The 288,358-nt window shown below is 44.2% G+C and overlaps 1 protein-coding gene across 1 annotated transcript; it reads left to right on the forward strand.

Moving 5' to 3' along the window:
- Positions 1–19,634: 19,634 nt before the first annotated feature.
- RHPN2 (rhophilin Rho GTPase binding protein 2) lies at positions 19,635–240,038 on the forward strand. The gene is made up of 15 exons (XM_069216541.1): positions 19,635–19,960; positions 92,655–92,770; positions 130,566–130,694; positions 131,805–131,880; positions 152,318–152,395; positions 152,693–152,817; positions 160,808–160,974; positions 166,621–166,808; positions 168,399–168,555; positions 169,868–169,987; positions 174,144–174,338; positions 177,659–177,735; positions 186,211–186,357; positions 225,238–225,393; positions 235,764–240,038. Exons 1-15 carry the CDS (start codon positions 19,889–19,891, stop codon positions 236,019–236,021), a joined length of 2,061 nt encoding a protein of 686 aa, XP_069072642.1. The 5' UTR covers positions 19,635–19,888; the 3' UTR covers positions 236,022–240,038.
- The last annotated feature ends 48,320 nt before the right edge of the window (positions 240,039–288,358 follow it).

Below are 288,358 nucleotides of genomic sequence, written 5' to 3' on the forward strand. Positions count from 1 at the left end.
TAGGGGAACCCAGGATGGGGTAACCTGTGGTGCTCTTACCAGGTTCTGTTACTCAGAATCCCTAGCAAACCTCACAATTTGGCAAAAAAACACTTTTTCCTCACATTTCGGTGCTGCAAAGTTCTGGAATCTGAGGGGAGCCACAAACTTCCATCTACCCAGCATTCCCCCAAGCAGTAAAAAGCAATGAGGGCCCCTGAAAACATATACATCAACAGTACAGGCAAAAATAGGCATTAGTAGCCCCACGCAGAAATGAGATTTGGCCTAGGCAGTTATAAGCATGAATGCTATAATAAGACACAGTTGCCCTGGGCAGTAATGGGTGACAATATGACAGCCATTAAAGAGCATCAGTATTTGCCCAGTGCAGTGATGAAACTCAATGTCGCAAAGAAGTAATGACACTTGATGTAGGCCATGAAGAGCATCCATAGCCCACGAAACAAGGAACATAAGTAATGATGAGAAATAATAAAACTCAATGACGGCAACATTGAACTTCAATATCCCCAGCGTTAATGAGCATCATTGCCACCATGCAGTAACCTGTCCACTTTGAGGAAGGGTGTCCAGGCTTGCCTCACTGCCTCACCCAACAGTGGCGGGGATGATTTTTGTGCCTAAAAACAAAGGTAAAAATGATATAGGAGGACAAAGTCAATTGACCTCAGCCCTAGTTCTCCTAGGACAGCAGCATTTTGCAGACCAAAGAAGGCCAGGAAAGATGACAGCTGTCTAGATTTCCTGTTTACATCTGTGAATAGGGCAACAGACCAGCTGCCCTGGTCCTCCCTCGTCTTTTTTCAGTTGTAAACAGGACACTGGCCAGCTAGACCTGTGTTTGGAGCATTTTTTTGTTTAAATGGCACAATCCACTACATTCTTGGACCAGACTTGGGGGGGAGATCAATGGGGCACCATGGTCCCAATGCACAGGAGTCACCAAGTACACCTCACCCTTTGTGAAGTAAGAGGGAAACCCTAGTTGTACTCAGATAAGGCGAGAAAGGTGAGCAAAAAGTATGGACAATACCCTCTAATCCTGGGAAAGGTGCGGGCAGAAACATCCCTGCCAGCCCTTAGAGCTTGTAATGAGCTGCCCCAGTAACAATAATGTTAAAAAAGACCTTTCAATTTCTCTGATCTACGCCCTTGGTCTCATACAGAACCCTCTCTTGCCTTTACAGAAGGCCAAAGAGTTGGTATTGGAGAGGGAAAAAATTACCATGGGATAAGGTGGGAGGGGATTCTCAGGGAGACAAGGCTACTGAATGTCTGTGATATAGCGGAAACTCTAGTGCTGTCCCTCATGTCACAAAAGTCATCTGTACGTGACAATTTTGTACAAATAGTTTGATTGTAGAGCAATGCACTGAGAAGTCATTTTAAATGTGCATTTGCTTGATCTTTTTTTTTTAGAGACATAGGTGGTATTGAAGTTTAATTAAATGTTTAAAGTATGTAACTGACATTACATTACAATTTAGACTCTAAATTAATAGTGTACATTGAAACAGTATTGAATTTCTAATGATTAATGCTTTACATATATGTGCAAAAATAGAGAAACGCAGTTCCACGTTATATTGATTGAAATGTATTAACAAAAATATTTCATTTAAAGTTTCTGTAAAATGAATGCTAATGAAGGATTATAAATGACTAATTTATAGCTAGCATATTAAATATTTCTATTAGAATGTATTAATGTGCTATATTAACTCACTTATATTAGCCTTCGTGAGGCCTACTATGCCCTGTTTATTGTGACGCTGTAGAAAATGTCAAGTTATTCTGTTAACATGAACTTTCTTTCAGATTTTGTTCCCAAGAGAAGACTGGTTCGGTAGTAGGCATCTATTGTTTTATACATAGAGAGTTGTAAGTATTTAACCTTGGATGTAGAACATCCTGGACTGTGGACTAGCAATTTAAAAATTCCCCTTCAATGTCAAATGAACTGTTTTCTTGATGAATCAGATTGTCATTTGAACTTTGATATATCGATGAACAGCTGGACTTTAGATACAATTCAAGATTCCTGAAGATTAGAAGCTGAGCCCCTTTTCCTGTATCCTAAATGCAGAGCCCCTTGGAGGGGTATCTTCCTCTTTTACCCCTTTAAAATGCCTTGTTGAGACTTAGAGAGTTTTCTTCCTAACCCTCACAGAAGACTCTTGAGAAGATTCTGACTTGCTGACCCTTACCCTTTTCACCAACGTTTTGCTCACTCTAGTTAATAACCTTTTGTTTGAGATTACCCTTTTACAAATTATTTTTGTCCTTTTTTCTTCTTTTTGGCTTTGCCCGCATGTGTTCCATCCCACACATGTTTTTCCCTGATTGGCTTACTGTAGGGTTTCCTTGTGCCCTGCTAAACTGAACTTTGATTATTTGAATTGCCTTGATGATTATTAAAACTGAGCAACATTTATTTTCAGTGCATCAAATTATTTTATTGATGTTTTGTAGGGTCTTGTAGAGTGCCTTGTCTCCTAATATTAGTGCGCCTAAATTTGTTTCACCGCCCTGGGCAACTCTTGGTTATACTGTATCTTTATAACTTTATCTTGCGAACTGCCTGCATAACTATGAATTTAAGTTTGTAATAAACTCCCTGAACTTGATTCCTGACTAGAGTTTTCCTTGTATGGCCAAATTGGCCATACTGTGTAAATTAATTGGTTGATATTGAAATTGTGTTGTATGGTTCTACCACATCCTAAGCAGGGTCCAAAGATCAGTTGACCTTGGTTAGCCTTCATTCCTACGAAGAATGAAAATGCTACAGCACCACTCCTAGATATATTTGCATTAATGTTGGTAAACAGAGAGAAAATATAAAAATAAAAAAAGAAGCCATGTAGTTAGTTGAACGATCCTACTATGCACAACCATCAGAAAATGTAACTTGCTGGGATCCTTAAACCAACAAAATTCATCAAGTGGAGCCAAGCAAGATGTGCCAGACGAATTTGGTTTACTTTCATTTAGCTGTGTTTTATTTTTTTCGTGGCTAAAGTTGCTTTTTAGGATTTCCATGTCAAATCAAAAAATACATTATTTGAGACTCTCATATTACTTTTCCTCATTAAATATCTGTGTCATATTTGGCAGGATGAAACCCTGAATTTTGTACTTTTTACCCCAAATTTGCAAAAACTGGTCAAATGAGAACACTTATTTACAAAGCAACAATAGGCTTTCCTATGAAGTGTGTTTCAGCCTTAACCACAAATGTGCAAATATTGCCTCATGCATATTAAACGGGAGGCTTGTTGCAATGTTGATACAGCGTTCAACAGGAAACACATTTTTGTATTCTTACAATAATTAGCAAATAAAGCATGGGTACTCACAAACGTTTTCCATGGGGTCAAAGGTTTGGTCTGTGATGTGACTGAGGGCCACATTGATGCCAGCGGGGTGATGGCTGGGGGTGCTAAGGCAGGATTGGCTTTAAGGTGAGTATCGAGGAATGGAAGCATATACATATTCGACTCATATGGTGAACTTTGGCGCCCTTTCATAACTCACCTTTCCACCAAATATGTCCCAAGTACCTCCGTCTTCTGCGCCTAACTGACTTAGCAATAGATTCTTTACTGAGAGACCCCAGTCACAGCAAAACTGCTAGCTAAAATGTATATCACACTACATTTCCACTATCATTTTGCGAGTGTGGGGGTTCAGAGAGGGGGAGCCCGGGTATTATCCTGAGTTCTTATGTTTGTTTATGCATGTCACACTGCTAACAAGCAACTGGTGTTCGCCATTGCTTTTTCATTGTATTTGAAATACAAATAAAGAGAGTTGAACCATAAAAATTAATAAAGTTACGGGGTGCAGGACTTCCTAGTTACTTCTTTTCTTTAACACCAACTAACCAATAAATAAATGCTTTCCTCTTTATTTAACATCTTTTATTGTTAGGGCGGAGTTGAATAAAGAGTAGCCCAGTGCTGCTGTTGACTAGAGACCACATGTAAAGGTCAGGAGGGCTGCATGCAGCCCCTACGCCATACTTTTAGTACCAATGAAATAGAGAGACATGAAGAAAAGATTATTTTTTGCATGATCAACCGCAACATTTTTAGAATGATGCTGCTGTTTTTTATTTTTTTACTGAGCCCTGCTGACCAGGCCCAAGTGCATGTGCTATGACCCTTTAAAGGATTTGGCCAATACCTGATTGGTATATTTAGCTTACTTATAAGTCCCCACTATAAAGTAAAAAGTGTACCCAGCTAAATGTCACTTGTAGACTGCAGCACTCATTGTGCCACTACTGCAGTGACTAAGTGAGAACGTACCTACGTCTGCCACTGCAAACTAGTCGGGCAGCCTTTAAACTGCCAACCCGACATGCCAAAATGCCAAGTCAAAACTTGATTTTTTTATATTTATATGCCAGCCATAGGGAGGGCCTTAGTAGGCCACAAGGCAGGGTGCCAAATATTAAAAGAAGGACAGTTATCTTTTACATTTTACATGTCCTGAAAGTGAAAACTCGTAATTGTAATTTTCACTAGCAAGGCTGGTAATCCAATTGGCTAATATGGGGTTACACTAACCCAAACTCTAAGTCAGGGGTCTTCAAACTGAGGGGTGGGCCCTCCTACGGGGGTCTCAAATGATCCCAGGGAGAGGGGCCCCAGGCTCTGGCCAAAATAAGCATCATGCTAATAACAGGGCTTTGTTTAAGCTGAAAAAAATGAGCTGCAGTAAATTGTTATGTAATGGGTCATTGCTAATATGTCGTGTCATTTATATCCAAGCTGGGAGTATGTGTCAAAAAGGAAAAGACTCCAAATACTCTTCAAAACCCCCATCCCACACCTAATAATCACACTGTGGACACTTTTACATGTTAGTAAGGCCTGCCTGACCAGAACAGTATGTTTGGTATAATGTATTTGATTGCATTTTTTAAAACAGTAACATAACTTAACTGCAATGTCTAAATACATCTATACATATTTAAACATTGCCCATTTATTTAATTAACTGTGAAAAATTCCAAGGGGGGGGTGATTTTTCTTTTCTACTAGGGGGCCGCGGCCTCAAAACGGTTGAAGACCACTGCTCTAAGTGCTAACTTCCATAAAGGACCACAAAATATAGTGCTCCATGGTATCAAATTAATTGTTACATTAAATTCAAATTAATGTGGAAATCAAATTTAAAGTCGCTTTTAATTAATAGAAAGGTGATTTGAAAAAGTCACCACTTACTTCTTCCAAAGTTCTAGTAGTTGTTTCTGATTCACTACAGCAGTTGTCACTTGAGACAGCCTGTTGCCCTCCTGCAAGGTGTCTGAATGGCTTTCAGGAAAGGGGAATAAAAGGCCTGATGGAGGAAAGAGGTGTGAGTTCCTCTTGGCAGGATGGAAAGAGGGCTGTGGCCAAAGTTTGCCCAGTTTCAAAGAGGCTACCGGCTTTGATAGGCAGATACAAGTCACACCTCAGCTTGCCCGCTCTTTTAGGTAGACAGGCTGGCATGTCTTCCAGTGGGACAACCCATTGCAGAACCCGTTTCTGAGGCGGAGTGGCTCATTATACTGGACACACCTCAAGGGTGTGCCCATAGCTCTGACCTAGGGAAGACGCTTCCTAAAATCTTGGATTTGTGCAGACAGATGCATTGTGAGATTTAGTGTCAACCACACAGGAAGTGATGTAAGAGTAGGAAGCCCTTCACCTTTTCAGTGCCTGGCTGACAAATTGCCCCTGGACTTGCCCTGTACCCCTCTGATGTAGCCTGGGAGATCAAGCCCTAGCCCCTAAGAGGTGCCTCCCTGGTCATGGGCCCTTGGCCGGTGCTAGCGTGTACTCTTTCCCTCCACAAAACTGCAACTTGGGAGACTAAACCAAAAGATAATGTTTCTTTAGCCACAGAGTCCAAGGCTTATAGACTTCTGCTACTTGCCGGTTCGTAGGTAGTCTTGAATACCGTCAAGAAACAAGCTTCTCACTAGACCACTGAATTTTGCCTGCTGTCGACGTTGAACCCAAAACTGGACTCAATCTGCAGAGGAACCTGATGATAAGCTCCTTCTAAGAGTGAAAAGATTTTGGAGTAAATTTCAGTGATACACAAGGACTTTGTTATTGACTGTTTTGTTTTGTTTTGTTTTGCGTTAAAATAGTTTTTCTTTGAGCTAAGCCGGACTGTTCTGTGCCACAGTTACCCAAAACTGAGCTAAGGTTTGATTTACAGAAACCTAACTGCACCTGATACAGGATAGTACATTATTACTTGGTGAGTTCCCACAACCACCCCAACCATCAATCCACTTTTTCACAGGATACAAAATGGTTGTCTCTGGGATATGATCCAGTATTGGCATTGAGAGGTTCTAGTGACATCATAAACCACAAAGCCAAAGGTTGAGTTGTTTGTAAATGTCACCAAAGTCCTAAGGTGGTAGGATAAGACCATATGAAACATTTTACCCATTATGTAATTTATATAATACATGATTATTTTGGGATAGTTGACTTGAAAATATGTTTTATTTTCAAAATATAGCTACCAATGGGCACTGTTTGTAATGAGAAGGTTTAGATTTTGTTCACCTTTCATAAATATTGGTTTTGATAACAAAGTGGGTATAGTGAAGACCAGTGGTTTTCACTATCTTTAGTAGAACAGCATTCTTTTAGGGGTAGAACTAGTATTTTTGTGAATTTATAATTGGACCAAATTGGACCACTTCATTGATCCCTGTGGCAACAGGTTGTTATAAAGCCCGCGCCCAGAGATACAGACAGGTGTGCAAGTAAAATGTTAACTATATGGAACATTTTTTTCTGGTTAAGGCGACGGCTTTCAAAGATACCTCTTCATTTCAAAAATCCCTCTTTCAAATCCAGATTGATGCACTTCAGCATATTCTCTTGTCACACAGAAACACAGTATTTTAATGCACACAGATACACAGATGACCTCAGGAAAATGTTGTAGTTAAAAAACAGGGATGGCTCATCCTCTTATGCAAACTGGGTAGTCACATATGGCACCAAGTTACACAGGGTACCATATTCACAGGCTTATTCGAACTGAGTAGTCATATATGGCACAAAGGTATGCGGGGCACCATATTCAGAGGAAAAAAACTAAAAGAAAAAGAATAAAGAAAAAGTCAAATATGTGGCGGTCTGCTTGATTTTTCAAAAGAAAAAGTGTTGGGTAGCTAATCTATAGTTTAGGTATATGCGTCAGTATTTTGGAACATTTAAGAGAGAGATTTTGTTTCACATGGAGAATTGTATTTGAAAAAGCCTTGCACTGAATTGTGGGATATTTTAGGAATGAGGAAATGAAAGAAAGAAATCTAATTCATTTGTTCAAAAAATTCAAAACTATCTCTTGCAAAGTGGAGGTATGTCTGTGCTTGAAAGGAGGGGGATTACAGCCAGTTGCCAGATCATGCTTGTTAAACCTGGTATCCTTGGGTTGGGTTTACCCCAGACTTTTTGCTTTTACCTCCTGTTTTGTTGCTGTATCTTGTTGTTGGCCTAAGGACTCTGACCACTTTACCACTGCTAGCCAGTGCTAAAGTGCATCTGCTTCTCCCCTAAAATATGGTAACATTGGTGTATCCACAATTGTCATAATTAATTTACCTATAAGTGTCCTGTAAAGTGGTTACCATATACCCAGGGCCTGTAATTTAAATGCTACCAGTGGGCATGCAGCACTGATTGTGCCACCCACCTAGGTAGCGCTGTAGACATGTCTCAGGCCTGCCACTGCAGAGCCTTTGTGTGCAGTCTCACTGCCACCCGACTTGCCATTTAAAACTTCTTGCCAAGCCCCAAATTCACATTTTCTTACATATGTCACCCCTAAAGAAGGCCTATGTAGCCCATAGGGCAGGGTGCCATGTAAGTAAAAGGCAGGACATGGGGCATGGCTTTGGGCATCAAGATGGCGGTGGCACTCTAAAAGTGCTCTGGACCCCTCAGTCATCCGCCACGATAAGCCCTGCCGGCCCTGCACACATTTTGTCCTCACTCGCCCCCTGCCTGCTTGAGAGTCTATTGAGGCGGTGTTGGGGCCCGGGCTTGCTGCACATCTGCGACGGAGCCCAGTGAGCGACCTCCGTCGCATGGAGCCGGTGCCAGAGGCCTGCTCCGTTGGGCGGGCCGTTGGTTGTGTCCGCTGCGGCCTCCCAGAGCTGCACACTGTGGCCGCGATCCGGGAGTGAAGCGCCGCCTGATAACTGCTGCGCGATGACGATGAAGATGGCGGGAGGTGCCCTGTTCCCTGTGAGCTGCAACTTAAAGCCCCTGCTGCGGCCGGGGGTACGGGGCCAGTTATCAGCGGCAGCGAGAGAGGCCTGGGCAGCCCCCGCACCGCATTTGCTGTGAAGCCGGTGCTCCATGGTGCGGCCTGATTTCTGTGGCAGGGAAGACCGGGCCGGGAGGAGTGGAGGTTGATCCTGCCCGGTAACTGGGAGCCTGAACAGCTGGTGGTGCCGAGGCTTGTGGCCCACTGGCGTCGGTGCTGTGATCGATCGGGCCTGGCTGGGGCCGTGGCTAGCCCGGGGTGCACAATAGACAGGTGGCTCTGCGCACCCAAAGGGGAGTTTCAGCAGACTTTGTGGGGTGGGGAGCCAGTCGACCCCCCACCTATGTTGAGGCCACATGGAGAGCACAACGGCCTAGAGGAGACCTGAGGTGCAGAGGCCGGCAGCCGGTGTGTGCAGGTCCCTGAAGTGTGGCGCTGCCTGTGGTGGGGCGGCCAGCCCCGAGGAGAGAAGTGGGGGAGAGAAGTGGGGGGCAGAAGGCGACAGAGAGGGAGTTCCACTGGCGGCCGGTGAGACCCGAGTTGGTGGCATTACACAAGCGTGTGCCACTGCCCTGGCGGGCCTGAGTAGTTGGGGATTCTGAAGAGGTTTTGCTGCCCCCCCACTTGCCCGCTGGAGTTTGGCCCTGGGGCGATCTGAGTGCTGGTGCTGTGAGCCTCCTGCTTGCCTTCTGGCACCTGGGTCCTTGGACGAAGTCCCGGTTGCGTCTGCGACGCCCCGGACCCAGGTGGGTGATATGGAGAAAGACAAATCAAGTAAGCAGCTGCGGGCGTCGCAGCACCGTATTGATCAATTCGCCTAGCACGCAGCCTCTTGTGGGGCGGACGACCCGAAGGCTACCTCTGCGGAAGGGGTGAATACGATCCTTCAGGCCATTCAATCCTCTCAGCTGGCAGTTGAGACTAGGGTCGGTGAAGTGAGAGTGGATGTGGGCCTGCTGCGACAGGATCTGCGGACAGCGGTAGGTCGCATTAAAGGGGTCGAAGACCGGGTCTCCCATGCAGAGGATGAGATTGCGGACCGCAAGGCCAAAGTCGCCCAGCTGCAGACTCGCACGGGTGAGCTTCACCATAGGGCGGAGGACGCCGAGAATTGCTCCAGGCATAATAACCTGTGCTTTGTAGGGTTCCCGGAGGGAGCAGAAGCGAGTCAAGTGATCGACTTCCTGAAGCGCTGGATCAGATCGTGGGTCCTTGAGCAGCAGCTCTCCCCCTGGTTTGCCATTGAACCTGCCCATAGGGCTCTGGTGCCTCGGCCCCCGCCGGGCGGCCCCAGGCGGCCGATGATTACGAGATTTCTCAACTTCAAAGACCAGGGCGTCATTCTTAGGTAGGCAAGACCTTCGCTGGGACAACCACAAGATCCTAATATTACACCCGCGAGGTGCAGGCCAGGCGCTGCTCCTACGAAGGAGTCAAGCAAAAGCTTTGGGCAATGCAACTGACCTATATGCTCCTATTTCCCGCGTGCCTCAAGGTCCTCATGGAAGGGAAATCCTTCTTTTTTGACTTGCCGGAGTCGGTGTGGGACTGGCTTACTGAGGAGCATCGGGTGGCTCAGAGGCCCCCCCCCCCGGTCTGGGGGCGACCCTCTGGTGTCCGGCCCCATTGGCTCCCCGGGATCAAGGGGAGGGCACAGGCGAACCCAGTCCCGCTGGTGGAAAAGGAGTGGCCCACATGGTGTGTTGGCAGAGGATGGTCAATTGAGCCCGAGTCCCATGGGGGGCAGGAGCACGCCAGACGGCCCGGGGGAGAAGAGACTTGCATCGACTGTGGAGGAGGATCTCCTTAGCCAGACTGCCTCGCTCTCCTGAGAATGACTTTCACGGACCCCGCACACTTGGAGGAGGGCCTGGACGAGAGCTCCCTCCCTGGCACTGGGCGCGGAGCGGCAGATGACCGCATTGCAGAACTCCGACTCTATGGAGGGGTCCACCTCTTCACACCTACTACTGACATTCTGTTTTTGAAGTTTTGGGCAACAGATGCTTCTGGCTTGGAAGTATGGGGTGGGGGCAGTTGGGGGGACTTGCGGTACTGTTCATGAACAGTGTTTTGAGGTTGAGTATGTGTTATGCTATCTTGTTTTCTGTTAGTTGGTCACAGTGGGGCTTTCGGACAGACACACTGCACACAACACTACTGATTCCTCACACATGCCAGAGCCATCTAAATGGGTGCTCTCCTGGAATGTTAATGGGCTCCTAGATAAAATTAAGCGATCTGTGGTTTTTAGTACCCTCCGCCGCTTTGCTCCATCCATAGTCCAACTCCGGGAGACTCACTTACTTGGTACCCAGTGCCCAATGCTTATGCGAGGAGGGTATGACAGGATTTATCATGCGGGATTCTCCAGAGGCTCTAGGGGTGTGGCTGTCCTGTTGCATCGTTCATTACCCATGGTGGTAGCCGCCTCCCGGTTCCTAAGTGTCTATGCTCCTCCGGGAGCGCTGAAGCGCTTTCTCATGGTCCTCAGGGACGTAGTGGCGGGGCTTCCCCCGGGTTTAACCATACTGGGGGGGGGGACTTCAACTCTGTTATGAACCCAGAGATGGACATCACCGGGTCTTTGTCTCTGAGCCGAGCTACCAGGACAACCTGACTGCACCGATGGGTGGAGGGCCTCGGCCTCTGCGATGTGTGGCGGGTATAGCACCCCCAAACGCGACAATATACCCACACGTCAGCGGTACATCACACTCACCTCTTTCTTGTACCAGCCCTCGATGTACCTAGAGTCACGGGGTTGAGATACTCTCCCACGGGGTCTCGGACCACGCGCCACTCCTTGTTCGGCTGGATGATATTGATGTTGTCCAGCGTCCGGTGTGGCGACTTAATGCCTGGTACCTGCAGGATAGTGACTACACGAATACTTTACTTATAATCTTGGGTCTGTACGGTCCCCGGGTACAGTCTGGGCTGCATGCAAAGCCAGCCTTAGGGGGCATGCCAAACATCTCCTTCATGTGCGGGAGCGCTCGTGTAACCAAAAGGTGTCGGCGCTCAAGGCCAGGGCATTACCTCTGGAGGGCCAACTCAGCATCTCCATGCATGCATCTGTCACAAGACAGCTAGCCTTAGTTAGGGAGGAGATTAGGCATGTTACTCTCAAAACAGCAAACCACATGTGGCGAGCCTCTGCGGCCTGCATGTACTGGTGGGGGGATAAGAATGGCAAGCTCTTGCATTGGCTTGCAACTCGACTGATAGCAAACAATTGTTCCGGAAGTTGTTGATGACTCAGGAACCATCTCCCGATGCCGTACGAAATAGCACAGAGTTTTGCCACCTACTACACGAGACTCTACGAAGAGCGGCCCAGGCCCCAAGTGGAGAGCGAGACCCCCTTGTAGGAGGAGGTGTTCTTTCCAAAGATCTCGATGGTGGAAAGACAGGACTAGACAAACCCATTGGACTCAAAGAAGTTGGGACTGCTATATCGGAGCTGGCTGCGGGCAAAACCCTGGGCCCCGATTGTTTCCCGGTGGAGCTTTACAATAAGTTTCACGAGATCCTAGCTCCCCAGCTGCTCGCCATGTTTCAGGAGGCCGAAAAGACGGGTGTTTTTCCCCCGGACCTAGATCAGGCCACCATAGTGGTGATTCCCAAGACTAGCACTCTCCTCACGACACTGTTCTGCGTATCGCCCCGTCTCACCCCTGAATACCAAAATTAAGATACTGTCCACGGTTTTAGCCAAAAGATTGAAGAGAGTGTTGTCCTTGTTGATCCACCCCGACCAGTGCGGCTTTATGCCAGCTAGAAGTACCAGGCATTGTATTAGACGACTGCACTTGGCGCTGGCTAACCAGGCCCTTTTAACGCCTCCCCTGGAGCTCCTCCTCTTGGACTTCGAAAAGGTGTTCAACACAGTAGACTGGTCCTACCTTCAGTGGGTGCTCCCAAGCGCTGGGTTTGGCCCTCCATTCCGAGCACTAGTGAGACTCCTCTACTCTAATCCAACAGCCCGGGTGCAGGTAAATGGGGCAGTGTTGGACCAATTTCTTATCCGCCGGGGAACCAGTCAGGATGTCCCCTGTCCCTGCTCCTATTCGCATTGGTGATGGAGTTGCTTGCGAAGCTCATGAGGGAAGATCCCTTTATTGACAGTTGGTCGTGGCCTACTGGGAGGGAGGACAGCATTGTGTTATACGCAGATGATGTACTCTTGTTTCTGGCCAATCAGGCCAGCAGTGGACCTAGGGTGATGCAACTGCTGGGGCTGTTTGCTGAGGCCTCAGGTTTGATAATTAACCCCAGTAAATCAATGTTGGTTCCGCTATGCCCCACAAGGGACTGTTATGATTGGCAGAGTGCCATTCCTATCTGTCGCAATAGCTTCCGGTACCTGGGGGGTGAATATAGCGCTGCTACCTGAGCTGGCATGGTCACTTAATATCTTGCCACTTACCCGGAGAGTCAAGGGGGACCTCCAGAGATGGCGGTCTCTGTCCCTCAATGTCCTGGGACGGATAGCACTGTATAAAATGATGGTGCTTCCCCAGTTCCTCTATCTGCTCCAGAACTTCCCCAACCACGTCCCTAGAGGATGGTTCAAGGAAATGGAAGCTGCTGCATGGCAATTCTTATGGCATAGTTCCCACCCCTGGCTGGCGTTTCGCACCTGTCAGGGAGATGTGTACAAGGGTGGTCTCGGGATGGCCAACCTCTATCTTTATTACCTTGCGATGCACCTACTGGTGGTTAATGACTGGTTGGGTGGGGGTTGGTCAGATCCTGCATACCAATTAGAGCTTTTAACGATGGGCTTTCCCGGTCTGTTCAGGATGCTGTATGGTGACCCCTTGCCGCGTATGGTCCCGGAGGTGACGAGGGTGGTATTGACAGGGTGGAGGGCAGCGCTGATGGTGACCAGGTGATGGCGCTGTCTCAATCAGCAGGCACCGCTGTGGCATGGGTCGTGGCTGGGGGAGGTCTCAGCACTAGAGGGGGTTCCATAAATGGGACCTTATTGGCATTTTGCTGCTGGGTGATATCTGGGTGGGTTCCCAAATACGGTCCTTCCAGGAACTTCAGCAGCGGTTTTCACTTGCTAGGACCCAGTTCCATAGATATCTGCAACTCAGACACGTGTTAAACGTGCATGTTCAGGCAGGGATGGTCCTTCAAGGGTTTAGTCCTGTTGAGGCCAAGAAACTGATGGGCGACTTGGGTAGAGGGGGAGTGTCGTGCATATATCGCACCCTAGTCACCAATACAGCACAGACACTTGACAATCTTCGAGAGCGGTGGGAGAAGTGGTTGGGTCCAATGGAGGACGAGGACTGTAGAGATGCTTTGATGGCCCCGAGAATACTGACCATGACCTCCCATCTCCGGGTGGTGCAGACCTACTACATCCACATGGCTTACCTTGCTCCTGACAGGTTGCATAGAGCGGGTCTCCTACCCCAGGCTGATTGTCCTTGCTGTGCAGGCCCTGATGCTGACTTTTTCTATATGGTGTAGAGCTTCCCCTACATAGCAACCTATTGGCAAGCAGTGGTGATGGAGATCTCTATAGTCCTGCAGGTGGAGGTCGAGGTTGCCCTGTTGCCAATTTTATTGGGGGTCCTGGAGGGGGTGGGGTTCAGCAGAGCGGACTGGGCCTTTGTGGGAATGGCATGTTTAGTGGCCAAGAGAGACATTGCAGCGGGTTGGAAGGAGGAGACGGCACCTGCGATTGCGAAGTGGCGGCGAGGGGTAGACTGGTGTGCCCAGCAAGAAAAACTTGTATATGAGGCGAGAGGCTGTCCTGCTAAATATGACAAAGTATGGGGGAAATGGATGGGGACCTGGGGAGATTGTGCTGCAGACTTGTCTTAGATGCAGGGATGTTGTGTGCCTTATCTTTGGCTACTACGATGGATCTTGATCATATGCCTCTGTTAATTGCTTAGGACTGGTGCAATGTTCAGTCCACAAAGTGTAGTTGTGACCTGTTGGGTTTTATGTTGCTATATAAAACTAATAAAAATTGCTTATAAAAAAAAGGCAGGTCTTATCCTTTTAAGTTTTCATGCCCTTGTAATGAAAACCTCCCAAAGTCGTTTTCATTACTGTGAGGCCTGACTCTCTCATAGGCCAGCATTGGGAATTCCCGATAATACCTTTAAGCTGTAGTTCCTGATCTAAGAGGAGTAGCTGCATCATGTTTAGTATCATTGGAATTGGAATAATAAATCTTCTTTACTGGTAAAGTCAGATTTATTATTAGTATTTTAGAAATGCCACTTTTGGAAAGTAGGCATTTCTCTGCTTGCACTGCCCTGGGTGCCTAAAGCCTAACTCCAATATACGTCTTGCTTGGGCTAGGTGACAGCTACACTTGTGCATTCCCTTGAGACACCCACAACTCAGGACACTCAGCTGCATCTGCATGTATCTGCATACTGATGAGTCTTCGTGGGGAGGAGGTTGGGAAGGGCTTACATTTACACCTCAAAGGGTAGTATCTAGAGTCCAAACAAAGGGGCTGATTGCCTCCCACTGATAGTCTGGAGCCAAGGCTGACCAGAAAGGGGGGCCTGTGCACTTCACAAGAACTCTTTGTAGTCACTCTCTCTCCCCCTCATCAAAAGCACTTTCTAGTATAAGTACTTGGTCCCTGACCCCCTAAAATAAGTACATTTTTGGACTCATGGAAACTCTTCTGGAGTAGAGACTGCTGTGCTGAAGGCTCACCACTCATCTAACCAAGATTTCAGCATACAATGTGACAGAAAAATGTTTTGGGCCCTCCGGGGGAAGGATATGAATTAACCTCCACGACAGTGGATGTACCATAAAGAACTTTCTGTACTGATGAAGTTTGTGAGTAATATATCACACTTACCCAGGTCCCAGGGTTCTGGGCTGCCCCATTTTTTACAAACAAGATTTCAGCATGGCTTCATTGCAGCATATGTAACCAAGATTTCAGCGTGGCTTTGCTGCAACCTGCTGCTCCTTTTTGCTCAAAAAATTAGTGCAGCCCTGTTGTGGCCTGCCGCTCACTCAAACAAGATTTTAGTTCAGCCTTGTTGTGGCCTGCCGCTCGCCCCACCCGGACTTCCGAGCTGCAACCCGCCACTCATTGCATCAGGACTTCGGAGCAGCTTCAGTGCGGGCCACCACCCGTATTGCCAAGTGACAGAGATGTGAGCTACATGCCGTCTTTCCTCAATCGGTGAGTTGTGCTCGAGCACAGCCCTGCTTCTTGCCCTCGACGTGCCCGACTCAGATCACTTAGCCTTCACCTGCTGCAGCAGTGGTGTCTTCCTTCATAAGCCTCCTAAGCCTTAAGAGCCTTCGAGCTTCCACTGCACTCTCTGCATACAGAGGACATAACACCTAGTATTCTTCATCTGGGCTGCTCCCGGGCAACTCCAATCTACCTACTCTGTGCTCCTCGCAGAGGGACACTCATATTCTGGTACAATACTGTAAAGACTCTAAAATAAGCCTTGTACACAGTGTGCTTAATGTGATATATTTAAAGTGAATATTCATTGGATTCTTGTTGTCATTTTTGGTCTTGATCTAACCAGATAAATAACTTCTGTTTTTAATACACCCGTGTGGAGTCCTTTTTGTGGTGTGTCATTGTGATTACTACACATGTGTTGCACAAATACTTTACACATTGCCTTCCAAGTTAAGCCTGCCTGCTCTGTGCCAAGCTACAATAGAGTGAGCACAGGTTAGTTTAGGTTAAGTAAATTGTCTTGCCCTGACTAGGATTGTGGTCGCTACTTGGACAGGGTGCATTTTGGAATGTGCTGTTTTCTTGAGAAGAATAAACCTCAATCAACCACGAAAATGCATATTGGACTTTGATGTATACTTTATCCCTCATATAAACATTGTGGACTATACCAATGTACCCTGGTATCATTCGATAATTATTCCAGTCCTGACTGGCCTTCCAGTCAGCACAATTTACACCCTTGGTGGTTGGGTGTATAACCAGTTTGGCACCCACCTTACAACGTTCTCTCTATAGGATAAGGAATTTCCCCAGAAAATCATACACATACATTGGATGTGCAAACTTTATAGTGGCAACCACCAGTTTTGTTATATTATAAGGGTGTATACCTCTGCCAACTAGAGACCCAGTTTATAACACTGCTGCATTTTTTAATACACACAGAAATACAAATGACATCAGGAAAATTTTGAAGTAAAAAATATGAAAGGCTCACTCACTTATGCAGACTGGGTAGTCACTTATGGTGCCAAGTTATGCGGGGCACTAAATTCAAAGAAAAAAATATAACAAAATGGGAGACAGTCTGCATTACTGGTCTAAGGCATAGGTTACTGGCAGCTTATCTAGGGCTGACCATGGTGATAATTAACCATGTAATTTAGGTATACATGTCCACATTTTGGAACATTTAGGAGGAACATTTTGTTTTAGAGAGAGAATTGTATTTCCAAAAGCCTTGCAATAAATTGTGCAATGTTTTATGAATTAGGAAATAAAAGAATAAATATAAATAGTTTTGGCTGAAAAAAATATGAATATCTTTTGCAAATTGAGTGTATTAATACCAAAAAGGATGGTCATCCAGACAGTTCCCAGATCCAGCAACAATTATCGAGCCAACTCCAAGCTGCAATGTGCCAACACCAGGACACAGTGAGCAGTGCCCATCATTGTGCTACATGTGTGCAGTAACTTGCAGCAGATGGGGAGGATCTGTCATTTTCAGTTCCACATAGGACATCACTTAAAGGGCCATCAGCGCTCCTTTTGTTCAACTCTCATCCTGGCTGGGAGGTAGCTGGAGCCTAACACTTTAAAGCCAATGCCATTAAAGATTTAAATATATTCATCTTGTTGTCTCTTCCCAGGTGCTTATGATTTAAACTATGATTTCAAATGAGCTTTTCTACTTTCCCAAGCTCTATACGTAAGAAGCATGCCTATGCTTGCAAATGTGAGATGTATTTGAATATTGGAGTAATTATACTAACAACCATTTAAGTAGCACTTGCTAATAATGTTTTTGTTACTACTAAAAGGAACCCTTTTTAGCAACTCTATAATACTGAAAGATACAGAAAGATTCTAAAAGCACGACTTGTTGTTTGAATGCAGCTCCTTGATGCCGGTTCTTAGTTCATTAAGCAACACTACAAGGATTTTAACCTGTGACCAGTTCATAATAAAATTATCTTTGCAACAAAAGCAGTTATCAAGAGAACTGTTCACATAAAATACCAATGTGTGACCTACATGTCACACACTGTAGTTTGCACAGGCACATTAACCCTCATAATTTTGTATTGTATATATTACATTGAGTCAAATATGTACTGCACTATACTTAGATCTCCCTCAGGAAGTGCAACCAAAGATATGTTATCACTATTATATTCTGGAATTTGCCATAGCATAGTGGTTTTAATGAAAACGCATAATTGTATTAACATTGTGTAATTAACAAATAATTAATTCAAGATTTTCTGCTGAGAAACGTTTTTTTTTAATAGGATAAAAGAGGCTACTGTTTAAAAATGCTCATTGCTATCTGTCACAATATTTCCCTTGCAGGCAGCCATTTTTCTGTCATTCCTACACTGTGCATTCATTCCGCGTATAACAGATATTTTGTAAAGACTGTTTGGAGCACAAAGTAATTCTCTCATGTATAGCATGATACTCTGTTCTCAAACTTCGTTTTTATGCTGTTAACATAGTAAATGTATATTATTCTAATGAAAACTTAACCTTGATTTGTAAAGATATGTGTACTAATTATTAAGGTGTTTCAGGAGCACTGGGGGTGGAAACTACATTATTTAAATCTGTGGGATAGTGGTGACAAATATGATTCTAATTAATTTCCTTAGAACTGAAATAGGCTGGATCCTGTTTATTAATTTTCGGCATGTATTCTGTGCTTCATGCCATTTATTGAATTAGATTAATAAACAGTTGATTCTAACAGCTGGTCGTTGCCTTCTGTAATAATTCAAGCCATTAACCTTCAATCTTCATTTAAACCTTCATGAATTTGACCTTAATACTTGTCCGTTTTTATTGTGAAGATTAATGTGTTTTACACTATATCATGAAATGTTATCTGATATGGAATTGCTTTGAAAGATGAGAACCAGTGAGGAGCAACAAAATCCTCATGGGATTACAATGCACTTGTTTCAGCAGTAGTGCTTTAAATTGATGATCAGGAAAAGGCACTACATCACGAGTGATGGACTGGCCTTTCAGGTAGTCTGCCACTGTCACGTGGGCCTGCTTGAAAGGGCCAGTAAGTGGGTTGTTATGTTTTCCTGTGTCATGCTGAGACCAAAAAAAATCCTTTGAAAGTGGCTGATCTGGCAGAGCCAGATTGCCTGGCAGGCCAGTTCCACACTGGAATTTGCACAGAGAAAACTGCAACAGGTGCCTTAACTCCTTAAAATAGTTTAGATTAGAGTCTGTGGCCAATTCAATAAACTAGAACAGACAATTTTTTCATGTGCCCTTTGAGCCATTTTCTTAAGGGACAGAGTTTTGGAAAAATAAATGTGTGCTGATAGTCAGACAAATCCTGATGACTCAATTCGACGTGACATCGCCCCTTTTCTGCTGCATCATTTTAAGGGCCTATATTTTTGTTTTCCATGTCTATAACGTTACCTATGTTATTAGATTTGTGTTATTTTAGAGACATTGGGAACACATATTTTGATTTAACATATTTTGGAGTACTTTGATTTTATTCCGTGCAATTTATTTTAGTAACATCAGAATCATATTGGTTAGCAATTCCGAAGACCTCTCGAGTTCACTGTGAACTGGTATGAAAACCCTCATGTATCCGCTATGTGCTTCATGTACTGAAGACTTTTACTTTGGTATCGCTCTTACGCATCCACTTTGAAACCCGGCCGTATGTCTAAGGCCATCCATTTTAAGTCTTTCCATGCAGTACGAGATATGAAACAGGGAGTAGAGAACACAAATCCCTGAAGCTGAGTCACAGGGCGGGAAATCGGAGGGCGGTGGTGTTTGTCAGTGCACTCTTTTCCTCATCACTAGGCCTAGTTACTGATTAGGCGTTGCCAGGGTAACAGAGAGCGCCACCGCGAGCCTCGGAAGGCGAGAGAGCAGGGCGTGCAACAATGACGTCTCTCGGGGCTAGGGCTCAATGCCCGCTGCTTGAAAAGAACGAGTCCGTCCTCCTTTTCAATAGACAGGGTTTTGAATATTCAGAAGAAGGCGAGCAAGGGCGTGAGTGATGATAGGTAAAGACGAAGGAGGGGCGGAGCTAAGAAAATTATGGTCAATCCTAGCGTCGTGCGCTGGTTGGAGGGAGGTGTTCTTAGAGCGGCATCTGGCACGACGTCACAATGTCAACAGTGGAACTTACACTGGGGCGTCCTGCCAGGAGGTGTCAGACCGGCTGAGGGAGGTGCTGGGCGTGTCCAATGGAGGTGTGGGCGGAGTAAGAGGAGGAGCTCGGTCCAGAGCAGAGCAGGAGCTGCGGACTACGACTCTCCTCCGCTAGAGCACAACAGGTTGTGGGCACTTTTGGCACACGGAGCGCCGAGCGCAAGGGCAAGGAGGGCAGCAATGACCGACGCCATCCTCCGCGGCGGGGCCGAAGGCCTTAGCGTCAAAAGGAACAGCGAGTACTTCAGGAAGGTAAGTGAGGGTCACAGAGGAGGGGATAGGCAGGTGTGTGTGCACAGGTGCCCGGGGAAGGGGAGCGGCCAGGCTCCTCAAGTCCGTTTAGGTCCTGCTTGCCCAGCAGCACCTTATATCCACAATATATTCGTTGAAAGTCGCCCTATCGAAATAGATGATTTATCATTTGCCGTACCTTAGGTTTTATTTTCTATTTATTGTGATGTCATAAGCGCACACGTATCTTTATTTGATCCGCATTAGGTAAGATAAATAATCAGTGTACTACAGTGCATTTTTTGGTCTGTTGAGCGGAGATCACTCATGTGATCATTGTGCACTACATGCGTCGATTTAGTGCAAGACAGTTGTGTATGGAATCTAGTCACACACATTTTGGGAACCCTACCATATGTTATTTAGTACCGCATGTGATATTTCGTGATAGTTGTGTGATAAAGTATTCCCCACTATACTTTAGAAGGAGATTGCAAGTTACGAAGTAAGTTATTATCAAATAAAAGAACGAGGCCAAAGGCCAAACCCCTTTATAGGGGCTCAGAACTCACCCTACCCATTTCCTTCAACATCTCTTTATTACATGTGTTGTGTCTCACTCTTTCTGATGGAGAAAGAATTATCCTTGCAGATAATGTAAGTCTAACGAGAAATTGAATCTTTACAGTGAACAGCGTCATTCTGCAGCTTTTAATTTTGAACAAACACATTTTTAAGAAGATTAATGTAAATCACTATTATTAAAGATAGTGTTGCGGTTTCGAACATGCAGCTGGAGCCCCATTCTCCTGTGTTGAACTCTTAGCAGCCCAATAATTAAAGAATATTCCATAGATTTCCACATATTAGCTAATGACTGTCCTTTCAGCGTACAGTGTGCGAAAGAAAGGCAAGTCAAAAGGTAGCTGCACTGTTTATGCAGCAATTGTTTTTAATAGATCTGCCGTTCATACTGCGGCTGTGCCATCAGACATTGCCACGTATCAAGTGTAATACATTAGTGCAGAATAGTAGTGTAGGAACATCAGACACAAGTATTTAGTCGGGGTTTGCAGGCATCTGTGTTCTTTTTTGTTCACTTTTACCTAGATTCATACATGTGCGCCGAGATATTAGTAGCGTTATTGGTGCATGCTTTCCAGCCCTCGAATTCCACGTTGATACAGGCTTCATGCGGAAGAGTGCATATTCCATAGTTGAGTGTAATATATATTAATTTCAAAAAACTAATATTAATTTCAAAACACTATTACCAGCGCTTTAAGTTGATCGGTACTGTCGAGTACCAAGTACCTTCCCCCCTTTATTTTGAGAGGGAGAGTGCCATACATTTTCAGCAAAGGTGCAATACTTTTAATTGGAGAGTGCAAACACTTCTCAGGAACAAACAAGTACTCTGGGATAAAGTAAGATTCTTACCCTGTATAAGAGACTGGCTTGTAGAAATCAGGGCTGGTGATAACTTGAGTTTTCAAAAACATCCTTCAAGGGCAAACCCAAAGCTTGCGATTAGTAGTGAAACTGATGCAGTCTCCTGATGTGAGCAGTGCCACTAAAACACCCACGCGACTTACTTAGATTAACAGTGTTCTTGTGTTACATACAGGCTCAGCTTGTTCATGGGTAAACATGAATGTGCTCACCAGGACCTTCTATTCTGTCTTTTAATATTGGGCTCCTGACCCAGAGCACTTGGTGTTCTTCAAACATACCGTGGGAAAATAAGAGAGGGTGCAGTCATTTTCCACGTTTCAGAACCATGTGTTTGTGACCCATATTGGATTTACCCCAGTACTTTTAAGAAGAGCCTTCCTGGTGTACATGTCTTGGTCGTATCAAGTGGGGTAGTGCACGTGCATACTGGAGACAAAGTAACACATTGTATTTTTTAACCATAATATAAAAAAACGTCACTAACAGTGAATCTGAGCATCCAATCTGTCCCGAGTTCTGGACTCCCTATGGCAGAAATTCACAAGAGCCAGAAATCCTCCATATGTAATTTAGAGTTTCAATAGAGTTTAAATACTTTGCAGCATCCCTTTCATGCCGACAGGTGTTTCTTGTAAGCAAGGAGAATAATTAAACACTTAGTTGACCTAGGCATCAAATAAAAAATTACTTCTATTTAATTTTTAAAAAAATGTACCAATCCATGATGGAATGGCAAATAAAAATACCTAAAAATGCCTGCATCATTTTGTATTGAAGTGCTCTGCACTTTTTTCTTTTATTCTATTATTGGCCTTGCAGCGCTGCATCTTGCTGATGCATGATGTATAACATCGCCAAAAGGCATTGGCAAAAACATTAGGTATCAAAGTCGAGACCTATTTGCTTTGACAGTGCTTTTTTTATTTATTCCTTTGATTTTTTTGAAGCAGTGGTGTCTAACAAGCAATAGCGTCCACGACAAAACTACCAGTGTCATTGTAGCACGTCTTCATGTATCTCTTAAAGCACTAAAAGCTCCCCATAATTATCACACAAATGACTTATGAACTCCTATTTACAAAGATGTTCCGTGGCATTAGGTTCGATGTCCCTCAAAGTACGTATAGTGGACTGGTTACTTTAGCAATTTCATATGTTACTAAAGTATCCAAAGTAGGTTAAAGGAGCACAATAGAGTGTAAAATGCAAGGATACCGCCAGTAATCTATTGGAAAGGTAGCTGTTTTATGGAAGCAAGAGTATACCAGAGCAGAATTGGGGCAATCCTGATTGATACAAGGGTGTTGTTTCAGATCCTGGATGCATCAACAGAAAACACCGTTTGCCTTGTTTTTCTCTTTTTAATACGTTTTTGTCACCAGTGTGATGGTGTCCTGGCAGTGGGTGTGCTGCATACCAACAGAGGTGGTAAACTTGACATTCAAATAGGTGGGGTGCTCATTGTGATGGCTTTGCAGCTGGTTTTGAAGATGATGTGGGCTGGCAACGGGGTCAGTGAAGTTCCTTCAGGATGTGGATGTTGTGATCAGTGTGGAGTCTGGCAAGTCACGGATGGGGCATTTTCACTTTCCAAATCCAAGAGTAGCAGGGATTGAACAACAGTATTGAGCTGCTCTCAGGAAAGGACAGTTTCACTTCCTTTCTTCACTTTCTTTAATGGAGAGAGCTGGTACCAGGCCGTGTATGTTTTCATGGCTGTGTGCCTCTTGAGGATTAATTAGTAGTCCAGGATGGATCCAGGTGACGTAGCATTGGGTGAAAGTTAGGGTTTGAAGCATTCGAGATTCATGTCATTGATCCTATTTGTACTATTTGTGACTTGTTTTCCTTCGGAAATAATAGGTATTCGGTCTTGGTGAGTTTTTAATGCTTTAATAAAGATGGGACGGTTCCCAAATGGGTAATTTGCCCAGGTAGTAGAGGGGGATCTGAATATATGCTGCAGGGTGTAATTGGGGAGGGAATTTGCACAGTGGAGCAGGGCTTTCTTCCCAAACGATGATTTATAGAGATACTGTGCACAAGAGAGCTAACCTTTTCGTCTCATTGATTTTAGATTAACTTTGGCTCCATTAACATGCTCTATTGTGGCAGAGGCTTTTATAAATGAAGTGGATCCTACGCTTCGTGCACAATAGGTTATTATTAGGAGGATACCTAAAATATGATTTTGGAGATGTTTTTCTGATAAAGGAGTACCGGGGCTGGGAAGGCAAGAGTGTTGGAGCCCAGTTGTAGTAGCTTGGAAAAGCATACGCCACCGCTGACCTTTGGTGCCACTGTATCTGCCCTTGTCAAGAACTCAGCAGCCTGGGACAAAAAGTAAAGAGGAATCATCTAATACTGTCCACTTTTTCTAGTCCCCACTGTGGTTCTTAGTCTAGGACAAGAACTCATTGCTGCGGTCAAAGTGTGCTCCATGTTACTTCTGCAAGTCCTGACATTTTGATGTATCAAAGACCTTGCAAGGGGTAAAATTGCCAGAGTCTCAATGTAATGGCTACCTAGGAATACACCTGCTCAGTGAATCATAGCTGAAAGAACTTGATACAGTAAGTTACAGCTACGTGGCGACATAGCAAGTGCTGTGGCCAGCGTTCTCTTGAGATATTGGGAGACACTGTGACGGCTGGCCTTCAGGTTTACCAGGCCAAAGAGGTACCAGCAGTGTTGATGGTGCTGAGACATAGCAAGGGGTCCAGAGTAAAGGCGTGAGAGTTGGAAAGAAGAAAATCCCTACGGTGTTTGTTTGTGGTAGACAATGGCACCCCACTGCTAGTATTAGGAGGACAGCAGGTTTTATCCAACCTCAGGCATGTATTCTTCTGGGCAAAGATTTGGGCAAACCCCACAGTCTCTTTGTATGGAAAAAAAGACTAAGAATTTAGAGAAGCTTGATAAACGAGGCCCCTCAAGGACAAGCAATTGCAATTCCAAACATCAGGAACTCATGGATGCAGCATTCATCTTAACGTGTGGTGCAGCTGATGGACACGTGAATAAAGCGTAATTCGGGTGCGGTGAATGAGCACATTACAGTAGTGTTAGGCGTACAAGCCCAGACTTGCCAGCCCTCGTGTCAGAGGCTGACCAGGATGTTGTTACTGCCAAATAATCATGGTACATTGCATGACACTGCAACTCGTTCATAGGAGGCTGTAGCACAGAAATGTCTCTCTGCAAAGAATATTATAATAGGTTAAAAAAAAAGTACGATGCAATTAAAGAGAGACTCTAATGGGACTGCCTTAAATTCATTTATTTTGATGTGGTAGGCATATCACCATCACTGAGAGGTCATCAGGATAATTAACGAGAATGACAAACAGTTACTGATGTAACATTTTTTATTTATTACATTTTGATGGATACAACCCACTTACAACTACAGATAGTAGCATTGATATTTTTCACTCACCACATACATAGTGAGAACTCTGATGACTTTTAATGTAGTGATGAAGCCAGACATTCAACATGTTCACAATTAATATTCACTTAATTTATACGCAGACAATGGATGTAAATGGTGATAAATTTCATATACATAAATTATACTGAATACCTGACCTTATGAGTACCTGTACTTCTAGGGGGATTCCAGCAGCATCACCTGCAACACTTTATTATTGTCTCATGAATGGAAGAAGACATTACAGTGACTGAAGTAAAAAAAAAAAAAGGCAGGGGGGGCACTACGATATAGTATCTGAACTAATGTAAAATTGACAGTTATACATATGCCAGCCAGCACAACCCATTTGTGTGAAACAGTGAATTTAAAGGAAATGCTTTAATACAATGGGTGGCAGAGCCAAAATTCCAGTTAATTCGCCTGCAGGAGGTCATGCTAGACATATTTACCAAGGTGTGTAGGGGGAAGAAGATGGAAATGACTGCATAGAGTTGTTGATTTGTGCGCCCCCTGATGGTGAATAAAGGAGCAAGTTGAGCTTCTGGTTGCAACTGATGGGAGTCCATGAATAAGAACAAATAGAGGCCTGAGTTAGCGGGGCACCGACAGGATAGGACCCATAGATATGCACCACAGTGACATTGTTGCCATCTACTGTCTTCCTTTTTATCTGTTGCACCATCTTCCACCTGTTGAGAATGTGCTATATTTATGTGTAGTAGCAGGATGTTTTAAAACTGTGTTATGTTTGGTCAATCAGTTTCCATCTTCTGAACACTGGAAGGACGAGGCACTCAGCAGGGGTGCCCTTTGTCTCCCCTGCTGTTCGCTTTAGCTATGGAGCCATTGGCTTCCTGACTGTGTCGGGCCCTCGGGGGTTGGGGCATTTAGATCACAGACCACACCCACGTCGTCTCCCTATATACAAATGATGCCTTAATCTATTTGCATCACCCTGTATATTCGTTCCCAATACCCCTGGCGCTTCTAGCTAAATTTAACAGACTGTATGGTCTTAAGGTTAATCAAGCTAAGTCCAAGCTGTTCCCTGTTGGAGGACTGGCTGGGAGGTCCCTGGCCACTTTCCCCCAGACTGTTATACTCTGGGTGGTGGATAACGTTAAATATTTTGGCATACGACTAACCCACGATGTACACTGCTTCAGAGAACACAATATGGGCAGGGTTCAGGACAAACTGAAGTTGTCCATCAAATTCTGGAATTCCTTACGTTTTTCACTAATGGATAAAGTGGCACTGGTAAAAAATGGTTGTACTACATCACTGTATATATATATATATATATATATATATATATATATATATATATATATATATATATATATATATCCCTCCCTGACATTCCTAGAGAAGGTTTTCTGAACTCGATAAATTGATTGTTGAATTGCTCTGGGCATCAGGGAGGAAAAGAGTAGGCCTTGCCACGCTACAGTGAACTTGGGGTGGGGGGCTCAAGTTACCTGATCTGGAGTTGTACAGTTTGGCCACGCAGCTGCAGCATACGGTATATTGGTTTACAGAAGCCGAGAACTGGAAAAAACATCTTCTAGCTGGGACATATGGGGGTCACTCCCTACCAGAATTATTCATGATGGTTTCGGGGGTCCTGGCTCGGCTACTGGATGTTATCAAGTGGATCTGCTGGGCTTGGAATGTGCAGTTAAGTGGGCGCTGCGCCGTGCGCCCTTATGCTGCAGCTCTGCCCTTGTGGATTCTCAAACCCTTCCATCAGGTGGCTCAGTCAATGTCAGTGGCCCGATGGCAGACAGGGGGGTGAAACTTTGGGCGACCTATACCCTGATGGCCAGTTTGTAAACCTGGCTGATGCTCTTGCGATTTTCAAATTGGACTCTGGGCAGTTCCATCCATTTGCTAAGATATCGTCATCGGTCAGGACGATTTGGCTCTCCTTTCCAGAGGCACCCCCTGGGTCCCAGGCGCTGATGGTCTGGTTGTCCTTGGAAGGGGGATGCCGATTGGTGTCCCACCTCTACAGAGCTCTGAGGGAGGACCAACCTCTCAAGAATCTCCCAGTGAAAATTAAACGGCAGGCGCTACCGGACGAGCCATTGTCGCCCAAGGATTGTGTTGCCAGCCATGAAGAGGTTAGGATGGTCTCTTCCAAAGCCCGCTTTTTGCTGACACATTATAACGTCATACACCAGGTGTACTTACCAATTAAGATCTTCATATCATATATCCCTAGAGGCCCTCTACCTGCCCATGGTGTGACTAGGTGGCGGTGGATTTTCTACATTTGATGTGGCATTGCCTGGGGACGGTGGCTTACTGGGACGGGGTACTGTCAGCTCTCCAGGGTGGCACCGGGAGGTCCACGGCCAGGGAGATCGGGCACTGTTTGGGTGGGTCCCGATTAGCAAGAAACGGAAAATGTGCAGGAAGCTCCAATTGTTGGGGCTCGCTTTAGTCAAGCAGTGACTGGCTACATGGTGGTTGTCCCCCCAGGGCCCTTTCATTGTTGGAGTGGAAGAGAGGCATGATATTTTGGGCGAATGCTGAAGAGTTCCATATGCGTAGGATGCGTAGAGACACAAAATTGGTGGCTGACCTACAGACCTGGGCAGCCATGCTGGCTGATGTGCTTGACCCACCAGCTGAAGATCTGTCAGGGTCAGAGGATTTATCTAGGGTGAGTCCTCATGGAAGTATTAGGGGCACTATGAATGAGGTGCCGGGAATGATTCCTGTGACGTGTGCAACGTGAATACCATTGCATTGTGAGGGAAGGTTCATGGGAGGGTCTATGCATGTCTACACTCTTCGAATTACCATGCATTACATCTATTCTGGATACAGCCAAGTGCAGTGTAACAATATACTGTCATGCTACTGTCCTACTGAAAAACGCCAATAAAAACCTATACTTTAAAACAAAAAACCCTGGGAAGATGTAGGTTAGCTGACTTGGGTTTAGAGTAGGAAACACCATGGCCCCTCCAGATTCTACTGGCACTGCTGCTAAGTGCTACACAGAGCCTGCAGCTAAGCGCCTGCAGCTAAGTGCCTCTGCTGCGTCTTTCCTGACTGCTGCTAGCTTTCTGCTAGCTCTACTGTCACTGCCTAGCTGCTCTTGTGCCCCCCTTGCACTAGTTCCTCTTTTTCTCCACGTCGACCCTGCTCAGCCCCCCCTGCATCCCACTGTCTCTTTTCCCACCTTGCTTCCTGTAGGGAAGTCACTATTTTTTACATGGTTACCCCCACTTTTTGCCTGTTTATCAGTGTGTTTATACTGTGTTTACTGGGATCCTGCTAACGAGGACCCCAGTGATTGTGCTCTCTTCTCCAGATTTGCTTGCTTTGGTACCCGTTACACCCCACAATTTGCATACTGATGTACCCCCTGTGAGTCCTTAGTCTATGGTACTTGGGTACCCAGGGCATTGGTACACCAGGGGTCCCCCATGGGCTGCAGCAAGTATTATGCCACCCATTGGAGCCCAAGCAAACTATCTCTGCAGTCCTGCCAGTGTAGCCTGTGTGAAAAGGTGCATGCACCCTTTCACTACTGGTCACTGCGCGAGGTCACTGTAAGTCACCCATATGGTAGGTCCTCCCAGCCCAGAGAGTAGGTTGCAGGTTCCTGTGTGTGAGGGCACCCCTGCATGAGCAGAGATGCCCCAGCAAACTTCAGTTCCAATGCACTGGACTACATAAGTGCAGGGAAGCCATTTTACCCATGTACTGGCCAGAGGTCGGTGGTCCAGCTACATAATGGCAACTCCAAACCCAGGTATCAAACATGTCAGAATCATATCCCAATACTAATGCCAGTATTTATTGTATGATTCCATGCACTCTGGGGCTCCTTAAAAGACCCCGCCCCGAGTATTGCTCCTACCAGTCCAATAGGGTTTTCTGGGCAGCCCGCACTTCTACCACCCCACAGACAGGTTTCTGCCTCCTGCTGCTTGTTCAGCTCAGGCAGGGAAAGGCAGAACAAAGGATTTCCTGTGGGAGAGGGAAGCAACACCTTCTCCCTTGGAAATAGGTGTTACAAGGCTTGGGAGGGGTAGCCTCCCCAAGCCACTGGTTTGCTTTGAAGGGCACTTTTGGTGCCCTCCTCGCATAAACTGGTTTGCACCAGTCGAGGGACCCCCGGTTCCTGCTCTGGTGCGAAACTGGATAAAGGAAAGGGGAGTGACTACTCCCAGGCCATCACCATCCAAGGGATGGTGCCCAAAGCTCCAGGTGGCCACTTAATTCTGCCATCTTGATACCAAGATGTGCAGACGCCCCTCGGAGCATCTGAGTGGCCTGGACAGACAGGTGAGATCAGGGACCCCTCCTGATAGGTGGTCCCCTTGCAAGGTGACCAAACCCCCTTTTTAGAACTATCAAAGGAACTTTCTCGAGGATGGGTCCCCACATTCAATGTGCAAGACTCCACCAGGACTCCTATGCATCGTTTACTTGTACTTCGGGCCACTGGAACTACAACTGGACTTTTCAGGAACCGACATGACTGCAACTCCTGAGACGAACTCGCCTTGCAGCATTATATCTCCGGCTCCTTCCAGCAACTGTAACATTTCCCCAGCTGTGCATCCTCTGGGGTCAGCAAGACTTTAGCCTACACTAAGAAGGAATTTTTCTTGGAGTCAGGGAGTCACTCCCTAGAATCTGCAGGCACCTACAGCAACAACGTCCGGCTGTGTGAATCTGGACTCCTGTGGAGCTACATGAATCCTGAATCACAGGTAGTGATCTGGAGTGGTCCCGTTGGTCCTCTCTGCCAGCTGTCTATCTTGGGAGAAGGTGAGCCCTTGCCTCTCCTTGCAGGACAGAACCCTTGTGCACCGCGGCTCTTGCAGCTACCAAGGATTCTTGTCTCCTGCTCCAGGGGATCTTCAAGCTCCGAGTAGCCCCGACCCCCAGCACTTCATCCTTCCAAGCACAGTCTCCTCTCTGCTGCTCTAGTGACATGGGACTTCTCTCCAGGTGTGCTGTCTGGGCCTCACTGCAACTTACTGTGCTAGCTGCCCGTGTGTTGCCTGTGGGGGCTGCGACTGCTTCTGTTGGCTCTCCCAACTGCTGAGGGTCAGCCCGGACTCCCCTCCAAGGGTTGAGTCCCCTGGGCCTTGCTGGTCCTTTTGAGCTTTGCAACTCTTCTTTTGCTCCAACTTGCATTTGCCACGGCTTGTTGGTGGTCTTCCTGACCACTGACCACCTGTGACCCTGTGACTGACATGGGACATCACCTACATGACTCCAAGGACTTCTCTGCAGCTCCTGGACTCCACAGCTCATCTTCATCTTCCCTCGTTGACCCGGATCTTCATTCACCGAATGGTGGGTTGTGGCTCCTGCCCCGTCTGGACACTCCATTGTGGATAGACTTCGTCCCCTTCTTTTGCAGGACCTCTTCTTCCAGAATCCACCTTTGGGTTTCTCTGGTGTGGTCCTGTTCTTACAAAGTTCCTTGGCAAAGTCCTTTTGTTAGTCCATAGGAAGACCAGGTATCTCTGCTCTCCTGGTCACTGGGGGTCACTCAGGTACACCTCTTGGGGCCCCTAGTTCTTTCAGCTCCCTTAACTTAATGGCAGTTGCTGCTCGACCCCATTGAGAAAGCCCCTCTAGCTCCTACTGGCACTGCTGCTAAGCACTACATAGAGCCTGCAGCTAAGTGCCTCTGCTACCTCTGTCCTGACTGCTGCTAGCTTTTTGCTATCTTTCCTGCCACTGCCCTGCTGGTCTTGAGGCCCTCCCCACCTCCTTGCACTATTCCTGTTTTTTCTACACGCAACCACCCAAACAGGCATGGTGGAGGCATCACCATCGTTCACAGGTACTTCCTCCAATGCACCGACTCAAATAATGACACAACACCGATCAAGGAACACATCAACTTTCAGATCAAACCTGACGCCAAAACCACCATCAGAGGAACCCTCACCAAGAGATCCTCTTGCCCCCGCCACAGATTCTGCAGCTCCATCCTGGACTTCATTCCCCCCAGGTCATTCGACTCCAACTACCACATCTTCCTGGGGGATCTGAAATTCCACCTTGGATGATGCCAACTCCGCCTTACTCCTCAGAAACATGAGCATCAATGACCTCTCTCAGCTGGTCACCGCCTCCACCCACAGAGCAGGACACACACTTGACCCCATTTTCTCCTCCAGCGACAGAGCTAAGTTCTGGCATACCTTCGAGATAACATGACCCAACCACAGCATTGTCCACTTCACCATCGAGGGACTGCCTGGAGCCCCGATTACACCTCCCACCTTTCCCCGCCGCAAATGGAGCAAAATCACTGAAAGACCAGTGTGGTCTGATGGTGCCGTCATCCTGCTCCCAATACTACTTGATCCAAGCTCAATGAACATTGCATTAATAAGTTGAAGAGAACATGTGACTCGATACTAGTCAGGTACAAACCTTAGTAACCTCTGGCAATAAGTGTTCTGAGGGCCTTTGCTTTCATAATCATGGTGCATAGTCTTGGATGACCCAGCTGGAACCATCTTTAAACTGCAGATAACAACTCGATTATTCCAGAGCACCTTTAAGATATTTCATTACAACACCAGCGTCCAACGGAGAAATTAAAGTGAAGAAAAAGAATGGAAGGATCAACAGGAATGTCAAGCGAGGCACTACATCCTCCACTCTCTCACTAAGCTGATTGTAATTTTAGGCCCCTCGTGTTTTGGTTGTAATTTTAGGCCCCTCGTGTTTTGGTTGTAATTTTAGGCCCCTTGTGTTTTGGAAGAATGAATCTACTAACTTCCACAGGATTGTCCCTTTTACTCCCGTTTCTAAAACCCATGTGCCTTCCTTTTGGGAACTCTGGTGCCCTGTGGCTTGTGTCCTTCTAAGCCTGTGTTAGCTCCTCCTTGATTATGCATTTAATAGCCATTCATGGCGTACTTTTGACCAGCACTTTTTTGTATTTTCCCTGTGCTCTATGTGGTTACTCAGTCATCATTCAATGCATTTGAGTCCTGGAGCACTGTAACGATTTGTCTTGGTACTGCTTGTTTTCATCCAAATTTCCTGAAGAGAAAAGACTTCCAAATAGAATAAATAAATTGTGAAATGAATAACTGCTACAGATGAATTGAATGCCCCATTTTCTGCCCCAGCATATCGTTCCCTGCTACTCTGTGCTTTTCTATTCATCATAGTTGGTGTCTTAATGAGTTCTGCCCTTTGATAATGCTCAGAATTTGTGCAGGGTATTCAGAGGATGTAATGTACTTATGAATGATGTTTCAAAAACTGTGCCAATGACATTCCTGACAATCCTAACTCACACAAGCTGCTACCATAAAGAATTCCTCTAATGTTCGACCACAGCGTGGTTTTTCATTCCATCACAAAATTACTTTCTAATTTTAAAAAAACGGATTGTATCTCCACGATAATGCAAGATCATATCACTCCTTGTTTCAAGGACCAAGTTCAAAATTGGCTGTGTGAGACATTAAAGCCAATCACTTGAGCAAGCCTTAACATCTGGTCACCTAACCAACTATATCCAGTGTCAAAAGAACTCTGGGAAGTAAGGACTCACCACAACTTGGGACTGTTACATTCAGGAGGTCCCAACCTTTGAAATAGCATTTCAGAGGAGTATCAGCAAACCTCCGGAAAACTGCCCATGGAATTGAGTAAACAATCTACCTTTTTCTCCAGAAACCATGGAATCCTCATTTTAAACTTGCATTTGTACAAATTTAACATGGTTGCGGCAATCTGTTTATTATTACAAATGCTGAAACAGGGATAACAAGAAAACAGAGGAAGACATATAGAAGACAGCATGGGTGAAACAGGGGAATCAGTTGGTAGAGGGGTTATATGAGCTGTTTAAGAGGATGGCAACTATCCAAGAGTAACTAAAAATACTTAAATAGAGATACATATGTCAGAGGTGCTTCTGCAAAACAAAAACAAAAATCTGACCATTAGTCTTTCATTGCATGACTGCATAGCACGCCATTCAGCACTTTTTGTTCTCCAAAACAACCACACACCCTCCCCAAAACGTTTTTTGGGGAAATAAAAACACAACGTACCTAATACAATAACATTTTTCTCCAAGCTCACTGGGGAGATGTTTTGTTTGTTTCGGTCTGGGGCTTCTCTAGTATGCATGGAAGACCATGACTTGAAAAAAGCCAAAGAGAATTATAACGATGCTTTTTGTTGCACCACTCATTTAGTGTGTTTGCCAGGCAAACTCAGCATTAGCTCTGCTTTTGGAAACATAATTCCCCAGACCTATAAGGGAGACAGAGAAACAGGGGGCGAGATTGACACAACATCTGACAGTTATTGATACCTGTCCAGTTACGCCTCTCCTTAAACGAGGCCCTTAATGTTACACAAAATTATGAGAGGTATACCCAACCCCACATTCAAGTGGACTGCTGGCCGCATGGCAAAAGCATTCAGGGTTTCGATTAGTGATCCTTTTGACTTCACATACTTGACTGTCTGATGCTAGTTATGTAGGGCAAATTCGCTGAACAATGATGGTGACAATACTAAGGACCAGAAAACAATATTGAAAAGGTCAGAGGTTTAGGAAGAAACCACATATTTCAGGTATTAGTATACTGATGTGATAAAAGACAGAGAATTTTAGATGGGTAAATGTATGTACGGACTTATTTGTGAAAGATATCAGAGAACAAGATGACAGCAAAGCTTGAGTTGTCTGTAATGCCACTCAGAACCTCGAGGCAAACCATTAACACTTTATCAGTAAGCATCTACAATTTGAAGTTACATATGGTCTTTCACCCCTGACCCAATCCACTTCTGTGATACACAGAGCATGGGTAGAGACGTCATGGGAGAGCCAAGCACAGCGTGACTGCAACCACCCACATGACACCCACACATTCTTCACATTTACCCTCGCCATGCCAATTATTTTTTTAATAAAATTGAATATGTGGTTTCCTACCACCTTAACCGAATAGCCTAGGTACTCCCATTCCCTCCCCTAGACCCAAATACTAGAAATTAAAATGCCTGGTGTCCTAAGAGCAAGGGAAAGAGCACTTATCAGTCATCTCATAGAGGTGAAAAAACATATCTGTTTTCACCGCAATGATGTAAGTGAAGTTCACCTTTTTTACGAGAAGGCACAAAGAGCTCGGGCTGGAGAGGCGGGAGAAAGGGGTGAAACGAGCCGTGTACATTCTGATTGTCTGAGGCATTTGTCAGTGTTGAGTGGGTAGAATTAGAGGTCGTGAATAAAACGTTAAAGGGGAGAAAGGTTCAAAAACATGATTTTTTTCTTACACGCGAGGGAGTGAACGCCTGCCCGTGTCAGCCAATGTTTGTCGGGGAATAAAATGCATTAACTACTTTGAAAATACAGGGCGCCGGACTTCTGGAGCAGTTATGTTGGTACTACAGCTGGAGACAGTAGATTATGCGGTTTTAGAGAAAGCAGAGAGGCGGGCAAAGCCGATGCACCATGTAACAATCAAATGTTAGTTTTAATACGGCACGTAAACATTTCGTTCAGGCAGTACTTTTAGATGACGTATTCTTTCCTGTACGTTTATGACAGGGTGGAGGAACTGAGGCCTGATGAGGTTATGGGTCCTTCAAGTTAGCAAGCCATTAACAAACCGGAAACACCCGAGCCCGGGGCCGTGTTTGTTAATTAGAAGCCTTTGAAAATGGCATTCGTTTTTTGTTGCGCTGCATCTTAATCCTAGTTGCCTGAGTAACGTTTTTTCCGACCAGTTAATACCCGCTGCCCTGATTAATCTCCAATCGGAGCACAGCCTCCTCTGCCCATTGTCCTAATCGGCCTCCTAGGTTCCCCGTTCACAGTATACGTTTAGAAGTGACAGCTTAGAGAAACGAGACACACGAAGCTATTCAGTGTCCTGATTAAATCAATGCCTCGGCACGAATCCTTTGTCAATAAAGGAGATGAGGAAAGCGCATCGTTTTTTTAAGCCTTGGAAAGTGTCCCCGTCAAGAGAGTTTTTTCCTCATTTTTTGAGATTGAGTCATCGCGGTTGTTTGAATGATGTTTCACGAAACTTTTACTATAATCAATAAGGCTGAGACTGCAGAATACTGCACGTTGTCTCAGCAAGGTGTATTAATGGTATGTTGGGAATTTATGAAGCGCGAACATACAGGTCACTTATCTCTCTGACATTAAGGTGCCACTAGTTAAATGCAGTAACAGTTAAAAGGGAAAAAAAGGAAACTTTAAAGCTTCTTTAAAAAAAAAAGAGGTAAAATGGCGCATATTTCAGCTAAAGTTGGACTGTTCCTAATCGGTGGGCCAAAGTGAAACAAGCATTGGCAAAGGCATTAGGTTTTGCTTTTGTGAACTATTGGCTTTGCTAGTAACAAAAGTAGCACACTTTTATCTTTTTTTTATTGGGGCAAGGTTTGGAGGACGAAATATGGAGGGCGCAAGTGGGGAAGCAAGCAGAAGCAACACAGTGGGTAGGCGGCAGAAGCAACGTGGTGGGCGGGGAAAGTAACACCAGGTAGGAGAACGTGGAGCACAGGAGAAGAGCAGCGCTCGGGCTATAAAAATCAATGTGGAGCTACTAAGGGGGAAGCTCACGGCGAAGCAAATCTGGGTGAACACAACACTACGGGTGCAGGAGAGAAGCACAAGGGCAAAGAGAGCAACATGGGGCATGGCAGAAGGGGAAGAGCAGCACACAATGAAGACAGCTGGAAAACACATACATTCTCTTGGAGTGCTTAACCAAAAAGAAAAGTAGTGTTTCAGAAGTGATCAGTGGAAAGACACAAGTAATAGGTCCATGCTCCAGGGGAGGGACAAGCACAAGAAGAGGGGGGAAAAACACACAAGCTCAGGAATAAAAAGCAGGCAAATGAGTGTAACCATAAAGCCAACCAATGGTAAACAGGAAACACCAATAGTTGGCTGTAAGCTAACTATAAACTGACTAGTAGGTCTTTTTTGCCAACATACAGCTTAGTGTTGTCTGGTAGGGAAAACCTAAACAGATTTCAACAGAAGAATCATTTTTTGAAAACGTAGGACACAAAGTGAATAAGAAGAAGCTGAAAAGAGGGTTTGTGTAAGAGTGTATTTGATGTCTTTGGTTAGCTCAGTCTTAAGGAAATTAGGGGTTGATCAATACAGACATTGGTGTGCCATGAAGAGAGATTTGAAGCTGATTCTGTTATGAATGGGCAACCAGTGAAGTTTGAAAAAGATAGGTTTAGCTGAAGAGTGACGTCTGGAATTGCATATGTAACCTAAAACTGTAGATGCTTTTTAATAAAGAAGTTTTTTTGTCTCGAGGTACAGAGTGACATCATAGACAACTCAAGCTTTGCTCTGATCTAGTTGTTTATTTGATATCTCACACACTCCCTGGGTCAGAATAATTCGGTACAGGCATTTACCCATCTGTAATTCTCTGCGTTCTATCACACCAGCCGGAACATACCTGAAAGGTGTAAGATTACTAGCCTTGCAGATTGATTTTAGATAATGTGTAGTCTGCCCAACTGCTTTTCGAAAATGATAAAATGGCATGCATTGCAGTTGTTGAGAATGGATCCAATAATGGCGGCTACAGCAGTTCTGACTTCTTCAGAAAGAAGAGGAAGAATGGATCTCAGTTTCTGCATATGTAAGGAACATGGAGAGACAAAAGAAGAGAGTTGAGTATCCATTATAAGTTTAGAATGTAGTTTGACACCCAGACATTTTAGGTTTCGCCTTCACTGCACTTTTGCTGTGCTTGCAAAATCTTATGATACTAAAAAAAATATTTAAATGGACTTAGAACCGCCCGTACTTAGCCCCTCACTTACCTGAACTTCCCGTTTGTTCATTCAAATGTCACTTCACCATTGCTTTAATTTACTTGCTTTTTATTTGCTAGCAGGTCACTTGCTGCTCTTCTGTTCTGCTTTTGCCATCACGTGGAGAATAGGCAAAGTACACCTTCCGGTTTTTGGTTACTGTTAGTGTTTGTATGCGAAAAGATGAACTGAACGCAAGACAATTCTCACTGAAATTTGTGTAAACATGTCGGCCATCTTGTAATGGAGTACTGAGTGAAGATGTAAAGCAAGCAGCGAGTGGGCTCATTATGTTATGTTTTGGATTATTTAGTAATTATATTTCTGAAGAATAACAGTTGTAAATATTAAAATGATTTGTGTGTTTGTTTCTTAAAATACCACTTACGCATTTTTAAAGAAAAGTCATTTGTGTAACTGGGTGACGTTTTATTTTGAATTGTTATTCTCTCAGTGACTTATTAACAGGTAGTCACAAGTGCAGTTATCTTGCATGCACTAGAGCCATGATTTGAATGGTGCAGGTGCGGTGGCACTAAGGCCAAAAGTTGTCAGAACATCTCTAAACACCAGCTATTGCTATATTTTACTACTAAACAGGTAGTCACAAGTGCAGTTATCTTGCAGGCACTAAGGTCATTGTTTGAATGGTGCAGCAGGTGCAGTGGCATTGGTGCCACGAGGTGTCAGAAATCCTCTAAACACAGATTATTGCTACATTCTACTACTAAACAGGCAGTCAAAAGTGCAATTACCTTGCAGGCATTAGGGTCATGATTTGAATGGTGCAGCAGGTGCAGTGTCACCGTGCCCAAAAGCTCTAGGAACCCCACTAAACACAAATTATTACAAAATTTTACTTATAAACAGGCAGTCACAAGTGCAGTTATCTTGCAGGCATCAAGGTCATGATTTGAATGGTGCAGCAGGGGCGGTGGCACTGGGGCCAAAAGTTGTCATAGCTCCCCTAAAAAACAATATTGCTATATTTTACTACTAAAGAGGAACTCACACTGCAGTTACTTTGCAGTTAAAAGGGGCATGATTTGAATGGTGCAGTGGCAGTTTGCTAACTACACATTACTAAACTCTAATACAATGCCATATTAAATAAGGGCCAAATTACGAGTTTGGAACCCTTGGATATTAATTCAACATACATCACAACATAAACAACTTAACTGTTTATCACATTTAAAACAACCTGGAACCCTTGGATATCAACATAAACAACTTAACTGTTTATCAAATTTAAAACGACCTGGGATATTAATTCAACATACATCACACCATAAACAACTATTAACAGTTTATCAAATTGAAAACAAACATTATGATAACCTTTTTCTAATATTTATAACCCAGTTAGCAAGATAGAATGCAAAAGGAAAAACAAAGGTGAAAATGCTTGTTACATTTGGTTTTGGATGGGAGAATTGACCGAGTGCGGCTGGCGATAACGAAGATGCAGAGAGCCATAGGTTCTCTATCCATCACCAAAATCTTTGTTCTGACCATATTGAACATCAGCCGATATTTGTCCATCCTTTTATTAAATCTGTATAAGCAGTGTGCTAGCGAGTCGTCTGGGTCATTAAACACATTTAAACAGGATCCGAGTTGTGTGTCATATATAAAAATGGACTGGCGTCAGCAGACATTAACAAAGCAAAGCAGACTGGTGACTTATTGATATGGTAAAAATATGTTCACCCAGAGCATATGGGTTAAATTTGTGGTAATTGCGTCAGTCCATGGAGGAAAGGTGGAATTTGCACTAAACAAAGGTACTCCTTCACCTGTAGAAAGCACTGCTAGTTCTTGCTATTATGAGCTAGCTTGGATTAGGAGTTCAGTGGAGTGCATCATGTGTTCTTTCTTTTATAAGTAGGATTGATAACTTTGCTTCCAAAATACTCTAGTCATCTAGGAGGTGACAATTCCCTCTGTCTGCGTGACCTTCATTCTCCTTTTGTTTGTGCCATGCTTCCAGATCTTGTTATTACTAACTCCTTTCCAAGAACAAAAACAATATGGTGTCCCCTGTGTTCCCACTGTTGCCTGACTATAGTGCTGTGACTATGCCCAAAGAGAAGGGGAGAAGTGGTTATTAGATCCCTCTGCTCACTGCCTCCTCTTTTTCAGTCAAAAGTGACTTTGGGCCATATGTACCAAAGCATTTTCCCATTGACACAGAATGGGTAAAACCCTTTTCTACATCTGGCCCTTTATGTACAGTTCAGTCGTAACTTCAAATCGCTCCTCTGTACCTACATTCCAGATTACCCTGGCAGTAGGTTAGAGAACCCTGAAATCTCTAGATTAATAGGACCCTGTCCCTCTAGTACCATATTATGTCCCCCAACATCTTATGTCAGTATGTTTCAGCCAAATTCTTGCCCAAGAGAGTCAAATGACTTTCTTTAGGATTGAGTTTCGTCTAGATACCTAGATGGTCAGTAGTCCTTTACCACTGTTTTAGTGCATTAATCAGTTGTGACATTCTCACAAATTCCAAAGTATGCATACCAATACCAACCAGTAATTTGTAATTTCACTATTTTTTGTTCTGCCCATACGTAGCTATTGCTCCAAATGGTCTCAGATGTAGGCGGACCCTGTAGTGTAACATTCATCAAGGGTTCACACCTGCCGGCATACCTAATTGCTTCTTCCAAGTCCTGCATGTTGAGAAAAATCATCCAAATTGTGGTGGAGATTCTTAACTATGCAGTAGAGTCCACTGGCTAGCCAGGAATAGATAGTACTGTGGAAGAAATTCGGGCAGTGGATTCTACCAATGAACTCTTAACCTGACCCTTCATACTTTAATTGTTAAATATAGTAAATCCAGTCTTCCGTGGCAAGAATAGATTTCTTCAATTATTTATAATGGTAGGTCAGAATCACCCAAACAACTCTTCAATGGTTGCAGCAAGCAGCATGGGCAAATTTTACTTAAATGTGTGGACAACAAAGATTGTACAGTTAAAATACAATTACTGAGATAGACTGAATGGCAAGACATGTTTTATTTAAAGGAGCCAGGAGTAATAACACTATGTTTAAAGCGTTTCTGGGTAAATTGCTATTCAAAAAAATAATTCACAAGAAGAAAAAAACTGTTAGTTTACTATTCATTAAGCCTTCACTTGTTTGGTGGCAAATAAGTTTGTGCACTAAAATGTTAATAAAGTGGCTAAGTCCAGTGCCAGCCTTGGACATGAGACAACATAGAAACAGATAGACTACAGTGCAGAGAGCCGCTTGCGTCGGCCGGGACAATAAGGAGGAGCCAGTGTGGGTCTAACATGAAGCTGAAGATGTTGCCTTGAAGAGACAACTTCCCTGGCTGTACCTGATGTTGATGGGTGAAGGGATTGGTTGCTGAGTAGCCTGCTGGTGACTGGTGGTAACAGTTTGACCAGAGCAGGCTGTTTTGGTGACCATCTGATGTAGGTGAGGTGCTGCCTGCTCCCTCAGCTTTACATGGCATGTTGTTGCACTAGTTTAGCTTCAAAGAATGTCCTGTGAGAAGTTCCTCGGAGTGACTCTCGGGACACCTGTGAATGAAGGGGATGAGGCCAATGGACCCTAGGCTAAAAAGGGATGTGGTACAGTTTTGGTGAACGCACCCCTCTACATGTGTGTAAAAGACAATACATTTTTTCCATCAAAACCACCTTCAAAATGCATGAGAATCATGATCTGTAATTTGAAAGGTGGACTGACACAATATAATATAATTCACTGAGCCTGAACACCACAGCAACAAGATAATATAATACAAAGATATAGCAATACCTTGCATGGTGAACCGCAGCCAAGGAGGGACGCATGAATCAATAAGATGGTTTCCGGAGAAACTGCATACCACCTGAATTTTAATAGACTGTATTAAAAAAAGGAAAATAGTCAAAGGTACCTGTTCCAAGTTGGATAAAATATGCATAGCCAACAATGGCGATGGAGCAAAGTGGAACTAGGGAGCGTGCGTAAGTCACAGGCAACAATGAAACAAGAGTGCTAAATGTGGTCATGTTAAAGGCCATTGCAGATCTGGTAGTTATAGGAACTGAAAATAGGTATTGCGGGCATAGGAGAGTCCTTTACCAGGCAAAATGTCCAGGAAGTATTTACAAGGGTAAAGAAAGTGGAGGAGTGACTTTCGGGAGTGGTGAATAATACAAACTCCTAAAATGCAAATAGCATACCACATACAAACACTGTCTGGAAACCAGGAAAAGAAGGAGGCCAAAGGCTACTACTCCACGCAAAATATCCTGTGGAAAGTTAGCAATGCCAGAACTGAGGAAGAGAGAGAGAGAGTGAATTGTCGGTGGAGAAGGAAGCTATTAAAAGCAATATACCTTTATTGTGAATAAAATGAACCCATAGAACTCTAGCCAAGACACCAGCTGTTGTCAACTACCTCATCCTATAGTAGCAAAAATACAGGTCCCTGTTACATTTTTGAGTGTAAATTCAACTTTGTGATTCGTAGACCATGAATGTGTAACGGATTATTCAGATTGCACCTGTATAGCGCAGTACTTGTAAGTAAATGTGCTCCTCTTGCATCCTTTTCAGGATGGAGACATCTGGGGTAACCACCCACACATTTGCACGGCCTTTTTTCAAATGTAGAGCTTTTTTCGTTTTGTCTCAAGGAGGAGCAACAATAAAGAACACCTAAAATTCTGTGGTGGTTTAGTGGACGGGTACTGTAGAAGGCTGGCCTGGCTTATAGTGGGTACCTTGTGGTACTTACACCTTGTGCCAGGTCCAGTTATCCCTTATTAGTAGAAAAGAGGTGTTTCTAGCAGCTTATGCTGTTAGAGGTAGCTGTGGCAAAGCAGCTTAGGCTGAACTAGGAGACATGCAAAGCTCCTACTACACAACTTATATCATATAGCACCATATCATAAGAAAACACAATACTCAGAGTTACTAAAAATAAAGGTACTTTATTTTAGTGACAATATGCCAAAAGTATCTCAGAGGATACCCTCACTTAGGAGGTAAGTAATATACACAAATTATATGTACACAAACCCAAAACAGGTACGTAACAGTAATAAAAGTAGTGCAAACAATGTAGAATCACAATAGGATGCAATAGGTAGGCATAGGCCTAGGAGCAACACAAACCCTATACTCCAAAAGTGGAATGTGAATCACGAATGGACCCCAGGCCTGTGGGAGGTTGTAGAGGGTCGCTGGGACTGTGAGAAAACAGCAAGGGTGTCCAAAATACCCCACCCCAAGTCCCTGAAAAGTAGGAGTAAAGTTACCCTACTACCTCAGAAAGACAGTATAGTCATGATAGGCGATTCTGCAAGAACCACAACTGCTACCAAAGCACTGAAGACAGATTCCTGGACCTGAGGACCTGTAAAGGAAGGGGACCAAGTCCAAGAGTCACGCAAGTGTCCAGAGGGGGAAGGAGCCCACTAAACCCCAGATGAAGGTGCAAAAGGGCTGCCTCCGGGTGGAAGAAGCTGAAGATTCTGCAACAATGGAAGGTGCCCCTTTGGTGAGAAGATGTCCCACGGTGTGCTGGAGGATGCAGAAGTGTTTCCACGCAGAAATACCGCAAACAAGCCTTGCTAGCTGCAAGAGTCGCGGATGAGGATTTTGGGTGCTGCTGGGGCACAGGAAGGACCAGGATGTCGCCCCTTGGAGGAGGAGACAGAGGGGGTGCTCAGCAACTCAGAGAGCCCCCACAGAAGCAGGCAGCACCCGCAGAAGTACAGGAACAGGCACTTAGAAGACCTGAGGACAGTGGTCGACTCAGAGTCCCAAAGGAGGGTCCCACGACGTCAGAGTCCAACTCAGTGAGTTGGACAATGCAGGACGGAGTGCTGGGGACCCAGGCTAGGCTGTGCACAAAGGAAATCCTGGAAAAGTACACAGAAGCCGGAGCAGCTGCAAATCACGCAGTACACAGGTTTGCTGTCTGGCGTGGGAAGGCAAGGACTTACCTTCACCAAATTTGGACAGAAGGGTCACTGGACTGTGGGAGACACTTAGACCCAGCTCCTGTGTTCCAGGGACCACGCTCGACAGGATGAGAGGGGACCCAGAGGACAGGTGATGCAGAAGTTTGGTGCCTGCGTTGGCAGGGGGAAGATTCCGTCGACCCACTGGAGATTTCTTCTTGGCTTCCAGTGCAGGGTGAAGGCAGACAGCCCTCAGAGCATGGACCACCAGGAAACAGTCGAGAAAGCCGGCAGGATGTGGCGCTACAATGATGCTGGTAGTCGTCTTGCTACTTTGTTGCGGTTTTGCCGGCGTCCTGGAGAAGTCAGCGGTCGATCCTTGGCAGAATTCGAAGAGGGAAGTGCAGAGGAACTTTGGTGACCTCTTGCATTCGTTATCTGTGGAATAGCCCAGAGGAGAGACCCTAAATAGCCCAAAAAGAAGGTTTGGCAACTGAGAAAGGAGGCTTGGCTACTAAGAGAGGTAAGCACCTATCAAGAGGGGTCTCTGACGTCACCTGCTGGCACTGGCCACTCAGAGCTGTCCATTGTGCCCCAACACATCTGAATCCAAGATGGCAGATATCTGGGACACACTGGAGGAGCTCTGGGCACCTCCTCTGGGAGGTGCTGGTCAGGGGAGTGGTCACTCCCCTTTCCTTTGTCCAGTTTCACACCAGATCAGAGCTGGGGGATCCCTGAACCGGTGTAGACTGGCTTATGCAGAGATGGGCACCATCGGTGCCCATCAAAGCATTTCCAGAGGCTGGGGGAGGCTATTCCTCCCCAGCCCTTCACACCTATTTCCAAAGGGAGAGGGTGTAACACCCTCTCTCAGAGGAAATCCTTTGTTCTGCCTTCCTGGGACTGGGCTGCCCAGGCCCCAGGGGGCAGAAACCAGTCTGAGGGGTTGGCAGCAGCTGCAGTGGAGACCCCAGAAAGGCAGTTTGGCAGTACCCGGGTTCTGTGCTAGAGACCCGGGGATGCATGGAATTGTCCCCCGAATACCAGAATGGTATTGGGGGGCAATTCCATGATCCCAGACATGTTACATGGCCATGTTCGGAGTTACCATTGTGACGCTACATATAGGTAGTGACCTATATGTAGTGCACGCGTATGATGGTGTCCCCGCACTCACAAAGTCCGTGGAATTTGCCGTGAACAATGTGGGAGCACCTTGGCTAGTGCCAGGGTGCCCACACACTAAGGGCCTGATTCTAACTTTGGAGGACGGTGTTAAACCGTCCCAAAAGTGGCGGATATACCACCTACCGTATTACGAGTTCCATAGGATATAATGGACTCGTAATACGGTAGGTGGTATATCCGCCACTTTTGGGACGGTTTAACACCGTCCTCCAAAGTTAGAATCAGGCCCTAAGTAACTTGGCACCTAACCTTCACCAAGTGAGGGTTAGACGTATAGGTGACTTATAAGTTACTTATGTGCAGTGAAAAATGGCTGTGAAATAACGTGGACGTTATTTCACTCAGGCTGCAGTCGCAGTCCTGTGTAAGAATTGTCTGAGCTCCCTATGGGTGGCAAAAGAAATGCTGCAGCCCATAGGGATCTCTGGGAACCCCGATACCCTGGGTACCTAGGTACCATATACGAGGGAATTATAAGGGTGTTCCAGTGTGCCAATGAGAATTGGTAAAATTGGTCACTAGCCTGCAGTGACAATTTTAAAAGCAGAGAGAGCATAAACACTGAGGTTCTGGTTAGCAGATACTCAGTGATACAGTTAGGCACCACTTAGGGGAACACATATAGGCCACAAACTTATGATCACTGGGGTCCTGGCTAGCAGGATCTCAGTGACATATATCAAACATACTGACAACATAGGGTTTTTCACTATGAGCACTAGGCCCTGTCTAGCAGGATCCCAGTGAGACAATAAAAACACCCTGATATACACTCACAAACTGGCCAAAAGTGGGGGTAACAAGGCTAGAAAGAGGCTACCTTCCTACAGGTACACTTTGGATGAAAAATGTTAGCAAGTGCTCTTATGCTGTACTTGCCCATCTGGGAGCATAAATCGGCCGCATTTCTAAACCTTATATATTTTCACGTGTGAATTGTCTTGGAATTCTTTGTGAATTCCAATAAAGTCCGAAATTGGTATCAGTAACTCTACTGGAACAGATTTCTAACTTTCTATGTAAAGAGAGGCCACCATCCATGCATATGAATATTAATGCAACCTAGCTTAGAAATAGTAGCACCATCTACATATGCAGCATGAAAAAATGTGTTTTTGGTAGAGAACATTAGCAATATCATTCTTCTATTTATAAGTCGAAACATCTCATTATAGAAAATGGACTCAGGTGTGTTCAGTCGTATCAATCCCGAATAACCCTGCTGCATGCAGCTTTATTTTATGGGCACCTCATAAATTATAAGGTCTTCGAAAGGGCCTTAAAATACCAGCCTGCCTTTTTATTGCGTCCTCTGTTTCAAATGTATTATTTCCATCTAAGCTGTAGTATCTGTTTGCTTTTACTTAAGGTAATTTCTTTTCTTGACTATATTGGTCTTCCGTTGTATGAGGAATCACAGCAGCAGGTTCTCTTCTCTACCTCCTCAACTTTGTCCAGTTTCTGGTTTTATGTTGTTGGGGCAGACAGAAGTCTGCCATGGATAATCATTGTAACATTCTGCCTCTGCATTTTGGCCAGCCGGTGTATTTTGTTTTGCCCAGTGCACTTGAATTTTGAGCCAGTTCATAGATATTTCACAATTATTTAGTTTCTCCCTTCGCTAGGGCCTTGCAAGAGGTATAGCCAAAGTGCGCCTTACCCATAAAAGAGTAAAATGCTGGGGAGACTGGCATTTGGTGGATGCTGATTGATAGCCAGGTTTAGCCATCTTACATGTACTATTGGAAAAGGTGTCTGTGACCCCCTCCTGTAAATCTGTGCAGTTTCACATAACTGGTTAACCACATCTCCCCAGCAAAGTGCACTGTGTGACGGATCCTAGAGTCCATGGAGACAGTGTGAGTTAAGAATGGTGTCCTTGTGGATAACACATTTGATAAAGCACAAAATCATTGGTCCCCGCAGAGGCTTAAACTCACTCTGCCTTCTTTGTCATGGGAGCCACCCGTAGGGCAGCACCTGGGACACTACTTGACAGTTTCGTGGAAACCTAGTTTCTTTATACAGTCTTCTTCCAAGCCCCAGACATTCCAAGAACAAAAAGCCAACTGAAAACGGTTTTATTTCCTTAGTTGATTTGGCTTTATGGTTGTATACAGCACTTTTTTAACCAGTTAACATAATGGAGCTTTACAGAGAACAATGAGAGGTACATAATATAATAGTATAACACGCCATTTGTCGCTATACAGGGCGCTAAGAGGAGAAAAATACACACAAAGCATAATAATGCACTTAAAGGTGTGGGAGGGGAAGAGGAGAACCGGGGGGATGAAGAGGGTATAGGAAGAAAATGAAACATATTGCTAAGTACCATAAACACAAGAGGAGCTTGTATATAGCCCTTGACCTACAAATTAATAAACTTTAGAACATTTCCTGGCTCAAATTAGGGACTATGAACGGTTCCTATAATGAGGTGGTGTGGTGAGGGATCTCGATCTATCTCGATCAGCCCCACCGAGGGTGTCTGAATTGTCTACCCCAGTTCATACCCTGATGGCCAACTGTGGCCTTCCATTTTGTTTTGTGCTAAAGAACTGTCTCGAAATAGGGTGTTTTTTTAGAGTGACTTTGGTCTGTTTCTCTTAAAATATACATCCCTCTGTTCAGTTCATGCCTGTGTGCTCTCTTTTTTTGTAAAATATTCAGAATGGTTTGTCCTGCACTAGGCTGGTGGGAGTTATGTTTTTTAAAGGCAGCACACCTGTTCAGTGGCCACAGCTTCATCAGCTCCCCCTACTAGATATAACTCTAGAGCAGAGGTCTTCAAACTGGGGGCGGGCCCCCCTAGGGGGCCTCAAGTGATCCCAGGGGGGGCCCCAGACTCTGGCCAAAATAAATATTATACAAATAACAGGCCTCTGTTTTAATCAGAAGCATGTTATTGCAGTTTTAAAAAGGTAACAGTACTTAACTGCAATGTTTAAATAGGTTTAGACATATTTAAACATTGCCATGTTTATAAAATAATTGTGAAAAATTCTGAGGGGGGCCCAATGATTTTTATTTTTCAACTGGGGGGGTGCGGCATTAAAAAGTTTGAAGACCTCTGCTCTAGAGTCTATTTGATTTGGTCTTCAGTGAGCTCTGATGCTCAGAGATGGATGTCTGACCAGCACATTCCATGTTACTGTATCTCCTCTAAATACTGGTATCAAACCTATGACACAGGCGCAGCTCTGCCTTGAAAGAAGAGCTATTTGACATCCTGACAAGGTGAGGAGCACTCCTGACCAGGTGGACAAGGAGTATAGTCCAAATGACTGAAGACAAGCACGGGCGTGCCTCAAGTGAGAAATAGGCATCCAATAAGTCTGTATATTAAAAGATGGCCAGTTAAAAAATGACCAGTTTAGTTGCAGAGTGTCCTCCACAGTTTAGAAATTAAAATGAGCAATAATTAGATCAACACAGTGCCTTAGCTGTTGAGTAGGATAATTAGGTGTATTAATCCTAGTGTAATACAGGAGTCAATAATACATTTCGTATCTTGAGCGAACTGTCATCAACTTTTATATTCCTTCTTCTTGGAAATGTAAATCTTTTTGTAAAACTCTGTCACCATCATTGTATATGGATGCACTTAATGCAGTTAAACGTTTGCATAAAGCATCAAAACAGTAGGGCACACATGTTTTTACCCAGTGAGCAAATCTAATTACACCCATGTCATCAAAAATTATAAAAAGCCAGAGTGGCATGCTCACCCCTCTCCAGGTCTTTACTGTAGTCCTGAACGTTTCACCTACAAATCACAGTTTTAAACTCTGTAAGTCTTATTAGTTTAATAGAGGCAATATAAGAATACTACCCCCGAATACATTAGGCTAGTAAACAGAAGTACGTGATTGGAAACAGTGTCCTTAATGAACTGGAGCGAGTTGGCCACTCTAAGCTAGTGGAAAATGCTCTTTCAGAATTATATGCGTCTGGCATTGCCTGTACTAGTAACAGCACTAAAGAAATATTTAGGATAGCGAAAGAACTTTGCAACCATCTTACTTTGTCCATTCCTGTTATGCGTTCATTAAAACCTAGTGAAGCTCTAGCCTTATATTTTTTCCTCTAAAATAATAGCAAGCTCTGGCAGTTCTGCTGCAACCCCCTACTCCAACTTACATTGCCACTGCTTTAGAGGTTGCCACATGGCCAACGGTAGTTCTTTAATTTCCCCCAGTATCTATAATAAATGTTTCTACCACACTTCTGGCTATTAATTCTGCCTCTCCTCTTGAACCTTTCTCGCCTGAAATATTTCATCCTACTATTGATGCTGTTGCCCTTGTTTTTTATTACTTTTACAATGATTAATAATGTCTCTTTCCTCACGGCTTTTGCACTGTTTTCATGGAAACATTATTGTGATTCCTTTGTTTAGGAAGTTTTTTAGTGCACCTTTGGTTGCTAGCAATATTGCCCCATTTCCTCATTACCTTTTCAGGATAGTGTCTGGGAAAGAGGCGAGTAAACAATTACCCACCTTTATTAACAATGATGCCCTTCTTGACAAGGAACACGTTGGTTTCTGTGCTCACTATGGCACTAAGCTGGGTATTTTGGCAAAGATGGACCAGCTGTGGATGATCTTAAGCAGGAGCACTGTAGCTACTTTCATTCTCATGGATTTATTCACAGTATTTGACTTCCTTCAGGAGATAGGTGTTGGAAGCACAGCCTTTCGATGGATTAAATTATTCCTACGTGGACTGATTTTGGCTGTCTCTATCCCTCTTTTTGCTTATTCATTTCTCAAGTTAGAATGCAGGTTACCTTTAAGTCTCTGCTTCAAACCCAGTGTTGTCTAATACCTATGTTGCTTCGCTTACCAAGCTTATCAGATCTTTCAATTGGGAGGTTATGTCTTATACTGACAACACTAAGATTGTGACTAGATTGGACAGCAACGTTCAGGCCGCATGTTCTAACTTCTGCTCATGTGTATCTACAGTAGCTTCTTGAATAAGTAGGCATTTCTTGAAACATATCTGAGATAAAATGTAGGTCTTGGTTCTGGGACAATCTTAATCCATTTGGTCCCATCAATGCTGGCCATCATCCATAGGCTCTTACCCTATCACTGTGCCTACAGTACAAACATATGATTTGTCGTTGGTAATGAGATAGAGTGTTTGGCCCAGATCACCAAACGTCCCTTTTTTTCCTTTGGTCAACTAGGGCATTCAAGGAAAATATTTACCTTGTTACCTTCTGACATTCGATTTGCAGTTATTGGGTCTTGATTAGACTGTTGTAATTCACTCTACCTCTGTCTCTCTCTACCCAAGTATCAAATGCAGAAACTACAGCTGGTTCAAAACATGGTTGCCAGACTTGTTCTGTGTCTTCCTTATAGGGCATTTCACAATACCTTAACCAGTTTCAAAGTTTACCCATCAATAAGTGTATCAAGTTTAAAATATAATCTCTTTTTATTTGCAATAAATTCATCCTTGGCCAAAGTCCTGCTTTCATTTGCCGCTTAATCACTATGTTTTGACCAGTTTGTACTTTGCTCATGAGCAGCCTACCATCTTGTTCTTCTATGAATTTGCGGGTACAGAGCTAGGGCACCATTCTTTTCTTTTGCTGCTAATTCACGCAGTGAACTGCCTCTGTCAGTGCCTCATGCCTGACATCTAGCTTTTTGGAAATCGCTTCAGTCTTTTTTTTCCCATACAAATAGCTTTGTTGTTTGGAGGCACTTTTGTATTTAGGGTTAGGATGCCCGTTGTTTAGTTGCATGCTTTACAAAACATTCAGAGGGTTGAGGATGTTTTCAAAGACTGCACCTCTTGTGTGCCTACGCTGGCTCTTTACCAGTGTTGACTTTGTGGCTGCCTTTCTGAATTCATTTCCAGTCCAAGTGCAAAAACAAGGAGTTTTCTGTTTCACTCTAGTTTTAGTGTTAATGTTTCACCGGCTAAGAATGACATCTTTAGACCCAATGTTCTTGAAAGAACACATTTTAAAGCTGTGTTTAAATACTGGCCCTAAATCACAATTCTCAGTGGATACCAATGTGGAAACCAGATCCTTGGTTATCCCCAGTACCGTAGGATTTGGACCCCAAGCAGTGGTTCAGTGGATATGGGCCCTTCAAGATTGATAACTCTGGAGGCCTGCTATTTTGGAACCAATTGGTGCAGTAGCTTGTCTTCTGATGAACTGTCTTCAATGACCGTAGCTCTTCCCCAATACTGAGCACAAAAGCCTTGGTGGCCCCTCCCTTTAACCGGACACAGGAATTTTAAGTTTGGATCATTTCTTGACACTCAAAAACCATAAACTCCCAATTCACTTTCAAGTGGTGGGTTTTTAGGTGTTAAAACCTTTTGTTCTTTGTGACATTTGTGCAAGGTTCTCTTTGTAATCATTTCAAACCCACTGTGTTTCTCCCACCCAGAGTCACTGAGAAATGTGTACAAAGGGCGTTGTATAATAGCAGCATTGATACATTGTTTCATTCTATTTCCCAATGTTGTTCCAAAAACTAAAAAGTATAAACCAAGTCATAGCAAAAGGACTGACCCATAGATTTCCGAGGAAAGCTGAAAATTCCTAATCTTTTCCTTTGGGTTGGCCTTTTCACATAGCCAAATGTGTAGTTTTTAATTATGAGCCTTACTGGGTGTTTTCAATGAAGGTCAGTTTTCTTCTAAAGATGTAGTCCAGCTGAAAAATGCCCTTTGATGATTGTTATTTCTAATGTCATACAGTGTCTTAGGTCCAAAGTGTCAGTGCCTTTTAGATTAAGCCTCAACTCTTTGACCCCACCTCCCGTGAAGACTTAAGGCCTAAATAATTAGACTTGTCAGCCAGTTCATAGGTTGCTAGCTAGTATCAGCAGTCCTGTAAGGCTATTGGTAAGTATAGGACAAAAAGTTTAACTTGTGGTCACTAGACATTACTATAACAGACACCACCTTAACAAAAACACTAACTTGCATGTGCCCTTCTACATACACTTACTATGCAAACACACCACCGAGATTTGGGACCTCATCGCCACTCTCACACCCGACGTCCTGTTCCTCACTGAGACCTGGCTTAACCCATTTCCACGCCCAACATCGCCACCACAGTACCCGAAAGATACAAGATCACTCACTGCAACCACATCAAAAAGTCAGGCGAAGGGATTGCCATCATACATAAGGAATTCATCCAGTGCACCACCACAAATGACGACATCACCCCATCCATGGAGCCTCTCAACCTCCGATTTCAAACAGACAACAATGCCACCATAAGGGGCACCCTTGCCTACTGTACTCCAGGACCACGTCCAGCCTTCTGCAACATCACTGCCAAATTCACCACTCCTTTTGCCATAGACTTCAACAACTACTTTTTCCTCTGCGACCTAAACTTTCAGCTTGATGACCGCAATGACATCAAACACTACAAACCTCTTTGACAGCATGAACAATATTGGTCTCACCCAACTCATCCACGACCCCACGCACACCCCAGGCCACACACTAGACCCCATCTTCACCTCCAGCTACTACATCATGTACAGCCACACCATGGAACTCAGCTGGTACGACCTCTCCATCATCCACTTTAACATCACCATCTCACGGATCTCCGCCCACAGTCTGCCCAACGCCCCCACACCGCAACTGGAGCAAACTCACAAAGGACACATGGATAAAATGCCCTCAACACCACCCACCCCATATCTTCCAACAATGTAGACCAGAGAGTCAGAAACTTCAACAATTGGATTGCCAACTGCGCCAACACTGTCACTCCCATCGGCAACAACACCCACAGAAGGTTCACCAAGCTTGGCTAGCTGGTACACTGAAGAACTCAGAGCCGCTAAACAACACTTTAAACAACTGGAAAGAAGATGGTGCACCAGCAAGGACACAACTGACAAGACCACTTTCAAGACAGCCCATAACCTCTGCCACAGATAGTTGAGAGAATCAAAGAAAAAGGTCTTAGCCTCATGCATCACATTATGCTGCAATAACAGCAAATAACTTTTTAACATCATCAAAGAATTCTACAACCCCTCAGCTGCAACAAACAACAATTACCACCTCACAGGAGCCTGGCAAACTTCGTCCATGACAAGATCGCCAACATATACAGAAACTTCAAACTCTATCCCACAGCCGTCTACCTCTTCAAGCAACACAACTACCCTGCTACCACCACAGACATCCGATTAGCCGAATGGAGCCAGCTCGTCCCACAGGACACCGCCTCCATCATGGAATTGGTCCACTCAGGGGCTCAGCTGACCCATGCCTTCACCACATCTTCAGCCTAAGAGAAGCCAAAATCAGCCACCTACTCACCACCTTGCCACAACCACATTCCCTGATGACTGGAAACATGCAGAAGTCAGGTCACTCCTAAAGAAACCATTGGCAGACCCCAGCAAACTCAACAACTATTGACCAGTCTCCCTGTTCCTGTTCCTGGCTGTAGTATTAGAAAAAGTTATCAACCAACAACCAAATCCCAACCCTACTCGACCAAGGAGTGACTGCAGCTCTGATCTTCCTAGACCTCCTGGCAGCCTTCGATATGGTCTCCCACCACACATTCATCACGAGGCTGCACAAAATGGACATCAAAGGATTCGCTCTCAGATGGATCATCTCTTTTCTCACCAGAAGAACACAAATAGTTTCCCTTCCCCCTTCACCTCTGAACCTAAGGCAATCATCTGTGGTGTACTCCAAAGATCCTCGCTCAGCCCGCCATCTTCAACCCTTATGTGACACCTATGGCCACCATTGTCAAAATCCATGGACTCGTCATCATCTCCAACACCGGCGACATACAATTCATCCTCACCTTCTCCGCAGAAACCTCAAACACCAAGACCAACTTCCATAGCTGCATGACAGACGTCACCAACTGGATGAAGGGCAACTGCCTGAAGCTTAACACAGACAAGACAGAGGTAGTGATCTTTGGAAAACACAGCTTCTCCGTTGGACTCATTCTGGTGGTTCCCAGAAATCGGATCTGCTCCTACACCCACTGACCACGCTAGGAACCAGTCTGGACAACAAGCTAAACATGACAACTCAAGTCAACTCCGTCTCCTCCATCAGTTTCTTCATCCTCCACATGCTTTGTAAGATATTCAGATAGCTACCCCAAAGCTCAAGACGCATCATCACCCAGGCCCTCATTGCCACCCAATTGGAGTACGGTAACGCTCGGTATATGCAAGTATTGAAACTCACCTCCTCCGATGATTACAGATGTTCCAGAATGCCACAGCCAGGCTCGTCCTAGATCTCACTAGATGAAACCACATCACCCTCTATCTCATGAAACTCCACTGGCTCCCTGTACAGAAAACATTCCAATTCAAGCTACTGACCCATGCACGGAAGACCTTGCACAACTGTGGTAATGCCTACTTGAACCACCGCCTGAACTTACATCAGCTAACCAGACACCTCCGCTTTGCTTCCCTTTCTCTTAACACCCCTTCCCCCGCATTCGACATAGCAGATGCGTACGTCATTCCTTCTCCGACCTAGCAGCAAAGACATGGAACAAGCTACCCTTTCATCTCCGGGCCTCCCCATATCTTCCAGAGTTCCGAAAGTCTCAGAAGACCTGGGTATCTGGCTAATCAGCTGGACCCTGCCAGCGCCTGCATACCCTCATGGGTGACAGGAAGCACTCTATAGATCTACTAATTGATTGACTGAATGTTAATGTTTACACCCTGTCACCGGGGTCGGTCCTTCCTCCTCAGTAACCCACTAATGACTCAATACACAGGACTGCCAGTTTGATAACTTGTGTGATAGCATACACCACTACTATCTTGCGGATTCAAGGGTCTACATTTTAAATTCTTGAATATGCCCCACTTGACCTGCAGATGTTGCTGCTAGTGACAGTTCTTTTGGGAATGGTGTAAACTTCAAGAAATCTTGCATGTGCTTATTGGACAAGACCACAATCTTATATGTTCATGGCTTTTATTGCCTGGGGTTGTGTGCACTGAGAAGAGGACCCAGAAAACACAGCCATCTGTTTGGTATTCTTTGAGAACTTAAGCACTGATGTTGAGTATGGGCACCATCTTACTCTTTTACCCTAACAAGGGTTCCCATCCACTGCTCCTGCTGTAGTGTTGCCTTCATCTGGCATCGCAGGTACATTGCACATATTTGCTGTGTTTTTCCCCAGCTATGCAGAGAAGGCTCCACTGCTGTCTCCCTCTGACAAGGCTCCAGTTTCTTCTTTGTGATCATTGCATAGCAACGGTGTCTTGGGCCATAAGTTTAGCAATACAGATGTGCCCCTGCACCTAGGTTTGGTAGTAAAAGTCAACCATAATTTTTGCACAGTGCCCCCCTCACTTTTCTTGGCCCCCAGAGTGACTACCTGCAAATTTAAAGACCCACACTCACTACATTGTGGCATACTTCTCTCCCTGATTTTTCCATGTGTTGGAGTGGGTTCTACCATAAAAAGGGGGAGCTCTTGTGATAGCGTGTATTTCATTATTGTGGGACCCCAAGACACGAAGGAATTTAATTGTCCCAGTATCTCAGTATGAGCAACATATTAAGCCAAAAGTAATACCATAAAAAGTCAATGGGCCTTCGTCAGGACCACAAAAATAGCTGTACTACTCATGGCTGAGTCCTAGCCATAAGCAGTTAAATATTGGAATGAAAATTATAGAAAAAAAATGATTCAAGCTTACTAAGATCTTACGAAGTAAGTATGCGAACCTGTTGAAGTTAAATGTGAAAACATGATGAGGGTTGTATGAGGGAACCACGCATGTGGCAACCGCGCATTCCTGAACAACTCGGTCGGAACAACGACCGTGTTGTTTCCATGCATGCCTTTACCACACATGCCTTTACAACGATTTTCATTGTAAAGGCATGTGTGGAAACGGCATACGTGGTTGTTGCATGCCAACCCTCTCACCCTAAAAACAGAAGTACCCCGACCCCCCACCCTTAAAAACTACCCCCCCCCCACCCTGAGCCCTAAAACCGACCCCACCCCCAAAAATAAAACAACCCAACCCCTAAAAACAAAATTACCCTGACCCCCCCACCGGCCCCTAAAAATCCGACCCCCGCCTGCCCTGAATACAAAATTACCCCAACCCTGACCCTAAAAACCCGACCCGCCACCCTCCCTAAATACAAAATTACCCCGAACCCACCCCTAAAAACCCACCCTAAATACAAAATTACCCCACCCCTAATAACCTGACCCCCCCACCTGCCTTCAATACAAAATGACCTCAACCCCCACCATGTGCCCCTAAAAACCCGACCCCCCTACCTGCCCTAAATACAAATTACCCCAACCCCGCCTCTAAAAACCCGCCCCCACCACCTGCCATACATACATATTTGCCCCGACCCCCTGCTCCTAAAAACCTGACCCCCCTAAATACAAAATTACCTGACCCCCCCACTCCCGCCCCTAAAAACAAAATAACCCCGCCCCTTTAAAAAAAAATAACTAACCACCCCAACCCCTTCACACCCCGCCCCCACCCCTAAAAACTACCCACAACACTGCCCCAGCCCCACTTACCTGACCACATCCTCTCCGGATGGATCTTCCTTTTTCTCTGCCTTAACCACGCATGTGCGTTGTTCAGCACATGCGTGGTTAAGGCAGAGAAAACGGCCTGCGTTGTTCAGGCAAGCGTCGTTTCGCTTGCGTGAACAACGTAGATGTGATTCCGGACGCGTTGTTCCGGATCTTTCACCATGAAGAGGAAAGCACTAGTAGTAAAAAACAAACGAAAAAGTCACTGTATCAGCGAGAGAAGGAAACTTATTTGGACAAGGGTGGAGTTCCGTGGGGCCATCTAACAATGCACCGCAAGTCCCCTGCATCAATAGATGCAGGTAGCCTATTGCAAAGGTTCACTACAAATGCTGCAACATTCATAGCTCTTTCCCTGCTCGGCTCTGGAAAATTATGCTACTCAATTAATTTTACTTGATCCTTCCCTGCTCTCTTTGCAGCTCGTGTTCAGGAGAAATGTTTGTTTTCCGCCTGCATGTGGCAATGAATGCAAATGAGAACCGGCAAACCTGTCCTCGGCAGAAGGTCTCACGCGTGAGGAAAAGTTTTTCTCCATCACTACTTTTTCTCATCACCCACTGCGTTAATCTTTGCAGAACCCTTTATAAAAAAAAAACAACAACAAAAAACGTGTATTTGTAAAACACAATACTTGAAAGTAAGTCAGAGTAGTTGCATCACCAATAGGAACATGTTATGTCTGTGAAGTTCAATAATAATGTAAGCCGTGTTCAGATACGCATTTCCAATGGAGGTACTTGCCCATGCGAGACAAGGAAAAGAAATACTGCACCCGTTTTGTTAACAACTGTTTTGTAAACATTCAATCTGTAGTGAACCTGTATTAAAACATTTAGTCCAAATCATAAATGTTTTTACACACCTAAGTGAAACCAAGCTGTGCAGTAGAAGACATTTGAAAATGTCATATCTCTTTTCACTCTATGTGGATTTAGGCCTTTTTTGAAGTGCGAAGTGCAAAAACATCTGCCAGAGTGGCTGATATTCATCAGCGTATTTTACAACTAGAGGGGAGTTAAAAAGGCATTGGGTGTGCAAAGGCACATTTTACTTTCTCAGATAAGATCCGAATGAGTGAATTTTAGAAAGAGTATTCTGTGACTTTCTGTAAATTTCCAAAAGGTTTGGGAATTTACTGTATATGTAGAATGATACGTACAGTAGATTTATGTTTTTTGTAGGTCTGGCATTAGCCAAGACCTTTTTATTTTATCAAAATGATATATGTAATATACTTACTTATAAGGACTGTTTGACAGCACTCTTTATCCATTGGTCTGTTGTGGTGTCATTCACATTTTTTCTGCCCACTACACATGTGGCAGTGCATCAGCCCAGTTTAGTCACTGGCTAACGTCACTGTGAGTAGCAGCATCCTGGTCTTTCACAAGGTTCACAACTGTGCGCAAAGCAGTTCTTGTCAGTGCCTGGGAAAACAATGGCATTGCTTGCTTTGTTGCGACCAGAAAATATATTTGCATTTAGTCAGTGCTTTATTTTTTTTCATTTTTTTTTTTTTTTCATGAAAGACTGTTTCCTGGGCTGTAAAATGTTGCAAAAATCATAACAAAACAAACATTGACAAAGCCAAGAGGTTGGCAGCCAATGCCTGACCTGTTTGTTTTGCCGATGCTTTTTACTGCCTTGGTTCAAGAATCTAACCCTGCTGTATGACAGATTTTGTGCAATGCCATCAAAGGGGCTTTGTGGAAATTATCCTAAACATCTTCGCAGCAGAAAACGAGAACAGAAATAGCAGATTATAAAACACCCGAAAAATAAGCCCTTGGAATGAAATCTAGGTTAAGAAGAGCCAAGTTGTATTTTTTCTGACATTTGAGAGGGACATATTAGCTACGTATTCAAACGGGGAATGTGTTAGTGCGGGGTCTCTTAAAACAGACAGGCGCTTCCACTTTTGGATACGCAGAACATTTGCCAGACTGATGCAGTGTTTGATCTTTTGAGTTTCGGGGCGAGGCTCAGAAGTGGCATTTTTGAAAACACCAGCCAGCGATCTGTTTTAACTCTAGAAGAGTAATAGACATAAATTAGCTTAGATATGAGCTCTTGAGCACAAATGTTCCCTTCGCCCTTTTCACTGACACGTGCTGAGTGCACTGACAGTGCTTGTGCTCAGTCTGTCTTGCCGCCAGCCCCCGTGTAACTGCAGGGAGAGCTGGATGCTAACCTGCCTCCTGTTTAAACTTTGACTTGCCATCTGATAACCGTGATGGATGCTGAGGCGCGTCTATCACTAGCGCATCAAGTGCATTGGCAGTGGAGCGCAGAAGATTGAGGGGGATGGGGGGGCTGGCTGCCTTTTATTACCCAAGAGGCCGAGAGTCCGTTTTCCTTGCTTACTTTAGAGACATGCCGTCCTTGCTACACCACGGCATGGCGGGAGCCCAGACTCTGCAACAAGGGAGACTTGCTGGACCAGACCCCAATACTCGCCCATAAATGCTGTTCCTGACATGCCCCTTAGAGCTAGGCTGACGACGCCTTGTGCATTTCACATTTCACTTCCGCCCAACTGCCAAATACGCAGTACTACCCCACAGTGCCAGCATTTCTCGCCTTTGCTGATTCCCTCTGGCTGCGGCCCACACCAGTTACACTTGTGTAAGGGAGCTAGTACCTTCTTTCTCTACATTTACTTCCGGGTACACAGGACGGAATGACGCTGCTAACCTGTCTCCGGGTATGTTCGCCAGGCCTCCTCATTGAACCCTAAGATAATTTTGCCAGGAAATATAATAAAGCCTGCAGACGAAGCCGTTTACGGCCCCTGGAACCTTTATTATTATGTATTCTGTTACACCTGCCACAGCGCTGCTCGTTATGTGTGATCTCTCAGCGAATGCAGACACACACACTTGTGAAAGGTGTGTAACTTCCTTGCACTGCTAGCTCCTTTCAGCAGCCTGGGCGACGTCACACGTTAATGCACTGACATCCGAGGAAGAAACCGCCAAGACATGATTTGAAATACCGTTCATTCCACCTCACACCTCGCGAAAGGAACACAACGACGTTGTCCGATGTGACAAGATAGAAGGGACTGGCTAAAACCACGAGGAAGTACTCTGACAGCTTCATTGTTTAACCTTTAGACATTTTTTATTCAAATCTTTTTGTTAAATTTTCCGAAATAGCACAATGACATTACAGCTAGCTGTAGGTGGTAAAGTGTATGTACAATGGATGCATAATAGTGCTCGGAGCCTCAGAGGACGAGAGATCTTGAATATGCGTTGAAGTGTTTGGACTGGAACCAGGTCGCCTGTTGTACACGGTGTAAGGTGTAACGAACATCCAACAAACTATAGGGTCACAACAGTAGCCTTTGGACTTTTTAACCCTTTCTATTGTCTAGCTAAAGTTGGTGAAAATAGAGGTCAGTGATCGCCCTGAGGGTGAATCTTTGTAATTAGTAGCCCACGGAAAACATGGATGCCTTTATTTGCAGAAGTTCCCTTCGCGTGATCGAAATCTGTTGATAGCGGCCTATTGTGTTCTTGAAATGGAACCTTTCCGGCAGTGTAGATTAGAGCGGGTGGGGTTGGTGCCTAAGTTTTGTAAACCAGTGGGGCCCACCCAGTTAAAACTTTACGTTGGTTACTTTAATAGGTTAGGTGGCGGTTTATCTGCTTAAATGTGCATACAGCGAAACCTTGCCTAACACTTCAAATAACATTCCTGCTGCGATCTCATATAACAAGACTTTGGGCGGTCATCGTTGCTGGTTTGTCGGATATGTTGGGTGTATTCATTTCTTTTTTGTTGGGCCATTGAGTTATATGCTTCTGCTAAACTCTCAGTCGGGTGATTGTGAGGGACAACTGACTTTTAACAGCGAAGTTGTGTTTAGTTAAATGTAGAACATAAATCCGTTCTTATCACAGTGGCACCGGCAAATATGCTCAGCTTCCTGCTTTGCCTGCTTCTTAAGAACTCTACTTTTTAGTGCTGTCTGTAGATAGGTTTGGGCATTTCCAGAGTTGTAAGCCGTATACAAACACAAAGAAATACAGAGTAGAGCTTGGATCAGCACCTTCGACAATAGTCACGTTGGGGCAGATCTCTTCAGTTATTGATTGAAGTGTCTATCACATTAGGATCACAGGAGAATTGAGCAGGTATGTATGTTACTCCGGTGGCTGGAAAAGTGAGTTTATCATGCATCATGTTTACAGTGCAAAGTTCTACTAAGCAGGGATTGAACAGTGTGGTATTAAAGCTCTATATTTAAAATATTTAAAACAAACCTTTAAGCTGGACTGCCAGTGCCTTTTGTCCTGTCCACTTGTACCTTTTAAATACATAATTTGCAAGGTCAAGTGACAAATGTTAGAAAAGATATAGCACCAGTGTGCATCCCTACACAGGATATCGTGGGTGTGCAAATTAACCCAAACCAGGCCAGTGCCAAAGCGCTTTGACCTGTTGTAAGTATTGTGGGCCTTTAACCACGCCCACATCACACCCATCACTTTCACTTGTTCCTGGGCTTGCTTTTCAAAAATTATTTGTTATCATTGGTAAATGCTTTACGTTTGTCCCACCTTGGGGGGGGTTTGTTACCGCCTTGCAGACTGTCCCTGTTACATGGATAATTGCACAATTGCCGATACATCTGACTACGAGCAAGTTAATTTTTATTTTTGTGTCCCTCCTTCACGCTCATGGCGACCATGGTGCTTTGAATCGTCTTGCTTATGTCAACTGTTTTACTTTTCATTTTACAATTTATGTGGCAAGAAAAGTCCAGTTAGGAATTTACAACGCTAATAGTTCTAACTTAAGCAAATGCGAGACCCATTGCATTACAAATGCTTGTTTATGTCTGGCTAGAGACAGTTTTACAAAGCTCACACCACCAACAGAAAAAATATACAGAGAGGAGCCTTGTGCCAGCCCCTTCAGACATTGCTTAAAGTGTCATTCATAATTTGGAACAGCTCACAGGAGTGTCACTGTGGCTTAGAACACCTTTAGATGTTTTCTAGGTCACATACCACCACCAGAAAAAATATAGAGAGAGGGGCTTTAGGTCGGCCACTTTTTGTTGTTAATTTCCCTGTGAGAGCCTCCTTAAGCAAAAGCAGCAGACATGTTTTTGGCAATTAAATGTGATACCACACTCCTGCTGACTTTGCACCAAACCTGATTTTTCACTTAAACACGTTTGTGTATTTAAATGTAGTTTTTGTTCCTAAATCTGCTTTTGCACCTACAAATGTCTCCACACTTTTGTTGATATCGTACCAAGAGTTATTTTGCACATAAGTGTGTTTTTGGTTCTCATTGTGATTTTTGGACCTAAAAGTTTTTCTACACTCCTGTCGATGTTGCTTACCGGGTGATTTTGCACCCACATGATTTTGCTGAGAAGCATTATTTTGCTCTGAAATGACATTCATGGGCATTTTGCACCAACCGCGATTTTGCAACTTCTTTGCTGTCAACCAAATGTACTATCATGTGATGCACAGCTTTTACTTATATTGTATTATGTTGTTACTGCTTTTACTCCTTGTACTGAGTCATTTTGTTCCCAAGTGTGATATGGCACACTCTTACTGACCTTGTGCCAAGGGCAATTCTGCATCTAACTGATTTTCTGTACCTAAATGGCACTTTTGGACCTAAATGTGTTTTGCACCTAAAGGCGACTTACACACTCCCGTTGATGTCAAACCATGGATGATTTTGCTCATAAATGTTTATTTTCTCCTCAATGTGTTGTGTGCTCTTAAGTGTCTTTCAACCGTTCCTTTGATATTCCAACAGGGGTTATTTTGAACCAAAATATGGTTTTGTTCTTAAATGTGATACCCCAGCTCTGCTTACTTTGCTCACAGAGTGATTTGCATACCAATGTAATTTGTGCTCATAAATATTTTCCACACTCATGCTTGTGTTGCTCCAATGGAGATCTGCACCTCAGTGTATTGCAAACCAAATTCAAAATCACACTGGTGCATACATTTACATCTAATATGACACAGACTACCAGATTTTCTCTCTGTATAGTGTGTGATAATCCATGGATTAAAAAAAAACGTGGCTGTTACGTACTCAAACTGCTTTCCAAAATCAATAGCTTACACATTGTATGAAAGTAGCCTCTTTCTAGCTTGGTTACCCCCACGTTTTGCCTGTTTGTCAGTGTGTTGACTGTGTTCACTGGGCTTGTGCTAACCAGGAACCCAGTGACTGTGCTCTTGCCTCTAAATTTGGTTGCTGGTAAAATGTTCTTCCCATAATTGGCATACTTGCCCCCCATGTAAGTCCCTAGTATATGGTACATAGGTACCCAGGGCTTTGGGGTTCCAGGGGATCCCTGTGGGCTGCAGCAGTTATTCTGCCACCCATATGGAGCCCACGCAAAGGGTTCTGCAGGCCTGCCATTGCAGCCTGCGTGAAATGGGTGCATGCACCCATTTTCACTACAGGTCACTACAGGTCACTACACCAGGTCACTATAAGTCACCCCTGTGGTAGGCCCTCTCAGCCCAGAGAGCAGAGTGCAGATACCCGATTGTGAGGGCGCCCCTGCACTAGCAGAGGTGCTCCCACAAACTCCCGATCCATTTCCCTGGACTTTGTGAGTGCGGGGACACAATTTTACGCATGTACTGGACATAGGTCACTACCTGTGTCCAGCAACATAATGGTAACTCCGAACCTAAGCATATTTAGTATAAAACATGTCGAATCATACCCTAATGCTGTTGCAAGTATTGGAAGTATGATTCAATGCACTCTGGGGGCTCCTTAGAGGACCTCAGCATTGCTATCACCATTCTTACAGGGTTTTCCGGGCAGCCCAGCTGCTGCCACCGTTCAGACAGATTTCTGCCCTCCTGCTGCTTGATCTGATCAAGCCCAGGGAGGCAGAACAAAGGATTTCCTTTGGGAGAGGGAGGTAACACCCTCTCCCTTTGGAAATAGGTGTGACTGGCTTGGGAGGGGTAGCCTCCCAAAGCCACTGGTTTTGCTTTGAAGGGCACATTTGGTGCCTTCCATACATAAACCAGTCCACACCGGTTCAGGGACCCCCAATCCCTGCTCTGGTGCGAAACTGGACAATGCAAAGGGGAGTGAACACTCCCCTGTCCATCACCATCCCAGGGGTGGAGCCCAGAGCCCCCCTCACAGGGTCCCTGGGTTTTGCCATCTTGTTTCCAAGGTTGGCAGAGAACTCTGGGAGCATCTGAGTGGCCAAGCAGGTGACGTCAAAACCCCCTCTAGATAGGTGCTTACCTGGTTAGGTGACCAATCCCCCTTTCAGGGCTATTTAGGAACTCTCTCTTGTGTGGGTCCTCAGATTTGGCTTGCAAGATTCCAGCTGGTCTCCTCTGCAATCTCTGCTTTAACTTCTGGCCTCCGGAACTGCGACTGGAACTTTGAGGACCTGACAAGCTGCTTCCAAGAAGAAAGCACTCAGAACATCGTTTCCAGGGCTTCTGCCAGCTTTGCAACATTTTCCTCGCTGTGCATCCTCAGAAGACCGCAACACTTCAGCCTGCACAAGAAGAAGAAGGAATCTCCCTGGAGTGAAGGAGTCACTCCCCTACAAACCGCAGGCCCCTACGTCAAACAACTACCGGCTGCGTGGATACCCTCCTCCTGCTGAGCTGCGTGGGTCCTGCATCATGGTTGGTGGTCCGGAGTAGTCCTCTTGGTCCTCTCTGCCAGCTGTCGAACTTTGGTGGAGGTAAGCCTTTGCCTTCCCACGCAGGACAGTACCCTGTGCACCACGTCTTTTGCAGCTGCCAAAGCTTCTTTGCATCTCCTCCAAGGGATCGTCAGGTGACGTGTAGCTCCAGCCCCCAGCACTCCATCCTGCAAAGTACAGTCTCCAGCGTGGATCTCCTGCAGCTTGGGATCCTCTTCTGTAGTGCTGCATGGGCTCCTTCTGCGACTCCTGTATCCCTGTCCTGTGGGACTCCTGTGGGTGCTGCCTCTGCTCCTGTGGACTCTCTGCAACGCTGAGGGTCCCCTGTGACTCCCCTTCTTGGGTTGAAATCTTCCTTCATCTGCATTCATCAGGAACTCTTCTCCGGCTCCAGGGCTGCAGTGGTGACCTGTTCTTCATCACTGTCGACCAATTACTGCATCCACAGCTGGGTGGGTAGTAGCTCCTACTACGCCTGGACTCCACTGTGACTCTTGGACTTGGTACCATCTCTCCACAGGTCTTCTTTCTTCCAGAATACACCGCTGGTTTTCTTGCAGTCTTCTCTGGGTGTCTTCTTTTTCTTCTTTTCCTCCTTTTGAGTGGTTTGGGGAAAATGGGGAAAATCCAGTGTTTTATTCCTGGTCGCGGGGGGGGGGTACTGTGTTACTTACCTTTGTGGTTTTCTGATACCACCTACTCTCCTCTACACATTTTACTTACCTAGGTGGGGGTACCTTGTTCGCATTCCATATTTTTTGGTTTGTGCTCCCCGAGGGTCACTATTGGTTATTGCTATTTGCACTGTTTTCTAACTTTTCTATGCCTGTTTCTGATTACTAGTGTGTATATTTAGTGTATTACTTAAATCCTAAGGGTGGGCTCCCTGTCTAGTATTTTGTGGTGATTGGTTCCAAAAATAAAGTACTTTTATTTTTCTATAACTGAGTGTTTTCTCTCATGTGTGTAAGTGCTATATGACTACAGTGCTATTGCATGAGCGTTGCATGTCTCCTAGATACGCCTTGGCTGCTCATCCACAGCTACCTCTAGAGAGCCTGGCTTCTCGACACTGCATACTCTTCACTAAGAGGGGATACCTGGACCTGCTGGTATAAGATGTAAGTACCATAGGTACCCATCACACACCAGGCCAGCTTCCTACACGCATCTTTAGTGTGTAGTGTGATATAATTATAGCAATCAGACCTAAAGCAAAGAGAATGTTGTGCCAAGTCCGACTCTGAGATGCATTTAACAACACTTGAGAGTTTATATTACTCCTCTATTTCTGTCCAAAACTCCCCTCAGATACCACAAACATCAAACTCCGACAGCTAACCAACATATCTTAATCATTGACAGATACTGTGGTCTCAGACTGAGCTCCATTAAAACCTACACAGTCTCTCTTTTATTAAGGGCAAACGCTCTTGAGTAATGATACTATGTTTTTTCTTATTTGCCTTAACCCCTTCGCAGCCAAGGACGTAATGGTTGTGCCCTTGGCTGCGACGCTAAGGCGCCAAAGATGTAACAGTTACGTCCTTGGACGGCTCATGGGGGGAGCACTAGTGCTCCCCTCCCATGAGCCTCGCCTCCACGTGCCCAGGGAAAAGATGGCGGGGGAATCGTTTCCCCTTCCAGCCCGACCCCCCGTGGCGTCTGATGATAGTGCGCGCTCGCTGATCTCATCAGAGGCTGCCCCTGATCAGAGGAGAAATGCTTTAGCATTTCTCCTCCGATCACATGGAGGGGGGGCGAGAGAGGCATCAAAGAAAGGAAAGGCCTTTTCTTTCCTTTACTGTCTGTATCAGCATTTCTGCTGCCTGATCGCGATGCGATCGGGCAGCTGAAATGTCCACTAGACACCAGACACCAGGTAGTTTTATATATATACACATAAGGGGAGCAGCCCTTGCCCAAGGGAATTATTTTTAGGTCTTTTCTACCCCTCCTGAGGGCAGATCGACCTATTCTTATTAGGCCGACCTGCCCCCGGGGGGAAACTGTAGACACCAGGGATCATAATTTTTTTTTTTTTTTTTTTATTTTTTTAGATGTGGGGAGCAACCCCTTGGGTAAGGGTCGCTACCCAGGGGGTGCAACATGTCTTTAGAACATTTCTGACCCACTTGGGGGCAGATCGGCCTATTTTTATTAGGCCAATCTGCCCCAAAGGGATTTTTTTGGGTCAATTTCATGCAAGGGGAGCGACCCCTTATGCACGGGTCGCTCCCCGGAAAGGCCATTTCTGCCCCCTATTGTAATAAGGCCGATTTGCCCCCAAGGGGGGCAGAAAACTCTAGGCACCAAGAATTTTTTTTCTAGAAAAAGAGGGTGGGGGTATGGCCATACCCCCACCCCAAATAAATGGGACGAAAGTTGTTCTTCCCACCAGTGGGTAGATGGTGCAAATAACACCCGATCCACTCAAGGGACAGAAAGTCTATTAGAAGCCAGTGAAAACTAAAAACAAAATAGTTGGGTGGTGGCTACCAACCCACCCCAGCTGAATGGGGTAACAGTCTTTCAGCTCTTCCCCGCACACTAAAACATCTTATCCCATGGCAAGCAAGAGGGCATTTGATTATTTTGTGTTTTGGTTTTACATTTGAGCCATGACAGCTTGTCTAACTCTCAAAATCCCACTTGTAATGGTGAGGGCTGCACTTTTTGGACTTTGGGACGCTGCCATGTAGAAAAACCACAAGATCTAGACACATCTGAAAACTAAACATCTGGGTGAGTCCAGTGTGGTGTGCTTCACATGCACCCAACACCATTTTCTTACCCACAATGCCCTGCAAACCTTCAGCTTTGCTGGAAATCATACATTTTCCCTACAGTTTTGTGATGGAACCTTCTGGAATCTGCAGGAATCCACAAAATTCCTACCACCCAGCATTTTTGCATCTATACCAATAAAAAATCTGGCCCACTTGTCAGCATGGGTACCTAGGGATCTTGATGAACTTACAAGCCCTATATATCCCCTCAACCAGAAGAGTCCAGCAGACGTAACAGTATATTGCTTTCAAAAATCTGACATTGCAGGAAAAAGTTACAGAGTAAAACATTGAGAAAAATGGCTGTTTTGCACCTCAATTTCAATATTGTTTTATTTCAGTTGTTATTTTCTGTAAGAAAACCTTGTAAGATGTACACAAATGACCCCTTGGTGAATTCAGAATTGTGTCTACTTTTCAGAAATGTTTAGCTTATTAGGATCCAGCATTGGTTTCACACCCATTTCTGTCACTAACTGGAAGGAGGCTAAAAGCACAAACAATAGTAAAAATGGGATATGTCCCAGTAAAATGCCAAAATTGTGTTGAAAAATGTGGGTTTCTGATATAACTCTACCTGTTCCTGAAAGCTGGGAAGATGGTGATTTTAGCACCGCAAACCCTTTGTTGATGCCATTTCAGGGGAAAAACCACAAGTCTTCTTCTGCAGCCCTTTTTCCCATTTTTGTGAAAAAAAACTACATTTTCGCTGTATTTTGGCTAATTTCTTGGTCTCCTTTAGGGGAACCCTCAAACTTTGGGTACCGCTAGAATCCCTAGGATGTTGGAAAAAAATCACGCAAAATTGGCGTGGGCAGCTTATGTGGACAAAAAGCTATAAGGGCCTAAGCGCGAACTGCCCCAAATAACCAAAAGAAGGCCTGGCACTTGAGGGGGAAAAGGACTGGCAGTGAAGGGATTAAAGAATACAACAATCTCTTACAGGACAAAAACGTACTGTTTCTGGTTACTATACCAGAAACGTGAGCTTCACATCACCGTGCATAAAAATGGGAAGAATACGGTCTAATCCCCAGATATCTAACTCTACATATTAAATAACATATTTGATACTCTAAAAGACCTAATTTTCTCTATCTTGGCTATGAATGCTGGAGCGTCTACCATCTCTGCTGACTTCAACACTACTAGGTCATCCTCCTTCACTTCCATTTTTTTCCATTATCACTCTCACACTCCTCCAGGAATGAATCCAGGCAGCTCAAATCTGGTATAGGTTATGGTAGGTGGGATAATAACTTGGAACATAGCTGCTTCTAGGCTGACTCATACCAAAATACTGTCAGGGTTCAAACCAGCAACCTTTCCGGTAGCCACCTAAACCCCTCAATACAGTCTTCTTTTGTCAACCTATGCCCTGGTCCAGTCTAGCTAAACAACCACAGAAATGTTCAAACTGACTCTCCACAGAAAGATTCAGTCACCCAAAGGCATGATTCTCTTGATAAGTGTGGTGACTCACCTCATACTACTAATCAAAGTACAAATCCCTTATTACCTCCCTAAAGTGAATTACTTGTCAAACTGAATCTACATCACCTGCATGAGATTATACAAAATTAGCAAACCACACACTCTACCCTCATTCTCAGAAGGACCTTCATCCTAGGGACTGTTCTCCAGGCTACCCAGCCCTTCCTACTCCTGATTCACCATACTTAATCCCCAAAATCTCAGCACATACACCAGCACCAATCGCATCAGAGTATTTTCTAATACACACCATACAACAGATCACAGATCCCACCACTCAACCTAGACTTTACCATAGACTTAGTTTTTGTAAAATACCACATACAGATCACTCACGCTTCTAATTGGACTGGTCAGACTATTTTGTAATTCCTGTCAAAATCTAAACTTAACCCAGCCTACCAATGTTAAACCTGAGATGGAAATGTTATAACTTAGAAACCTCATACACATTGACAACAAACATTAACAAAGCCAGTAGATCTGGGTTTATTGTGCTAATGAGGTGGATACACTAATGTGCACGTTATTTATTCCATTTCATTGTGCAATCTGTTTCTGTACCTTTTAAGTCTCTAAGCTTTCATTTCAACTGCTCTAGCATTTCTTCTTCATCATCTTGTACCTTTTGGGCCATCCACTATTTAGTGCGCATGGGTTTTAGTTTTAATTTTTTTAAGTTGTATTGCACAATCTAGGATTCCATTCACAAATATGTTTTTATTGTTCACCGGAGCTTTCAGGGGAGCTTTGAGTAGGTTTCGAGTAGATGAGAATAGAGCACTTTATTCATCTGCTGTTGATTGTTACCAGATTGTCAGAGAAGTAGCTTAGCACCTATTCTGGTTATCACAAAATGTGAACCTAAATCCCAAATAGAGCAAAAGTGAATGTTAGGGATAGTTGCCAGCTCTTGCATTGCACCATGGAAGCTGTGGTTAATTGCAAAGGGTGTGATGTATCAGGTACACATCTCAAGAGAGATTTGTGTGCGGTGTATAATATTTTGAATTGTATGTATTGTTTAAGTGGAATGATCGGAGAGTAGATGTCACATGATCCCATGGTTTTAATTTTTCAAAAAAGGTGGGTGGCCACATTTTGTAGCTACAACTGATTGTGAATGCCCTAGGGGTTACATGAAGGAAGTTCTTGCAGTCGTCAACTATCAGTATGGCTGTATTTCTACCAAAATCCTCCACTAATCAAAGGGGGAATTTTTTTCTGTAAGTATTCTTTAAAAAATATGTTGAAAATTAGGTCATCGTCTGAGACTAAAGCAAGGTTTCTGCCTAACATGGGGAAATTACAGCTTTTAATAGCCCAAACCAACTCCATGGACAACAGCATCACTTTATAACTTTCCATGCTGCAAATATCCTTTCCTTTCACTTAACCATTTGTTTGGGTCCGATCAGAACGTTGGTAATGTCTTGGCTTGACTACTGTAAAGTGTACTGCACTTCCAAAAAATGAGAAAAAAAGGACCAAAAAATTAAACAGTTGGAGAATCAAGCAGTTAGACTGCGCCTGAATGTAGGAAAGCATGACCACTTAAAGTCAGCATTGTAAATATTTCATTGGATGGTGACAGAAGAGATAATCATGTTTAAGATTATTGGAAGAAAAGTCCAGGGTGTTAAATCTTGACCCCATCCCTTACCCCCCCCCAATACATTCCAAACTAGATTAATCAGACATCCACATCACATCAGTTATCCAAAAAAACTTCAAAAGACTAAAACCCAGAGGCAGATTCCTAGTAGTTCAAGTACCTAATTTGTGGAAGTGGTGAACCCACACTTGTAGGCGTAACCCAAATGTGTGTGCTTCAAGAAACTCCTAAAAATTGAGCCGTGGAGTCCATGTCACCTAATTATAGTATGTATTAGCCTGATATAAGTGTCACAACAAGCTTTGAGGAGAGGGGACAATTATGGTTCTTCAGAGCTGGAATGAGTGAACTTTGAAAGGAATCACCCTAGTATGATACTTGTTGGCAAACCATAGAGACAACTTGAACTAGACAAGACAGATACTACATTGCCTAAGGCAAACTTCAGGAAGAACGTCAGCCAGGCAAGACCGCGACAAGCACTAGCAGAGTGGTTTTGGCAGTAGCCAGAATGCCATCACAAACATTGGGAGCTACTGATTTGGTGTCTTGGCCAAATCTGAAATTTGTTTTTTACTGGATTCAGCAATTTCCTTTTCTTGACATAAACAAAGGCTTGACTTGCTACACTTTCACAAGTGGAGTGAATTGTGTTTGCCTTTTACCATACATGTCTGCTCTTATTTTGTTAACATTATTATTTGCTTTCCGTAAATAAATCTGTATATTTTCGATGTTTTCTTTTCGGGTTATTGTGTTGGGGCACAAGGGTGATTTTTGGATGCCCTCTTTGACCTACAAACTTGCTTCTCTATTCCTACTGAATAGTGGCTTCGTTTTTATTGACTCAGCTTTACTGTGTTCGTGTCTGTGTATAGATGCAATTATCTGCTTGCCCTAGCTTAGTGGTCTCTTTTATAATGGCTGTTATCTGTTCATGTAGTAACAATGGCATGTTGAATATCAAATACAGAAATATTGTCTGACATAATCTATCATTTACAAAAAAATATCATCCTTTGGTTGCAGATTGTTTATCATCTGCAAAATTGGTGTTATAGTTTAAACAATGGGCTTGATTCACAAAGGTAATTTACACTTTAGAATTTGTTAACACTTTTGAGCAAGTTTACTACGTTTCCGTATTTACAAACTCAAGATTGTAAATTATTTCTAAACAAAAAAAAAAACAGCAGTTAGTCCAGCACTACACATGGCCAACACTGGTACTGCAACACCCTCCCATGGATAATAATGATGGAAAAGACGTAAAATAAAACCCCATAGGAAATAATATAAAATTATTTAAAATAGTTAAAAATATAAATAAGTACACTTACATTTGAAGTAGTCATACTTTAAAGTTTAAGATATCTTTGTGAATCAGACCCAATAGTTAGGACACTTTTTATGTCAGGTGATATGCTTGTAGCATACACCAGTGATTGAAATATATTTAGTGCATCAGAACTTGAGATGTTAGCTAGGGCCAAGTGTTTTATTCAGCCTGTTTGCAGATATTTAGGATCTGAAAATTCTAGACATCATAGAGGGTCATAATTGTAAGTTTCTCTAGATTTATCAGCAAATAAAATAAATCAAATTTGGTGAACATTGCCTTTAGATTGATTTATTTTCTGATTCCAGATATATTAATTTCTCATGTCCTAATAATGCTGCACGTTTGTTATAATCTAGCTGTATAAATTACTTTTTGGTCATCTCAAACAAAATATATATTTGGCTCCCATTGTACAAATTCCCAGTTAACTTCCAAATGTTAGCACTCACTTAACCTGCAGTGCATAGTAAAGAAGAATGCAGTCCTTGACCAAGGGCAATTTATTACCTTCTTGCTTAAGAGTCCATTCTTAGGTCACTTCCACACTGCTTAAGTCCAAGGTGTAATGAAAATAATTTTTTCATAACAGATCTCCTTATTTTTCAAACTTTCGGGATATCTTCCATTTCTATAACTCGTATGCCAACCATTAATCTAAACAGTTTTATTTTCATACCATTTGGGTATGTCACAAAAACTCAGTTACAGGATGTCTCATAAGGTTTTGAAATATTTAGATGGGTTACAATTAATGGGAACATTTAGAGTGACAGGTATGGGCCTTCATTTTTCAAGTGTCTTCTTTCCAGATATGAATTATCGTTTTTACACTGTAACCATGTTATTCAGAGTGCTTCAAATTTTTTTGCTCCTAACCCCCAAAGCAAAATGTTTTGAAGTCAGGCCCCCCTTAAAAGCCTTACGAAAAGGAGTGGGGGAGCGGAAGGAGGAGGACTGAGCACATGGGTGGAGTTTCTGAGATTATTTAATGGATACTTTTTCGGCAGTTCATAGTACACATAAAATGAGAGACTTACAATATGGAAAATTAATCAAACAAAACAGGAATTGACCAAAAAAACTCTGCTCCCCAGAATTTGGGTGTTTTGAGTCTCTCACACTCTTTGCCCCTATGCAGTTGCACATTCTACACTAATGATAGCTGCGGCCCCAAGTAGCAGTCTGTCTTAGACCTCTTTCACGGAACTCCCTCCATGCTTAATCATCACTCATCTTCACTTAAATCCTGAAATAGCTCTCTATTTCTTTTTTGTTTTTGTTTTATATAGTGCAGACTCTGACCAAAGACATTGGAACACTCCACACGAGCACCAGTTACATTACACCAGGTCAGATTATTTTTTTTCAACACAGGGAGATTAAGGCCCTCATCACGACTTCAGCAGTCTTTTCCAAAGACCAGCAAAGCCACGGGCTCCGAAATACCGCCAGTGCTGGTGATCTTAAAACCGCCCTAATATGACTGATCTCTGACTTTCCGCCCGAAATTGGGTGGAATTCCGAGGCCAGTTGTGCTGACGGTTGGTGGTGCCGAGGCGGCACCTCCATGCCAAAAAGAGACCGCCCACTGTATTAGAACCCATAATACGGTGTGGTGGTGTCCAGATGGTGAGGTGCTGCCGGTAGTGGAAGCACCAGGACCCATCCCCTCCCGGACGACCTCCTCGACAAAAGAGGTAAGTGGATCGTCCGACAGAGGAGGGTGTGTGTGTGTGTGAGTACATGTTTGAATGCCAGGAATGCGAGGGGAGTGTTTGTAGGTGCTTGTCTGCATGTGTGAGTGATTGTGGACAGGGTAAGGGGGGGTGAGTGAGTGTTTGTGAATGGGGTGGGGGGTGTGTGTGTGTGTGAGTGTTTGTGGATGGGGAGAGGGTGAACGCATGTGTGAGCGATTGAGCGGATGGAAGGGGTGAGAGTGTGTATGCGTGTGCATGTGTGTGTAAGTGGAGGAGGGTGCGTGTTTGTGTAAGTAAACAGTGAGGGGGTGCATATTTGTGTGAGTGAACAGGGAAGGGGGTGTGTGTTTGTGTGAGTGAACGAGGAGAGTGGGTGTGTGTGTGTGTGTCAGTGGACAGGGAGAGTGAGTGAGTGCGTGTATGCGGTGCAAGGGGGAGTGAATGTATGTATGCGCTGAGGGTGGAGGGGTGTGAATGTATGTATTGGCAGGGAGAGGGGGGGCATGAATGCGTGTATGAGTGCGGTGTTTGTGTATGTATGTTAGTGTGAATGGGTGTGTATGTCGCGTTTGCGTGGGTGAGAGGGGGGTGTTTGTGTGTAGAAGTGTGTGAGTGCATGTATGCGGGTGTGTGGACTTGTGTGGGAGTGTATCCTGGCAACAGGAATGCTTATTCCTGTCACCAGGGTGCAAGACCGCCATCTTTCTCTGCGGAGTGTCCATCAGAAAAATGCTGACCTCCAGCCTGGCGGAATGCGGTAATGGCCAAACCGCTAAACTCCTAATTTGGCGGTATTCGCTGTCGGCAGTGACACCACCACAGCCGCCCTGGTGCTCTTCAGGCCACCAGGGTCGTGATGAGGGCCTAAGTGATTTGCCCAGAATCACAGAATGTTGAGCTGATACCAGGACTTGAGCCTGGTTCACCAGTTCCAAAGTCAGCAGCTTCCCATTAGGCCACATCTCCATTTAGAAACAGGCATTTGCAGTGCAATGGGTCTTGCGTTTGCTTGAGTTAAAGGTATTAGCGTTGTAAATTCCTAACTGAACTTGTCTTGCCACATAAATTGAAAATGAAAAGTAAAACAGATAACATAAGCAACCCGATTCAAAGTGCCATGGCCGCAATAAGCATGAATGCAAAAGAGAGACATAAAAGGAAAAAGAAGTTCGCTCACAGTCAAACGTATCGACAATTACCCATGTAACAGGGTTGATGGCCAAGGTGGTAACAAAACTGCCCCAAGGAGGGACACACGTAAAGCATTTACCAATGATAGCAAAGGATTTTTGAAAGGCAAGCCCATGAACAAATGATAGTGATTGGTCTGGATAAAAGCCCACAGATAGATTAGAACAGGCCAGAGCACTTGCGCGCTCTACTTTAAAAAATGAGCTCCACATGCTGTCCCCCTGCTCCCGATTGTATAGGAAATGTGCCTTTTTCCCTAATGCTACCAAGGAAAATGAACCCACCAAACCTTTTTTAATGGAAATACAGTCATACTTGTGATCCATTTGGTCCCTCTGATCCCTGGACCCAAGTGCTGTTGTACCTGATTCACCAATGATAGCTACTGCCTTGTTAAGACAAGTTGCTTCCTCTATCCTTTGTTAAAATATGGTCTCCCATCTTGCCCTATTCCCCTCACTTCCATCTCTCTGATGCCTAATCTAAGGTGTCTCTTCTGCTTCCATTTTCCCCTACCGTTGGCCATTGCTCCGAGGCCCAAAGCAATACTGACACACTATGGGGGTCATTCTGACCCCGGCCGGCGGCGGAAGCCGCTGGCCTGGCTGGGACCGCCAGAATACCGCTGCGCGGTCAAAAGACCGCCGCGGGTATTCTGGGTTTCCCGCTGGGCTGGCGGGCGACCACCAGAAGGCCGCCTGCCAGCCCAGCGGGAAACACCCTTCCATGAGGATGCCGGCTCCGAATGGAGCCGGCGGAGTGGAAGGGGTGCGACGGGTGCAGTTGCACCCGTCGCGATTTTCAGTGTCTGCATGGCAGACACTGAAAATCTTGGTGGGCCCCTGTTACGGGGGCCCCTGCAGTGCCCCACGACACCCCATACCGCCATCCTGTGCCTGGCGGCCAAAACCACTAGGAACAGGATGGCGGTATGGGGGTCGGAATCCCCATGGCGGCGCAGCAAGCTGCGCCGCCATGGAGGATTCCCCAGGGCAGCGGAAAACCGGAGGTACACCGCCGGTTTTCCGTTTCTGACCGCGGCTGTACCGCCGCGGTCAGAATGCCCAAGGGAGCACCGCCAGCCTGTTGGCGGTGCTCCCGCGGTCGTTGGCCCTGGCGGATTTTACCGCCAGGGTCAGAATGACCCCCTATGTGTGTACTGGCCCCTCATGCAAGAAAAGCAGGAGAGTAAAGCAGCCATAATTGGGGTTTAGTCTGGGACACTTTAATTATGTGATTTTGTGCCCATAGTGTCTACTGTATAATTATGGATTTGCTGTATTTGTAAAAAAAAATCCATCATCTTCTACATAATCTGTAGATTTTAAGAAAAATGTTTTTCTAGCTCATATGGATCAAAAGTTACTAAAAACACGGTGATGTGTTGCAGCACAGTAGAAGGCCATTCGCAAAGGTTGACTGGTCACCTTTCTGTTGCTTATTGCTATATTTCGGTGTTAAATCGGTACTAATGAGGTTAGAGGTATGCCTGGCAGTGTTAACAAATGTAAAAATTACAAAATATTGAAGTAATACTATCACAAAATGTGCCACATTACGTTTATAATTAGCTTTTTCTTGCACCATAATTTAGTCAACCCTGCCAGATGATTTCGTCCTCCCCTGCTGTATAATTCTAGTGGCTCTGGGGTTAGTTGTCCCCTCATACGGCTCGATCCTGTGCAATTAGTAAAGCAGCAAATATAAGGGCTGCCTGGGAGCTGTTGTAGGTTTTAACTGATGTAGTCACTTGCAGAGCCACTGTGACAAAGATTTTTTTCTTGTTGAGAACTAATGCACGGGTTTTGTTACCAGTTGAGTTCTGGAGTGTGACTTTTAAATGGACGCTTATCCCAATACATCTAGGTATTGTCTGATTACATATTACTAAAATATAAAGATACAAATAATGATTTACATATGCACAGTGCTTTTTTTCCACGGGCTGGAACCTTGTAGCACTATTAAATAAACAAGTCACTATTTCCCACTGTGCCAAACTAGATTTAATTCTGTGACCCTCTGGTCACGCAAAGAAATCTACTCTGATCACATTAGGTAAATGAAGTTTCATAATGTAGAAGACTACAGTACATTTTCCACCAATTAAGTTAACTTGCATTTATTTTTCAATAATTAAAGATATATGCATGATTATTTTTATATGCAGTTGCTGGAAGGTAAAAAATGACATAATAGTTACTGAATATTTTGTTCTGTTTGGTAACATCTTTGATCCCACCATCCCACTGACTTACTGTGCCCCAGGTCACTCAGGATTACAGTTCCACACTTTCTATGCACTACAGCCTCAGCATATAAATAAAGACAGCCTGGAAACATGCTAAATAAACAAGGTCATACTTCTAGGCCATCTTTATTTTCAAGTAATTGTAGATGCACTTGTACCCCATGGGAATTCAGTCACGGGCCTTTGATGGGCGCACTACTCAGTTTGAGGACAGCTGATATAATTGGAGGTCCCTGGTCTGAGCACATCATATTTATTGACCTCAGAGGTACTCCTGTACGAAAAGGAGACCCAACTGGTTTGCTTCCAGTTATGCAACTTTAGGCATGTGCTTCATTGCTGCAAATATTGTGTGCTGTTAGTGGGCTCTTGGAGGCCACGATGGATTACTTTTTTCAGTCTCCTAGGAGAAGTTGAGTCTTACTCTTCACTCCGTTTGCATTTATATGCAATGGGATGCCAAGTGAGTGCTAGGGGTTGTCTAAGAACTTATATCATAGAAATGACATGGTCTCATTCTCTGGGGGAAATGTGGGTCGTCAGCCGTCCCTCCAAGTCAAGCTGCAGTATCCTACCTAAAACGATGCTGTCTTTATCCTGCTTCTGTTTCAGCACTCCTCAGTAAATATGAATCCACTTTTAGCTTCTGTGGATCAGTTGTTGCCAACCATAGACCTTTTAGCATCCATCCCTAGAACATAGAGCAGTAGGTGCCTCTCAAAGAACTGGTAGACATGGATCTCATGAGCGGCTGAGTCTTTTTTATTGATTAACCTTTTTCATGTCCTTTTGATCCTTTGTCACTTCTAAGTACTGTTCCAGAATCCTGGTTTCCTTTTCATGGAATCTTCAGTAATGAACCCTAGTTTTGCAACATGAACATTATGTAACCTTGAGGTGATGTCCATGCCCAAATCTATTCTGAATTTTGAACCCCGTCCCCTTCCAGTGTGTCCTTTTACTTCTCCATCAGTCAAACCACCAGCACACCAGATACATAGCGGTATGGCCTCTTATAACATAACAAAATAGGGAGTAATGAATGAACAACTGTCTGCTTAAGTGAACTGTTAAATGTCATGCTCATATACGCTCAACAGTGACATCAGCATAGATGTTCAACAACAAGATTCTGTAATGGTCTTGCTACTTCACATTAAGGGATGATTTAAGGTGAAAGTACATCTTTTCATTTAAGTCTATTTCCAGCTTTGAAGGAAGCATGGATTACGGAATCATGGTATAATCTATTTGCCCATTTGAATTTACTTTCATCGAGAATGAGTTGCACGTTTTTAATTGCATGAGAAATAATTTCAAAGTGTCCAAAAGTAAGTAGTTGAAATCCTTCCATTCCAAAGCCCTCTCTAGAGCCCTAAACAATCTTATTATTTTCTGTTATGTGAACTATGGAACACTTTGGAATGTTATTTTTGCCCAATTGTATTCTTATTTGTAAATCTGCTCCCCTTTTCTTGGCTGTCGATGAGAGTACAAAACACCCAATCCCAATGTGTTACTTTTAACAATGAAGGTGCCTTTGCTTAGCCATTTAGGCTTTCACTTTGTCCATCATATTCTTGACACTTATGGTGCTTGTACAACATGTGGAAAAAAGAGGCAATGAGAGGTGACAATGATAGAAAAGTGAATTTACCACTTCTAAGTAGAACGCAAAGAGAAAATAAAGAAACCCATTTTTTTTTACATAAAATTCCCTTTTATTTTCTGATGTATCCCTCCTGGGGATATATCATTCTCCAATCCATGCTTACCAATGCTCAATTGCTGGTCAATTAAGGCCTTGGAAAACCCTACTTCTTTTTAAGGTCTGAACGCTATAATAAACATTTAGGCCCTCATTATGAGTGTGGCGGTCTTAAGACCACCACACTCGCGGTGGCGGTCGGACCGCTGCCATAGGGGGTGGTCCGACATCCACGTTACGACTGTGGCAAAAGCGTCACGGTTGGACTGCCGGCACTGCCACTTTTAGGCCGGCCGACGGCCTGGCTGTGCAGACGGTCTTAATTCGCAAGGGCAGAGCTGCCCTGGGGATTATGACCCCCATGTCTGCCAGCTTTTGCATGGCGGTTCTACCGCCAAGCAAAGACTGGCAGAGATGGGGTGCTGGGGTCCCCATGGGAGCCCCTGCACTGCTAATGCACTTAGCATGGGCCCCCATGGACAGCCTTGCCACGCTTTTTACTGCCTGAATTACAGGCAGTGAAAAGTGTGACGGGTGCTGTAGCACCCGACGCATTGCAACATTGCCGCCGGATCGGTTACGAGCCGGCATCAATGTTGTGGTGAGTTTCCCGCTCGGCCAGCAGGCAGAAACTATGTTTCCGCCCGCTGGCTTAGAGGGAAACTCGTAATAGGGCCAGCAGGCAGAAAACTGGAGTGGCGGTCTTCCGGCCCAAAGAGGCCGCCCACCAAACTCATAATGAGGCCCTTAGTATCTTCTTGAAGGTGCTGTATAAAGAATGACATCTTTCGGGGTATGCACCCACTTCACCTTAGGATTTGACTTACTGATGGAAGTTCCCAAGAAGGTCATGGAGAAAAAGAAAAAGCTGTAAGGACACACAGACTTCTAAAAGAGGGGAAACTCCGCAGCAGTAGAAGTACCCTAGCACCTGGAAACATTCATTCAGATGAAGAACTGAATGCAGGTGACAGGTGTTGCAAAGAAGGAGCTGAACCAAAATAAAAACATCAGGAAACGTCAGCAAATAAGGCTGGCAGAAAACCTGATGTCTCCTTCTATACTTGGGTGGAAAAGGAAATAGTATTACCTTTACACCTTTAATTCTGACAAATATTTTGCACTGTGAGTGCAATCTTGAGTTTGGCTTGCACTTGCTACAGAGATCTTGAGAGCATCGTGGTCTCCCACCTAGCTTGAAGTAGAACACTAGACCTAGACATCATTCACTGGGCAGACAGTGGTTCACATTACAGGACACTGAGCATTAAAACAGGCACCATCTACTGGAGACCCCCATCGAAAAGGCTTAATGAGTGGCAACCATGCTATCCACACCCCAAACAGGTAAAATACTAGGGAAAGTAGTTAGCATGAGCACCAAAATGAGTGCTGGCATAGGACACACTAATGTTATTGTTATTAACGTTCTTTGCTATACTAAAAGCAAAAAACAAACAAGTGCACTTCTTAAGTCTGGATTGTATCTAGCCAAAGAAATCCAGACCAAACATGGCTTGTTTTAGCATTGAATGTGGTGCATATATCTACCATGCCTTGAGGGTCTGTATACGTTTTTAGATATTCACTCCTCTTTAAATAATTCTCAGTACTCCCAGATGTGAATCTAGGAACAAATATGTTTTTGATGACAATTGATGTGCCCTTGAGTTGTCCTACCCTACTGAAAATAAATTTGGAACATACACATTTGTTTCCCTTTCTTTTTTTGCAGCATCCACCCTCGTTAAACTATTCCTTCTCAATCCAAACTGTCAGCTTTTAAAAGCTGAGGAAAGACAAATCCCGACTTCAAGTTGTTCCGAGAAAGAGGTCAGGGAGGTAGGATGAGAAAAGGAATGAGACGCAGAAGACAAGAACTTGGAGTAATGAATATGATAGATAATAATCTAGACATTACCTCCTTGCTGGTCTTTGTTGTCCCAGTCCTTACAGGTATCTAACCAAGCTTATAAATGAAGGACACAAAGTCAGGATGCAGTAACGAACAAAAAGCATTTTTGATCCATAAATGTAATATTTTCAGAATATTATCCTGAAAGTTGTTTTGTCCCAAACTTAAAATAGGTAAACAATAATGCTGAATTAAAGTATGCAAATGCTCCAGTGTAGCTGTTCTCTTAAGTATCTCGAACTAGGGCTCCATTGACGTTTGCTCAAGAGGTCACTACCCTGCCTTGCCCCCACCCCCAGTGGAACAGCCTTGGATTTCCACTCAGGGTTCCTCACTTACTACAATGTAAGTCTGACAAATAGCATAGCCCCCAGAGACGCAATGAAGCTGTTAAGTGATCTTCCCTTCCTTATGCCCCACATAAGAAACAATGCATCAGAAGAGGGAAAATGTTTAGCACATTCTAAGTAAATAGTTACAGCTCTGTGTACATCTGGAAAATGGGAAGAACCTTCCCTACATTCATGATGAAGACAGCCACTGTTATCTCCTGTGAATAGTGAAACCTGGAGGCAACTTTAACCACCCTGAAAATTTTGGACAACAAACAGAGTAGAACCACTGAGTCCAATCTACCAATAGGAACCTTCCCCAATATACAAAACCCATCGATCCACACGGGGCCTCCCTTGGGCACCACTGCCGCCCCTCTTTTACAGCCACCTATGGCTATCCCAGTTCCAATTTTACCTACTAACTCTAACATCCTACCATCAGAAACAGATGGCCCAGCACTCCAACGTATACTCCCTGGTAAGCCTGCCCCTAGACCACGAGGACCCGACTTACCACCAGAGGCTAACAGCCTCATGGTGGTGTTGGCTGGTGTTCCCTCTCTAGAATTGGGTGAAAATGAGAACTATCACTCACTCAAGAGGAAAACCATTAAATGGTTGAATTGGAACAGACCTCTTCCAGCTCACCTCAACAATGAGATCATTATGGTAAGAAGGGTACCATGGTTGGGGAAGTCGGGGAAATCAATAGCAGGGGACTGTATCATTGTGTCTTTTCGAGACCCTGGAACAGTACTATACATTTGTGCTGGGTCAAATAGATCATTGGATTCTACCATACAGACTTTGCCAGTTTCTTTCTTTTTCCCTCCCATTCGCTTGCACCATGACTTGTCACAAGGTAACTGGACAAGGGTGGAACGAAGATCTAGACATAGGGGCTATGCTCCACGTCCAGTTTTTCGACCTTCGGAGACTCCCTTTTTGGACCACAATCGTTTTAACTGTCTGAATGGTCTGGATGGTGTGGACTGACTGCCCCCAAACCCGAACTCAAATCCTGTGACCTCGGATAATGGTCCCAGTAAACTGCCTGATCCGGCTGAACCCACTTCTGAAAATGACCCTGTTAGAGTAATTGGTGTAGTTTCTGGCTTTGGTACTGGCTCTTCCCCCCACTCCATCCCTGCAATCTGTTCTGTGGCTTCTCCAGCGCACATGAGACTAATTTGGTGGAATGTGGCTGGTTTAGCCAGCAAACTGGGCACCCAAGATTGGATAACTTACATTGAGTCCGGGGATGTTTGCATGTTCCAAGAGACTTGGGCAAGGGAAGATTACATCCATCAAGGTTACGAGTCATTTTCCATCTCGGCTAGGTGGGAGGGTAAGGGCCGCCCCTCTGGTGGACTCACAACTTGGGTGGCTTCCCACTTAGGATGTCAGGCTTCACGCCTACCGGTGCCATCAGATGATATCCTAGTGGTTTTATTAGCCTGGCCGAACCTAGCGAAACTTGCCCTGATAAATATTTACTCTAGGCCAGTGGGAGCTTCGCATGAATCCCCCACTATAGAGGAGCTCTCAGTATATTTAGCGGAAATGCCAAGAGATATCCCTTACATAGTGGGAGGGGATTTAAATTCCCATTTCGAGCCGTTGGTCGGTCTCGTAGAGGGATTTCCCATGGAAGAAGAGTTCAGGTGGTCAGTACCCTCTGTTGTAGCACCTTCCCCAAAGGCATGGACGCCTGTGGCCTTGCAGATTACTGCTCTCACCCTAAAGCATGGAATTAGAGCCTGCAATGGACGTATTAAGTCTGATGTACCAAGCAAAACCACGTACAACAGAGTGGGAAGAGAGTCCCGCTTGGACTATGCTCTTGTACAGATAGTGAACTGGTCTTCTATCCTGGACTTTAGGGTGGTGGAGAGACTGGATAGTGACCATAACGCCCTTGAACTCGATCTTAGCCATCCTGGGCCAAAGGCCTCCATAACAACCATGGGGGAGTCCAAACCTGAACTACTATTAGACAATAACAGGAGAAGAATCAGGTGGGATAAACTAGCTACGAGCCAAGTGAAACTTTCGAAGCTCTACGCAGGTTTAATCCCCATTTTGGAAAAAGTGGGAGAGCTAGCCAACGATGTGGGCAATATATTCCACCATGAGAAATTATATCAGGCTCATGAGGACCTTATAAAGGGAGCGGCCTCTGAGCTTTTTACCAGGGTCCAGAATCAGAAGAGGATCCAACAACATAACTCCTTATGGTACAATGCAGTCTGCAGGAAGGCAAAGGGAGAACTCCTCAGATGCATCAAGGAGGGAACAGATAGAGAGAAGCTGCGAGAAAGTAGACGGGCTTATAAAAAACTGGTCATCCATGCTAAAACCGAATGGGAGGAGAACCAGTGGGAGGAGCTTACCACTTCCCTCGCAACAAGAGACCACCGAATGTTTTGGAGAGTAGTAAACGGGGGGTCGGGGAACCTCCATTCGGCAATAGAACCAAATATTGCAGCAGGGGTGTGGCAGGCACACTTCCAGTCTCTCTACAGTTCCGAGCAGGGAGAAACTAAGATTGATTTCGGTACTGGACTGGTAGAGTATGGCGGGGATTTGATAACAGTGGGGGAGGTGAAGGTAGCACTAATGGGACTTAAAGCTGGAAAGGCGCCAGGATTGGGCGGCCTGCCCGGGGACCTGTTCAAGCAGGAGCCCGGTGTTTGGGCCCCCTATCTGGCTGCAGTGTTTAATGGAGTTTTGTGTGGCATGGAAATTCCGAGTACTTGGCTGGGGGCAGAGGTGGTTCCTATATTCAAAAAGGGCTCGCCCCTGCTCCCAGCCAACTACAGACCAATCAGTCTAATTGACGTGTCACAGAAGCTGTTTGGCAGGATACTGCTGAATCGGCTTCAGGACTGGGTGGAAGAAACGGGTGCCCTCAGTCCGTATCAGGCGGGATTTAGAAAGGGAGTTTCTACAGTGGACCAGGTTTTTCGTCTGAATGTTATCTATTGGAGGGCAGCAATATTGGAAGGGGGTAGTTTATACACTATATTTGTGGACCTGAGGGCTGCGTTCGACCTCGTGCCCAGAGGGAAACTCTGGAGTGTTCTGGCTGAGATGGGGGTCCCCCCAGACATCCTGATAATTTTAAAGAGATTGCACCATAATAACTATGCCCGGCTTAGGTGCGGGAAATACGGGGAATTAACGGACAGATTCCCCGTTGACGGGGGGTTAGACAGGGCTGTGTATTGGCACCGACCCTGTTCTGCCTCTTCGTCAACGGGGTAATCGCCCATCTCAATGGAACTGAATACACTGATGCCCCAAAATTGAATGGCAGCAGGGTGCCTGCAATCATGTTTGCAGATGACACCCTGCTGCTGTCCAAAACCCCCATGGGGATACAGAGGATCCTTGATTCTTTTGTGGCTTTTTGCACAGATAGGGGGTTAGAAATCAATGCTAACAAAACCAAGTTTATGGTTATGAACCCAACCCCAAGATCACGCCCGAACCCCTTACTGGGAGCTTCACGTTTAGAGAGAGTCTCCACCTTTGAATATCTAGGTGTAACGTTGAATGAAACCATGTCCTGGGGAACTCACCAGACTAGGGTTAATCTTAAATTAGTGCAGACCACTGGCGGCATTGCTCGGTTGATGAGAAGCTCCACATATCGACCGCTGGGGCCGCTTATCCAGATATACAAGGCACAGGCTAGAGGAGCTCTGATGTACGGGGCGGAACTGTGGGGTCACACAGCTTCCTGCAGTTTGTCTATAACTGAGAACAACTTCATTAGACAGATAGTAGCACTCCCGTCCAGTACTCCGCTCCTCCCCCTGAGGATGGATCTGGGTCTGAGACCAATAGCAGATGAATTAGGTCTCAGACCCATAGTCTTCTGGCGAAGGCTATGGAGCACCGAAGAACTCTCTTCTTATAGGGCAGAACTGAGGGAGTTTTTAACCCACCCTAAAGCTCTACAGATCCCGTGGATAAAATATATAAAAAAGTCCTGTATGGGATTGGGCCTCCCTGACCTGTGGTCGGATCCAGCTAACGCCTCACTAAGGATCCCACGAAGAGCTTTGGTCAGTGCTTACCACGAGCAGAAATTAGCTATGGCCCTAGACTGCAAGAACGAGGGGTCATTAACATCTGTATTCGCGCAAAGCAAGGACTCATACCGTTTGGAGAGGGTTCTGGATGCTATGTCTCCTGTGCTGGCCAGGAAGCTATTTCTCCAATGGAGATATGGCACATTGCCTCTGCGATCTTACACCTGCTCCTGGTCAACACTGCCATCTACCAAGCTATGTCCGACATGTGTGGGAGCAGAGGAAAGCGATCTGCATGTGGTCTTGTTTTGTCCAACTTACAAGGCCGCCAGGAAATATTGGCTCCTACCACTTATTAGAAACCTTGGTTTTAGGGAGTACCTCCCGGTGTACAGAATTTTAAAAACTGATGTTTCAGGTCCAATTGTGTTTGCACTAGCCAAATTCCTTACCAATGTCTGGCATATTCGTACCCGTATTTTAAAGTTGCAGGCTCCTATCTAACTTTAAGTTTTTATTTTAATTGTATGGTCTTTTATCTGATGTGTTTCCTGTTTACTTTCCCTTGATGGTTTTACATGTTCATATGTGTGCTTTTTGTGTACATCTTTTATGGCCAAATTGGCCGAAATAAAGATTAAAAAAAAAAAAAAAAAAAAAAGAAACCGAGAGGATACATTTGGGGTGATCCCTTGCCCTGTTCTTAGTATCATCTTGTTTGTAAGAAGGCGTATATATGAGGCAGTAGGCATTTTTTGAGGCAGTATGCATTAAGGATCGTATTTCACCAAACTTTGGCCTGAAGTGATAACAATCAATGAATCTACTTTTGGCGATAAACAGAATAAGTACGAGATGACTGAAGGCTCAGAGAGGGTCCCTGCACACCTGTGAAACAAACGGTAAATCACAGGAACGTTTGGAGGAATGGATTATAGGCATTTTGTTCCAGAAGTTTATAACAAGTGTTGAGCCTAAAGAGAGAATTTCAGTTAAGAAACCCCACTATACTCTGAAACCCTGTATAGTCGCCCATAGTCCAACCTTTTAGGTAGAATGTCTTGGTTAAAGGCGTTCATGATTTTTGGATAGCTAAGTTTTCCTTTCTATAGTATCCTTTCAGTTGGAGACCCACCCTCAATTTCATGGCTGCAAGATAGTGTTGGACAAGAGCTTGGAGAGGCAGAGGAGGAAATTGATGAGGAGATTGAGGAAGGTGAAAGCACCTGAGCAAGACAAGATGCATACCATGGACTAATAAGGAGCCACCAGGATCACAGTCACTCTTTCCTCCTGAATCTTCCACAATAGTGTGGAGAAGAAGGGAATATGAGAAAATGCAAACAGGAGACCCCAAGGCCATAAAAGAGACAGAACATTCATTCCCCTTACTTCTGTCATCAATTCCCAAAACAACATTTGGGAAGCTAAGTATTTTCCTTTCAGTCAATAAGATCTAGTTATGGGATCCTCTACTGGTCTATTATCGTCTGAAAAGCTTCCGTTGATAGATGTAATCACACTGATGAGGAAAAGGCCCTGCTTAGACAATCTATCCCCAGGTTATTTGACCAGGAAAATAAGCTACCTTTTATTTTCTGCCCAGGCAAATGTCTCGAACATCTGGTGACTCAGTCTCAATTTATATAGGCGTTCACCACCTGGGTGTCCCGTTCCACCAGAACTGATTTGCGCTGAAAAACTGAAGCAAAACCTTAAAGAGCCTGAATAAAATGCAGCTAATTCCCTCCATTGCAAGTATCTGGGTTTCTCTAGTATCGCGTAAACACCAGCAACTCTGTAACACTTAGTCTCAAATAGTAGTTCCCCACCCTACTGACTCAAGTCTGTTAAGAGTATAATTGGGTTTGGAGGAGCAGGAGGTACATTTGTCTGCAGGCTTTCTGACCCAGCCACCAAGTCCAGACTTTAGACTGCTGGAATCACATGGATGAGAGCCTCAAAGTCCTGAGAGGTTGGATACCCGTGGCTGGGTAGATGAATCATCAGGGGTTTGTTATGAGCATGTACCCTAGGTACTACTGCAATGTAGTCGACATGAAACCTTAGGATTCTCAATGCTTCCCTTGTTGAAGCAGAAGGAAGATTTAACAGGTGGCTCAGCTATTCTTGAACACACAAACATCTGTTTTCGATAATTAAAAAAACAGATGCCAGGCTGATTTGAACAGTACTGCAGTACATTGTTGATCTTGACCTGGAATCAGATTAGTTGTTTTTATATGTCAGTAATAACCCAAATTCTGTCAGATGACTGCACAAATTATTGGTGTCAATTTCGGCCTTAAAAAGGAAATGTTTTTTAACAAAACAGAAAACATATTAGCTCACCTTAAAAGGGTATCTATATTCCTGAAGAGGGGCAAAAACAATGTGATGGTGTGGCTTGAGATGGGAGGTTATAAGAAAGACAGACGGCAAAAAGAGAGGGAAGACAGTTACAAAATTAAAGAAAGCTTCTTTCTACGTCCGTATACATTGGTTATCTTGTTTTAGGGAGTCTGAACTATTCATGGAGTGAGGACTGGGATGAGGAATACAGAAGAGGTGGTAATTACCTTTATTATATATTTGATTGAATTAGTGCTAAGACTTTACGAGAGCCGTCCAAGCCCTGTGATGCCTTATGCAACAATTGAAAAAAGACTTGTAGCTGTAGCAGAACAAGCATGCTTAACTGGTTTTGATTTAAATTGTGCTTGTATTATCACAGTTTTGCTTTGGTGTGAGACGTCATCCGTGCTTGAAGCGTGAAAAAGCTAGGTCTCCTTACCTGTTCAAAGTAAAAGTCTTGAAGTTCTGAAATCTATCAAACTTCCATTTTAAACATTATAGGCCTGGAAAGGTTTTTTGTGTCTATAGGCAATTTGAAACCTACTTGCAAAACCTATCATTTTCTACTTAAAAGGAAGGTCCAAGGGAAAGAAAGTAAAAATAAACAATAATTGTCATTTACCAGTATACCCTCCTGGAAGGTGGTTGTTTTTCATTTCTAATTCGGAAAGCATCAACCTGCTGCAGAATTGTTCCATGCTTGTGAAGCACTGTTTTCTCTTTGCTCCTAGTGTAGCAGGCTCCAGTTGGCTCGCTTGGGCCACTGAATGCTCTGCCATTGTCGTGATGCCCTCTACTGGTTGTAGGGGTTCCCCTTTAACAATCCTCCTCCAACAGGCTAATGGTTAGAACAGTAGATACCAATCTGCTCTCGCAGACCTGACTGTCCCCAGCCCATTTCACCAGCAAGCACTGACGACATCAATATACCTCAAGGTCATAGAACTACCTTTGCGAACACAGGGCACTAAATGTTCAACAAAACCTTTAAATCTTTCTCTTCCCTTTACAGTTTAACATTCAAAGCCTGCACTCTGATCCGGTGATTCAGTTAACATATGCAGTCATGTGTTCAGGAGTTGTGTTGGAGTCGTTTCATTGCAACACTGCTTATGTGAGCATCTAGTTAGTTTATCAGACCTCAAATGAAATCCTTAATCAATGTTTCATTGTTGCTGGAAGTTCAGAACCACGATTCACATCTTGGTGGCTCCAGCGTAATTGCAAGAAAGTTCAATTTCTCCAAAATTCATGTTTGCTAACATTTTCCACAAAAGGTTTTGTAAATGATAACTTGCAGGATAATTTTGAGCATTTAATGTTGGGCTCTTGTTTCCTTTTGCATCCCCAGTGATGTGTACCCCGTGGCTTTAAGGGTCCTCTTTAATACAGCCTTACGACTGTTTACTTCCCATTTTTTATTGGCTTAATCTACCAGTGGTATTCGTCACTCGGCAGTTCACAGATTCCTGAGAATAACCACGTTGTATATATCTACAACAGGTGCTTGTTTGCAGAAGGCTCTATATCCTGCTGGGCTCTCAGTTAGTCAGACAACAACATTTTCTTCTACTTTCTTTGGGGCTTGGTTGTTTTATAAAGATTTAAAGTAAATGTCTTGTCTCTATGATTAATTTTGTGTTTTCATTTTACATTTAATGTCAAGTGCTTTGATAAATGCTTGAGCCCAAGAAATACCCGTTCACAGAACAGTGCGTGTTAAACATAATACCCTGAGGGCCAAACGTGAACTCTTTAGAGAGTAAATAAAGCTCTCTCTGTGCCAAATCTCTCCACGCCCTATAAATGTATGCCTTGTTATTCAAGTTGCAAAACTGGTTTCTCCTGTGAATGACCTTAAGACTGAGTGAAATTTACCTTCTCTTATCTGGCAAATAGAACATGCAAACTCTGACACTATTACGGTTTCCAGTACACACATGCGCAAGTAATATTTTTTGTTATTTCAATAGAGTTTAATTCCAGAGGTATCTCATACATAATGGGATGGGAGCTTCCCCTGCATAGGTAACGGTCGTGTACCCCTGCACTGAGTATATATATAGTGTGTGTTCAGAGTCTTACAATTGCTCCTCGTAATAGGAGGTCCAGAATTTGTCCAGTGACCTGGAGGGGTTCAAAAAACATACCCTCATGGTGGGCATTCTACTACTGTTCACGCCCAGGGTGCATCAGATAAAGACCCTCATTACAAATTTGTTGGAATAGGATGGGTATTTACCACACTTGATAAATACAGTTACCCCATGGTAAGCTATTTACTATGTGTGGTAATTACCTCCTATTCTGAGTTTTCAACAGGAAAATGAGGCATAGCATGCAGAATTCGTTGTTAACACACTGAATTTCACATGTTTTGCTTTTTTTCTGGGCCTTTCCTCCCAATACATTTTGGCAGGTTTGACTTGCTGAAATTTATGTGGGGAAAGCTGCGATGGTGTGATAATTATCACACAACTTGAAATTCTGATACATGTGTAAACACATGCTTGCACAGGGATCGGAATTTAGCCCTGAACTTGTAATGAGATCCAAAGTATTATTAAAAGTACACTATGGTGTTTAAATCTATAGTGTGACCATAATTATCTGTGTTAAAGAGAAGCAAGTCTACCAACTACTCCCATGTAAAGTTCCACTGTTATATGAATCCCAGAATCTTGTGCTAACTCCTTGTGTGCATATTGATTGCTTGTAGGTGTATTGAGTGTGTAGCACATGAATGGTAATAGGGCTCTGTACTATATGAGCCTTGAATACTGTGGCCTTTGGGATCCATTTTGGAAGCCCCTAGTTTCACCATAAAATTGTACAAAAAAGTGATGAATGGAATGCTTGAATTAGTCCCAGTCACTGGTAATTAATCGGTCCGCATCCCAGTCCATCGTTATTTTGTTCACTATGCCACCTCACCAGTCCAGGGTTGCTTGTGTTCTGGCTCAGGGAAGACTGGGCCTTGAAGTTTGGGATGGACTGTTCCCACTGGAGTAGGATCAAGACTGATGTGCATGTGGCTGGGTCCACACTGAGGTGGCAGTGCATGCAAAATAACAATGGACTGGTGCACAAATCTGAGTAATTACCAGTGGCTGAGATTATTGTAAACTTTAGTGTGCCACCCTATGCGGGATGGGTATGCCCAGATGGGGGTTGCACGCACACTGGGTCACTGAAACCAAGCTATACCTGGCTGATGAGTCCTAACTAGGGCAAAACCTGTCCTTGGTTGCTTGTGTTCTGGTTCAGGGAGGACCTGGCATGGTAGTTCAGGCTGGGGAGTTCCCATCGGAGCAGGATCAGGACTGATATGGTTGGGTCCAAACTGAAGTAGCATGGTGTGTATAATAATGTTAGACTGGGAATGTGTCCCGAGTAATTACCAGTGGCTGAGATTAGTTCAGCATTCCATCCATCACTTTTTTGTATACTTTAGTATGTTTACCTAGTTTTACCATGGCATAAGAGGGAGGACAGCTTCAAACAGTCAGTGGAAGTGTAGTGCTTGCATTCTTGTAACTGAAGGATGGAGACCCACTCACTGCAGTGAGGGACAGTGGAAACAGGGCTACATTTAGAAATTCACTGAGTTCCTTGCTAGCAGAGCTTTTGATTCCTGAGCGCTGCCATTTGGTAGATGATAGGAGTGAAGGGTGGCACCTCAGTGTCTGGTGAGGAAGTGTCTAGGTAGGGTCTACCTTTTTGTCTGTCTACTTACTGCATCAGGAAGGCTGATGACAGTTGTACAGACCTCAGTCATTATTATGCTCGAGTTTTGGATGCTTCTGCTTGGAACCAGTCCCCTTGCTACCTGCTGTAAGAGCTATCACTTTGCACAAAAGCTGCACACAGGGAGCAGCCTGAGAAAGACATTTGAAAGAGAACCAACCCAAACTGGTTCTAAAACCTCAGACAGTGGATTCACTGGATAAGTTTTATAAAGGTGGGATCTGAAACAACTCACTTTATATTTCAGTCCCAAGTTTTTCTTGTTCAAGGACATAGTGCTCTACAGAATACTTGAAGAGCTGCTGTGTAACCAGGTCTTGTGTCTGCCTGACCCCGGTCTACTAAAGGTGAGGGAACATTAGCCAAAGACTGCACTGTCAGTTGGAGGAGTTGAAGGTCTGCCTGCTGTGCCTATTAGCCTTCCTATTAAGAGAGAAAAAAATTGTACCTGGCCCTGCATGATCTGTCTAGGAGGAGATGCCCAGTGTGTTCCCAGTGTGAAGAGTACCCAGAGAAAGCTGACTTGCCCAGAGAGAGACATAAGGAGTGACCCATGTTGTGAAAAGGTTCACACCCTGGGTGCACAGCGCAGTTTCCATTTGAGCTATGCAAGACTGTACCAGAAAGAGTATCCTGTGATGCCCAACAGTTTGACACAGGCTTAAGATACAGGTGCTACCGCTTCCAACACAGTCAGTGATACCTGTGTATCTGTTAAAGCAGCCAGCCCTGGTCAGCCCAGAGACCACAACTCCCAGAAAGACACCACTGCAAAGGATTCGGCTTGCATGGTGCAGTTGCCACACTAAAACACACCTATCTGCAAACTCCTCTGTTCTGTTGCTGCTGAATACTACTACTGCCGCACAGATCTCCCTCACCATTCTCCCCCTCGTAGTTGGTCCCGAGCAAGGCTGCCAGTCGGGCCCTCACTGCAGAAGCGCCACTCATGTCAGAGCACCAGCCTAGACCGTATCTGAGTCAAAGCTTGGACTGCTACAGTAACCAGCAGATAAAATATGGGGGTTAGTCTGCACCGAGGTCAACAGACTAAACACATGCAAACAAGTGCTCTGCACACGCTAAGACTTTTTGCCGAAAGGGTAAAGAGACATAAAATGAAGTTGCACATTTGACGTCTGAGACTACTTGAGCTATCTACACCTGCACCTAATCCACCCTAACTCGCAGTGTGCAGGGGACTGCAGATATAGGATCTCGATCATAGATGGAGGATGGAGAGTACCGGTAAGGCGTGTGTAGCACCTCAGTGTTTTACACAACTGAGACTGCAACCCTGTCAGTCCATTCCATTGCATTGTGTAGAATTTAGTTCAGCTGTCTGTTTACAATGCTTTATACATAAACAAAATAAGCACTATGCCGAACATTACGTTATTGTATCTGCTGGTTGACTATTGAGCTCTGCGCTTAAGCCACCAATACTACCTCCCTGGTACGTGGTCCAGCTTGGAGCCATGGTCATAAGGCCTAGGGCACCCATGACAATGACTACACCCACTATGTTTGGTGGCCAGTAGCACCTGTTTGCCCTTTGGCTCCCAACCAGGGTCTGGAAGACTTTTAAGATAGGCGTTGATACTAAAAATAGGATTGGCCTCTCACTTTGCAAATCACTGGCGAGTTCATCATTAAGTTGTCTGCAGTTGATTTGTTTTAATTTTGTCAAGTTTAATGTTGGAGTATGGTTTGCTCATGATAAGTATAGAGTTGCAGTAATCTAAATAAGCACATACGAACCATATGAAGAATACCTGCATTAAATTGAGAATACCACTACCATACAAGCGACATAGCCAATGTCATGCTGCATTCCCATACTGTGCTTCTCAATCTGCTGGTAAAGGCAAAAACCCTGGATTTAAAATTCAAATAAAATAGACGTATATCTGCCTTCAGGGATGTTTCACAAAAATCAAGTATAACTCAAAACCGCTGACGGCTCCAGGATTTGTTTTTAAGCTGTGGGCCGTACGAGACCAAGGAGTTGAGGTTCTCGCTCTCACCTTTCAGAGACAGCCTAAAGAGGAGCACTCCTTTACCTACATTTTACTCACATTCCTTTTGCAAAGCTGATTTAGAAGGCGGATGTCTAAAAAGCTATCACTATCTTTTTCTAACTCAAGAAAAAGAGTTTACGAATACTGACAAATTTGCAACTTTGCTTTTGTTTTGAAAGAGGCTCAGCGTGAGACCTGCCACCAAGAGCTGATTTTCCAAGAATGGCAGTTCCACCATACTGGTGTAATTTCGATGTCTCGATACTTGCTTCCCTTGTAGTTGCAAAGCATAGCATTTTTTTTTTTTGCATGTGACCCAAAATGATATTGTGCTGCAAACAAATTGGCCTACAAAGAGGCATGGTAAAAAGTATTTGAGAAGTAAAAACTGAACTAAACTCATTGAAAATGTTTGTTCTAGATTTTGACTTTAACTATTAACAGGAAGGCAAATGCATGACCTGCTCTGAAAGTTATGAGGATTATACTTAATTATAATGGGATCTTTTTGGAAACCGTCCTATTATGGTAACCTGTTGAGGTGCAACACACCTGTGCCAGCTTTTCCTAAGCATCCCCAGGGTAAAACATTTGTTATTGCAGGTTTTGGGAGATACATGCAAGTGTCTGCAACAAAACTGTGTGCATGGTTAAATAGCTGTCTTGCAAGAGACCTCCCGAATGGAACTTACCTGCTTTTAGGAGTGGGGGGAGGGGGGTTCAATAAGAGGCTCAGGGTGTGGAACCCAGCTCATAATTGGCTTCTCCTTGGGAAGTACGGCTGATGAAATCCAGACATTTACTATGAAGATCTAAAGTATGTCAAGTTGTTAATGGAATGCCGTTGATGGCAAACATACAACTTGTATAGTTCATTATTGATGTGTTTTGGGAATCGGTAGGTAATTTCATTGTCTTGAATTGTTTGTGCAGATTCTGTTGTCTTCATTGAAGCTCACACAGATTTGCGAGTTTGGATTGCTTGGCCCACAACCCGAAATATGTGTCTTTGTTTTTAATTTCCTTATAATGCCCATTTGACACGTTGTTTGTTTTAATTTATTCCAGGGCTGTAACCCCCTTGCCAAAACTGGCCGCAGCAAACTGCAGAATGAAAGGGCCATGCTGAACCAACAGATCATGAAGGCCATGCGCATGAGAGCTGGGGCTGAAAACCTGCTGCGGTATGTTCCCACCATCTCTGTTCTATTCAGTGTCAGCAGCAAAAAGCTCCCTTTGTTCTCCACCACTGATGTGCCTTGGTTCCCAGCCCAGCCTCCGAGGCCTTCCAGCGCTCCCTGAATGAGCTGTATACAGGATTCTGCCCCAACCCTCCCCTGCTGTTTATCTAAAGTCGTCTGTCATTTTTACATGAAGCTCTTTCATAACGTTTTATTAAATATGCAGATATGTCAACCAGTGCATTCAAGTAGACTTGTGTCTGCCGACTTGTTTGGGCCCTGAATGGAATCCCTTTCTAATTCTGGGTGAAACTAAATCCAGTCACCTTTGTGTAATGTTCCTCATGCAGTGTGCCATTTAGTAGTTTTTTCTTACCTCTTTGTACCTGGCAGGGCTCTGTTACTTGTCCTTTGTTTGTGTCAGTTCGTCGTTTGATTACAGGTTGTATTTGCTGCTGTGTGTCTCCAATGGTCTGATACCCTGGTACCTTGCAGTGCCCCAGCGGGCACTTATGATATATTGATCGTCTGTTAGTTTTACCAGTTTATCAAGTTAGTAGTCGGGCACTGCCTGTCCTTCACCGTGATGCCGATGAAGGGCTTCCAGCTGCATCCAGCCACTGCTCTGTGCCCAGCTGCCATGCCAGCCCCTTAGGACTGTGATACCTAAACCTGTTATCGGCTAACTGCCGGTGCTCTCTCTATCACACGGGTCTTCTTTTCTCCATGTTCTCATTTCCTGCAGACGATGCTCTATGGAGCACTATTCCCTAAGTACCGAGCGTATAAAGTAGATTATGCCAGAAGGATGTATCAGTGAGATGAATGTTCGCTTTTGAAACAAGCAGGGATCTCCAACTCATGAGTTTCACTCCCGGCAACGCAAACTCAGTGTCCCATCTTGCAGTAAGGTGGTAAGTGGATCGCAAATGAACTGGGAAATAATAACACTTTTTATTTAGACAGCTCAGGTTCAGTAGAAGAGCGCTAAGAGGTGCGTTGTTATAAATACGTTTATTACTTCGGATGCGGTAGCAGTTTATCTGCTCAAACAGACAAAGCATGAGCCGAGCTACTAACCACTTCGCTGTTCGAACATATATTTAAAGTATTTAAAACAATGGAAACGCATTAGGATGAAGTAGAAAATGGGGGATAAAAAAAGCTAGGGCCATAACTGGTGTAATCATTATTAGAAGCTTGTTTTGCCTCGTGCTCATGGGCCCAGATGTTTAGCTCAAGCCTGACCTGGGGTTTTATTGGTTTGTGCACCTGTCCGATCATTGATGTTCTAAATCCACTGCCAGCACACACAGTAAAAATAAATCTATAAATAAATTGTGAACGCTGACCAGCCCAGGAACTTTCATTTTTCTTAGTACGAGTCTGGAAGCTTAGGTATGAAATGTAACCTACGGGTCAGGGGCGGAAGTCGGGGCTTTCATTGCATATCTACTTTTAAATCACTGTCCCTCTTCACCACTGGAGTAGAAAGATGAGTGAAAGGGGGTCAATTGGGGTTATGGTCACCTCGAGTCCAAGTCAAGTAGTATTCCTTATTTGGACACTGTGCTGCCTGATTCGGGTACCCAGGAGGGAGCTGTGGTTGGGCCATGTAAGCGTGTATTGATGCCTAGAGACAAGCAGTAAGTGATGCCGAGCTTTTGACAGAACTAGAGGTCACCCACGTGTCCCTGCAATTGCTACACCCCTTGACCCTGAGGATCTTAAACATTTCAAAGGTGTGTGAGAATTGAAGGCGGCCCCCCACCCTCCAGGTTACATCACTCGATGTGCAGTATACATTTAAGGTTGACAGTGACAGAACGGCGGGTCAGGTACACGTGCCCTCAGGGTTTCCTTCAGACAGCTGATCGCACCAAGACTGAACCAGGCACATTTATCATTTAAGACCACAGGTAAACCTAAGCAGCCAGTACTCATAAAATACATAAGGCTGCATGCTGCCAGCCAGTAAACTTATGCAATGGTTGACCACAGATTCTGGGGAGGATCCCAAAAATAGCAACTGGACTTTCACATGCCAGTTCGCAGCACATTCACTCCTTCTTCAATATGGTGCGCAGACTGTGGCGTTCCAGCCAGGTGAGCTCTCGAGTGGGACAGAGAGGAATGCGCTCTGGGCAGAGAGGGTGTTTTAACATTTGTAACAGCTGGAAGTGTTGCTGTAGGGCGTAGCACAAACCATTCCATCCTGTCCTTTTCACAGGAACAAACCATCGCTCAGCTGTCAAGTATAGCCTGCTCGTAGATACATAGACACGTCCGTGTGCTCAGAATACACAAGCTCCCACACATCTCTGTGCTTGTTCATTTTAAGCCGAGGTGGACTACATTGGTTTTGTTTCAGTGAAAATATGAGCGGAGTGTGAAGTTTGCACTTCGGTAACGTAACACCTTCTTAGGAAAAACAAGCATTGGCCAGCCCTTTAATCTCACTTTGTCAATGCATGTTTGCTGCCACCACTGGCTTGCCAGAGGGACGTATGGCCTTTCTGGAATGTTATTTAGTGTTCTTTAAAGAGGCTATCAGGCTGCTTCTCTACGCAACGTTATGGTAATTTTGGAGTGGTATGAAATGAAGTATACAAAATGACATTGTTATACCATTCTAAGATATCCATCACTTTGTGTCTAGATGCAATCTGACAGCCATTGTGGAAGTACATAAGATAACTGTTAGAAATGGAGTTTCTGGTTGGCAGTCAGTTTGCACTCTGTCCAAGCAGGTATCCTCACTCTAGTCAGGGTAAGGGAGATGCACAGTTCAGATAACCCCTGCTCACACCCTTTGTAGCTTGGCACAAAAGGCTGGTAGCTAAAGTCTTTGCTGTCCCTGAGACTTCTTAACAGGAGGCAAGCTCAGTCCAAGCCCTTGGAGAAACTTCACAAGCAGGGTATCCAGAAAAGTCCAGTCTTTGTCGTCTCTAAGGCAGAAGCAACGACTGCAGGCAAACCCAGCAAAGCACACACAGCAATGGGACAGTACTCCTTCTTCAGCTCTTCTCCTTGGCAGAGGTTCCTCTTGTTCCAGAAGTGTTCTAAATGTCTGGGGTTTTTAGTCCTCTACTTATCCTTATTTATGCCTTTGATGTAGGCAAACTTCAAAGGAAAGTGTCTGTTGTTGACAAGATCCTGCCTTGCCCAGGCCTGGCCCCAGATACACAACAAGGGGTTGGAGACTGCATTGTGTGAGGACAGTCACAGCCCTTTCATGTACAGGTGTCAGGTCCTCCCTCCCCACTCTAGCCCAGAATATGTAGGACACTTCCCAACTCCCTTTGTGTCACTGTCTAGAGGGAATTCACAAACAGCCCAATTGTCAGTCTGACCTGGACGTGGCTTCCACCGGCAGGCAGTGGAGCAGAATGGTTACACGAGAAAATGCCCACTTCCAAAGAGTCGTTTTGTCAAACTGACAGTCTAAAAACCAAGTCTACCAAAAGATATATTTTTAAATTGTGAGTTCAGAGACCCCAAACTCCATATCTCTCTCTGCCTCCACTGGGAATCTGCACTTAAAAGATAATGAAAGGCAGTCCCCATGTTAATCTATGGAAGGGATGTGCCTTGTAATAGTGAAAAACGAATTTGGTAGTATTTCACTATCAGGACATGTAAAACACACCAGTACATGTCCTACCTTTTAAATATACTGCATCCTGCACAGGGGGCTACCTAGGGCCTACCTTAGGGGTGCCTTACATGTAGTAAAAAGGGATGGTTTGGGCCTGGCAAGTGGGTGCACTTGCTAGGTCAAATTGTCAGTTTAAAACTGCACCTACAGACACTGCAGTGGCAGGTCTGAGTCATGTTTACATGTGGGTGGCACAATCAGTGCTGCAGGCCCAATAGTAATGCTAACGCGTCCCTTTATGATAATGTATTACACATCAGGACTCATTTTAGGCCAATGAATCTTTTGACCCAGTTGAGAGACACCTTAGGACGAGATAGATAATCAATATATCAATCAATACATCAATAATGTAATCAATATTTATCACGATAATGCATTTCACTTTAGTCAAAGTCATTAATCAATTCAAAGACACTACCATGAACTTTCAGCCATGAATAACCACACCTTGATTAGTAGAATTTTATGAGTTTTATTCCCTATTGCTTACAATTCTAATATCAGGTACGTCAATCTCAATACCAAGAAACATATTAGCATAGTCACGTTATGGCAACTTTGATAAGATTTCATTAAGGCGAGAATTACAAACATCAGAACATAACACGGCGTGAACATAGATAAAGTTTAGCAGAGTGTCAATAACGCGTCAGTTCAACAAAGCATAGTCCCGGTCGTTTGTCTATTTGCGTCAGTTTTGGTGAACACCTGTTCTAACCTCTGGTTAGCATTCGCATGTTGGGCTTCATGCAAAACAATTTAGAACACTAATTTGGAAAACATCTATCTAAGGTCTCTGTCAAAAGTAAGCAGTTGGTACCTAGAAAGGAAAAGCAAACAGACAAATCACAATTGTATTGTCATAATTACCCTCCAAAGTTTAGGTCAGCGCACAGGTTCAGTCTTCGTCTTTAGGACATCTGTCAATTCGCCATCAGTCAAAACTCAGCTCTGGGGTAAAAAGGCACTTTCCTCATAAGGAGGTAAACTGTAACATGGACAAATCTGAGGGCAAGGATGGTTTTAAGTAAACCCACAAGTCACCAAACAGAATGACAGAATTTATGGATAAAATCAATAGCATTCCCTACCTAATTCTAAATGACTCCCTGTGACATGGGTTTTTATCCCTTTTCCATTGTACATTCCCCCAAAATTCTGTTGGTCATCTGTTATACCCCACTATCTTTAACCTATTAGAAAATACATTAGGTAACCCAACTCTTCACCCCATATTGTTTTACAAGTCTTTGATTGGTCTTCGTAATTGACGTCTTCAGAGGTGGCACGTCCGGTATGATTTCATCTTTCTGTAATTCTTTGCACATCTTTTGGTCAGCAGTTCCATTGTCTTCACCGGTTTGAATGACCTTGTACATTACATTAATCTACACTTTTTCAATTTGCTTTTAACATTTATTCTGCAAAGGCTGTGAGAACGGATCTAACATGGTTACATTCGTCTTCTAATTTGAAGGAAAAAGAACATGCAGGGTCATGTCCCTTTGTGAGTCAGCATACTGAAAAATTGAAAAATGCATTTAATATGAGAGATGAGGCAGCTAAGCTTCGGCTCATGCTAACTTAAGGCCTATGAGAATTTCAGTACAGATTCAATAACGCAATCATTAGTATACTTATTTAAACATAATATAAACATTTTGGTCATTATTATTAGTCTACGTATACATTGGTGGCCACTCCTCATGGTCACAATTCAAGTGCATGTCTAAGCAAAATGACTATCATTATAGTTTCTATGCAGCATTATCATACATTGATTCATAACATTTCATGTTAATATAGATTATAAAGCTATGCTCTCTCAGTAACATTTGATTTACAGGCCCTGGGCAACTCTAGTGCACTTTATTAGGGACTCACTAGTAAGTCAGATATGCCTATCTTAGAAAAGCCAATTAAAAATACAGTTTACACAGAGAGCACTTGTACTTTAGCACTAGTCAGCAGTGATAAAGGGGGTCATTCTGACCCTGGCGGTAAAATCCGCCAGGGCCAACGACCGCGGGAGCACCGCCAACAGGCTGGCGGTGCTCCCATGGGCATTCTGACCGCGGCGGTACAGCCGCGGTCAGAAACGGAAAACCGGCGGTGTACCGCCGGTTTCCCGCTGCCCTGGGGAATCTTCCATGGCAGCGCAGCTTGCTGGGTGTCGTGGGGCCCCTGGGGGCCCCTGCAGTGCCCATGCCAATGGCATGGGCACTGCAGGGGCCCCCGTAACAGGGCCCCACAAAGATTTTCAGTGTCTGCCATGCAGACACTGAAAATCGCGACGGGTGCAACTGCACCCGTCACACCCCTTCCACTCCGCCGGCTCCATTCGGAGCCGGCATCCTCATGGAAGGGTGTTTCCCGCTGGGCTGGCGGGCGGCCTTCTGGCGGTCGCCCGCCAGCCCAGCGGGAAACCCAGAATACCCGCGGCGGTCTTTTGACCGCGCAGCGGTATTCTGGCGGTCCCAGCCAGGCCGGCGGCTTCTGCCGCCGGCCGGGGTCAGAATGACCCCCAAAGTGTCCAGAGTACCGAAACCAGCAAAAACGAAGTCCAACATCCAGTCAAAAACCCAGGTAGCAGAGGCAAAAAGACAGGGGAGGCTACGCCAAGGAGGGCAGGTCTAACAATAGCTTCCTGCTATTGGCTTTGCCAGTGTTTTTACCACAATTGTATAAGCATTGGTAAAACCAATACTGGCAGTAGCGGGGTGGATGGACAATAGTGGTGATGACTTGGAAGGTCGGGAGAAAGCGAGATAGAGACCTGGCACATCAGCAGAACTCTGTTTTGACTGAGTAGAAAAGGTGGTGGAGAGAGTTGCAAAAAGCAATATGGAGTAATATGGAGGCTGTGTGGGGTTGTTACTTGGGAGTTGGAGGCTAAATAGAGGGAGAGCTGGAGATAGAGAGAGAGACACACACACACTGGCCTGAAGAGAAAGAGGAGTGAACAGGACATGCACACCCTTCGAGTTCTAAAGCTCTTATGGCACATAAGCATACATAAAGGACAAATAGTTCAGTGAGGTCAGCAATACATGGATACATAAAACCAGTCAAATATCAGAGTGAAACCAAAATACCTCAAGTGCGGGACAGTCACAATAAAGAGGAAAGTCGTTGAATCACAAGATGGAAATTGAAGCAAACAAAAAAGCCATCCAGTCACGAGCAAGGGTCAGACCCACACCAAAATCCAGCTATATGTTTAGTATTGGCTACAGAGCCACAAAAAACAGAGAATGTGACAAATGACACATGGATCCTTTCATAAATCGGCAGCTGATTTCTTTAAATCGTGTCAACTGTTTGATCCCAGTGAGGTGAATCTACACCTTTTATCACAAAATGTATTTAAATATATTCCCAGGTTTTAAGACGTGTTTACTAAAGCAGAGTTTTGTATCTAAAGTACAACTTGCTGTCTTTAAAAAGTAGTGCCTTAATATAGTGGAATTCTGGTGATACATACTATACTGCATCCAAAACTCTGCCACAATATCTGTGAGAGGTTTGTCAGTGACTGTTGATTTTGCGGTCTGCTAGGGAATATTTTCCATCGATAAGGATGTGTTATGAGTAGACATGTCAGTCAAGCTTCAGAAAATAGCCATACATTTTAAAACTGGATATATGTAACGTTAAGTTGATTATGTTTTTAACCTCTGCACATACTATCATGGTTGGACTCTTGCTCTAGGCAAGACTGCTGGTTTAGGGATGACAGCACTTTTGTTAGTAGACGACTAGGCCAATCTTACAACAAGTCGCAACTGTTGACCCAACCCTCCTGGCTCACAAGCAGTGCCTCACCAGAAACCCAAATAGTAGAAGGTGATTTGTGGCAGCCTTCACGTATGGACTCAAGAGTGCGACATCTCAGGGGAGTCGTGGTTAAAAGAAGATTACCCTTTTCTCACATGAGTAACAAGTCTCACTCACACACAGGCAATGAAGGAGATGCAGAAAAGTTTTCAATAGTTTTTTTTTTTTTTTTAACAAGACTGCAATCTACTGCAAAATGCATGAGCTGCAATGATTAGGATAATGAACAATGCAAGAAGCAGAATTGTAAAAGCGAGAGTTGTGAATATAAAGACCCCCCCCCCACTATCTTGCAACAATATGAGATGTGAAAATAGGCCCTAATACCCCAGCATCATGAACCTAATCTGAAACCTAAAGAGAGCTAAGTGTGATCAACCTAATCTGCCAGTACCATGTCCAAGAGAAACGCCTCCCAACCCTCGTTACCTTGGAATGAGGTCTCTAGATTAGGCCCCATGGGGTTACGAAGACTGGGTCTGCATCAGTACGACGTGTAGCATAGATAGCGTTGATAGCATCTGGTAGGAATCCCTCTGATAACCTTGTCTGCGTGAGATGTATTTATACAGATCTTGTAGGACCCCAGATGCAGGTATATTCCCAAACAATAGATAAAAAGGCATGCTTGGGGCAGCAATTACATAAACAATTCCTTCCAAATATACATTATGTTCTGGGCACACGCAAGTGAGAAAGAACATGATGTGAATACCTACGTATATCACTTGTCTTTGACACTGATAGTTACGCCTTCAGAGTGGCACTGATAACGTGAAATCAAAAGATCTTCCCAACTATAAACATAGCAGCCATCTTGGAAGAAATAATTAAACAGCAGGCTAAGTCAATCAATCAATCAATCAATCAAGGTATTTATACAGCGCGCTACTCACCCGTGAGGGTCTCAAGGCGCTAGAGGGGGGGGGTCACTGCTGCTCGAAGAGCCAGGTCTTGAGACGCCTCCGGAAGGCGAGGTGGTCCTGGGTGGTCCTGAGGTGGGCAGGGAGGGAATTCCACGTCTTGGCTGCCAGGTAGGAGAAGGATTTACCCCCGGCGTTGGTTCGGCGGATGCGAGGGACGGTGGCGAGAGCGAGGCTGGTGGAGCGAAGTTGACGGGTGGGCGTGTAGAAGTTGAGACGACGGTTGAGGTATTCGGGGCCCTTGTGGTGGAGGGCTTTGTGTGCGTGGGTGAGGAGCCTGAAGGTGATCCTTTTGTTGACGGGTAACCAGTGCAGGTGTCTCAGGTGGGCGGAGATGTGGCTGTGGCGGGGTACGTCGAGGATGAGGTGTGCAGAGGCGTTTTGTATGCGCTGAAGACGTTTCTGAAGTTTTGCGGTGGTTCCTGCGTATAGGGTGTTTCCATAGTCCAGGGGGCTTGTGACGAGGGCGTGGGTCACAGTTTTTCTGGTGTCGGCGGGGATCCAACTGAAGATCTTTCGGAGCTTGCGAAGTGTGTGGAAGCAAGAAGACGAGACGGCGTTGACTTGCTTGGTCATGGTGAGAAGGGGGTCCAGGATGAATCCGAGGTTGCGTACGTGGTCTGAGGGGGTCGGTGCGGTGCCCAGGGCCGTGGGCCACCAGGAGTCGTCCCAGGCGGACGGGGAGTTTCCGAGGATGTGGACTTCCGTCTTGTCTGAGTTCAGCTTCAGGCGGCTGAGTTCCATCCATTCTGCGACGTCTTTCATTCCATCCTGCAGGTTGGTTTTGGCAATGGCTGGGTCTTTGGTGAGGGAGAGTATCAGCTGGGTGTCGTCGGCGTAGGAGATGATGTTGATGTTGTGTTTGCGTGCGATGTCGGCGAGGGGGCTCATGTAGACATTGAAGAGAGTAGGGCTGAGCGAGGAGCCTTGTGGGACGCCGCAGATGATCTCGGTGGGTTCCGAGCGGAAAGGCGGGAGGTAGACTCTTTGGGAACGGTCCGAGAGAAAAGAGATGATCCAGTCCAGGGCCTGTCCTTGGATACCGGTGGAGCGGAGGCGGGTTATTAGGGTGCGGTGGCAGACGGTGTCGAAGGCAGCCGAGAGGTCGAGGAGGATGAGGGTGGTTGTTTCTCCGTTGTCCAGTAGGGTTCGGATGTCGTCGGTGACTGCGATGAGGGCTGTTTCCGTGCTGTGGTTGGCCTGAAATCTGGACTGGGAGGGGTCGAGCAGGTTGTTGCCTTCGAGGAAGTTGGTCAGTTGCTTGTTGACGGCCTTCTCAATGACTTTGGCCGGGAAGGGGAGGAGCGAGATGGGGCGGAAGTTCTTCAGGTCGTTGGGGTCCGCCGTAGGTTTCTTCAGGAGAGCGTTGACTTCTGCGTGTTTCCAGCTCTCGGGGAAGGTGGCAGATGCAAACGAGCTGTTGATGATGGTCTGGAGATAGGGGGTGATGCTGGTGTTGGCTTTGTTGAAGATGTAGCGTGGGCAAGGGTCCGAGGGGGCACCGGAGTGGATGGTGTTCATGGTAGTTTTGGTCTCTTTGGCGCCGATGTGTGTCCAGGCGTTGAGGGTGACGGTTGGGGCTGTGAGTTCCGTGGTGGTCGGCGGGATCTGTGGACCGAAGCTGTCATGTAGGTCGGTGATCTTTCGATGGAAGACGGTAGCGAGGGAGTTGCAGAGTTCTTGTGAGGGCGTGATGGAGTTGGAGCTGGTGTTGGGATTGGAGAACTCTTTGACGATGTTGAAGAGTTCTTTGCTGTTGTGGGTGTTCTTGTCCCGTCTCTCTTTGAAGGATGCTCTTTTGGTGGCGCGGATCAGCTGGTGGTGTTCGCGGGTGGCGATTTTGAGGGCTGACGTATTTTCTGCGGTGTGTTCTTTGTGTCAGGTTTTTTCGAGGGTACAGAAGGTTTTCTTGGATTCTTTGAGGGCGTCTGTGAACCATGGAGGTTTCCTGGTGTTGGTCTGTCTTGGGAGGCGTCTCAGGGGGCGAGGTTGTCAGCGCAGTTGGTGATCCACTGTGTGAGGTTGAGGGCTGCGTTGTTGGCGTCGGAGGTGATGGGAGGTTGGTTGTGGTCGAGAGTGGAGAGTAGCTGTTCTGTGGAGATTTTGTTCCAAGGTCTGCGGGTGATAGGTTTTGTGCGAAGGTGGTGGGTCTTGCGTCTGAAGGTGAAGTGGACACATCTGTGGTCGGTCCAGTGTATCTCAGAAGAGTGGCTGAAGGATACGTGGTTGCTGGCGGAGAAGATGGTGTGTCCAGCGATGTGGATGGGGGTGTTCACCAGTTGCTTAAGACCGAGGTTGGCGAGTAGGGTGGTGGTGTTGGTGTCGTTGTTCTGCTCCAGGTGGAAGTTCAAGTCTCCGAGGCGGATGTAGTCTGGCGAGGCTAGGGCGTGCGGGGAGATGAAGTCTGTGATGGATTCGCTGAATAGGGCGCGTGGTCCAGGGGGCCTGTAGACAAGAGTTCCTCTGAGGGTGGTCCTGGGGTCGGTGTGGATCTGGAAGTGCATGTGTTCGGCGGCGAGGAGGGTGTCTTCGGTGGAGGTAGTGACGCTGATGGAGCTCTTGTATATGATGGCGATTCCTCCTACGACTTGGTTGGTGCAGTCTTTCCTGGTGATCTTGTAGCCGTCGGGGATGGCTAGGGCGATGTCGGGGCCGATGAGGCGTTAATCCAGGTCTCAGTGATGAAGGCGACGTCTGGTGCAGTAGAGTCCAGGAGGTCCCATAGTTCAGTGGCGTGCTTGTGGACGGAGCGTGCGTTGATGAGGATGCACTTGAGGTGGTTGTTGGAGCGTGGGCTGGTGGGTGGATTGCAGTCGCGGTGGAAGGTATACATGCAGGTTTGACAGGCGAAGGGTCCATGTGTGCATTTCGGGCTGGCTTGGTAGCAGGTGGTAGTACGTCCGGGGCTGAGTGCGTGGAGGGAGGCGTCGTCGTAGCTGTGCTGGGGGTTTTGGGAGCGCTGGGGGCCAGGGGTTCTGGCGCTGGGCGCGGTCCAGGCGCGGACAGGCGCAGACGGGCTCGCCTTTGGCGCGCCAGCGGCCGCCATAAGAGGTAAGGGGGGGAGGAGAGGTCAGCTGGGAGGCGGGAGACGAATGGGAGCGGGGGGCGGGGCCGCACAGGTGGCAGCGGCGGGAAAGCAGAGAGCGGGGAGGCGGGAAAAAGAGAGAAATGTGAGAAAAAAGAAGAAATTCACTGGAGAAAGGCGAGGATGGCAAGAAAATAATGAAAAAGTCAGAGGAGGAAAAAGCGCAGTGGAAAATAGAGGGGCGAGATACACAGGAGTAGAAAGCGCAGTGGCAGAGTGTAGAGGGGGAAATTCACGGGGGAGAGCCGAATGGAGAGGAGAAAGGAAGAAATGGAGAGATGGACAGGAGAAAGCGCAAAGAAGTTCACGAGGGGAGAGCCAAGAGGAGAGGAGAAACGAAGAAATGGACAGGAGTAAGTGTAAAGAGGTTCACAAAGGGAGAGCCAACAGGAGAGGAGAGACGAAGAAATAGACAGGAGGAAGCGCAAAGGAGCACCTATGGCCTACAAGAGGTGGGAGGGGTCTGGGCAGGTGGAGCTGCAGCGGCGGTGAAGCGACCTACCCTAGGGTCAAGGGTCGCTGTCTCTGCCGCGCAGCGGGCGCCATAAGAGGGAAGGGGGGGGGGAGGGCGACGAATGGGAGCGGGGGGGGGCGGGCCGCACGGGTGGCAGCGGAAGGAAAGCAGAGAGCGGGAGGCTGGGAGGCGGGAAAAAGAGAGAAATGTGAGAAAAAAGAAGAAATTCACTGGAGAAAGGCGAGGATGGCAAGAAAAAATAGAAAAAGTCATAGGAGGAAAAAGCACAGTGGAAAATAGAGGGGCGAGATACACAGGAGTAGAAAGCGCAGTGGCAGAGTGTAGAGGGGGAAATTCACAGGGGAAAGCCAAATGGAGAGGAGAAAGGAAGAAATGGAGAGATGGACAGGAGAAAGTGCAAAGAGGTTCACGAGGGGAGAGCCAACAGGAGAGGAGAGACGAAGAAATAGACAGGAGGAAGCGCAAAGGAGCACCTATGGCCTACAAGAGGTGGCAGGGGCCTGGGCAGGTGGAGCTGCAGCGGCGGGGAAGTGATCTACTCTAGGGTCAACTGTCGCTAGTAGGTTAGAAGTCACTAGGTAACGAGGTACAGGCCTGCAAGCCAGAAGGCTAAGCTAAATTCCTTATTCGAATTTAAACTAAATAGGATCCACTACTCTTCTTCATTTAATGTTATTGTAGAAAGATAAATATGGCAGAGAATAGTTTCTATGGCTTATGCTTTTCCTTTTACAGTTCTGTGACTTTTACCAAAAAATCTAATGCCAAAATCTTAGGTCTATTGATCACATCACATGAGATCACCTTTGCAGTGAGCTCTTTAATTGCCTCAGCAACTAACTCAGAGGGCACAAAACAGACACTTTGTATCATCTTGCTTTGGCTGGTAACCACGTGACATGCTGAACCTGGCTGGTGGGTGAAGAAAGTAAAACCCTTCGAACAAGAGTAGAGCACTCAAACGGTGACCAGATGGTTGGGTTCTCATAATTTCTTTAAAGAGTCCAAGACATGGCCTCTGATATCTCACAAGTCTCAGTGACACCATTTCAGTTCAGTTTTGTTCCGTGGCTTTCCATTTGTTGAATAGATATTTTGCAGTATTGCAGTGGAAAGGGTGCTCAGTCCTGGTCACTCTTGTCCTGAAAGAGATGTGAATATATCTTAGTGATTTGGGAGATGCACTGGTCGCATCTTTGGCTTATTCAAGAATTGTTCACTCAACTGTTTGAGTGCTGTATCCTTGCCCCAATTCACCAACCAGCCAGTAGTCTCCATAATGCTCCTATTGCTTTTTATATAAAAATCAACAAGCCAGTGAAATTGTGTGACGTTGTGCACTATTATTTTATAATTCACATTTCATACTGTGTTTGTTAAATGTGGTAAAGTTCAGATGTGTTTTAAATCATTTTTCAAGGCTATAAAACCTCTATTTTCCAACCTGTTTTCAGAAGTTACCTGCTGCATTCATTGGCTGTGTGGCCTATATTTGTGTTCAGTGATGTGACTGTACCAGTTTGGTGGTGGAACATTCAAAAGCCAAGGGTCTGTAATCTATAGTGCTAAGTGCCCCAATCACTCCACCCCTCCACCATCGATGTCTTCTGAAATTTGCCCTTTTGACCACAAACCACTTAAGTCCCTTTGGCCAAATCAGCAGAGGATTGTGACTTGGGACCCCCTTATCACACCAATGGTTTGAGGGTGAGTGCTCTTTTACCCACAGGAGAGCTGACATTAAAGAGTGCCAGGCAGGTACATCAGTATGGCAGAATTCTTATTAATTAGTTATTATCTGCAGCCATACAAACATGCCCATGAACTAAACTATTTCACCAGAAGCCTGAGTCACATTCGTGTTCATGAATTTGTATTACAACATTTTAATATTTAAATCCCCACAGAAACACAAGCAATTTGTTCTGGATAACATGGATTCCGTGTATCAAGCCTTCCGCTGAGGTATAGAGCGTTGTCAACATGTTATTTGGACATGGTAAACACATAATTGGAATGCACAAAAAGGCGTGGCATTGAGTTGCAGTGCATTGTATGTGGTCCAGTTTTTAGTGATGCATGCTTTCTGATGTGTTACTTTGCAGTGCTGTTTTACTTTGTCTTGTGCCTTCAATTCTGAGGTTGTGTTGGGGAAAGGTATAGGAGTCTGCATGGCTTGTGGTTTGATCTCATCTCTTTATCGGATTCAAATGAACAGTCAAAGTTCAGTGGGACATGGAAGCTGACTTCCAGTTCAGCAGTGCAGTGTTGACATCATGGCTGCAGGCACATGTAGTTCATGCCTACATTTTCAATGTTTAGTCAGGAAAATTGAGTAGCTTTTAATACTGTAGACTGACCTGTGATTCACGAAACGACGAGCCTTGTAACTATGTTTCTACACATTTCATAAAAAGCCCAATGTCTTTGTAAGTTTTTAATTGTTCAGCATTCACAGTGTCTAGTGTTCAAAGTTGCTCATGTACCGGTATTTCTTACCTGTGCATTTTGTGAGCAGCGTGGGTTTAAGCGGCCACAGCTTTTCCTCCACAGATGGATAAAAGGCTTTGTGGCTTTGCACATGCACCCCTTTTGAACGGTACTGCAGGCGTGATGGAGTGTTCTGACCCACATGCTCCTTTTTGAATGGTAACACAGGTGTGGTGAAGTGTTCACTGGGCCACATGCACCCTTTTAGATCGGTAGCACAGGCACGGTGAAATCTTAACTGGGCCACATGCACCCTTTTGAATGGTAGCGCAGATGCGGTGAAGTTGTCACTGGGCCATATGCATCCTGTTGAACGGTATAGCAGGCATGGTGATGCGTTTGCTGGGACATCTGCTTCCTGTTGAACGGTGGAGCAGGCATGATGAAGTGTTCATTAGTCACATGCACCCTGTTGAACGGTAGAGCAGGCCTGATCAAGTGTTCATTGGGCCACGTGCACCCTTTTGAATGGTAGAGCAGGCACTGTGAAGTCTTCACTGGGACACATGCACCCTGTTGAACGGTATCGCAGGCATGGTGAATCGTTCACTGGGTCACCTGCTTCCCGGTACAACGGTGGAGCAGGCATGGTGAAGTGTTTATTAGTCACATGCACCCTGTTGAACAGTAGCGCAGACGCGATGAAGTCTTCACTTGGCCACATGCACCCTGTTGAACGGTAGCGCAGGCGTGGTGAACTCTTCACTGAGCCACATGCATCCTGCTTAATCAGTAGTGCAGGCACGGTGATGTCTTTACTGGGCCACATGCATTCTGTTGAACGGATGAGAAGGTGCAGTGAAGTCTTCACTTGGCCACATGCATCCTGTTGTACGGTAGAGCATGCGCAGTGAAGTCTTGAGTAGGCCACATGCATCCTGTTGAATAGTAGAGCAGGCATGGTGAAGAAATGGCTGGGCCACATGCATTCTGTTGAACGGTAGCACAGGGGCAGTGAACTCATCACTGGGCCACATGCATCCTATTGAACTGTAGAGGAGGCGCAGTGAAGTCTTCACTGGGCCACATACGTCCTGTTGAACGGTAGAGGAGGCGCGGTGAAGTCTTCACTGAGCCACATGCATCCTGTTGAACGGTGGAGCAGGCATGGGGAAGTGGCACCAGGCCACATGCACCCTTTTGAATGGTAGCGCAGGCTGGTCAAGTCTTCACTGGGCCACACTTATCCTGTTGAACAGTACAGCAGGCGTGATAGAGTGTTCTGACCCACATGCACCCTTTTGAACAGTAACACAGGTGTGGTGAAGTGTTCATTGTCCACAAGCACCCTGTTCAACGGTAGGGCATGCAGATGAAGTGTTCACTGGGCCACATGCATCCTGTTGATTGGTAGCACAGGCGCGGTGGAGTCTTCACTGGGCCACATGCACCCTGTTGAACGGTAGAGTAGGCATGGTGAAGTCTTCATTGCCACCACATGCATCCTGTTGAACGGTAGGGCAGACGCAGTGAAGTCTTCACTGGACCACATGCATCCTGTTGAACGGTTGCGCAGGTGCGGTTAAGTGTTCACTGGGCCACATGTACCCTTTAGAACAGTTACAAAAAACAACACCCCTAGGTACAAACCAAAACAAAAAATGTTTTAACCTCAAACATACACACACACACCATTACCCTTCATTTATCTCAAAGACAATTTATTACAAATACCATATAAATATCTTCCTTTGAATACAATTTATAACTCCCCCATCATCTCACAGAAAAAAGGAGAAACAAGTGTAAAAGATATAAAGTGCTCGTATTTTATAGTAAAGAAAGACAAATGATCCCTCAAACCATTCCAAAGATAATTCCTAAAAATATATACACTTTAAAGTACAGCCTGTTGGTTAATCCTTTAACCACATTAAATCATCATATCATTTCTTCAAGATCGAATCAAATCCTCCATTTTCAATTCTCTCCCAAAAATCCAACCAATCCAGGCATGAGCAATACCGTTGACGTTTCGACCCCGTCACTCTCTTGGGCCAGATAACCGCTCCATAAGGGTCTTCATCAGGACTGATAGATAGGGGAGCCCATATAAATCCACACTTGTTCCAATATCCTTCTTCATCCAAAACCCTCACTGAATCCGTCAATCCTCATTCATCTGATGCCCACTTATTTCCGTAATTTATAGGTATCCATGCTACCTCACTAAATTTTCAAGGAATACCACCTCTGTTTCAATTGCACAACCTTTCATTCGGAACAATTCCGTCTGATTCAGTCTGCTCCTTTAGAACAGTAGCGCAGGTGTGATGAAGTGTTCACTGAGCCACATGCACCCTGTTGAATGGTAGAGCAGGCACTGTGAAGTCTTCATGGGCCACATGTATCCTGTTGAACGGTAGCGCAGGCGCGGTGAAGTCTTCACTGAGCCACATGCATTCTGTTGAACGGTAGCGCAGGCGCGGTGAAGTCTTCACTGAGCCACAAGCATCCTATTTAACAGTGGAGCAGGCATGTTGAAGTGGTCACCGGGCCACATGCACCCTGTTGAATGGTAGAGCAGGCACTGTGAAGTCTTCACTAGGCCACATGCATCCTGTTGAACAGTGGAGCAGGCGTGGTGAAGTGGTCATCGGGCCACATGCACCCTGTTGAATGGTACAGCAGGCACTGTGAAGTCTTCATGAGCCACATGCATTCTGTTGAACTGTAGTGCAGGCGCAGTCAAGTCTTCACTTAACCACATATATCCTGTTGAACGGTAGCGCAGGCGCGGTGAAGTCTTCACTGAGCCACAAGCATCCTGTTGAACAGTGGAGCAGGCATGGTGAAGTGGTCATCGGGCCACATGCACCCTGTTGAATGGTAGAGCAGGCACTGTGAAGTCTTCATGAGCCACATGCATTCTGTTGAACTATAGTGCAGGCGCAGTCAAGTCTTCACTTAACCACATATATCCTGTTGAACGGTAGCGCAGGCGCGGTGAAGTCTTCACTGAGCCACAAGCATCCTGTTGAACAGTGGAGCAGGCATGGTGAAGTGGTCACCAGGCCACATGCACCCTGTTGAACTGTAGAGCAGGCACTGTGAAGTCTTCATGAGCCACATGTATCCTGTTGAACAGTGGAGCAGGCATGGTGAAGTGGTCACCGGGCCACATGCACCCTTTTGAATAGTAGCGCAGGCGTGAAGTCTTTACTGAGCCACACGCATTCTGTTGAACAGTAGTGCAGGCACGGTGAAGTGGTCACCGGGCCTACCTTTTGCCGTTTGTGATAAACTCTGCAAACCATCTAATTCTGCTGATGAGCGCTGTTGTAACTCCTGTCTAATTAATTAATCTTAAAGTTCCACCTCAAAAGGCAGAGCTAATACTTGAGTGCTGAGAGATCCACTCTGTAGCCTGCTCGTTATTTGCAGCATGGCCGTTGAGACCGGTAGGTCCTGAATAATGATAGGCAGCACAAAGCAGCTATGGCAACTCCCTCCTGAAAAGCTTTTAGCACCCTCCCTTGCACTCATTTGAATTTTGCTGTTGCTTAGATCTGCGGTATGGGAATTACAGGCCGTTGAATAGCACAGGCCTTATTAAATTGTTGTGATGCCTTTGATTAGCGCAGCATAAGCCACTTCCGAACCTGGGCCTGAATCATGTATCGGGCATACTGTCTCTGTTTGCGCCACAGCACACTTTTAATTAGGTACTCACGGAGCAGACTAAACAATGCACCCGATTTAAAAAAATAAATAAAATAAAATAAAATAAAATAAAAAATAATCTGTGCCATCCTCAGCGCAGGTAGAAACTCTTGACAGTTCGTGATTGTGGTTAGGAGAGCACGTTGGTGAAAGTCAAGCCCTCTGTGGAGGCTCAGCAGCCGCTGTAAGGTTTCTCGCTGAGGCCATATCACCACTCCTAGGGGTACCCTGGGGGGACACATTGATGGTGCTCCATTTCTATACACCACAGAGTCGGTGCACCTTTCTACAGGTACTTTGATTCTGCATCCACCTTAGTAATGCGGCGCAGGCACAAAGGCAATGTATTCCCTCATTTGTTTCTCTCAGCTCGAATGAAATAGGGCAGAACTTTTTAGATTAGCTGATACTTGTTTTAACGAAGGTTCCACCCGGTCTTAAGATCAAAGCAGTGGATTTATTTTCTGTTCCCAGAAATCACTAAAGTTTTATTTGAAATTATGCTTCTTCTCCCCTCTCTTTTGTGCCCCACCAGGAAGAAATATCCCCATTGTCTCCCACAAGCATCTATCCCTAGGCCTTTCCAGTATGGAGATTCGAGGCAAACGAGTTCTGTGTCAGTGGCATAGCAAGGGTGCTGTGTGTCCTAATGCAAGTAGGGGATACGGCCATCTACGCCTGAGCAGAGTAACAGAAAACAAACACAAGTTGCCGCTGCTCCTGCTGGTGGATAAATGGATGACTTTTCTGTCAAATTACATCGCTCTGACATTTCTAATAAGCTCATCATTTACAACAAACATACTTCTGTTTCTTGAGTATTCTTTCTTGAATTCTATTATTGGTGTTTTTTGTTTTTCTCAAAGTGGCCTTATCACATTTTTGGTGATCAGAGCCACTCCCTGCTGGAAACCTTCGACACTCTGGAGCTATGTTTGTTCTACTGGGTGTGCTAACCACTCAATGCACAGCAGGGGCGGCTCCAAGGCACACCTTCACCTGACCACTTCCTCAGTGAAACTGAAAAGTATGGAGGATTTCCTAAATTAAAGTTCCTGTCTCAAGGACTTTCTTCTTACAAGAACACGCAGACATGATTTCTGGAAGTTTATGCCAATGAAAGTAATGCATCGCACATTAAGAACACCTTGGTTAGAAGAAAGTGTTCTCCTTGGCACCCATGCCACGAAAAACAAAACACTTCCCGGCAGCGTGCTGAAAACACTCCACACGACCCACATATCCCCTCTTTTAAGATTCGTCTTATTTCTGTCTTTAAGAGCTCACACGATAAAAAGGCAGAAAAATGACAAACAGTAATCAATAGGCATATGCTGAGTGCCAGTCTACTTACATTAGGATTCGGGCTACAGATGTACACACTCAAAATTTTACCCATCTCAAAAGCTTTAGTGGCTTACAGGCTGCTTAGATTTTGTGAGGTGTGATAGGTTTTTACTTCCAGCGAAGCGGAGCGTTGGTTATTCGCTGGCATGTCTGGAAGAAATCCCATTCTGATGGTGTTCTCACCGCTGCAAGCATGGGACGAATATGGCCTGTTCATGGAGGAAAATCATTTTAGCTTATTCATGAAGGACTGTGGATGCTCGAAGTAAAGCGATGGAGCCTGGAACTTTCCTGGATTTTGAAGTGCTGCTGTACATGCCTGGACCTGGAAAAAATACTCAGAGTCTGGCAAATGAAATAGCGTGGAGTCATAAGGGGCGGAGCTTGCAAAGCAAGTTTGATAGTCAATGTATACATTCACACAGAAACAAAATCAGCTACAAAGAAAATGACAGCAAAGACAAATGTGACAGCAAATCAGTTCTTACACACTTAATTTGTCACAAAAGAAGCTATATTTTAAAATATCTAACAAGGTTAAGACACCTGCTGCAGAGATCTGTGTATCCAGCAATTTTAAGGGGACTGTAATAACAGACAACTCTGGTGGTTAATGCATTTCAGTAGGAGTTCTGTGTTTTGTCCAGTCACAGTTTGACTCATAGAGGAGCATAGAGGGTTAATGTGCCTGCTGCAAAGCGCATTGTGGGCAGATCCCAGATTTATATTTTATGAAGATAGGTAAGTGAGCTATTGCTTTTGACAGAGAGTTAATTTTGTTACTCACAGTTATTGAGTTGCAATCCTTCTAAAATAGTACTGTGATCTATTTACTGGCATCATGGAGCTGCATGCAAGTTGTATATTCTTGGTTTAGATCCTTATTGTTTTTTTCTCAATCTATTATTAACCTATGACTGCAAATAAGGGCTACTCTGTGAATTAAAATACAATTCTTCTTAATCACTGTGTAACGTTTTATGCCCTGATTTTGTGTTTGTCCTGACCTTTTACTCTTAACATATAATGTCCACAATGGTAATCGCGTTTATATAATGCTTACTACCCTTGACAAGGTGTAGAAATGCTTTTCGGTGAGTATCACTCTACATCGGAACCCAAAGGATTAGCAGTGGATTAGTATAGGAAAATATAAGGTGTTATTTTGAGCATGGACATGTAAGTCGTCTGTTAGTTTGGTTGAATTAGATTAAGTAGGGATAGAGGAGGGAAGAGTGTAGATAGTGTTATTTAGGAGTTCATATTAGTTTGAGGAGGTTTGGGGTACGTGAAACGAGGGATAGAGAAAGGAAGAGACTAGAAAGGGTTATTAGGGAGATCATAATAGTAAAATGAGGGATGCGAAGAGTCAAAGGAGGGATGCAGGAGGGAATAGTCTACAAAGTGTTGTTTTGTAGATCATAGTAGTAAAATGAGGTTTGGGATGAGTCAAAGGAGGGATACAGCAGGGCAGAGTTTAGGAAGTGTTGTTTTGGAGATCATAATAGTAAAATGAGATTTGGGGTGAGTCGAGGAGGCAAGAGTGTAGAACGGGTTATATGGGAGATCATAGTAGTATAATTAGGTTTGAGTTGGGGCAAGGAGGGATAGAGAATGGAAGAGTCAAGAAAGGATCTTAGGGAAATCATAATAGTTTAATGAGGTCTGGGATGAGTCAGAGAGTGGAGGTAGAGCATATATTGAGAGATTTATAGGATGAGACAGTAGTGAATTGTAGGCGTTTGAAGGCTTTTCTTTCTTTTCTTTCTACAGTGGGAGTAAAGTAATGAATATATAGATACATAACTACATAGAAAGGGTATATATTTATAAGGAAATTAATAAAGAGATATACATTTTATTGCATAAAGTTCCATATGTTCAAGTGTGGATAGTTAGAAATTCAGACTTTCACGTGTTACTGTACGTAAAAGCTAATTTATTTGTGTATTTTTTTTTATATATATTTATTTTATTTTTATGTTTTCCTCAATATTTCAGTAGTGAAGCACTTATAAATACAATTGTTCCATTCATATTTACATATTGTGATAAACAGAGACCCCTAAGCATCTAATCAAATAACATATGAAAACTATGCAGTGACCTATATACAATGTAAGCATAACGTGTGTGTGTGTGTGTATATATATATATATATATATATATATATATATATATATATATATATATATATAAAATCACCACTGGGTCGTTATAGTTAGGGCCTAGTTTCTATAGAAAAAGTGTGTTTTTTACATCATTGACGCCAGTTGACAAATCTTCACAAAAGTTTCTCAAAAATTGTACGCTCATTTCAGCGGCTGTCTGGAAAGTTTCGGATGATCCGTCAAGCGGGGGCCTAGAAAAAGGGGGTTCCAAAACGCTTTTCCCCATTCATTTTTCCTTAGGGATTTTGAACAGCAATAGCGCCAAATCCACTGGATGGAATTACACCAAATTTGGCAGAAAGGTAGCTCTTGGTCCAGAAAGAGGCCTTTTTGTTATTTGGTGTAAATCTGTTCAGTAGTTTTAGAGAAATTAGCGAAAATCCAAATTTATATTTCTAGGGAAGCAAAGGATTCACAACCCCAATCTCGTGCTGAGATGTGATAGTCTGCCAACACTTAAACAAGAAAATGTTGTCAGCCATGTTGGGACTCAACCTCAGCTGAGTCTTAGAAAAAAGTGTAATAAAAACCAAAAGGGGCCAGGGTAGAGTCACCATGTCCCCTGGGCGCTGGTGCTGGGGTCCCAGGGGGACCCCCCCCAGAGCAAAACTGCATTCTAAAACATTTTCGCTGCCATTCATGGTGGATCCAAAAAAAAAAAAAGAAAAACAGCGCAGGTATTGTTAATTTTAATCATGCCCTTTCCATGCATTGCTGATTACCGAACAAATTACAGCACTTATGGCATCTTTGATAACATCATTGATAATGTCACTGTAACAACTGCAGTAAAATTATTAATCGGATAACTAAGCCTGGTGGGGCCGCATGTTATAGTTACCTTAATGCACGAGTTATAGGTACTTGTGTTAACTAATTAAAACTGGTGAATTTCTGTGGTTTGGTACGTTTAAAATGTGAGCCTAACTATAACGTCCCTGTAAACTTTGTTTTTTTAAAGTGAATTTCTATGTTTTTTTAACATCTCTGTAACCTCTGTTTTTTTACAGTGGATATATATATATATATATATATATATATATATATATACATATATATATATATATATATTTTTACATTTTTGTTTTGGAAATGGCCTCTGCAGAGTCACCCCCAAGCCTTTTGCCTTCCTCCTCTTCTTTTTCTGTCCTCATTTTTGCTGGCTTTAAGACTCTAGACACTTTACCACTGCTGAAGTGCATGTGCTCTCTCCCAAAAAAATGGTAACATTGGCTCATACCGAATTGGCATATTTAATATATGCGTAAGTCCCCTGTAAAGTGCACTCCAGGGCCTGTAAATTAAATGCTACTAGTGGACCTGCAGCATGCATTGTGCCACCCACAAAAGTAGCCCCTTAACCATTGTGTTTGCAGTTTCACTGCCAGCTCGACTTGGAATTTAGAAGTACTTGCCAAGCCATAAAACTCCCCTTTTCTACATATAAGTCACCCCTAAGATAGGCCCTAGGTAACCCATAGGGCAGGGTGCTATGTAGGTTAAATTTAGGACATGTACTTGTGTGTATTATATGTCCTGGTAGTGGAAACCTGTTAGATCCATTTTCCACTACTGTGAGGCCTGCTTCTTTAATAAGATAGCATTAGGGCTACCCTCATATACTGTTTGAGTGGTAAATTCTGATCAGGAAGGGGTAATCAGGTCATATTTAGTATGGCCAGAGTTGTAATAGAAAAACCTGCTTATTGGTGAGGTTGGTTTTAGTATTACTATTTTAGAAATGCCACTTTTAGAAAGTGAGCATTTCTCTGCACTTACAATCTATCTGTGCCTTACAGTCTCCAATCAACGTCTGGGCTGGGCTAGTTGACAGCTCCCTTGTGCATTTCACCCAGACAACCACAAACACAGGAGACTCAGTCACACCCGCACTCATCTGCATACTGAATGGATCTTCCTGTGCTAGAAGGGTGGAGAGCCTGACACTTACATTTCAAAGACTAGTGACCTGCCCTCACACAATGGACTGCCAAACCCCTTACTGGGACCCTGGCAGACAGACCTGTACTGAAAGGGGAACGTGTGCACTTCAAAACTACTCTTTGAAGTCTCCCCCACTTCAAAGGCATTTTTGGGTATATAAACTGGGTCACTGACCCCACCAACTCAGACACTTCTTGACCTGAGCCTGCAACCTGTTAAGACGAACTGCCTGGCTGCCCAAAGGACTCATCTGGACTGCTTTGCTCAGAAAGACTGCTGCCCTGCTGCCCTTTGACTTTGCTGAGAAGTGCTTTCCAAGGGCTTAGATTGAGCTTGCCTCCTGTTTTCTGAAGTCTCAGGGCCAAAAAGACTTCATCTCTTCAAGAAACTCCTTGTGTACTGAAAATCGACACAGCCTGCCGGAAACAACGCACAGTCGTGGTGCCACCGAGAAATCGCCGTAAGGCCAATCCGGAACGATGCAGGCCAACTTTCTAAGTTAAGAATCGACGCAGCACCTGCCTTGCGGCTGGAAATTAGACGCACAGCCGAACCAGAGCAACGCAGCCCGACTTACAGAGTAAAGAATCAACGCAGTGCCTGCCTTGTGACAGAATATTTGACGCATCGCAATACAGGATCCACAGAATGCCTGTGACTTCATCCCGCACGCCCAGGATTTCCACGCATCGTCTCTGGGCATCAAAAAGATCCCCGCATCACAGTGAGCAACCAAGATTGTGCACCGGAAATCAAACCAAAACTCCTTGCAGCGTGGAAAGAAACAACGCATCTTCTGTGCCGCGTCGGAAAATCTGACGCACACCCTATTTTTCCACACATCTCCTCCTCTGCGGTCTCCGTGATTGTTATTTTTGACGCAGACCAGGTTCTTTGTGCAAACAAGAGACAACTGTTGATGTCTAAGATTTAAGACTCTTTTTAATCTTGGAAAAGTGAAATCTCAACTTGTGCCTATTGAATATTGATCGATTTGACCTTAATTTAACCAAATAAAAAAAGTGTGCTTCACATGTTAATTCACATAGGGTCTCTACACGCCTACAGCCCAAATTGCTCAATGGAATTACAAAAAATTTGGCAGGAAGCTAGATCTTGGTGCACAGATTTAGGTTTTTGTGATTTGCTGTACATCCATCCAGTAGTTTCTGAGATATTAAAGCTTAACAAATATAATATCTAGGGACGTGAAGGCTCAGAGGATTCTGGAGATCTCATGCTGAGATCTGATTGGCTGCCAACACTTCAATCTGGAATTGTTGGCTGCCATTTTGGGACCCGGCAAAAACCACAGACGATGGACGGAATGCAGAACAAATCAAACATTCACCCCCAGTCACAGATCTGGGTTTAATCCATCAGTTACTTTGCTTGCCATGCCATTCCAGCTCAGACCCAGCCATATGCAAATCAGTCTTGACCCTGTTCCCCATGGGAACAGTCCAGCCCGAACTGCCAGGCCAGGTCCTTCCTGGACCAGAAACAAGCATCATGGGACCGGTTTCAGGGTATCACCCTTCATCAGCCAGGCTAGCTTGAATCTGGTGGCATAGCAAGCATGGGACCCACGTCTGGGCATACCCTTCCCGCTTGGGGTGACAAATGGAAAAACAACAGGATTCTGGAGATCTCATGCTGAGATCTGATTGGCTGCCAACACTTCAATCTGGTATTGTTGGCTGCCGTTTTGGGACCCGGCTTCAGCATAGTTCCCCCCCCCCCCATCCACCACCCCCCAAAACAAAACGCAAAACAAAATTAAAAAGGGCCAAGGTAAGAATACCCTGAGCTCCCAGCCTTGGTCCGGGGTTGCCCTGGGAACCAGCTTGAACAAAAAAGGATATTTAAAAAAAAAGATTCAGAAAACTCTGCGGATAGGGCAGCGGATCCGCTGAAAATGTAAATGTAATTAAAATTTAAAAACAAAAAGAGCATGCACCCCCGCACGCTTCTTGTGTTAATAGCCACTAAGTGGGCCAGGTCCCGGGAGCATTACATGGATTTAAAAAAATGGAGGAGGTTGCAAGGTGCCCCCTCCAAGGACTTATTGAAGCCTCAGGGACAACCACCTCTCCAAGGCTGAATTATACTTTTTTTTTTGGGGGGGGGGACGCAGACCTCTCTGGGCCCCACCACCTACCATGGCTACAATAAGGCAGCGGGCAGTGCGACTCCCCGCCCCTTCCCAGGATCCCAAGAACCACCACCTCCCTGGGGGTACAAAAATAAAATAAGGGGGACAGAGGTCGCGCAGACTAATCACCCCAAGGGACCACCCCTGGGCTTCAACAATGAAATTATGTGGGGGGCTTCGCGGACACCCCTGGGCACCGGGGATCATATCTCCCCAGAACCTCAAGATTACAATAAAGTAGGGGGCCCGGGTGGACCCATAGGGGACCACCACCTCCCCAGGGCTACAAGAATAAAATATTAATGTGGGGAGCTGCACGGACCCCCTCCCAGGCCCCAGAGATCACCAACTCTGTGGGGCTGTGTTTAATATACAGCGCCAGGGAACAGCTGTGACAGCTCCCGCAAGTAAATGCAAACCATCCGCTTTCAGCACGAAGGAGCTTTAAAAATGCTCCTGCTTGTTAGAAACAGAGATTTCATCTCTTGTCTGCAGACATGCGCGCAGGGAAAGAGATTAAATTATAGCTCCCACAGGCAGGGACCTGCTACTTGCAGCAGCTCCCTGCGTGCGGACGCAATGCTGGCTTCCGCAGGAGATGGAAGCTGGTGGGACCATGGGAGTCTTGGAGCTCCCCCTGCAGCCCCAATGAGTCTTTACTGGGTGCCCTGGGTGGAACCAGGGCACCCAGAAACACATGGCCAGGCCTAGAGGATAGGGTCCCCTGGGCTGAAATCGGCGTAGGGGGTTGGGCCACATGGCCCCCTTCTCATTTTGAAATAACTTTTTGGCTCCGGGGAGGTGGTAGTCCCCGGGGGCCTGGGTGTGTTCGCATGGCCTCCTCTTGTATTAATGTAGCCCCGGGGAGGTGGTGGTCCTTTGAGCCTGGGGAGTCCACGTGGCCACCCCTAACTTTTATTACATTGCTTGGGGGAGATGGTGGTCTCCGGAGCCCAGGGGCCCCCTAAGTATATATATTTAATGTTACCTCTCTAAGCTCCAAATCCTGTGCTACGCACGAACCTTGGCCGTGCGTGGCATGGGGTTGGGTGGTTATAGGGGGTTGGCCACAGGGCCAGGCCCTGCGACCAACCCCTGCCGCACACGATCTTAGGCCATGCATGGCGCAGGCTTGGGTGGTTATAGGAGGTTGGCTGCCGAAAAGTAACGTTAGGCCACAAGTTATAGTTTAACTACCACAAGTAGTATATATGTTTCTACAAAGAAATGCACACATCTAAATACATACAGATGACCAAATTCTACTTATTTAAATGCCCAGGCATATGCTGTACATTTGTGTTTGAGTCTGGTGGTCGTGTAAGAAAAGCCATCTCTTGAGTAGTCTTCTGAAGATAAAATAGTTATCTGTGGTGTTTATGTTTGAGGATTAATAAATTACATAGTTTGGCTGCTTTACCAGAAGATGATGTACCACCATGAGTTTTTTTCACGTATGCTGGTGTTTTGAGTCGAGTTGCCAATCTTGAGCGGATGCTTCTTTTGTTGTATGTATTTGGTAATTTTATTCCTGATAAAAAGTGGTCCAGTTCCATGTATTGCTTTGTGGGTGATGCAAAGCAGCTTGAAGGTGGATCTTCTGGCAAATGGTAACCAATGTAGGGCCCTCAAGGCAGGGGAGGTGTGGGTTTGTGGCTTTACATGTACGAGTAGCCTGTCAGCAGAGTTCTGAGTAGGAGTAGTCTTGCAGCAGAATTCTGAATCCGTTGTAGTTTTTTCATAGTTGAGATGATCCCTGGGAGAGGCCATGGGCGTAATCAAGTTCAGACTGAGAGAAAGTAGATTGGACCATGTGTGGAAATCCTACGGGGCGGGATGTGTTGCAAAGTTTTTATAGTAATTAAGCTTTATCTTGCTAAATTGTCCACTTGGGCATTCGTTGATAATTTGTAGTCCATGGTAATTGGAACGTTTCTTACTTCCTTGGATATTTTAGAATGTGGTCCCAGATTGTCAGGCCAGGTGCAGAGTGGGTTATCATTTTTCCAGTCACCACATGTGAGTATTGCAGTTTTGGAAGCATTCAGTTTGAGGTGGCTCCAAGTCATCCCCTGATCATCAGCTTTGAGGCAACTGTAGCTTTCTGAGTTGCCATTGTCTTCGGGTCTTTTTATTTTAAGAAGTATTTGTGCATCATCTGCATAGCATGTGAGCTGAAATTCATTGATCATTGCCGGTAATTACTTCACGTACATGTTGAAAAGCATGGGTGAGATGACAGGGCATCAAGCCCCCCCTGCTTTTGTGAAGTAGGTTTTGGATGAGAAATGGCGGTATAGATCACATTTGTCCTGTTTGATGTGATCCAGTGAAGATCAGTCCCCTCTATGCTGGCTTTGTAGAGTCTTTCCATTAGAGTGTCATGGTCAACTCTGTCGAATTCAGATGAAAAGGTCCAAGAGAAGTAGTGCAGCGACCCAGTTCTGGTCTGCTGTATTTTTAAGGCCATCCTAGATGGCGATGAGGGCAGATTCCGTGCCTCTTCCTGGACAGAATCCTGTGTGGAAGTCGGAAAGTATGGAGTTATCTTCAATTAATTGTGGGATCTGGAGGACTGCTGTTCTTTCTATCAGTTTGCCCAGGAAAGTTCCTTTTACAATTGGCCTGTAGTCTGGGTCATGCGGGTGCAGCTATGTTTTCTTTAATAATGGGCTTTTGTATTCCCTTTTTACGTCTTCTGGAAATATTCTTGTAGTTAATTATTAATGATTTCTCTTAGTGATTTGGCAGCAGAAGTAGTTAAAAGAATGTTCTTGAAGATTTGTGGTGGACAAGGGTCAGAAGGGTAGCTGGCTGGCTGCTTGCTTTAACCAGATCCATAAATTCACTTTCTGATGGTTGTGTGAGGGAATACAGAGACTGGGCTAGCCTTCTCTTGGAGGGGATTGTTGGAAATGGGTTGGTGCCGTTTGTTTTCCTTTGTTTTAAATAGGAGTCCAACATGTCTGCTTTGGTTGTGTAAGGAATTGTGAGTTTGTTAGTAAATTCATGAGTCAGGGGATGAGTTTCTTCTGTGTTCCTAGGTTTACGAAATTCAGTGAAAATTTTATAAAATTCTTTATTTGTACATTTAGCATTTCGAATTCTGTCTGAATTGTATCTTTTTTTATTGTTGACGTGAATGTTTACTTAAGTTTGTATAGGCGAAGTTTTTCTTGATTACTATTTGTTTTGAACCAGGTGTGCTGCAGCTTTGCAGTTTGTTGTCTTATCCTTTTAGTTCTGCATTCCTCCAAGATGCTTGTTTTTTCTGTCCTGTTTTGTTGTTATTCGTGGTATTAGGATATCAAACAGTTCCTGGAACCACTGAAAGTTTTTGAATGGAATTTATTGTGTCTAGATCTGCACTGAAAGTTAGTTGTGTTTCTAAGTATTTAAAATTGAGTTTGTTCCATGGTCGATGGGTGGATGCATGTATGGTGGCCTTAGGTATGTGGATTTGTGGTGTTTTGCGTTAGAAAGCTACCAGATGGTGGTCTGACCATGTGACTGAAGTATTCATTTGAAAGGTAACAAGTTCTGGATTTGCTGAAATGACATCTAGGATGTGTCCAGCAATGTGCATGGGTTTGTGGACGATCGGATGTAGGTTCAGTGTGTCTAGGCCAATGATGCTAGTTCTTGGTTGCAGCATATTGGGTTTGTCAAACCATATGTTTTGGTCACCAAGGATGCATAGGTCGGTGTGTAGTGTCATAAGGTTAGAAAGTTTGTCTGGAAATGTTGGATTGCTAGGTGGTCGTTTGTAAAGAAGGAGGAAGTTGGTGTATGGTTGCATATGGTCATGAGGGCCTCACAACTGATATGGACATTTTATCAGCTTTGGAGAGATTATTGTTTCCTTGACTACAACAGCTAATCCACCTCCTCTTTTGCCAGTGATTTTTTGCCTGACAGTCTGATAGCTTAGAGGAACTGCTTAATGCAACACTGGAGCCATGTCATCTCCCAACCATGATTCAGGTATGAAGAGTTAGTCATGTGCCAGTGAGTAGGTCATAGATGTGGTACTTGTTTTTAGAGAGTGATCAAGCTTTTATTAGTAGGCAGTCTAGAGATGATGTTTTGGTGTTGGTGTGACTTTGTTTGCTATAGGAGTGAGTAGTACTCTTTGAACCAGTAGCAGGTGTATTATTAGTTTGGTATTAACTGCATGAAGATAGCAAAAATGTTGTTTGCTGTCTTGGGTCCCCCTTCCAGCAGGTTTAGAAGGCATTTTGTTGGGTCTACGTGTGTAGGTGGTGGAGATGGTGGTTCAGATTGAGCTTGCTGGTTAGGACACTCGGACAGCTGTGGCGGATATCTTGGCCTTCTTATTAAGCATTCCATAGTCTATAATGCACCTGAAATGTGTCGGACAGGAGATCCTTCATGTTTGCTACAGAGTATACTGCCCGCAAAACTCTAAACAAGGCCCATAGTTTTTTATTATAAAAACCTTTCAGAAAACAAAATTCGAAAAGTAGCCCTACAACCAAATGCTTGGGACAGGGCACAGAACCTGGTAGGTCAACTGACACACCATTTCAGAACCCTCCAGTTGGGGTAAATGAGCCGCCTTCTTTTTTATACTGGGAAATGGGGCTAGCTTGACAAGATTACCTTAAAGACTGAACATCTAACTGACGGGTATGGAAACTCACATTGCACATGCTTTAAGAAAAAGTATGTGAAGGGGAAAAGTGAATGTGAAAAAGGGGAGACTAAAAAAAGGAGAAAAAGTGTAACATAAGGTGGGAACTTGGGCAGAAATAAAGGTACACCTTGAAGAATAGAAATTATGTGAATGGTAGAAGGAGGATCTAGTTGAAAAATATAAGGGTCTCATTACGAGTGCCCTTTAATAATCCCCATTATTTTCCTACCAAAAGCATTACCATTAGCAAGAGCCCCGGTAATTCTGGGTGTGGTGAAGTAGCTGAAATGTCATGTTGTTGGAGAATAAAATGCAGCATTTGATGTTTCTGTGCATAGTCAGGCAAGTTTGTCCCCAGTGTTTAGTCTGAGATTTCGACTGCAATCTATAACCCTGATAGGGCTGATAATGCCTGTTACCAGCCCTATCATGGCTATAAGGGGAAGTCATAATAATGCCCAAGGACAAAACATCTGCCCTATAGATGTAATGACAGCTCAGTACATACCGAGAGATGTGCTGTTATAGCACGGTTAGTTGAAGTGTGGTGAAGTAAGTAAGGTATTAGCTAGGACTGAGGCTTGTGTTTGCCTTGGATCTTTCTGAATTGTAGCAAATCTATCCCCCCCATCATGCCTCCTAAGCAGAAGCATCCATTCTTCAGCTGCAACCTTTTTTTGTGACGAACGTCTAGATTTATACTTACCTCCAAACTGCAAACATGTCTCCTATTGTAACCAGGTGTTGAAAAACTACACTTGATATAAAATTGTAAAACAATGAATACATGTTCTTTCAGTATTGGCATGTAACCTCATTAAGTAGGATAAATGAATAAGATTTAGCTCAAGAAATAGCCAAATAGCGTCTGACACCTTGCTTGGCATGTTCAACCTGCTCGGAAGTCTGTCAATCCCAGGCAGTAGACACCTGGAGGTAAATGCCATCACCCTTTGTTATTTAGAAGTCCTTGCATGTGCCAAATGTTGGTTATAAAAACAGAATTTTCTCACATTTCTGTGACGGAAAGTTCTGGAATTTGTTGATAGCTGCACATTTCCCTCCACCAATTGTTCACAAAATTCTACCAATAAAAGCAGTACCTCATGTGTGGGTGGGCCTGTTGTATTCGACAGGAACACACCGAATCTATGTCAATCTAAAGTCAATATGATGTCAATGTGGTCTACACTTGGTAACAATTTTGGCCTACTCCTGTCCCTTGTTGTAGTCCCACACACATGTGAGGTATCATTTTTTATTGGTAGGAGTCTGTGAACATTGGATTATATGGCTTTTGCCCTTGATGATCAGGGGTATTCAGTGAAAGAAAAGTGAAGAAATTGTTTTTTAGTTTACATTGGAGCCTGGATATTAAAATGTGTTGGTATTTAACCAAGCCATATCACTGTATTTCTAACTTTAATAAATGCGTTGGTAGGCTGGTTCTCCTGGTTGCTGGCTGACCCCAGGTCCAAATACTGCTGACTTTTCCCTTCAATCAAAACATTCCCTGGTGTCTAGTGTGCGGATTCTTTCTCAAATGATAGAAAACCCGCAGTCTCATAATCCCACACTCAAAAGATCTGTCCAGAACACTAATATGTGTCATGTTTTGGGGAAGGTATGTTTCTGTGTGAGGAAGACTGAAAAAAACTACCATAGATTGGAAAAAAATGTCATTCATCATATTCAGTGCAGTCTCTTGGCCAACCAATAAGACTGTGGAAGACCTACCACCCCATGACAGAAACCTCAGGATCTTCAGATGTTAAACATATGTATCATTGTGGTATATTTCCATACAGCCTCGGATGAGCCCTGCGACCGAAATACAGGTATACTAAACCGGCATTTGGCTTGAAATTGCTTTCCAGATTTCTAAAATGCACTGCATCTGGTTTATTGCCTGTAGGCACCATGACAAAATAGAAAGCCAATAGATGTCTGGTATCCCCATGCTGAAGAGACTCCGTGGAACAAAGTTGGGGATTAAACTTTGGTAGGGCTATGTTCCTGCACGAGGAAGATGGTGGGACAATTCTTAAATTTTATATTTTGGCCTTTTAAGAGCATATTGCAGTTCATCCACCAGTACTGCCAGCCGCTCGCTTACCAGTTATTGCATCTGCAGTGCTCTCTGCATCCACTGTTTCTAAACCGGGTGGTCATATCAGTATGATACTGTCCATAGTGTATCATGGATTTACCATTCCTAGGCGGCCAACACTTTGTCTGAACATGGTGGCCTTGTTGGAACTTTAAGGTCACGACTCACAAGTTAAAGTAATACCATTGAAACTGCCTACTTCAATGTTTGATTTTGTTTTCTATTGCAAGCATTCACCTACGATTAGGTGGTGGTATGATTTCTTTTTTCTACTTGTATTCTTTTAATTTCTCTTTTATATGCTTTTTGCGTATGTATGTGATTTATTGTCACTTGTAATTTGGGTGAAGGCAAGAATGAGTCATTTGATGGATGAATGGATGCATGAATGCAAGGAAGAAAGACAGAATGCGTGTATGGTGACTTATTGAGTGCCTAAACTCACCACTGGCTTGTGCGGCATTTCCAGTTATCTACCAGATCTGTTGGCCTTGCTAATGCTTGTTGGAATAGGGTAGGAAATATTTTAGCCAGAGCAGTACATATTGAAATAGAAGACTACACAAATCCCTTCCAAATAAGATAAACTATTATGTGAGCTAGCTTTGATGGTAGTACAGCTAGATGTGGGTAGGATGTTGGCAGGGGCAGCTCATACAGACTAGTGTCTGCTAACAGGGAAATTTGTGTGCCAGGCTAGGGGCCGCCCCAAGAAATTTGAAAATGTGTTGGGTCCCTGAAAGCACTATTATGGACTATCGTAGGGGTTTCTTGGTTTCAACAGCCCAATGGTGGACTGTGTATTCTCTTCATTGAGACAATTCTCTTTCATTTTACCCACCGTAAGCAATGCTTTTAGGATCTAAAAATATGTTGTTGAGCGTTTTTGTAATTGCTTGTGTAAGAAGCTCCTCTGGTACCACCTGATTGATTAATGCTTATCACACTTGATTATCCTGTGGGATAGACATTTTACAACGATAATCCGACTTCTTATTGATTATAATGAAAAACAATAAAACATTTTAGAAAACCTGAGGTACCACATATCTAATCAGGTTTTTTCTTTTGGATTGTAGTACTGGTATTTGTTTATGGCTTTGATAGTGTTGCATGGTGAAACTAGTCAAGTGCTTCTAGCTAACGTATGACGACTCCTGGAACTGTTCCCCTCCCTTTGTCCACTCCAAGAAAATGTCAACAATGGAAGTAACTCCAGTTCTGCTGTTGTTACAAGTCAGCCATAGCACTGGGGTGTGCTGCTAAGGATTTTTGCTGCGTATGCTGCTTCAGGCTCTCATCCATGTCCTCGGTTGTAATTTTAAGGCTACTCCAATACTTTGAAAACTCTTATTTGTGGGGGAGGAACCCGGTCTTGCGAAAATATCCAAACTTGACTGTTTTTTAATAAAGTTGGTTGTGTTTCTAGCATTGTGTTCTATGAACTAGAAATATCTTGTTACTCGAGGAAAATATTAGGCATAAGTAAATACCTGTGAATGGTGGTAACAAGGGTAACAAATACTGCCAGTGTTTGCAAACCCTAATCACAATGGAGCACACTTCAGAGTATACATTAGTGCTCATTGATAAAGCAGAGATTTCAAGGTTAGTGTAACCTCTGGGGTTCACTGTATGTATGAAAATAGATTCCAACCACTTTACTGCAAGAGCCACGTTATCTGTTGTGTATTATAATTCTGTGACCAGTTTCCCTTGAAGCTATATTTTACAGTTACATATTGTTGGGGCTCACTCCTAATATTTTTTGTTTATTATTGAGTTTGAATACTCATGTTTATCCCGTAACTGGAACAAGTCAATGCTACGATATACATGAGTTTAATCAGTCTCTTCAGTAAAAAACATAATCGCATATTTTGTTATTGTGGAGTGTGTGAAGCCTAACTGTGTGGTTGCTAAATTGTTTGTAGAAATATTAAGGAGAATATACTAAAGGCTCAACAACAGATTCAACAACATATGAAAATGTGGAACAATTTAAATTATTTGAAGCATCAGAAGTGTGTACAGGAATCTTCCTAATCAGATAAAGCAATACCTTAAATAGCACTGAACACACTTCCACAATAATTTCAAAGGCACTTGAGGTCGTTCCCTAAAAGAACGTTGTACATTTATACACTTACCTGTACTCCTGCACACAGATATAATGCACAGCGTTTGGGAATTTACAATTTGTTCCATTCACATGCTGTAAAACTTCACAGGTTTTCTCAGCATACTACCTGGATTGTCTTTTGACATTTGCTGTTCCTCCAGTGCAGAGTAATACACAGGGTACAGCTGTGCATTGTCAAAAGTTGCCCACTGTGAAAAAAGACGATTTTGTTTCTCCATGGGGAGGTTGTTTGCCCTGTGGAGAAACCCCTTTCCTTATGTTATGTTCTCCTTCCCACCCTGGAAGGTGGAATTACTTCAGTGCCTTTCTAAGGTGGGAAGCGCTCAGAGAGGAGTTTATGGATGCCAATAAACCTATGAGTTTGTGCCTGTTCACAAATTCTTAAGGTTAACTATGCAGTGGTTCTTCCAGTCGCCATCCATTGCGTGTGGTTTACTACTGCATAACTGTTCTTAATTGTGGTGTACATTTAGACTGTTATAAAAATATGCCTTTTGAGGATGGTTCCTTCGAGAAGGCATGGGGGTCTCTGGTCCACTCCTTAATGTGGAGCCCAAACTCGTCTCAAGGTGCACCGAAAAGGAGGATTTAAAGTGGCTTTGGGTGCAGTGTTCTTCCTAGGGCATAGGTGTGCCCTGCCCCCTGTTTCTGCAGTGGAAGCCTGGGGTGTTGCCTTTGTCTTGGGTGTGGGATTTGTGGTGGGCCATGGAGGTTCTGCTCAAGAATCAAAGTTTTGCAAAGAAACACAAGGAATGCTCAGCTCCTTTGTGGTTATCAAGCTACTGGTTGTCAGCGTCAATTCCTTCGACTTCCTCTGCAGTCATTACAGACGGGCACTTGGAGGAGCCTTCCCTCTGGATTTCCGTGCAATACACCCACCTTTCTTCTCATAAATGCTGCTGGCCCTTTTATGATTAAAGGTGTTATATGCTGAACATGCACTTTTATTTTGTCCCCTGGCAAACAGAGGTTACATACCCTATGTTGGTCTGACCACAGGGATTTATGATTACAGGATAGGAAGGAATAGGAAAGGATGCTTTACCCCAAAGTGAGTCATAATCGTATAACCTTCTATTGATTCAGCTCCAAAGTGGTGATGATGATTGTGAGTTGTACTCAGAAGATGTTATGTTCAGTCGTTAAAAGATTTCCTCATCATTGGCTCGTACTTCTGTATTTTTTAATGGTCTTTTTCCAATAGTGCCCCAGTCTTCTGGTGTCAAAGTATGCTTTTCAGTGTGCAGCAGTCCAGCGCAGTCGAGGACACAGCTGAACGCTATAGTGGAATACCTGACAGGCAAAAATAGAGCCTTTTTCTTTCATAAACGTAGGTTTTGAAGCATAAAAAACTTTGTGAACTGGACCCATGGTGTTTTTATTGATTATTCGAATCAATCAACTTTTAAGAGTTCGCATGTGTCATAGGTCAAGTCTGAAAACTTGCTCATGGATGTCATAGTGATTGTTGCTAGGAGTTCCTTCCTCGTCATTCTTAACTTCCATCAGACGGCTAATGAATTAATCTTTTGGCTTAGAGTCTAGCTCCACGAGTTCATTGCCTTCTGCATGTCTGTACCCTGCAGGACCAGAAGAGTAAAATGAGTATGTTCTGGCTTTCCACCTAAACCAACCTAGCGTTAGCCCAAGTTGTTTCCAACTTCAGTGTTCTTAAACTTAACATATTGAAAAATGTCCATCCTGCAGGCTCAGAAAAGTAAAATGTGTGTGTTCCGGCTTTTCACCTTAACCAACCTAGCTCGATCCCAAGTTTTTTTCCACATCAGATTTCTGAAAACAACTCAATGAGCAAGACCCATCCTCTTGCTTAGCTCTGTAAGTACTAATAAAAAGCTATGTCAACCTCTTGTCTGAAGCTGTTTGCTGTTCAAGCAAGCATTTGTTTGAGATTCTGGAAGAAATCCAACTGGTGCTTACCAATGCAAGAAAAAACACTTGGATTTGGAAGCAGCGAGAGGCTGCCCATTCTTCAGCTGAACTCCAAACTTCAGGATCCAGGAGTTTAATGACGTAGGCAGGTTAAAAGCTTTCTTAAAGTACCCCGTGGTTCACCTTTAAAGGCTTAAGTCCACTAGAAAAACTTAAATGAGCAAGAACAATACAACTAGTAGATGAAAAATCTAGGGGCACATTACAGATTCTGGGGTAGTCCTGGTACAGTCATACACAGGAGCTTGATTGTGAATCTGGAGGTTTGCGGAGATCACAACATCCAGTAGTTTTACCCTGTGTGATTTTCAACCACGTAAAACCTGGTGCTTAACATGTGAAGGGAAAACTACTGTATTCAGGGTTTTGCACTCCCACATGAAGCAGGACAGCCACGGGCCCCAGAACACTCACACTATTTGGGCCTTGAACCAGCTTGGTTGACGCTCAAAAGATATCTGAAGTGAAGTACAAGCATACATGTGTCTTTCAGCCCTATCAGCAAAAAGATATGTGTTAATGTGTGGAGCGTCTTTCCATCTTTGTGCGCCCGAGGCTGACCCTCACCTTCTTTCCCCAGTGCCTCGATACTGGATATGCAATGCCACTAAGAACTTCAGTGGGATCTTTTTATTAGCTACCCTAGATTTCAGCTCCCATTTTGTAATATGGTCACGCGGTGTGTCGTACAGACTTCATTTACCAGCAGCCAACGTGAAGCACAGATCAATGTGTTGTGTCAAAACAGAACCGTTCCACAGAAAATAGAGAGTACTACATGAATTGTATCTTTTCTACATGCTTCCGTTTGTCTAGGTGCATGTGTGTGGGGGAGATCTGTTCAACAAACTGCCTCGTTGTTTTGAAACTATTCAAACCTTAATTACAGTATGTTTTGAAAATAGGTAATAAAATCTTGGAAATCCTTCAAGGATATCCACAGTTGGTCCAGATCAAGGCCATTGCTTTAGGATATTCAGCAACTATGATATAGAGTTGATATTCAGGTTCATTTCTTGTAAGTTTATCCATTGTGGTTTTGCATGGTTACAGTCACTGGATCAGTGTTGGGCACCACTGCATTGATTTAAATGTTTTGTTGAAGTCATCAGCCTTTACTCCATTACCCTAGGCTACATGTAGCAAACGTTGTGAAAAACACTAAACTATATTTTCCTTGTTTACAGGGCTAGCAGTAACAATAAAATACGAGAGCAGGTGCTCCTTGAACTCAGCTTTGTGAACTCAAATCTGCAGGTCTTAAAAGAAGAGCTTGAAGGGCTCAACATTTCTGTTGAGGTTTATCAGCATACAGAGTAAGTACCCCATCAGAAGCATATTGTGTATATCGGGATGCTGTGTACTCACCGATACATACAGGGCTCGATATAGAATTCTCACTTAGTGTTTTGTTATTGGGTGTTAAGGAAGCGATGTTGTGTTTTTTTGTTTTATATTGAGTAAACCCCTTTTCTTCTGTACTTCCTGTTCTTGCTGTGGCTTTTGGTGGAATACACGCCATGTCTCATACCACACTTCAATATCTGCATGCGAATCAAAAGTAATTAATGTGCCAGGCTGTGGATCCTGACACAGTTATATGTCAATTGTCAAAGGTTTACAGGGCAATGTAGAATGACGCTCTTCCCATGGAAGATAAAGAAAGAATTAAAGAATACGATTGGCCTCTGGCTCTTCCCCCTCAGACAGGTGAAAAGAATAATATGCCCTCTGGCTAAGCATAGAAACTTAGTTTATTGTTATAATGTGTCCTCTCAGCTCCATGAAGTGTTGGGGTATGTGTAGAAATAAAATGTAACGTAATATCTGTTTAAACACTCTTGTTTGAAACGTACAAATTATTGCTCTGTTTACCTGCTGGCAACTTTGAAAGCTACTCTGAAGGGATGATTCAGCAGGAGAGGTTTGCCTATAAATAGTATATGATACAAGCGGAGCTGTGCAGACTTGTCCCGTCATGGGAGGCTTCTTTATCTTAGCAAGTAGCTGCCCATAAAGTGTATCGATCACACCCTTGGCCTCGCTTTCACCTCAGGAATGGGAATTGCACAGTGGTAAAGAGAGGAGCAGCACCTATTTCCAGTTCACTCCCAAAACAGACCCAGAGCGAGCATCCCACATCAGCCTGACTCATTCCTCGTGCTTGAATGATGAACACTTACATTCATAGCTTTATTTATAGATACAACTGCTTTATAATGTGTGTGTGTGTATGGCAAAGCTGCTGTTTATAATTAGTTTCGCCTTGGAGCTACACAATTACACTAGTTCACAGCAACGGCAGAACCTGATGACCAGAGTTGTACAGAAAACGACTGGAAAAGGTTTATCGCGCAGCAAATTGCCCATTGCACCAGGGGAACAGTGATGTGGTTATTTGATTCTGTACCTTTATTGTTTCACAGGCAGACCTTCAGCATTCCACTCATTCCTCTGGGGCTCAAGGAGACAAAAGAAGTTGATTTCACGGTTGCATTTAAGGTACACTCAAGGATATTTACTTTCGAGTTAATGTTTGAAGAAGTGCGCTTGAACTGGGTGTGCTACTGTGCTGCAGAGAAGGAGGGCAAATAAAATATACAATACAGAATATTTCTTTTCAGAGTACCGTCCACGAGCCACTTTTTATAATTGTCTGTGTTTAAGACTCTGAAATGCAGAAAACCAAGCATGGTTAAGTGTGCAAAAGTTTTATTTTTTGGTTGCGATCCACAGTTAATCTCACCTTTATGTTGGTAATTTTTTGCTGTATGTATGCCCTCGATGTTCTTAAATGGTGCCATTAGGCTAAAATTTGTTATAAAAATTAAGGCAGTTTTTTCCTTTCACTGGTTGGCACAGAACACAACATGAAAGTATAAAGTCACATGAAAGTAGTTTCTTAGTGTTTCTTAAAACTATAAGTTTAGCAGTTTAAGAATACAAAAGAGCAGGGACTAATCTCCAAGAACATGGGCTCTTCCCTGTAGGTGAAAGAGTTTTTTTTATAAGCATTCATAGATGGACCTGATCTAGGCAGGAAGAAGCCCAGTCCAAAGCCCACTCCGGTCCTGTTTGTATCCTCATAAACTGTAATTCCTGTAGATCTGGAGAGTGCTAAAGTCAGTAGAAGAAAGGGTTGTAAGGACCTCATCACAGCCGACTGGGACCAGACAGATTCATATCTGATTCCCAATTTCTCCTCCAGCAGATCTTCAGTATAGTAAGAAACACCAGATCTTCATTTATAGTCATACATACTGAATTGTCCCGCCAACACATGGGATACAGATCACTTTAAAAAAAATATATACAATATACTTTACGTTTTGAAAAGCTATCTTTTTTAAAATAAAGTATTTTTGGCAGGCAATAATAAGACAATATTGCCCAATTTTCACTTATTTTCTTTAAAAAGGAGACCAATTTAAAAGGCGGAAATAGTCACTATTTTCAGTATAGTGACAAGAAAACTCTTTTATAACCTTTCCCAAAGTAATTATGAGTGAAAATAGGGACTCAGAGCCTAATAGGCCATAGGCAGGGTGGAAAAACTGACACTGTTGCTTTAAATAATAGCATACCACCACTGTCCATCACGCATGTTCTGTGGCAGCTTATTTTTCCCTCTCCTACTCACGATTCAGTTTGTTTTTTTCTAGTTGAAAACTTTCTAAACCGAAAAACAACTCCAGTCAACATCTTTAGGGATAAAGAGTATGGTTCACTGTTTCACAAGAGAAAAAAAAAATGCCTACAAAATACTGTCCCAGTTTGTTAAGTGTCCTACCTGTGGGAGAAAATAAGTCAAAATAGTCCTTTGAGATGGCTGTACTTTGGTTACGTCCTACCACGCTAACCTCCAGAAAATGTAACTTTGGTGTACTTCTGTTCCCAGATTGTCTTCTCCAGTGCGGAGACTCAATGGCCATACCTTCTACTACCCATCTTGCCTGCCCTTTTGGTGGCTTCTTAACCTGTACTGCCTTTTCTGCCAACTCTGCCTCCACCTTCCCTCCTATGAAACTTCCAGTATCTCCGGTTTGCTCCTCCCAGCGTACCAAGAGGGAGGTCCAAGAAGTCCTCATCATAAGAGATGATATAACTCAGGACATTCAAGACGTCACTCCTAATTTCACTTGAGTTCAAGATCCACGCAGCGTTCAAAATCCACATGCCTCTCAGGATCCAGATATGAACATCGTACTTATTTCTAATCACAGCTTCAGTCTTTTAAGTGCATCAGTATTCTCAGACTATATCAGACTCCCCTTCAGCGGCTATTTCTCGGATAATGATATTACAAACGTCAGTGAAGTTTTGGTCAGGGTGTGCCACAAAACCAGATACACCCATATGAACAACTCTGCCAAAAGCAGTGGTCATTTTTTTAAACTAGTCACTACAGTACATTTGCAAAACCTTTGGTCGTAGGATTGCTGGAGCCTGCTATGGAGCTTTTTCTAACGGTATCCTCAGCAGAATCAACTCCTGAACACTCACAGAAAAAATATAGACCACTAGAACACAGCCCCTTGTGCAGTTCCTCCTCCAGGTTGTGTAATTGTTTCCTCTGCAAGGAAATACCTTCCCACCTCTCCATCTTCCACAGTACTTTTAAAGGGAGAGTAAGATAATTGATAGAGTTGGACAGAATTTTTGTGTCACTTCTGCAACCTCTGTGAAGTCGGCAGGGACTATGTACTGCTTGGACATATGCTAGATCTCTCTGCAAGGGTTTCCAGTGTTTTCAAGAGAAGCTTTCTGATACAAGCATGACTTCTACAAGAAGAGATGATGGTCTTCTATTAGGTGATGAGTGCTACTTCAGGTTCAGATGATTTGGCTGCCCATGATAACGGTCTTGGGATGGCCTTACGTTGCTTTTCATTTCTCCAGCTTACCGACTTGTAACCAGAGCTCCTAACCTACATTTGTTTTGAATCATGTATTTTAGGCTCATGCAGACTATACGATGCAGTGTGTGAAGGCTGAAATGGGTACCCTAAAGGTTTAGGGCTTGAGAAGGAAAAAAAAAAAAAAGAGTATGAGAAATACCAGTACAAGCCCTATGATTGGTGTTACCCGTAACAGAGGGTTCAGTCCCCTCAGTGGCTGCAACAATACCAACATCAACAGCAACATCACAAACCATACCAGCCTTGTAAGCCTACAAAAGGGAGAGGCGGACATCAAATACCAGCGGCCACAGAAAAAAAAACAATCTGCGAATTCTTATTTCCTTCTCTTTGTTCACCATTCTGGTATAGCAGAGGTCTTCAAACTGGGGGGTGGGCCCTCCTACGGGGGCCTCAAGTGATCCCAGGGGGGTTGCCAGGCTCTGGCCAAAAGAAACATTTTACAGATAACAGGGCTTCGTTTTAAGAAGAAGCATGTTATTGCATTGTTAAAAAGTTAACAGTATGTAACTGCAATGTTTAAATAGGTCTAGACATATTTAAACATTGCAATCTTTATAAAATAATTGCGAAGAATTCTGAGGGGGGCCCCAAGAATTTTTATTTTTCAACTGGGGGGGGGGGGGGGGGGGGGGCGCAGCATTAAAACGTTTGGAGACCACTGTGGTAGGGGTAAGCTTCAACAACTTTCTGGAATAGTAGAAGAAAATAAGAAAAGACATAAAGGGTCTGAGTATTGTGCAAAATGACTATTCTCCAAATGGTTCCTTCTTCTCTTCCAGCCATTCCTTAAAAGGGAACATCTCAGTACCAGTGAGATTTACTCCAACCAGAGGTCAGCACTCATCTGATCAAAAAGTCTATAAAATTGATCCTGCATTCTCAACAAGAAAGGAGACTTTACTCCTATTAGTTTCTTATTCCAAAGAAGGACTCAGAGCAGTAATTTCGACCCATTATTAACTTAAGGTCAGTAAAGAAATATGTGACGGGAAGTTTCATATGTTGACACTTCACCAAATCTACCCCCCCAACTCTCTAAAGGAGATTGAATGTATGCTACAAAGCTCTGGATGCTTACTTTTGCATTCCCCATTATACAAAAAATTGCAGGTTCCTACGATTTCTGTTGGACAGCGTGCATTATAAATGAAGAGTCCTCATTTTAGTTCTCAAGTCAGCTCTGCAAACATTTTCAAAGGATATGACCATATTTGCTGCATATCTCAGTAAAATGAAGATTTCCATGTAACCCTACTTGGATGAGTGGCTCAGAAAAGCATTCACTTCTGAAGTCACCGAGGCCATTTTAACTTACGAGTCCCTGTTCTTTAGTGCTTAAGTCTCAGAGTAAATCATTCTACAACAGTCTCAGTTCAGTCTATCTGTTATCCAGGAGGTGTTCTAGACATGCAGGCGGCAAAAGTGTATTATTTGGAGAAGAGACGGTGCTCTATCACTCAGAAGTTGCAGAAACATCTAAAAATGAAACGTCTGACAGCCCGTCAAATGTCATCACTAGTTCAGTGGCCCTCTGGTTATTTTTGGTACAGAACACCTGACTTGATGACACCATTGCATCAATACCTGGAAAATCAATGGTGTCAGCCGTCAAGCAATTAGGAAGACATGTTGAGTCTGTTGAGTTCACTCAAGTCTCATCCCTAGTGGTGTATATTGACCAATCTCCTTAAAGGTATTCCAATCATCAGATCACTGTGTCCCAAACCATTGTGACTGATGGTTCCTTGCTGAGTTGGGGAGCTCACATCGATCATTTGCAAGTGCAGGGAACACGGTCTCCGAAAGAGACTTGTCACTTCAACCTGCTGGAGTTGAGGGCAGTCCATCTGGCCCTTAAATCTTCCCTATCAACCTTCAGAACAACACTCTGTTTGTTTAAATGGACAGTACAACAACAATGCAGTACATCAACAAGCAGAGACATACAAGGTCCAGAGCTCAGTCTCTAGATAATCTGAAAATGGTTTATTGCTAGAAATTTGCATAAAATAGCAACCTCTATCGCTCTGGTGTTCAGAATGCGGAAGCGGATTCCCTCAGCAGAGCATTTCAAGAAAATCACAACTGAGTTCTAAACAACACAGTGCTGCATGAAGTCTTTAAGATTTTTTTTTCTTCTGAAAATAGATATAATCCTAAAGTCATAAAACAAGGAATATCTAAATTGCGCATCCAGGTATTACTAACTAGCCAGATAGTCTTGGTAGTGCAGTTTTACTAAGCTGGTCAAAGAATTGTGTACACATTTCCTCCTTTCCTACCGATTCCATCAGTCCTCATCAAATAAACTTGACACAAAGCGAAGATGATTCTCATTGCTTCATTGGTTGTTCACAAAGCAGCTGCATCTATTAGAACTTCCACATAAAAGGCTGCCATGCAGATTGAATCTCCTATTCAAATTCAAATGCAAGAAACTGTATCCCTACCTTCCACCATTGAAGTTGGCAGCTGGGCTCTTGTTCTATTATAATATAGGCATCTAAATCTTTCACAAGATTACATAAACATTTTAAAAGAAACAAAGACAAACATTCACCAAAACATCGTATTCTTTCAAACGGAGGAAGTTCTGCATCAGGTGTATCCAAAGAGATATCAATCCAACCATTTAAAGCCTTGCTGCAGTTTTATTTATAATAAAGGTACATCTAGCACCCATTACATTCTATTTAAAAAAACAGCCCTTCACAGACCTCTTTTCCCAGATGTGAAAGACTTTCTAGGAGAAAGCAAGAATGAGGGTTTGTCTCATTAAAGTATGAAATATCTGCAGATTGTTTAGGGAGAGACTGGACATTTATTAAAGAAAACCATGCAGTTGGCATTGAGGTTTTTGGGAATATTACCTGTGTCTTTGATCATTAAGTAACATTGATGCTGTTATAAGTGATGTGACTTTACAATAGCCACAAGAGGTAAAAACATGAGGCTCCAGAGACTGTTTCAATGGACAGGACTCAGCAAGCTCCCTAAAGTTTTGTAAGAAGTCACCACAGTAAAGAAAAGAACTCCTTAGACCAGTAAAGCATATCTGTACCAAGTGTCTTATGTGAGAAAGAAATACCTAGAGCCTGATTGACCTTGACAGAGGGGATTACTCCATCACAAACTTGATGGATGTCCTGCCCGCCATAATACAAGTTCCATTATATTCTGGAACTTGTAATTTGGCAGACGGGATATCCTTCATGTTTGTGACAGAGTAATCCCCTCCGCCACGGTTGTAATCAGGCCCTAAATAGACTACTGACCATAACGTTTACCCAATTGCTGGCCGTTACTAGCCAGTTTACGAGCCTTATTATCGAAACGGTGCACTGTCCTGATCTGTGGTGCGGCACAACCTTAAGGTGTGCCTTGCTCACACAGGTGCATTGTTCCCTAATACCTTCAATGCACTGCCCCCAGGGAATCCAGAAACTTGTACTGCCTTGGGGACTGCGCATTAGTGAAAGACAGACCAACTGATTGAAGCAGCCAGTCTGCCTTTCACAGTGCAGGTGGCATCCCCATGCACTTTCAAGGAGGACAGAGATCTCCCTGAGGGAGCGTGCAATGAATGAGGGTGCAAACACCCCTTCACCTATTTGTAGAGGGGTGTTCGGTGGGTTCCTTGGTACCCCTCTTCTCCCTCCATATGTTCCCCCTCAGGAGCTCACTAACTGCACCACCTCTTTGTAGCACACAGCAGGGTGCTTCCTGACGGCCTTTGCCTCTGCGCCTACATTTATAAAATTGCACGGGTGCAGGTACAAAGGGGGTAATTAAGACGTGTTGACATGGCGGTCTGACAACCACATAACGACTATGGCGGTTGTGCCGTAGTCGGACCGCCAGCACTGTCCGTTTTCCTCCACAGGAGGGACTGGCGGTGCTGTTAGCCCTAATCCGCCAGGGCAGCCCTGCAAGCAGCACTGCCCTGGGGATTGCAAACCCCTTTGCACCAGCTTTTACATGGCGGTAGCACCACCATGTAAAGGCTGGCAAAGACGGGATGCAGGGGGCCTCGTGGGGACCTCTGCATTGCCCATGCACTTGGCATGTGCAGTGAAGGGCCCCCCATGGCCATCCACGTCGCGCTGTTCACTGTCTGCTTTGCAGACAGTGAACTGCGCGACAGGTGCTGGTGCACCCTACGCACTGCAGCGTTGCCGCTGGCTCAGTTATGAGCAGGCATCAATGTAGTAGGCTGTTTCCCGCAGACTCAGCGGGAAACTTATAATGGGGCCCGTTGGAAGGTGGCCGCACTGGGGGCACCTGACCGCAGGAGTTTGGCAGACGGCCTTTTCCATCCATCAAACTCATAATGACTGCTGAAGTGTTTCCCCGAGAAAGACCTAGATCTAAATGTGCACCACCACAATCTGTATTACAGTACGGACCATGCAAGCATCTCTGGCCCCTTCTGTAATACCAGAGTGTAACCGTGGTGCAGAAAGCGGGTGCACTCTCCATTCCACCCCGGGCCGCTTTATGTAATAAGACCCCAGGTAGGCTGTTATGAAAATGTTAAATATGGGCCATGCCATGCCCCACTCCGCCCCAAGGAGGGCATTTTCACCTGTTTTGTTAAGGCTGTCAGTACAGTTAGTAATGTTCAGGTAAGATGTGTTTCTGTATTAAGGTTTGGTGGGCTTGATTTGGCATGTTTGCATAGCCTCAAAACTTTGAATGGTTCACTAATGGTCCAGTTTTAGGGTTATAAATTATATGTCCTTTCATTTCCAAATGCGTGCCAAAGGCAAGCCCGTTTGCACCCGTCCGTGTCCTGCCGGGTCCAGGGCAGAGGAATACTATGAATGCAGTTCCGGAAAGATTAGCCTATCCAAGGCAAACTCTTAATCACTCAACAACCGCACAGTAAATGTCTGTCAACACCTGTTAAACTTTAATTCCCCTACTAGCTCCTGTAACGTTTGTAAATGGCCTCCTCAGCCCATACTCCCTCCGGACGTGAGAAACGATGTAGAGCAGGTCAGCAAGTTGCTTTTACTGAACTGTTGTTCTCTACTTGACCATAAATTATATATCCACTCACTGTTAAATGAGTATGCCCCAGAGGTTCTGTTTTCAACAGAAACATGGCTGCCTGAGGACTCCGACCCCGAAGTAATTATGGCCCTGCCCCCAAGCTATTCAATACACTGTCTAGATAGGCTCCACACCAGGGGAGGGGGGGATAGGAATAATTAATAAAAAATCAATCCATTGTCTTATCCACTCCCCCTCTATACCTGACAGTGAAAGTCTGACCTTTTCTTTGGCAGTTAATGCCACTTTTACCTCCTCTGACATTCTGATCTATCGTCCTCCTGGCCCTCATAGGAGGTTTCTACAGGCCGTACCGGACTATGTTGCAGAGCTTGCCTGCAGAAATTCCAATTCTACTATTCTAGGCGACTTTAACATTCATTAACATTCATGTAGATTAAGCACACAACATCTCTGCCAAAACCTTACTTATGGATTTAGCAGCTTTGGACCTGACACAATTGATAACTGGTCCCACTCATCTTACAGGCCATACAATCGACCTGGTCTTTAGGAATCTTTCCAATCTATCAGCTCAGGCCCCCCTTCCCTTGATCTGGTCCAATCATTTTTTAGTTGTACTTAAGCTCTCTAAATCTATTCCACCTATCCACTAAGTCAACTGTGTGCCAGTAGTCAAAGTTGAATAAGAAGGACTGGATGGATACCTTAGAGAACGTGCTCTCTTCCCCCTGTTTTGTGAGGTTCATACTGCAGAAAGGTTTGATAATTGGATCTCCAAGTCCCTAGATACTTTTTTACCAACTAAGACTATTCTCAGGACTACCTGTCAAAAGAAATCACCCTGGTATCTCCTCATCTGCTGCATTTAAAAAAAGAATGTAAGCAGATGGAGAGAAAGTGGAGAAAGACGTACAATCCTGTCCTGAAAATAGACTACAGGAATGCGATTAGATCCTTCCATACGGAAATTAAATCTACGAAGGCATCTATTTATACCTCTAGGATTGAACAGCCCTCCCATTCTCCTAGAGAAATCTTTCCAATCTTTAAGGAAATGACTCAGCTTTCTTCTGTCAATAATGCAACGGAAGGGTCTAAGGAATGCAGTAATGAGCTAGCTTGTTTCTTTCAAAAGACAATCTCTGACATTCAGGCATTTTTCCCCAGTAATTCCCCTTATGAGGTTAAGCTTGCCCCCTCCTTCTTCCCCCCCATGCTGACATCCAGTCTTCTAGAGCCCTATTTTCAGCCTTTCAGCCCCTGAGCGAAGACTTAGTAATCAATTACCTTTGCTCTATTAAATCTGGATCTCCCCTGGACCCTTCCCCTCCGTCCATTTTTAGCTTTAGGATTAGATGTTATAACGCCTGTGCTAACTGATGTTCTTAACGATTTCCCATCTCTTGCGCATCTTCTGCAACGCTGGAAATCGGTTGTTGTTAAGCCCTTACTAAAAAAAAAACAAAAAAAGTCTAGATACAACACTACTCTGTAACTACAGACCAATTGCTCTTCTCCCTATAGCATCAAAAATAATCGAGAAACACATTAACACTCAAGTGTCAGGCTTTCTTGAGGAATATAATCTTCTCCATAACACCGAAATGGGATTTAGACCACAACACAGCACGGAAACTGCCCTGCTGGCTGTTACTGAAGACACTCAACAATGTTTAGATGCGGGTGGATACGCAGCAATCATTTTACTTGACTTGAGTGCCACTTTTGACACTGTGGATCATAAAGTCCTACTTCATAGAACTTCCCAAATGGGATTTCAGGGTACCAGCCTTAAATGGTTCTCTTCTTATCTGAGTCAGAGGACTTCTCAAGTCCTTGACCGAGCAAATTATTCTAACATTTTCCCTCTTACCTGCTGGGTCCCACAAGGCTCGTCCTTAAGCCCTCCGCTTTTCAATATTTAAATGGCTCCTTTGGCAAAGATTGTGGAACCTTATGGTTTATCCCTCGTTTCCTATGCCTATGATACGGTCTTTTCTTTTTCCACCAACACCATTTCAGAACAGGCTATTCTATCTTCCTGTCTGTCAGATGTTGCCAGGTGGATGGCAGGCAGCAAACTTAAACTAAATGATGAGAAAACAGAGGTTATGTTGGTAGGAAATTTTCCCCTCCTCAAGTTCCCTGTTCCAGTCTCAGCAGGACTAAAAGACCTCCCTCCGCCTAAAGACAACATAAAAAGTTTAGGCTTTTGGCTGGACTCCCTTCTTAGGATGGAATGTCACTCGAAAAAACTTGCTGCCACCTGTTTCAATTTGTTGAGGACTTTCAGAAATTGTTTTACATTCCTCCCCTTCTTGGCTAAAAAGCTTATTGTTCAGGAAATTTTTTACATTCCTCCCCTTCTTGGCTAAAAAGCTTATTGTTCAGGCTCTCATATTGTCACGCCTAGATTATGGGAATGCTCTATTTATGAGTTCTCCATCCTATGTCTTAAAGAGACTGCAGGTGGTACAAAATGCTGCTGCCCACCTACTGATGGGTACCCCCAGACACCAATATGCCAAAGCAGCCCTGGCCTCTCTTCACTGGCTTCCCATTGAACAGCGTGTCACTTTTAAAGCTATTTGTTTCGTTCACCGGGCACTTCATAAAAAGGGTCTGGCCTTTCTTCAGCGGATTGTAACTCCCTATATTCCTCAAAGATCACTTAGATCCTCATCTGCTTCTTTCATTAATATATGTGGTGTGACGAAATCAAGATGGGGAGGCAGTTCTTTTGCTTTTAAAGCAGCGAACCTATGGAGCTCGCTCCCACTGGAACTCCGCTAAGAGAACTCGGAACTCTCCTTCCGTAAAAAGTTGAAGACCTTTCTTTTCCCTCTATAGCCATTCAGCTTTGCCTGTTTAATGGTCCTGTATCAGCGCTGGGAAGCCTCCGCGTAGCCATGCGCTCTAGAAGTTCTAATATTAATAATAACATTAATAATAATATTAATAATAATAATAATAATGATAATGCTCCATCTAAGCATGAAAATAGATACTTACTTGTAATCTTCTACAGTTGGGAATGTTCTTGTGGGAAATGAGACAGTGGTCTAGAATATGGAAATAGACGAACAACAGACTAGGCTTGTGCTATTTGAAGACAAATGCATCTGTTATGAAGCGAAAAGGGCTCTATCACATTGTTTTACCTCAGCAGCAGGACAGCACTTCAGCTTTTCTCCATTACTTGAATCATCTTCAGATAAATCAAATTGCATTCTCCATCAGCTGTGTAATCATAACGCAAACGTGTGTTACTTGTTTACGTGTTCACTTATTCAAAGGCCCCACTTAGATTATGAAGGGAACTAAAAAGCCTCCAATTTCTGGAAGAAACTAAATATGAAGTAGAATTGACAGGCTGTGGAGGAAAGTAAGGCAGTGCATTCAACTGTATATTTAAAAGATGTGAGTGCAGCTTTGGTCACATGCGTTTTTACTTTTTGTACTACTGACCCTCAAAGGTTGGGAGCTGAGAAAAAGGAGGAGGGGGGGGTCCCAAAACTACTTTTCCCCATTCATTTTCCCATAGTGAACTTTAGACAGGGCTACAGCTCAAACCGATGAACGGATTTGGCAGAAAGATATATCTTGTTCCAGAAAGAGGGCTGTTTGTGTACTGGTGTAAATCCGTTCAGTAGTTATAGAAAAAGGAAGATTAAGAAACTGTATATACCACTCCACGATGGATCTTTAGCTAACAGACCACCTCAACTAGGAAGTGGTGGCAGCCATCTTAGGACTCAGTTGCGAGTCCTAAGAAAAAAGGCAAAAAAGACAGAAAGGGCCGGGTAGGGATACCCTGGCCACCCTCTGCCTGCTGGTAACATCCCATAGAATTCCACCTGGGGCCTAAAATGTTTATTTAATATTGCTGCCAGTTTGCAGAAGTTACATGATTCCGCAGTAAAATGTAAAACAAAAAATAATTGCAGGCTCCTTCCCGGTTTTATTAAAACCCCTGGGGATGGCCAAGCCCGGGTGGGGGAAAGGAGCAGAGTATGTTTTAGGGGGAGGGTGGTGCCTGCCCCTCCCCAAGCCTGCAAGGTGTCCCGGGGACCCCATCCCCCAAGACCGCTATCTTAAAGGTAAGGGGGCCCATAGCTAGAAGAGGCCCCAGGGACCCCATCTCCTGAGGCTGGTATTTTAAGTAAAGCGGAGGGGTGCCACGCAGCATCTCTCCTTCAGCCATACAATGGCCCATGGCCCCAGTAACCCCATCCCACAGTCTTGGCCAGGTCAGTGACTGTGTCCTAGGGTCCACAACCCCGGACACCATCTGTTTGCCTACTTGGGTGCATGGCAGGAAAAATGCAGAGTTATCCCACTGGCGGGAGTTCAAAGCTACTCCATCCGGTGGGAGAATAAAACATTTCCCTGCCCTTTGTGTCACAATCCAGGTCCACTTTGATAGAACAAGGGAACGAATACTCTTCCCTCCCATCACACTAGCAGGACAGCTCCTATTGTTCAGTTCCCTCCCGCCCCCCTCAGAAGGTCCCCAAACATATAAACAAAATCACCAAAAGGATATATGTTGTGCCATCAGGCACTCTGCAGTAAGTTTGCTGTCCTTTGGGTGACTGAGGTGCCCCCTCACAGTTCCTCTGGGACATCGATCTCTAGCATAGCATCATGCAGTGCCTGTGTCTCTTTATCAGAAGCTCTGATATTGGTGCTGTACAAGGATGCCTGGTCTGCCACAGCCAGTGCCTCCGCTCTGCCCAATGCCACCTGTACTTCTGATGGTCTGCCACGGGGATTCCTAGTGGAACATTTCCTGTTCTGTTAGGTCTTCCAAGCCCCTTCTCGAGCCGCTGGGGAGGAGCACTGATAACCACCCTATGTCTCCACCCAGGTCCATGCCTTCTAGGTTGTCAGAAAAAACAGTGACTTGTTCCCTAAAACGACACTCAGTTTTACAGGAAATAACGCGTATTTGATATCCAGGGTGCGTAGGGGTTGTTTTACCTCACAGAATGAATCTTGCTGTTTTTGTAATTTGACTGAGTAATCTTGTGACAGTGCTGTTTTCAACAGTCCAGGTTCCCTTAGATCTAGAAAGCTGTTCCTGAAGTTAAATAATCTTGCCACCAAGGGTCGAGGGGGAGCTCCTGGGGCTGGGCACGTCCCCGTACTTTGTCTGCTCTTTCTACAGAAAAGAACTTCCCTCCTAGTACATGCTCCGGCAGCCATGTCTCCCAAGGATATGTCCATAATCAGGACTTCCGTACCCTCAGGGGACCCACCACTCTTAATATTGTTACGGCGGGAGCACCCTTCAGCGTCATCGGCCCTAGCCCAAAGGTATGCCACTTCCTTCTGAAGTGTTTTGATTTGTTATTGGTGCTCCGTCATAGATAGCCGAAGTGTGTCTAATTCCTTTTCTGCATCTTTTACTCTGTCCTTTAGTTTTTTGTGATCCTCACAAAGGAACCCTATGGTGTTCATCAAAGAGTCCAGTTTGGGTTCCAGGGAGGACTTCGGGTTATTGACAGCTACCAACAGTTCCGTAAATTTCTTATTGTGATCTTGCAAGAGGTATCCTAGGGTCAATTGGTGTGCTGAAGGACTTGATTCTGTGGTGTGGCGCCCAGAAAGTCCATCTCCATCCTTATCCTTTTTGACTTTAGACATAATGGCACAATACTACTAAGAGTATGCTTGCTCGGTGTGGAGAGAGAGGAGAACTTCTCAATGGTCTAGTAGGGGGCGCAGCGCAACCAATACCCAGAGGATGCACCTCTCCCTGGGAAGAATCAGCCGTTATTGTGTAGCACATGTGGGTGACCACTCCAGGCAGAATTAGTGGTGTTAGTACTGCATTGCCACCCCTCACAGGACCCCAACTATCGTCACTCAGGACCTCAGCCTGCAAACATTGTGTGCTGAGTACACAGTGGAAGGGGACTCCAAATAATCCCAGGTGCTTTTACTGTAAGCCATAAGTCTGTGTAGCCACTACCAATGTTTGAGTGAGCCTAGCAGTTCGGAAGTCGTTTGCAAAGAGACGTTGCAAGACTGGAGGGAGCGTGCACAGTGCACGTGATAAATAATTAATGTGCCTGCAGATAGCGGATCTCCTCTGGGGAACACCAAGCCTCACCACCCGGAGTAGCGTCCTCCCCAAAACATGTGGTTCTGGTACACTATGCACTTTGTCAGCACAAGACTAGGGCTTTACTGTCTTATGGGCCCATTAGCGCATCAGAGTGGCTTGCCAGACCTCCAAGCAACCTGTTTTATTCTCCCCATAAACAATAAAAAAAATTGAAAGGGTGACTTTAGGAGAAGGGGGCTGTCGCCAGAATCACAGGACATCTCCAGCGGTATTTGGTATCGCCCCATGCTCGACTTTGAAAAGAAATGCGGTTTCCTCACACTTCGCAGCCTCTGTGTGCTGGCTCTTGGTTGCTTAATCAGCAGTGAGCAATCCAGGGGCCTCTGCTGCTGCAGCACAAGGAGCAGGGCTGCAAGGACCTCTCCAGGCTCTCCCATGAGCAACTCGGCCTGCCCTATGTGGCTGACCTTGTGGGGCTCAGCCTACTCCTCATTTGGAACTCGATTTGGAGCAATGAGAAAGAATTGCTCAGCCGTGAACTTATTACTGATTATCTTGCCTGTGAATTAGGGAATAGGATTCAGTGGCTGAGCTATGTCAATTAAACTGTGAAAGCCCTAGGCAAGCGTGAAGTGTTTGCTTATCCACACACTATTACTCAAGGAGAGCGAACCAACGTGAGGGAGCTGTACTTGAGCTTTGCTGCACCCAAAAGAGAGAGTAGAGAGCTGACAAAGCCTACTGTGAGGGATTTAGTCACAATTCGAATGGGCATGCGTACTGAATTATACCTGTCTGTTGTGAAAAATGCATGGGAACAGGTGCTTCTGACCAAATTTTACCTAGGCTGCATTAGATACCACCTATGGTTTCTACTAGGTCAGTTTGATATAAAATCTATCTTGATCTGACATTGTGAAGAATCCAAACCCCAATTTTTGGTTCACTTCTTCGTCTTCTACAAATTTTAGCAGGTGGCCAGGCGTAAATACCTGGCACCTGCTTTCATTTCATGAATTTTACCAATATAGATCTGCTTTTTTTTTCCATATGTTGTCTGATCCACATATGTAATGTAGTTGTTGGGGGGGTGGGTTCTTGAAAAAAACTACACGTAATAGAAAATTAATGGACATCCAATGATGTCCACATCAATGTTCCTACGCACTCTCTTTTTATCACTTGCAATCTCCGGTCAAAAACATGATCTTATCGCAGGACATTTTAACCTTAGAAAGCTACTGCTTGATCTAATGTTCTCTAGACTTATTTGATACTGTGGTGGCAATAGTCTTGGTACAGGCAAGTCTCATGTACTCAGGGATTTTCATAATGAAGCAGTGAGCAGAGGCAAGGATTTTTTTCGTTCAGCCTTCAGAAAACCTGGGGACACGCAGTCTTGCTACCAAGACACTTTAAAGGGCGTCTGGCTTCTCAATACTTGATGCCTTCCAACTCCCAAACATCACAGTCTGTTGGTAAGAGAACCTCAGGCATCATCTCAGAATGGTAGAAAAGTGCAACATTGAGTGCTTCAAATAAAATCTGGTCATAGTCTTGAGTTCTTGCAAAAAACACCCCACTGTCCCATGATAAGAAAAAACCTACACCTTGAATAAAAGCAAAATAAATTCTCAGAATTCTTCTTGAAGGGGCAGTAGAGCCAGTAGCCAGAAGCTAGAGCAAACAGATACAATACTGCTGGTTTTTCCTGATAAAGAATAAAATGGGCAGCTGGAGGCTCACCCTGGAAGTCAAGAAATTGGCAAATGTCTGAAAGAGCAGTCCTTTATGAGTCAAGGCATCACGAGAGTGGAGATGAAGAAATGCAAGAAGGAAAAGACCATCTATGCACCCAGCAGCTTAAGAAACACCGCCATCAACTACAGAATAGCTCCCGCCCACCTGCAAATCCGAAGCAAACTCAGAAACCCATGTCTTCAATGATTTCTATCTCCCAACGCAGAAGGAACTTGTGTTAGTCTGCAGTCATAAATTGTGCCCCGGGCTGAAGCAATTGTTCAGCAGTCAGTAGTCCTCCAACTACTTTTGTGATCCACAGATGTCACTATATACATATACTGATCGGTTCAATAGCTTTTGGGAGCTCCAAAACATGAATGGGGGCTGGGTTTGGAGAAGAGCACTGCTCCCATACACTACTTGGAGGTCTTTTAGCTGATAGATCACTCCTGCTGTTTCAGCTTTGAGGCAGAAGACTCATGATCCACAGGGACTCTTCACAATCAGAAACGATCATGCTTGGAGGGGGAAGTATAACCAGAAGCATTGCTATGAAGCAATCATCTGCTTGTCTTTCTAAAGGGACATATCTAAACATGATTGGTAGGATTTCTACCCACTGAACACACTCACTGTAATATCCCTAAAAATGGAACAGCTTCCAGTTTTCACCCTAAAATACTTCATTTAGTCCTCTTTGGGGTTCCAGTAATCCTGCCCTGTGAAAACTGTGATTCTTCTTTCTTGGATATTACAAGTGTAGGTGTCGACAAGCTCCCTCAAACATCAGACAACAAACTGCACAATACACGTTTATTTAGCTGACATGGTTTATGAAATTCCAGTTGTTGGAATTTGCTTTCCATTTACACTGTTAAAAGTAGAATATCATTTTGTGATTTCAAGAAATATCTCACTCTGTACAACACATTATACAGTAACCTAGCTATCAGAAGGGAATATCAAAAAGCAGGTTGATATGGGGATATACTACATTTGTAAACATTATGCCACTTCGTGTCCAGTGGCAGGGACTATGCTCGAAGGTCTTCCCCTTGCTAATGGATGCAGGCTGCATATAAATCAGAAGTTGTTTTTGCACCATTTACACACAGTACATAGGATTATGTAAAATATCATAAAAGACAGAATCTTTGCTCAGATCAAAATGGAAGACCAGATCAGTGAAAAAGCAGACTGATTAATCTCCTGCAGTATTGGTATTACCCTGAGATACTCTGTAACATATACTCAGTTCTGCAGTTTTCTGAACTGTGATGAGTGGAGTATTTATGAATAGATTCATGTTAATTATTTACCTTTCATGGCCCACTTAGAAGAACAAGGGTACAGAATGATTCATGAGCACCTGTTAGACTACATTACTACTTCGAGATTTGAGCAGTTCGCTTGTTCTATCTTTTTCTAGTACTTAATATGACAGAAACTTTGGAATCATTTGGGCTGCAAAGAACACTTTCCATTTTGACAAATCAGGTTCACTGGGGTGGGATGCATTCCTGGGAAATAGTAGGCACGGCAATTGGCTGGAACGTGACACGCAGGGTTAACAATCAGTGAATCTCGTAAACGTTAAGTGAATACATACATTCAACAGCATAGCTTTGGACCACGTTGTTAGCTCTAATGACAGGAATTTGACGGGCCATGCCTTAGATCCCCAAGCACTGTAAATCGCCATAAGCATAGAGTTTCGCACGCAACACTGTTGGGTCTTACATGCCGTTGTGTGGCAACCGAATGTTTAGCTTACACTCCAGGTCTAAACAGAGGCTTGCATCCCCTGGTGGAATATACTGGTATTACTTCTGTATTATTCAGCTCATCAACTTCTTTTAGCAAAGTGGTTATATTTTAAATTCGTGCGGTGTCTGGCCTTGTGCCTTCCTCTGTTATGATAAACAGCACAATAAATTATAGAGGCGAATACACTTAATGTATACTAATGATCCATCTGTTGTATTTACTAGTTATAAAGTAAACATTAATTCGCGTTCTATGTTTTACTTTAAATGTACCAAAGTGCTACACATTTTATTTTTAATAGCTGCATTATTTTTCCACAGGAAACCTTCTGACTTTAATTTTCCTAGAAACGTTTTTTGCATCTCCTTAAAATTATTTGTACAAACTACATGCATAAAAAATGAAGCGGTTTTATAAATGCAGTGTGATACTCGTATCTATGGGACTGATATTTGCACATGTCCATCTAGCACAAAGTAGAACATTGTAATTTCGAGTACAGAAAATAATTACTACATTCCATGAGCGAGTGAACCATTCATTAATAAATTAGTATCTGTTATAGTTGTGTCGGCCCCTGGTAAAATGTATAAATAACTAGTCATTACAACCCTTATTTTTTGATTTTGTAAACATGTACATTTTCATTTTTTGGAAAGATCTTTTTGAGTGTATTCAGCTCTAAAAACTGTCCCTGAAACATATTCTTTGGCCAGAAGGCTACTTTGAGTTTCCGACTAACATTTGAAATCACGTGGCTATCCGGGTGAGACAAATTGTGCTCCTTCCTCACATATCCTTATGGTTAGTTTTGGTGCACAGCTTCCCCTTATGTTATGGTCTTTGTACTTAACTGAGAGTAGTACTTGTGTTTCTCAGAAGAAACCAGCTCAGAGCTATTTACTATGATCCTCTGAATACAGTATTGGTAGGCAATCTCTTCTGGCCATTGACATATGTTTTTGTTAGATCATTAAAACCACAGAAGTAATTTGAATATTAATTTTCACCCTGTAAGTTCTTTTAGCATTGTCTATTTTATCCTCAGAAATGTTTCTCTTTGCCATATGAGTGAACTGAATACAGCCACGCCACACACAGGCATCCAACTAATGCATAGACTTGGTACAAAGGAAACAGTCAACTATTTTCTCCAACTGTGGTCCAAATACGTGACCTCCTTTCAAAAAGAAAACCATCTGGCTTTTCTGCCTTTACGTCCATCAAGCCAATTTCTGCCACATTGTGAACAGGAAGCTGCCCTAGAAACTAGAGGCAATTTTTGTTTAATGGGACGGGGAAGTCCCCTTTTATATAGTATATTGCAGTGGTTCTCAGCTTCCATGGTGGACAGAGTGTACTGAATCCTGTATCACTGAAGTATTTATCTCACTAGAGCAAGAATAGTTTTCATTTTGTTCTGAGCCTCAAAGGTCTCTAAACTATCACACATCTTGACATCAAACTAAATAAAAAAGTAGTTCCATGAAAGTCAAGACTCAGAGATTTCAGAACTAAGGGCCTATTTTAGAGTTTGGCAGATGGGTTACTCCATCACAACATTAGGGTAAAATGGAAGCGTAATACTGCGGATGGGATATCTGTCACATTTGTGACAGAGTAACCCTATCCGCCAAACTCTTAATCAGGTCCTAACCGTTTTAGGATTGATAGTCAAGAAAGCAAGTAGAGGTGGTGACAGAACCCTCTGTCTACCTTTGCTCCTCCCTAAACGTCTTGCAATCACTGCAATTCTGTTTTGTGATGCCTCTCTGAAAGGCTTATACTTTTTGGTCACATATGGTTAGCATTAAGCCCAAACTGTAATTCTGTGATGTAGGAAGTGCAGACAAATGCGGTGTTTTTATACCTGGAAGTCTTTAGGATACATGAGTATATTGCAGTGCATATCATTTTTATGACTGAGTTTTGTTAGCAGACAATCACAGCTCAGTGTGGTGGCACAATCACTTCATTGCTTGTCTGCAAGCAGTGTGTTGCTTAAAGCAACCTGTGCTGTGCTTGCCTGCAAGTAATGTATTGCTTGCATGAACCCAATCCACTGCTTGCCCCAAGCAAGAATTACCTCCCCAGCAGAACAGAAGAGATGATGTATTTATCTTCTCGTCAGGGCTTATCACTTACTAACCTATTCTGTAAAATGAATCGTCCATGGAAGACTAGGCAGAACATCCTTATCTCTTTCACTCTGTTTCACTTATCTGAGGACTAACTTCAAGAATAAGACAGTTGGGAGAACTACTGTGTGTAAAGGAAACCCTTTGTGACACCACCCTCCAATGACGGAATCCTTTTACATAGTTGACCCTGTGCCAAAGAGCCCAAAAGACCTGAACTCAAATGAGTATCCCTCCACATTACTGTGTTCCCAACCCTGTTTTTACTCAGTCACCGACGTGCTGTGTTCCCCTCCGACTCCCTTTATACTCCATGCAAAGTGACATGGTGCTTGATGCAGGGATCTACTCGCTCAAGATCTGGAGCATAGTCATTGCTAAGTGCATTAGTAAGTGCGACACAAATCTTGGGGTCATTCAAATAGAGTTGCCAAATACACAGATTTACATGGCTGTTGCTAGCTCATATTTAAATGTTGGTGCTCTGCCCAAAGGTCTATCTCCTACCTGACCTACAGCTGTGCAGACAATTGTCTGCTAGTTTTTTTTCACTTCCATGGATCTTTCTTCTGTTATTCCCCAATTCTTTCCCTCTCATATCGCATATCCAGTGCATACTTTGATGAGCTGTCGACCTGTTTGATAGATCATTGTTTCAGGTATGCGAAGCCAACACGGCTACGTTCATACATTACATGATCTGCCATTAAAGGTCCTGTCCCCCTTATTGAGGAATTAACTTGTATTTTTCTGCTGATAAATATCCAACACCATGCCTACTCTTTCTTATTTTCTTTTCTCCCTGCCTGTTTCTCACGTTCTTAACACCCCCTATCACTGTTCATTACCTTTTCTTCCTCTCTCCTTACTTCTATTCTTTCGAAGGGAAGGTTCCTCAAACATATTTTATCAGTTTTTATCCCAGTACATCGCTCCATGCAGATTAGAATAATACCCAATTTTACAATCACAATATTTACTTATCTTTTTCAGGAAGTTAGGGAATAAGTACATGTATAATGGACTCTCTGTTATACAGTGCAAGTGTACTATACAAGCACAGTCTTCACTGTTACATTTCCCTGTATGCTTTTGTTCTTTGTCATCCCTTATAAACATACCTATGAAAAATCAGCATGGTACACATTTTCATTGAATGGGCCAGAGTGTATAAAATGTATAAAGTCACTTGTCGTGTAACCTGCTGACATAATAAAAACTTTGGATTTAGCAGACCTACAGTCCCCTGTTCCTCATTCTTCCATTTTTTTTTTTAGGACTTCATACTTGAACATTACAGTGAAGAAGGGGCAGATTATGAAAATGAAATCGCAGATTTTATGGATCTAAGACAAGTACGTTTGGATACATCAGTCTGATTACAATGTGTGTTCTACATTTTAATTTTTTTCACATTACAAACGCATTTTTTTATATGCAAGGATTTGTGTTAAAAATTTATCTTTTCCTTTAGATATGCCCAGTTTACAGTCGGACATGTACTTTGTTGAATAATTGTAGGTTTTTTACCGCATGTGTAATCTTCGAGTATTGTGATGCTAGCCAAAAATATCTGTTTGTTCAGTCATTTACAATCAGCATGCAGTGTCACACATTCACCTCATTGGTTATTTTCTGTATTTTTTTCAAAGGCATGTCGCACTCCTAGCAGAGATGAAGCAGGTATTGAGTTGATGATCAGTTATTTCAATCAGCTTGGCCTTGTCGAAAACAGGTTTTTTCCATCTGGCAGACAAACTGGTATTTTATTTACATGGTAAGAATTTGCTATGTCTTGCAGTATGTTTAATTGTAACAAACAATGGTGTCGTTTATGGAATACAAGAAAAAATGTATAGTTGTTTTTTATTTATTTACATATGTACAATGTCACACAAATATTAAGTTAAGTGATAAAGTTCCAGACTTACAATATTGATATGTTCATGGGTGATTTCTGGGGCAATACTACTCACCGGTTTTTCAGTTGGAAGAACTCAGATCTAGGAAATTAAATTAAATTAAATTGGTACAGAAGAACATAGGCAGCAGAGGGTTACAGACTGGTGACTATGATTATTGAGTGATGCAAATCAATGGCAGTTTATATTACATATAATATTTACCTTTTATATATAAAAAATATGCAACTTGTTAAGGTAAGGGAACATATGAGGGGTAAGAATGTGTTATCTGGACAGGTTTCGCATAACAGCATAGGAGAACTTTGCATGGTCTTGAATGCGGGAAGGTAGGAATTTCCTTGAAGATGGTTCAGGAGGGCATTGAAAGCAGGGGCACTGATAGAGCAAAGGATGTTGTGGGGAACCAGATGTCTGTAATGGAAGATTCAGAATGTATCTAATAATAAATAGATTGCCCTATTTAGAGAAGAGCAACACCCTTGGAGGCTGTCAAGGAGGCTACCGTAGTAGTCAATCTTATGAAGGAAGTTACCATCATTCTTTTGTCAAATTGTAAAAAGATGTTCCTGGCAAAGGAAGGTAATTTAAGTGTTCTGGTGCGGGGGTGGGATTCAGAGAAAAAGGGGCAAATGGCACTAGAACTTAGATTATTTCCACCTTAAATCTGTTCAGCCTGAAGGAGTAAGAGGCATCCATGTTCTAATGGTCATTACTGTCAGAGTTTCTGGTTTTAAAGTTCAATGTGAAAAAATGAATGATGGAGAAGATTTGAGTGTTGTCAGCAAAGCAGTGACAGGAGATTGGTTAATACTTTCTTGTCCATGGAGGGGGAGAAATGTTTTGTGGAACTGTTTCATAGGTTCTTGTTCAGAAATCATAACTGCACTAATGAGAATGTATTCTTATTAGTGGCCCATACACAACGCAATGACTATGTCCGCCCCGACTAAGTGGAAACTCCTCACCTGCAATGTCCGGGGCTTGGGATCATATCAGAAACGATATAGAGTACACTCCATGTTAAAACGACAAGGAATAAGTATTGCATGGCTGCAAGAAACACATCTCATAGATCAGGAAGCACAAAAGCTTGCCAAAAAATGGAGGGGTCAAGTATATTATGCTAATTACTCTTCCTACTCCCACAGAGTACTGGTGTGGTTTGCCCCGGGGTTCCTGTTTGCACAGACGTACATGGAGGCTGATATTGAGGGCAGATTTCTACTGTTACAGGGCAGACTAGACGGAACAGAGGTGGTAATTGTGAACACGTATGGGCCGAATATAGAGGATGGTTCATTCAAAGGTGCAATCAGGGGAGTGGTGGCCCTGGTCGCAGATGCTAAGATTATTGTGTCCTTGATGGGGACATGGACCAACATCCTCCACGTCAAAATGCCAAACCTAAGATGACAGCACAATTGTGGGATGTAATGACCCACCTGGGCTTGAGAGACATATGGAGAGAGATACACCCAGGGTGCAGAGATTACACCTCCCATTCACAGACTAACAACACCTGCAGTAGGTTGGATCAGATATTAGTATCGGAACACATGGCCCCGGGGGCTCGGGAGGTGGCACATCTTTCTCGTTATTTGTCAGATCATGCCCCTGTGGTATGCTCATTTGAGTGGGGGAACTAACACCTACCTATCCAAATCGTGCACATTTCCTACCAACATATTGCAAGATTCACACGTAACGGAAACACTGGCAAAACACTCCATCATTACTTTACAGAAAACTGACTAGGTTCACAAAGTCGAGCAATGGAATAGAAGGCGCTGAAGCCAGTACTTAGTGTGGGCTTAACATGCAGAGTCCGTAAAGCCCTATAGGCAGAGTTGCTCCAGGAGGATAGACAGCTGACCACTTATCAGAAGCTGCCACCAGAAGACAGGGACGGGAGTGATGGCGAGGCCACAATCTACGATAAGTCTTGTCGGTGACTGAGCGACTTGAACACTAAATTGAAGTCATACCCCCAGATATTATACAGAGAGGGAGGTAGCTAAAGGAGGTTACTGGCATACATTCTATGGTGAGAGATACCCGCCCCCTACTGCGTCATGCATCTCCGAATGCATACAGGAACTGATGCCTTAGTAGAAACGCTTAAAGCTCACTTGGAAAAGGTGTACACCAGGACAAGTGAGTGGGAAATCTCCAGGCAGTGACAGCTTTCCAGCCGAATTCTATCACGCCTACACATCAAGCATTAGCCTACAGCTCTTGGAGGTATACCTAGAGGATAAAGCAAACAGGATTCTCCCTCCCCCAATAAGGGAAGGATGTATCACAATGGTGTTGAAACCTGGAATGGATCCCTCGGATCCTTCATCATACTGACACCTCACAATGATAAATACTGATGCAAAAATCCTTTGTAAACTGCTAGCACTCTGCCTTCAGACGGTGATCACACAGTTAGTACATGTTGACCAGTGTGGTTTCATACTGGGCAGGATCACCACTATGAATCTACGAAGGTTAATGTATGTGATGAACAAGACTGCAGAGTCCCTTGATGAGATCGTAGTAGTATTGGTGGACATAGCAAAAGCCTTTAACACTGTCAACTGGCAAAATCTCATGGCAGTGCTGACAGCTCTAGGCTTCGGGCCCCAATTCCGGTCGTGGATAAAACTACTATACACAGAGTCAACTGCTAAAGTAAGGGTGAGTCGATGGTGCTCAACTCCTTGGACTGTGGTCCGAGGAACACGGCAGGGGTGTCCATTGTCACCCCTGCTGTTTGCATTGGTCCTGGAGCCACGTGCATTTCGAATCAGACAGGCCCGTAGTGAGTTGGGGGATCAGAGTAGGCGACGCAACTCATCTAGGGGGTTATTCCAACTTTGGAGGAGGTGTTAATTCGTCCCAAAAGTGACGGAAAAGTGACGGATTTACCACCAGCCGTATTACGAGTCCATTATATCCTATGGAACTCGTAATACGGCTGGTGGTATATCCGTCACTTTACCGTCACTTTTGGGACGGATTAACACTCCTCCAAAGTTGGAATAACCCCCTTAGTGTCTTTGTTCGCATATGACACCCTTTTTTCCCTTAAATCTCCTAAGGAATCACTCCCTCTGTTACACCAGTTGGAGGAATTTGGGGACATCTCACATCTCAGGCCTCATATTAACTTGGACAAGTGTCTAATTTCAAGGATGGACCCCGCAGCTCTTCCTTGCCTTCTGCTGATCTGGGAAGCTGATAAATTTCGCTATTTGGGAGTAATGATAGCGACCACGCGACAGAAGTGTATGAAGTATAATATAGATTGGGTCTTAGAGAGCCTTAAGTCCTTCACTCAATTTTGGAACATGCTCCTATTTTTCTTGATCGGAAGAATAACTGTAGCGAAAATGGTCTTTCTCCACTGTTGTCTACTTTCAAGAGGGTCCTTCCAGTGCCTATATTCACACTTTACCACTTGTCTGGAGGGGCGGACGAAGTATCGTAGCAAAGGAGCACCTGCCTCTACCGACACAGGAGGGACGACTTGCTCTCCCAAACATGGAAATATACTACTTAGTATCCCAGTTGCAGCATGCTGCTCACTGGCTTACAGTAGGTGCAAACTGGGAAAAGGCACTGCTGTCAGATGGCGACAGGATGCATACATTACCTCAACTGTTGAGCTCTGGCGGCAGAATCACAGAAAAGGTTCCCTACCTCATTTCTCATACAGAGACTTTGTGGGACCACACAGTAAAGGGAATGATACGGCAGGCACCTTTCTCCAGGGAACTTCAATTCTGGGACATACCCGCTTTACATATACTGGCTGATGCAGTCGATACTGCAGCTTGGAGAGAAGGGGGGGTGTGAGACATTGGGAGATCTTTATTCCGCAGACACATGTATCACTTTTGAGGCTGCACAGAACACGTTTGCCCTGGGGGGAGGGGCAGTCTCTTCTACATACCAGTATAGTAAATATAATCAAAGAGATTAGGCCAGAATACCCCAACCCTCCACTGGCACCTTTATTACAACGGGCACTACTGGAGTTGGGGGGCTCAAAGCATCTTATGAAATATATGTACAAAGCCTTACTAGCAGATCATCTGAAACTTCAGTTTTAGGTCTAAAACTAAATGGGGGAAATATTTTGGGAAGCAAATCGACAACTCTCACTCGCATAAAATGTGCTCACTGGTACACACAGTGTCTTGTAATGCACAATTGAAATGATCACATATTAACCCCCTGCATTGTACCTACATTACACCGGTGTTACTTCACAAGATGGACCCAGCAAAATCAGATGGGTGTCCCCAATGTCACGCCCTTACAGCTACCTTTATACACTTAGCCTGCCACTGCCCATAGTCAAAACATACTGGGGCACAATACTAGAATACCTAGAGCACGCTTGCGGGATACACATTACCCAAAGCCCAATGACTACCCCACTGGGAGATATAAAATACCCCAAGACGAGGGAGATGGAATACAAATTTTCCTAACTGGCGCTACTATTGGCCAAGCGCAGGGTGGCTATGGGCTGGATGGGGCAATTGGGACCACTTATAGACCATTGGAAAAAGGATGTGAGAGAGTGGGGGGTTGAGAAGATCCGTCTGAAATGTGTTAGGACAGACAATAAAGCTGAGGCAGACATACAAACCTGGAACATACTGATACACAAATTTGTAAGCATGAGAAGAGTAGTCACTGAGGGATACCACGGAGGAGGAGTTATGACATATCAACAAAAACGCATAAAAGACAGGTGACAGTCACCAATGGGGAAGACAGGAACACAGAGTAGCGGTCTTAACACTTTGTATCTGCAGCAGAAAAAATAAATATGGTCTCATTGTAAGGATACTAATCATACCTATAATTAATGATGTCTGTCAAATTGATCCCGTTTGTTAATTAATGTTGAAATGTTTCCTACAGGCCGAGTTTGGTCTGCCATGTAATTGAAAAAGCTAATAAAAACAAATTCTGTAAAAAAAAAATGTGACAGGAGAAGCTGAATGAGAATGAAATGTTTTTAGGGGAGTTGGTGAAGACAACTATAGAAGGCTAGCCAAGGGATAACCACTATGGGATGCTCACTAGTAAGGCTGCAGTCCAGGAACATGAATGGCACCAGGAAACAGCAAGTGATCATTTAGAAAGACAGGATGAGTACCTATTGAGTGTTGTACAGGTGATGCCTACAGAGGTGAGAAAATGCTAAAACTGTTGGCTGACCAAGGTTGTCAGGAATTATAAGGATACAGGAAAGATGATTATAATGAGTTGGTAGGCATTTAGATTTGTGTGGCATTGGTGTTAGTATACTGGCTAGCAGGGAGGCAGGTAAAGATAATAAGAAGTGGCACCACACAATACACTATTCTAAGGTTAAAGTTATATATTTTGGCTGACAGAAAACTGACGAAATGTGGCATATTGAGGGCCCCAGACTAAGACTGCTTATTTAGGCGTGCAGTTTAATGAATGTCTAACATGAAGGAAGCACTTTGGTATGTTGTATATCAGGTTAGCTGCAGTTATAAGAGCCTTTTTATGTTTTAATGTCAAGGTTGGTGGCTTTGATTACTTGCAGTAATTTGAAACTTTTAAGCAAAATGGCTCCACTTTTTCCACTCTGCTTCTGCCTAGGGATGGGATACTTTAGCCTATTGAAAAATACAGAATTCAGATTCGTAGCAAAAGGCAAAAATGTACCCCAATGAAATTGATTAAGTTTGACTTTTGCATTTCAGAGGTTCACTGATACACTTCTAGCTATTGTGAAAATATAAAGTTTTTAGGAGTTGATGTTAGCAAGTAATGCTCTTATATTGTTGTGTTTTAGGCAATATGCGCTTGAATTAGGATTTGATTTGTGGTTATTTTTAATGAACATTGAAAGAACATTGATTAAGAAAATGCCAAAAAGTTGTGCATCCAAAAAAGCTACAAAGAAGATAAGGCTACTCTTGTGAAAAACAAAATGTGCCTTTTACTCCAGGTTTGTTTTTGGTGATAACTGGCATCATTATTTACCCCACAACCCAACTCAGCTAGTAGCACCGAAATGCTTTGAATATTTTGATTCTACAACAGTTATGGCTGCTTCTACTGCCCTGATCAGAGGCGTTCCCTGTGCAGATATTTGGTGGATGGCCACTTGGTCTTTGCTGCATACTGTCATGCCACACGTTTGCCTGGTGGTTTAAGCGATAATTGATGGCTACTGTGCTAGAGCTGTTCTCTCTGTATTTCTTCTTTGATAAGCACTATTCAGTCCCACCTCCCAGCGGGTGCTGCTCTGAGCTTTATTCACAAGGAAAGGAACTTGCAAGAAGAAGTGTCCACCAGAAGACAAAGTTACCTTCAGCAATGTTATTTTGTGGGGGTACTATATCTTCCTTTAGAGTCTTCACTGCCCCACTCCTCCCCTTCTGAAGCAGTGCTAGTTCTAATATCTTCCAGGTTATCTAGCTGTTTTAAATTTCAATGTATGATAATCTACTGTTAAGCTTGTCCGTCTGGTTCTTCTTCACATGCCTCATTTGGGTTGAAAAAAATAAAGAATTGTCAACAGTGGACCAGGAAGCACCCTACATACACCAGTGTTGTCACCTCTGAGGGAGCTGAAGCCGTGACCAGAGTTCCAAAACATCAAACATCACCTGGTAACGGGGAAGAGCTACAGTTAGAAGAAAATATTTACTGCTTCAGACTAGTGTATTGACATATTCACAAGGTGAAGCCACTGGGAAGTCATTTTATCCAACAGAAATATAGTTACTGTAGGTGACTAATTTTTCTTCCAGACAATAGCAAATCATATACTATTCCATCGAAAAATCTGAAAGTGTATTGTGCCCTGTGTTAGCCTGTTCAACATTAAGGGCCTCATTATGAGTCTGGCGGTCTTCAGACCGCCTGACCCTCGGAGGCAGTCGGATCGCCGCGATCGTGACGGTCCAACCGCCATATTATGACTGTGGCGGTAAGGTCCGACCGCCGACACCACCAGGCTGCCTACAGCCTGGCGGTCCCGGCGGTTGTAATCCGCCAGGCAGTGCTGCAAGTAGCGCTGCCCTGGGAAATACAAGTCCCAATACCGCCAGCCTTTCCGTGGCAGTTACACCGCCATGGAAAGGCTGGCGGAATGGGTGGTTTTGGGGGGTCCCTGGGCGCCCCTGCACTGCCCATGCACTGCCCATGCACTTGACATGAGCAGAGCAGGCCCCCCATCGCGCATTCCACTGCCTGAATTATGGGCATTGAAATGCGCGACGGTTGCTGCTGCATCCCTGCACTGCCACATTATAGCCGGCTCAATTACGAGCCGGCTGCAATGTTACGGCCCTGTTTCCCGCTGGGCCGGTTTGCGGAAACACTGTTTCCACCCGCTGGCTCAGCGGGAAACTCAAAATAGGGCCCGGGGGGGGGGTTTAGCCCGCAATGGCAGTATGATTTTGATGGGTGGCCTCCGCCTCCCGCCAAACTCATAATGAGGCCCTAAGTGTGGTGTTAATGTTCTGCTGGCCAAGGTTGCAGTTCTTGCTCCATTAACAGTGTCTACCACGTGGATTAAACATTTTTTAAAGGTATGGGCTGAAATTCTTGCTTCCTAGGGAGCGGGCCTGTATTTTCACTATTATACTTGGAAATTGTGGGAATGATTTGATGAGAATGTGGTAAGGTTTTGCATCCTGAATTGTCTTTGAAGGTCAAACATGAAAACAAAAGATCTGCTTTTAACAGATGATAACACTATACTTTCCAATCACTGATAGCTATGAGGCACTTACCCTTTGTATAAAACCTATGCAAAAAGTCACATTTGTTTTCTGTTTTTTTTTTTTCTAGGTATGATTCCTTTACAGGAGTGCCGGTGTGTCAGCAAAATATAGCATTAGAAAAAGCCAGTGTTCTATTTAACATTGGGGCTCTATACACGCAGATTGGCACAAGATGTAACAGGCAGACGCAAACAGGACTTGACGATGCAGTCACTGCGTTCCAGAAAGCTGCAGGTATGAGAAGTGGTGAGAAGGGGTCATGTGTAAAATCCAGTGTGTAGTAGTATGTTAAAACTATGTTTTCTGCTGCTTTCTCACAAGTGGCCTACTTTAGTGAGGGGTGAACTGGGACATAAGGCCTTACTTAATATAAAATGTTTGACAGTATTTGTTATTGCGATAAACTGTAGGAGTTGCCCTTGTAGAATGAGTAACCAGTAGTCAATGTCACTTTCTCAAGCTCAGGGATACACCATAAGGGCAAGTTGGTAGTGTATTTGTTTTCATTCTGCTCAGTGCAGTATGCCAGCAAAGATATGCCACCTCTGGGAAAAGGTGGGTAGGTGGCGTGATTCTGTCTGTGTGAAAGAGACTTAATAAACTTGCCATTTGTTGAGAGTTGTACACTCCCCCTTCAGCTGCAGCTGGGGTAACTGGTCACTTGATTCAACCTCTGCTACCTTCAGTGGAAACAGACAGATTTAACATTGTATATGTATATCTCTCACACCGTGCAATAATTCTTCAGGGATTGTAGGGGGTCGACCAGGTGAGTCTCTGTGTCTCAAAAGTATAACAGTATATCAACCGTGTATTGGGAGGTATATGAATCAATCACCCTGCCCTACTGTATCCCATCTGTATGAACATCACCACATGTGGTTCCATTGTAGCAAAAACAACGGGAGAGAGCATGCAGCGTGGAGTGCACCTCTCATCCGTATCTGCACAAGTGTCCTTTTCCGTCTTGTAGTGTACAATAATCTAAACTGTTTCATTATTTCAAGTTCTAGTCTCATTTTATGTAGTGCAACAAAGAGGTATACCCAGTCTACTGAGTCAAAGACATTCTCCTTTTCAATTACTGCAACTGCCAGGATGCCATACAGCCACCCATCATAAGGGAAAGTAGTTGGATGTTTAATGTGGTATTCCTTGATGGCTAGTCTGGGTGTACCAGATCTTTCAGCAATGACAGCAATCTTTTAGCTAAAACCTTACCCAGGATCTTGCAGTCAGAATTCAGTATAGGAAGGAAGCTGTGTGATTCCACCCCCAGAGGACTGGGCTGCTGTTTGAGAAGGGGGTATCATCAGTACTTCACTGGTGATGAGCAGAAGATGCCCTTTGTCCCTGGCCTCCAAGTACTTTTTTAGTAGTCTGAGGACCAGGAAGCCACTGTAGGTGGCATACAAGTTGGTAAGGAATTCTTCAATTCCAGGCATTTTACCTGGTGCCAGCTCCCTCGTTACAGCTTTCATCACTTCTAGGTGGAGAAGTTAGGTCTAGTGTCTCTTAGCTTATGTCAATGTTAATGTGGCAGGTGAGATATGCTCTAGGTGTTCCACTCAACTCCTGGGGCAGGACATTGCGCTGCACTGCGAATAAGTAACTGTAAAAAGTATTCATTCTTTCATGTATCTCAATTTGGGTGTTCACTGTTTCATTGGGTTAGACCGATGAAACAATAATTGGTCGATGTGAATAGTCATCCCTAAGCAACCAGGCTAATAGCCTGCCTGTTTTGTCTGCTTCACTCTGTTGTCTGGTCATGAAGTGCCTGAAATCATGTACACACTGGCTTTCTGTTGTACCTTTATAAGTTTTTGTGTGAATCAGGTGGGGTTTTATTTGTTCCCACTTTTTCTCTGTAAAGCAGTTTTTACCTTGTATGATGTCTGCATACACATCCCTTTAGGTACACTTTGAATGCCTCCTATTCAGTCTTAGCATTGCTATCTGCACCTGTGTTATCTTTGAAATATTGAACTGTATGCTTCTTAATAGTTTTGTGAAACGAAGCATCATGGAGCACCTTGGGATGTTGTCTCCTGGTGGAGAAGCATGAGCCATATTTTCTCCAGTGTATGTGAAGGAGCACCGTATTGTGCTCTTGTGCTGTCCGGCAGAGGTGTTCAACATGTAGCGTAGTCCCCTGTAAATATTCAGGGCAAAGAATCATAGCGTCTCTGGATTTTTTATTGTGTATAAATAAGTAGTGTGTGAATTCAGTTGAAATTGGATGTAACTTTCTGCATGTGTCTCAGTCTCCAGTTGTGATGGCGGTATCTAAAGCCTTCTGCGTACTTGATTACCTGAGGGCCAGGCATAGGGGGACGTGAAGTGCCTACTGCTTTGGTATGTAGAAAATTAAAATCACCTGTCCACATGGAAGGAGTGCAGGTCAGCTCTATGAGGTGGGGTGTTAATGTGTCCAGGTATTTCTAGTGTGCCAATGTGGGAGCCCATACACTGACCATTAGGCCTACCATCAAGGTTTCTTTTGCTAATGGTGTATCTTCCCTGTTGGTTCACCCTGGTTTGTTTTTCCTCATATGCCAGCCCTGGTTTAATTCATATCAATGTGGTAAGAGCATACAATATACGAGGAATACCTTGTATAGAATATTTGTCCCCTCCATCTCTTTTAAATGTTGGAGCTCCAAGTCGTGGCTAAGTGTGTCTCTTGTAGACAGGCAGTAGCTACATTGCTTCTTCTTAAATAGTAATCAACATGAAAAATAAGTAATGATTTACATTCCCAGTGTTGGTTCGCCGTGGCCCTGTCGTGTACAGTGCAAATTACAACTTGCATGTCCACTGACAAAAACCTCCTTTGTAATGTTAAGCTTCAGTTTAAATCATAACACTAACATCCCACCCTTGACTCGGTTCTGAATTACTGGAGTCCTCTCCCACTAATGCAGAAACATCTTGACCCTTACAGGGATCGGACAGGCACTTTAATGTGGCAGTGTGATGAAGGAAGGGGTGTAGTTGAAAGGCAAAATCTGCATCTTGGTGCACACCAGCCTTGAGATTAGCTATAGGCAATAAGGTAGGTGTTTTGCCCACATTGCCGTTGCCAGTTGTACCCCGATGACGCAATAGCTTCCCACACCAATGGTATGTCAACTGTGCTGAGCCCCACTCTGCCACGAGGGACCCATGCTTATTGAAAATTTAACTATGCCAGTGACCTCACACAACAATACATAAACCTGACGAGTAGAGGTGGCACAGCAAACATGGGCATGGCTTTCGGAATTGGCCGAGCTCCTCCTCTTTACTGCTACAGTTGGAAAATGTTTTTTCCCTGGTCTCAGAGTCCATTATATTGGTGAAGCCCTGACATTCAGTTTTTCTCCATGTTATTATCCTCTCTAGTTTCACTTTTTTTTCCGGCATTCGCTTGTTCCGTTGTTGACTTTTTGAATGTCAGGAACTTTGATTTCCACAGCTTTCTCCTGGGTCCCCATGGTTGGGACTAGGAGTAGGGATGCATCTCTGCCACTTACTTTTCTGTCCACTCTCTGCCCTCTACTGGGTCTGTAAAGAAGTAGGACTCTCCACCATTTATTACTCTCAACTTGGCAGCATATAATTTAGATTCAAAATACCTAGGGTCTGCTTGACTTTGTTTAATTTGTTGTGCTGCAGCTAGACAGCTGCCACATAGTCTGGAAATATGAAGATTTTACTGTCCTGAATTTTGTGTGGGCCATTTTTGTGCACCAGTTGGTTGAAGAGGGCTGGCACGGTCTCTATCATTAAAGAATTGCGAGGAGCACCTGGGGCTGTTGGTTTTCAATAGGATTAAATGGGCTTATTCTATAGAGAAGCGTTTGGACAGGTTCTCCTCAGCAAACCTGTGAGGAAAAACAATTTTCATTGAACAATTCCATGAAGGGGTCCTGTTTTTAATTCAGTCAGGCCAATCAGTCTCACATTGTTCCTTCTTGAGTGCCCCTCAGCTCTACACTCCGAGAAGCTTATGCACTCAACCAGGAGCACTGACCTGTTCCTGAAGTTCGCCTAGCACAGGCTGTACTTCGAAAAGGGTTAGCCTATTTTCTTTAATTCTGTTGGATAATTTTTGCTGATCACCGCATAGAAGTGATATGTTGGTAGCCACAGTGTCTATTTCAATTTCAAGAGCTTCTTAAGTGTCCTTGATGGCACTATGGCTCTATGTTATCTTGTAGAAGCATGTTAGCCAAAGTGCATCTCTCCTCAGCATCAGCCATCTAAGGTGCTAGGTCTGGGTGAGATAGTTAGTTCAGAGCACTGTGATTTGAACCTACCCATCCTTCTAAGGGATGCTTCACTAAGTCAAGTAGAGTTACTAAAGAGTGTTCTAATGGAAACACAACTCACCACTCATCATGGTGTCACCAGTGGCAAAGACAGTAGTGGTCAGCTTTCAACTTCATCACAAACAAATTGATGGTAGGCTCACTAGACTGCAGTGGGTGGGGGGGTGGCGGGGCCTGCAAGAACTTTAGTCACTCAGTAAATCTTGCCAGGACAGCTCTGGGATCCCAATTGACTTCTGCTAGTTCTGCATTTAAGGCTCAATACCCTGTTCCTTGCACATGGCACAGGTAGTTAAAGATGTTGAGGCCAGGCCACTCCAGAGTCTCAACGTGTTTGGGGCCCATTCACCAGAACTTTTAATAATCCTCTGAACCCACCCAAGTAGTTATATCAGTGTCAGGAGGCTGTTGTGAGTGCCCATCAGGAGAAATAAGACCAGGGGATACCAAGGTAGAGGCACAGCTGTCGCCCCAGTGTCCGAAGCAGAGGGCAGGTCCATCAGGGTGTAATGTCCACATTGACATGGGTCCAGGCACTCTCACTCCCCTCTTCAGCAGCACTCAGTGCAGCATGAGTGCCACAACCCACCAGCAAGTCACATACAACTCCGGTTGATTGTTGCCTTCCACTAAGGAAATGGTCTCATGCTGTGGCTTCTTCTAGCGATCAACAGCCCACTTAACCCTCGACAGAGTCAGTGCCTCTCTGGCCTGTCGTGACTCGCTGCTCAGCTGCCTCAGACCACCAAGTCTTCGTCTCCGGGCATGATCCTAGTATTCAGTCACTTTGGGGGATCAGTGTCCGACAAGGATGGAGGCTGGAGAGGAGTTGCCACATCGGTCAGCACCTCTCCAATGTGGCACCGGCCCTGCCTGCTTCTGCCCCCACCCATGTTGCAGGGCTCAGAAGCAGAAAGGAACCCGTGGTTGCCCAAGTCTTCATTCTCTGCTTGTCAGTCTGATGATAGCTTATAGCATCTTGCCATTTGGTAAGATGAAAGACGGCAGGATTTTAATTTGCTCTCCCAAAGCTCACTCCATGTTGAGCATAATGAACGTTTTTTCAACCAGCTGCCGGAGCACATTCATTTCACTGCCACGCAACCATGTTTCCAGCCTCTGCTCTCCCTGGGCGCCATGTTTAATGAGCTCCGCAAAGGTTTTTTTTGTTGTTTCAAAACAAAGCTTTGAAAACGGATTTAGTTTTTGAAAACCGAACTGCAAATGACCATATGTTTCTTCCAGCACAAGGTGGTGATTTCTTCGATTTCCTGTTGAGAACTGCCAGGATTTTCTTCTGGCGGTCCTGAATAAGAAAAAAGTATGTCGGAAAGTCTGCCCTGCATGTGATGCATGGTCTGATTTGGATTGACCTATTGCTTTCCTGCAGTGGCATTACTGAAAGATTCAGGGAAGTGAGCATAAATTAATCAACAAGTCATCTCACCATAGGTATTATTTTAATGTTGCATGTCATTGATTACCCTTAGTTATCGGTTATTACTTAAAGTATGTTCAGTGTAATTGTATTCAGCTTGAATAACGTTGAACATTATTCTTTCAGGTGTTCTAAACTACTTAAAAGAGACATTCACTCACACGCCTAGTTATGACATGAGCCCTGCCATGCTGAGTGTTCTTGTAAAAATGATGCTTGCGGAAGCTCAGGAATGCTTCTTTGAGAAAATAAGCCTCACGGGAATACGGAATGAATTTTTCACACTTGTGAAAATCGCCCAAGAAGCAGAAAAGGTTTGTTTATAAATTATTGCTAATCTATGTTACTCTTTTTTGCAAATAACTAATATTTCACACGTATTCAAAGAGCCAATTTGACACTTAGCAATGATATTTGCTTACTTTGACAGCAAATATCAAAATAACAGAATATCAATTTACATTTTGATCCAGTACATTGATTGGTCATCTGCATACACACTTCACATTAGCGTGCCACTTAGTGTGCAAGTTATGAAAAGAGATATTGGAATTTACTAATGTCATACAAACCTAATCCGAAATGAACCTGTATTGTGTGATCACGGCATGACAAAAATGTCTTTGTAGAAATGAGCTACAGGAATCACCTCTGTTTATAGTTAGAAAAAAATAGACTGTTTCTTTGCAGTTTATTTTAAGTGTTCGAGATTTTTGCAAGACCTGGCATTTATCATTAGCAAATCCAAAATAGCAGTCAAGAGATTAAGAAAAATAATTATTGCAAACACAACTATTTTTTAATTCAGTGCTAGTAACCCCTTATCTTGAGTATCATATTTGTATTGTGACACATTGGTGGATGGCAAATAAGTAATTATGGATCAGGCAGGTTGTTTCGGAAATCGCAGAAAATGTGTGCTACTCAGCAGTGTGTACAAAAGATTATAATATAGAGCTAAAAATTATATTTGCACAGAGGTAATTCCAATTGTGTGACCCTTCATGTATCAGGAAGATGGGATTCTGAGCAGCTTCTCGTGCTGCTGAATTCCTACCAAGTGAGACATGAAAGTACATATGCATGTAGAGACATTCACAAAGTGCATGCCTGCCTACAAAGCAAGAAAGTGCTGCACATCGCTGGGCAGGAAGAAGAGTGGGCCTGGTGATGCTATTGCTCCGGCTGTTGCCTAGCTCATCAGACTAACTGACTTTGCTGGGCAGCTATGACTGAGTGTTTATGGTTATTGCTGTGAAGCCGATGCAGCAGTTCTTAAAGGTGATGCAAGTGGATAGATGGGGCCAGTATAATCCTTATATGGTAGTTGATTTATTGTCATAATTATTCAGTCTTTTGGTCAAATAGTGTGGCTTGGATGATGCTCTTTAAGGGGTCTGATGTGGCCTGTGACCCATTATGTAGAGTTTGAAAGGACAAAGCCTGTACAGCAGATCTGACTTCTGATTCACGAAGAACATGTAGAATTCATGCTAGATGGAGTTTTGCATTTTTGCAGTGGCACCAGTATTGATGTGGAATGCCTTGCATTCCCCTTTGCCCACAAGCTATGGGGTGAAATCCTCCAGGTTTACTGTTGAGAGCCTGCCTTTCTTTGTCCTTATTTCTGCCATAGTTGATATTCCACAGACTCATGACAAAGCATTTTAATAAATCCACTATGTCCTCCTCATTCAACATTTATCCCAGTCATCATAGCCCATATCTCTATCCCACATGTATCCATCCACATTAGTCTTAGGTGACTTGGACATGGCGTGACTTTTTCAAAGCTAAACTGAGCTATTTCCATGCACCTACATGGATAACTAAAGTTGTTTACATTTACCTTTGCTAGAATCTTGGAACACCTAACCATACCTTTGTGATTTTTTTTTTTTTAGGTCAGTGATGCGTATACACAAATCTACAATGCAATGAGCCAAGAACCAATAAAGGAGAACATCCCTTATTCATGGTCCATCATGGCACAAGTGAAGGCAGAACATTACAAAGCTCTAACGCATTATTTTGTTGCCACAATACTTATTGACCATCAGTGTAAGTGTTCTTCATTATTTACAGTAAAAACATGCTCTTGTTTATCTATTGTTACGTCTTACTATTGTTGTATCGTCTTGCAACCTACTTTCATGTTAAAATTATACAAAATATAATTTAGTTACACCTTGCCTGGTGGGGGAGGCCTTTAGCCCTGGTGGCAGCTAATTTCCTATAGGAAGGTCACTAAGCTTGGGGCTAAGGGTATGAATTTAAAAGAAGGAAATAGCTAAAGCCCTTTAAGGTGGACATGAGGAAGTGTTGGTGTGGAAGGAGATGTTTGTTGTTTACACTTTGGGAAATGTGTTACTGAGCTGTGGGCAACATTGAAGTCGGCCTCTTCAGAGTATCTTTGTCAATGGTATATACAAATGAGAGAAAATATTGTCCTGATGGTATGGCAGACAGATTAACTTTCTTGTCATTTGGGGGCAGGGGATACAGTGGACTATGGCAGTTGGATTACACAATAGGGGCATGTGCTCATTAGTGTTTAGAGCACAGGAGTGGTGAGAACCAGCAGTGAGGCTCTGCCCAATGTGGTGAAGGAACATGTCAGTGCAGATACTAGATCGCAGGAGTGAATTGCATAGTTGAAAAGTTCACTTCTGTTTGTGAATGCTCGTGCTTGTCCCCTTAGGTGGCAATTATGACATTGCTGGGTTCCCCTAACTACAGGAGGGGAGCTTGTTGGACTGCCTGCTGAGGGTCTTACTGCATAAATGCACAGAGTAAATTCATGACTGGCAGAGTGGAGGCAGTGGTAGTCCTGAATGTCCTGTCTGAGTTAGTCAGTCAGGTAAGGGTTATGTAAATTCATGAACACTTCCTCCAGGGCTGCAGTTCAGCTCCCTTCAGGGTGCATGCCATTAGGAAAGCCCTGCCAAAGCATGGTCTTCTAAGGATGTGACAGGCCATATGAATAATGGAGGAGAAGGACTGGCCTGCAATGGGTTCAGCACGGGCCACTGGCAGGTACCTAACTGTGGAAGTCTGGTCCTGCAACTACTCAGAGGGATAAAGTTCCCATGGAAATAGGAGGGCACAGTTAGTAGACATTTAAGTTTTTAAAGTGGTATATTGAGCCTTATATCATAATTCAAATTTCCTGTTAGCCTTATGAAGGAATAAAACCGAGCTAAACCTGCCTATTTTCAGACATTTGTTATATAGTAAACAATTACTGTAGGTACAAGACAATGTGTGTAAGCCATACTAAATGGGCATTTTCTGATTTTAGCCTAGGCCTTGCTATGTTCCTGAGAAAACACCATTGTAAATAAATATAATTGGCCAGTGTGTTCTTTTTCAGTGACTTTAAGCGACGATGAAGACAAACAGGAGAAAGCCTTGTCACAGTTGTATGACCGCATGCCAGAGGGATTAACCCCCTTGACAATACTAAAGGATAGCATTCAACGAACACAACAAGGTAGGTATGCAAATGGAAAATATTTGTCAAATTTGAATAGTACAGTGCATATTCTTTTAACAAAGGGAATTTTCAAACAATCAAATAAATTCAAATCAAAATTATTTTTGGCCTGTGGTTGTATTTAAGGAAGGGTCTGGCAGGAGAGAGAATTGCTAAAACATATCCCTCTGAAACTTGCCTTAAATCCATTACATTTCCTTGCAGCCCATTGCAAGGAGTAGACTTTTGTGTTCTGAGCGCACCAGTCAAGTATGACTTCTTTCACAACATCCTGTTTCCTTGACCACCACTACTCCCAAATTCGAGCAATCAGTCACCAAAAGAATGAGCAGTTTGCCCATGATCTGCGTAAGTCAGCCCATCATGATTATGCAACTACACAGGTAAAAGGATGTGCCAGTGCAGGAGTTATGAACATTCACCTGAACATATTGAGACTCATCAAAAAGTGTGCGGCTTCTGTTGGATTATGGGCAAATACATTCATAACTGTTATGCAAGTTAATAAATTAACTGCTGAATCCTGAACTCCGTGAAAGATGTAAGCTCCTTAGTGGAGGTGACAAGATGTAAAGAATAGAAATGTGACACCAAAACATTATTAAGCTTTTTGTTCATGGACAGTGCAGTCTTTTACAACCAATATTTATTTTTCATAGCACTTTGCGGTGAATTATTTTTTTTAACTACTTATCTTTTCTTGCCTTGACATTGTTTGTTATGTTAGTGGTGTGCACTGCGGGAGATGCTGATATCGAGTATCATTAAAAAAACTAGTAATATGGAGCATACTATTACATAAATATGTTTGCCATACAAAAGCTCCCTTAAAAAAGGAAATTCTTAAGGTACGTCCTTAAATGTATTTGGTTATCAATCACTGTGATAACCACAGCATGTGTTCCACAGTTATGGTCCAACAGAGGGCAAGTGGTGATCATCACATACTCTGCTAACCAGAGCAGGAATATTCCACATCTTTGGTCCAAAAGACAATTGATGGTCGCATTCTCTCTTCTTGTACCACCTGATAAGCAATTGCAAGTTCAAGCTGTAGGTTGATATAGGGCCAAATCTGGTAGAGAGGTATGCTTGATCTTTACTGTACCCTGTGTGAGGCATAAGATCTACAAGCCAACCCTTGTAAATAATAGCCAGTGTTGGTGGTGCAAAACAAGTATCTTGTACTTTCTGATTATTAGTTTTAAGGCAAGGTGTCAAGCTTTCTTTGAAACACCTCACTGATTTTGTTGGTATCCAAGACAAAGCAAGTGTATATACAATTTGAACGCTTTTAGTAGTCATAAATTATTAACATTGTATAAGTTAAAAAAGCTTAAAACATAACTTAGGAATACATTCAGTATTTGAGAATATAGTTAGCACTTTCACTGAACGGCAAGGGCTTTCCAAATCTGTAGCCATTTAATTAACTTACAGGCATGTAATTAAGCTAAATATCTAATTTAATTTAATTTTTATAGGTAGACCAATTAACTTTGCATGTAAATAGTACACTAAGGGCCAGATGTAGCAATTTCCGATTTTGCGAATCGGAAATTGCAAGTCAGTGCGACTCGCAATTTCCGATTCGCAAAATCGGATGCAGTACGGTGTCTCAGACTCCGACTGCGAGTCGCTATGGGGTCGCAAAGACCCACCTCATTAATATTAATGAGGTGGGTTGCATTTTGTGACCCCATAGCGAGTCCCTGCACTCACAGGGATGGTGGCCTGCTGAAGTCAGCAGACCTCCATGTCTGTGACTGCTTTTTAAATAAAGCAGTTTTTAAAATTTATTTTGCAGCCCGTTTTCCTTAAAGGAAGACGAGTTGCAAAATAAAAACAAGCATTTACAATGCATCGGGTCTCGCGTTTGCTCATGTTAGAGCTGATCACGTTGTAAACTCCTAACCCGACTTTTCACCTATCGGGCAAAACTGAATTTATGTACATAACCCGAAAAAGTGAAATCAAGTACGTAAAGCGCTCGACTTCTGCCAAGCGAGATCGGGCTCGTAAATTAGAGAAAAAAAAGTCCACGAGCCCGATGGAAAACAGCGAGCCTCGCATGTTTTCTGTACTTGGTCGCTGCGCTGGAGGAGGGCTAGCCACCGGAAAAGGCATGCCATATGCGTGCCTTCGACTAATGAAAGCAAGCAGATTTTATTAGGGAAGCCCACCAACCAATAAAAAACACTGATGTGAAGTTGACAGGGCTCCGAGCCCTTTTATAAATACAAAAGAGTCTCCCTGCGAAACGCATGCGCGAGCGCATGCAACGCAGGCTCGACCCTAAAAATAACGAAACTTTTTGGTTTCGGTTTTTCAGAGTAGGCAGTGGTCCATTGGACCACTGCCTGCTCTGAAAACCCTTATTGGCAACATTCACAAAGGAGAAGGGGTCCCATGGGGACCCCTTCCCTTTTGCGAATGGGTTACCACCAGTGTGACACTGGTGGTAACTGCGAATTGCTTTGCGACCGCATTTGCGGTCACAAAGCAATTTAGCATAGCGATGCGAGTCGCAAATAGGAAGGGAACACCCCTTCCTATTTGAGAGTCGCATTCACAATTTGCGAGTCGATACCGACTCGCAAATTGTGAATGTGCATCGCAAAAGGCATTTTGCATGGCGCAAACTGCGATTTTCGCAGTTTGCACCATGCAAAATGCTTTCTACATCTGGCCCTTAGATATGAATCCTTATTTACTATGTCCAGGCTAACATTTAAGTACTTACATCATACCTGAAAACTGTTATGTTGCATGTAAAAAAAATAATGTGTGTCTGGTCTGTCATGACAAGCTTATTTGCATACGCAAGGCAGGCCAGACTCTGCACCATGATTTGGCAAGGCAGAGTATTGGGCAGCTTTGCAGAGACCACCCGGGTAGGCACATTAGCAGCATACAAATTGAAGAGTTGGAAGGTGAAGCCACCGCCTTGTTTTTAATTATTTAGGGATGGTATTCTCATCCACAGTTGACACCCACGTCTCCCAAGAAAAACAGTCCCATATATGTCTATGTAAAGTGGCCAATATATTCAGTTGACTGTGGTCGATTCTCATTGAAATCACGTTTCTGCATAGCATTTCCCGGTTTGCCAGAATTAAACATGGCATGAAAATGCACAAATTAAATTTACAATGCCCACTTTGCCTCAAAGGCATACATAAGCCAGTCTGTAACACAGGCACCAGTACCCTGATCAGCAAGAATTGTTGCCTGATTTACTGGGTACAAGACATGTTTCTTTATCTAGCTGACAGTTTACCACACTGTCCATTCGGCAAAAAATGTGCAAATGCCATCACGTAGGAAGTATGATGTATGACCTTGGACGATTCAACTCTTCTTAATTGTTATGGTGAACTACTACTGCACCATGTCAGCTCAGTAGTCGAATTTTAATTACAACAATTTACTTAAATAAAATGCATAAATTCATTGCCACCATTAGGGCATTGTTTAAGATGAATATTTGACAGCCACAGAGGACAGAACTCTGGAAGATTTTGAACTCTGTATTTGTTTTGCTAAGTCTCCCATGTTAATTTGTGGCATGTTTCTGAATCCCCATGCCCTTCCTGACTTTTGATAATTCTCCCATATAAACTGACACTTTTCCTCAGAAAACGGTAAAGTGTTGCAACTAGCTCGGTGAGAAGGGACACATGCAGATATTTGCCAAAAATGGCAATCCTCCTCGAGGCTTAACTAATTTAGTCTATGTTATATTATTCTTTTCGAACAATTGATTTCTATATACTCTCTGAGCAGAGCCAACCTGATGCTGCCCAGAGGCCCTGTCATTTTAAACACTGTTTTTTGTTTGGGAAAACTGTCTGCACACACTCCTGCTGAGATTAAAAATGCATTATCAGTACTTAAGTAACAGCTCAAAGGTAAAACTCCCCAAACCGGGCACATTTATTCTAAGTGCTTTATTGTGTTTTGACAGATTTGTCTTCTTTGTTCTTCTAAACTTCATTGACTGACAGTCAGTAAATAAACTGGCTGTAAAAGAAAGGTTTTACAAAAAATGTAAGCATTTTGTCACCTCCATGTTGACAGTGGTTTTTAGGTGAGGAAAGGCTTAGGAACTCTTTCCTCAATGTAATTTGTAATCAATCTTTTTTGTTCCTAGGAAAAGCGCACTTACGGAGAGCAATCATTTGTCATGAAGAAGCTTTGAGGGTTACTGGTTTGTGCAGAAAATTGAGAAATATTGATGTTCTCCAAGAGATACTTTCAGCTGCCCACAAGCGTTCTCTCCAGAAATACTCACATCACCAGAAAGAAGATGATTTCCTGAATTTAATAGACGCTCCTGATATTGTTTGTAAGTAGCTCAATTCAAAGAGGATCTTTCAGATGTGCAACAGTTGTTTAGTTCCCATATCTTACTCGTTAAATATAACAATAATTTGACCAATATTTTTTACGTAGCATTTCACGATAATGCGATTAAAAAGTACTTATTTTATATGTTCGTTGTTTCAAAAGAATGATACTGTAAAACATATTTAAGTGTTAAAACCTTTGAATACAAAAAATATTGTTAGAGATATATAAAATAAAGTGTCCAGTAGTAGTTATATGTAACCTAGACTAATTGCACTCGGTAGAACAATGCTTCTTTGCCTAAAACCACCTAAAAACAACAGTATTCTAGGTTCATGCTTTTCCTTCTCACAATTGTTGGCATTTGCCTGTAACTGAAAGCATTCTGTGCACACATACCATGTAAGTGTAGACAACCTCATATAAAATATCTGGTATGTACTAAAAATATTCTGATCACACAGGGTACCAAAGGTATTATTGAGGTGTTACATTGGCAACTCAGCAGAGGGCCTAAATACTTCGAACTCAGCATGGATGAGGTAATGAGGGGAAGTTAGAACAAACGAAGGGATCTGACCCCTGATGAAGGCCCGCAGACCCTTAGTGGCTAAAAGAAAGGCTGAAACATGTTGGTACAAGAAATGTAGGGCCTAGGGCATTAATATAATGAGCAATACCTCATGTGATAAAGCAGTATTTTAATCATGCAGAGGGACTTAAAACATAAAAAATTATATATGGTACCCACCAAGACAGTTTTAGATATTAGGACAGAACAGCAGATCTCAGAGGAAAAGAAAGAAAATTTGTTAGAAGTATAAAAAAGTAGACAAATCTGCTCCGCTCAGGATGTTGGTTTGCACCTGGGCGTAGTAGTGTGCCCAATAATGATGCATGCCACTATTTAGTGGGTGAGGGCAGTTTTTCAAACCTAAGGGTTCTCACGTGTGAAAGAAGGGTGGAATTCCCAGATAGTTAGATATACCTCTGTGCCTCTCAGTGTGTGAGTAGTTCATGGTGAGGGAGGATGAGGGCAGAGTGAGACCTCCTGCCCCTTTATGTTAAGTGTGAGTATGATATACTAAAAATATAACAACTCTCCTAAACCAACAACTAATCCTAGTACTAACCTTGAACCCCACCCCTAAACCTGAAAGTGACCCTAGCCCCCAACCTAACTCTAGCCTCCCACCCAACTCTAGACCTCAACCCAACTTTAGCCGTGAACTCAAACCTATCCCTGAACTCAAACCCTTACTTTACTTCTTGCCTGATATTATTATCACACATGATATTTTTACTGCTGCTCTTTTGGTCCTAAAGATATTTGGCCCACAATATTTCAGTCAGGACTGGTGCATTTCAGACAAACTAGCTACATTTCTGTCCCAAACACAGCAATTGAGTTCTCTTTTGGGTGTAAATCAGCTACAAATAAAGCCACAACAGACATAGAGCTCAGTGTACTTGAGAAGGCATCATTGTTTGTGTACTTCCTGTCCCTATCATATCTTGTCAGCCTTATTTTCTTTGTGCACGGTTGTGGTCTTTCCAAAACTGATTGTAAGCTGCTATTACACAACTCTTAACAAGCTCTTACCCAACTACTGAGGCCTTTGAGTTTTTAAATGTCAGCAGCTATCTAGTGGAAACAACCGGCTGCTGCTAAGAAAAAAAAATAATTTCATAGAATATCTAATCATGTGTTACTAAACAGTCAATGAAGTTAAAACATCAGGCTGACTTCCCCATAGAAATGGAAGAGACTTAACTGAATATGCTGGAGCAGGTGCCCCATGTTCACCTCAGCGGACATGTATAATTCAAGACCAGAAAAGGCTGAAAAGTAGAATTACGTCTTGTTGCAGCGCTCAGGAAGAACTAACTAGTAGCACCTTGCTAACAAGGATTTCATGGAAGTTCTAAAAGTAGCACTTCCTCCATCCTCCCAACTTTGGTGTCTAGGTCTCTGCCCTTTTGCTACAGGAATGCAGACATAACGTTTCCACAGCTGGTGCAGCCAACCTCACCGTCCACCTTGTGCCATGCTACTGCCATGGACATCCAAAATATATACCACTACTTTCACAACTCAGGTTCTCTCTCACACATACACAGAACCCTACTAGCATAACGTGTTTCATGCTCATTGGGGATGCACACAGGATGTTGGCTCAAGTTTCTTGTTGTTACATAACACCAAATCTTTACCTGCAAGAAGTCAGTAAACCTGGACCTCATTTTGCCAGGGACAGGCCTCATCTACTGCGCACACACACACACACACTAGGTTAGTATGATGCCAGGGCCAAAATAGAAGTCACAATACCACTTTCACATGCAGTCCGGCACTTAGGGCAGTTGAACACACCTGAATACAATGCTGGGAACATTCCCAACCAAGCCTTCTTGTGCATTTCTCCACTAGCCAAATTGAGGGTCACAGGGCATTCATTGAAATGGACGGCAGGTCCTTCTCATGATTATCTTGGAAGAATCCAGTATATAATAGATTGCAGTGCTAATGTATGTCTCTAACCTCTGTGTTCTCACTCCATCACCTAGTGTTGCATTCACTGGTGGTTTGAACTGCTGAGTAGATCACAGCCACCATTCTCTTTTAATCCAAGGTGCTAATTAGACAGTTCAACAAGGTGTTTGGTTCTGCATATCCCACCGCATTTAATGGGACCCTTCGATAGGTGAATCCAGAGTCCCAGGATAGTACAGTAAGTTTAATTTTGGAGTAGTTCTGCTGATACCTCCAGATAGTCCCTCAGTCATATACAGTGTACCACAGTTGCCTCTATTGCTTTCATTAGTTCCTGCTGGATTCAGAATAAAAGTGTACCAGAAGCATCTAAATTGTTATTTTCTCAATTAAAGTTTGTTTGTACTATAGAAGATGCTTTTAGAACTTGGCTGTGGGAAATGGTACCATTGTCATTGCTGAGCTCTTCCCCTAAAATGAAGGTGAAGTGTAAACACTGAGCCCTAGATGAATAGTGAGTATGGGAAAAGCAGCTGACAGCTCAATGGTAGTACTGAGATGGTTCTGTGTGTGGATGATACAGAACAATTCGTAACAATTTTGAGATAATAATGTATTACATACAATTACCCTTCTGTGTCATGCTCAACTGCATTGGGTTCCATTATATCTTTTTGTCTTGAAGATCTTTTTACTCCTCCAATCTTGTGCTTCTTCCTTTAAGATTTTGATTACTATGTTCTTGTTGTGGTAATAAACATCAAATTTCACTAATGTTTTATCTAAAAGCCAACAAATGACAGTATATGACGTTTTCCTCCTAGGCAATACAGAATACAAAGCGGAAATCATTGCACCTGATTTATCGAAGGTGAAAGTCACTGACTTTTTCCACAGACTGGTAAGTATGGCGCCGCTACCATACAATATTGCTTGTGCAGGTTGGTTTTAATATTAATACTGCATTTTTATATTAATTTCCCCACACAGTCATATGTATCGTATTTTAAGTAATGGTTGGGTTAATTTGCACGTGAGGTGATTTTAGACCTACGTACCTTGCATATTCATTGGGTATGTTTGAAGAGAGGTTTATGTCATTTATGTGGACAAGAATTGCCATACCTTAGCTTGGAACTTCAATATGAACTGTCTGATTCCATGTCAAAGTCAATAAGATGGAATTCAACTTGTCCACCTCCTAGTAGAGAATTCACAAAGACATCAACTGTCTGGCTGCTGTTCCGGCCTTTCACTCATTGTCAGGTGGAGGGTGTAAGGGAGAAGTAGGTCTAAGTGTTGTCATATTGTCTTGCAGATAGGTTTTGCTATTTTTCTCCACAATCTTGTTGTCTGAAAAGCAGCCAAACACTAGTGCTTCAGGCTTCAAGACAGGAAAGGAATTAATAGTTCTGTCAAAGAAAACCTCAGCAAGGGGAAAACCTCTGAAATACTGGTTGGCTGACAACATAGGCAAATAACCAGAAGGATACTGAAGAAAAAGGTAACAATCCAGGGATTAGAATGAGGAAAAAGTAGTTGTGGCACATTAAACACATAACTAAAACTTTATATAGGCAGGTCTAACCTATGTCCTAGAAGAAATAAAATGCTGTAAATTATGAAAAGGGATCCACTCTCTTGGACTGAAGAATCCAGAAGAAACGTTAGCCACCAGAATCGCTGGTTTTCTGAGAAAAGAAAAGTTTCATGCAGCTAGTAAAAAGATCACTTACTTAAACAGAACTCCAGTATTGTCTGTTACGCCCAAAAAGCACAGTAATGTAAAAAATTAAGTACCAATCTGTGCTAGATCACACATTTAGGACCCTTGCTTCCAGTGAAACAGAAAAGGCCTCCAAGTCATAGCTGTGCATGCCCACCAGGAAGCCCTGTTAATGCTGCCATCCCCCTGAAACCAGACAGCCCAGGCCAAACAGCACACCCAGCAGATGAGAAGGGGCAATGGAACTGGTGAAAACAAGGTCAGTGTCCAAGGAGGTAATAACACACAAAATTAGCAATCCCATTATGGGATCGCCTACCTACACCTTCCCAAGTGTGTAGACCGCACTGCAGGAATGCGTGAAAGCTTTACTGAGGACAAGAATTGACACTCATTGCTGAAATGCGACTGACCAAGATAGAAGGCAACACAAGTTTGTACTTGTCTCTGAACTGTAAGTGATCATGCTAGTAAAATCTATGAACACATCAGATGACTTGAGTAATACCAGAGAGAACAGGCTGGTCCCCAAGGCCTCATTTTATAAAGAGAGGTATCCCAGAAGCCCAAGCAGACAGATTTTGAACAAACTTGGAATTATCTGAAATACCTGGTGGCCCCTACCTCAACACACATTCATTCTACTGTCAAATAATGTTCACCTGAAAGCACTGAATCCACCACACTGAATGTCGGAGAAAAACCTGTTCTCGCCTTCAGATAAGGGTCATGCTTTTGCACTGATAACATTTTACCTTCCTGTGGCCTTTATTACTGTGGATCATCTCACCACACTTCTATCACCTTCAAGACTATATGGCTTCAAAGGAGTTTCCCTTTTATACTTGATGGCATTCCTGTCCTATCACGTTCACCATATAAAATTCACCTCCTTACTCCATGTAGGTTGCCCAAAGGTTTGGCGCTGTTGTCTGCACCATTTAATATGTGTCCAATATGAGACACAACAGGCGTTCCTTAATTCAGGCTTTCTTGGATTTGAAGCAAGGTATTTCAGTAGCCCCTTTCCCAGTTTATGTTTAAGAAACATAGGGGGTCATTACAACCCTGGCGGACGGTGTTAAAGCGGCGGTAAGACCGCCAACAGGCTGGCGGTCTTTTTTTTTGTATTATGACCATGGCGGTTACCGCCATGGTCATCCGCCGCTTCCCCGGAGACGACTGCTGGGCTGGAGACCTGGGTCTCCAGCCCGGCGGCCGTGACAATACCGCTGCCGGTATTGTGACCCAGCTTACCGCCGTGGATTTCCAGCGGTAGGAACCGCCATGAAAACCATGGCGGTAAGCACTATCAGTGCCAGGGAATTCCTTCCCTGGCTTTGATAGGGGTCTCCCCACCCCCCACCCCGACTCCTTCCCCTACACCCCCCACCACCCCACTAAAGGTGGCAGGGCCCCCCTCCCCACCCCGACCCCCGACATTACCTGACACATACACACGCACGCAGGCACCACCAACACACTTACACGCACACACACCGACATACATGCCTACATCCACACACACACTCAGACACGTACACCCACATTCACGCACACATCCATACAGACATACATACAGACAGACACGCACACATTTCCGAAACACGCAACACCCCCGCAAGCATACACGCACTCACATACCCCCCCTACATACACAGACGCACACCACCATGCACCCACACACCACACAACACCCCCCCACCCCCCTCCCGTAACGGACGATCGACTTACCTGTTCCGTCGATCCGCCGGGAGGGGACGGGAGCCATGGGGGCAGCTCCCTCAACACCACACCGCCAACAGAACACCGCCGCGCAGAATCACAGGACGTGATTAGATCGGCGGTGTTCTGTTGGCGTGGCGGTGGAGCAACCTCCACTTCCCCGCCGCCCGCAAGTATGGCTGTTGGCGGCTCTCCGTCGGAAAAATGACGGAGGGCTGCCAACGGTCATAATACGCCGAGCGGCAAACCGCCACTACTGGCGGTCTTCCGCACGGCGGTCCCTCAGCGGTCTTCTTAAAAGACCACTGAGGTTGTAATGACCACCATAAACCTGAGGAATGTCTCTAAAAAGAAACCACTAAAAGTAAATGCAGTGGTACAGACAACACAGAAGAACAGGGAAGGGGAAAACTGAGGAAGTCACATGAAACACCTAAAAATCACCATAAGACAAGACAACAACCTAACTAGAGAGGAAAAAGGGAAGAAGAGGCAAAATCAGTAGAACAAATATGGAGTGGAAGAGAGCATAAATTCCGCTGGCAAAATAACCCAGACGTGTTGTGACAGAGGGTACATAAAATGAATTGCTGTTTGATACCAAAAGAAAACAGGAAACAAACTGCAAGTGTCCTTGAAGAAATTCCTAATGGAATGTGATTGAAGCTATCTGTTTAATAGGAAGTCAGCCATTTAGCTTTTGGAGGCATGGACTAAAGTTCCCACCCCATCGTGATGTCACACTACTTTGCTAAGGAAGACTGGCTGCCACCATGACCCCTCCTTGTAATGTTGGTTGCACACCGAGTCAGATTTCCCAAGGGGCAGCATAACCGCAAGGGCGGAGCAGCAGCAAGCCCTGCTGCAAAGAAAAACACAGAATCAGGGAAAACCTCAAAGTGCAGAACCATGCCTCTCCTGTCGCTCTGGAGTGCGGGAACAGAGGGAATATAAGGAGAGTGAAGGGAGCCCTGTAAACTCTGTGTAGTCAGCCTAACTGAGACATAGATGCGGACCGCAGGCTTCCTAACAGTGTGTTCTGTTGCTCTGCATCTACCATCTCAACAACCAGATGCATAAGGATGACATACAAACTTATCTTTAATTAGAGAGCCAATATTTATTGGATTGCATATGCATACTCAAAACTGGCTAATGTCAAACCTAACTCCCACGACTAGTGAGACGTTTTTTCTACTCATGCTAAGCTTAAAATGTCAATATTAAATTCATAGCCTAAGGGACCGTCAACCAGTCTCAATCAGTGAGTTATCTATGGATCTAAGATCTGACACTAGAAGTCCTCTGCACCTCTAAGCATGACAGAAGTGATGTGCTTTACTGAGATATTGAAAGTTTGTGTACCTTGTACAGAAGGAAAACTGATATCACAATCACCTGACTGCATCAGTACAGGCCTACATCACCTGGTTCTAACAAAGACGTAAAAGAAAGGGGCAGTAGTAAAAAACAAAACTAGGTATTTGAAGGCATTCAAAGAGCAAGTGCCTAGCATTTCATAGCAGGAACATTTTTAGCTATTTCCATAGAGGGTCTTAATAGGCAATTGCTGAAGTCAACCCGTAAAATACAGAGGGTGAAAGTCATTTTGTAGCTTTCTCCAGATACCAATCAAATCCAAATGAGGAGTTGGCCTCTAAATACTATGAGCTTGCCTTTAAAACAGATACTACTCAACTTGATCCAACCGTGAGCAGTGTAATTCTGTAGCCACCGCAGAATTTACAAGCATGATAACCACAGGACTGTGGTAATACTATGAAAGACCATGCGCTTAGTAAGATTAGTTGCATGTTGAAATCATATGTAGGAATGAATTTATTCTACTGTCATAATATCTTGTACCATTTGTCTGTAACAATTGCCTACTGTTCTTACCCACATGGACATCACCCAGGCAACTGATTTTAGTGTAGATACTGCCACAATATTCTTTACACCATTTACAGTAGGTTCATTAACTTTGGGTATATTTTGTTTATCATTTTACCTATCCTGTAAATTATTAAATATTAGAACACTGGAATGTTGAAAGCTCCATTGAAGACAATGGAATAAGATCTCAGCTTATAATGGCTGGTATAAGCCTTCTGCTCCAATATTCCAATGTTTGTCTTTCTGTTTCTCCATTTTTTATTTAAAACATTCTCCTCTCAGTGGGTAGAATGTTCTAATAGCCTTGTGCCCCTTCTGCCTCTGGCTATACTGGTTGTTAATGGCCTTCTCCCTCATTATAGGCCCTCGCCAGGGGCTCAGTCCTATAACTTGGTCTCATGCCCCTTAACAATCAGTATAGCCCTTGGCAGTGGGCTGTAAAGCTATAATATTGATTGGACATTGATAATTATTATGTGTGAAACCTAACAGAGACTTCTAGCTGCAGATGCCTTACCTTAAAATTATCCCCAGGCGTCTGACTGGATCTGGAAACTTTTCATGAGCAGTATCACTTCGTGCCGGTAGGTGGCGTCTTTCAGCTCTGCGTGGCATCGTCAGTGTAATCCGTGCCAGAAGTGACTTGTGGTGTGCCTACAGTGGCACCATCCCAGCATTCTTTCCGCACCAGCCAGCACAGATCCGGTAACAGCTACCCCTAAGTCATTGTTTGACATTTTTCAAGTTTTGTCAAGGTCTTTTTGAGGTTTTCCTCCTGGTATGGCAGGGATGTCATCTAGGAAGGCTGGCTTCAAGCCCTGCAGCACCTATCACTGCTCGATGTTAGAGAAGAACCTGCATCTTGTATGTCCTTGGTGCCTCAAGCGAGGCCTGCTCTGATTGCCGCTCCATAAACCCGAAGGCCTTGAGAGAGCAATTCCTCAAGCTCCTGGTGGCTCGACAACCGATTCCGCAACAATAAGACCCTAGTCTAGAGGAAAGTCCCGGAAGCGGTTGTGGAGATCCTTGTCGCACTCGAGCTCATCCGGCCACTCAGGTAAGCCCCACCTGAAGAATTCAAAGAGATTTTCCACTTCATCTTGTCCTTCGTCTGTCAATACGACGGGGCATTGGCATTCGAGGCTTGGCTCAGCGGTTGAGACTGCGTATGGGCCGTCTCCATGCATCACCAGAGTTTCTAGGAGTTGGAACGACCCCCACCCAGTTAAAATAATTTTATGCAGCCTTGCACCTTATACTTAGATGGCCCATTCCCTCTGGCACGCCTGCGGGCCCTGCAGGTTCGGGAGGTGTCCATGCTGGTTCCATGCCAAAGGTTTCAGTGCCATTCGAGCCCCTTGGATTCACAGATAGATCCAGAGTGGCGCCAATCGCACCACCTCAATCTTCCCGGCACCAATGCTCCCGGCACCCATCAGCAGCACTGTCCCCATTCTGATTGCTGACTCCGACATGGAGCCAGAAGGGCGTTTTATGATGCAAACTCTGGTGCCAACTGGAGCCTTGCCTTCCAGGTTTGAGTCGCCGACTGGATACTTGCCTTCCAGGTCAGAACCCGAGCCCTATTCTAAAGGGCTAGGACTCATGGAGGATTAGGAGGGGACCCTGAAAAATAACAGCCTTAGGATACCAACATGGACTGGTGTGAGGACTTGGCAGATGCCAGCGGACTGAAAACCTCTCCAGATCCTGGCATGCTTTCTCCCCTTTCCGTGGCTACAGAGGAGGGAGAGCTATTTGCAATGGTGCTGAGGAGAGCAGCTGAGGTCCTGAACCTTAACTTGCCCTCAGTGGCAGTCAAGATGTATGTCTTGATAGAACTGCTTCAACAGGAGTGTCCCCATCAGAACCCCTTCTCCAAATTAACAAGACTGTTCCTGATGTCCTGCTTGGAACCTGGTCCAAGCCCAACAAAGGGGCTCCTATGAATAAAACATATGCCAACCACCCACCCCAGGGAACCCCAACTTCCTCACACAGCACCCTACCCCAGAGAGCTTGGTGGTCCAAACCTCAGCTTCCTATGTAAATCCTGGTGCATTCCCGACTGCACCTCTGGATAGGGTATCCAAGAGGCTGGACAACTTAGGAAAGAAGATGTTTACTTCCACCGGCCTGGCATTGCGGTTGGTGAACACTGTATGTCTTTTGGGCTGCTATACCCACGCTCTGTGGGATACGGTTGCGCAGGTGCTGCCAATGGTTCCAAAGGAGGCCAGGGCCATGCTCTCCCAAGCTGTTGCAGATAGGAGAGATGCAGCTACATTTATGATAATATGTGGACTGGACACCACTGACTCCCTGGACAGAGCAGTTTAACCAACATTGGCCTTATGATGCCACGCCTGAGCCCTATAAACCCCTGTTGTTACATAGTTTTTAACCATTCCCATCCACCCCATTAATAACAGAGATACCTTGGGAGTGAATGAGGAATTGTTGTCTCTGAGTTATTCCCCATTGTTAACTTTCTTCAAAGAGCTCCCTGGAAGATGGTTGAGCCCACCATGACCTTTAGGAGCCAGGGTGAACCCGATGATGAAGCATGCCACTATTAGAGTGAGTGAGAGGTATAAAAACAAGAGAAAGATTTTCCCCTTTTGTACACATCCTTAGTAGTATTTTATAGATGGGGCCGGTGTCTTGGTCCCTCTTTCAATGTGCCTCTTGCCCGTGAGGGATACTCTATTGGTAGTGCTGGGACTTATGGCCTCCCGTATTTGCTGGCAACTCTGCAGGCTCTACAGTGGGACCCAAAATTCCAGTGGCCGCTGCATTAGGGGAATCCTTCCGACATGGTTCAGATCTCAGAGAGAACTGCCAAGGAACTGAAGTGTTGGCTAACAGCTGCAATTGGGTCAGCAGCAGACCCCTTTACCTTCCCCAACCAGAGCTGACAGTGGTGAAAGATGCATCACTCCTGGGAGGAGGCGGGGGGTTATCTGAGAGAGATGGAGATCAGAGGACACTGGTCTCCGGCAAAATCCAGGCTTCACACCAACCTGCTGGAGCTCCATGCGATCTGGCTGGCATTGAAAGCCTTTCTACCCACCATCAAGGGAAAGCTAGCAAAGGTATTCATGGACACCACCACCAGTATGTAGTACTGCAACAAACAGGGGTGGGGTAGTGGACCCTTTGTCAGGCGGCCCTGCATCTTTGGACATGGCTGGAATGTCAGCGCATTTCCCTGATGGTTCAACAGCTGGCGGCTTCTCTGAACACCTGGGCAGACAAACTCAGCCGACAATGCCTAGTGGATCACGAATAGCATCTCCATCTGGAGGTGGTGCAAGGTCTCTTTCAGTAGTGGGGAGAGCCTTATTTACATCTGTGTAAGAAAACTGTGGCTTGAAGTCTGTCAGATGAACAAGTTACTTACCTTTGGTAACACCTTATCTGGTAGAGACTATGTAGCCGTAGAATCCTTACCGACCTACCCATCCTCCCAGCTCTGAGAACTAATTTCTAGAGACAGAGCTAGTCACTTCAGGGACCCAATTTTCCACACAAGTGGTCCGTGTTCTTTGGGGCTCTGCACTTCTGACGCAGAAAGTTGCTAAAAGAAACTGACATCAGCACACTGGAGTGGCGTGTACATAGGCACTGCGCATGTCACTTCCAGCGCGGACGATGCCAAAGGTGCCATGCGCACCTGACCGACGCCACCTACTGGTGCACAGGGATACTGCTCATGAAACCATCCGGATCTAGGCTGACGCCTCAAGTTAATTCTAAGGTAAAGAACCTGCAGCTAGATTTTCTACCAGGTAAGCATTACCGAAGGTAAGTAGCTTGCTCTACTGTGTTACAGTTGACTTGGTACCTGCACTTATTTGACCACCTGGGAACTCTCACCCCACCCCAAACCCAACTGTCTGTGATGGGTGGCAAAACTGTCTCAGATGGTATACAACTCAAAATCAAAATTGTGGCCATAATTTAAAAGACAGGACAATCATAAAAGGAAAATATACCTATCACTCATCTTTTTCTTTTCCCTTGCAGGGTCCACTGTCCTTATTTTCAGCTAAACAAAGATGGTCAGCTCCTCGGACTATTTTAATTAACGCTGAAGATGTAGAGCAAGGGTTTACATTAAAAGGCAGTTCACCTGTGCAAGTCCATTGTTTGGATCCACTTTGTAGTGCTGCAGTAAGTCATTATTTGTAATATTTATATTTGGATGCATCTGTTGTCATATAGAAATGCAAACATAGTGAGAGGATGACATATTTTTATTAGATTGAAAGCAATTAATGTTAAATGTCATTTCCACCTACAATATGAGTGTGCGTGTGTTACAAGCATTAAAAGGGACAAAATAGGGTTCTGCAGCATAGTATTGAGTCATATGTCCAGAATGTTTTAAACACTGTAGTTTACAAGTGATAACAGTTGGTGTGTGCGGCTTGGTGACGTTCCTCAGAAATTAAAATTGCACAAATAATTTGTTACACCTTTCATGCCAGAGATTCTGCTTGACATAGGGGCATCCCTCAAGGCTCCTGCCCACACTTCATGATAGGAACTAAAAAGAGCACAGATTGTTTTAATAGTCGTTTTTATCTGCATTAGTACCCTTCATGAGATGAGTGAAAATTATCTTTGCTCAAGGTTTACTGGGGCTTCCAATCTACCAGACAGATGATGCAAAATATAAAAAAGGGTTTTCTAAATTGAATGAAAAACAAATCAATTTGTACACATTAATTGGGGGTTAAAAAACAAGGACAGTACCCAACTCAACTGTGATTTGCGTGTTTTTGCTCGTGCAATAAATATGTTGGTCTAAATGACACCTTTAAGTGGTTATTTTCTTGTCATGTACTTATCCTTTGATTTAATATCAAATTTGTTTTAATTACTCCGACCAAAACCATAGGCTGGACATCAGCCCCCTTTTTCATGTTTTATTTGTTTCTGATTTTTTTTTTTTTTACTATTTTATTTTCATACAACACATATAAATTAGCACTATTTTAATTCCAAATGAACACAATAAATGTACCACTGTTTACCATCAGAACACAGTACAAAGTTGTGGGACCTTTGAAAGTGTTACAGTCTGTTTGTGCAGTTTTTCTAAGAAGCTAAGGGTGTTAACTCATACATCCCCAGACCTTCTCCTTGGCAACAAATTTAGAGTTATGGAAGGGCCCAATAAAAACAGCCCTCCGTCGCTGCTGTATGAATGTTAACTCATACATCCCCAGACCTTCTCCTTTGCAACAAATTTTGAGTTATGGAAGGGCCCAATAAAAACAGCCCTCCGTCGCTGCTGTATGAATGAATGAATCAATCATTTTGGGGATAGTTTCAATACAGAAACTTAAAGGGTATTGAACAACGAGTCTAGTTGCCCAATCTTGAAATATCTTTTGAATACCTCATTTGCGATTAATATTTGACAGCAACATTTTGGATATGTTCTCTCTTGATAGCCAACCAAAGAAATCCAGTTAATTAACTACTTATGGGAAACCATACTTTTACACCCAACATTTTTGGATTATTGCCCACATCTCAACTGCAGCAGATGATGGACAGAATTATGTCCCCTAGCCTAGGAATTTAAAAAAAACTGCTGCAGGTGAGATGTACTGAGGAATACAAAAAATAATTTGTGGAATGTCTGTATTAATATCTGCCATTGGCGACCACTCAGACACATTGCAGTCTCTGTGTGGAGGTAAATGTAATCCTGACCCAGTTTACCCAGCTAGTATATGGAGGCATATTGTTTTTGCACAGGCCACTGGAGACACCCCTCTGCCTACAAATATATATAGCCTCATGTTACATATCTATATATTACCTACTGGCGGTCGTCACTAGGTAGGTAAGGTTAGGACCTAGTTTCCATAGGAAAAGTGTTTATTGTTCTGCTAATAACTTTGACGCCTTTTGATGAATCTTCACAAATTTTTCAAAACTATTTTGCCACTTACTTTAACTGCTGTCTGGAAAGTTTCAGGGTGATTTGTCGAGGGAGTAACGAGAAAAAGGGTGGGGAGGTGGGTGCCCCAAAATGCATTTTCCCCATGCAATTTCAAATAGGGATTTTAGACACGACTACAGCAAAAAACCGCTGGACTGAATTACATCAGTTTGTCAGAAAGCTAGATCTTGGTCCAGAAAGAAAACACGTTACTTACCAGTTCTCCAGTACTGGCATCTTTCATAGATTCACATGCTTGAATCTTCCCTGTCGTCAAAGTGGTAGTCCAACAGTATCACTATAAGAGCAGTGCAATATACACTAACATGCTACAATCCAATGGATAGCCACTGCAATAGCCTATCCATAGCCTTTTGTAAAAAAGAACCAAACCTAGGACACAATTAATCAGACAACAACACCATGTAGAACCTTCCCAAGAGAGGCTGAGTTCCTCTGATTTTCTAGCACAAGTGTGATGAAGGTGTAAATGAGGAAATAAGGTAAGCCTCGCTGGGGAGGAGGCCTGCGTCGCTTGTGAATCCATGAAAAATGCCAATACTGGAGAACTGTAGTTACAGGTAAGTAACTTGTTTTCTTCTCCAGTATTGGATCTTTCATAGATTCACACTCTTGAATCAGAATAGCGAGCAGTATTAACAGTTCACAGTTGTGAAAATACAAATACCCTTAGCGGATGGTGGGTAATAATACGATATAACTGTGCACTTTCTACCATATAAGAAATGGTAGTATATAAAATTAAGCATGAATTAGATAATCACACCATGAGAGATAAAATGATAAACAAAAATAAATTCACCTCTATGATGATATAACTGCACTTTCTACCATATAAGAAATGGTAGTATATAAAATTAAGCATGAATTAGATAATCACACTATGAAAGATAAAATGATAAACAAAAATAAATTCACCTCTGTGAGAAGATGCTTACCTTATTAGAAAAGATGATGTAAGACTGCTTGTCCTACAGCTGCATCTGTGCTAGCTGGGAACTCCAAGCAGTAATGCAGTGTGAAAGTATGTGTGTTTTTCCATGTAGCAGCACAACAGATTTTCTCCAAGGAAACACCAGCAGAAAGGGCAGCAGAAGAGTATATTGCCCGTTTAGAATGTGCTTTAGGCTTGAGTGTGAGCACTTACCCGCTTTAAAATAACAGAGATGGATGGTTGCTAAAATCCATCATGAAATAGTTGTTTTTAAGACTGAAGCACCTGATTTCTTAGGATCATAGGAAATCAGTAACTGATCAGTTTTCCGAATTTGTTTAGTTCTTTGCAAATAAAATTTAAAACATTGTTTGACATCATGAAAATGAAGTGCCTTTTCAGCTGACGAGGATCGATTTGGATAAAAGGTGCAGAGTATCACAGGTTCGTTGAGATGCAGTTGGGATGGAACTTTAGGAATAAGCCTTAGATTTGTTTTAAGGTCATCAGTGAAGCGTAGATAGGGTTTCTTCATAGTAAAAGCATGGATTTCGCTTAATCTCCTTGTGCCACGAGTAATGCAACTTTCCAAGTAAGATATTGGAGCACAGCTTTGTAAATAGGCTCGTAGAGGTGATTTTATAAGTTGAGAAAGGACTACATTAAGATTCCACTCCAGTAGAGGAGGGTGAATCGGAGGAAAGGCTCTAAATAAACATTTCATAAATTGCTTGATGATTCGGTTAGAGCAAAGAGAGACAGAATTGAGAGAGCGTCTGTAAAGTGAAATAGTAGTGAGGTGAACTTTAACAGATGCATGTATCAGGTAGAATCTGTACTGGTGATTAATTGAGAGGGTGGATTTTGTTTTGTAGACACCAAGAGTAAAAACGTCTCCATTTGATCCCTTAGGCTCTGTTGGTGGAATCAGCTCTCGCCTTGGATACTATATCCCTGTAATCTTGGGGGATGTTTAAATGCTTGAACTTGTTGAATTCAGGAGCCATGCATGCAATTTGAGAGAGGCAGGATGTGGATGGAGGATCTGCCCTTTGTTCATGGTTAATAGAGTTGGCGTTACAGGCAGGCAATATGGGTTGGTTCCGAGAGTAGTATAAATTGCGTGAACCAGTGTTGTCGGGGTCAGTGCGGAGCAACGAGGATCAGGCGTCACAATTCTCTCTTCATTTTCATTAGAATCCTGGAGGTAAGAGGGTGTGGGTTAAAAGCATAAGGAAAGATCCCTGATCATCTTATCGAAAACGCATTCACCCATAACCCTCTCTGTGGTTCCCAGCTGGCGAAGAACCAGCATTTTCGGTTCTCTTGCGAAGCGATCTAAATTTGGTGTGCCCTATCTCTGCAATATGGAATCAAGAATTGTCTGATTGAGTTCCCAGTCATGGAAGATTTGACTGGTTCTGCTCAGGGTATCTGCTAGATTGTTCTTTATCCCTGGTAGATGCTCTGCCATGATGGAGATACGATGTAGTAGTGCCCATTTCCAAATTCTCTGAGCCTCTAGAGAGAGAATGTGAGACCTCGTACACTTCCCTGCTTGTTTAGGTAATGCATGCTGGTGGTGTTGTCTGTTAGAATGAGGACAGATTATGTTTGTATCCTTAGAAGGAATGACTGCAGTGCCAGAAAAATGGCTCTCAACTCTAGGAAATTGATGTGCATTTTGGAAAGAGAAGCACTCCATCTGCCCCTTATTTGGAGATATTGAAGATGGGCTTCCCAAACTTCCAGGGAGGCATCTGAGGTGATAATGAAATCTGGAAGTCGAGAGAGGAATGTTAGGCCGCTGAAAGGTTGCTGGCGGACTGCCACCTAGAAGGGCTTTTTTCGTATTAGGAGTAATCCAAATTAGATCATTGAATGGTGTGATTACTTGGAGCCAGTGCTTGCCCAACTGTTCGTGGAAGGGTCTCATTCTAAGACGTGCGTGAGGCAGTATGAGGATGACTGAGGACATCATGCTTAGGAATGACTTGAGGAGACGGACAGAAACAAACTCTTTCTAGACAGGTCCTGAGCCAGTGATATTATGCTTCTTTGTCTCCCTGCAGACAAGAATGCCTTGTTTTGTATGGTGTCCAAAGTTGCCCTGAGAAAACGTATCCTCTGAGAGGGTGAGAGTACCGATTTTTGGAAATTGACTGTGAGTTCTAGAGAGCGAAACAGTTGGAGGCAAAACTACGTGGCTTCTGAGGCCTCCTGAAGAGACAGCGCTTTTACAAGCCTATTGTCGAGGTACGGAAAATGTTGTAGTCCTTTGAGCCTCAAATGTGCTACTGCTAAGGCAAGGCATTTGGTAAACACTCGGCAGCTGAACGAAGGCCGAAGGGTAGGACTTTGAACGGAAAGGGAGCTCCTACCACAGTAAAGTGAAGACATTTATTTTCAATGCTTTGGGTGAATAGGGAGGTGAAAGTAGGCCTCCTGCAAATCGAAAGTGGCCATAAAGTCCACCTAGTCGAGAAGTTGCAAAATCTCCTCGAGAGTTACTGTATAGAAGGATTTTTTGTGTATATATATGTTCGGTGGCATGTGTAGCTGCAGATACACATGCTGTGCATTATCCTGACATCTAGTGTTGGGCTTGGAGTGTTACTAGTTGTTTTTCTTCGAAGAAGTCTTTTCGAGTCACGAGACCGAGGGACTCCTCCCTTTCGGCTCCATTGCAAATGGGCGTCGACTCCATCTTAGATTGTTTTCTTTCCGCCATCGGGTTCGGACATGTTCCTCTTCACTCCGTATTTCGAATCGGGAAAGTTCGCTAAATATCGAAAATTCGACGGTATTGTTCTCGCTCGGTACCGGGTTGAGTGTTATCGTATCGGCACCGATCGCAGAAACGCTCCGGCGGCCCTTCGGGGCTTCCGCTCTTCAGCAGGGCCTGGTCCACCCAAACGCATCCATCGACGAAGACTAATGGATCGGACCCCCTTCCGCTTCTGTCCGAAGTGCCACTCAAAGTATCCTTATACAGACCAACACCTGGTCTGTAATCTGTGTTTATCACCAGAACACAGGAAGGATACTTGTGAGGCCTGTCGAGCGTTTCGATCAAAAAAGACCCTTCGTGATCAACGAGCGAGAAGACTGCAAATGGCGTTGACACCGAGAGAACAACTCGACTCCGAGGAGGAGGAAAGAATTTCCATCCAGGGGACGGACTCTGACGATTCCGAAAGTGAGCGAACCACGACGATGCAGAAAACAGTGAATAAAACTGCCCCATCCAAAACCCACACAAAGATTGTTAAGGCCAAGGGGACGCCACCGCCAGCAGGCCATGGCTTAACCCATCAAAAAGAAGGTGACCAAACATCGGCACTGAAAAAGGTCAGAGATTTGCCGAAGACTTCCGACTCCGGTCGAGATTCCGGCACCGAACGATCTCGACACCGAGAGTTCGACTCACCCAAGGTGAGAAAAATAACGTCGGAACCAAGAAAGACTTTATCGGAAACATCAGTACCGAAAAAAGCGGCTTCGGAGCCGAAAAGAAGCTCTTACACAGAAGAGCAAAGACTTGCCAGCCAAATGCATGAAAAACACAGATTTGAGCAGGAAATAAGTATGGTTGAGCCAGACCATACGCAAAGGAGGTTGCATATCCAGAAGGAAACTGGGAAAATACAAACTCTTCCTCCAATTAAAACAAAAAGAAAACTGGCATTTCAAGAGTCAGAAATGCAGCTAAAGGCGAAGGAGGCCAGAGAAAAAACACCACCACCAAGTTTTTCTCCACAACCTTCCCCACTCACCACAGTTGTCTACGGTGGGAACACCTCCTGTGCAGTCACCTATGCATACAGGGATGACGCAGGATGATCCTGATGCATGGGACTTGTATGATGCACCAGTATCAGACAACAGTCCGGACTGTTACCCAACAAAGCTGTCACCTCCAGAGGACAGTACTGCATATATGCAGGTACTATTAAGGGCAGCTACGTTCCACAATGTAGCAATGCACTCTGAGCCAATAGAGGATGATTTCCTGTTCAACACCCTGGGATCCACCCACACTTCCTACCAGAGTCTGCCAATGCTCCCGGGCATGCTCAAACATGCAAAACAGGTATTCCAGGAGCCAGTTAAAGGAAGGGCTATCACACCTAGGGTGGAGAAAAAATACAAGCCTTCCCCAACGGATCCTGTGTTTATAACACAGCAACTTACACCAGACTCGGTGTTTGTAGGAGCAGCAAGAAAGAGGGCAAACTCTCAATCGTCAGGAGACGCTCCACCGCCTGACAAAGAGAGTAGGAAGTTTAACGCAGCGGGCAAATGAGTGACAGCACAGGCAGCCAATCAATGGCGGATTGCAAACTCCCAAGCCCTACTTGCTCGCTACGACAGGGCACACTGGGACGAGATGCAACACATTATACAACACTTGCCCATAGAACACCAGAAACGTGCCCAACAGGTTGTGGAAGAAGGACAAGCAATATCCAACAACCAAATAAGGTCCGCATTAGACTCGGCAGTCACAGCAGCACGAACAGTCAACACTGTGGTAAACATTCACAGGCATGCATGGTTACGAAGCTCTGGATTCAAGCCAGAAAAACAACAAGCAGTGTTTAACATGCCTTTTAACCAGGAACAATTGTTTGGGCCAGAAGTGGACACAGCAATTGAAAAATTAAAGAAGGACACAGCCAAAGCCATGGGCGCGCTCTACTCCCCACAGGGCAGAGGCATATTTAGAAAGCCACAATTTAGAGGGGGGTTTCGAATGCAAACACCAGAGCCTTCCACCTCGCAAACCAGACCCACCTATCAGGCACCATACCAGAGGGGAGGGTTTCGTGGCTCATAGAGGTGGACACTTCCCAAGAGGAAGGGGAAAGTTCCAGACACCTAAAACAAGCCAAACCAAACAGTGACTTCAATGTCACAGAACGCCAACACTTAACACCAGTGGGGGGGAGACTTACCGCATACTATCAAAACTGGACACACATTACTACGGACGTATGGGTCCTAGCCATTATCCAACATGGTTATTGCATATAATTCACAAATTTCCCACCAGATGTGCCCCAAAGCGCACACAATATGTCCAAACAACACTTAGACCTATTACAAATAGAGGTCCAAGCATTATTACAAAAACAAGCAATAGAGTTAGTACCCAACTGTGAGAAAACAGGGCTGATTGCAGAGGCCCCATAACTTTTTGCCCCCATTTTCCTCTTTTTGCTGGTGTTTTCCTGACTTTGATGGTGCCCTGGGTACTGCTAACCAGTCCCAGGGCCTGTGCTCTGTGTAAAATGGATATGCAAATTAGGCTAATTATAATTGGCTAAGTTAACCTACCTATAAGTCCCTAGTATATGGTAGGGCATGTAGGTTTAGGGACCACAGCATAGGTGGTGCACACCTAGGTGCACTGCTGAGGTGCCCAGTGTCATTTTAAAGGCAGGCCTGCTTTGCTGGCTGCTTTTAAATTAAAGTTATATGCAAATTCGACTTTGGAATTAAAGGTACTTCCAAAGTCTTAAACTACCTTATTTTTACATATAAGTCACCCCTAAGGTGTGCCCTATGTGCCCCTAGGGCTGGGTGCCATGTAACTATAAGCAGGGACTTTATAAAAATAGATTTATAAGCCCTGGTGAGGTAAAAACAGCCAAATTCGTTTTTCCCTCATTGAAGTAAATGGCCTTCATAGGCTAGAATGGGCAGACTTTATTTTAAATTTTAAAGTCTCCTTAAATGTTACATACCAAGAATTTGGTATCAAATTGATTGTTGTAATAAATCCCACAACTTCCAGTTGTTGAATTTAATATAACTTGTCCAGGTAAAAAGTTTAGACTTTACCTAAAAAGTTGCCAATTTCAGCTCTGCATTGTTTTTGCTGCTGTGCTCTGATTGGCCAGCCTGCAGCAGCTTCTGCCAGGCTGCCTTGATGAGGTGTGAAGTGGCCAGACTTCACACAAAGGAATGTGCTTGGGGGAGAGAATCTCCCCTCAGCAGATGGTGAGGCAGGAAGGGGGAGGGCTGCCAAACTGGTCTTCAAAGGCAGAGAAGGACATTTGCAGCACCCAGCAACACCCCCACATCCTGCAACCCCAGACAGCTAGGTGCCCCCTTGATTAGATTAGGAGAGGGCAGGAGAGGGGTGTGTTTATGATTTTTAGCCACACCAGTGGGTGGGCTCAGCCAGATGTAACCTCCAAAAATCAGATTCATCCATGTTGGATTTTTGGAGACTGTTGCCTTCTGGGATGGATTTTTGCCACACTTCCCAGGAAGTGGTCATCACAGGGGGACGACCCTGTCCCTAATTGGAGAACCAGGGCCCCCCTGCTTTTCACCCAGGAGCAAGGATAAAACTGGCAGACCTGCACCCACACCTCAGATCCCCTCCAGAATTCAACAAGAAAGGAACTAAAGGAGAAGAAGGACTGCCCTGCTGGACCCCTGGCCTGCACCTGGAACCTGCACTCAGAAGGACTGCACCAGCTGCACACTTGGGCTTCACCACAAGAAGGACTTTGCCTGGTTTCAACTGGTTCAAGGAGGGACTCCCTGTTTGCTACAGGTGAAAAATTGCTAACCAGAGTCCCCTGCACCAACTCCTGAAGAAAGCGACCAGCTGACCACTGTCCAGTGGCCAAAAAGGAGTTTGCGCCAGGTGCATTCTGGGAGTTGAAGTCCGCACCCCCCAAGGACCATCACAGAACTTCTGGACCCTTGGGGTGAGCTGTGGACCCCAAAAGAACCTTAAAAGAACATCTGGGTGAAGCCCCAGAAGTTTGGAAAAGATTTGAGAATTTTTGGAAAAAAGCTCCAGAGAGGGACCGACCCGCCGCGGAAATTATAGCCGGCTTGCCTCAACCGCGACCCGGCCTGACTTCGTGGTTCGTCCCGGTAAAGAAAAACATCCAAAAAAGAGACTAAGTCCGAACGTAAAAGTTGACCGGGACCTCCCAGCCATCGTATCCGAGAAGGGCTCCATGGACGTCGGATCAAGATACAGGTTTACCCCGGTCGAAGGATTTTCCTCTCGAAAAAACGACTAAGTCCGAAGGTAAAAGTCTCCACCGAGGAAACCCACATCGCGTATCCGGACAAGGGCTCCAGGAGGTCGGATTCAACTGGCAGGTTCGTCCCGGTGAAGAAAAACTTCAAAATAAAGACTAAGTCAGAAGGTAACTTTTTAACCGAGGCCTCCAGCGACCTGTAGCCGAGCAGGGCTCCATCGCGGTCGGCCTGAAAGTTTGACTTTGCCCCGGTCGAGGTGCAACCAGATGACCCGATTGGCGCTTTTTGTTTCTAAGCGCTAGAAAAGTAATAATTCTTTAAAAATTCATATCTCCGGTTCCCCTGAACCGATTTTAATCGTTTTTGTGTAATTTTAAAGATAAAAATATAAACTATTTTTATAAATTGATTTTGGATTTTTAAACTGTTTCCTGTGTTTTATTTAATTACTGTTTTGTGATATTTGAATGCTTTACACTTTGTCTCCTAAGTTAAGCCTTGACGCTCGTTGCCAAGCTACCAAGGGTTGAGCTGGGATTAATTTACTGAGACCTAACTGTACCTATGTGGAGGTTAGTGGCTTGTTGCTAGGTGTAGGTACTTACCTGCCCTACCAATAACCCATTTTCCAACATAATTGGAAGCAGCGACGGGATCCTGTACTTGTGTTCAATATCACGTTACAGTTTTAGGTAAAACAAATTAAAAATCCTTTAAATTGTCCTAGTGCAAAAATTGTTTTTAATTTTTAATTTGGATTAATTTCAATTATTGAATTTTTGTAATTTTTCTAAATTCTTGTTTCCAATTTTTGCAAAAAGTTTTCGTTGACACAAAACTAGGGAACCATGGAGCTTGATCTGGCTAGCCTACCCACACTGACAGTAGTCCAGCTTAGGGGGTTGTGTATTGAAAGAGGGTTGCCTGCAACCACTGATCTCAGGAAGCAAATCCTGATCACATCCCTGACAGCATGGGCTGAGGCCCAAGAGGTAGAGTCAGAAGAAGCTCCAGAGGAGGGAGAAAGAAGGGAGGATGCAAGCTCTAACCACTCAGGGGAGGGAAGGCATCTGACCCTAAGTGAGGACGAGGAAGAACGGTCCTCAGTAAATACAGTCACTAGGGGCAGATCCAAAGCTAGTGGTGGGAAGGGGGTCCTTTCAGGAGGAGAGAACACATCCATCAGAGAAAGAGAGCTGGAGGCCCAGCTAGCATACATAGCTTTGGAAGCAGAGAAGCTGGCCCTAGAAAAGAAAAAGTGGGCATACAAAGAGAAAAGAGATGGAAGCAGCGATAAAGAAGCTGAGGTGTCCATGGGTGGGGGAGTTTGCCCCAGATTACCCAAGGGGGTAGTTCCTGCTTATGTAGAGGGGGATGACATAGATAAGTGGCTGGGGGCCTTTGAGAGGGCACTCCAAATGAGAAGGGTTAGGCCTCAATACTGGGGTTCCCTTTTGTGGGAGTTGGTCCCCAACTCAGGGAGGGATAGGCTTCTGACCTTAAGGGGGGAGGAGGCAGATTCATACCCTAGTATGAAGAGGTGCTTAGCCAAGAAGTTTGGTCTGACCCCAGAGCAATATAGAATGAAGTTCAGGGACACCCAGAAGGTCAGTACCCAGTCTTGGGTTGACTTTGTGGACATTTCACTAAAGGCACTAGAGGGCTGGATTATTGGTAACAAAGTAGATACTTATGAGGGGTTATACAATCTGATCATGAGAGAGCACATCTTGACCAATTGTACCCAAGAAAGGTTATGCCAGCATCTAGTGGACTCTAAGCAGACCAACCCTAGAGAGCTAGGGGAGGCAGCTGATGAGTGGTTGAGAACCAGGGTGGTTGTCAAGTCCCAGGGGGGAGACTCCAAGAAGGGGGGGACAGGTCCCCAAAAACCTAAGGAGGGAGGTGGTAAGCCCACCACAGAGACTCCCTCTGTACCCCAGAACCCTAAGAAGGAGGAGAGTAAATCCCACTCCCACTCTGACAAGCAGAGACAGGGAGACCCAGGGTTAAAAAAACTCTTGGACAGTAGGGCTTGCTTTGACTGTCAGCAGACAGGTCACTTCAGAGGAGATGCAGCCTGTCCAAGGAAGGTGGTTAGCACTGGGCTGTCCAGTGTAGCCATAGAGGAGGATTCCTCAGATGATGAAGTCCTCCTAGCATTGTGCTGGGAGACAGGACCAGATGGTAAGCTGGTGATCCCTGAGGGTGGGAGTAGGCACTTCCACCACATTCAAGTGAATGGGATCCCTACCACTGGCCTGAGAGACACCTGTGCCAGTCACACTATAGTGAGTGACCGGTTAGTGACCCCAGACATGTATGTCCCAGGAAAGACAAAGAAAGTCAGGATAGCCACAGGGGAGGTCACCTCCAAACCTGTAGCCATAGTGCCCCTAGAGAGGGAGGGTATCCTTGACTGGATTAGGGTGGTAGTCAGTGCTGACCTTCCCCTAGATTGTATCCTGGGCAATGACCTCCCTGAGGTGAGTCTGGTCACAGATGGGGTGGTCGCCCAGGGCGCCCCCCCCAACCCAAAGTCCTGGGGAGTCAGTCCCTACAGTTAGGAGACAGGGGTCCCCAAGAAAAGGAAAGAAGAAAAGGAAGGGTTGGCCACTCTTAAAGAGAGTTCCAGGGAGCCAAGGGCCTTCTGCCCCAGTAAGGGGGGAGCCCAGAGTTGGCACTGGTGAGGCCTCACCTGACCCCAAGGAAGTCCTGAGTAGTCAGGCAGCTGTCCAGATGCAAGGTGTTGCCCCTGCACTGACAGAAGGGAGAGTGGAAGGAGGGTGTCTGCCACAGGAGGTGGTAGCCCCCCAATCTAGACAGCAAGAGGGGTGCCAGGACCCCAAAGTTGCCCCTAAAGCAGCTCAGCCACCTGTCAGTGGAGAGCTTAGGGTGTGGTTCTGGGTACTGACAGCTGTCAGTAGCCTCTGCTGGGTGCTAGCCTTCCTGGCAGCACTGTACTTGGCCTGGGAGGCAGACCCCAGGGCCAATAGCAAAGTAGGCCCCCTGACCCTAATGGTCATGGTGGGGTTGCTCAAGTGTTGGGTGACCTCTTTGGGTAAGCTAGGTGTTGCCCTAGCAAAGTTTGGAGTAGGGGAGGTGGGCACCTCACTACCCAAGTAGGCAGAGAGAAAGGAGGAAGACCCCCCTAGAGGGAAGTTTCAGTTTGAGTTGGGTCCTTTTACTGTTGGGATGGCTTCACTACCCATAGGGAGTGACCCTGACAGGAGGAGATAAGGCAGAGTAGGCCCTGCAAAGGGACAGCCAGTTTTCTTCACTGTCTTCCTCGCCTAACAAGCCAGGAAGACTCTCCCAGGGTTGGGCTGAGTCTCCTGGGCGTGTGGGCTGGGGGGGGGGGGGGTTGTGTGAGAAAACAGGGCTGATTGCAGAGGCCCCATAACTTTTTGCCCCCATTTTCCTCTTTTTGCTGGTGTTTTCCGGACTTTGATGGTGCCCTGGGTACTGCTAACCAGTCCCAGGGCCTGTGCTCTGTGTAAAATGGATATGCAAATTAGGCTAATTATAATTGGCTAAGTTAACCTACCTATAAGTCCCTAGTATATGGTAGGGCATGTAGGTTTAGGGACCACAGCATAGGTGGTGCACACCTAGGTGCACTGCTGAGGTGCCCAGTGTCATTTTAAAGGCAGGCCTGTTTTGCTGGCTGCTTTTAAATTAAAGTTATATGCAAATTCGACTTTGGAATTAAAGGTACTTCCAAAGTCTTAAACTACCTTATTTTTACATATAAGTCACCCCTAAGGTGTGCCCTATGTGCCCCTAGGGCTGGGTGCCATGTAACTATAAGCAGGGACTTTATAAAAATAGATTTATAAGCCCTGGTGAGGTAAAAACAGCCAAATTCGTTTTTCCCTCATTGAAGTAAATGGCCTTCATAGGCTAGAATGGGCAGACTTTATTTTAAATTTTAAAGTCTCCTTAAATGTTACATACCAAGAATTTGGTATCAAATTGATTGTTGTAATAAATCCCACAACTTCCAGTTGTTGGATTTAATATAACTTGTCCAGGTAAAAAGTTTAGAATTTACCTAAAAAGTTGCCAATTTCAGCTCTGCATTGTTTTTGCTGCTGTGCTCTGATTGGCCAGCCTGCAGCAGCTTCTGCCAGGCTGCCTTGATGAGGTGTGAAGTGGCCAGACTTCACACAAAGGAATGTGCTTGGGGGAGAGAATCTCCCCTCAGCAGATGGTGAGGCAGGAAGGGGGAGGGCTGCCAAACTGGTCTTCAGAGGCAGAGAAGGACATTTGCAGCACCCAGCAACACCCCCACATCCTGCAACCCCAGACAGCTAGGTGCCCCCTTGATTAGATTAGGAGAGGGCAGGAGAGGGGTGTGTTTATGATTTTTAGCCACACCAGTGGGTGGGCTCAGCCAGATGTAACCTCCAAAAATCAGATTCATCCATGTTGGATTTTTGGAGACTGTTGCCTTCTGGGATGGATTTTTGCCACACTTCCCAGGAAGTGGTCATCACAGGGGGACGACCCTGTCCCTGATTGGAGAACCAGGGCCCCCCTGCTTTTCACCCAGGAGCAAGGATAAAACTGGCAGACCTGCACCCACACCTCAGATCCCCTCCAGAATTCAACAAGAAAGGAACTAAAGGAGAAGAAGGACTGCCCTGCTGGACCCCTGGCCTGCACCTGGAACCTGCACTCAGAAGGACTGCACCAGCTGCACACTTGGGCTTCACCACAAGAAGGACTTTGCCTGGCTTCAACTGGTTCAAGGAGGGACTCCCTGTTTGCTACAGGTGAAAAATTGCTAACCAGAGTCCCCTGCACCAACTCCTGAAGAAAGCGACCAGCTGACCACTGTCCAGTGGCCAAAAAGGAGTTTGCGCCAGGTGCATTCTGGGAGTTGAAGTCCGCACCCCCCAAGGACCATCACAGAACTTCTGGACCCTTGGGGTGAGCTGTGGACCCCAAAAGAACCTTAAAAGAACATCTGGGTGAAGCCCCAGAAGTTTGGAAAAGATTTGAGAATTTTTGGAAAAAAGCTCCAGAGAGGGACCGACCCGCCGCGGAAATTCTAGCCGGCTTGCCTCAACCGCGACCCGGCCTGACTTCGTGGTTCGTCCCGGTAAAGAAAAACATCCAAAAAAGAGACTAAGTCCGAACGTAAAAAGTTGACCGGGACCTCCCAGCCATCGTATCTGAGAAGGGCTCCATGGACGTCGGATCAAGATCCAGGTTTACCCCGGTCGAAGGATTTTCATCTCGAAAAAACGACTAAGTCCGAAGGTAAAAGTCTCCACCGAGGAAACCCACATCGCGTATCCGGACAAGGGCTCCAGGAGGTCGGATTCAACTGGCAGGTTCGTCCCGGTGAAGAAAAACTTCAAAATAAAGACTAAGTCAGAAGGTAACTTTTTAACCGAGGCCTCCCGCGACCTGTAGCCGAGCAGGGCTCCATCGCGGTCGGCCTGAAAGTTTGACTTTGCCCCGGTCGAGGTGCAACCAGATGACCCGATTGGCGCTTTTTGTTTCTAAGCGCTAGAAAAGTAATAATTCTTTAAAAATTCATATCTCCGGTTCCCCTGAACCGATTTTAATCGTTTTTGTGTCATTTTAAAGATAAAAATATAAACTATTTTTATAAATTGGTTTTGGATTTTTAAACTGTTTCCTGTGTTTTATTTAATTACTGTTTTGTGATATTTGAATGCTTTACACTTTGTCTCCTAAGTTAAGCCTTGACGCTCGTTGCCAAGCTACCAAGGGTTGAGCTGGGATTAATTTACTGAGACCTAACTGTACCTATGTGGAGGTTAGTGGCTTGTTGCTAGATGTAGGTACTTACCTGCCCTACCAATAACCCATTTTCCAACACCAACCATCAGAAAGGAACAGGCGTCTACTCACTATATTTCCTAATTCCAAAGAAGGACAAAACGTTAAGACCTATATTAGACCTCACAACACTGAATCTCTTCATCAAGTCGGATCACTTCCACATGGTAACACTTCAAGACGTGGTTCCCTTACTAAAAAAGGAGGACTACATGTCAACATTAGATCTCAAGGATGCCTACTTTCACATACCCATCCATCCTTCTCACAGAAAATACTTAAGGTTTGTAATACACGGCGTACACTATCAATTCAAAGTGTTACCGTTCGGGATAACAACAGCCCCAAGGGTATTCACAAAATGCCTTGCAGTAGTAGCCACTCGCATAAGGAGACAGCACATGCACGCATTCCCGTACTTAGACGACTGGCTAATAAAAACCAACACTCAACAACAGTGTCTTCTTCACACGCAATACGTTATAGAAACTCTACACAAACTAAGGTTTTCTATAAATTACCAGAAATCACATCTGCAGCCATCCCAAATACAACAGTACTTGGGAGCAACACTCAACACACAAAAAGCGATTGCCACTCCAAGTCCACAAAGGGTCCAAGCGTTCCAAAATATAACATCAAGCATACAGCCAAACCAACACTACCCAGTAAGGTTTGTAATGAAACTTCTAGGCATGATGTCTTCATGCATAGCCATTGTCCCAAACGCAAGATTACACATGCGGCCCTTACAACAGTGGCTAGCAAAACAATGGACACAAGCACAGGGTCAACTCCAAGATCTAGTGTTGATAGACCGCCAGACACACTTCTCGCTTCAATGGTGGAATCCTATAAATGTAAACCAAGGGCGGCCATTCCATGACCCAGTGCCTCAAGGTGTGATCACAACAGATGCTTCCATGATGGGGTGGGGAGCACACCTCAACAAGCACAGCATACAGGGACAATGGGACAATCAACAAAAACAACTCCACATAAATCATTTAGAACTGTTGGCAGTGCTTCTAGCATTAAAAGCATTTCAACCACTAAAAGCCCACAAACACATTCTTGTCAAAACCGACAACATGACAACAATGTATTATCTCAACAAACAAGGATGGACACACTCGTCACAACTGTGTTTCTTAGCACAAAAAAATTGGCATTGGGCAATTCACAATCACATTCGCCTAATAGCACAATACATCCCAGGCATTCAGAACCAGTTAGCCGACAATCTCAGTCGAGATCACCAGCAAACTCACGAATGGGAAATTCATCCTCAGATCCTACAGGATCACTTCCTCCGCTGGGGAACACCAAACATAGACCTATTCGCAACAAAAGAAAACGCAAAATTCCAAAACTTCGCGTCCAGGTACCCACACCCTCAATCCAAGGGCAATGCACTATGGATCAGTTGGTCAGGGATATTTGCTTACGCTTTTCCTCCTCTCCCACTCATTCCTTATCTGGTCAACAAACTAAGTCAAAACAAACTCAAACTAATACTCATAGCACCAACCTGGGCTCGCCAACCGTGGTACACAACACTGTTGGACTTATCAGTAGTACCTCACATCAAGTTACCAAACATACCAGATCTGTTAACACAACACAAACAACAGATCAGATACCCGAATCCAGCATCGCTCAATCTAGCAATCTGGCTCCTGAAGTCTTAGAATTTGGACATTTAAACCTTACACAAGAGTGTATGGAGGTCATTAAACAAGCTAGAAAACCTACGACGAGACATTGTTACGCAAACAAATGGAAAAGATTTGTTTACTACTGCCACACTAATCAGATTCAGCCACTACATGCCTCCACAAAGGATATTGTAAGCTACTTATTACACTTACAAAAGTCTAATCTAGCATTCTCTTCCATTAAAATACATCTTACTGCAATATCTGCCTATCTGCAGATTACACATACAACATCGCTTTTTAGAATCCCAGTCATCAAAGCATTTATGGAGGAACTAAAAAGAATCATACCCCCAAGGACACCACCAGTAACTTTGTGGAACCTTAATATTGTATTAACACGACTCATGGGACCACCATTCGAACCCATGCACTCTTGTGAGATGCAATACTTAACTTGGAAAGTATCCTTCCTAATAGCTATCACATCACTTAGAAGAGTAAGTGAGATACAAGCATTTACTCTTCAAAAATGTTTAACCAGGAAATTGTAAGAAGTAGGTCTGACTCGATCCATATGTGTCTGTCCCAGCAGTTAGATTCTGACCGCATAGTGCGTGAATTTGAATCTTTAAGCATTGACATCTCACGCGCCCTGGCGGCGGACAGGCCCGCGAAGGGGCCGGTGGCCCACAGATGGTTCGATTCTGCGTGCTCATCCGCCCATAAAAAACTCAAAGATGCACTTAAAGCAGTTCCTCTCTCCCGTCAACTAGTTAAAATAGCAAGAGCCGATTATAAGGCTGCCATTGACAAACGGAAATCAGAAATTAGGTCTAGGGCCTGGGGCGAACTTTTGGCTGCATCTGAGCAGAAGGATACTTCTAAGTTCTGGAAAGTGATAAATCACTCTTACTTTTCTGGTAACCACTCTTTGGCCAATGAATGTCTTATTGCTGAGGACGTCTGGTTAACTCATTTTAGGAAAGTTTTCTGTTCAGAAACTTATGAGAATTTGCATGTAAATCCTTCTGCACCTTTTATTTTAGACTCCAAAACTAAGGCCCCAAACATTATTTTTGACCTCTATGAGGTCAAAAATGCCATTGATAGATCAAGGCAGGGAAAAGCTCCTGGCCCCGATGGGGTTCCCGCTGATCTTTTTAAATCAGAAATTGATCTTTGGGGTCCGTTAGTTACCAATGTGTTGAATAGTGTGGTAAATAGTAACGTGCCCCTCTCATGGAAATCGGCTATTATTGTTCCTATCTTCAAAAAAGGAAATAGACAAGATCCTTCTTGTTACAGACCAATTTCTCTTATCGATTCGACGGCAAAGATTTTAGGTAGCGTGATCCTGTCCCGTTTAGAAGATTGGGTGTCCGAGGCCCAGATTTTATCTCCTATTCAATTTGGTTTCAGACCTGGTGTAGGCACAGTTGAGCAAGTCTTAAACTTGCAGCTGATACTCAGCAAATACGTGACAGTCAAAAAAGAGTCGATTCACATGGCTTTCATTGATCTAACCAGTGCCTTCGATATGGTTAATAGGTCAAAGTTATGGCAAATTTTGGAAGCCTTAGGCTGCGATCCGCCTCTATTGGAGCTTATTAAACGCCTACACACAGACCTAACGATTTCTGTTCAGGCCGGCTCACATGGGCAGAGAACCTCCCCCATCCCGTCAACTAGGGGTGTAAGGCAGGGATGTATCTTAGCCCCTTTTCTTTTTCTGATTTACATTAATGGGCTCTACGATTCACTGTTAAAACATGCAAAGGATATACCGAAGATGGGCCAGAGACAACGTCCAGTTTTATTATATGCTGACGATGCAGTTTTAATTGCTCGTACTGCAAACGGTTTACAGGGACTACTGGATGTATTTTATGATTTTATGTTGAACCTTGATCTGAAAGTAAATTACCCCAAGACTTTCGTTATGACTTGTGGCCCACGCAATACAAAGTCTAAACAATTTACTATGGGAGGGCACACCCTTATTAAGGTCAAATAATTTTGTTATCTAGGCATGTACATGAGTTCTTCCTTGTCCTGGAAGACACACATTAATTTTAAGCTCCAACAGTTGATAAGGAACAACGAAGCAATTTTTCGCTTTTCAAATAAATTAGGTCACAGACCCCCTGCACAGCTGAAAACTCTTTACAATTCCAAATGCACTGCATCAGTCCTTTATGGGGCAGGCGTCTGGGGCTATAATAAAATACCGTCTCTTCAGAGTGTTGAAAATAAATTCCTGCGCAGATTATTGTTGGTTCCAAAATGCACCGCAAATATAATCTGCCATGAAGAACTTGGTCAGTGCTTTTTGGAGGACAGGGTCTTTATGGCCCCCCTACTGCTCTGGATCAGATGTTGGTCAAACCCTACGGCAAGTTTGGTCCAAGACTGTATCTCTGATTGTCTACAATTGGAAAATTCATATAGGATTCCCTGGCTTATGTTTCTGCAAAACTCTTTTGAGAACCTAGGGCTTAGATACATGTTTGATGATCCTCATTTGTTAACCACAAACTCTAGGTCTGTCTTGAAGTCTACTTACTCCAAAGCACATATCAGAGCAGAGATTTTATAGTTCCCTGAAATTGAAATCTTTTGATTCCTACTCTCGGATTGTGACTGTTCCATGCCTTGAACCCTATTTGACTTGGTTTTCAAGTTTTAGAACAATTTCCTTTTTAACACTTTTTAGACTTAATCTAATTCATTTTAAGGTAGCTTTCCCCGAACCATGTTTCTGGAAAAAGGACTTACCACTTTGTCCCTGTGACTCCAAATCAACTCAGAGCACTTTGCACTTTTTTCTTTTTTGCCCTTTATACGCTGCTCCTAGAGGGGCCTTTATTTTACCCACGTTACGCCTTCTTAGACCCATTCATTTTAAGGAAGCCCTACTATATCTTCAGAGATTGCCTGATATTCAAATTTGTCATCATGTATTAGACTTCGTCACAGCTTCTTTATGTATTAGGAAAAGGCCTACTCCTTTTTAAAATTTTATGTACGTATAGTATATCATTTTAAAGCTAATATTTGTACTTTTCTGACTTTGTGATTTTTAATCATGTCTTGTATATTTATCTATGTATGTCAAGGGGTTTCAGAATGGATGCTCATGTGGTGTTTTCAGCAATGGTTTTAAGTTTTATTTTTTACTATTTATAGATCGGTAAATGTGTCTTGGTTTGTACTTTTATGGCAATTGCCGAATAAAGTTATTTGACTGACTGACTGACTGACTACTCTTCAAGAACCCTTTATACAAATACATAAACATAAAGTGGTTCTTCGTACAAATCCCAAATTCCTACCAAAGGTCATATCACCATTCCACCTAAACCAAACAGTGGAACTCCCAGTATTCTTTCCGCAACCAGACTCAGTAGCCGAAAGAGCCTTACATACATTAGACATAAAGAGAGCACTGATGTATTACATTGGCAGAACAAAACAATTTCGTAAAACAAAACAATTGTTTGTAGCCTTCCAAAAACCTCATGCAGGTAATCCTATATCCAAACAAGGCATCGCCAGATGGATAGTTAAATGTATTCAAACTTGCTATATTAAAGCAAAGAGAGATCTACCTATTACACCAAGAGCACATTCCACTAGGAAGAAAGGCGCCACAATGGCTTTTCTTGGGAATATACCTATGACGGAAATTTGTAAGGTAGCCACCTGGTCTACGCCTCATACATTCACTGAGCATTACTGTGTAGATGTGTTAGCAACGCAACAAGCCACAGTAGGACAGGCTGTATTAAGAACATTATTTCAGACAACTTCAACTCCTACAGGCTAAGCCACCGCATTTTTGGGGAGATTACTGCTTATTAGTCTGTGCACAGCATGTGTATCTACAGCTACACATGCCACCGAACGGAAAATGTCACTTACCCAGTGTACATCTGTTCGTGGCATGAGACGCTACAGATTCACATGCGCCCTCCCACCTCCCCGGGAGCCTGTAGCCGTTATTAGTTGAATGAAAATTGAAAATTTGTAAATAACTAGTATTTTAATACACATTATGTACATATCTACCTACTTCATTGCATGGGCACATCTAGTATACTCACAACTCCTACCTCACCCTCTGCGGGGAAAACAATGTAAGATGGAGTCAATGCCCATGCGCAATGGAGCCGAAAGGGAGGAGTCCCTCGGTCTCGTGACTCGAAAAGACTTCTTCGAAGAAAAACAACTTGTAACACTCCGAGCCCAACACTAGATGGCAGGATAATGCACAGCATGTGAATCTGCAGCGTCTCATGCCACAAATAGATGTACACTGGGTAAGTGACATTTTCCTTTTTTTAGCATCCTGAGGTTTAGAATGGGACGCCATTCTTTATTAGAAAGAAGCAGGAATAAAACCCTTTCCTCTCTGAGAACGAGGAACTTTCTCTATGGCACCCTTTTAAAGCAGGATGGCTGCTTCCTTCTCGAGTAAGTACATTTGGGCAACAGGTGAGTTTTGAGGTTGGTACTAGCTCCCACGGAAGGCATAGGTTCCTTGACCTTGCGCTCCACGAAAAGGTTTTTTCCTATATTGAAGCGTTCCTAAGGACCTAGTCGTATCGTTATCCACCTTGATGGCCTGTAAGGCGTCATCTATGCTTGTCAAAAAGTATATCGTCGTTGAAAGGCAAGTAAATCTTACTTTGTACCTCTAGATGGAATGTGGTCACCTTAAGCCAACCTTGGCGTCTAGGAACGGCTGCATCAGCCAGCTGACGAAAGACAAGGGAAGCAATGTCTATTGATGACTCAATGATTTCGGAAGTTGCTCTTTCTCCTTCTAGTAAGATTTTGCATGCCTTCTGTTTTTTTATCATCTTGCAGAAAGTCTGGATATGGTGCTTTATCTGACAACATCTGGCTGTTAATATTGCTAAGGCATTGGTTGCCTGCACCGTAGTTCCAGAGATGGTCATGAATCTCTTGCCTATGTTATCGAGTCTTCTACCTTCCTTGTCTGGAGGGGAAGTGATAGGCGCAGAAGGATTCTTTGATCTTCTCTGTGTAGCCTGGGTGATGACGCAGTTAGCTTTGGCATCTGTGGCCTTGTATTTGTTATCTATTTTAGGTAGGACTGCAGTGACTGTAAGTGGTGCCTCCATGACCTTTACTCCTTCTTCCCATCCATAGTCTATTATTAGAATCACTCTCACCGTTCTTCTTGACTGGTTTTTAAAATTGTGAAAGCAGTCAGACTGCTTGACCGTCATAGGAAGGGTAAATCTAGTTGTGGCCCTTTCCATCAGGGCTTGAAAACCACCTGTGTACTCTCATGACGTGTCCGCTTGTTGGGCAGGTGGAGGGGAAGGTGTGAGGATTGTGTATTCATACTATTCATTGCTAGAGGGTCTGGTGTCTTGAATTTCACCCTCCTCCGCATAATCATCATCAGTAGAAGGCGGATCTTACTTTGGTGGAACGGCAATGTGTGAGGGTGGTACAAACCTGGGTGTTGAAGGAGGGATAGGAGTTGGCGTTGTTGGAGGAGGAGGTGGTTGTGATCCCACAGGTGCTGGAAAACGTGCGGTAGTCTAATAACATGGCGTATAAGTCTTCTACTTATGCCACTGGAAGCTGAACCATGGAATCCTGAATGGGTTCTATATATTGCTGGGTATTGACAGCCGCGTGTGGAATTCCTGGGTTTAGTATTGGTCATATTCATCATCACCCTCTTGATATTTGACATTCAGCTATGATAGGATCAGTGCTTGGCCAAATAAACCATGATTATCAGATTCTTCCAGAAACTATCAGAAGGTAATGGTGATACTTGCGAAGGATCTTGGTAAAACTGGTTGATGGTACTTGAAAAAGAGCAGTAACTTGCAAGCTTGAGGGTCTTTTCATTCTAAATGATGAAGGCGTCGACGAGAAGCGTGCCGTCGATGATGGAATAATTTGATGTGATGATGAGGTTGCCTGCGTTGTCGTTGCTGATGGTTTTGTTGTCATTGACGAAGTAGTGGTCGTTGACGAAATAGTGTCTATGACAGTGGAGACGTCGTTGATGATAGAGGTGCCATGGACGGTAGAGGTGCCATCGACAATGGAGGCGCGTAGACGGTGGATGACTCGTTGATGGTGGATGTTTCGTTGATGAAGGCTTCGCTGACAAGGCTTTAGCTTATGTCTGATGAAAATCCGTTAACGGTGTGGAGGTTTTTGCTACTGTTGAAAGTGCAAGTTTATTTTTTGATGGAGATTTGGATAACATTGACAATGAAGAGCTAGATGAGGGTTTTCATTTTTATAAGGATATTTGTGAGGGGTCATGGCGCATTTTCTTAGCAGCCTTTTTATGCTCCTCAAGAGGCTCTTCTCTCCCCCTTTTTGCACTTTTCAGAAGAGGTGTAAGAGCTAGCAGTGTCCTCATCTTCAGAGATTACATGAGATTTAGTTTTGAGTCTCTGTAACCAAATTAACAACCTACCCCCTCTGTTTTTTAGGGTTTTAGTTAAAAAGGTTCTACACAATTTTGCAGTCTGACCTTTTGCTGCGGGTACAAGCAATTCATACAATCCTTATAGGGATTCTCCTGGTGAAGTCTCTTCTTACCACAAGATTCACATGACCCGAAGAGTCCTTTCCTAGAAAAGTCTGACATGGTGAGAAATGGATGAAGATATCAGAAATGTGAAGAAATACTGAGCAGAGCTCAAGAAGACTCCCTCTCACATGACGTGCGGTAGAAAATCTGAGGAACTCAGCCTCTCTTGGGAAGGTTATGCAGGGTGCTGTCGTCTGATTGGTTGTGTCGTAGTTTTTTTTTTTTTTTTTTTTACAAAAGGATATGGATAGGCTATTGCAGTGGCTATCTATTGCACAGTAGCATATTAGTGTATATCGCACAGCTCTTATAGTGATAGCGTGAGACTCCCACTTCGACAACAGGGAAGATTCAAGCATGTGAATCTAATAAAGATCCAATACTGGAAAAGAGTGCATTTTGTAATTTGGCATGAATTTGTTCAGGGGTTTTGGAGTTATTAAAGAAAAAAAAAGATTTATGTATATGTAGAGATGCAGATCCAAGAGCCAACAGCAATGCCATGATTGGCTGGCTGAAACCTGAGAGAAAAGTTACACCCACCATTTTGTCAATCGACACGCGGTTCCCTGGGGGCAGGGGGATGAAATAAAGTGAAAGTAGTACATAAGGTGTCAGAATAACTAGGGCAACTATATCTTACGCCATCCCCATGCACTGCTAATTACCTCACTTATTAAATCACTCATGACATCATCTGCCTCAAAGAGCACATTCTACATAGAAAAAGTTAGCTACTCTAGCCTTCCTAGATAAAATCCATATGTTTTATATATGTAAGGCTGCTACTTTGTAAACACAACACACGTTCACCAAACATTATCATGTAGATGTATTTGCATGCCAACAAGCGTTAGTTGAGCAAGTGTTTTTTTAGGCCTCTGCATCATCTTGTAGCTAGCCACCCCTTTCAGGAGGTACTGCTTTACAATATGTGCAGAGGATCTACAGCCACACATGCTACGAACAGAAAATGTTACTTACCCTGTAACAATATGTTTGCAGCGTGTAGGGCTGTAGATTAACATGCCCCGCCCTCCTCTCAGGATGCTAGCAATAATCTCATGTTTGATATATTTCTCCCATATTCTTACATTCTTACTATCATTGCACTCTTTCTTCACCAAGGCATTCCACTTGCACTTCTCTCCCACTAAACAGGAAAATAATCTTAGGTGGAGCCATTGTGCTGATGCATTCCGGAACAGGGGAGGAGTCACAGAAGGCCTTGTGACTCAAACATCTTATTAGAAGGACAAGGTGTGGATGCCCAACACTAGATGGCAGGAGTATGCAGAACATGTGAATCTACAGCACTGCATGCTGCAAACAGACGGGTACAGGAAAAGTAAATTTTTTCATATATAGTAGAATATAAAATGGTATTTATTACCATTGTTCTGTGTCGGGAGGGGCCATGATTCACAAGAGGGGAAGCCTTGAGTGAGTCATGGGGTCCCACCCCAGCAGTAAGTAGTGTATTAATAACTCTGTGCATCTGCATATAGGGCTTGTGCCATACAACTTCTTCACGCATATAGCTTTAAAAAGATCCTCGAAAAAACCCAGAATGCCAAGGTTTAATTTGTTCAGTGAGTTAAACTCTCGTACAAGAGCCCTTGTGATTATTAGGAGAGTTACTTCCTTATGTGTAATATGCAATCTTTGAGGCAGTAAGCATTGTTTTTCTCATGCCAGTTTTGTTCTAATTTGGTAACGAATAGGAATTTTGACCTTTGAACTGTAGAAATAAGTGTGTCTTGGTGTATCAATACAGTTGGTCTGAATAACTTGTGTTATTTGACCACATGTATTTTTGCTGCTGTGGACGGAATATACATGTCCAGTTTGTGAAGTTTCGAGAGTCTCAAGAACTGGATATCGCATTTACGCCTATTGTACCCAAGCCTACATAGGGCACTTAGAACTGTTAAACAAGCATTGACAAAGCCAAAAAGTCTCGCCTGTGAAAGAGTTACTGGCTTTGCCAATATGTTTTAGCCATGTTGTACACCAGCATGGCTGCTGTTATGCCTTACTAAGAGTTCGTGGGGTAAAGGAAACTGACGAGAAGTGGAGTGTCATAAAGTGGAGTAGAGTGGAGCGGTATGGAGTGTCGGTAAGTGGATTTGAGTACCATAGAGTATAGTAGAGTTGAGTTGAATTGAGTGTCATGGAGGGAGTAGAGTGGAAGAGCACAGAATGGAGTAGAGTTGATTGAGGTAGAGTGTTAGAGTGGCGTGGCATAAAGTGTTGTGGAGTGGTGTACAGCAGAGTGGAGTGGCATAGAGGATGTTCCTAGAGTGGAGTAAAGTGTTGCAGGTTAAAGTGGCGTAGAGCCAAGTAGATTGTTGTGGAGTGACAGAGTTGAGTAATGTAGGAGAGTGGAATGGCAGAGTGGAGTTGAATGTTGTAGAGTTGAGTGACAGAGTGGAATGGCATAGACTGGAGTGGAATAGTGTGTTATAGAACAGAGTGGAGTAAGGTGACATAGTGACACAGCGGGAGTCGAATGAAGCCGTCTTGTACAGTGGCGTAGAGTGTTGTCAAGTGGAGAAGGGTAAAGTGCAGTGATGCGGAGTAGAGTGGCATCTAGTGCATTGGTTTTGAGTAAAGTGGTGTTGATTGCAGTACATAGAGGATGCAGAGTGGTGCAGAGTAGATTGCTGTGGCGTACAGTGCAGTGACAGAGTAGATTGTTTCATAGTAGAGTGAAGCAGGGTAGAGGTGAGTGGTGCAGGGTAGACTGCATAGGTGTAGTGTAGAGTACAGTGGCGGGGAGTGCAGTGTCACAGAATAGATTTGATTGGCGTGTAGTTGTGTATAGTATAGGTACGTAGAGTGCACTGGCGTGGAGTGCTGTAGAGTGGTCTAGAGTTGAGTGGTATAGAGTAGTGTAGAGTACAGTGCACTGGTATACAGTAGAGTGGTGCAAAGGAGAATGGCACAGTAGACTAGAGTGACGTACAGTGCAGTTACATAGCGTAGGGTGTTGTAGTGTGCAGTGGTGCAGAGTAGAGTGGTGGTGAGCTCAGTGGCGGAGAGTGCAGTCTTGCAGAGTAGTGTTGTAGAGTGCAGTGGCATAGAGTGGTGCAGAGTACAGGGTAGAAAGAGCTGTGGCGTGGAGTACAGTGGCTTAGACTAGAATAGAGTGGCTTAGAGTGCAGTGACAGTGTAGAGTGGCATACATGCAGTGGCATAGAGTGTTGCAGGGTAGAGTATTGTGGCATAGAGTGCATTGGTGCAGAGTAGTTGCTACTGAGTGCATTGGTTTCAGTAAAGTGGTGTTGAGGGCATTGACGCAGAGTAGAATGGTGCAGGTTAGAGTGGGTTGGCGTAGAATGGAGTGGTGCAGAGTGAATAAAGTGCAGTGGCATAGAGTGAAGTGTTGCAGAGAGGACTGGTGCAGGGTAAAGTGCAGTGGTGTAGAGTGCAGTAGCATAGAGTACACTGTTGCATAGTTGACTGCAGTGGCATAGAGTGCAGTAGAACAGAGTGACGACGAGTGGCATAGAGCAGACTTTCAGAGTAGATTGAAGTCGCGTAGGGTGGAATGGAGCAGAGTGGAGCGGCACAGAGTAGTGGTATAAAGTGCATTGATGTAAAGTTAAGTGGCAGAGTGCAGTGTTGCAGACTATAGTGGCACAGGGTAGAGTGGCATGGAGTGGCAAAGAGTTCAGTGGTGCATAGTAGAGTAGGATAGAGTGCACCAGCGTAGAGTGGTGCAGAGTAGAGAGACGTAGAGTGAAGTGGCATAGAGTGCATGGTGCAGAGTAAATTAGAGTGGTGAAGAGTGTAGTGGCATAGAGTGCACTGAAGTAGAGTGGCGTAGAGTGGAGTGGTGCAGAGTAGAGTGCAGTGTTACAGAATACAGTAGAGTGGTGCAGAGTTTAGTGGCACACAGTGCAATGTTGCAGGGTAGTGATTTGTAGAGTGCAGTAGTGTAGAGTGCAATGGTGTAGAGTGGTGGAGAGTAATGTGACCTAGAGTGCAGTGGAGTAGAGTAGAGTTGCAGAGTAGAGTATGGTGGCATACCATGAACTGGTGTAGAGTAGATTGGTGTTGAGTACATAGGCATAGAATGTATTTGTTTTGAGAAAAGTGGCGTAGAATAGAGTGTAGTAGAGTGGTGCAAGGTAGACTTCAGTGGCACAGAGTAGATTAAGTGGCAAAGACTGCAGTGGAGTAGCATAGATTGTTTCAGAGTAGAGAGCAGTGTCCTGGAGTGCAGTGGTGCAGAGTATATAAGAGTGCTTAGAGTGAAATGGCGTAGAGTGGAACAATTCAGAATAGAGTGCCGAAGAGTGTAGTGGCATACAGGGTATTGGCACAGAGTGCAATAGCCTGGCTGCAGAGGACAAAGCAGTGATGTAGAGTGCAGTGGTGAGGAGAACAGTGGCATAGAGTTCAGTGGCAGAGTGTGCAGTGTTGCAGAGCATAGAGGCATGGCGTGAAGTGGTGCAGAGCAGACTGGAGGGGCCCAGTGTAGAGTGCAGTGGCGTAGAGTTGAGTGATGCAGAATGGAGTGATAGAGTGTAGTGGCATAGAGTAGTGCAGTGGCATAGAGTAAAGTGGCATAGTTAGAGGATAGAGAGTGCATTGTTTCAGAGTAAACTGTCATAGAGTGCAGTGGTGTATAGTAGAATGGCATAGAATGCTTTGGCGTAGAATAGCATAGACAGCAGTGGAGTAGAGTACAGCAGTACAGAGTAGGATAGAGTGGTGGAGAGTGCAGTGACAGAGTACAGTGGCGTAGAGTGCAGTGGTGTATACTGCAGTAGCATAAACTATTGCAGATTATGATATAATGGCATGGACTGTAGTAGTGCAGAGTGGATTGGCTTAGAGTGCAGTGATGCAAAGTAGCGTCAGTGGCACAAAGTGGAGTGGTGCAGAGTGAAGTGGGGCTGTGTACAGTGGCGCAGAGTACAGTGGCATAGCGTTTATTAAGAGCAAAATGGAGTGGTGCATGGTAGAGTACAGTGGCCTAGAGAGGCATAGAATACACAGTAGATTAGAATGGGGTAGAGTAGATTGGCATAAAGTGCACTGGCACACAGTAGTATGCATTGGAATACAGTGCAATGGCAAAGAGTGCAGTGCTGCAGAGCAGAGTGGCAGTGGTGAAAAGTGCAGTGGCAAAGAGTATAGTGTTGCATAGTAGGCTAGTGTGACAGAGTGCAATGGCGTAGCGTACTGTAAAGAAGTGAGGTATAGAGTGAGGTGTTGCAAGGTACAGTGCGCTGACACAGTGTGGAGTGGCGTAGGTTGGAGTAGTTCAGAGTAGACTGAAGTGGTGTGGGGTGGTTTGTAGACTAGAGTGGAGTGGGGGTAAAGTGAAGTTTAAATGATGTGGTTATGAGTGCCATTACTGAAATTGAAATGACTAATATGTTTGCACAGACATACAGTTGTAATGATAATGCAAAAAAATAACATCATACAGCCCTCCTGAAGCACACATGCAGTAGCCAACATGGATTGTCACATAAATCCTCTCACCGTTAAGTCAGAGAAAGAAAAGTAAGCAATAAGCCCCTTGGAAGACAGAGCCTGAGCTTTTACATCTGTCTTTGAACACACAGCAAATGTGTTGAGATAAGAACAAGATTTAAATGTCTGTTTACAGAACTCGAACACTGGTGGGAAATTACAATAAATAGGGTTTGGAAATCAGAAGGGATAAACTAAATTAGGATAGCCTAAAACAAATAGAGCAGCAAATAGAAAGCAATGTGAGTTACAACCTACAAAGCCAGTGGTAAGCAATGGGCAGAATGCATTCCCAGGGAAGCTATCCGAATGTCCTGAGACATCGTTAGCAAATGACTACGGCTGAGAGTATATATTCCTAAAGTCTTGACAAGCAGTACTTCAAAAGTATGCATTCATGAACTATCATCCCGAATACATATATGTTCGATGGCGTGTAGCTGCAGATACACATGCTGTGCATATCTCACCATCTAGTGTTGGGCTCGGAGTGTTACAAGTTGTTTTTCTTCAAAGTAATCTTTTTTTTGAGTCACAGGATTGAGTGACTCCTTCTCTCTGTGATAGTGCGCATGGGCATCAACTCCTTTGTTAGATTGTTTTCTTTTCGCCGTCGGGTTTGGACGTGTTCCCTCTCGCTCCGTGAGTTTTGGTTCGGAAATTCTCTAATCTCTCAAACTTTTCTCATATCGTTGGTATTGTTTCGAACATGGTTTCTTTATGCACTCGATTCGACAGTAACGTCAGGATCAAGGAAACGCCCTTTTGGGCGCTCGCACACTCTTTGGGCCTTGGTGGTCCTTCTGCATAATAGACTAATGGATCGGACTCCATTCCGATTCTGTCCTCAGTGCCACTCCAAATTTCCATACACCAACCAGCACTTGGGCCCGTAGTTATACTTTTTTTAGCGCCGCATTTGCGCCGCTTTTTGACGCAAAACGGCGCAAACCTACAAAATACAATGGTATTTTGCAAGTTTGCGCCGTTTTTTGCGTCAAAAAACGACGCAAATGCAGCGCAAAAAAAGTATAAATACGGGCCTTGGTCTGTAATCACTGTCTTTCGCCGGAAGTTCAAGAAGAAACCTGTGAGGCGTTTTGGTTTTTTCGATCCAAGAAGACGTTACGCAATCGAAGGGTAAGAAGACTGGAGATGGCGTCCACCACCGACACCCTCGAAGAGGAGCAGGCACAAATGGCAGTTTCGATCCCAGACTCCGACTCCGAGCAGGGTTCAGATGACGACAGCCAGCCAATAGCAGCGGCGCAGTACGTGAGTACACCTACCCCAACACCACTTTTTAAGAAATCAGGCAAGGCCTTGGGTGCATCACTGCTGTCAAGCCATGGTTCCACCCAGAAACAATTAACCGTTGACTGACCCTTATATTCGCGTCGAAAAAGGCCAAAACACTCCACCAACAGGTTACCTCGCCTGTTTCGGTGTTGGTGTGGAGCCGAAAAATAGAAGCTTCCACCTCCAAACCGAGTCGACACCCAACATCATCGGATCCGAAAAGAGTACACTCTGCTTCAGAGCCAAAACCTCTGCTAACAGCTTCAGACACGAAATATCTTGGTCCAACTTCAGAGCCGAAAAAAGCATTGTATACAGAGGAGACAGGGCTTTCAGCTCGATTGAGGCATGCGCCCAAAACATATATTGAACATTCCTCTAAGGGCACAAAACATACCTCTGAACATCAAATGGAGAAATCGGACATCCAACCCATTTTGGATGTTATTGACAGCAAGCAAAGGAGAATCCAAATCCAGAAAGAGACTGGAAAAATTATTACTTCTCCGCCTCCACAAACTAAAAGGAAGTTAGAATTTTAGGAGACTCTTGATACTGCCCCACCACTGGCAACAATTTGCAAGCAGAGGGAAAAGCTGAAACCTCTTGAGCTTTCTCCCCTACATTCACTGCAACTTTCTTTTTCGCTACAACCTCTCAGCCCTTCACCACCTTCACTATCACACTCTCACACTTCCTCACAAGAAGAACAAAGGGGTGATTCCAGTTGCACTGTAGACCCATGGGACATGTATGATTCGGATCCTATCCATCTAACGATCCGGATCTCTAGCCTACCAGACTATCTCCACCAGAGGATAGTACAGCATATAACCAAGTTATATCCAGGGGAGTTGCATACCTTGGAGTACAAATGCATGCAGAACCTGTAGGGGAGGATTTCCTTTTTAATACCCTATCCTCAACGCACAAGGAATACCAGTGTTTTCCAATGCTTCCTGGTATGCTTAAGCATGCAGAAGAACTATTCAAAGAACCAGTTAAAGCTAGGGTTCTAACACTGAGCATTGACAAAAAATATACGCCTGCACCAACAGACCCAATTTACATCACACATCAATTACCACCAGATTCCATTGTGGTCAGTGCAGCCAGGAGGCACGCAAATAGCTAGTCTCCTGGGGATACCCCCAACAAAGAAAGCCATAAATTTGATGCTGTGGGGAAAAGGGTGGCAACACAAGTAGCCAACCAATGTCCTATTGCCAATTCCCTGGCAATTTTAGCAAGATATGACAGGGCACTTTGGGATGAGATGCAAGAATTCTTGCAATACATACCCAAGGAACACCAAAAGCGGGCGCAGCAAATTGTGGAAGAAGGACAGACCATCACAAATAACTAAATTAGGTCTGCTTTAAATGCAGCTGACACTGCAGCTAGAGGAATTAATACCACCATCACAATTAGACAATATGCATGGTTAAAGTCCTCAGGTTTTAAACCAGAGATACAACAGGCAGTCCTTAATATGCTGTTTAACAAACAGCAACGTTTTGGACCAGAGGTGAACACGACCATAGAAAAAAACAAAAAAGACTCCGACACAGCAAAAACCATGGAAGTCCTTTATACCACACCATTTCAGGGTTCCTTTCGGAAACCACAATTCAGGGGAGGTTTTAAAACCCAAACTGCAGAGGCTTCCACCTCCTATCAGAAGCAAGGACAGCACTTTTATCCAAGGGAGTCATTTAGAGGCTCTTACAGAGGACAACATTTTAGGGCCAGAGGTAAATTCTCAGCCTCCAAAGGTGCTTCCACACCCACTAAACAATGACTTCCCAAACATCCCACAATTCTACATGTCTCCTATGGGAGGAAGACTGCAACAATTCCATTCTCACGGGCAAAAAATCACCACAGATCAATGGGTACTCTCAATTATCCACAATGGTTAATTGCCTAGAGCTCATCTCTGCTCCACCAAATATTCCACCTCGTTCTCACAGATTCTCTCCAGAACATATATTCTACTAAAACAAGAGGTACAATCTCTACTACTTGAGGAGGCAATAGAAACAGTTCCCATCTCACAGCAAGGAATAGGAGTATATTCCCTATACTTTCTTATACCAAAGAAGGATAGTACTCTCAGACCCATTCCCGATCTCAAGCCTCTAAATCTATATATCCTGTCAGAACATTTGCACATGGTCACTCTACAGGATGTTATTCCCTTACTGCAAAAACAAGATTACATGATAGCGTTAGATCTGAAGGATGCTTACTTCCACATTCCCATACACCCAGCTCACCACAAGTATCTAAGGTTCGTAAATGCAGGCAATTACTATCAATTCTACTCTTTGGGGTAACAACAACACCATGATTGTTCACAAAATGTCTAGCTGTAGTAGCAGCATACCTCAGAAGGCAACACATACATGTCTTCCCTTATCTAGACGATTGGTTAACAAAATCCAGCGCCATTCTAAAATGTCAACACACACAATACACAAGATACGCCATACAAGTTATGGTTCACAATCAATTACCAGAAATCTCATCTTCAGCCAGGACAAATAAAACCTTATCTAAGAACAATTCTGAATATTCTGAATACTCAATCAGCATTAGCCTACCCAAATCCAAAATGGATACAAGCCTTCCACTCCCTCATATCCCGAATGCAGGCCAATCAAACATATACAGTAAAACTTGTCATGAAACTATTAAGAATGATGCCATCGTGCATATCAATAGTGCCAAATGCACATCTAAAGATGAGACCACTTCAACAGCGTCTTGCAACAATGGCCTCAGGCACAGGGTCAGCTAGGGATCTAGTGTTAGACCGCCAAACTTACAAATCTCTGCAATGGTGGAATCACAACAACTTAGCAAAGGGGCGGCCATTTCAAGACCGTGTGCCACAGACCATAATCATAACAGATGCATCAATGATAGGTTGGGGAGCCCATCTCAACAATCTAACAATACAAGGGGAATGGGACTCAATCCAACAAACTTATCACATAAACCACTTGGAATTATTAGCAGTGTTCTTGGCTATCAAGGCATTTCAACCACAGATCATACACAAAATAGTCTTAATAATAAGGACAGACAACAAGACAACAAAGTATTATCTGAAAAAGCAGGAGGGACACACTCATCCCAATTGTCTCTTCTAGGTCAAACGATATGGAAATGGGCAATTCACAATCACAATCACATTCATCTGCTAGCAGAATACATCCCAGGGATACACAACCAGGTAGCAGACCTTCTAAGCAGGACGCAACAACAAATACACGAATGGGAGATTCACCCACAAATCATTCAACATTACTTTCAAATGTGGGGAACACCAAACATAGACCTTTTCGCAATAAGCGAAAATGCAAAATGCCAAAACCTTGCCTCCAGATACCCACACCCTCAGTCCAAGGGCAATGCTCTATGGATCAACTGGTCAGGGATATTTGCTTACGCTTTTCCCCCTCTCCCATTAATTCTATTTCTGGTCAACAAGATGCGTCACACTTCCCTCACCATGATACTCATAGCTCCCACGTGGGCACGTCAACACTGGTACACAACACTGCTAGATCTGTCAGTAGTAGCACATCACAAGCTTCCAAACAGACCAGACCTGTTAACTCAGAGCAGGGGTCCAATCAGCCATCCCAAGCCCAGTGTGCTCAACTTAGCGATTTGGCTCCTGAGGTCATAGAATTTGGATATCTACAACTTCGATTAGAATGTATGGACATTCTAAAACAAGCATGTAAGCCAACAACTAGGCAGTGCTACGTAAATAAATGGAAACATTTTGTATACTACTGTCAACCTAAAACTATTGATCCACTTAAAGCATCAGTACAGGATACTTTGTGTTATTTGCTTTATTTACAAAAAGCAAATCTTGCCTGTTACTCAATTAAAATTAATTTAACAGCGATGTCAGCCTACCTACAAAATAGACAACATACCTCTCTGTTTAGAGTTCCCGTCATAAAAGCATTTAAGGAAGGTCTTAAACGAATTACTAGAGTTCCACCAGCTCCTGCATGGAATCTAAACATTGTGCTTACAAGACTTTTGGGTCCCCCATTTGAACTCTTGCGCCATTCAATTTCTAACATGGAAGGTTGCTTTCTTGGTAGCAATTACTTCCGTAAGAAGGGTAAGTTAAATTCAAGTATTTACTCTAGAAGAACCTTTCTTCCAGGTACACAAACACAAAGTAGTACTTAGAACTAATCCAAATTTTTTGCCTAAAGTGGTTTAACCTTTTCACATTAATCAGACAAAGGATTTTAGAAAAACTAAACAACTTTTTGTTGCTTTCCAACAACCTCATAAAGGTAATCCCCATTTCAAAACAAGGATTAGCTAGATGGATTGTAAAAGGTATTCAAACATGCTACCTCAAAGCAAAAAGGCAGATATTAGTAACTCCAAAAGCACATTCCACTAGAAAAAAGGGTGCAAAGAAGCCACATGGTCCACACCACACACATTCACTAAACATTACTGTGTTGATGTGTTATCTCGACAACAAGCCAATGTTGCCAAGCAGTGCTAAAAACACTATTTCAAAATACGGCAACTCCTACGGGCTAACTACCGCTTACTTGGAGGAGAACTGCTTTTTAGTCTATGCATAGCATGTGTATCTGCAGCTACACATGCAATTGAACAGAAAATGTCAGTTACTCAGTGTACATCTGTTCGTGGCATGTAGCGCTGCAGATTCACATGGACCCTCCCTCCTCCCCGGGAGCCCGTAGTCATTGTAGTACTTAATCATGTACATATGTATATACATTGCATGGACATCTTCTTTACTATATATATATATATATATATATATATATATATATATATATATATATATATATATAGTTGTTCATACAAAAGTCTTCACTCCTTGCTTCACCCTCCTGCGGGAAAACAATCTAACAAAGGAGTAATACCCCTGCGCACTATCACCGAGAGGAGGAGTCACTCGATCCTGTGACTCAAAAAAATTACTTCTTCAAAGAAAAACAACTTGTAACACTCTGAGCCCAACAGTAGATGGCGAGATATGAATCTGCAGCATTACATGCCACAAACAGATGTACGCTGGGTAAGTGACATTTTCCATATATTCACTGAAAAAAACAAAGGTTACAGAGATGTTATAGTTCGTAAATAGAATTTTTTTTAAACTTAGAAATTCACTGAAAAAAAACAAAGTTTACAGGGATGTTATAGCGAGGGTCTGAATTTACTTGCACAAAACCATACAAATTCAGCAGTTATAGTTGGCAGCCCTAACTATAACGTATGCCCCTGCAATGCATTGCTTATCACCTCACATATTACATCACTTGCAACACAGTCAGTGACATCACTGATGACATCTCAAATTACATCACTGATTACATCATCCATTTTGTGTAAAACTGTTAAAAAAAAAACAAGAATTAAAGGGTAGATTGTATAAGTTAAATTAGTAGTGTAGTGATCACTGATTTTATTTGTAATATTCAGAATGTGAGTGGGTATATGTGTATGAGTGTTTGTGTTTGGTTGTGTAATAGCATGTACAATTGCATGACTGATTGCATTAAAAGCTCTTTTACTGAGTGCGTGGGTTACAGTGCTGCTGTGACTGAAAGATGTGGATATGTGAATAGTTGTATGTTTGAGTCTTTTTCACAGTATCTGTAGGGGTAAATGAGTGTCTGAGTGTTTGTATGCTTCAGTGAGTGGCTGTGTGAGTGGCTTTTTGAGTAAGTTAGAGGCTGTGTCTGTATGGGTGACTTAGCGGGTGTGTCAGTCACTATATGCATAAGTGAGTGTCTCAGTGAATGTATGGATGAGCGTGTACTTGTATCATTGACTGTATAGGAGAGTACGTATGTGTATTGGTATCTATAAAAGTAACTGACTGTGTTTGTGGGTAACTGTGGAGGAGTGAGTGGTTGTGGTATTTGTTGTACAGGTGAGTGAGTGGGTGTTTAGCTAGTTGTATGGGTGAACGAGTTATTGGGTGTCTGAATACATTGGTGAGTAATTTGGTGTATGAGTGCATGTATTAGTGGATAGGTGGGTGAGTTAGTGGCTGTATACAAGCAAAGGTGAAGAATATATTAGCTGTATAGCTATGTGAGTTTTCTATGCATCTATAGCTCACTATTACAGTAGGTGCATGGCACAATAAACGATTTTGTGACTGGCTGTATGAGTAAGCTAGTTCATGTGTGTGCATTTTCAAATGAGGGTTTTGTGTGTAGTTTAATGGGTGTGTCAGTTATTGTGAGATGGTGTGAGTGGGTGTGTGTTTGAGTGGACATGTGAGTGGGGTGTGAGAGTTTGTAGGTGGATGATGTCATCAGTGATGTCATTTGAGATATCATCAGTGATGTCACTGGGCATATCATGAGCGATGTAGTATGTGAGGTGATAAGCAGTGCACTGTGGAGACCTAAGTTATAGTTAGGGCTGCTAACCATAATTGCTGAATTTCTATGGTTTTGTGGGAGTAAATTCAGATCCTAACTATAACGTCCCTGTAACCTTTGTTTTTTTTAAGTGAATTTCTAAGGTTTGTATTTTGCTTCTGTTTCCTAAATATAACCTCTTTGTAACCTTTGTGTTTTTTCAGTGAATTTGTAAGGTTTTTTAAATGAACAGGAAGACTGTCTAAAGGACCAGGGCTAGGGGGAGATGTCTGTCTTGGTTTGAGAGAGCATGTGTTTTGGAGTGAGTGTAAAAGTGTCTTTCTGGGTGTGAGAGTGAATGTGAGAGGGTATGTCTTGCTAAGAAAGTGGGTGTGACACTGTCTCTGTTGAAGTGAGGGTGGGTGTGAGAGTGTATGTCTGGATATGAGAGTGTCTGTTGGAGTGAGAGTGGGTGTAAGAGTGTCAGTCTGGGTGTGATATTGGATGTAACAGGGTATGTCTTATTGTGAGAGTTTGTGTGAGAGTGCCTGAATGAATGCCTGTGTGTGTGTGCAAATATTTTATTATTTTTTTTGAAAATGTTTTTCGAAATCCGTGGATTTCGGAAAATGTTTTTTTTAAAATTACTTTTTACGCATTTTTCTCAAGTGTATTCATATTTATTCCTCGTGCACATTTACATGAGCCCTCTCGGGTCAGGAACTTGTACCCTGACCCCTTCATATGAATTGTAGCCCACATTTCAGCCCCGGGGACCGTGGCAGGTGCACAGATCCTCGTATCTAAAATGGAGGGAGGTTGCAATGAATGTAAAAGGGCAGGGTAGAGCTTCCCTGACCCCAGAGGGATCATGTAAATGTGCCTGAGGAATAAATACTTAGTATTTATTTCTCAGGCACATTTACATGATCCCTCTGGGGTCAGGGAACTCCTACCCTGACCCCTTTACATCAGTTGCAGCCCACATTTCAGCCCTGGGGACTGTTCCCCGATAAAAAACATGGCGGCTGCAACTTCCCTGTCAGGTTGCAGCCAGCCAATCAGAAGCTTTCTATGGCTTGTGCATCCACGGATCTATCTGCGTAGCATCCGTGTCCGTAGATATCTATATTCTTTGGTCTTAAATATCACCAAAACTACTGAATGGATTCACACCAAATAACAAAAAGTGTGCTTTCGGGACCAAGATCTAGCTTTCTTCCAAATTTGGTGTAATTCCGTTTCGGTGCGGGCTGTAGTTGTGTTCAACATTTTTTTAAATCCCATTGACATATAATGGGGGAAAAGCGTTTTGGAACCTCTCCACCACCCCTACTTCTCAGCCCCCATTTGACAGATCACCCTAAACTGTCTAGAAAGCAGCTGAGCTGACCAAAGTAATCATTTTGAAAATGTTCTGACGATTCATCAAACAGTGCCAAAAGTATTGGCAAAACAAAAAACGCTCCATCTATCATAAAAATGGTCCTAACTATTAAGTACCCAATGGCAACGACCACTAGGTCATCTTTGGAAGATGTACCACTTGTCATATTGTATTTCACAGATGCACAAGTAAATTTCTGTGGAGTAAAGGACCAACAATAGATGCTATCCCAGTAGGGAGTGTACACTTAGCAGACAATTGTATTGTGCTGGATGAAAAACACCACCTACTAAGCAAATTGTATATGTCGTATAATACTCCAAATGGATATTTTAATAATTGAAGGTATATGTGATTCTTCATAGAACTGCTTTTGCATTGATTGTCATTTTAGCTTGTGGGCTTAATGCTACTAATTACATTGAATTCCTCTTGCTGTTCACATAATAAACTGCAGGCATTTGTCATTTAGGATCGGGGGCTAAAAGAAGGCGACTATATCGTTGCAGTTGAAGGCAAAGACTGTAAGTGGATGGGAGTGAGCGAGATTGTCAACCTGTTTAAAGGAACTGGTGAAAAGGGTATTGAGATTCAGGTCATAAGCACCCAGGAGCAAACGTCATGTCTGGTAAGTGGAGAGTTTGCTTTGTATTTGTGAGTTAATAAAAAAGTGTTTTTATGAAAAAGCACAATAGTTGAGACGGTCAAAATAAAATAAAAATAAGCTAGTGTTTCAACTCTTGCATGACCCATTCATGTGAAGTGTACAGAATGGAAGTGGTTATGGTATTCTGTTTATGTACTTGACCTTCAGAAGCTTTCAGACAGTCGGTTTAAAAAATAAATGCCCTTGAACATGTCCAGTACTCTAAAGGTAGACAAGTGACTTATCCAGGAACATGGCAATGAAAAATTAATTTGAAACCTTGAGCATATGCACACTTTTCTTAGCCTGTTGTTTTAAAAGAATATTAACCAATGAGGGTCTTTCTGGCAAGTAGATGTGTTGCTCTCCTATTATATTTGATTTACTATAGCACTTTAATCCAAGGGCTGTGCAAAACAAATGAGATGTTTTTCTAAAATATTTTATTAATCTCGTTCCAGGCTCTGCCAAGTTCGTTATCCTTTTTCCTCATTTAGTTTCCCTACGTAGCGTGGTGCCTTCTGTTATGGCCCATTTTAGTGTTCCCTCATGGCATTCTTTGAATTTCCATCTCATTGTTAGTTGCCACATCGCCAATGCAAGGGCAAGATCAATAAATCTGGTTTCTACTTTGTTGGCTTTAGGCCATGCACTTATTTATTTATTTTTCTTTCTTTTTATTATTTTTCCTCATTTTACCTCAGAAAGAGCACTCTCTTGTGAGCGAAACTTTCTCAAGTGCACTGTTCTTGGCTCCAAGACAGAGACAGTCAGTAATTTGAGATATGTGGTACCTCCTATACAGATACTGACAGAGAAGATGCAATCACTAGACAAGTTTTCTGCCATCAGGCAAAGTTCAGCTGGGCCCCAGAAACTAGGTTCTGCATTCCCCTTTTTCCCCTCACTTCTCTTATCCATTTTGTAAAACAATTTAACAGAGCTCCAACGCGCCTCAAACCGGAGGCTCAGTTTGACACCACTTTTTACATATTTCTCTTCTTGCCAGGAGAAACAGGAGGAAAATGAGTTTCATTTGGTTTACTGCTAATTTACCATCTCTCCCCTCCTTCCACAGTACCCTGAATAAAATGACCGTAGGGATTACCTTCAGCATCACTCCTGAAAGGTCTGATATTGTCTTTTCCACTTTTTGCCAGAAACCCTCAAGAGCCGGGCAATTGACAAACAAATGAACATTGTCTGCTTCTTGAGCTCCACATCTCTTGCACCTAACTTGACCACTTTCACTGAATTTGGCCAGATTCACAGGTGACCAGAAGGCTCTGTGGAGAGTGAAAAAGTGGCTCCTCTAATGCAGCAGATTTCACCACTGAAAAAAGAAATCTCATAGCTACTTGCCATAAATCCGTCAACTTCCTCAGGTTTCTATACATAAGAAGGCGATTTCATGTTTTCATTTGTCGCATATAGAAGATGATACCAAAGGGCTACTTCTTTTTTTTATGAGGGGATCCTGAAGTTCCTCCTCCATTGCATGGGTCTCTACATGGATCTAGATACCTTTCGGTCCCCAACCAGGCAAGCAACTGATGGTATTTAAATCTGGATAATGGCCCCTTGGTGATTTCTTGTGAGGTATCCCATAAAAGCTCTTTGCCATCTTCCACCACCTGCACCCATTTGTTAATGCCACTCTCTCTCTCAAGGAACTCATAAGTTGGTCTTTCCTATGACCAGAGGTTCCCAGAGAGACACATATTTGAGATAGCTTTCTATAATGTGGAATCCCCAATAATCGAACCTCATACCATAAGCTTGCAGCAGATCTGAGGCACTTCAGCTGCACTTTCTTAAAGAAAACGTTGGTGCACTAAACGTATAGGAAAACCCCTCCCTCGAATAACTGGCTGACATTTCTCTATATATATCCCCTGCTGGTGACTTGTTAGGGTGGAGGAGAAGCATTCTGCAACTTTTCAACTGAAATGCCCAGCAATACACCTGTATATCTGGTAAGGCTAGGCCCACTTTATCCAATTTCCTCCTGAGTTTTTTCAAGGACAACGAAATAGCCTTTCCTGCTGAAATAAAGGAGATTATTTTTCCTTTAATTCTGGCCAGCTCTTTCTTATCGAAACAAAGAGGAATGTTAAACAGAAAGGTAAGCTTTGGCAGGATGGTCATTTTGACAAAGTTCCCTGGTCCACAGATGGTGAGTGGCGCGTTCTGCCAGTCTTTCAATTGCATTTCCACCTCATCACCCACCCTCTTTAAGTTAACTCTTGAAATGTCCTCCAAGTACTGCACAATTCTTAATTCCAGGTATCTTATCTTTCTTTTACGCTCGACTCCCTCCCAAGCTAAATTCGAGGTCATTATTTCTGACTTGTATTCGTTGACTTAGTATCCTGAAAATTCTCCAAATAACCTTACCTCTAGTATGGTTTGTAAGCTTGGCACTTTATTCCTCAGAGTTGTACATCATTAGGTCATTGACATATAATGTTACTTTCTTTGGCCTTAATTTCCTCATTCCTTCTTAGACTTTCTGCTAAGGGTTCTGTATTTAAATCAGAGAGAAGCAGGGATAGGGGACACCCCTGCCTGGTCCCTATCTGTCTCTTGATCTGCTCTGTTAGATTATTATTCATCAACACCTGAGACCTCGGGAGTTATACATTTGTTGGATAACTTTGAGAAACGTGAGTTCTATCCCCAAGTGTTTCATAGTGGCCATTAAATACTACCAATTCACTCTGTTGAATATCTTGGCGGCGTCAAATGTAAAATGGCTAAAGGGGTTTCTAATGCTATTACCAAGTATATAGAATCTATCAAAGAGTTTGTCAATTCTGGTAAATGCCTACCCGGGAGGAATCCTTTAGTACTAAGATACAAATTTCTGGGGTTCCTGTAATACGTATGTCTGTAGCTACATTAATCAGGTCAGTTATGCAATGCATGGCAACTTCAATTCATTTAGTAAAAATCTGAGCTCTACATACAGGACATTTCTATTTGTATTTATAGCTTTTCTAGAGCGCATGTGACCAAAAGGTATTAAAACGCTAAGAAGAAGAGGGAGAGATCAGGCAAAAAGTAAGAGCCAGCTGGTTCATCCTAACCCCAAGTGAAACCTTTAACCACTCCAAACAAGTAAACAACCATTATTTTCAGATTTTTCCAAAACACTAAATACTGTTCATTACTGCGGATGTACTCTTGGAGGGAATTGCACAGCCTTCTTGCCGCTACCGAGAAAGCCTGTTCTCCCAACCTGGCTTTCTTAATCCGTGGTACCACCACCGTATATCGCCCAGTTGATCTCAAGTGTCTCCTGGGCACATACCAGTTCACAGAAGCCATCAGGTAACTTGAACTGTGGCAATATAGGGCTTTATGCATCAACGATAGGGCCTTAAAGGATACCCGTTTCTTAATGGGCAGTTAGTGAAGATGTCGCAGACCTTCAGAAATAGGGGAATGTTTGGGTAGTCCTAGAACTAAACAGCTACTGCGATCTGGATGATTTGCACTTTGTCTAGAGAGAGCTGATTGATGTTTAAAAATAAGGTATTACAGTAGCCCAGACAAGATGAAATAAGAGCCACGGCCACAGATAGCCTGAGCTCTTAAGGCAGCAAAGGCAAAATCTTTAGAATTTGAATCATTCAAAAACATGAAATAACCTTTATATTCATCTGGGTGTCGAATGTGTAGGTGTTATCGAACATCAGACCCAGATTTTTGGCACCTACTAATGGCACAGGAAGTGCCCCATAATTCTCTGGCCACCACCTTTCAGTCCAGATGAAACTACCTTTTCCAAACACAACAATCTCAGTTTTTTCCCCATTCAGTTTCAGCTGTTTCCTATTCATCCACCCACTGACTTCCAAAATACAGGCCCGAAACCTGTCCACTACCACATCCCAATCATCCATACTGGAAACAATCATCTGGGTGTCATCCGCGTAGGAGGACACCTGGAATCCAGAGGATCGTACTAGTTTCGCTAGGGGAGACTGATAAAGATCAAATAGGGTCAGGCTCAAAGATGACCCTTGGGGTACTCCACAGGGAAGCTGAAAGGGAGCAGCCATGAATCGATCTCTCATACAGGAAAGATTCCAGCAGCTTCAGTGCCCCATCTCCCAGGCCCACCTGTTGCAACCTTTGCACCATCAAAGCTGGAGAGATGGTGTCAAAGGCTGCTGATAGATCTAGCAGTACCAGGATAGCAAAACCTCCCAGATCCACTTGCCTACAGATAAAGTCTGTGGTGGCAAGGAGAGCCGATTCCATACTGTGATTCTTCCTAAACCCATTCTGCGAGGGGTCAAGGAGATCATGATCAAGGAGAAATTTGGCTAAATCCTGGTTTCCATGCTTCTCCAAGATTTGGAGCAGGTAACAGCAAGACTGGACACAGATTTTTCAGGTCGCTAGGGTCGCCTTCAGGTTACAGCTTCCTTTCCAACCTGGGGATATATATCCCAGTTTCCAGTACCTCTGGAAAGATTTTTTTGAGGGCCTCTGCTATGAAGTCTAAAGCAAACTGCAGAACGATAGCCAGGCAAGGATCATCAGGAGAACCAGATTTAATACTAGCCACAGGGTCTTGATCTTAAAGGAAGGCAGTGGGGAGAATCTGGTCAAACCCACCTTTCACCTAGGCGTTGGGATAGATCCTGTTAATTCTTTTAGGGGTTAAGTATGCTTTGTGAATACATTAGAAATGTATTAGCCTGAATCATACGTTTCTACAATTATTGGGTGTGCTTCTCAGAAATCCTCCTAAGACATCTTCAATAATTGGGCTACAAACATGTACCTCTCAGCCTTTCGTCAGTGAGTCCAGCGAGCCTGTGAACTAGCTCAGAAGTGGCTGGCACATGAGAATTACTGCCCTACATACACATTCTATGGAGATTAACTCAAGATCTTCACCAATCTGTCCTCCTCCCTGCTTCTCTTTTTAGCTCCCAGTGGTATTTCCAGCAATATTAATAGTTGGGAAATGGGCACAGTTTCCTCTGGGTATCGCAATCTCTTGTTTACCCATCTTGTAACCGATAGCAGTCAAAGGCTGCCATTGCAACCTCTTGCTGTATGTGCAATGCTAGTGCTACTGTGCATTTATTGGACCTCCAGTTAGATCCATCAGAATTGTATCTATTTCCCAGACCAGTGCTTTGGAATTGTGATATGTAGTGAAGAAATATAATAGTTGACGCAGTGACACAATTTTTGGCAGGGCTGTTCTCTGCCCTGCCAAGAATGGCAGCATTTTCCAAAATGCTGTGCTTCTTCTCTTTGCCAAATCACCTGAAACTCTCACATCCAGCCATACTGGTATAGAACCTTCATTGCACCCTCTACTTTTAAATGTTTATCAGAGTATATCATCTGCATATGATGATATATTGCTTTAAGCCCTTTTAACAGTGATGCCTCTGAATGTACCCCCTGCCTTATTGTTAATGTCAGTAGTCCGGCAGCGAGGGGGACCAAATACATATTGTTACAATGTAAAGGAAGACATATTAGAATAGAAAAAAACTGAGTGCTAGGGAAAGAACTCTGTTAGTTAACAGTGGTAATAACAATGTGCTTAAAATAATAAAATTCAGTCTTACCATTCAAAGGAGGTTAAAGTAGATGTTGGAAGGTTTCAAATAAAGTGTTCCGTCATACTTGGACATCCCACAACCTATTACAGATAAAAGCATACTCATTGCGAGCCACATAGGAATTCGATGGCACAGAAAACATACATACATTTCACAAACATCTTCTGGAAGGGAATAACGTGTTCCAGACCCAACCAGTGCAATGGTTGCCACCCGCAATCCAGCAGATGTTAATGGGGTAATAACCAAAAGTGTCTTTACCACATCAAAACCATAAAACTTCCAAGTTGAAATTAAACGGTAAAGAAAGAACAATGATGCAACCGGCAGTGAGGGGGCAAGGAGGCCACACCTTCACCAAAATTGTCCCGGGTCAAAACGGCCAAAGAATTGACGCCCTGAGGGATGAACTGATGATCCATAGCCACAGTTAATGCAGGACACAGAGACCAATGGACCCAGGTATACCCACAACAAGTGGGCAAAACACAACAGAGAAGCGGAACCTGGAAGACTTATTTTTGTATTTAGCGCAACTGCACCCTAAGGGCTATACTAGAAACAGCTTGTATACACAGAACAGTAAATAAAAAATGCTGGAGAGAATCACAAGAGACACTGTAAAGCGGGCAGAGGCAGAAGAAGAGAAAAATGTAAGAAGGGAGATATAAAAAAAATCCTCTCTGCAAAATGAAAAGAGAGCAAGTGGAAGGGGTATAAAAAGTACCATAAGCAGGGCTGAGATGGTGGTGGAGCATGAAGCAGGACACACCTGGGATGACGGGCAAGGGTTGAAATGAACCAGGGGGGTGGATGCTTTGTAGGCAACCCTTACTGGTCCTTTCCTAGGCCTTCCGTTGTTCCATAAAGTCTGGCTTCAGAAAGTCATAGACCTCCAATCGGGACGAAAAGTCTCTTTGCAAAAGTGATGTGGTCACAACAAAGTCATTGGGTGCGATTCAACTGCTATTTACAAGGCCAAACATTACATTCAACTGTCATATTATGTCCTCTGTCACCCCTTTCATTTTAAACTAGTACTATTATTTCCAACATCAGAATAGCATCAGACATCAACTTTTATGAACACTGAACCCCTTATGTACAGTCTTCTCTACCTCCAAGAAATCCTTCCCAAATTCCCATGGGTTGTGAATTCATAAGACTCCAGTAGATGAAGACACTCCAGTTTTCTTTGAACAAGGGATACACCCACCCCGGACTTTTGTGTTTACCGTGGTGGCAAATTATTTGCCTTACTACTTCCTCCATCGCTCACCATTTGGAATTGGGAATACAAATTCACCCGAACAACTTGTTAAGTTTGAAGGGTGGTTATCTCTCAGTACAATAGTGAATTGTTTATGAAATAAGCAAGGATGATACTTTTACTCCTGTTACTGTATGAGCTTATGTGGACCCTTCGTTTTTATATGGTGCTTACCTCTCTGGAAACTGAATATGCTCAATTGAACACAGGTCTGGTTAGTTGGGGGACATGTCCAGAAAGGACACTGATTTTGCAACGTGGACTTTGAGGGCAGTGACACTGTATCTCAATAAGGAAGGACAACAACCATTTCCTGAGTTTTGTATTTGGAGACTACCATAACAGTAACAAAAAATACGTCCCTCAGTTCAATACCAAGGGTTTTGTTATGCAAGGTGTGGCTCTAGCTTTTGTTTTATGAATGGGACAAGAGGATCACCTCATTGGTAATTGGAAAACTCATTTATCAGAGTGCTGTCTTTGGAGCACATGAATCAGTTTCCAAACTAAGATTCGGAGTGAATGCTCCGATATCTTTCTAAAGACCATCCGATATGGCTTGATTTATTTTTGCAGTCAAGCAAGTTTCATACACTCGAATGATGGAGTGTGGACTTCATCTTAATGCTCTTCCCTGTGTTTTAAACTTAGAATCTAACTTTTTACACCAATTTACATTTTGTGCAGCTTTTCGTCATGAGTGGGCAGTATTATGTGGACACCTGCAAGTTACCTTTATCCCACACTGGTCAAAGGCGATTTGGTCTGCCTTACTCCATTCACCTACTGTTTAAGGTGAAGCACATGTTCAAGCGGAATCACATCTACTTTCCCTTCTTCATTTTACCAGCATGTTCTCACTACTTCTTAGTTTCTCCTCATTAGAAAAATGTTCTTGTTCCCTCAAGGACAGACCTTTTGTCTCAACATTGTAATGTTTCTATTGGAGGATTAAGTGACAAACTCCCATCTAGATTTGAATCCACCACTAAAAAGAAAGACACTTTTTGAACCAGTGGCCTACTCAAGCTTGGACTTGCTTTCTTGGAAAGCTGCCTTCTTCCTAGCCTCTACCTTTGCAGAGTGAGTGAACTACACTGTTTATGAAGTGGAGGTTTACACTGTTGGGTATCATAAGAAACTGGTGCCGTAAACACACCCTTATTTCTTTCCAAAGCTGCTTACGTCTGGCTGCATCAGTTAGGAGTATATTATAACAATTTTTACTTCTTAAGAATTGTAGAGGCGGGGTTTGTAGTTGCACTGTGTACTGTTGAGGGTTTTTAACTGAACTGTATTTTATGTATTTATGTTTATATATTCCTGTTTTTATTACTATTTATTGTATATTCGCTTTGATGATCGATTGATCGAATAAAGCATGTGTTAAATCAAGTCAAATCAACCATGTTTCAAAAATGTTCATAATCCTCTTTAAGTCTGATGTGCGCATTACAGATAGCAATCATTTTGTATGCACATCAGTCCATCTGTTTATCAGAGTGAGCCTTACAATCGTTTTATATCACAATGAAGTGGTTGCCAGGACATCCATAATTTACTTTATGGGGCCCACTTCCTTTCCTAACAGATAAACCACAAGTGGCTCTTTTTACATGTGTGTATGTATATATATATATATATATATATATATATATATATATATATTTAATTTATAGGGTTTCAAAATGACTATTCAGCTGTATGTTTCCAACACAGGTTTGTAGTCAGGTGGTCATTCCCTCTAACAAGCAGCTACAAGGTGGCTCAGCATCCTTTTTTTGAACAAGAGTCAGATTTTTGTGGCCTTGTGCACTGAATTGGAAATAATGGGCATCGGTCTTCAATTGATTTGTTAGATAATGTTTTCCTAATTGATACCTAAGGAAACACTTCAATATTGGTAACCCTACAGTCTCGCTCCCTCATACCTATGAATAATGCAGAGATTCTGATTGAGAGAAACTATTTTTAGCATCTTGGGGTCAGATGTCTCTGTCATGAACTACAGAAGCAGAAACACTCAGTCATCCGTGAACTTTCATGTGGAGAGTTGTCCCAACATATTTCAGGAATGATGACACTAAAAATTATTTTGCCATTATCCAGGCGTGGAAACAATTGCATATTATTGACGTTTTATAAAAATCTGTACTATTGTCAGACTACAAACCCTCTTCAGGCTCAGGTATGTTTATAGGCTTCTACAACTTCAGAAGTCCAAGCACAAGATATTATTTGACTGATAATCCTTGGGAAAGGATTTGCACCGCTGGGCAAGGATTTTCTTTCCACTAGCCAATGGCAGTTCCAACTTGAAGGGACCCTTTATTGACAAATCTTGGACTATATTTGGTCAAAACAGTAAGGCTGTGTTTGTTCTTCTTCATGCTGTGCTGCTGCTGCATGTAGAAATTCAGTGGTCTCTTAAACCAATACAGTATTGTTTACGAATTAGAGGGCCTGTGTTTCTTTTCTTCGTTACATATATACCTCATCTTTTAGTACCAGGGAGTTAAGTGATTCTTTATCAGTCTAACCCTGCTTTACAGAATACTAGTTGTTCTCTTTTATAGTGCTTGAAAAGTGTTGGCTGATGAGTGCACATCAACACCTTGGTAAGCCTAGAGGAAACGGATGACTTATAACACTGTCACTACAGCATCTTAACAGCTGATAAACTTACCTTTTGTTGTTCCCTTGAACCACTAAAAGTTGAAAACATCAAAGAAGGAACACTTTGAGATTTGCAACACACTGTAATTTATAGAAGGGCAGGGTAAAAGTCTCCAAGGCTGGCTCCTATGTAGCTCAGTTGTTTCTCTGCAAATATGTTTGTGGTGTACTTGTACTGCTGTTTCTTTCGGCTTTCCTACCTCCATTGGAGAGGGTTGAGTGTGTTGTTCTATTCTAATTTTAATAAAGATTGACAATTCCACGATGGAGAAGAAAAACATATTTAACTTTGAAATCAGGTTGTCATGGCTAACTTAATTAAACTGATAAATAACTCTTCCCACACTGAGTATTTAAATTGTAGATAGTTGGCATGAAAATCGAATACAGCAATTACATATAGACAGGTGAAGCAAAGTGACTTAGAAAATTATTTTTGAAAGTACCTTTCAAATGTGTTTTCTGCTCACCAAAATGCTATTTCTTTTGCATTTTTACAATATAAGATACTTCTGTAAATGTCATGACATAAGCAAGACAATAGGTTTTAGAGATACATTTTTGGCTAAGTACAATTACTTTGTCTTTTATAATTTGTTGCATTATTTCAATATCTTATTTAATTGATTATAGGAATATCAAGGGTTCCAAAATGCACAAGGCTGGATTTATTGCTTCAATTTCTTTTCAACCAAAGGGCTTAGTATTTTTAAGTTTGCAAACTAGACTGCACATTTTCAGTTGAAATCAGTCAGAAAAAGTGAAATGATGCCTTTGTAATCTATTCTGTATTGTCTCTTTTTGTGCAGCATAACAAAAGTGCCACCTACTCTGTGGGAATGGAAAAAGCGTACTCCATGATTGGTTTGTCAATTCATGAAGATAAAATTGATACAACCAAGAAGATCACAAAAAAGCTGTCTTTTCTAAGTTGGGGAGTCAAAAATAGGCCGAAATCTGTAAGCACACTCTGTCTACCAGCAGCGGTCAAGGGACTTGACCAAAGAAAAGACCAGAGACTTGGGGCCAGCTTTGCTGATCTGGACACTGAAAGTTCTTTGTACTAGAACGTCATGCAAATGTGACAATGGACTTCTGAATTCATTAACCCATTTGTAAATATCCCTTACCATGAACCATTATATGTAATGAATATATACATATTTTTGAAATCCTGTATATACTTCAGTTGAAGGTGATATTGAACACCTCTTTGAATTACTACTGTACAAAACAAGTGTAAACCAATGTTGTAAATGTGAAGCTGCTTTTCATTGGTCAAATACCTGTTTGTGTGTGTCAGTTATATTTTGTGGCACATAATTTTATTTTGTTGTACTCTCTCATTTCAGGGGCTGACATTTTGGTTGTAATCCATCACATCTGAATTGTCAGAGACAAGGACAGATCAGATTGTTTAACATGAAGAATTTTTAAAAAACGTAACCTATTTCGTTTATCAGAGTTAATATTCTTGTACGTATGGTCAACACATTGGTTTAGGCTGTTCACAGACATGCAAGTTTGAAACAGCAATTTTAACTAAACATTTTACAGACAGTATCTTGTGATATTCTTTGTGTAAATATTTTTCATGTAGGATTTCACCATCTCATTTATTCACTCAGAGTCAGGCTTGATTTGGCATTGGGGGACGATTTAGCTCAACATTCAATATAAAAAAATAGTTTTTATGGTATGTTGAAAATGAAGTAATGTTGAGGTTAAATCATTGCCACTCTTGGAGAAGCATCAGGTCAGGCATTCAACTTTCATTTTAATTGATCATTTATTTTGGATCCTAATTTATGAGCATTTGATAGAGCAGTGTTATCCTTTGCTAATAGCAGTAAGCTACATTCTTAATTTTTAAGTGAACTGGATACATCCCAACAGCTTTGTGGGATGCATAATGTTATGTAGTCCAGTCTTTAGGTTGTCAGAAGAAGTGTCTGGAGAATCTAGGAGAATAGCTAGCAAAGACGGGGTTTACACTAGTCATGACCATGTCTCATTGTGCACAGAATGGCAACAACAATATTTGAAAATGTGAAAAATTACCTACCAGGACTTGTGCAGAATTAATGCTGTTTCTGGTAATTTTTCGAATTGATTGTGATGCTGAAGAGTGGGGAAAATGTTTGCTAACACAGTACCAGATGTGTTTTCCTTTCTACAACATCAGTGCCAAGTTGTAAATAAGAGGCACTCTCCTTATGCAAACACAAAACGTTCCTTGAATATTTGACGATCATTTCTGGTAAAGGATCTTGCCTGGCCAGGATGACACCTACAGTTCCATTTGTCGATCATTTATAATTATGCCCCACGAAGAATCAAAGACCCTTTACTTTAAATATAGTAGTAAAGTTTTTTTTTTTGTTTTTTTTTTTAGAATGGGCCATTCAGCGAGAAAATTAAGATACAGCAGTCTTTTCAGTTTGCTACGTTTTTGGGTGTAAATTCTCCATTCTCTTTGGAAAAATATCCTTTATACCAGATTACATTATGGTACATTATTATTTAAGACTGTAGGGACCAAAACTCCTCATGTCCTGTGCTAGACCTTCATCTTTGAGGCACACAAATCTACATCGAAGATATACGCAAGTTCAGGTTCTGCAGACATTAACAAACATAATGAGTTATAGTTATTTAAAATAAGGTCATTGGAAGTAGATGAAATATAAAACTGTGCAAGGAAAAGGTGTTGATTTTTTGCACCTGATATTTTAAAACGCAATTATAGGCAACAAAGGATTGCAAGGCAGAAAAATATCGAAATGTGAAAGGTAACTTATTCAACGTTGTATAGCATAATTGGTTCCAGCTACGGAAAATGCTGTCTAAAACTTTTGTATGTGGCCACAGTGTTTTTGTTTGATAAGGACGTCTATCACATTGGTCTTCGTTATAGTCTGTTGCGTGAACAGTATCCGCCTTTGTTATCTGACATTGTCTAGGCCAGTTGCTTCACTAAAATTGAATGATTTTTATTTAAATACTCAAGAGGTTTGCCAGAGTAGAGAGGTAGGATCAGGTAGTAGAAGGCTGGAAAGTATAAATAAGCCACTTATGTTTCTGAATGTCACCTCTGTGAAAAGCAGTTAGCATCCTCCATTAGCCATTTATTTGAAAAACTGCATGTTCCCAATTAAAAATCTCCTGCTTCTCCAGAGCCTATCTTTTATCAACAAAATCCAAATTAATGTGTGCTTTCATCTAGGTATAACTATTTCAGTGTTTTATAATGTTTCTAAGCGACAAGAAAAGTCATTTACTTGCCGTGCACTTTGATTCATGTTTATCGAAGACAAATATAAACTCATTTTTTTAATGAGGTGTGGAATAATTAAGAGTTGCTCCAAACTATTTAAAGTTGAACTAGTAACTTATTGTTGTGGAATTGACAGACATCATTTTAGAGGTGCAAGGTAAATTGCATCCACTTTATTTGATTGTCTTAAGCCAGTGCAGCAGATTACACAAAATGGATTTTATCAATTGACATAGCTAGACGTCTGTACTGTTTGTAAATATCTCCCTCCCTAGGCACATTAGAAAAATGTAGTTTAGGGAATGTAGTGCTATTTAAATTCTTGTATAATAATCCACCAATCTTAAAATATTCTCTTGATCTCAAACCATAGCAATCTGCTCCTGAGTGCTGTTTTACAAGCACCGTCAAAAATGTCTGTGGATCAGTTTATAAAGCAATATATGATTATGCCACTTCCTATTGGAGTATCACTTTATGTTAACATAGTAGGTATCATAGCAAATCTTGAATATCTCTTTTAGATGTCTCTGGAGAGGGACAGACAAAATATTTATTTTATAATTCAGAATAATCTGACATCTAAAGTGTGTTCTAGCTCCTTTATGCCTATTTCCATCTCTATTGTATTAATGTTTCTTTTGCTCCACTCTACTTCTTAGATGTTCACTCTTTCCATCACTGTGTTAATGGCACGATTGCAGGGACAAAATACACAACATTTGAATGTTTGGCAATTCAAAAATATGAGGCACTATCCAAGCTTTGCTGGCTTCATCTGATCATGCACAATTTCTTAATCTGTGGACTCTTCCTGCTATTGTTTATAATACCCCAAAGGTATGCTATGCTTTAAATAGTGTCCGTTATGTCACCTAAAGTCAGCCAGAGACAGCTGAAGTATGAAGAAAAGGAAGAAGTAACAGAATGTGTTACGGAGGCAGTGGGTCACATTGATGCTTAGTTCGGCGGAGCCAATGTTTTGAATGCTGGGATTTGCACAGTTCTGATGTACTTCTAGTCACATTCATAATCCAGTGCACTTTTGAGGGTGCTACTCTCCATATGCATATTCATCTTGTTAGCCAGGCCTTACGTTTTTCACAGCATGCAGCATCTGAGCAATGGTGTTGTCCCTTTGTGTAAAGACTAGAGAATGGAATTTTAATAAGTAGTTTTGACTACTGAAGGACTCATATGTGGCCTTACAAGCATAGGAAAGTTGTCAGGCTACATTATTAGACCTCTGATCACTTGTAATAGGACAGCAAAATGGTCTGGGATTAAGGGGCACCTCTTCTTTGGGCTCTTCAGCATGATTTTCCAATGTGTTAATCTAACCCCTTAGTTAAAGTTGAGATAATGCTGAAAATGATTACACAAATAACTGTTTCATAGTTGCTTATCATCAAATGGGAAAATGTAAATAAATATATTTATTAATGGAGTAGGGCAATCATTTACTCCTCTATGTCTTACATAGTTACCTTTTGTGACCGGGTGAATGTAAATATCTGAAGATTTATTTAAGGGTGAGATTTTCTACCCTAGAATGATGATGCAGTCTTTTTTACAAGGCTGCTGACTTTGTATTGACCTGGACTGCCTAAGCATTTATGTATACAGTGCTGCTCACAAATCAGTTCCAAGGAAAACAAACATGACCATGTTTATTGTGCAATATTTAGGGTAACATATTCAGAAAATGGAATTATTGTATCCAGATATGTCAATCACCATTTATAGTTACTTTACATGCTTTTATGTTGTCATGAATGAAAATAATAAAAGTTAGTACTGAAATAGACATGTGCTGAGTGGTTCCTGTTGTATATTGACCTTAGCTAAGAGTGTGACCATCCTATACAGTAAGGAAACTGCATTGTGGTGATTTCTCACTCAGACGATGATGGCTTTCTAAACCTCTTTTTCTCCTGGACTGGATCTTTCATAGATTCACGTGCTTCAATCATTGCCTGTCGTTGAGATGCAAATCCTATGGTATCTTCTGAAGCTGTAGAAACAGTACACATAACTTTTAATGGCCAGAAGACATTACTCTGATTAGCTTATCCACATCATTTATGAAGAACCAAACTCCAGCCAGTCAGGCGACAGCACCCTCTAGCACACTCCCAACAGAAGCCTCTTCCCTCAGAATATCTACTGCACGTCATGTGAAGGGAGTTTCCCGGAGCTCTGCTCAGTAATTCAACACTTAACCAGTTTTGGTAATCCAAAAACGACTTTATTCTGTTTACCTGAGACTGACAATACAAAGTCACAACCATCTAGGAAAGAGCTTTTTAAACCCTGTAGGACCTGTGTTAAAAAGAGGCTACACTCCAAGGGTCCACCCAAGCAATGTGTCTACTGCCTTCATCCTGCCCGTAAGGTAAAAAGACTAAGATCTTTTGCACATTTTCTTCCAAAAATCTTAAAGATAGAGAGAGAAAGCTTTTATTATGGCTGCACAAATTTAAATCAAGAAATTATGTTATTTCTGAGGGGGAGGATAGTGAGGATTCCACTCTCTCATAGGAAAGGTCAGGAAAAAGGGATCAGGCACGCCAAAGGAGTCTAGGAAAGCCTTTAAAAAGACTTGCTATGAGTCTTCAAGAGATGCCTTTCAGAGAGAGGAGGAAACAATTTCCTGAGAAGCCACAAGGTCAGAGCCTACCACTCCTTTGAACTTGGTTTTCCATCCTGAAAAATTCTCCTCAAAGCCATCCAGAATAAAATCTAGACTAGCTACAAAGATATCGTCGACAGCAGCATCGAAGTTAAAAATGCCGGGAGCGACAACAGTGACGACGACCACATCAACATCCACGTTGATGGTAAGCTTAACAACATTGATAACAATCCTGACAACTAAGAGTTCATTGACAAGACAGTCGACGATGACACAGACGTCAGCAAAGACATAATCATCGACGGCAAGACCACCGATAAGAAAACCACCAGCATTATAGTTTACAACTGACTTGAAAACATTGTGAACAATGCTGTCGCCAACAGATAAACCAATTCGATAAATCTGGCGCCCAGAGCATACTTCACCGATCAAGGTATCTCCTGTGCTGCCAAGCCATTTACTAGATGTAGAGGACTCAGAAGATGATGGGCAGTTTAGAGTGGCCCACAATCCTTAAGGTTAAATACCGAGACAAGAATGAGGAGAACTACTCTAAACATTTCTATGAACCAAGACAGTACGTAGAAAAACCTAAGCACTATGTGGAGCATTTTCAACATTTTGCTCAACCTGCATCTGAAGAAAGCATGGTTCAGGTTCTGATAACCCTAGTTCAGGACCTTCAGGGCATGTCACAAGACTATTCTAAACAGTTCCCAGAACCCACAAACTCGACATCTCCAAAACGTCCACCACAAGCTCCAACGCTGGGAACTGCTTGTCCTCTGCCACCATTTTCAACGCCTAGAATGACTCCAGTCTCTTTACATTGCCATGCCTCCTGTGGATGATCCAGCTTCCTCAGATGAGGACAGGGAGGAAGGGGATATTTATCTCATTCCAAAACCTTTCCCACTTATGCCGCAACTGGTGGACTCCCCACCAGACATCGGAGGTTTCCATAGTCTCAAGAAGAGAGCTGCTCATAGATTTCAGTTGCCTTTAACAATTTAGCAATCGGATTGCTTCTTGTATGATTTCAAGGAACCCACAACAAAATCTATTAGAGCAATCCCAATAGTGGATTACATTTGAGAGGAAGGCATAAAGTTTATAAGAAATCCTGCCACAGTATCAGCCATCCTGCCAAGGACTGATGAGTAGTACAAGGCACCTGAGGATTCGCCTGCATGTCTGGTTAAACACTCAGAGCCAGATTCTGTGGTAACACATGCGACCCATTGCCATTCCAAGAGTCTTTCAACACCAATATCAACCCCGCCTGACAGAGAAGGCAGATGCCATGATAATATATGAAAAAGGTTTTCGACAATGTCAGCGACAACGGTTCAAGTTGCAAATTCGCTAGCAATTTTTGGCAGATACGACAGACAAATGTAGTCAGACATCACTGCATATACAGATCTGCCTGAAGATAAAAAGGGAGGTAAAGAAAATATTGCAGGTAGGATAGTGAACTTTGTCAGAGATTACAGAATGTGCAACGGATATAGCCTCAACAGGATTCAGACACTTGGTAGGGTCTTCAGTCCATAGGTGCCAAGGAAGGTGGAAGGCTATATCATTCGGGCCTAAAATGCAGAGCAAAATATTACATATGCCATACGACAGAGAGGAGCTGTTTGACAAGCATGTTGACAACGCCTAGCAAGCAATAAAGGAGGACACAGCAAGATCCTTGGGCACCTTACAAATTAGAAAGGTGCCTTTTAGAGAGGGACATGGAAGAGGCTTGTTTTCATACCTCGGGCATTACTAGAGGTATCAGCATTATCGACCCTTTCAGCAGCATTTTGGACCTCCCAACCAGCAACAGACCTTTTAATTTGTGCTTGCAGCAGCTTACACCAAACATCCACCAAGGAGAAAGCAAGCATTTCAAACAAGACACTGGCAGAAGACAGTGAGATCTCAAAACTGCTGGTTGTTGTACCCTCTACAGATCAACAATCTGTAGGAGCAAAAATTTCCAACTTTTCCCATTAATGGTGGAAAATAACTTCAACAGATTGGCATTAGACCTCATCACATAAGGTCATACATTAGAATTAGAATTCATACAAATTCTGCTGAACACTACCAAAAGGTACACCTCACCTCATCTCCATCTACTTTAGAAAGTGGTGTTAGCCATTCTACACAAAGGAGCAATGGAGAAAGTCCCACACTGTCAGTAAGGAATGAGTTTCTACTCCTGTTTTTTCCTAATAAAGAAAAAATCATTGAAATGGCGACCCATTTTAGATCTCCAAAGGTTGAACAAATACATGAAAAAGCAGTCCTTTTGTATGATAACCCTTCAAGACATCCTGCATCTCAATCATGGAGATTACATGGCAATTTTACATCTACAGGATATTTATTTTCATATCCCTATTCGTCTGAAATTCCTCAGATTTAGGGTAGCAGACACTCAATGTCAATTTAAAGTCCTCCCTTTTGATTTCAAATCAGCCTCTAACATTTTAACGAAATGTCTAGCCCACGTACTGCAAAAAGGTTAACCGATATTCCAGTACCTTGACGACTGGCTCATAAAAGCACCAACTGCCAATCAAACGTCGAGAACAACAAGGACCTGTCTGCAGTTGTTCCAGAGTTTGGGTTTAACCATCAACAATCAGAAGTCACTCCTCCATTTATCAACAAGGATAATGTTCCTGGGAGCAATTTTGGATACAAACCAAGACAAGGCATTCTTATCAAACAAAAGACAGAAAAGACTCATAATATTAGCACACAGACTATCGAAAAGAAAGTCTGTTACAGTTCGACTTATCAAATCACTTCTAGGAATGATGTCCTCTGTCATCTCACTGGTGCCCTTTACCCGGCTGAGAATGAGGCCTCTGCAGGAAGAATTAGAGAAACAATGGATTAAAATAGAAGGCTCTTTCAACAATCTCATCAATATTACACCAACCATAACAAAGGCTCTACCCTGTGGACAGAGGTCGGCAATCTGTCATCTGGACTAACATTCTTATCCGAGATACCCAACTATGTCATTACAACAGACGCTTCACTGGATGGTTGGGGTGTTCATTTGCAGGAACTCCAAATAAGTGGAAAATGGTCACTGAGTCAAAGGAGAATGCATATAAACTCCCTAGAGCTCCGAGCAATTTCAATAAGCCTCCAAGCTTCCCTGCTGAGAATAACAGGATCACATGTGCTAATACGCACAGACAACACAATCAGTATGCACTACATGAACAAGCAATGGGGCACCAGATCTCTGGTCCTATCCAGAGAAGTGCAAAGAATCTGGAAATGGGCTTTGACACTTCAAATAACGTTATAAGCAGAACAACTGGCAGGTGCAAACAACAGTTTGGTAGATGCGTTGAGCAGAATAAAAAGCAGCTGGTGTGAATAAATCAGTCCATTCTGAACAAAATCTTTCAAAAATAGGGCAAACCAATACTGGATCTGTTTGCGCCAAAAGAGAAATGGAAATGCAGATTTTACAATCCGTTGATCATCTGTTGTTTTTGCATTTTACATAAGCTGGCACCCTCAAAGGGGATCATGGGGGAATGCAGTTTCAATCAGATGGTCAGGGATCTTTGCATATGCTTTTCCCCCATCCCTCTCATACCCAGAATCCTCAGAAAAATAAAGAGGGATCTGTGTCAGATCATTTTGGTTGCTCCACGATGGCCCAGACAACACTGGTTCACAGAACTACTACTAATAATAGAAACAAGTCACACCCAGCTGAAACCGCAGAGGAACTTATTATGGATAAACCACAATCAAGTACTTCATCGGAACCCGACTAATCAATCTCACTCCTGAATACCATTAATTCACAACTACAGATATCCCTCAAGAATGTAGAGATATTCTTGCAAGAGCCAGAGCTGTTAACACTAACAAAGTTTACAAAGTGAAAGTTATTTTGTTTATGGTGCCAAAAGACAAATATTCACCCCATCTTAGCACAACCGGGGCAAATGTAACCTTAACTGCTACCATTGGGAAAATAAGGCTTAGTTCATGCTTCTATTAAAGTGCATCTAGCTGCAGTTTCAAGATACAGGCACATATCTGGACCTCCTTCCTTATTTTCTAAAAGAGTCATTAAGCATTTCCTTAAAGGTCTATTCAGTGTCTTCTCTCTGCTAAAGCCTCCCTTCCAACCTGGCGACTGAACACAGTACTGACACAGCTGATGAAGGGTCCCTTTGAATCTAGATATATGGCAGAGATCAAATTTCTACAATGGAAAGTGGTATTACTACAGGGAGTGCAGAATTATTAGGCAAATCAGTATTTTGACCACATCATCCTCTATATGCATGTTGTCTTACTCCAAGCTGTATAGGCTCGAAAGCCTACTACCAATTAAGCATATTAGGTGATGTGCATCTCTGTAATGAGAAGGGGTGTGGTCTAATGACATCAACACCCTATATCAGGTGTGCATAATTATTAGGCAACTTCCTTTCCTTTGGCAAAATGGGTCAAAAGAAGGACTTGACAGGCTCAGAAAAGTCAAAAATAGTGAGATATCTTGCAGAGGGATGCAGCACTCTTAAAATTGCAAAGCTTCTGAAGCGTGATCATCGAACAATCAAGCGTTGCATTCAAAATAGTCAACAGGGTCGCAAGAAGCGTGTGGAAAAACCAAGGCGCAAAATAACTGCCCATGAACTGAGAAAAGTCAAGCGTGCAGCTGCCACGATGCCACTTGCCACCAGTTTGGCCATATTTCAGAGCTGCAACATCACTGGAGTGCCCAAAAGCACAAGGTGTGCAATACTCAGAGACATGGCCAAGGTAAGAAAGGCTGAAAGACGACCACCACTGAACAAGACACACAAGCTGAAACGTCAAGACTGGGCCAAGAAATATCTCAAGACTGATTTTTCTAAGGTTTTATGGACTGATGAAATGAGAGTGAGTCTTGATGGGCCAGATGGATGGGCCCGTGGCTGGATTGGTAAAGGGCAGAGAGCTCCAGTCCGACTCAGACGCCAGCAAGGTGGAGGTGGAGTACTGGTTTGGGCTGGTATCATCAAAGATGAGCTTGTGGGGCCTTTTCGGGTTGAGGATGGAGTCAAGCTCAACTCCCAGTCCTACTGCCAGTTCCTGGTAGACACCTTCTTCAAGCAGTGGTACAGGAAGAAGTCTGCATCCTTCAAGAAAAACATGATTTTCATGCAGAACAATGCTCCATCACACGCGTCCAAGTACTCCACAGCGTGGCTGGCAAGAAAGGGTATAAAAGAAGGAAATCTAATGACATGGCCTCCTTGTTCACCTGATCTGAACCCCATTGAGAACCTGTGGTCCATCATCAAATGTGAGATTTACAAGGAGGGAAAACAGTACACCTCTCTGAACAGTGTCTGGGAGGCTGTGGTTGCTGCTGCACGCAATGTTGATGGTGAACAGATCAAAACACTGACAGAATCCATGGATGGCAGGCTTTTGAGTGTCCTTGCAAAGAAAGGTGGCTATATTGGTCACTGATTTGTTTTTGTTTTGTTTTTGAATGTCAGAAATGTATATTTGTGAATGTTAAGATGTTATATTGGTTTCACTGGTAATAATAAATAATTGAAATGGGTATATATTTGTTTTTTGTTAAGTTGCCTAATAATTATGCACAGTAATAGTCACCTGCACACACAGATATCCCCCTAACATAGCTAAAACTAAAAACAAACTAAAAACTACTTCCAAAAATATTCAGCTTTGATATTAATGAGTTTTTTGGGTTCATTGAGAACATGGTGGTTGTTCAATAATAAAATTAATCCTCAAAAATACAACTTGCCTAATAATTCTGCACTCCCTGTATTGGCTCCTACATCAGCCAGAAGTGAGAGTGAGATACAAGCATTCACCATTAAGGAACCTTTTTTGAAGTTTAAGGAGGATACTGTGATTCTAAGGTCTAAACCCAGGTTCCTTCCAAAGGTCCCTACGGATTTTCTTCTAAATGAACCTATGATACTCAAAACATTCTTCCTTAATCCGCAGACGGCAAAAGAAAAATCACTGCACACACTGGATATAGAGATGCTTAAACTTTGGTTTGCCTCGCACTAAACAGTTTAGAAACACAGACCAACTACTAGTAGCATATGGGAACCATAACAGAGGTGGTCCAATTTTCAAGGCAAGCATAGCTCAATGGATATCAACTGCTATTCAATTCTGCCATTCTAAGGCTGGTAGGCCTCTGACAGAAAGTCAAAGCACACTCTACTAGGGTGGTCTCTACTAGGACAGGCTGGAGTGCCTGTTGAAATCATATGAGAAGCAGCGAGATGGAAAAACAGGCATACATTCACGCAATATTATGGCCTAGAATCGTCGAAGTGCAATGATGCGACTTTGGGACAAGCAGTATGGCGCCATCTATTCCAATAAGGCGAGCCTTGTTTGATTATATTTATACCCACCGTCCGCTGTTGTGCTATGTGTAGCATGAGCTTTTAAATAATTATATAACTGCTATCTATTCTGATTCAAGCATGTGAATCTATGAAAGATCCAATACTGGAGAAGGAAATATCTTATTTACCTGTACCTAACGTTTGCCAGTATTGTATCTTCCATAGATCCACATGCGACCCACAATCCTCCCCATAGAGGCTTGGATTCTTGTATGTGAAGATAATTTCCACTAATGTTTGAAAATCTGAGGAAAGATGCCTCTGTAGGGAGTGTTCTTGACGGTGGTGTCACCTGATTGGCTGGAGTCTGGTTCTTTATAAATTATATGGATAAGCTAATCAAACTATATTCTATAGCCAGTATATGTGTACTGTTTCTACTGCTATGAAGTACCATGAGGCTCCCACCGCAATGACAGGGGATGATTCAAGCATGTGAATTTATGAAAGATACCAATACTGGAGAACAGTAATTACAGGCAAGTATCTTTTTTCTAGTCAGTGAAGATCTGAATGCCTATTACTTGAAGCTGCCAGCAAGGACACTTATAGTATTGCCGTTTAAGGGTCAAGGCCACATATCCATTGGGAAAAGTTTAGGAATCTCTCAGCTAATGCCATAACGACTGCCAATTGGTACAATTAAGAAGTATTTTTTTATTTGTGATATTAACCAAATGTTGGAAAGTTTTTTGTACAATGTTAAGTATCTCAATTTAATGCCAATGAACAGAAACTTGTATGCACGTCCCTAGCATTGTGCATAATTTCTTGCTAGAATAATTTAATTCTGATTGATATCTCTATGTACAGATCCAACAGAGCCGCCAGATTAGATCTGTAAAACTTTTCCATTGCATTGTTTTGTGGTGCCTTGAGTTGGCATCTAGCGGCTCCGCGCACATGCCACACAGCTCGGTAGCGGAGCCACATATAAGCACGACCCATGTATGCTAGCATCAGTGCAGCTGTGGAGCTCAACTCTTCACCACTGTACTAGGGAACAATGCCCCCACCCAAAACAACAGATTTCAAGCCATGCAGTAACCGCAAGAAGCAGATGTTGATCACGGACCAGCACAAGGTGTGTCTTTGGTGGCTGGGCACAGAACATGAATCTTAAGTCGTGCAATAAGTGCACCCTCATACACTCGAAGACAACCTGAGACTGGGAGAGGAAGCTGTATGTCGCCAAACATAAAGACACTGTTGCACCCTTTGTGCATAGGTCCCAATCATGCTATGAGCGCAGGCATAGACTCAGTTCACGTCCTAAGGCTGTTCCTGGGGCAGCTCAACTTTCCACTGAAGTCGAAGACCTCTGGTAAAGTAGAAGGCCAGATCCATGTGCAAGCATAAGAAAGCAAGTGGGACTTGACCTCATCCCTCCAATCTGACTCCAAATGGAAAATGCGAGGGCAACATGATCTTAGTTGTACCCCTTCAAAGCCTATGGCCACAGAGCCAATTCTTCAGTTGGGCCAGACACACCCCAAAATTCCTGTCTGTCTATGACCCCCACAGCAAATTGAGGCCTTCAAGGATGACATGCTGCAAATTTTCAGAGCACTTGCAGCGCCATCTGGTGTGACTTCAGGGCAAATAGAACCACAGAGGCCTCCAGTCAGGTTACCGCTTGCAGGTCCATCCCCACTGCAGTCTGTCGCCTTGGAAACCACTACCAGACCCGTACTGATGCCGGTACATACTTCTACTCTGCCCCTGAAATTCACGCTGGACCCTGCTACCCCAGCGCAGGTGCCACTGGCTCTGAAGGATGATCTAGTGCTGATGCCACTGTTGGACTCCTAACCAACTTCTGTTCCAGCCCGAACAACTTTGTACTATGAAATAACACACGTGCAGATGGTCATCATGCAACCTGGCTCTAGTCCAGAGTGTCTGCCAGGACACACCTAGCAGCAGTTTCTACTATCGCTTTGGTTCTGACTCCGAACGTATAGCAGAATAGTGGGCATCCCAAGATGTTGTTTATGACAATGGGAATGGCTTGCTCCACTTTCTCTACACTGATAAGACCCTGAGAATGGATTTACAGAATGCCAGTGGGTTTGACACGTCAGCTGTGACAGAGCTTGACTCTCCAATTGGGCCACCAGCGGAAGGGAGTCTGGAGGGTAGCTGGAGCATGAGAATTGCAGCTACCCAGATTCCCTCACTGATAGCTTGATGGCCACTTGGTTGAAACCTTGTTGCCCGCCTGTGAATAGACAGGTGGCCCATAAGTCACAGAGTGATGCCTAGTGACCCAGATTTTCTCACCAAGCACCTTACACCAGAGAGTGTCATTGTAGAGGACTCGACCAGTAAGATGTAACTCATTTTGAACCATTGCTCTTGATAGGGGATTCAATAGGACTGATGCTCTTGGCAAGAGCAAGTTTTCTTTAGGCAGCCTAGCACTGCCCTCCATGAATGTGGTTTGTTTGCTAGACTTTTATGCACATTCCCTATGAGACATGGCCAGTGTTTGCCCAAGTGCATACAGATAAATCTGTTTTTTTATTAAAGACATGGATGAGAGCATTATCCCATCTGTTAGAAGTCAGAAAGTTACAAAAGAGTCCCATTAGCTTTTTAAATGGATCTATGATGTTTAGTGTTCCTATTGTGGATAAAAGCGTTGTGTTTCGGAGAAACGTTTGGCCTTTGGAGTTAGAAGGCAGGTGTGTTTGAGAAACGATCTAGAAGTATACTCTTCCAATAATAGTTTGAAAATGAATCATGAGGGTGTTTTCAGGGCGTTTAAGATGAAGATTCTAGAATTCGTGTGCTGGATAGGTTGTCGAGCGCAATCTTTATTATTTGTCCCCTATGCTCTTTAAAAGGCGTTGCTCTGAAATGACATTTAAAAATTAATTGAACGCAAAATGCAGCTCCAAATCTTGACATAACATTAAAGTGTTTCTAGAGTGCACCGAACAAGGGGAGAGGTGCAAGGTGGGCAGAAAAAACACACACGCCAGCAATTAAACGATTGCCTCTTGAAGCATGCAAAAAAGGAGTAAAGGGTTTCATCTCCCATAGGCCTGAATCAAGTGCTTCCACTGCAAATTGAAGCTCCAACCACGAGCTGAAAAAGGCAATGAGAGTGGCCAGTGGCGTAGCGTGGTGGGTGCAGGGGGGGCCGGCCGCACCGGCGCAACATCTTGGAAGAGACTAAATCCACGGGTTAGGGGGCGCAAATTACTTGCCTTGCCCCGGGTTAGGGGGCGCAAATTACTTGCCTTGCCCCGGGTGCTGACAACCCACGCTACGCCACTGAGAGTGGCAGAAACGAGCATAAGGCGAGAGGGCTGTGAAGGGAGTTCCAACATGTGAGCATTAATGATCCCCTTTACATTACAGCGAAGTAAAAGACGGAGTCGAACAGTGCGTGAAGACCAGGGTTATAACAAGTGCTCTGCTTCTTGTGGAGTAGAGAGAAGAAAGGACGATAAAGGACAACACATATCGAAAGGATGCACAAGAAATACAGATCATGTTAAGCATGAGGGATGCTTCTTTCTTTCTGTTAGAATGCTTCCGAGACACTGGATCAGGATTCTCAAGTGCTGGTTATGAAGGAATAGCAGTAACAAAAACCAAGCGTTGAACAGCCAGCCATCTTTGATTCTTTGTTTGCTAAAATCCAAAAGACTCCGAGTCAATCAGGAAGAGAGTTCCAGAGACTGGATCTAACCGACATAAACGCCTGATTGCGTATATTCATTATATTGAGATCTAGTCTTCTGCATTATAGTCCTAACAGTGAACCAGAGTCGTGTCTGGAAACCCAGCAACTTTGGGAACCCTTTAAACGTAACTAAAGTTTTCAATTTCTCTCCTCAGAAAATAAATAATTCACCTTGCACCCGGAGTCCATGCTTGTCCTATCCAAGCAATATTTAGACAGCACAAAAGGTAGAGACAGAGGGAAATCTTGACTGAGATGAAGAGTAGGAGACAGCGTAGTTAATATTAGGCATAAGGAATCCGTGAACTAACGCTGCACTACTTCCTCATCACATTCGACACATTGGCCCTCATTACGACCCTGGCGGGCGGTGTTAAAGCGGCGTTAAAAAAAAAAAAAAGGGATTTTGATCCTGGCGGTAACCGCCATCACAGACAGCCGCTTTAACACACCAACCGCCAGGGTGGTAACGGCCGCCGCTGGGCTGGAGACTTTGGTCTCAAGCCCAGCGGCCGTCATAATCCCACCATGGTTTTCGTGCCAATTTTTCCACCACGAAAACCATGGCAGGAGGCACTATCAGTGCCAGGGAATTCCTTCCCTGGCACTGATAGGGGTCTCCCCCTCCCTCTCTCACCCCCCGCACATGTACACACCCACACGTGCACCCATGTTCACACATACATACCCACACGCCGCAACACACACCAACATACTTTGTCGCACACACGCATTTACAACTCACAACATACATTGTCATTCACGCACTCATTCAACGTGACTCACACCCGCATGGACGCATACCAAAACATACACACAACAAGCCCCCACATACACACAACACCCTCCCACATACACACAACACCCTCCACCCCCTCTCCTGTCTGAGAACCTGATTTACCTGCTTGCAGGGGGTCCTCCGGCTGGAGACGGGCTGCGGAGCTGCTGTCAGCAGCAGCGTCCGCCAGCAAAACACCACCAGGTTGTATCATTGGTCATGATACGGTCGGCGGTGTTTTGCAGGTGTGGCGGTGCTGCTGTCAGCAGCGCCACCTTACCGCCGTCCGCTGCCAGCCTTCTGGTGGAATACCGCCGACGGTCATTATACGCGTAGAATGCTGGTAGCCACGGAGGCGGCATGTGGGCAGCCGTCACCATGGCGGTAGGCGGCAGTTACCGCCAAAGTTATAATGAGGGCCATTGTGTTGTAGGGCAGAATTTATATAGTGCTTACGACCCCTATTTGGGGCACTGGAGCACCTGCTTACATGAATATCGCTACACCATGGACGATGTATGGTTCGAAGGATGTTTTTGTTTTGATCCTATGTGGGAAGTGTTCCAAGTTGTATGCAATGACCATGAGATGCTGTGATCGTGTTAAACGACACAGCATTTAGCAGTTTTTTGGATGATAAAGTGTAAGAGAAAGACAAGCAGTTTTAAGGTTTTTAACAAGCTGGTAGCTTTGAGTAGCTCAGCAGGGCCCTTTATGATATACCATAAAATACAGTGTGCTTATCTTTTTACTGCACTGAGTTGTCCAATCTGAGATTCTGTGTACAGATGTGGTTCTAAGCTGGCATGGTTGGAGGGAAGAAAACTTGAAAGATCTGTTGGGATAGGAGCCCATATTTGGTTGTCTATGTGAGATGTATAGAAGCAGTCAGCTTGTGTAGATATTGGATACCTGTAGTAAATGGACTATATTAAACCCTGGACAGCCCTCACAGAAAATAAGTCTTATGTGAATTTAATAAGTATAAGTTACAATTTATAGCTGACCACTGCGTATTATGGTTTTAGTATTATTGTTGAGCATAATTCATTTGTGGAAGTACATAACTATATAATACCATGGCCAACTATAAGTCAGCCCTTTTTTTTGCTTACCCTCATAACGAAAGCAGTTCGAGGTTTGAAATTTGTGAGCTGCAAGCTGAGGATTTTGCTTGAGGGTGCAACTGTTGTCTGGGCTTTGGTGTTGGGATGCTGATGGCGCAGTTATTTCGAAGTAGACAAGTGTTCAACTGTCTTCAAAAGTGTTTATGGTCCTGGTTGCTTCTAATACTGGCTGGGAGTGGGTTCCAGAGCTTGGTAGCTTGTACTGAGAAAGCACATCCTCCTAAGGATTTCTTATGGGAAGGTGGTATGATAAGTGGAGAAAACCTGGTGCGCAGTGTTCTGTTTGATTTGTACTGCTTGAATTTAACTTGTAAGTATAGCGCTCCTTTTCCTTGGGATGTTCTGTGGACAATATAGAGTGCCTTGAAAATTGCCCTTATGGCTCTAAGTAGCCAGTGGAGTGATTGCAGAACTGGATTCATGCATTCTCTGGGGAACTAGCGGAGAAGGTGCCATTCTGCAGCACTTTGGGCACGTTATATTTTGCCTATAATGGATGTGAGCCCACCATGTACAGGCTGTTGGCATAGTCAAGCTTGGAGATCACGAGCATTGCTTTCAGCTTATATTGGTATGCAAGATATAAGAAGCAAGTTAGTGTTTTTTTATTTATGTAGAAGACATTCTGTGTGATGTTGTTTGCATGCGTTATCAAGGATAGGTCTAAATCCTTGCTTACTTCTAGGTTTCTAAGTTCTCTTGATCGTCCACCAGGAACTACCAAGTTCCTTAGGCCATAAAGCAGTAGGCTGGTAGTTCTGCTACTGTACACATCTTATAATCTCTGTCTTTTCTGTGTTGTGCTTTAGATAGTTATTCATCATCCATCATCCATCTATTTATGGCACAAAGGCAGACATTAGGTTATCTCAGACAATGTCAGGTCATCCATTAGCACCTTTTGTCAGCTATCCATTTGTCACTCAATCAAGGTCTGTGTGTGTGCACTAATTCCAGCACACTGTTCAAGAAGGCAAGCAATCCTTCAGATGTATTCAATGATTTGAGGGCTGATGAACTGCCCATGCATGTTCCCTTGGCAATCTTTAACAACCCCCATCTGCCAGGGAATTGACATGGGGCTAAAGATGTTTATGCAACCCTTTCCTCCCCAGTCAAGTTACATGTCCCTTAACCTTTAACCCTCTGTAGCTTGCCTTTAAATACGTGGGACAGGGGAAATTAACAGGGGTATCATAATCTGTGCCGTGGAGTTATTTCACGAGGATGAACTCCTATGGAGACTACCTCAGGCCCCAGCCTGAGACTGCAGGTAAATATGGATCTCATTTAAGACACTGAAGCTAGCATTATCCCACCTACTACAATACTACAAGTGAGTAGTAAGTGATTTAGTTAGACAGAATCCCGAAAAGATTACATGTTTAGTTAAAGGGTAAGGTGTAGAAAGCTATTTTCATTTTCGGGAATTGTTGAATGAAATTATTTTTCTTCCAAAAAACAATATGGAAATACTTAAGTTGTTTAGGGTTCTTGTTTTGGATTAAATCAGTGTTTCGTTTACATAAAGATTGGACTTCAGATTAGGAAGGAAGAAAGATATGTATGGGAAAAAATGTGAAATATATATACTCTTTTCCAGGAGAAGTTTGGTTATGGACCCCAAAGCTGTGGGGCGTTAAAGTTGAAGATCATAGAATGTGTCTGCTATATATATTCTGTTGTAGACATTCTTTATCTGTAAGATTCCTTACTTTGTTCTGAGAAGTCAAAGACAACCCAAAATGATATATTTACAAATCCCTATTTAACACACACCTAGACAATATGAGATGAGATAGAAGGATACTATAGTAAAAAAATATAAGCAAAACATTGCCACAGACTCGAACTGTACATTAAGCAGATAGGAAGTGTTCCTAACATATTAGTAAAAAATAATTAACCAGAGCCTGCATTGGTATTTCTGCATATCTGCTAGAAACGTAACCCTTTTAATCCCCATACCTCTTCTTAGGTCAGCAATGATGAGCGCACCATTTGTAGAGTTAGTGTTCAGGGTTTATGAGCAGGCGACACTGTATTTCTGACCTAACATTTGCACTGCTTAAGAAGTGCAAAAACCGCACCTGTACCAAACACCACAATTGTTTTAGATTGTGCCAAGTGTCGTTTTTCAATGGGTTTCTAGGTGCAAATATGAAGGAGTTGAGCAGCCTTTCTTCAGCTCATGATTTTGACCCCAGCCCCCTATCTCACCCTATCAGGAATCTGTATTTTTTTCAGGCAGTCTATCAAAAAAGAGGGCTGTGGGGTAGAGTTATAGAATCGCTCCTGACCACTGCCTCAGGAAGCGACTTGAGTTGTCTTGAAAAGTTGGGAACCTAAAATGTATGTTAGCCCAGGCTTCTTCAACTAGTCACCAGTGAGCTACTGTTAGCTCACCAGCTACATGTAAGGAGCTCTACTGTGTGTAGCCTAGCCTACTAAATTAGGGCTGAATAAATCTATGTATAATGCAATTGAGAGTGCCTATTCAAGATGAAACGGTGTGCATTTTCACAACTCATAAACTGACAAAAAGTAAAATTTCAATAAGATATATTTAAAGCTGATGTTTGAGTGTTTACTCAAGAGACATTGAGTATAACTATTAATACAGGAACCTTGGTGCCAGGGGCCCTAGGTGATGTATTACCCATGGGGAGGAATCTGAAATTGCCCCACTGCTGGAAACCCTGTCTGGAGCACCACTGCCAGTAATCTTGCGTATGGTGGCCACTAATGGGATCTTGTGTGGTGTAGTCACTATTAAAACTCAATTATTATTAGTAGCCTTTGCTACAGAAAAGATTGGGGCCATCTGTGTTAGCCTAATGAAGAGGTCATCCCTGCATCTCTTTGATATCACAGGTTGTGTTTAGCTACATTTGAAAGAAAAACACAAATTACTTCTTACTCAGCGACTACAGGGCCACTATATTTCTAAATCATTCAAACACACCATGGAATGAGAACATGCTTTGACCCATATACTACATCAGGGCATATTATGAGCTGATTGTTATGTTTTTTTATTAACTAAACAATAAAGATACTACTATTACTACATCAACTACATCAGGGCACAGTGCGCTAAAGAAAATCAGATGTATGGGACATCAACTACCTGTCACTGACAATAGTACACTAAAGAACCCTCCCCCGCTACCATCCTTGAAAGAGAAGATGGAACAGTAGAAGACTGTAAAACATGAGAAGGGGTGACAGGTGACCATTCATCGGCTTGGTAACGGCTATGGGCACCTCGTATTTAACAGAGGTAGACGTTTAAAACAACTGCAAGAACAGTGAGCTGACAATACTCAGCTGTGTGACAGTGAAGGGGTTTAGAATGTCATCGAGATCCAGAGGGAGAAGTACCCCCTCCAGGCAGTAAAATGGCCTGCAAGTGGAGCTACAGGAGCGGTATACTTTAGTCTAGCTGTGGCTCCTTTAACAATATAGTTAAACAATCATTACTAGTTAAGCATCTAAACATGTCAACACTATCTATACTCTTACTTAGAAGCAACTAATCCAGTCACAGAGCTCACCTTGTAGCCAGACCCTGAAACCTTTATCAGGATATTTACTTCTGCTAATTCAACATTCCCAAGGAGGGTGCTTAAATTTATAAAGGGCAACTGCTTAACAGAAGAAAACAATATAAGCTGACTGTCATGCCAGGAACATAATACTTATTAGAAACATGAGTATACTCACAAAAAAAAACATAAAACCAAAATAAGATGTAGCAAGGACAAAAGAGTGAAACAGAGAGGATGCCCTATATCAAACTGTTCCACTCTCCCTGCTTTAAATTTCTTTAGACCTTTTTTTTCTTTTAACTCACATTGAGCGACACCATCACCTAGGTACGGACACTAAAAGAAAATACCAAATTAATTAAAAAGTAAGGTAATGCAACATTATGTCTTCAATAACAGGCACAAGATGTCATCCTTCAGATTCACAACTACTAAGAAAAGAATGCAAATTATGTTGTGGGAAGAACTAAATGTTGATTGGGTTTCAACATTTGGCTATCAAAAGCAAACTGTCATCGTCATTTTTTTCAAAATTCTTTTTATTCGAATTTTGTTGCCTTTTTTGTTGTTGTTTTGTATGTTAAATCATTAACACAGTATATTCTTCACATTTTTACAGGACCAATCAGACATGACAATTCTAGTGAAGACATTCCATGAAATATAAACAATTGTACTTCATAGCTCTTAATGCAGGACTAGCACGCCATACGTTTTGCATGTGTAGAATGTGATTCTGTGCTAGGTAAAGTGTCTCTCAGCTGAACAGAGTGCAAAGACATATTGCAATGAGAACAGTCATCTCATATCCACAAGCGTCTGTCTAGTAAGCAGGATTATTAGATGAACAAGGTCTGCATGAGACAGCTCCTTTGTGGCATAATGAAGATAATGGCATAACTCGATTTACCAAGTAAGAACAATATGAATTTCAATCCCCGGAACCAGAGCTTGCCAACAATCCCCCGCCCTTATACAACCCCCTCGCCGTCCACTCTGCGCCTCCTTACGGGTCCCCCCGTTTGTCATACATAGAGGCTTACCACAGTTCAAATGGACTACACTGGAAGAGTATCTGTAACAGAAGTAGGAGCTGTTTCCTGTGCTTCACAATTAACCCTCATTGAATGTCGCTCCCCAAGGTGCTCAAATTGTCATGAGGTGTATCTTGTAAAGACTCAAGTTCAGTGAGCATGGTGTCCCAGTTAGTAGCAAAAGGATATTTGCGCTGACCTAACGCATCCTCCCTCCGCAGTGCCGACCCCCCCAGCTCCCACCCAAACCAGAAAAGAGCGCAGCCATGCTCACGAAGGCGGAGGTTCAGACGCCTTCAATCTCCTACTGAGGAGGCGTTTTGCTATCAGAAAACCCAGGTCCATGAAACGTGTAGTCGCTTTGTGTCTCTTAGATCTGGGGAATAAACCCAGCAGGCAGGCCTCTCATCCATCTAAAGCTGGGCACGCCATGCAGTTTGAAAGGGAAGTATTCACATATTGCCAGTAAGCCCCCAGTGAGGTGCAAGACCACATCATGTGTAAGAAGTTAGCAACAACCAACGCACATCTAGGACAGGATGCATCCGTGCGGTGAAAGTACCTATTTATCCTCTCAGGAGTAAGGTACGCTGTGTGGAATATATAGAACCGGATCAAGCGGAAGTGCGCATTCCATGAGACATGCATGGGGCCCACCTGCACCAACTCCCACTCCCCTTCTGAGAAGGGTTTAGTGAGGTCATCTTCCCAGCGGGCGCGCAGCTCAGCATATGTAGGCATAGTATGAATTTGTAATACACTGGTCAGCCAATTAACCAGGTGTGTGCACCGACCCATAACCTGCATATATTGGACCAGTAGGTGGTTTGGGAGTTCCCTCGAAATATCTCCCCAGTGAAGGGCCAATGACGTTTTCAAGGAATTATATAGCAAAAATTGGCCCGCTGGTATCCCGGTCTCTTCCACCACAGTGTCAAAGGGAATCAGTGTGCCCTCTCTATACAGATCTCCTAGTGAGTGTATACCATCTGCATGACAAGTCTCTAGTTCTGCTGCAGATGTAAAAGTGGTATTTCCAGGGGTACCAGTAAAGGCATTGCTAGCACACAGGAAGTTATCATGTGTGTAATCTTTAAGCTGCGGCAATAACAGCGGTGCGCCACCCCTAAAAGAAGAAAGTTTGGTACCCTGGTTCGTGTGTTTGGGTGAGACAGGCTAGCCAGTGTCCATTGAGGCTGCGTTGTGGCCGTGTCTGACAAATTACAACCCGAAAGCCAATAGGTCGCCCATTGTAATTGTTTGGCCAAATAAATGTTCTAGATTAGGTACAGCCAGTCCTCCCCTGTCCAGGGGCACATATAATTTCGCCAATGCCACCCTGCAGCGACCATCTCCCCAGATAAACTCTCTTATCCTAGATTCCAAGTCCCAGAAAAACTTTACTGGTATTTAAATGGGTAGATTAGAAAAATAATATAAAAGACGGGGAAGCACCACCATTTTCAGGAGGGCCACTCGAACCGCCACAGACAGCTATAGGGTCTGCCAGAAGGCCATTTGTGCGTGGATGGAGGTGACCACTTTCCTAGTATTGCCATCATGTAAGTCAGGGTCAAAGTGATATACTTGAACCACAAGGAATCTGAAAGACCTGGGTTGCCACAACACTGGGGTATCAAGACAGGCATAGGGCTGGGTCTCCCGCGTCTTGGTGAAAGGGAAATAGGCACGATTTACCCCAGTTAACTTGTAGGCCCGATAATGAGGAAAAAAGATTTAGCACTTAAGCCACTTCAGCAGGCACTCCCCAAATGGATTACAGATAGAGCAATAAATCATCTGCATAAAGGGACACGATTTGTAGACAGTCCCCTAGTGGAATGCCCCAATTTACCCCGCGACGGCAGAGCTCCGCTGCCAGCGGCTCTATAGCTAGTGAAAACAGTAAGGGGGAAAGGGAGCATCCTTGTCTAGTGCCACTGCCCATTAGTATTGGAGCAGAAATAGCTGAGCCAGTACGCACTCTAAATAATGGTTGAGTACATAATAGCTTCACTAACCTTAAAAAACCAGGGCCAAAACCGCATCGGATCAGGATCTGAAACAAAAAAGTCCACTCTAGTGAATCAAAGGCTTTTTCAAAGTCTAACACCAGGCATCCAGCATCTGTCCAATCCCGCGCGGAGTATCGCATTACCCGGAAAAAGCGTTAGATATTCAAGGACGTGCTGTGAGTGGGTACAAATCCATTTAGGTCCGAATGGACCAAACTGAAGACCAATGGTGACAAGTGCTTTAGTCAAGTCCGTGTTTAGCATAGCTAGGGGCCTATACGAGCCCAGCAGAGTTGGGACTCGGCCGAGTTTTGGGAGCGAGAGATCAGCAGTGCTTCGCGCTGCGAAAGAGAGAGAGAGCTCACAGTAAGCGCCTCCTCGTACACCTTCAGAAGGTGAGGGGCAAGCAGATGTGGATAAGATTTGTAAAACTCAGTTGGGAGTCCATCAGGGCCCAGGGTCTTGCCAGTGGCCAAAATGCGAATACTTTCCTGCAATTCAAATAACGTTAGTGGCTCTTCTAAGTCCAGTCGTTGATCATCCGTAAAATGGGGCAGATGTAGCGGATTAAGGAAAGCTTCGCATTCCTCACAGTTAGGCGATACTTTTGACCAGCATAATTGCATGTAGTAATGCGTAAGCTCAGTATGTATTTCTTGTTGTGTGTGTAACATAACTCCTGTCGCCGAGCTTAGCGCCACCAACGGAGCGACGGCACGCTCCTGCCGTATCAGCCACACCGACAATCATCCCAACTGATCTGCTGCCGCATGTGTGTGAGCCGAGTGAACAGTATAATTAAGACAGAGGCGCTCCAACAAAGATTCTCATTCCCGGTGACAATCCGCCAGGGCACAGCATTTCAACAGTATCACACAACGCTTGTGTCCCATGCCCCAGTAAATCATCCTCTATCTTTGTCAGGTCCATCTCAATTGTCCTGCGCATGTTCCACCGCACTCTCACACAGTGGCCTCTTGGCGTTACCTTAAATGCATCCGATTCCAAGCGTCTCAAGGAGGCCGTTTGGGCGTTTTTATCAAAATATGACTCAATAGCCCAGCCAAGCGATTCACGAAAGGGCGGATCATTCAATGCCTCCGGCCACATTCGGCAGGTAGGGATAGCTGGGATCTGCACCCCCTCCACCATCCACACATATTGCAGATTATGGTCAGAGTGTGTGCGACCTAGGTAATCCGTATGGGATATGGTGGACAGTAAGTTTTCAGTGCAAAGAATCCTGTCTACGCATATACAGAGATCATGTGGTGCTGAATAATAGGAATAAATGCGGTCTCGGTCATGACGATGGCGCCATATATCTATCAAGTGCCAATGTCGGAGCCAGCTACGGCGTATACTGCTGGCACTGTGGGCAACGGTGGAAAGGAATGGTCTAAGCCCGGGTCAAGAACACTGTTATAGTCTCCGCCCAGAAGCCATGGAAGAGCGCTCCATCGGGACAAAACACTAGACAACTTATGCAAAAAGGATGCTTGTTCTGTATTTAGGGCATATACAACAACCTTGTACAAAGAAATAATGACTGTCAGCGTCCATTACCTGTTCTTCAACTATAAAGAGTGTGCCTGGTCTAATCCATATAACTCCCCCCCCCTGGCAAAGGAGGAGTAATGCATGGCAATGAGTTGTCTGCGCCAGCACCTCTGCAGCCTGGTGGCCTCCATCAAAACGAGATATGTTTCTTGTAGGAACCCAATATGTATTGAATGTCTTTTGAGATAGGAGTAAATTGCATAGCGGCGTGCTGGTGTATGCATACCCCTTATATTCCACGTAAGGACATTAATGGGTGCCATGTGTATAGTGTATGAAAGCGAATGTAGAATTGTGAGGGGGGGTGAGGACCTCTCATAGGCGACGGGGCAGGTGCAGAGCAAGGGAGCACAAAGATAGTTCCGTGTAACCCACCTCAGTAGTCAAAACATCCAGGTTCCTTGTGTTCAACCAGTGTAACATCACTTACAGGAGGGGAGATCCCGGCACAGCAGGGAGGAGGGGAAAGACGAAAAAAGGAACAGTGATCGAAAGAAGCAGAGATTCAGTAAGAGCACGCATTTGCTCCTGAACACATCCTTGGTCATCAGTTGACCAGCGCATATTGGCGGCTCTGTATAACCGTATGGCACCCGCCCTGCATAACATTACATCAATTTGTTACTCAAACGATATCGTCTGCCGTCTGTGGTGTCACCACCAGTGAGGTAACTGTCTCAATCTCAGAAAGGCTCCCACTCAGTGAGACTTCATCCCCACTAGCCGTATCAGTCCCACCCTCCTCCCGGTCCGAGCAACGGGCCGGGTCCCCAATGGCTGCTGCTGTTTGTAGTGTGCTTCTTCTGTCACTTATAATCTGTTCAAGGTCCGGAGCATGCAATAATCACTGCAAAGCCGTTCCTCCCCAGCCTCGGGCTCGACAGCAGTGGAGTCTAATCCCTTGCTCCCCACTTCATGCGTAGTAGGCCAGCGAGCCCGGTCCGTCGCCTCCAGCCAGTCCCATGCCACCTCAGGTTAGTGAAAGATTTTGTCTGACCCTGAGCCATCACCCGAAGCCGCGCAAGGAAAAGCAGAGATTACTTCAGGCCAAGGGTGCGGAGCTGCAGCTTCACCACCACAAAGGAGCCCCTTTGCTTTTGCACGGATAACGTGAAGTCTGGGAACAGCATCACCTTGACGTTTTTCACCTGAATACTTGGCAGGGACCTAGGCTCACGCAAGATGGAATCCCTATCAGCATAGTGTAATAGGCAAAACAGAAATGGGCGTGGGCCCATCCTCGGTAACAAAGGTCTCGTTGGCACCCTATGTGCCCGTTCAACCGTGAAAAAAGGTGTAAGCTTCGCAGCTGGGATCAGTTCTTTTGTCTGTTTTTCCACATAGGAGACTGGGTCGTGCCCCTCAACCCCCTCTAACAGCACCACCATTCGGATGTTGTTCCTCCGAGAGTGTCCTTCAGAGTTCTCTACCCTGCGCTCTAAAAACGCCACTCTGTCTAACAGCGATTCCATCGAGGCCTCAGGAGTCTGAGTTGTAGGGGTGAGTTTGAGTGAGGTGTGCTCCATGGAGTTCGATTTGTCCGCCAATTTCAGATGGTCCGCACGTAGCAGGGTAAGCTCTGTTGCCAGAGTGTCTATCTTTTGCTCCAGAGACACCCTGGTTTTGTCAAGTGAGGCTCTGAGGCGTTCCACCGCCTGCAATACTGCGTCTAATTTGTTGTCCAGTGTGGACGAGGAGCCTGCGACTCTAGCCAAGAAGCCACCACTCATTCCAGTGCGTAACCATCCCATGCTGCGGTGGTTGGGAACAAATGCCCTTACCTACTCTCAAGGACAGAGTGTGAGGTATAATGTGACGCCGCGGGGCTCAAACAGATGCCACCTCTCCACCTCTCCTGCCACCGGCTGAACACTGCATGTGCGTACGCGGCAGTAGGCCACTTCACTAAACTTACAGTTGTCGGTCTGTGCCGTCAGCCGCAGCCTGCCACGGAAGGCTTGCACATCTCCGCCACCGCGTCCAGCCGTTCTGCTCCCCCTGCAGCACCTGTGTGCCTGAAATTACAGGATTAACTGGGCCGCATGGCAGAGCCGATTAAAACGCGTCCGCCATGTTGACTTTGCAGGGAAACTGTCACTGTCATTGATGGGTCTAAAGCTCAAATTATATCTCTATTGACAGTCAAAGCAATGTTGCACACTTTATTGGAGAAAATGCAATTCCGAAACTCAGGAAAAACCTTTCTGTTCAGACATGCGTTGAGGAGTTAGCTTATCACAAAAGGTTTGTTCCTCTACCCACTCTCTTCCACTCAAAGCAATCTAACTCATACATTTTGGACTATGCTGGAGTTGCCTCCCCATCCTACAGCACAAGGACATTAATCAAAACATTAATTGCCACACAGTCCCATAGGCATGATGGTTCACCTACATGCCATTAATGAGCGGACCAAAATTTGCACAGAACTGCATAGAAGTAACTGGTAAGCTGTTTACTACTCCTACTAAAATCCTAAAATAATACACACACAATTTTTAAAGTACATATCAATAGGCTAGAAAATTATCTCGACAATGTAGGCATTTTAAAGAAAAAAAAAACAGGAACTATGGGCTCCTATTCAAGCTTCCAGCAAGATGTTACACTTCTAGTGCTCAAATAGGATCGTAAGAATTAAGGGCCAGATGTATGAAGAAGGCCTTTTGCTAATCGGAAATAGCGATTTCTTAAAAATCGCAAATGCTATTACCGAATCGCAAATTGCGATACCGGCCCCATTTGCACCTACGGGCCTGTCGGCCCATAATTGTGAATATTTTGCATTTCCCAAATTGCAAATTCCTAACTGGAATTCGCAACTTTTGGAAATGCAAAGTCCAGGGTGCTGGGGGCCTTAGGCCCCCTCAGCTGCACCCCAAAATATTTTTTTTCAGCATGTAAGGTGCACACATGCCAAAAGGGCATGTGTGCTTTACATGTAAATTTAAAAAATGCATTTTTAAAATTTGCACATGGTTACCACCAAGTTCAACTTGGTGGTAAATAGCAATTCCTTAATGCCCAATTCGCATTAAGGAATTGCTTCTTACATGTGCTTTAGAAATCGCAAATAAGGATTCCTTATTTGCGATTTCTAATTTAGAGAGTCGCAATTTGCGACTCTCTAAACAGGGTCGCAATTTTAAGGAATCGCTATTTTAGCGATTCCTTAAAATTGCTTTCAGAATGCCTTTGATACATTCTGAAATGGCTTTTTGCATTCGCAAACGGGTATTCGCACCGTTTGCGAATACAAAAATCTTTGATACATCTGGCCCTAAGTATCTATGCCAGTATCTTCAGCAGAGCAAATATACATACAGCCTTAATACCCCGGTTTGTAAAACTCCTTCCTGACACCTTGTTTTCATGGCCCAGTTTAACTTGTACCCATGTGTCTGAGTAAAGTGCGATTATTGTTTTAAGTAATGTTTGGGGTATATCCCAACCAACTAGTATCTTCCATAGTATTTGGTGGTCCACTCAGTCAAATGCTGCGGAGTAGTCAACAACGCAGGCATAAACTGGAGACTGGAAAGTTTGGTTAGAACACTGGGCCAGGTATGAAAGGACAACTAGATTTTCCACGTTGGGCCAGGCATGAAAGCACAACTATATTGTTGCTACTTTTTGCCTGAACCTAGTCTGGTAACAGGGTATTAGCTTTTCTTTTCAGCCCCGTTTTCTAGATCCTTTAGAAGAAGTTTTACATAAGCTTTGGCCTCCGCATCTAATAAAGCTATCAACAATTAGTTTTCTGGGTCCTTTGTATTCCCCTTTTTAGGGGCGAGAGCAAAGCGTTCTATCCCCTGCTGTAATCTCTCTTTGGGCTTCTAACCACGCCCATGTCACATCAGTCACTTTCATTGGTTCGTGGGCTTGCCTCTTAAATTGATTTCATTAGTGGAAGGCATGCATACATCATACCTTTTCCGGTGTTTAGCTCTCCTCGAGCGCATCGACCAACTACTGAAAACATACGAGGCTCGATGTTTTCCATCCGGTTTCCAGACTACTTTTTCTCTTTATTTCACAGCGCAGTCTTGCAGGGCAGTAGTCGAGCACTTTGCATAACATCAATCCTGTTACATAAGTAATTGCACTTTTTCCGGTTACATGGATAATTGCACGTTTGCCGATAGGATTCACTGCAAGGGAACTTTTATTTCTCTTTGTGCGTCTGCTTTGCGTTGATAGCTTGCGTCGGCTTGCTTATGTGAAACTTTTACATTTCAATTTATATGTCAAGAAAAGTCCAGTTAGTTATGTGAAACTGTTTTACTTTTCATTTTCAATTTATATGGCAAGAAAAGTCCGGTGTAGGAAGTTGGCTCTGTATATACTATTTCAAAGTAAGAAATACTGTGCACAGAGTCCAAGGGTTCCCCTTAGAGGTAAGATAGTGGTAAAAGTAGATAATTCTAATGCTCTATTTTGTGGTAGTGTGTTCGAGCAGTAGGCTTATCAGAGGGTAGTGTTAAGCATTTGTTGTACACACACAGGCAATAAATGAGGAACACACACTCAAAGACTTACTCCAGGCCAATAGGTTTTTGTAAAGAAATGGCTCCCTGTTGCAGTTACCCCCCACTTTTTGCCTGATACTGATGCTGACTTGACTGAGAAGTGTGCTGGGACCCTGCTAACCAGGCCCCAGCACCAGTGTTCTTTCACCTAAAATGTACCATTGTTTCCACAATTGGCACAACCCTGGCACCTAGGTAAGTCCCTTGTAACTGGTACCCCTGGTACCAAGGGCCCTGATGCCAGGGAAGGTCTCTAAGGGCTGCAGCATGTCTTAAGCCACCCTAGGGACCCCTCACTCAGCACAGACACACTGCTTGCCAGCTTGTGTGTGCTGATGGGGAGAAAATGACTAAGTCGACATGGCACTCCCCTCAGGGGCATAGGTGGCATAGGTTATTCACCCCTCTAGTAGGCCTTACAGCCCTAAGGCAGGGTGCACTATACCACAGGTGAGGGCATATGTGCATGAGCACTATGCCCCTACAGTGTCTAAGCAAAACCTTAGACATTGTAAGTGCAGGGTAGCCATAAGAGTATATGGGCTGGGAGTCTGTCAAAAACGAACTCCACAGCTCCATAATGGCTACACTGAATACTGGGAAGATTAGTATCAAACTTCTCAGAATAATAAACCCACACTGATGCCAGTGTTGGATTTATTAAAAAATGCACACAGAGGGCATCTTAGAGATACCCCCTGTATTTTACCCAATTGTTCAGTGCAGGACTGACTGGTCTGTGCCAGCCTGCTGCTGAGAGACGAGTGTCTGACCTCATGCGGTGAGAGCCTTTGTGCTCTCTGAGGACAGAAACAAAGCCTGCTCTGGGTGGAGGTGCTTCACACCTCCCCCCTGCAGGAACTGTAACACCTAGCAGTGAGCTTCAAAGGCTCAAGCTTCGTGTTACAATGCCCCAGGGCACTCCAGCTAGTGGAGATGCCGCCCCCTGGACACAGCCCCCACTTTTGGCGGCAAGTCCAGGAGAGATAATGAGAAAAACAAGGAGGAGTCACTGGCCAGTCAGGACAGCCCCTAAGGTGTCCTGAGCTGAGGTGACTCTGACTTTTAGAAATCCTCCATCTTGTAGAAAGAGGATTCCCCCAATAGGGATAGGAATGTGACCCCCTCCCCTTGGGAGGAGGCACACAGAGGGTGTACCCACCCTCAGGGCTAGTAGCCATTGGCTACTAACCCCACAGACCTAAACACGCCCTTAAATTTAGTATTTAAGGGCTCCCCTGAACCTAAGAATTTAGATTCCTGCAACTTACCGAAGAAGAAGACTGCTGAGCTGAAAACCCCTGCAGAAGAAGAAATAAGACACCAACTGCTTTGGCCTCAGTCCTACCGGCCTGTCTCCTGCCTTCTAAAGAACCCTGCTCCAGCGACGCTTTCTCCAGGACCAGCGACCTCTGAATCCTCAGAGGACTGCCCTGCTTCCAAGAGACCAAGAAACTCCAGAGGACAGCGGTACTGCTCCAAAAAGACTGCAACTTTGTTTCGAAGGAGCAGATTTAAAGACCCCTGCAACTCCCCGCAAGAAGCGTGAGACTTGCAACACTGCACCCGGCGACCCCGACTCGACTGGTGGAGAACCAACACCTCAGGGAGGACCCTCCGGCGACTCCGAGTCCGTGAGTAACCAAAGTTGTCCCCACTGAGCCCCCACAGCGACGCCTGCAGAGGGAATCCCGAGGCTCCCCTGACCGCGACTGCCTGAACTCCATTTCCCGACGGCTGGAAAAGACCCTGCACCCGCAGCCCCCAGCACCTAAAGGAACGGAACTCCTGTGCAGGAGTGACCCCCAGGAAGCCCTCTCCCTTGCCCAGGTGGTGGCTACCCCGAGGAGCCCCCCCCCTTGCCTGCCTGCAACGCTGAAGAGATCCCTTGATCTCTCATTGATTTCCATTGAAAACTCGACGCTTGTTTCTACACTGCACCCGGCCGCCCCAGTGCCGCTGAGGGTGTACTTTTTGTGTGGACTTGTGTCCCCCCCGGTGCCCTACAAAACCCCCCTGGTCTGCCCTCCGAAGACGCGGGTACTTACCTGCTGGCAGACCGGAACCGGGGCACCCCCCTCTCTCCATTGAAGCCTATGCGTTTTGGGCACCTCTTTGACCTCTGCACCTGACCGGCCCTGAGCTGCTGGTGTGGTAACTTTGGGGTTGCTCTGAACCCCCAACGGTGGGCTACCTTGGACCCAAACCTGAGACTTGTAAGTGATTTACTTACCTGACAAAAACTAACCTCCCCAGGAACTGTGAAAATTGCACTGTGTCCACTTTTAAAACAGCTTATTGTGTTTTATGTGAAAAGTATACATGCTAATGTAATGATTCAAAGTTCCTAAAGTACTTACCTGCAATACCTTTCAAATGAGATATTACATGTAGAATTTGAACCTGTGGTTCTTAAAATAAACTAAGAAAAGATATTTTTCTATAACAAAACCTATTGGCTTGGATTTGTCTCTGAGTGTGTGTTCCTCATTTATTGCCTGTGTGTATGTACAACAAATGCTTAACACTACTCCTTTGATAAGCCTACTGCTCGACCACACTACCACAAAATAGAGCATTAGTATTATCTCTTTTTGTCACTATCTTACCTCTAAGGGGAACCCTTGGACTCTGTGCATACTATTCCTTACTTTGAAATAGTGCATACAGAGCCAACTTCCTACATTGGTGGATCAGCAGTGGGGTACAAGACTTTGCATTTGCTGGACTACTCAGCCAATACCTGATCACACGACAAATTCCAAAAATTGTCATTAGAAATTGTTTTTGCAATTTGAAATTTTTCTAAATTCTTAAAAGTCCTGCTAGGGCCTTGTGTTAGTCCCTGTTAGCATTTCCTTTTAGAGTTTAAAAGTTTGGTAAAAGTTTGAATTAGAACCTAGAACTAGTTTTAGATTCTTAAAAAGTATTCCAACTGTTAGAAGCATAATGTCTAGTGCAGAGATGAATGTGGTGGAACTCAACACCACACCTTACCTCCATCTTAAGATGAGGGAGCTAAGGTCACTCTGTACACTAAAGAAAATAGTAATGGGCCCCAGAACTTCCAAACTACAGCTCCAGGAGCTTTTGGCAGAGTTTGAAAGAGCCAACCCCTCTGAGGATGGCAACACAGAGGATGATGATAGTGACTTGGAGGGTGATTCCCCCCTACCAGTCCTACCTAGGGAAGACAGGGCCTCTCAAGCCCTGACTCCTCAAATCATAGTCAGAGATGCTGGTTCCCTCACAGGAGGGACCAACCTCTCTGAAATCACTGAGGATAACTCCAGTGAAGAGGACATCCAGTTAGCCAGGATGGCCAAAAGATTGGCTCTGGAAAGACAGATCCTAGCCATAGAAAGGGAAAGACAAGAGGTGGGCCTAGGACCCATCAATGGTGGCAGCAACATAAATAGGGTCAGAGATTCTCCTAACATGTTGAAAATCCCTAAAGGGATTGTAACTAAATATGAAGATGGTGATGACATCACCAAATGGTTCACAGCTTTTGAGAGGGCTTGTGTAACCAGAAAAGTGAACAAATCTCACTGGGGTGCTCTCCTTTGGGAAATGTTCACAGGAAAGTGTAGGGATAGACTCCTCACACTCTCTGGAAAAGATGCAGAATCTTATGACCTCATGAAGGGTACCCTGATTGAGGGCTTTGGATTCTCCACTGAGGAGTACAGGATTAGGTTCAGGGGGGCTCAAAAATCCTCGAGCCAGACCTGGGTTGATTTTGTAGACTACTCAGTGAAAACACTGGATGGTTGGGTAACTGGAAATGAAGTGCATGACTATGTTGGGCTTTATAATTTGTTTATGAAACAACACATTTTAAGTAACTGCTTCAATGAAAAGTTGCATCTGTATCTGGTAGACCTAGGTCCAATTTCTCCCCAAGAATTGGGAAAGAAGGCAGACCACTGGGTCAAGACTAGGGTAACCAAAACTTCCACTGGGGGTGACCAAAAGAAAGGGGTTACAAAGGCTCCCCAGGAGAAAGTGGGTGACACTAGAAATAAAGAAAAAGAGTCCTCTGTAGGCCCCCAAAAACCAGACCAGGTGGGTGGGCCCCGAGACACAACCCAAAACAAAGGTGGGTACCAGGGTAAAAACTGGGATGCCACTAAGGCATGGTGCCATAACTGTAGACAGACAGGGCACCACACCAAGGACACTTCTTGTCCCAAAAACAAACCCCCTAGCAAAATCCATGTGGTAACCAGTGTAGCCATTGGGGATGACTCCTCAGATGAGGAGGTCTTCATAGCCTTCAACTGGAAAAAGGGCCCAACTGGTGAGTTGGAGATTCCAGAGGGAAGTAGACACTTCCACCACCTACTGGTGAATGGAATCCCAGCCACTGCCCTGAGAGACACTTGTGCCAGTCACACTATTGTGCATGACAGGCTGATGTTCTCAAACCAGTACATCCCAGGTGAGACTGCCAGAGTAAGAGTTAGCCCAGACAGGGTCACTGATAGGCCTGTGGCTTTTGTGCCCATAGAAGTGGGTGGGACCTTTAGCTGGAGAAGGGTGGTAGTCAGTACAGACCTCCCCCTTGATTGTCTCCTTGGAAATGACTACCGAGAGGTTAGTCAGAGCCCAAGAGAGGAACTGGTCCAGTGCCAGTCCTCTCCCAAGGATTCTGGAGTTCCTGCCTCTGCAGTAAATGCAAGTAGGCCCCAGAAGAAAAAGAAAAGGAAACAGAGTAGGAAAGGTGGACAACCTTTAGCCAAGGTTCCAGCAAGCCAAGGAGATTCTGCTCCAGTAGGGGAGAACTCCAAAAGTGGCTCTGATAAAGTCCAACCTGACCCACAAGAAGTCCTGGCTAGTCAGGCAACTGTTAAGTCTGAGTGGGTGGCCCCTCAGCTAACAGAAGAAAGAGTGGAAGAAGGGTGTTTACTACAAGATGTGGTAACCCCCCACTCTAATACAGCAGACAGGCACCCTGAACCCAAAGAAGCCTGTAACTTAGCCCCTCCCCTTGTAGGTGAAGAGCTAAAGGTGTGGTTCTGGGCACTGACAGCTGTCAGTGGCCTCTGCTGGGTGTTAGCCTTTATGGCTGCACTATCCTTGGCATGGTGGTCAGACCCCATGCCAAATAGCAAGTTAGGCCCCCTGACCCTGTTGGTCATGGTGGGGTTACTCCAGCTCTGGGTAGCCTCTTTGGGTAAGCTAGGGGTGACCCTGGCTAAGATAAGATTAGCAGAGGTGGATACCTCTAACCCCAAAATAGAGAGAATGGGTGAAGACATAAAAAGCACAGACAAGAGGCAGTTCAGACTAGGTCCTATCACTGTGGAAGTGGGTCAGTTCCCCAGAGGGAATGACCTGAACAGGAGGATGTAAGGCAGAGTAGGCCCTGCAACAAACCAGCCTATTTCCTCTACTCTTCCTCGCCTGACAGACTAGGAAGACTCTCCCAGCTTTGGCTGAGTCTCCTGGCCTGTGGGCTGGGGGGGGGGGGGGGGGGGGGGCTTGTGTAAAGAAATGGCTCCCTGTTGCAGTTACCCCCCACTTTTTGCCTGATACTGATTTGACTGAGAAGTGTACTGGGACCCTGCTAACCAGGCCCCAGCACCAGTGTTCTTTCACCTAAAATGTACCATTGTTTCCACAATTGGCACAACCCTGGCACCTAGGTAAGTCCCTTGTAACTGGTACCCCTGGTACCAAGGGCCCTGATGCCAGGGAAGGTCTCTAAGGGCTGCAGCATGTCTTATGCCACCCTAGGGACCCCTCACTCAGCACAGACACACTGCTTGCCAGCTTGTGTGTGCTGATGGGGAGAAAATGACTAAGTCGACATGGCACTCCCCTCAGGGTGCCATGCCAACCTCCCACTGCCTGTGGCATAGGTTATTCACCCCTCTAGTAGGCCTTACAGCCCTAAGGCAGGGTGCACTATACCACAGGTGAGGGCATATGTGCATGAGCACTATGCCCCTACAGTGTCTAAGCAAAACCTTAGACATTGTAAGTGCAGGGTAGCCATAAGAGTATATGGGCTGGGAGTCTGTCAAAAACGAACTCCACAGCTCCATAATGGCTAGACTGAATACTGGGAAGATTAGTATCAAACTTCTCAGAATAATAAACCCACACTGATGCCAGTGTTGGATTTATTAAAAAATGCACACAGAGGGCATCTTAGAGATACCCCCTGTATTTTACCCAATTGTTCAGTGCAGGACTGACTGGTCTGTGCCAGCCTGCTGCTGAGAGACGAGTGTCTGACCTCATGCGGTGAGAGCCTTTGTGCTCTCTGAGGACAGAAACAAAGCCTGCTCTGGGTGGAGGTGCTTCACACCTCCCCCCTGCAGGAACTGTAACACCTAGCAGTGAGCTTCAAAGGCTCAAGCTTCGTGTTACAATGCCCCAGGGCACTCCAGCTAGTGGAGATGCCCGCCCCCTGGACACAGCCCCCACTTTTGGCGGCAAGTCCAGGAGAGATAATGAGAAAAACAAGGAGGAGTCACTGGCCAGTCAGGACAGCCCCTAAGGTGTCCTGAGCTGAGGTGACTCTGACTTTTAGAAATCCTCCATCTTGTAGAAGGAGGATTCCCCCAATAGGGATAGGAATGTGACCCCCTCCCCTTGGGAGGAGGCACACAGAGGGTGTACCCACCCTCAGGGCTAGTAGCCATTGGCTACTAACCCCACAGACCTAAACACGCCCTTAAATTTAGTATTTAAGGGCTCCCCTGAACCTAAGAATTTAGATTCCTGCAACTTACCGAAGAAGAAGACTGCTGAGCTGAAAACCCCTGCAGAAGAAGAAAGAAGACACCAACTGCTTTGGCCCCAGTCCTACCGGCCTGTCTCCTGCCTTCTAAAGAACCCTGCTCCAGCGACGCTTTCTCCAGGACCAGCGACCTCTGAATCCTCAGAGGACTGCCCTGCTTCCAAGAGACCAAGAAACTCCCGAGGACAGCGGTACTGCTCCAAAAAGACTGCAACTTTGTTTCGAAGGAGCAGATTTAAAGACCCCTGCAACTCCCCGCAAGAAGCGTGAGACTTGCAACACTGCACCCGGCGACCCGACTCGACTGGTGGAGAACCAACACCTCAGGGAGGACCCTCCGGCGACTCAGAGTCCGTGAGTAACCAAAGTTGTCCCCACTGAGCCCCCACAGCGACGCCTGCAGAGGGAATCCCGAGGCTCCCCCTGACCGCGACTGCCTGAACTCCATTTCCCGACGGCTGGAAAAGACCCTGCACCCGCAGCCCCCAGCACCTAAAGGAACGGAACTCCTGTGCAGGAGTGACCCCCAGGAAGCCCTCTCCCTTGCCCAGGTGGTGGCTACCCCGAGGAGCCCCCCCCTTGCCTGCCTGCAACGCTGAAGAGATCCCTTGATCTCTCATTGATTTCCATTGAAAACCCGACGCTTGTTTCTACACTGCACCCGGCCGCCCCAGTGCCGCTGAGGGTGTACTTTTTGTGTGGACTTGTGTCCCCCCCGGTGCCCTACAAAACCCCCCTGGTCTGCCCTCCGAAGACGCGGGTACTTACCTGCTGGCAGACCGGAACCGGGGCACCCCCCTCTCTCCATTGAAGCCTATGTGTTTTGGGCACCTCTTTGACCTCTGCACCTGACCGGCCCTGAGCTGCTGGTGTGGTAACTTTGGGGTTGCTCTGAACCCCCAACGGTGGGCTACCTTGGACCCAAACCTGAGACTTATAAGTGATTTACTTACCTGACAAAAACTAACAAAAACTTACCTCCCCAGGAACTGTGAAAATTGCACTGTGTCCACTTTTAAAACAGCTTATTGTGTTTTATGTGAAAAGTATACATGCTAATGTAATGATTCAAAGTTCCTAAAGTACTTACCTGCAATACCTTTCAAATGAGATATTACATGTAGAATTTGAACCTGTGGTTCTTAAAATAAACTAAGAAAATATATTTTTCTATAACAAAACTATTGGCTTGGATTTGTCTCTGAGTGTGTGTTCCTCATTTATTGCCTGTGTGTATGTACAACAAATGCTTAACACTACTCCTTTGATAAGCCTACTGCTCGACCACACTACCACAAAATAGAGCATTAGTATTATCTCTTTTTGCCACTATCTTACCTCTAAGGGGAACCCTTGGACTCTGTGCATACTATTCCTTACTTTGAAATAGTGCATACAGAGCCAACTTCCTACAGTTTTTATATTGAAAAATATATTTTCTTAGTTTATTTTAAGAACCACAGGTTCAAGATTTACAGTTAATACTTTAAATGTAAGGTACTTCATTTAGATACTTTAGGAACTTTGAATGAAAACAACATCATGTACAGTCTTTGTAAAAATGGCAATAAGCTATTTTGAAAGTGGACACAGGGCAAAAATCAACAGTTCCTGGGTGAGGTAAGTAAAGGTTAGATTAGGAGGTAAGTAAAACACTTACAAGTCTCAGTCCTGGGGCACAGGGAGCCCACCGTTGGGGGTTCAAGGCAACCCCAAAATTACCACACCAGCAGCTTAGGGCCAGTCAGGTGCAGAGGTCAAAGAGGTGCCCAAAACACATGGGCGCCTATGGAGAACAGGGGTGCTCCGGTTCCAGTCTGCCAGCAGGTAAGTACCTGCGCCCTCGGGGGGCAGACCAGGGGGTTTTTGTAGAGCACTGGGGGGGGGACACAAGTAGGCACACAAAACACACCCTCAGCAGCACAGGCGCAGCCGGGTGCAGTGTGCAAAGCAGGTGTTGGGTTTCAGGTAGGAATCAATGGAGGGACCCGGGGGTCACTCTAGCGGTGCAGGCAGGGACGGGGAGGCTTCTCAGGACAGCCACCACCTGGGCAAGGCAGAGGGTCACCTGGGGGGCAATCCTGCATCGAAGTTCGGTTCCTTCAGGTCCTGGGGGCTGTGGTTGCAGTGTTGGTTCCAGGCATCGGGTCCCTTGTTACAGGCAGTCGCGGTCAGGGGGAGCCTCTGGATTCTCGCTGCAGGCGTCGCTGTTGGGCGCTCAGGGGGTTTGTCTCTTGTTACTCACGGGCTCGCAGTCGCTGGGGAATCCTCCCTGAGGTATTGGTTTTCTGCAGGTCGAGCCGGGTGCAGAGTGGAGAGTCTCACGCTTCCGGTGGGAAACGTGAAGTCCTTAGAAGTTGCTTCTTTGTTGCAAAGAAATAGCTGGTTTTGAACAGGGCCGCAGTTCACGGGAGTATCTTGGTCCTGTAGTCCAGCGCAGTCCTCTGAGGCTTCAGCAGTCGCTGGTCCCTGTCGGATGCGTCACTGGAGTAGGTTTTCGAAGTAGGAGACAGGCCGGTAGGGCTGGGGCCAAATCAGTTGTTGTCTTCCTCCTTCTCTGCAGGCTTGTAGGTCAGCAGTCTTTCTTCTTTCTTCAGGTTGCAGGAATCTGATTTCCTGGGATCTGGGGAGCCCCTAAATACTGAATGTAGGGATGGGTTTAGGTCTCGGAGGGCAGTGGCCAATGGCTACTGTCTTTGAGGGTGGCTACACCATCTTTGTGTCTCCTTCCTGTGGGGAGAGGGGCACATCCCTAATCCTACTGGGAGAATCCTCCAAACTTAAGATGGATGATTTCTCAAGGCAGGGGTCACCTCAGCTCAGGACACCTTAGGGGCTGTCCTGACTGGTGGGTGACTCCTTGTTTTTCTCATTATCTCCTCCAGCCTTGCCGCCAAAAGTGGGGGCAGTGGCCGGAGGGGCGGGCATATCCACTAGCTGGGATGCCCTGGGGCACTTTAACAAAAGGGGTGAGCCTTTGAGGCTCACCACCAGGTGTTACAGTCCCTGCAGGGGGAGGTGAGAAGCACCTCCACCCAGTACAAGCTTTGTTCCTGGCCACAGAGTGACAAAGGCACTCTCAACATGTGGCCAGCAACATGTCTGGTGTGTGGCAGGCTGGCAGGAACTGGTCAACCTATACTAGAAGTCGGGCATGTATTCAGGGGGCATCTCTAAGATGACCTCTGGGTGTATTTTACAATAAATTGTACACTGGCATCAGTGTGCATTTATTATGCTGAGAAGTTTGATACCAAACTTCCCAGTTTTCAGTGTAGCCATTATGCAACTGTGGAGTTCAAGTTTGACAAACTCCCAGACCATATACTCTTATGGCTACCCTGCACTTACAATGTCTTAGGTTTTGCTTAGGCACTGTAGAGGCATAGTGCTCATGCACTTATGCCATCACCTGTGGTATAGTGCACCCTGCTTTAGGGCTGTAAGGCCTGCTAGATGGGTGACTTACCTATGCCACAGGCAGTGTGAGGTTGGCATGGCACTCTGAGGGGAGTGCCATGTCGACTTAGTCATTTTCTCCCCACCAGCACACACAAGCTGTGAGGCAGTGTGCATGGGCTGAGTAAGGGGTCTCTAGGGTGGCAAAAGACATGCTGCAGCCCTGAGAGACCTTCCCTGGCATCAGGGCCCTTGGTACCAGGGGTACCAGTTACAAGGGGCTTATCTGAGTGCCAGGGTTGTACCAATTGTGGAGACAAAGGTACAGTTTAGGGAAAGAACACTGCTGGTGCTGGGGCCTGGTTAGCAGGGTCCCAGTACACTTTCAAATCATAATTTAGCATCAGCAAAGGCAAAACGTTAGGGGGGAACCATGCCAAGGAGGCATTTCCTTACATCCGGTTAGTAGTATACAATGCTAATAGCTGTAACTCGAGCAAAAGCGAGACTCACTGCATTGCAAATGCTTCTTGTGTATTAGAAGCAAGATGGGTCTGAGTCAAGACTGTGGAACAGTGTTAAATATGGTGCCCAATAATCTGCATCAGCTTTAAATAGTGAGCCTGGTAAACCCTTCGGACCAGGCATTTCATTTTCTCTTACTGAGTCCAATACTTTTACCACAAATTTCTGGTTAATGCACTCCTTCAATTGTTTTACTGTTGAAGTCCTCTTATTTGAAATCTTTGGGTCTTCAGTAGCTGGTTCTTCTGTTGAAGACATGTTTTTATGTGTGCCTGCCCTCTTTCTTGCAATATACAGCTTCCCTTTTTATGTGTTTTCTTGTAAACTCTTTAGGTAATACCAGAATTTGGAATATCTGTTATGCCCTAATAGAACGTGTAACTGAAACAACTGCTCTTAATGGTACTTTGTTTTTTATTTCTCAGAGTTTTCTGATATGTTTCTATTAACCCGAGCTTCGCCTCACTAGTTATGCCCACCTTGTATATCTTGGTAGTGTTTCTTATGTCAGCTTTGCATGTAACATTCGACTGTAAAGGTTTTTGTCTCGTGTGACCGACAGTAAAGTTTTTCATATGCACAAAAGTCTGACACCTGCAACGAGATGTGTATGGAAGAAATTATATCTGGACATCTTATTCAATCCATTCCTTTTTCTTGATTATAATTACCTCCAAATCGTCCTTCCTCGTCCCCTTCCGAACTTTGGGAGTGAAGTGCCCTCTTCACTCCTCACGTCACTTTTTAGAAAGCTACTTCGGACATGTGTATGTAGCCCCTCCTCTCCCCTGTAACTACCTGTTCTTTTTTGTGTGCACCTACTTCGGCTTCACATCGTGTGCTGTTTGGGCTGCCTGGCACCCTTGGAGTTTTCTTTCCTTAAATTGCGGTGAGTGCGGCTGCATGGACGCTGCTTCCCGTTTCTCGGGGCTGCCGGGGCGCTGCATTATTTACTTTTAAACCTACCGGATTCATTTCCGGTCGTTTTTACCATTTTATTTTTGGCGCTCCCAGTGCATTTGAACAGGTGCTTTGTTTATTTGCTGCACTGGCGCCTCCTGGGTTGCGGAGGTGCCCTGTTTCCCAGTTGGGGGGGATGGGCGTTCAGTGCTTTGCCCTACGCTGGGTTCCCCCCACGCTGGGATTTCCCAGTGACTTACAAGTTGCAGGGTTGAGTATAGGTCCCTGTGCTGGGTATTGTAACCCTTGACCTGTGACCCTTGTACTGTTTTTACATATGTACCGGATGCTGGTTGAGTTCCAGGTTTTTTATTTGGTGCTTACTGGTGCAGTTTGCCGGGCGCCTTTTTTCTATCCTTGGGCTGTGTTGGCGCCTCCTAGGTTGTAGGGGTACCCTGTTCAGTGCATTTGGGCACCTCTTGGATTGCAGGGGCGCCCTGTTCCCGGTGGGAAGGGGGCATGGGGTCCTGTGTTGCCTACTGCGCTGCCCTTCCCCACGCTGGATTTTTTCCCTCTACCTTACTTTCAGCCTTGGTCTCTGGGCTTGATGGTGTGCCTCACGACCTGGTGTTTTTGTGCTGCCCCGCTTGGGCGGTCAGCGCTGATTGGTGAGGTTGGCCTCCTTTGGTTGCTTTTTCTTCTGGTCGCACTGTGGGTTCTTGTTGGTTCTATGCACAGCTACCATGGGGAAGCACACGGGGTAGAGTTACCCTCTTTCTCCTTTGCCTAAAACCTAAAGGGATGCATGATGGTAAGATTCACAGTCATCGTCGTTCAGCTCCGTGACATGGTTAGTCAGCTGTTGGACGCTTTTGGTGTACAGTCTTCCCCTGTTTCTTCTTCTTCTGGTTCTGCCTGGTCGGTTTCTTCCCCTTCTTAAGTCTCCTCCTGAATGTCTTCAGATTAGGCTGAGGATGTTCTGATGCTTTCTGTGCTGATAGTTCCTCTAGTGGAATATATCTGTTTGTAAGAGGTTTGGAACCGGTGGTCTCTTATTTTTCCTCCAATCTCTGGCTCCCTGTGGATTTGGCTCAACCTTCTGTTTGTGGTGATTGGTTTCGGCTGTTTCAGCATCCTTCCTTTCCCATGCTTCATGTTATCCTTACTGCTCCGTGAATGGAAGGTTCCTGTTAGTCTCTGTTTCTCGCTTTGTGGATCGCTTGTATCCTTTGTCCCAAAGGGAGATTTCAGTTCCTCAGGTTCTCACTTTGGACCCTTTAGTTTCTAAGCTTGTGGGTGATTTTCTTTGCTTTCTGGAGAAGGACATGTTGATATGACGGTCGTGGCTGCTCTCAAGTAGTCCCACACTGGTTTTAGTCTCTCTCTACATTCCGAGATCTCTGGTGTCTATACTTCTCGGTCCCTTGTTCAGGATTTCAATCGTTTTCCTCTGCCATTTAGGAGCTGATTGCTCTGACTTGCTGTCCCGTTATTGTGCTCACGGTCATCTCCATCTCAGGGGCTGGAGGGTTGATTCCTCCCAGATTAATTGTTTTATTCCGTGCACCTTGGTGGTTCTAAACCCTTTGGGGATAGACTGGTGAAGGTCCTCAGAAAATCCTTTATATGTCAGAATCATGTTCAGCCTTTCTGTCCAAGGCCTAAGGTTTAGGATGGTGGTACAAGGGATATGTGGAAGGGAGGGGGGGGAAGGGTCAGTTTCGGTAACACCAGCCCAATTCCCTGACTCTCTGCTTCCTTCTCTGGTGTAATGGTCCTCCTTCAGGAGGTGCCCATCGTCAGCCTGGTGGTAGTGGTGATCAGGAGCCTCCTTCCTGATTGGGCCGGCCCCTCAGATTCTCCGGTCAGGGGGCACCGGACTAACTTCTTTATGTTTGGGTTACCTCCATCATGAATGCCTAGGTTCTTCCTGTGGTTTACCATGGTGTTTATCTGGATGTTTCTCTGATGGTCCAGATCCTCACTTTCTTCAGACTGCTTGGCCTCAGGATCCAGTGAGGCGGTCAACTAGAGTCAACAGTTTCACCTCCCTAGTCCTGTAGGATACCTTTTCAGCCGGTTCCTCCTCGGGAGAAGGGGTACGGACGCTATTCCTGTATCTTCGTGGTCAGGTAAGTCACGGAGTTTTTCATCTGATCATCGACCTGAGGTTTCTGTGCCATTTTGTCCCAAATTTGCGCTAGATATTTCTATTTGTGCCTCCAGGGGACTTAATGTCACAGATCGATGTTTGGGGCACCTATCTACATTGATGGCCCCCGCCTCTCAACTGTTTCTGAAGTTTACGGAGGGCTCCCCACTTTGAAAATTCTAGGTGCTCCTATTTTGGACTATAGTCCTCCCCCAAGATTTATCATCATGATTCTAGCCCCGGTGATGGGTCTCCTGCATTACAGGGGTGTTTCTGGTCCACCTGTTTCTAGACGTCCTTCGGTTCCAGGCACCCTCTCTGTACCATTCTCTGGCAGACACGTCCTCCACTGTCTCCTTTTGAGGGATTTTTGGCTTCCTGGTCCATCCCTACAATTCTAGCCTGACTCCCTCTCAGCGTCTGGAGTATATTGGTGCCGTTTTCGGTGCGGATCAGGGGATGGTGTCCCTTCCTGCCTCCTGGTGTGCCCGACTCAGTAAGTCTCTTTGGTGCCTCCTGCTGGTTAAGTACATTTCTGAAAAAGAGAGTGGCTGCGTCTTCAAGGTCTGTTGGTAAGTGGGGCTTGTTCCCTCTGTTTCTCCACCTTCCTTACCATTGTCTTGCTTGTCCATATTGCTCAATGTTTTGGTGCTGCCTTGTTTTTTTCTTTCAGGCGGCAAATTTAGATGCCGTCCCTTGGGCTCACCTTCATTTGGGCTCAGTGTTCACCATATCCTGTTTTCATTGGTTTCCGGCCGGTGGCAACTTAAAGGCTCTCATTCCTGTTTCCGCTGCTATTCGTCAGGATCTCCTCTGGTGGTTGAATCCTTCTTACCTAGACCATGGTTTTCCTCTTCAGTCAATGACACCTATGGTCCTCACAACTGCTACCACCAGACTGGGCTGGGGTGGTATTGGGGGACCTCACTACCCAGGCTCTCTGGTCTGTGATGGAGGCTTTGTTGTCCCCTACTTGGAGGGAGCTTCAAGGGGTCTGGTTTACCCTCCTGTTCTTTGCTGCTCCTCTTCCATGTCGCGTGGTGATGGTCAGTGTGGACATCCTAACGGCAATGTCATTCATATTTCACCTATACAGCACCAGTTCCCCCTCCTATCTCCTTGCTCACCAGCTCATGTCCTCGTCTGAATTCTGTCTCCTCGGGTTGCAGGCGGTTCACTTCGGGGTGTGCTGAATCATCAGGCAGATCATCTGAGTCGGGTGTTCCCGTCCTCTCTGGAGTTCGTACCGGCTCCTTCTGTGTTTTCCCAGTTTTGCTGTCGGGGGTGTCCCTATAGTGGAACTCTTTGCTACCCCCTTGAATGTCAAGCTTCCCCTCTACTTCGCCAGGTTCCTCTCGCAGGGTGCACTAGGGACCGATGCCCTGTCATATCCATGGCCTCCGGGTTTTGTTTTCTCTACGTTTTCCCTGATCCAATGGTTCCTGTCTCGCCTGCTCCGAGAGGTGGCGAAGGTGGTTGTGGTTTTTTATTCCCCTTTGGCCCTTGGAGGCCTTGATTCCCCCTTCTCTGTCTCCTGGCAATAGAGCCGGAGTGGTATCTTCCTCTGACCCATTCCTCTCTGCCCGTACCTCTTCTCCCTCTGCTGACTCTGGTGAGTTTCAGTCTCACGGTCTGATGGTTGTGAGGGAGGGTCTTATGTAATGGGAGCTATCTTTGCAGGTTTCCCATTCACTCCAGTCTTCTCTACGGGGATCCACTAATAAGGCTTCTGCACCTCCTTGGTGTTCTTTTGATGCTTGATGCGGGACTCGCTCTTTGTCTCCTGTTTCTGCACCTTACTCTGTGATTTCAGTATCTTCAAGTGGATTTTGATAAAGGTCTCTAGGTGGCTACTCTGACTCCGATGGTGCTCTATTAAAATTTCAGTGTCCATGGGATGTTTGTTCTCTTTTTCAGCGTAGCCTCTAGGTTGTTCAGGGGTTTCAGCCTTCTTCCTCCTCCCCTTCGAGACCCTTTTCCCTCCGGGGAATTTCCTGTGGTGTTTTTGCTTCTGGTATCCCCTATGTGATTTTTTTGGATTCTTCTGCCTGGCGTTTGGGTGAGCTTCTTATCTTAGTTTGTCGCCCTCCATACCTATGCGTTTTTGGGGACCGGATTGTCCTTCCTGGGATCCTAAGTTCCTCCCTAAGGTGAACTCTTCCTTCATCGGGACCTGGTTATTGTCCTCCCTGTCTTCCCTCACATTGGCCTACGTGGAAGGGCAGCCGCCCTTTTTATTCCAATCTGTCCCGTTGGATTTAGTCTGTTATCTTTCCGTTTCCCTACCCCTGGGCTGGTGGATTCCGGGTGGGATCAAGGATCTTCCTCTCGCGGGTTGGCCGCTTCCTGGGCTGAATGGTCTGGTGTTCCACTCTGGGATATTTGCGATGCTGCCGCCTTTCCTTCCACTTTCATGTCCCATTGCAGATTACTAGTTGCTCAGGGTTCTGAATTCTCTTGGCTCAGATGTTTTGGTCAGGGCTGCTTCCTCCTCCTGAGTTGGCTCCTTGTGTTTGGACTCTTCGGGTATCCTGCGTGTAGCTCGTGGTGTTCCTATGTTTTTTGTAAGCCTCATTATTTTTTTGCCTTGCACTGTTTGTGTTTTCTTTAGAATTTTTCTTGTGGCTGCTGAAAGTGGTGTTGCTTGGGCATTCATACAAAAGTTCAGAAGGGAACGAGGAAGGACGAGGAGGAGGTAATGTTCGGATTATTTACCAGTAATCTTCATTATTCCGATTCTTCCTTTCTCGTCCCCTTCCTTATGTCCCTCCCCCCATCAGCCGTTTTGGTGGTGCTTGGTGATATACAGGTAGTGCCGGGGGAAGAGGAGGGGCTATATACACATTCCCCTGATCCCTTTCATAGAAAGGGAAGAAGTAGCTTTCTAAAAAGATATGTGAGGAGGGCACTTCACTCCATAAGTTCGGAAGGGGACGAGGAAGGAAGAATCAGAGTAATGAAGATTACCGGTAAGTAATCCGCGTATTAAGTTTACTTCCATTGACTTGAGTTGCCAATTTTTAAACTGCACTTTGGCTCTTTATAGGTAAACAGGTCTCATAACCGTCTGAGGTTCAGGCTGTTGGTAGATTTTTACCGTCTTTGTGTTTAATCAGGTAGGAAAAACTGTATTTCAGTAAACAATGCCATAAATAACAAAATACCATATACATGTACAATAAATCCAGATAAATCATCATAACTCATTAAAACAATACAAAAACTTCTCCAAGTCACTATGTATGTTTCATTATGAAACAATTTATCAAATATATATATTTTTTTAAAAAGACTAAGAGGCAATTCAATAAAAATGTAAAAGGTTAGACATTTGCAGTAACTTGAATAATTTATCCTGCGTAGGTAGGACTTCTTATGTACCAAAATCACCCTAGAAATCTAGCAACAGTACAAGCATACAAAGGGCAAGCGTCAGAACTTAAAAGTCTAAGCACAATATAGTAATTTCTTTTGTCCAGTTATTTGCACAAGGGCTTTAACTAAGTCTGATGATGGAACGCCTAAGGAGGGGAAAAAAACATGAGCAACAGCTTCCACTGCATTGCTACACGCTGGACGGAAGGCCAGTTCATTTCAATCCCATGTGCTAGGAAACAATCTCAAGGGGATCGCGCCAACCCTAAATTGGAAATCTGACTTCTTGTTCAGTGGGACGGATATTAAGTTCCAATAGGGTTCGAAAATGCTAGTAGATTTAAAATCAAAAAAATCCTCAGTCAGTGTTGCACTCACAGCTGATTGAAAAACCGACTGGGTCACCCAGCTGCAATAATACTTTTATAACTGCTCTTCTAAAGGCACAGGGTAGCAAGACGGAGTCCCCCAACAGTCTTTCAGGCCTAATGAGAGCAGCAGTTTTTAATGTGTGTAGGAGGCTGGTCTGCTTATAGTGGGTACCTTATGTAGAACAGTTAGAAAAGTAGTGCAAATAATGTAGAACACAATAGAATGCAATAGGAGAAAATATGCCAAGGGGCAACACAAACCATATACTCCACGAATGGACCCCAGGCCTAGTGTAGTGTGTAGAGGGTCGCTGGGAGTGTAAGAAAACACTAAGGGTGTCCAAGATACCCCACCCCAACATCCTGAAAAGTAGGAATAAAGTTACCCCACTACCACAGAAAGACAGTAAAGTCGAGATAGGGGATTCTGCAAGGACAACAACTGACTGCAAAGCACTAAAGACGGATTCCTGGACCTGCAAAGGAAGGGGACCAAGTCCAAGAGTCACGCAAGTGTCTGGGGGCAGGGGCAGGAGCCCATTTAACCCCGGATGAAGGTGCAAAAGGGCTGCCTCCGGGTGGAAGAAGCCGAAAATTCTGCAACAACGGAAGGTGCAAGGAACTTCTCCTTTGGTCAGAAGATGTCCCACGGCGTGCTGGAGGATGCAGAGTTGTTTCCACGCAGAGAGACCGCAAACAAGCCTTGCTAGCTGCAAGAGCCACGGTTGAAGGTTTTGGGTAGTGCCAGGGCCCAGAAAGAATCAGGAGGTCGCCCCTTGGAGGAGGAGACATAGGGGGCGCTCAGCAACACGGAGAGCCCACGCAGAAGCAGGCAGCACCCGCAAAAGCACCTGAAGAGGCGTTCAGAAGATCTGAGCACGCCGGTCGACTCAGCACAACAAAAGGGAGTCCCACGAAGTCGGAGTCCAACTCAGTGAGTTGGGCAATGCAGGACGGAGTGCTGGGCACCTGGTCTAGGCTGTGTACGAAGGAAGTCCTGCAAAAGTGTACAGAAGCCCGAGCAGCTGCAGTTCACGCAGTACACAGGATTACTGTCTGGCGTGGGGAGGCAAGGGCTTACCTCCACCAAATTTGGACAGAAGGGCCACTGGACTGTCGGGGACACTTGGATCCAGGTCCTGTGTTCCAGGGACCACGCTCGTCAAGATGAGAGGGGACCAAGAGGACCGGTGATGCAAAAGTTTGGTGCCTGCGTTGGCAGGTGGAAGATTCCGTCGACCCACAGGAGATTTTTTCTTGGCTTCCAGTGCAGGGTGAAAGCAGACCGCCCTCAGAGCATGCACCACCAGGAAACAGTCGAGAAAGCTGGCAGGATGAGGCGCTACAATGTTGCCGATAGTCTTCTTGCTACTTTGTTGCGGTTTTGCAGGCGTCCTGGAGCAGTCAGCGGTTGATCCTTGGCAGAAGTCGAAGAGGGAAGTGCAGAGGAACTCTCGTGAGCTCTTGCATTCGTTATTTGGAGAGATACCCACAGGAGAGACCCTAAATTGCCCTCAGAGGAGGATTGGCTCCAGAGAAAGGTAAGCACCTATCAGGAGGGGTCTCTGACGTCACCTGCTGGCACTGGCCACTCAGAGCTGCCCATTGTGCCCTCACACCTCTGCATTCAAGATGGCAGAGGTCTGGGACACACTGGAGGACCTCTGGGCACCTCCCCTGGGAGGTGCCGGTCAGGGGGAGTGGTCCCTCCCCTTTCCTTTGTCCAGGTTTGCGCCAGATCAGGGCTGGGGAGATCCCTGAACCGGTGTAGACTGGCTTATGCAAGGAGGGCCCCATCTGTGCCCTTCAAAGCATTTCCAGGGGCCAGGAGAGGCTACTCCTCTCAGGCGCTTCACACCTATTTCCAAAGGGAGAGGGTGTAACACCCTCTCTCAGAGGAAATCCTTTGTTATGCCTTCCTGGGCCTGGGCTGCCCAGGCCCCAGGGGGGCAGAAACCTGTCTGAGGGTTGGCAGCAGCGGTAGCTGCAGAGAAAACTCCGGAAAGTTAGTTTGGCAGTACTCAGGCTCTATGCTGGAGCCACGGGGATGCATGGAATTGTCCCCCCAATACCAGAATGGTATTGGGGTGACAATTCCATGATCCTAGACATGTTTCATGGCCATGTTCGGAGTTACCATGGTGACGCTACATATAGGTATTGACCTAAATGTAGTGCACGTGTGTAATGGTGTCCCAGCACTCACAAAGTCTGGTGAATTTGCCCTAAACAATGTGGGGGCACCTTGGCTAGTGCCAGGGTGCCCTCACACTAAGTCATTTTGCACCTAACCTTCACTAAGTGAGGGTTAGATATATAGGTGACTTATAAGTTACTTAAGTGTAGTGTAAAATGGCTGTGAAATAACGTGGGCGTTATTTCACTCAGGCTGCAGTGGCAGCCCTGTGTAAGAATTGTCTGAGCTCCCTATGTGTGGCAAAAGAAATGCTGCAGCCCATAGGGATCTCCTGGAACCCCAATACCCTGGGTACCTAGGTACCATATACTAGGGAATTATAAGGGTGTTCCAGTGTGCCAATCAGTATTGGTAAAATTAGTCACTAGCCTGCAGTGACAATTTTAAAAGCAGAGAGAGCACAAACAATGAGATTCTGGTTAGCAGAGCCTCAGTGATACAGTTAGGCACCACACAGGGAACACATATAGGCCACAAACTTATGAGCACTGGGGTCCTGGCTAGCAGGATCCCAGTGACACATATCAAACATAATGACAACATAGGGTCTTCACTATGAGCACTGGGCCCTGGCTAGCAGGATCCGAGTGAGACAGTAAAAACACCTTGACATATGCTCACAAACAGGCCAAAGGTGGGGGTAACAAGGCTAGAAAGAGGCTACCTTCCTGCACAACCCCCCACCCCCCCCAAACGAAGGACAATAAGGCTAACCTTGGGCAGTTGAGTCTTTATTGTCTAAGTGGTGATAGTTGGAGAGTAGCTCTACAATAGATTGGTTACTCCCTTTATCATCCCCTGTATGGTTACTTCCCTGTGGGGATGTAAACCACCCTGTTTGAAGTTTTTTATCTACCCAACAATGTGAAGTTATATTCTCAGAGTTCCTATTAGTATGTTTAAGTTTAGAGCAGTGGGAATTGTCCACTGGACCTATATCAAGTGATGAGAATGCCAGAACGGGATGCTGTCTCAGTAAAGCCATAGCTGGGCAAAAACGTTGTCCATGTGGCTGTAAGAGAGAACAGGGTTGCTGTTTCTCTTGAGTTGGAGCAGGGCAGGGATGCTGTCCTATGAGCTCCACACTAGGGCAGGGCTGCGGTCCTAAGTGTTGTGAGGCAGTGCAGGGTTGCTGCACTAAAGTTTCTCTGGGAGGGTTGGAGGGATGCTCCATGTTAGCTAAAATGGTGCACTATTTCTCACCAATATTAGTTATCCCACAGAGAGGTATTTCTACCTCAGGGAGTACAGCTGTGCTAGCTGATGGTTCCCTTAGTACAGGTGCCGCCCCAGGAGAGGTTTCTCCCACCATAGGAATGGTATCCTGAATACCAGGGTGGGTAGGGAATACTTTGATGCCCTTTTTACCTGTTGTTGGAGAAGGATCCTGAGTTTTCAGGCCTTTTTCTCTCCTTTGCTTTGTCATTTCAGCTGAAATGAGAGGAAGCAAATCCTCAGGGATACCCAGCATGGCTGCATGGGTATTAAACTCTACTTCAGCCCAACCTGAGGCCTCTTGGTCATTACCTAAGAGACAGTCTACAGGTAAGCTAGGTAATACTACCACCTGCTTAGGGCCAGTAACTCCACCCCAACTAAACTGAATTATAGCTAAGGGAATGAACTTAGTGGAGTTATGGACATCAATAATCTTGTATTGCTGTCCAATGATGTGTTGTGCAGGAGACACTAGGTTTTCAGTCACCAAAGTGATACTCGCACCTGTGTCCCTGTAGGCCTGAGCCTCAACACCATTTAATGAAACTGCCTGTACTTATCCATTGTAGGGGGACAAGCAGCCAGTGTGGCAAGGCCACTGCCACCAGGTGTGACAGAAACTGTCTTGGGACTGACTATCCCAGTTTCTATGATGGACCCAAAAGTGAACCCAACTACACCCTTACTTTGACTGTTGCCTGCAGTCCCACCACTATTACCACTACTGCTAGGGGCACTAGAGTTTGATATATTAGTGGTGGTAGGCTCAGGGGGTTTACCTGGGCAGGATTTTCCCCTGGCCTATGGCCCTTATTTTTACACACATAGCACCAAGGCTTTTAAATGTGTGTGGGTTGTGAAGAAGAGGAAGAAGATGATTTATCCCCACCCCCTGAAGAGTGTTTAGGATTTGAAGAAGGATCTTTAGTTTTACCCTTATCCCCATGCATATCCTGAGATTTCTCACAATCTTTCTTCTTGACATCCTTGTCACCTCCTGTATGAACTTTTCTGTTCACTCTTGTTCTGACCCATTTGTCTGCCTTTCCCAATTCTTGGGGAGAGGTCAGATCTGAGTCTACCAAGTACTGGTGCAACAAATCAGACACACAATTGTTAAAAATATGCTCTCTCAGGATTAGATCATACAGGCTTTCATAGTCAGTCACCTTACTGCCATGTAAGCAACCCTCCAAGGCCTTCACTGAGCAGTCTACAAAGTCTGTCCAGTCTTGCGAGGACTCTTTTCTGATGTCTCTGAACTTAATCCTGTACTGTTCAGTGGTTAAACCAAATCCATCCAAGAGTGCATCCTTCAAAACCTTGTAGTTATTAGCATCACTTTCCCTGACAGTAAGGAGCCCATCTCTACCCTTACCAGTGAAAGATAGCCACAAGATAGCAGCCTACTGCGTTTGAGGGACCAACTGTACTATACAGGCCCTCTCAAGTGCAGCAAACCACTTGTTAGTGTCATTCCCCTTCTTGTAAGGGGGGACTATCTTATGCAGGTTTCTGGAATCCTGTTCTCTAACAGGATTATTATGAAAAACACTGCTGCTGCCACCATGGGGAACTAACACCAATCTCTGCCTTTCCCCCTGTACATCCAGAGATTCCCTGTCTAAGGCCAGCTGCTGCTGTTTAAGCTTCAGTCTGGTCTCTTCCAACCTCAGCTTCTGAGTTCCCTTTCCATTAAGTTATCCTCAGGGTGGGAGGCTTGGGAATTGTGCGACACAGATGAAATGTGGGAATTGGCAGAGAGAGACCTGTCCCTAACTGGCTGGACTCTAGTAACCTGGCCTTTAGGAGTGAAAGGTGCCCTACTAGTGTGTGACCCTCTCCCACTACCAGTGTCACTAGATGGCCTATT

Source organism: Pleurodeles waltl, chromosome 12 (assembly GCF_031143425.1).
Source record: "Pleurodeles waltl isolate 20211129_DDA chromosome 12, aPleWal1.hap1.20221129, whole genome shotgun sequence".
Classification (NCBI taxonomy): Eukaryota; Metazoa; Chordata; class Amphibia; order Caudata; family Salamandridae; genus Pleurodeles; species Pleurodeles waltl.

Excerpts from the sequence above, each read along its gene's own strand:
- RHPN2 (XM_069216541.1), top strand. The coding sequence starts at position 19,889 with ATGACCGACGCCATCCTCCGCGGCGGGGCCGAAGGCCTTAGCGTCAAA. Across the intron at positions 174,339-177,658 it reads AGACGCTCCTGATATTGTTT|GCAATACAGAATACAAAGCG; the intron begins GTAAGTAGCTCA and ends TTTTCCTCCTAG. Across the intron at positions 225,394-235,763 it reads AGGAGCAAACGTCATGTCTG|CATAACAAAAGTGCCACCTA; the intron begins GTAAGTGGAGAG and ends CTTTTTGTGCAG.